Source organism: Schistocerca americana, chromosome 4 (genome assembly GCF_021461395.2).
Source record: "Schistocerca americana isolate TAMUIC-IGC-003095 chromosome 4, iqSchAmer2.1, whole genome shotgun sequence".
Taxonomy (NCBI): Eukaryota; Metazoa; Arthropoda; class Insecta; order Orthoptera; family Acrididae; genus Schistocerca; species Schistocerca americana.
Genome location: NC_060122.1, coordinates 66342094 through 66630451, shown reverse-complemented (window position 1 = coordinate 66630451; position 288358 = coordinate 66342094). Strand labels below are relative to the sequence as shown.

The 288358-nt window shown below is 42.9% G+C and overlaps 1 protein-coding gene across 3 annotated transcripts; it reads left to right on the top strand.

The window, feature by feature from the left end:
- The first annotated feature begins 122456 nt into the window (after nucleotides 1-122456).
- Nucleotides 122457-267336, top strand: LOC124612621 (FK506-binding protein 2). Of its 3 annotated transcripts, XR_006979554.1 has the most exons (6): nucleotides 122457-122679; nucleotides 242815-242978; nucleotides 251276-251388; nucleotides 251633-251722; nucleotides 254008-254291; nucleotides 267318-267336. XR_006979554.1 is itself a non-coding variant. In XM_047140918.1 (5 exons), exons 1-5 carry the CDS (start codon nucleotides 122486-122488, stop codon nucleotides 254188-254190), a joined length of 744 nt encoding a protein of 247 aa, XP_046996874.1. In that variant the 5' UTR covers nucleotides 122457-122485; the 3' UTR covers nucleotides 254191-254516. The 3 variants fall into 3 exon arrangements, 2 of the variants coding, with proteins under 2 accessions (XP_046996874.1, XP_046996875.1); XM_047140918.1 differs by lacking the exon at nucleotides 267318-267336 and having other exon boundaries at nucleotides 254008-254516; XM_047140919.1 differs by lacking the exons at nucleotides 251633-251722; nucleotides 267318-267336 and having other exon boundaries at nucleotides 122458-122679; nucleotides 254008-254516.
- Nucleotides 267337-288358: the final 21022 nt, after the last annotated feature.

The following is a 288358-nucleotide window of genomic DNA, read 5'->3' as shown; positions in this document are numbered from 1 at the left end:
CGACGACGTTTGCAGCAGCATGGACTATCAGCTCGGAGACCATGGCTGCGGTTACCCTTGACGCTGCGTCACAGACAGGAGCGCCTGCGATGGTGTACTCAACGACGAACTAGGTGCATGAATGGCGAAACGTCATTTTTTCGGATGAATCCAGGTTCTGTTTCCAGCATCATGATGGTTGCATTCGTGTTTGGCGACATCGCGGTGAATGCCCATTGGAAGCGTGTATTCGTCAACGCCACACTGGCGTATCACCCGGCGTCATGGTATGGGGTGCCATTGGTTACACGTCTCGGTCAACTCTTGTTCGTATTGACGGCACTTTGAACAGTGGACGTTACATTTTAGATGTGTTACGACCCGTGGCTCTACCCTTTATTCGATCCCTGTGAAAACCTACATTTCAGTGGGATAATGCACGACCGCATGTCGCAGGTCCAGTACGGGCCTTTCTGGATACAGAAAATGTTCGACAGCTGTCCTGGCCAGCACATTCTCCAGATCTCTCACCAAGTGAAAACGTCTGGTCAAGGTGGCCGATCAACTGGCTCGTCACAATACGCCAGTCACTACTCTTGATGAACTGTGATATCGTGTTGAAGCTGCATGGGCAGCTGTACCTGTAACCGCCATCCAAGCTCTGTTTGACTGAATGCCCAGGTGTATCAAGGCCGTTATTACGGCCAGAGGTGGTTGTTCTGGGTACTGGTTTCTCAGGATCTATGCACCCAAGTTGCGTGAAATGTAATCACATGTCAGTTCTAGTATAATATATTTGTCCAATGAATACCCGTTTATCATCTGCTTTTCTTCTTGGTGGAGCAATTTTAATGGCCAGTAGTGTATATGAACAGCTATGACAGCCTACACAAAACATGGAAAGACATCATCGTGCAAACGTAATAATGGGCGGAAATCAAAACTAGATCGTCGTACGCTAACACGAATTGTGTCAAAACTACACAGAACTACGGTGGCTAAAATGACTGCAGACCTCAAAAAATGGTTCAAATGGCTCTGAGCACTATGGGACTTAACATCTGTGGTCATCAGTCCCCTAGAACTTACAACTACTTAAACCTAACTAACCTAAGGACATCACACACATCCATGCCCGAGGCAGGATTCGAACCTGCGTCCGTAGCAGTCGCGCGGTTTCGGACTGAGCGCCTAGAACCGCTAGTGCAGACCTCAATAGCCATCTTCGAGACACCGTATGTATCGACTCTGTCCACCGAGAGCTCCATATATCAAATATTCATGGACGAGATGCTATACCGAAACCGAAGCGTAAAACATGCTGTCTGGAGCGTAAATCCTGGACGCCTGATAAGTAGAAACACGTCATACTGTCCGACGAGTGAACGTTTTCGTTATTTCCAACATCGGACAGTATTTACGTCCGGAGAACGCCAAAAGAAGCCTACAATCTAGATTGCTTCATTCGAACGGTTAAGCATGTGATGGCGTAGGCAGCCATATCATGGTATTCTGCTGGTCCTATCATTACTCTCAAAGGCCGTATTACAGCCAACGATTATGTGAACATTTTAGGTGATTAGGTGCACATGATTCAAATGTTGTCCCCCAGCCAGGACAGCACAATCATGGTATGAGGAGCATGCATCTGAACTGCAGCGTCTTCCCTGGCCAGCATAGTCCCCAGACTTCAACATTATCGAACCCTTGTGGGCGGTATTGGAGCGCAGACACCGGAGAAAATTTCCTCCTCCCTTGTGACTGCAGGAGTTAAAAGAGTTTCTGATCGAAGAGTGGCACAACATTCCACTGGAGAATATACAATCACTATATGCCAGTATTTCAAGAAGAATCGCAGCTGTATTGTGGGTAAATGGAATCCAACCCCTTATTAACGAACCATTCCCACGTAAGTGCAGATGTTCACATTATTCTTCCTACCCCGACTCTATCTTAACATCCAAGAGGTCCCTATCGGCTGGTAGCCATATTCCCTCATCGAGCGAGCCCTTCGCTCTTAAACAAGATGGCGAGCGAGACTCTCTTGATTGGATAACAAGATCTGGAGGAATAAGCAATGCACTTTCTCACATTGGCCGAACGACACAGTGTCGGGTCATTTAAATCTGTGTATAGGGAAGCGAAATCGTGATGCGCTGCTATACTCTAGGGGCTTGCAGTGGCTTAGCGGCAGCTGCCTTCAGTGGAGAAAGCCAAGGGGAGTGGCGAGGGGCTTATCGCTGAAGCGCCCTGGGGAGCCTCTGCCCTTCTGAGACTGGCCTGTGGTCGAGCTAGACCACGGCACGGACATCTGGTCCGCTCCTTTCACAACGAGATAACCTGAAGCATCCCTCCAGGGTTAGCAAACGTTGTACTCTCCTCAAAAATAGCCAAGAAATGAGCAAAATAGTAATCAATTGTTACTGTCACATCACAGTGTACTCCTAGGTGATTTTAGCAACAACACTGCACTATCTACGTTTTTTCTCACCCAGCACAATGAACAAAATCGTATTGCATTACTATGAAATGAGCAACAACAGAACAGTGAAAAATGCAAATGAATTCATAAGACAGATAAAATACTTACACATTCCAAAAACAGCATCACTCATCCCTTTTGACATATGAGATGTACACCTCAATACCCACTGCAAATGCAGCAAAATTAATTGACAGCTTACTGACATGCAACAAACTACATGCAGACGATATTAGGGAAATAACCAAAACCCTTAAAGTAATCACATCTCAAAGTTACTTACAATTTGAAAAGGAATTTTGTTTAATAAAAGATGGCTTTCCTGTGGGATCACCCATATTAGGAACATTGGCAACCTTACTCATCATCCACATAGAAAACACAGACTTCGAAACAATCATTAGAAAGAAAGGGTACAAAATTTTTTACTGGTACGGATATGTGGATGATGTAATCGGTGTAGTAGATGAACCAACAGAGAAAATAATAGTTAAACTTCATAAAGACATAAACACTCCGTATAAAAACATTCAGTTCACGGTTGAAACACGAAAGAAAATACTATCTAGGATATAGCAATAAAGAGAGACAGCAATAAGCACACATTTGTCGTCTTCAGAAAACCAACAGCCCCAGTCACAATTATATACACCACGTCCAACCACTCACAAAATGAAAAATTGGCGGGCGTACGACACATGTGACACAGACTAAATAATATCTGACTCAGAAAAGAAACCTATGAAAAAGAATTACAAGCAGTACAACTCGCTGCCACAAAAATGGTTATAACATCAATATGGTACAAAAAATAAACCAGAAAATCAAACCACAACTGAAGAAAACTGAAAACAAGCAGAAAATGCTAACACCACAGAAACACACAAACAATACAGACACTACAGAAAAACACACACTCACACACACACACACACACACACACACAAATGAATAAATACCAAACCATACATAAACAAGAGACGAAAGAGAACAGCAACAGTCGGCAACGCACACACACTGTAAACACTTACATGTTCAACAAACAATGAAAAGTGCGAGTGAAATGATGTAATAAATACGGGCGAGAAAACGCCGAAAACCGGTCATCTGGAGTATGGAGACTGAGTAAGCATGAACTAACAACACTGGAAATCGTAAGTAACCCAAACAATATGAAACTTCCTGGCAAATTAAAACTGTGTGCCGGACCGAGACTCGAACTCGGGACTTTAACCTTTCGCGGGCAAGTGCTCTACCAACTGAGCTACCCACGCACGACTCACGACCCGTCCTCACAGCTTTAGTTCAGCCAGTACCTCGTCTCCTACCTTCCAAACTTCACAGTTCTTCTGTGACGACTACTGAGTCATGCTGGGCTTGTCGTTGCTACGGGAGGTACGGAATCCAGTTAATTTTGGCCTGCTGAATACGATTCTGTTCATTGCGCATGAAAACGGTTGCAGATGGCAGGTTGCATTCAGGGCCTGAAGATGACACCATGTGGTGTCGAAACTGGTAGCACCTTATAATGAGAATAAACGACGTTACATTCAAATACAACCGCTGGTCTTATCATCATTATTCAAGTACTAAGTGGCCGGCTGCAGTCCCACTTCGTGGATTACCAGTCTTCTCACTTCAAAGTCGTACACAACGTAAGGAATAATAGAAAACGAAAACATGAAGACATTGTAACTTGTTATGGCTTTACATAAAGCAAACAGTATGAATTATGGTTTTAATTAATGTAAATTTCTGTGTTGTGAAGGGGGCACAATACTGCAAGAAAAGGGACGCAGAACAACACACATGCACACATCTCTTCCAATACTCGTGTAAACCCCCACTTGGAAATAGGAATGAATTCCCGAAGCGCGTCGTGCTACGCACGAAAATACGTAACTGGCGCAGTGTTTGATTATTCAGCTCATTACTGGCGCTGCTGCAGGCTTTCGGAAAACATCGCATATGATGAAGGAAATTAATTATTCGTAGATACTGTTGCCTGAAACATTTATATGCGTAAACATGCAAAAGGTAATAAATCAAAAAATTGTTAGTATTGTGTTTATTATGAGTTTTTGCTCACACTTGTCACCTCTACACTGTAGATTAATTTATGGAATTGTTATATATATATATATATATATATATATATATATATATATATATATATATATATATATATATAATCTGTGTGTGTGCGTGTGTGTGTGTGAGAGAGAGAAAGAGAGAGAGAGAATGAATATAGGTAAACTATAAATCATCAGATGAAATAGAAGTTCAAAATAGATTAACATCCATGGAACATGCAACTAACAAGCAGTGCAGTTTGCATCTCACATTAGGGATGCTTTGCTGCTCATAAGCACACTGGACAAAATATTTGTAATTCCCAGATGACATGACACTAATACCCAACACCACCTGCAGCCTTGATCGTGGTCTCAATAGGCGAAAAAGGGAGTTCGCAAGTTTCTTCCAGTCATGCGATTTCCGTCCGTCTCCATAGCTGAGTGGTCCTTGTAGATGACTGCCACGTGTAGGGCCAGGCTTCGATTCCCAGTACTGTCAACGATTTTCCATTGGTGGGAGGACTGGACTGAGGTGCAACTCAGGAGCTACCTGATTGAGAGGTAACGGCTCCGAGGTCTAACCGTCGACAACGGCCAGCAGAATGGCGTGCTGACCACATGGCCCTCCATACCGCTTCTGTATCTTACCACGTGCCAAGGGCGACACGGCGGCCGGCCAACATAGCGTAGTCTTCAGGGCCCTACCACGGAGTTTCGTTTTGATTTTTTTTTTTTCATGTCATATCCAGCTGAAGCCACTCATTGTTGATTAGATCTCCATAAAGCTAAAAAACTGAGGGATTGTGGGTTAGTACACTTCATCCGCTTTGCAAATAGTCCTAAGGGATTGAGATTGAGTGATCTAGCGGGCCAGTCGTGGCGCGAGAGACTGTCTGAGTGTTTGTCAGTGTGCGCACAGCCTTGTGAACATGGCGGTTGTAATCTTCGAAGACTACAGTGTCCACCAGGATTAATGTAGACATGATACCTTGATGATGTATAAAAAGGGCGACCGCTGGTCACTGAGAATGTTGAAATTCACAAACTAGTGCATATGCACGTTGACCTGAGAGACTGGGCCGCAGATGCTAAAACACCCCGCAAAACGTCGCTACCTACATACGCCACACTGGTCAAACGGCTAGACGCCAAGAACCGTTTGAAAAAGGGCAAAATCTCGACTCGTCTGACCATACCAAAAGCCCTCATTGTGATATTGTTCAATTTTTGTGTTGAAGACGTGCAGAAATTATTCCACTCCACAACGAGGGTTTATTTACCACTCGTATGTGTGTACAGAGTCCGCTAGTATTGTCCGGAGATTGTTTGAACAGGAGTTTCCAAGTCTTCGAATTCCGAATCGTGACGCAGTTCGTTTCGTGAAACGTAAGTGCTCATGACAAGAAGTGTAAACGACGACGTAGCGTAAACGACGGCGTAGAGTGTTCACAGAAGCTGATGTCGATAACATTGCACACCACTTGGAAAATTCCTCTAAAAGTCTCTTAGACGTCTTTCACAGTAAATACAAATTTCCTATACCTCATACAAAGAGCTGATGAGTTACTTAGGCTGAAGCCCTATGAAGTAACTTAAACCTGGTGATCCTGCATATAGGATCAGATTTTGAGAACATATTTTGAAACAAGTGGATGACGATGAAACGGATCCTTAATTCATTCCATTTTCAAACGAGGCTCGGTTCCATTTGCGCAGTTATGCTACTTCCCAAACCCGTCGACATTAGAGCGGCAATAGACCTGTTCTGCTTCATGATCAGAAAACAGGAGTGTAATGTGGAGCTAGAGGTGACAGAATAATAGGCCCAATTTATTAAATGACAGTTAACAGTGAAAGATAAGTGCCATACATTTTACAACTGTTTTTTAATTATTTAATTTTTTGAAACAGATCAAAGTTTCACGTTTTTTCAACAATATTAGGCAAGAGCTCATACTGCCAATGGTTCTTTGCACGCAGTTTACGATGTGTTCCATTAGAATCATTAGTACAACATCTGGCCCGTTCGATGTCCCTGTTTAACTTCGAGAGATTTCTATTCGTGGGGAGCACTATGATGTCGTCAGTCATACGACCACACCGCCGCCTGAGAGATCGATCCGCCGGATGCGATTCTCTCGATAAACGGAACAGAAGGACGGCTGTGTTAGCCAAAGAGTACACAGCCAGTCGCAGTACTTATGCGAGGCGCCGCTAGACCACTTCATGTGTAGCAGGAGAGTAGTGCAGTTGTGCCGGCCTACAGTTCGTAGCCGCGCTCAGTGGTCAGCCAGCGCCGATGTTAGTAACCGTCTGCAGCTCAGTCGTTGCTGCCATCAGATCTTTGTAGCTCCGTTCCAAGTTAGTCTTCAAATTCACCGGATTCGACATTCAAGAGTACCAGAGATCAATTCGTCACTGCAAGATTTGTGACTTGTAAATTATGTCATTCTACAGACGCTCGGTCTAGTCGCGTCTTCTGTAATTGTCAACCAACTGATCATGCACTACAGCAAAGTTAAGTAATAAATACTTTCTTATTTTGTACTCCTGTTTCTTAATTCGTACTCCTGTTTCTTATTTTGTACTCCTGCTAATTAATTGTGTTTTCCTGTTGTAGCTACCAAGCAGTCTTGGCACAGTAGAACCAACGTTTCCACCTCCTTGGCTACCTCATATTTGGCCTCGATTGTGGTGGAAGATCGAGGGCCATCAAGCACTAAAGGATAAAGTGTACTAAACAAATCCGCACACGCTACAGGAACTCAAAAATAATATCTGCGAGTCAATTAGTGCAATTTCTGAAAGAGAATTGCATTGTGTGATGAATAATTTCTTGGGCGACACGGCATCTAATTCGCCGGCCAACGGAGCACTCCCTGCCCGCCATCTACTGCGCCGCGCATGCGATCATCAGATAAATGGACGACAATGATGTGCATGATCTGACAGCAGTAGCTGTTGCCGGTTAGTTTTTTTATGGCCATTTTAGTTACGCCGTGTTGCATGGTTTCGAGTGGTACACGATTTCTTGTAGACTCGTTGGACTTTCCGCATTGACAACCGGATAACTCTGGCAACTTCATTCACGATTTGGTCTTGGGCACTTCCAAAAACGATAGCTCCTTTCCACCACTGTGTCACTTCTCCACGTCAACGGCGCTGATTCCATACAATCAAGTGACACACACACGCTGCTACGCTGCAGTGAATTACGTCAGCGATGCTGGGTCCTGTAGCAGCTCTACGCCATCTTTAACGCTCTTGCACATTGCTCTTTTAAGGGACGACGAACACTATCTACAGACAACTTCCGATTTATGAGCATATGTGAGTGATACTGGCGAATAATAAACTTGATGAGACATTACCTCAAGGGAACGCTGCTACTGGGTTAATAACACAACACAATGGAAGAATTTAAGCCGTCCGCTGTGGCCGATCGGTTCTAGGTGCTTCAGTCCGGAACCACGCGGCTGCTACGGTGCAGGTGCGAATCCTGCCTCGGGCGTGGATGTGTGTCATGTCCTTAGGTTAGTTAGGTTTAAGTAGTTCTAAGTCTAGGGAACTGATGACCCCAGATGTTAAGTCCCATAGTGCTCAGAGCCATTTGAACCATTTGAATAATTTAACAATAGAACAGCTGATTATTCCCTTCTCTGCGCCCGTCGAAAGTAGAATTAGGTCTTAAACCAACCTCGCAAGCAATAAACGAATAGAGAAAACTCAGTTTTTAAGCTCTTTTAGAACTGCATTTCGCCCTTATCCATTAGGTAGGGGATTAGAGGTACAAAACCCTCATAGACTACCGTAAACTATCGTAAGCGTAGACTACTGTTGTTCTCCTAGTAGCTTTGGAAAGTAAACATCGTAAACACACCACCTGTACGTTAGGTGTGTTGCATACCTGTCGGATTTTACCTCTTTCGTTCGCTTTGTTTGCGTATGAGATCAGTGTCTTACTATTCCCCTAGAAACTGCAAGCGGTGAACTGTCAGGAAACTGAATGTGGATATATACAAAAATGTCCGTGTAATCTACAGAATATTTCTGTCCTACATAATTATTCTCCTGTATGTTATTTAAAAATAGAAAGTATTAATACCAAAACTGAAATTGTCATTGCTTAATTCAGGTTTTATTCGGAAGCTGTTGATGTGTAACGTGAAACAGAGAGATATTGTATTAAAAATAAAAAACTACAGTTTTATCGTAGAAAAGGCAATTTTCTCAAACAAGGTAAAATCTTTATAAATGCAAAACAAGAATGTATCAAACACCGCTTCAGTACTTCGTTGAGCTTATACAAGAGTTGGAACTTAAAAAGTGGCAACTATTTATTCACAACCGATACAAAAGAGTTACATGTTTACACCTGTTACTGTCCTTCAAACTAGTCACCAGCGTTGTTTAAAACCCATCGCCAGCGATGTGGAAGGCGTAGTATACTGTTAGCACAGCCTTTTGTGTTGATGGTGCGAATGGAGCGGTCTACTGCCTGTCGAGTCTCTGGAACAGTTCTGAAGCGAATGCCTTCATCTTCCCAGTCCCATCGACCGAACAGTGCAGCCACAGCTTGCGCTGTGTGCGACCGCGCATAGTCGTGCAAAATGATGGATGGGTTGCGCAGAAAGTGTCGCCGATTCTTCCGCAAAGCTGCTCCAAAAACGAACAGTAATCTGTTCATTGACGGTCTGCCGTGGAGGAGCGTAATGCGTTAGGATACCACCATCACACTTGCACACGACAATCACGATAACTTTCACCATACTGGGGCTCTGGAACATCACCTGCTACCAACTTTGCGGAAGAAGTGACGACACTTCCTGTGCAACCCATCCATCATTTTGCACGACAATGCGCTGGCGCATACAGCGCAAGCTGTGGCTGCTCTGTTCAGTCGATGGGACTGGGACGTATTGTACCAACCACCATACTCCCCTGACTTCGCTTTCGCTTCATAACTGTTCCAGAGATTCGACAGGCAGTCGACCGCCCCATTCGCACCATCAACAGAACAGGCTCTGCTATCGCTATACTACGCCTTCCACATCGCTGGCAACCGGTTCTACACAACGCTGCTGACTACGTTGAAGGACAGTAACAGGTGCAAACATGTAACTCTCTTTTATCGGTTGTGAATAAATAGTTGCCACTATTTAAGTTCCAACCCTCGTATAAAACATGTTTCTACTATCAGTTATAACAGGGAACTCGTATCTAGGATCCTGATCTTGAAGAAGAACTTTCTATTGAGTACAAAATAACAACAATAATTATACAGATTTTTTTGTCTTCGTGTTTGTAAGCTGTACTTCCATCAAAAGTAATTGTTTTGGTTACGTCAATGCGCAGAAGTTACGTGAGCAGCTTTCTTACTTATAAAATGCAATAGATTAACAGTGAATCATGTGCGGTTCTAATTGCATGCAAAACAAAGAGAAGTCGTAACCTCCCAATTTGTCTCACACATTCATTTATGTTTCTTTCTACCAGTACTACCTGTAATCTTAACATTTACTAGGTCGTCTACGTACGGTAGCAAAACTACCGAACCGTAGATTTGGTAGAGCGCAGCTCTGTAGGGGATCTTAAACGTGTTCGGAGAAGCTTCGCCTCGTGGCAAACCTCCAGTCTGAACTGTGGCGGGGCGACACGGAAACAGGACCGAAAAAAATGCTTCAAATGGCTCTGAGCACTATGGGACTTCACATCTGAGGTCATCAGTCCCCTGGAACTTAGAACTACTTAAGCCTAACTAACATAAGGACATCACACACATCCATGCCCGAGGCAGGATTCGAACCTGCGACCGTAGTGGTCGCGCGGTTCCAGACTGAAGCGCCTAGAACGCTCGACCACTCCGGACGGCGAAACAGGACCGACTAGAAGCGTGAGGGCAACGGTTCTCCCTCCCAGACCCGTACATCACACAAGGCGCCCATCTGAAACAATTATTAAACCATTTCATAGACATAGCGGTGTAAGAAAGACGAGCTTATTTTATCCAAGTCATAATTTATAACGAGCAGAATACCATCTTTCCTAATGGAAAAGGTATTAGCAGACTCTTCATTACAGGACACGGGTGCCTATCGCTTGTGAGCTATTGTCCTTTAGCTGCTATTGGGATCGGTGGCCGTCCTCTCTTCGACATCGGAAAGAGTCACACTTTTCTCTCTCATCGACTGCCTTTACTTCCTTCTTGGACATATTATTGTCGAACTGACTACCAGTCAGTTCGGTCAGGGAATTTCACCTGCCTCGCGATGACTGGGTGTTTGTGTAGTCCTCATCATCTCATCATCTTTCATGAAAGTGGCGAGATTGGACTGAGCAAATGTTGGGAATTTGTACGGCTGCTGATAACCACGGAGTTGAGCGGCCCACAAACCAAACATCATCATCTACCAGTCAGTTCAGTGAGCCAACTTCAGTTACTGACTCTACGTCAGCTGATAAACAGAATTCGTGAGTGCAAACTGAGCAATATTTATTGCACTAAGACTATTTTGTTCCCAGCCAGTATCGGCATCTGAAACTGAAAGATCGTGTAGCGCTTCGGAGAGATTGAAGAACGATCTACAATGACGCAAAATTGAGTACTTGGACAAGCAGTACTTGTTACGGAATCGACTTTGAAAAGTCAGTTAAATTTGAGTGGCACTTATGTCTGAACAAATCAAGGAAAGCGGTTATATTCGCTTAATGATCCATTCGTATATAATAGCGCGCTCAAAGGCCATCAGGAAAAGATTAGCATATGTAGAGTGTGGTGTCACCGCCAGACACCACACTTGCTAGGTGGTAGCCTTTAAATCGGCCGCGGTCCGTTAGTATACGTCGGACCCGCGTGTCGCCACTGTCAGTGATTGCAGACCGAGCGCCGCCACACGGCAGGTCTAGAGAGATTTCCTAGCACTCGCCCCAGTTGTAGAGCCGACTTTGCTAGCAATGGTTCATTGACAAATTACGCTCTCATTTGCCGAGACGATAGGTAGCATAGCCTTCAGCTACGTCCTTTGCTACGACCTAGCAAGGCGCCATTATCATTTGCTATTTATCTTGTGATGCATGTACCGTCAGACCGATGTTCACCAATTATGGGTTAAAGTTAAGTATTCCAACAGCTACATACTTTATTTGCTAGACTCAAATCCTTTAACTGTTCCAGACCTCACGCCAGCCTGCGTGAGCTTAAACGCGTGCCTTTCGGCTTCCTCTCATAGTGGCTTGGCTGCCTTGCCAAGTCACAACATAGAGTACTATTCGACGTCATTTTGAGAGGTGGCCATTGTCTTCGGCAAGGCAACTCTCACTTATATTTCTAATAATGTAACAATATTTAATGCAATTGATAGTCGTGCTCTTCTGAGAACTCGAGTCTGATCGTAATAATATCATTTTTTGATCGTAATAATATCATTTAATTTACTTAGCGCAGACTTACTGTCGGTGTCTGCAAACCAACACCAAGTTATAAAAGAATGACCAGAGGAATCGAACTGTTTTTGTTGATTGAATAAGTTAAGAATGCCCACTGTTTCGTATATTTCCTTACCGTATTGAGTCCACAGCAAGAAGGGAGACAGAAATGAATGTTTGAAAATAATTGCAGGAAGAATGTTTGCGGAGTGAATAAGGATCGAACGACATTTAGCGATTGTGGGTGTACGATAGGGAACAACTAGTCGATAGGCAGCGATTATGGAAGCTGTGAAACTTCAGCCTTTGGCTGTAGCGAGGTGTAGGAAGGTTGGATAGTCTGCAAAACTTACGTTTCAGCCTTTGAGAGGCAAAGCGCGGTATCTTTCCCACTGTGAAGAAGGGAGGTTTGACCGGCAACTTTAAACCGGGGAAATTCTGAGCTGATGATTGGTTGGGAGTCGCCCCCACCATGAGCGGTCAGGCGAGCAGAACGGTAGAGTGGGTCCGAGTCGTGGACTTCTGCTGAAGAATTGGGGGAGAGAGTGCGCTTTTCTGAGATGAGTCGAGTCATGCTCGATTTAAGTGTGGGAAATATGCTATATTTATGATTAATGGTTTCACATTAGGTGAACAAGCCTCTTTTTGCAGTTAGACGTAAAGTAATATTAATATTTTGAGGGAAGGAAATTTATTTAGGTAAGTAATGTGCAATAGTAGGTGATGTAGAAATTTTGCTTTGCTTTGTGATATTAATTCACAGTTTTGGAGTTTTATAACAATTTCGCAGTGAATAAATTAAACTTAATTTGTTGATCAAGCAAGTTCATTAGGAAAAATGAAATATTTAAGTGCATGCGGCAGTTTACTTAGTTTTGCACCTGGCACTCGCCACGAGGGCCGATCAAGAATCTTATAACTAGTGGAGGCACGAGAGTTAGGGACCTATAGCATATAAGTAGGAAGTGTGAGTGTGCTATTACATGAAATATGCTTGTGGAATTAAGTACTGTTAAAATTTTTCAATTTTCTTACATATCTGCAATCCTTAAAGATTTAGTAACGAGGATCCTTTGTTAAGGACACGTGGTATCTCGTGTGAAAGCGTGTGTCGAATTTTAGCAAACCAAGTGAAGATAATGCTTACTTATTCATGTTTATTGGAATGTAAAGTCACGTGGGAAAATTTTCTGAATAATTAATATTGCAAAGCGGGGAGAGAGATTAGTAAACTGATAACGTAGCCATGAACTTTGGCTACAACGAAGTACGTAGTTCAGCTTGTGTGTGTGTATTTTGTATGTGTATTTTTGGAAGGGTTTTCATATTTCAGTGGGTGAGTTTGTGTCTGGAGTAGGCAGCAGTACAATAGTGGCTATTATAAAGTGAATGATCAAATAGGCGCGGAATTTTATGTGATGATTTTGGTTTTCAGTGAGATAATTTTGAGCAGAGATAGCTACTGAATAGTGAATATCGGAAGTGCTAACGCCTCGATCCTTACGTTTCTCCTGTGCATATGTTGGTGCAGTAATTGTGTGTGCATGTTGATTACTTGATACAGTTGTGGAATATCCTTTTCTTCCTATCCAAAAGTGAACATTTGTGGCAATAGGAGATGCCATTCTGTAGGAGACCATAGTTTTAGTAAAAAAAGTCAAATGCTTTAACGATAAATTTAAATACAAAGTCAGATGCCTTAAATTTTACATTGTTAATAAGAAAGTCAGATGCGTTTAATTTACACTGTGGAATCTGATGCAAATTTCATGCTGTGTACAGTTCAAATGGTTCAAATGGCTCTGAGCACTATGGGACTTAACATCTGTGGTTATCAGTCCCCTAGAACTTAGAACTACTTAAACCTAACTAACCTAAGGACATCACACACATCCATGCCCGAGGCAGGATTCGAACCTGCGACCGTAGCGGTCACGCTGTTCCAGACTGAAGCGCCCAGAACCGCACGGCCACACCGGCCGGCGCTGTGTAAAGATCAGAGGCGTTAAGATTTGTTTAAAGAAGTGAATAATTATCTGAAATGTTTAATGAATAAACCATTTGTTATATAAAATTCAAATTTGAGTCGTAACATGCTTTCTATAAGAGTAGACAGACCTTTCATTATTTTATTATCTGTTGAAAAAAGAAATTTTATTTAATGATTTTACTATATGCTTGAATGTCAATCATTGGGGCAAGCAGAATTGGCATAGCTTTCAAGTTAGGGCATTTATGCAAAGGTCCTGCAAATCAATCCGTTGCGCATAGTGTTAAACTGAAACAGTAGTGGGGGTACCTTGCAAAGTCAGAGGGGTTGACGAGACATGCTTCACAGCCCGTACTCTCTCCACACGCCTACTCAGAAACTCGTAACGTACATGACATGCACGTACGAAAAAAAAAATAATAATATTTAAAACATTTTTTTTCAGGAACAATTTTAGTTCGTTATATAAAGCTGAAACGAGCTAAATCGCTGTGATTCACGGCGACTTTGTAGGTCGACTTGTGCGGGACGAAACGGTTATACCTTGGCAGATGCAAACAGAGGCTTTCGATGACATGGCAGCGACGGACGCAAGTCAGCGTAATTCTCCTGCTGCCGCTGACTTCGTATGTTGGCGAGACTCACACAGACGGTCGGTAAACTGTTACAGTGCTTCACTCTACTTGAACATGTACCGGACGTGCACAGTAGAATTAATAACAACCAGGTATCCTATTGTTTTTTAATGTACCTGAAGTTATCTGTCCGAAGGTATGTTTGCTATGCTAGACAGCCTCACGCCAAATAGCAGAACTATAGACCTATATCTCTAACGTCGATCAGTTGTAGAATTTTGGAACACGTATTGTGTTCGAGTATAATGACTTTTCTGGAGACTAGAAATCTACTCTGTAGGAATCAGCATGGGTTTCGAAAAAGACGGTCATGTGAAACCCAGCTCAAGCTATTCGTCCACGAGACTCAGAGGGCCATAGACACGGGTTCACAGGTAGATGCCGTGTTTCTTGACTTCCGCAAGGCGTTCGATACAGTTCCCCACAGTCGTTTAATGAACAAAGTAAGAGCACGTGGACTATCAGACCAATTGTGTGATTGGATTGAGGAGTTCCTAGATAACAGGACGCAGCAAGTCATTCTCAATGGAGAGAAGTCTTCCGAAGTAAGAGTGATTTCAGGTGTGCCGCAGGGGAGTGTCATAGGACCGTTGCTATTCACAATATACATAAATGACCTTGTGGATGACATCGGAAGTTCACTGAGGCTTTTTGCAGATGATGCTGTGGTGTATCGAGAGGTTGTAACAATCGAAAATTGTACTGAAATGCAGGAGGATCTGCAGCGAATTGACGCATGGTGCAGGGAATGGCAATTGAATCTCAATGTAGACAAGTGTAATGTGCTGCGAATACACAGAAAGATAGATCCTTTATCATTTAGCTACAAAATAGCAGGTCAGCAACTGGAAGCAGTTAATACCATAAATTATCTGGGAGGACGCATTAGGAGTGATTTAAAATGGAATGATCATATAATGTTGATCGTCGGTAAAGCAGATGCCAGACTGAGATTCATTGGAAGAATCCTAAGGAAATGCAATCCGAAAACAAAGGAAGTAGGTTACAGTACGCTTGTTCGCCCACTGCTTGAATACTGCTCAGCAGTGTGGGATCCGTACCAAATAGGGTTGATAGAAGATATAGAGGAGATCCAACGGAGAGCAGCGCGCTTCGTTACAGGATCATTTAGTAATCGCGAAAGCGTTACGGAGATGATAGATAAACTCCAGTAGAAGACTCTGCAGGAGAGACGCTCAGTAGTTCGGTACGGGCTTTTGTCAAAGTTTCGAGAACATACCTTCACCGAAGAGTCAAGCAGTATATTGCTCCCTCCTACGTATGTCTCGCGAAGAGACCATGAGGATAAAATCAGAGAGATTAGAGCCCACACAGAGGCATACCGACAATCCTTCTTTTCACGAACAATACGAGACTGGAATAGAAGGGAGAACCGACAGAGGTACTCAAGGTACCCTCCGCCACACACCGTCAGGTGGCTTGCGGAGTATGGATGTAGATGTAGATGTAGATGTAGATGTAGTTAGCGGGCGCCACGGTACTTTCTTCCGCTCCATTGCAAGTACCTATTAGTACTGACGATTATGTTGTCCGAAAGTGTACTATTTTGAAAGTTCGATACATACAAAATATCAAAACTTACTCCTGTTAATAACTCCTCCTAAATGTTTAAAGAACTTCACTCGCCATAATGATATTTCAACGGATTCTGGTCTTGCTTGGATTTATTTTGCGACTTTTTGCTCATAATATACTGAGAGACGTTCTAGGGACGTGATCAGCTTGACTTTTGCATTTCTCAAATGCCCATCCTTGAGCTTCCACACCCGTATCGTGAGCGTTTATGAAACGCCGGACTTCTGAATTCCTTCGCTGCTCTATGATATACACGTAGCCTCACAGAAACCGTGAAACACCTAAAAAGAGAGAAGAAACATAATCAAACTTCACGGGTTAAGAGAATATGTGAAGTTATTTCAGTGATTACAAGAAAGTCAAATTTACTTGACAGCATGAGCAGGTTTTTCAATATGGCGTTCGCCCTCGCTGACTTAGATGCATGTACTGATTCATAAAGCCGTTGTTTCATCTCCTGAGGCAAGCGCTGTAACTGGTCGTTGATATCCTGAATACTAGCAGTAGGACAGAATTAGCGTCAGAGCTGGCTCCGCACACATTGTACTGGTCACACCTAGGGACCTTGCTGGCCATGAGACTACGTCAAAATCAAGCGGACAGTTCAGAGAGACACGTGCCATGTGTGAGCGAGAATTATCCTGTTGGAAAGTGGCACCACGACACTCTCACATCAGAGGTAACACATGGCGGCGCAGAATTTCTTTGGCCGCTTTCCCCCAAAGTTGCTTGCACAGTGTTCTCTAGCCGCGGGCAGTAAGAGAGAATCGCCGATGGTGTGACGTTATCCTTCGTTTGCAGTTCTGAAACTACTCGGGAATGAGGCTTCTATCAAGTTAATGTCTCTTACAAAACGCAGATTACCCTTCAAAATAGTCGAGGTTTACCAGTTAACACCCGAGTGCTTAGAACTCTTTTAACAGAAAAGGCGCCACGCTTTGATTTGAAAGTATTCATGAGCATACAACGCACTGAGAAGTGGACTGCCACCGGTTACTGTGAGAGGCACCCACGTGCCTTGCTCATACTGTGGCATCAAGCAGTCAGGCCTGCAAGATGAGTGGTCTGCCAAGCGAATGGATTCATTCTTATTTATCGAGTAACATGAACTCTAGTACTCACACTTAAGTTACAAGTTATCCACCTATATGATTAATACGCAACGGAAACACGCATCTGACTATCAGTAATTTACAGAACTCTGGTCACTACGCACTGGCAATACCACATTTTCTTTCCTTTTTATTTAACGGCTTTTATCAACACGTGGCCATCGCACTGAATATGAGTGGCGCACACATTATAAATTCTGGATATCATGACAATATACAATTCGAAGGAAAAGGCCACCAATCTTTTTCTTTTCATTATCTTATTTATTCCGATAAATTCTATAACCTAAATACACAAATTCTATAACCTACAACAATAACACATGAGAAATTCCGCCCACTGGGCATGGCTTTACATTGGTGAATTTCTATATTATGGTCTCGTAATTATTTAACGCTACAGTGCACTTTCTGGATAGGATGGTGGATCTTTTATTATACCTCACACTTCGACTCTCACAATCATCATCATGAAACTTTCCTCCAGACCAAGCGGTACCGAAGGAACAAGCATAACCCACTAATCTTTTGAAACGACCTTGCTACTCTCCCATGCAAACCACACATACCCAAATTACATGACATACACCACACTACGACATGGAATATGAAATACTACACAGAGAATAGTCACAACATTATCACTTTCAGCTTTCCCACTTCAATCAATATTTATCCCAGTTTCACACGACACTGCCCCACTTCGTAATTCTACTTTCCTACTATGAACTCTGGAGATATATGCACGTCTTCCTGTGCAATGCAAGCCAAGTGGCGTTGCTGGATAGACGGCCGACTCACCTTGCTTCTCTCTCAGAGTTTGACTCTAGCGTCACACGAAATCATATCACGCAAAGTAATATTAAGAACGTATTCATCACACACGTGAGTCCTCAACTGATACCATGGACGAGTACTTCTCTTTATCTTTTGTCTCATACACAGTTTGAGACTCACACAGTACTCACCACGTGGAAGTACTCGTCTCTAATTTCAAGTCCTGCACACGCCATTTCTTAAATATTTCAACTTATGGTACACACGCTATTTCTTAAATATTTCAACTTATTGTACACACGCTAGTAATTCAGCTTAACTTAAGCACACAGAAGTATTTCAACTTATTGCTACACGTGGTTTCATTGTGACCGTTGGTCACTTCCGAAGATTACTACAATCCCATTAATATTACCTGCCTGACATTTAATTCTCCCCACAGAAGTTCCTGAAATAGAGAAATTATTATTTCAAACTACTCTTAAATATTCCACATGCATACCATGTCTCCACTCTTTTGTCATTACGGAGCACAACTAAAACAGGTCTTAACAGCACAAGATCCAGTGGCAGAGTGCTGAAACGTGGCCGTTCTTCCGGTCATCTCGCACCTCTGTCGAGGTGGGGGAAGACCATGCTACCGTATTGGTCAGCCACATTTCAGGCGCTCAAAGCTCAGGTAAATTTCATCTCTTTGGTCCCACCAAAGGTGGCCAAAGGATCGTCTCAAAGATGATCATATATTCACATTCACTATCTGCGGTTAGCAGACCATACATTCATTCATTTCACAGATCTCACCAAACTGAATGTAGGGATTTATTTTGTGGGAGTGCACATGTGATCAATTAAATAAATAAATTGTCATTCTTTCCCACACTGGTATCTGGCTTCGCTGTATTAATTGAAATTGAGTTATTATTATAAAAAATATGTTGTTCAGACAAGAATAATGAAGTATGTTGTACCTATTTTCAATGTCGGGCGGTACTGTACCCTTTCAACTGTATCGGTCGTTACCGTAGAGGCAAACTGTAAATAGCTTTCGTCACACTTGCGCTTAGGTATTGCTTCAGGTTTCTTAATTACACCCTTGAAAGTAGGAGTTTCGCCGTTTGAAAATTGCTTCCTGGTTAACTTAAAAAACAAACGCATAGTAATCGCTCAGTAAAATTAAACTTCATATAACATTTACGATAGTCAAGAATCAGCATGTTGTAATAAGCACATTCCGGTTCCAGGCGGAAGCTTAGGGCTTCCATTATCTCTGTCTCAAAAACCGGAACATTTCTCTTAAACTGGCTAAAAACGGATATGATTTGGGAAGCAGAACAGGGACACTTCTCAAAATTAAAGAGCTGAATTAATTACTGGGAATAATTTTTGGGGTTTGAGATTACTACTGTCCGTAGATATATAAAAAATAACGGATCTCCGAAAGATCATCGCCTATTTGTTTGACTATATCGCGTGCTAACACTAATTTCACAATTGCTATTGATTTTGTTCTGCCTAATGTCACTTTTTTGCCTGCTTGGGAATCATTAAAAACTTTGGAGCTTAGCCTAGAATTACAGACCGCTGATTTGAAAGACATATGTTGTTTAACAGTATTACTAATTCCGCTGCTGTTACTAAGTTGTTCTCTCTAAAATAATGACTGCCCATTTTCTGAAGTGTGTGGATTCGAACCTGCGACCGTAGCGGCCGCGCGGTTCCAGACTGTAGCGCTTTTAACCGCTTGGCCACCCCGGCCGGCGGCAGGATTGAGATCGCGCCATTTTCAGTACCTTTCTGTTAATCTCCAGCAGTTAGTTCCAAGCCTTGTTGGCTTTCAGTTACAAAAGATACATTGTTTATGAAACATTATTATAGTCTGGAGGACACCAGTCATCCGTGCGAACTCTGCTGCCACAATCTGAAACAAAGTGAGTCTGTATTACTTCATTGCTTTCCTAGATTCAATCGATCTTTCATGTGCGTAGATTTGGACTTATTGAAACTGACTGCAGTTACGTCCCGTGTTACCTAGTATTCTCTTTATTTTTAGATTGTGGAAGAAGTGTGAAAGGCAAAAAACCTCGGACAGAGTTTATTAGAGATCCTAATGTATGGCTGGAGTGGTTCAATGAGCTGAGTGATGAAGATGCTCACAGCGCTGACTCGGAGACTGAGGACTGTGTTCATGAAAGCGGTCATGAGTCAGGAACAGAACAGGAAGTGCCAGAGAATGTTGAATATGAGTCACAGGAAGAAGTAAGTCAAGAAGATGCATTTCTTCTGGAAAAGATGGAATTACTAAACGGGGGAAAAATAAATATCCTACCAGTGTTAGAAGCAGATCTTGCAATGTTATCATGCACTTGCCTGGACCAAAAAATCAAGTTCGTATAAAAAAGACAGAAATAGAAATTCTGAATTTGTTCTTGGTTGAAAACATAATAAGCATTATTGCAACATGCACTAATATATCCATCAGTGAAGTTCATGGTAACTTCTCTAGGGAAAGGGATGCTAAAGAAACAGATGCGATAGATACCAGAGCTTTCATTAATTTGTTATATGTGTGGATCTTTGAGACGTTCTAGGAAGAGTATATCGAAATTGTGGGATAACGCAAAGGAAACGGACTTGAATCATGTTATTTATGCATAAGTGAAAACCGATTCAGATTTCTGTTGAGATGACTTAGGTTTGATAATATCCGTGATAGAGGTGTTCGCAGAGAGACTGACAAGTTGGCTCCTATCAGAGAGGTACATGAACTATTCACAAATAATTGCCAAAAATATTTTTCACCTGGTGAATATCTTACTGTTGAGGAACAGCTTTTGGCATTTAGAGGTAACTGACCATTCCATTCAGGCAATATATCCCTAGCAAACCAGCAAAGTATGGGTTAGAAGTGTTTGCTTTGGTTGATGTAAAAACAGCTTACAATTTGAATTTAGAAACGTACGTCGGTAAGCAACCAAAGGGACCATGTAATGCCAGTAATTCAGCTGAAGATATTGTTCTTTGAATGGTCGAAGTGTTTCGAACGTTAGAATATATTATACTGTGTACGAATATTAAATGTGTTATATTTAGATTTAATAAAAATCATAAAATCAGTCGTAAAGACCGTTCAAAGCATACAAATAGACCGCTTGCTTTGTGGATGACACCTGTCATCCGCGCGAGTGACCATGCCACGAATTTTCGCGCGAGTAGCGGAGGGTTAAACTGAACAGAGACAAAAGACAATAATGGAGACTCAGCAGTCGAACCGTGCAATATAATACTCCTTAAGAAACTCAGTCAGCTGCAATAATAAGAACATTCATTATTTAGCACAAGAACTGGAGTTGAAATATAGATCCACGCAAGAATTTGGAGGAAAAATATATTTAGAGAATATTTCCCTGAAATCCGAAATCCGAGACGAACTGCCTTCCCAAAAAAGTATTTATCGGCACGTCGATTTCCTTAATCTGAAAGCGGGACTGTCCGGAAAACCAGGACTTCTGGCATCCCTGCTGCATGCCTTCTTTGTATCACGACGTCATTTAAGGTAATGCCAAACAAAACGGCAATAACAGCAATAAACCGTTCACTACGTGATGACTACTGCAGTAGCAGTTAGAAAGCGACACGAAAACTTTCGAATAACCACCGAACAAAATACGGCCAACGTCAAAGGAGTATGACTCACTTCCGCCCGTGGCAGCGACGACTGATGAAGAGAGCGGGGGGTAGGATACTACTCGGCCTTCCTGCGGCCTGCGTACAGTCAGAAACAAACATTCTGCACGAAATACATTTTCTTTAACATTTTACAGAATTAGCAGACGCTACTTTTATCAATGAGCTTTCCCACTGTCATTCTACTTTATAAGTAAAGTAACGTGAGAGAATATATTTCTTGTATCAGTACGTGTTCTGTTTATTTGTACGTGTACCACCTGAAATGTACCACCTCTGGGAACCCCTGGCTTTGAGGCATCAGTGGGCGCCGTAATTCGTCTAATCACGTGTGCGCAATCCCTATGCGAGCGATCTCTTATAATCGGTACCTACGCAAAACTAGTTTGCACTTCACAGCACAGTTTGCATGTGTCTGTCAGTTCCTCTCTTACAGCATCTCCGTTACGATCTCCTAGGGCTCAAAGAAACCTGTGACCCTTGGCGCTGCCCTTCTTCGTACACCTTCAGTATCCCCTGCTATTCCTCTCTACACCGGGCTCCACAGATCTGAGTCATTTTGCTTCTGGGATGTGATACATCAACTACACTGTATCTTGGTGTGTAGAATCCGAATATACCTTTCAAAATGTTCTAGCAGATACCATTTTTGATTTTTAAAATGTTTTCTATTTTTCGTATTCAGTATTTCGCTTTTTGCTGTTCTTCTGTTTTGATGTTTAATTGTTTATCTTTGATTTACAGAGGAGAGCCAGAAGATCTACAAACCGTCAGTAAATGGTTGGTGTGGTAATCCAGAGGTGTGAAAGAGACCCTCAGTGAGTGTTTCTGTGAAAGATAGTGCAAACGTTTTGTGTTTAAAACTTACACTAAGAGAACTGGAAACTAGTAAATCTCGTTGATGTCTAAACCAGCCCAACAACTTTTGTCATGTGTGTGGGAAATTCACTACAAAAGCCCAAAGAAAATCAGTCACTGATTTGGTTAAGAAGGCATATAAATTGTATTTTGATTGTCCTATTGGTGGTCAAGATAAAAATTTTGCACCTCATATTGCATGCATAATCTGTCCTACAACCTTAACCGGGTGGTTGAAAGAAAAACGCCGAGCCATGCCATTCGCTGTTCCGACGGTGTGGTGTGAGCCTAATGACCATTATTCAGACTGTTACTTCTGCCTTGTATTGTATTGTATTGTATGTTAACCGGGGTCCAAGAAACGACGGAGAGGCTACGTCCCCACCGCAGCTGCAGTGGTCCGCAACCCCACGACGACTACCGCAGTCCACTTCACCCCTCCACCATCCCACACCGAGCCATTATTTCATGGTTATTGTGCGGTTCGCCCCCCCCCCCCCCCCAGGGAACGCCCACACCAGACGAGTGTAACCCCTATGCTTGCGTGGTAGAGTAATTGTAGTGTACGCATACGTGGAGAACTTGTTTGCGCAGCAATCGACGACATAGTGTAGTTGAGGCAGAATAAGGGGAACCAGCCCGCATTCGCTGAAGCAGATGGAAAACCGCCTGAAAACCTTCCATAGACTGGCCGGCTCATCGGACCTCGACACAAGTCCGCCGGGCGAATTCGCGCCAGGGAACAGGCGCTCCTTCCCACTCCGGAAAGCAGCGAGTTAGACCGCACGGCTATCCAGGTGTGCTACTTCTGCTTCACAAATATTTTGGGACATTCAAGCAAAACCAGACATAAAATAAAGTATCTAAATGCACCTTCAGTGTATTTGCCTGTGCCCCATGATGAGGGGTTGCCTGTTCCTGTCTGTAAATTGAAAGCCACGGGAAGAGTACTGCTCTCAATATCATGACACTTCGCCTCAGCTCCCTAATAAAAAGGAATTGAATGATTTGGTTCGTGATCTAAAACTTTCGAAACAGCGAGCTGAACTCTTGCGGTCGAGATGCAACAACGAAACCTTCTAGCTCCAGGGACAAAAAATTCCTGTTTCAGATCAAGAGATGCTTCCTTCGCTCAGTATTTCGGTATGAAGAATTCAATGTGTGTATGTAGAGATGTCAATGGTCTGATGATGCAGCTATGTGTACAACATAATCCACAGGAGTGACGACTATTTATTGACTCCAGTAAAACCAGTTTGAAGTCAGTACTACTGCATAAAAGCACTCCGTCGTCAGGCCACGAGTGACCTACCGGGACCATCCGACCGCCGTGTCATCCTAAGTGGAGGATGCGGATAGGAGGGACGTGGGGTCAGCATACTGCTCTCCCAGTCGGTATGATGTATTCTTGACCGAAGCCGCTACTATTCGGTCGAGTAGCTCCTCAACTGGCGTCACGAGGCTGAGTGCACCCCGAAAAATGGCAACAGCGCATGTGGGCCTGGATGGTCACCCATCCAAGTGCCGAACATGCCCGACGGCGCTTAACTTTGGTGATCTCACGGGAACCGGTGTAGCCACTGCGTCAAGGCCGTTGCCTCAGTACTACCGCATAATGGCAATGTATTTCCAACGGTACCTTTGGCTTATCCAGTAGACATGAAAGACATGAAACCATGGTTTTGCTGCTAGAGGAAGTCAAATATATGGATTATTAATGGCAGCTTTGCTGTGATTTAAAGTTGTTGCACTCCTTACAGGTTCACGAAATACTGCTGCTTTTTGTGCCTTTGGGACAGCCGTGACACCAAGAACCACTATACAGTCAAGGAGTGGCCTATAAGGAAGTCATATGTTCCTGGAAACGTAAATGTGAACAATACTCCACTGGTTGAGCCTTATAAAATCCTTTTGCCTCCCCTTCATATCAAGCTGGACCTTACCAAGACCTTTGTAAAAGCTCTGGATAAAGATGAGGAGGCATTCAATCACTGAAAAGGAAAGTTTCCCAAATTAAGTGTGGCAAAGATTAAAGAGGGTATATTTGTTGGACCACAAAATGTACAAATGTGTGCGAATTCTTAAGGGACCAAACTGCTGAGGTCATCGGTCCGTACACTTACACACTACTTAAACTAACTTATACTAAAAATAACACACACACCCACGCCCGAGGGATGTCCCGAACCTCCGACGGGAGTTGGACCACAAATAAGTAAGATCCAACCTTCGAAACAAAACTCACAGATATCCAATTAGCTGCTTGGTCTTCTTTTCAAGCAACTGTGAAGGACTTTTTGAGTGAGAGGAGAGACAAAAGCTATGTTACCATTGTCAATGATCGTTTAGACAACTATCAGAGCATGGGGTGTAGAATGTCGCTTAAAACTCACTTTTTACATTCTCACCTTGATTTCTTCCCGAGAAATTTGCGAGCCGTAAGCGATGAGCATGGTAAACGCTATCACCAAGACATTCTCACCATGGAACACCGTTACCAAGGCCATTGGAACCCTTCGATGATGGGTGACTACTGCTGGGGTCTTGTTAGGGAGAGTGATGGAACGGCAAACAAAAGAATATCTCCGCGAATCGCATTTTTCAAAAACCAAAGACGAGTAAAGGTTAAAATATCTTCTGAATTAATTTGGACCTTTCATTGGCATCATGTCCATATATACATACAAAATAGCATTGATTTCAAACGTTCTGAATGTGTATTTTGTTTGACTTAATTGTGTCAATTTTCGCTATTACTATTTTTTACTCTGCTGTGTATCTAGTACATGTAACGTCGTAGAGAAAAACTGATTTTACCAGCGTATTTAGCACCCCAAATTTAGGTAAATCCACCCATTTACAGAAAATAGTTTAAATTTGTTAAATAGTGTATTCTAGGACGGGTCGTACTACTGTTTTGTGAACCGAATTCCGGCACCAGCTTTAGCTACGCTTGAGACTTTGCGATCGTTCCATCCCATTTCATAACCCTACAAACTGTTACACTCAGGTATTTGTTGGCCGATTCCAACTGTGGACACGCTGATATTATTGCCAGAGGACTCTATATCTTTTCGTTTTGTGACGTGCACAATTTTGCGTATCTGAAAAAATAAACAAGTTTCTAATCTTTGGGCTACTTTGACATTTTATCAAGATTTAAATGAATACTTGTGATATTGTATTCCTTTTTTATGACAGTACTTCATTGTAGATTATATTTCCTGTGATAAGTGTGAGGTTACTGTTATGAGGGGCGTCCAAAAGTAATACAACGCATTTTTTTGTTTCTCGACCAGTTTCGGTTTCAAAGACGCTTAATTTGTTGTGGGACATCGTGGAATATTCCCGCTTCAGCCCCTATAGTTTCATGAAGTTCCGATTGGTGGCGACGCTATACCTAGCCTTAAAAAGCCAGAGCATCGCAGATATTCATAGGCGTTTGCAGAACGTCTACGAAGACCTGGCAGTGAACAAAAGCACGGTGAATCGATGGGCGAGGCGTCTTCATCATCGCAACAAGTTCGCGCAAACGTGTCCGATCTTCCGCGTTCCGGCCGACAGCACACAGCTGTGACTCCTGGAATGCAGGAGGGTCCAACACTCTCAGTCGAGGTGATCGACGGTTCAAGAACCTTGCTGCTTAACTGCACATCTCTGTTGGTAGTGCTGTGCACCAAGAAGAGCTCACAAAACTTCATTGGATTGTTCTTCCTCATCCAGCCTACTGTTTCCATCTGTTTGGCCCAATGAAGGATGCACTCTGTGGTAAGCAGTGCATGGGTGATGTGTTGTTATTGGTGCAGCGGCTTCGACGTCGACCAGTAGAGTGGTACCAAGCGGGCATACACGCCCTCCCAGTAAGGTAGCGTAAGGCCATCTCATTGACGAAGATCATGTTGGAAAATAGGGTTTGTAGCCGAAAGAGTGGGGAATAATACGGTGTATTGAAACCCTGAATGGAACCAACCTGCATTCATGGAAAATGAGCTGCCCTCATAATATTGTCTGTGAGGTCATTTATGTACAATATGAACAGCAAGGCCCTCAGAACACTTCCCTGAGGCACACACAAATTTACTACTACCCCTGTCGATTATTGTCTATCCAAGATAACATGTTCCGTCGTCCATACTAATAAAACCTCAACTGAGTGACAAACTAGGTTGACATCCCCACACGATCGTGCTTTTCATAAAAACAGTTTGTTTGCTTTTTCGGAAGTAAAGAAACACTGCCTTTAATTGAATGCCTTATCAGTTGTCTTCCAATAAGTCATGTGTGGAAAGCGCGAGCTGTTTTTCAAAACAAAGATATTTTCGGAACTCATTCAGGTTACCATGGAGGAGGTTCGAGATACCTCATCACATTTGAACTCAGAACATGTTCCAAGATTCTACAGCAAATCGATTTGAAGGATATTGAACGGCAGATTTTTTTCTGGGGTTAAAAGAAGGGCTAAATCGGGTGCATATTCGGTACGGAATATTACAGGAATTCCACCGGACTCTGGATCTTTAGGACACAAAGGAATTACAGACATTGGCTGCAAGCAGGCGTAGACTAAATTCATTGGGGAACATTTGTGCCGGACCAGAGTTCGAACCCGGGTGCTGCTTACTAAGCAGATGCTCTGACCACTGAGCCATGCGGACACAGTGGTCATCGCAACTGCACGGACCACTCTAGCACGCCTCCCATCAAACGCAAATCTTCAACTTATCGCCACACTAGTTCCCTTCGCCCATTATCCTCATTACTTGCGGCATTTCGCCGATTCCCGTAAGACTTCGAGACTGGCGTGCATCCGCACTGAAGAGATTGGGTAGCGTTTTAGCGAGAAAAAGTTTCGTAAGGGTTTGAAATTACGTGTAAAATTTGCTGGAAGACGCTATGTGTCCTCATTCTCAATTAATGGACGAGTGTAGTCTGGGTAATATGCACGCCATGAGTTACATTGCCTGAAAAGATATACACAGTTTCTAGCTGCAATACTTAGCTTAACTGTGTTAAACTTTTAGCTTCAACTAATATCACTTAATGGGTAGATTATGACAGCATTTCAAATTTTTAAATTTGGTCAACAGTTGTATAAAATATTGAAAAGCAAATTTCTTTGCCCCTTGAAGGCATTAGATAGGCAATCTGCAACTATGACGTTCACCGTGTCCCTGGATAGCAGTTTAGTAATACAGATGCTCCTGTCTTAAGATTCTTTGCCAAGTAGGTGCGATAGTAGACGCCTGAGGGATTCGGAGACACGTTACTGTCATCTTATTTGGTCGGTACAACCCATACGAAAGTGTAACAGAGGTGCTCATGGAACTTAAATGAGAATCTCTGGAAGACAAGCGACAACATTGTCGGATTAATTTAGAGAACCGGTGTTCGAGGTAGGCTTTGTAACAGTTATCCTGCCCGCGCGGTATCTCTCGCTAGTTACCATGAGAATGCGGTAAGAAAGACAATGACGTCGACAATAAAGCGCGAACTGAATAGATCAGCGGATGCGTAATGCCGATAACTACATTACTTCCACCATGCGTTGTGCAATGGACTGTAGATGTAGATTATGACTCAAAGGCGATCTGGCAGTCTTAAAGTCACATAAAGTAAAAATCGTAGCAGGAGCCCATTCCGCTACGTCTCGGTTGTCCTATTTAGCATGGTACTACCTCGCCTCCTGAGCTATTAACCGGTTGTTTAACAGGCTAACGCCTGGAGAATCTGTAAATTTCATAATGTACCTACGACCGTCTCTAATAACCTCGATGTCGACGGGACGTTAAACCAGATCTTCCTTCCTTTTTTACCACCTACCATTTTCTTTTACACTCGCAACGCATTAACGTACGGGAACATTAAAATTGTAAAACTCTAGAGGTGTCCATTTGCGCTTGTTTTTGAAGAGATTAGTGTTAAAGATTAGCAGTCATCTGGAAAAGGAAAGGGCGGTAGGTTTGCCCCCTTGTATTTCCTCCAAATGCCAGGTGAAAGAACGGATCTGAAGGCGACTCAAGACGGTGTGCTGGCAGAGTGACTGTAGACGGGGCATGGCTGCTGTATTTTTTTTTCTCGGGGTCCTGTGCAGGCAGTTTCCTCGCGGCGACCGATACGCAGTGTTGGAGCGTGCCGAGGTTGCGCGATCAGCTGGCCAGGTTGTGACCCTCTGGAAGGCATACCAAGTGGCCTGCACCCGACAGCGGAGAGAGAACGGGGAAGGGATTTGTCTAGCAGAGTACTAGAGTTCAAGTAACCTACGGAAATGCGAGCTGCTAACATCCTCGATAGCCGCCGATATTTTGATAGGCGAACTCCCCCTCACAAATGAAGCAGGCGATGACTGTGCATTTCCATGGTTACGTTAATCAGAAAGGCCCGTATGCAGAAAGACAAGAGCAAACTGTCAACAACTAGCGCCATCACAGAACAGAAGATAATCTCCTCAGGCGTTATCGATAGTCAAACAGCGGGTAAACAAGTGGCGCTAAGTCTGTCCTTATGACCGAGGCCAGAGCAGGATTCCAGGCAGAATTTAAGCAAAAACCTCCATCTATGTTTATAAGGCCACCTGCTAGCTCGATTGCAACAGCTTCCTTAGTAACACTATCTTAGTAACACTATCTTAGTAACAGTATCTCTGTTATTATACACAGAAGCGCCAAACAAAAGGGTATAGGCATGCGTATTCAAATACAGAGGTATGTAAACAGGCAGAATACGGAACTTCGGTCGCCAACGCCTATATAAGTCAAGTGTCTCGCGCAGTTGTTAGATCATTTACTACTGCTACAATGGCAGGTTGTCAGGATTGAAGTGAGTTTGAACGTGGTGTTATAGTCGGCGCAAGAGTGATGAGACACAGCGATGAAGTGGGGATTTTCCCATACGACCATTTCATGAGTGTACCCTGAATATCACGAATCCAGTAAAACATCAAATCTCCGGCATCGCTGCGGCCGGAAAAAGATCCTGCAATAACGGGAAGAGAATAGATCCTGCAATAACGGGAAGAGAATAGTTCTACGTGACAGAAGTGCAGCCCTCCCGCAAATTGCTGCAGATTTCAGTGCTGGGCCGTCAACAAGTGTCATCGTGCGAACCATTCAGCGAAACATCATCGATATCGGCTTTCGGAGCGGAAGGCCCTGCCGCGTACCCTTGATGATTTCACGGCACGAAGCTTTACGCTTCGCCAGGGTCCGTCAACACCGACATTAGACTGTTGGTGATTGGAAATATGTTGACTGGTCGGACGAGTCTCGTTTCAAATTTTGTCGAGCGGATGGACGTGTACGAGTATGGAGACAACGTCATGAATCCATCGACCGTGTATGTCAGCAGGGGACTGTTCAAGCTCGTGGAGGCTCTGTAATGGTTTGGGGCGTGTGCAGTTGGAGTGATATGGGACCACTGATACGTCTGGATACGACGCTGACAGGTGACACGTACGTAAGCATCCTGTCTGATAACCTGCGTCCCTTCATGTCCATTGTGCTTTCCGGCCGACTTTGGCAATTCCAGCAGGACACGACCAGAATTGCTACAGAGTTATTCCAGAATAACTCTTCTGAGTTTAAACACTCCCGCTAACCACCAGATTCCCGACACATGAACATTATTGAGCATATCTGGGATGCCTTCCAATATGCAGTTGAGAACAGAACTCCACCCCCTTGTACTCTTACGGATTTATGGACAGTGCTGCAGGATTCATGATGTCACTTCCCTCCAGCTTTACGTCGGACATTAGTCGAGTCTATGGCACGTCGTGTTGCGGCACTTCTGCATACTCGGAGGGGCCCTACATGATATTAAACAGATGTACCAGTTTTTTTTTTTTTTTTTTTTTTTGGCCTGTTCAGTGAATTCCATCAGATGATCTGTACCAGCGCACTGTTCTGCAACTGTAGATTATCTCTAATGTTGTAACCACGTGCATTATTCTCAATGCAACAGTCATCCGCAAGCCTGATGGGTTCACCGACCTACGACATGACACAGCTGAAGGTGATACGGTCGACATGCGCCTTATGCAAACCAGTATCATCCTTTAGAGACACTAAAGTAGCCCTAATCATAGCTGGCGGTCGAAAAACACACTTCACATCATTTTCCTGAGAATACGACAAATTACATTGGAAATAACAGGAAAGCCGTAGACTTTGGCGTCACATCGTTATTCACATCAATCATTAACTTCACTGTAGCCCTAATCATAGCTGGCGGTCGAAAAACACACTTCACATCATTTTCCGAAGAATACAACAAATTACATTGGAAATAACAGGAAAGCCGTAGACTTTGGCGTCACATCGTTATTCACATCAATCATTAACTTCACTGTCGGTCGATAGCGCCACGTACGTCTGATTTCTCTCTCTTCACTTTTGCCGGCTTTTTGAAAAATATTTGAAAAGGTTGTGTTCAAGCGTATCTTTAAGCATCTGACTGCAAATAATACATTGTACAAGCCAGAGTTTGGGTTTCTTCAGGGTTGTGATACAGAGAAAGCTGTTTGCACGTACAGTGAGAATGTACTTGTTTCATTAGATAACAAATTAGATGCTACTGGCATTTTCTGTGACCTGTCGAAAGCCTTTGACTGAGTGGATTATACAATTCTCTTAAGTAAATTAGAATCTTAGGGTGTCATTCTTAGTGCTGAAAAATGGTTTCAGTCTTATATAACTAACAGAAAACAAAGGGTGTCTTTACGAAATACGTGTGCAGTAAGCAGTCAGTCTTCATCTGATTGGGAATTAATTACAAGAGGTGTTCCTCAAGGTTCCATCTTGGGTCTGTTGCTTTTTCTTGTGTACATTAATGAGCTCTCGTCTGTTAAATTGCCAGATGCTAAGTTTGTTTTGTTTGCAGATAACACACGCATTGCAAAAGTAGTAAACCAAGTACAGCTCTAGAAATGGCTGCTAATCAAATTTTGACTGACAATAATAGTTTAAAGGTGTAGTGTCTAGGAATCCTACATTCTCACTTGTATACAAAGTCAAGTGATTGTCTATAGACGAACTAGATGAGCGATTGTCCATAGACAATATAGGACTGTCTACAGAGATGTAGCTAGACAACGTATCTAGACTGTCTACATACGTTATCTCAGTCACAACTTGAATGTCTTGCTCTGCAATATTTGCTAAATATGGGTGATTTCGTTGGTATCGTGACTTGTGCACTGATAACGGACAGTGAAAGAAATAGAAAGAGGTTGGTGGAAATGTGAACTGTTTGCGGAGGCCCTCATGTCGTTTGTAATTTACTTTCGACTTCGTCTCGTCGATAACGAACTACTTCTTGTTGTGATTCCCACAAATATAATGCCACGTGAAAATATTCAATCAGCTGCAACACTCTACCACATCTTAATAAGTAATGTTTAACGATAGGGAAAACAAAAATGATAAAAAAATGAGGAATCGTCTTTCACAGTGCAGAGAAAATAACGGGAGGCCACACCTACGAATGCGTCCATATTACGAAATGTTGCGCATCATTGTCTAAGAAATGTCTTATGTCTCGTATTTCAAAAGGGAGTCAAAACTTTTGCAACTTTGTTGGAAAAGTGCGTCTGTGGACAAGAAATGTGTCTCAATTGTCTATATACAAAATCGCTGGAATGCCTGCAGACACTATCTAGGTACAAATTATCGCTCGACTTTGTATACTGGAGTATGCAAGGCATCAGGTTAAGCATATGCCACCACTGGTAGGAGCACACCTACTGAAACCGTGAGGTATCCATACAAACCTTCGTGTACTCGGCGTCTTTACCTACATGTGATGACCTATCAATAGAACTCAAGTGCCTCAGTCCATTACGACACGATCACTCTTACTAACAAGTTTAATGCACCCAAAAGCTACTTATTTTTGAAACAATTTTCAGTAATTTTGAGTGGCGATGTACATGCAAATCTAATTTTACCTCCGTGTCACGACTGAATTCTTGAAACTCGTTCACGAGTTTCAGCGTGTTGGACACTTCCTTAGTTTTAAAATAAAAATTGTTCGTTGATGAATATCTGTTGGTGTTATTAGCTGACTTTACTTGTCAATGCGACCAGACCACAGATGAAGGGTCACTAACAGAGTTCCAACGATGTTACATTATGTAACTATAAATTGTAGCATGCCTCAGCAGTCTCAAATCCTGTGTAGTCTCCTGGCGACTTATGGGTGATTATAGACTCTCTCAATGCCATCTTCAATTTTAGTCATATGTCCTTTCTGCTGCTTCGAACCATAAATTAATAATTACAGGGTACCTTAACACATACGACACTATCCTGACCCACCTCCTCATACAGATTTGCCATTTCGCTCCATCACTTTACTTTCTGGGACCCCTTCATTTCCTCTTTTAGCTGTCCATTTACCTTTTAACACACTTATGTATCTCCAAATTACAAATTCTTTCAATTTCCTCTTCACTAGTTTCCCTGCATTTCATTTCTTCCGCAATGCTTTGTCACTGTTTGGTAACACTGAAAATGTTTGGTTTGAAGAAGGTTTGCTTCGCCTACGCCTCCCTGGTTGCCTGTTCCTTACTCTGGCTGTCTCCTCTAGTACTGCTTCCTAGCTAGCACAGTTCATTCCAGATTTATGTTTAGAGAGTCACTAGTCTTCTGCTTTCTATTAGTCACCAATATGTTACTTCCGTTTACCTTCTATTAACTACATTTAACCAGAATGTGATATATCAGTTGAATGACACAGCACATGTAAGTGTTCTTTATTTTCTGTCAGAAGGCCTATACAGTCTGGAAATCTATTCTGCTTATAGTTTAATTCCTCTTCTGAAAATTCCATGGTTTCTTTGATAATTTAATATCCAATACGTAGCAGGGAAGTACGAAACAGCCAGAGCCACATTAATGAATTTATTAATCAGACTCAGAGTTTCGTTCTCTTGTTACACACAATTTTATCAAATTTTAAATTAGTGCATCTTTAGAAAGAAAGACGAGACCCACAATAAATGATTCATTGGTGTCGAAATATCTCTTAGTAGATAACAATAAAACAGAAAAAGTTTATTTTGCAGGAGGCGGTTTTTTAACTTAATTCTTAACCACATAAAAATGACAACAGGACACTTATTTACATTTTTCATTTTAGACACAAAAAAGACTCATCAAGGACACAGTTACAGTAAAATTCCATCATTATCATTAACGGCATTGTGCCTGCTGGCAGGTCCGTAAGTGGCCAAGAAAGCTCCTGCTGATTTCATTTTCGATACTTCTGAAGATAGGAGCATTTCGACAAAGAGGATGTTTACGATGTCTGACCACTCAACATTAACCTTATTTTATAAAGTCATGCAAAACCTTGGCATTCTGGTCTGCTAAATTAGTCACGAATAAAGGAGTCTTCTGCTGAACAGTAGCACATGAATTGGACCCAGTTTTCCTGTCAGTAATTCCATCCCTTGACAGTTTTCCGGTTTTATTCTTTATGTGAATTTCCATTCGAGGTATCGCGGAGTCTGGGCGTAGAGTTTTAATCTGTAGTCAGACGTCCGCGTGCTTCCGTATATATCTTAGTATTTGTTTTTAAGGACTCCACCAATTGTATTTCCTTTATTCCTAGTATTGTAAGTTATTCACAAATGATTTTCTTCAAATAATTAAAGTTTACTGTCCATATACAGTTCAAAAAAAGCGTTGGGAGAAAAGTTACATCTCCTGTTTGATCAACATGAGTCTCTTGGTTTTGGATTATTAATTGTTATATTTTTGACTTCACAGTTTTTCCTCTAATGATAATTTCATTCTTTAGTAGCTTAAGTAGCTGTGTTTCACTGTTTATCGCGTACCTAGGTCATATCATCGTTGCAAATGTCAGACTCTGCAAATTATGTTCTTACAAGGGAACCTCCCCATCACACCCCCCTCAGATTTAGTTATAAGTTGGCGTAGTCGATAGGCCTTGAAAAACTGAACACAGATCAATCGAGAAAACAGGAGGAAGTTGTGTGGAACTATGAAAAAATAAGCAAAATATACAAACTGAGCAGTCCATGTGCAACATAGGCAACATCAAGGACAACATGAGCTCAGGAGCGCCGTGGTTCCGTGTTTAGCGTGAGCAGCTGCGGAACGAAAGGTCCTTGGTTCAAGTATTCCCTCGAGTGAAAAGTTTAATTTTTTTATTTTCAGACAATTATTATCTGTCCGTCCCTCCGTCCGATGCGAGGTAACTGCGCCGTAGTATGGGGACTCTACACCTAAACGAACATCGAAACAAAACATGTTTGACAGGGCACAGGAAAAATTGTGCTACTGTGAAACTGTTGCATTCATTTTTTGCAGTTTATGTGACAAAATCTTCTGTTTTCATCACTTTTTTGGGAGTGATTATCACATCCACAAGAAAACCTAAATCGGGCAAGGTAGAAGAATCTTTTTACCCATTCGCCAAGTGTACAAGTTAGGTGGGTCGACAACATATTCCTGGGGACCGATGACCATAGCAGTCTGGTCCCTTTAATCCCCCAAACCAACCAACCAACATATTCCTGTCATGCGACGCACATGCTGTCACCAGTGTCGTATGGAATATATCAGACGTGTTTTCCTGTGGAGGAATCGGTTGACTTATGACCTTGCGATCAAATGTTTTCGTTTCCTATTGGACAGGGACGTCCTTGCGTCTACTAATCGCACGGTTTTGCGGTGCGGTCGCAAAACGCAGACACTAAACTTATTACAGTGAACAGAGACGTCAATGAACGAACGGACAGATCACAACTTTGCGAAAATAAAGAAAGAAAACTTTTCACTTGAGGGAAGACTTGAACCAAGGACCTCTCACTCCGCAGCTGCTCACGCTTACCACGGTAACCACGGGACCACGGCGCTGCTGAGCTCATGTTGTCCTTGATGTTGCCTATCTTGCAAGTGTACTCAGTTTGTATATTTTTCTTATTTTTTTACATAGTTCCACACAACTTCTTCCTGTTTTCTCGATTGATCTGTGTTCAGTTTTTCAAGGCCTATTCACTGTGCTAACTTATAACTAAATCTGAGGGGGGTGCGATGGGGAGGTTCCCTTGTTAGAATTGTGTGTGTAAGACAGCGTATCGCTAATAACTTAACAAAATTTCTGCCGTATTGAACTAGACCCATACACGACACTGCTACCCGGGATGAGCATCGCCCGTCAGCGAATGTGTCCGGATGACGAGGAGCAAACGCGCATCGTATATGACGTCACGCGTTCGGAGCAATCAATATTCGCACAGTGTGAAGCGCTGCGATGCAGACAGGATCGTTCATATCGGAGCGTTCGTCGTAGAAAACGGGCAGTATTTCGACAGGTGCGCACCCTGTCATTTTCAAGGCGAACTTGCAGCAACTAAGCGATGTGCAAGTGAATATAAAACGCCATTACTGTGCAGACCGAGGTTTTGATTTCACTTGCACAGAGCTTACTTGCTGCAGATTTGCCTTGAAACTGACAGGGCTTGCACGTGTCGAAATACTGCCGGTTTGCTGTGACTTCAATCGGGCGATTCCCATAAGTTATTTCTGCTTTTACAGTGTTCTCACCCTACTAATTGGAAGACTTGCAGCAGAATTACCGATATACAAAAAAACTCTGATTTATAGTTAGAGTTAAGACAAAATAAACATGAGCGCCAATCAAATTCTGAATGTCAAATAATATTTAAAAATACAAACTCTCGGAATTTTGTTGTATTATTCGATTATAATTTTTTAAATGTTACTCATTGTAATTTTCTGCAGACACAGAGCGGAAACAAGCTCAGAGCACAGCCCTCATTGAAAGTTCGGTGGCATCAGTCATATTAACCAGTAGACACGTAACAGGTGGTCTGATTATTCTTTTGTAATGAAATATGAGTATAATTTACAAACTTTTATATTTTGTGAGGAATTAATACTTCTGTGGAATTTGGTAAGTTACGTATCCTCTCAAAATGGTGCTAACATTTGAAAAAACAGTAGTGAATCACGTACATAATCGTCAGATGTGGTGCATGTGCATCAAGAGATTCCATGAGCTGTGACTGGCGATGGGCGGTTGAACGGCGATCTTTTAACATACATTGTGCATCATGGAGAGGTTTACTACTGAAATTTCGAAAGTGCTATCCGTGAAGAGGACAACACATTACTTACTCTCCTTTCTTTCTCGCGAAATGACCACAACGTGAAAATTCGAGAAATTATAACTAATACAGAGGCTTACCGTCAATCATTCTCTCCACGCGCCATTCGCTAACGGAACAGGGAAAGGGAGACCAGTTAGTGATAGCAGAAGTACCCTCCGCCACACACCAGCAGGTGGCTACCTGAGTATTAATGTTGATGTAGCATTTCGTTCGCACGCCCTCTACGTCGACCCAGAAAACGAATCATTCCCATCTTCCAAACGCATCGCATTTGCTGCATCTAAGGTTGTAAGACCAAACTTTGTACACAGTCAGAATTTGCCAGACTTGTCCAGTATTTCGAAACTAAGTTTCGGAATGATCATATTTTTAAGTGAATGCGCTGATGGAAATGGTGATGTGTATGACAGTGTGAAACATCGCGGAATTACGTCACTGCTACCCTGCTGGAAACCGAGCGCTTTGCATCAGAATTACAGATCTGTTCAAACTTGACCAGTTCCTGGTTTTATCACTTAGAAGTGAATGAATATGGCACTATTTCTACTAAGGCTATTATTTATTTAATGTTTCTTTCCTTTCACAACTGATTTATGATTATGAATCCATTGTCTAGTGATTATCTATGTGAAAACACACACTACGTTACCGATAAGAAATGAGAACATAATGGTGTGATGGTATTTTAGCGGAAAAATAGTTATATTTAAATTTTCCGAATGTCTAAATTGGCAAGGTCTTCACAGTTTGTGTCTCCATTCATATTATTCATATTAGATTACGAAAAATCAACTGTACGTCGTGTTTTGACAGTTTTGACATTTGGTTTGTGCACAGAAAAAAAGAATGATAAAATAAATAAGTCAAAGTACAAAAAATGTCCTATTCATCCATATATCAATGATAAAACTAGGAACTGATAAAGTTAGAATAGATGTATAAGTCCGAGGCAAAGTGCTTGGGCTTCAGCCAGGTAGCAGTGGTGTAATACCGTGATGTTTCGATTGTCATATTCCCCATCTTTTCTATCAGCAGCATATGTGAGTGAAGTCTGCATTTACTTAGCACTGTAATCATTCCAGAATTTAGTAATGAAGTCCAATAAATATCTGGCTGTGGTATCCTCAATGAAAAAGATTATAGGCGTACGACATTCTTATTTGGCCAAGAGTTCCAAAATCAGAATCCCAAGAAAGACTATTATTTTAGAAGAAAATTTCAAAATCAGTTAAACTAATGTAGAAGGCAGTAAATTTTACTGAAAAGCGCCTCCCAAAAAAATTGAATATTTACAGTATATTACTAGCAATAACATAAATTGCTTAATTCATTTTTTCTGATTATTTAACTTTTGCCTAAATGCATTTTTATGTGTAGTTTTTGCTCGCTTATACATCGTACCCCAGTGTTGCATTATAGCACTATTCCATGTACTAAAAATATTATCAGTATGATTCAAAGATCATTAATAGAGTAAATTCAATGATTTTGATTCGAATACTTCATGATAAAAATTATGCACGTAAACAACATAGTGAGGTAACACTTTCTCATTCTTAAGGTTTGCGAGGGTGACTCTGAATTTTATTAATATCCGCATTACTCCAACATCAGCGAATTTAACACTTTTTGATAAAATCAAACGTTTTCTAGATGTCATGTGAGCTCTGCTTGCCGTACACTGCACGTATTTCATTCAGTTTGCTTTATTTTTAATACATGAATAAGCAATTCTCTGGGGTTATAAAAATCTTCTGTTTTTCCTCTGCACATTATCAATTACGTGTCGTGGACCCATTTCATTAACCCCCTTTTTATTCGTGTGTTAGTTAAAAGTCTTCATTTTTAACTAACTTAAAATTCACCATTGACTGTACAATATTCACTATCGCAATTTCGACCTTATGGACATTTTCAAGTGGGTGCAGGTGGTTATTGTATTAAACGTACAGTCAGTGGCGAATATGAAGTCATTTAAAAAATTCTGCAGGACTGTGAGCTGCTAACAAATACAACTGTGGAAAATTATTAGTTTAATGACTCGTTATATATTTTACCCTACGACCCAATTTCGTAGTTCCTGAACTGATCGCCTAATTTTTGGATTTGCGAGTTGGCTGGAAAGGAAAAAAGAGTAGGGGGTGGGTGGCGATATCTTCTGATGATAGCAGCTTGATGTTACTTGATATCTTCATTCGTTAGAGTCCATATGACGTATATGTTAAATGAAATGTGGGCAAAAATAAAGGCACAAAAGTTCATTGTAAAAAGAAAAGAAAGAACTGTTGAAGACCCAATAAAGAAGGCTATCATATGTAATGAACATTACATGTCGCAGAATATAATAATAAAAGCGAACATAGGCAACATATGGATGAGAAACGCCTCCTAAACGAAAATACTATGTATCTGTATTCGGTGAGTATAAAAGAAGTAATACACGCAACCAGTAAAACCAGTAAACTAAAAATAATCACTGTGTGGTCGTATGGTATCCCAAACAGTCATTAACCACAGCGAAAGTAAACAGGTTCTCAACTTACTTATATTGTGAAAGTTTCAGTTAGTAAAGTAATAGTCCCAATAGGTCTTAAGCATTGACATGGTTACCTCATTTTTGAGGTTTAACGATTAGAAGGTATTTTTAACAAAAGTACTTTGCAATCGAGACCGATGGTTTTTACATTTCTGACAGGTCTAAAACAATCAATCATAAAGTCACTTCACCAAACGGATTATAGTAATATATAAATAACTACAAGCCAGTCTCACTCTTATCTGACTTCTCTAAGTGAGGATCAATCATGGAAGGTTATCTAACTTCTTTTTATTAAAATTTTAATATTACCAGGACTAACGTTGAAAATGATATCAGTAAAAAATCTACTGAGACAACTGTATTAAACTTCTTTTAAGAAGTCCTCAGTACTAAAGACCAAGATGAATTAAACAGTGAGCTCTCTCTGGATCTCTCTAAAGCTTTTGATCTGATGCATCACAAAGAGCTGTTGAGGAAATTATACAAATATGGTACCCACAGAGCTGTCTACAACTTATCATATATTTCTGGCATGCAATGGATTGTAGAAATATGACACAAAAATTAAAAATACTTTCCAGAATATGGGTTAGTTGGTCATGGACTACTTGAAGGTTCGGTGTTAGCCATCTGTTAATCTTGGATTTTGTTAGTCATTTACGATACCACGCGTCAGCTGCAGAGCCAGTATTGTCTGCAAATGATACTAGCATTTTTGCTAAATGACACTGTGAAGTTCGCTAATGTGCGATGGCTTACGTGATGATAACAGAAGCATAAAGACTGTTTTCTAGACAATCACTATTGTAAATGAGGCGAAAACGGTACGGATGAACCTGAGAGATGTAAGAATAAAAACTAAAGCAATGTAAATCCAGAATTAGAAAACTATAATAAAGTCAGAATTAGAAAACTATATAGCTTTGAACAAACATCTCACAAGAAGTATCTATGAGTGTCTTTAGACGATAACAAAAGGTTGAGTAAATACTTTTATGCCTTGAGAATTCCTAGGGACTTCCATAATAGTACCATGTACTTACTAAGGAAATGGATACTTCCAGTCATGGTATCGTTTGCTGTTTGGGGAAATGCAAGTTTCGTAAAATTATCACTTAAAATTCAGAAACGAGCAAAAAAGATGACGAAACGGTTACAAATAAATCATGCAAGGACATTTTTAAAGTGTTAAAATTTATAACACTTCCAAGATTATATTCACATAAAAGTTTAGATGAATATATACAGGAAAGTGTTACCTGGAACTATATAGGTAGGTTTCTTTTTTGCATTAAACAGCAAAGTTCACAGGTATGAAACGGAAGTAAGAATGATTTTAATAGACAAGTACGCATAGGATTCTACAAGGGTCATTCCATAAGTCATGGCAACTATGATAAATCAACGTAATTGCAGTAAATACATTCAAAAGCCCGCGGCAAGCATTGCTGAAATCAACAGACAGATTGCGACCGCGTGCGAAGATGTGCCGGTACCAATGCCTGAAACGTTCAGTGTTGGATTGACCATGCTACAGCATGGATTCCCCTTCCACCTCATTCTACAACTGAGGAAACCATTGCGTGATAGGCGGTTTGCAAACAGGACGAATGACCTCACGCCATTTCGGCGACAGGTGGCACACATTGATGGCAATACCACTGGCATTCATCGCTTCCCCATCGTTTGGAAAGCTGTGTGTATGCATTGGGAGACTATTTTGAAGCACAGTAGTTGATTTTAATTCATTTTTGTTACATTTGTACTCGTACACAATACATAGTTCCAGTGCACGTGTTTCATTTCAACATTAATGCTGACCTCCTGGCCTGTCCTGGGAACCTATTTTATGTTGACATTCAGATACATTCAGTACAAATCGTGGAATTCTCATGTTGCCGCGTTATCGTAAGATACACCATAGTTGCCATAACTTACAGGATGACCTCATATATCATAAAAGTTAATAAACCGACATAAAAAAGTCTTAAGTAAACTTCTACATAAAAAAGTTATACAGAAATGTTGGATTAATTTACGAAACGTAAGATAAGAGCTGAAACTTTCTATAGCGTTCTGAAATCCATAATTTATTCATATTGACACAGGTCTTCGACTTTTTCTTAAAAAAAGTATGACGTGTTTTCATAAAATGAACATTTCCTCTGTTTTGATTGTTTCCGTGTAGTCAGCAACATACTCTGTTCCAAGAGTTCCAGAACCTGTACAGAAAACTGGAATAGAGATCAACATAAACATCACTTCCGCCCTTTCAATTGTTCATGAAAACCAAACGTTGCATGTTGTCCCACCATACAGCGAGACCTTTAGAGGTGGTGGTCCAGATTACTGTACACACAGGTACCTCTAATAGCCAGTAGCACGTCCTCTTGCATTGATGCATGACTGTATTCGTCGTGGCATACTATCTACAGGATCATCAAGGCACTGTTGGTCCATATTGTCCCACTCACCAACGAAACAACATAGATCCCTCAGATTGGTTGTTGCGTCACGTCGTCCATAAACAGCCCTTTTCAATCTATCCCAGGCATGTTCGATAGGGTTCATGTTTGGAGAACATGCTGGCCACTCTATTCGAGCGATGTCGTTATCCTGAAGGACGTTTCACAAGATGTGCACGATGAGGGCGCAAATTGTCGTCCATTAAGACGAATGCCTCGCCAATATGCTGCCGATATGGTTGCACTATCGGTCGGAGGATGGCATTCACGTAACGTACAACCCTTACCACGCCTTCCATGACCACCAGCGGCATACGTCGGACCTACATAATGCCACCCCAAAACAGCAGGGAACCTCTACCTTGTTGCACTCGCTGGACAGTGCGTCTAAGGCGTTCAGCCTGACTGGGTTGCCTCCAAACACGTCTCCGACAATTGTCTGGTTGAAGGCATATGCGACACTTATCGGTGAAGAGAACGTGACGCCAGTCCTGAGCGGTCCATTCGGCATGTTGTTGGGCCCATCTGTACCGCGCTCCTCGGTGACGTGTTTGCAAAGATGGACTTCGCCATGGACGTCGGGAGAGAAGTTCCGGGTCATGCAGCCTATTGCGCGCAGTTTGAGTCGTAACACGACGTCCTGTGGCTGCACGAAAAGCATTATTCAACAATAGTAGTCCTTAGGCGGCCTTAGCGAGGCATGTCATCGACAGTTCCTGTCTCTCTCTATCTCCTCCAGATCCGAACAACATCGCTTTGGCTCACTCCGAGGCGGCTGGACACTTTTGAGAGCCCTTCCGGGCACAAAGTAATAATGGGGACGCGATCGAACTGCGGTATTGACCGTCTAGGCATGGCTGAACTACAGACAACACGAGCCGTGTACCTCCTTCCTGGTGGAATGACCGGAACTGATCGGCTGTCGTCCCCCTCCGTCTAATAGGCGCTGCTCATGCATGGTTGTTTACACATTTGGGCGGGTTTAGTGACATCTCTGAACAATCAAAGCGTCTGTGTCTGTGATATAATATTCACAGTCAATGTCTGTCTTCAGGCGTTCTGGGAACCGGGGTGAAACAATTTTTTTGTTTTTATGTCTGTATAAACCTATCATCGTCAGTCTGGCGAAGAGTGATAATGACTGTGTGAGTGAAGTGCGTAAAGTGATCTTAGTGGCACGCTAGAAATCTAGAAGTAATAAGCTACGTGTAAGAATTGTAACATAAGATTATCAGTCCTTTTGTATCTAATTAATAGACACAAATTTGTTTACATTAGATATTACAGAAGGTGGGCAAATATGTGGAAACACCAAAAACACAATAAATTGCCATGTCTAATACGATGTAGGAAAACCGTTGGTGCTCTAAAGAGCTTCCAGTTGTCTCGGAATGGATAAATACAGGTCCAGTATAGTTTTCAAGGGAATCTTACGTTAGTCTTTCTTCAAAACAGTGACAAGTTCACATAACGATGATGGAGATGGACGGCGATCACGCACTCTTCTCTCCAAAGCAGACCATAGAAGCTCAATAATTTTGTAATATGGTGACGACTATGGTGGCCAGGGAGATGCGACAGTTCATCCTCGTACTCACGAAACCAGTCGTAGACGATGCGAGCTGTGTGAACAGGGCCCTGTCGTGTTGGAAAACAACGTCACCTAGTGGCTTCGCCCTCTTGTAATGCTTTGTGCTACCCGTCTGGATGAGGAGAGGGTTTTATTATAGGTGGGTGGCCGGTTTCCTCTCACTACAACACAAAATGCGCATGTAGTTAAAATACCCTTCATTACAGGAGCCAATTGAGCACTGAACTTCAGTGATGTCCAGTCTGAAGTTCTGTGGTTCACAGCAATTAAATAACATGTGCTAATTCTAGAATCTTGTGCAAGTCCACCTCACGACTATGTACAGTGGCTAACGTTGCCTCACAGCTAGGTGAGGCGACGAGTATCACTTTGGGAGACTAGAGGAGAGTGCGACGTATTGAGGTGCAGTGCGAACTGAGTCCCAAAGTGACGTAATGAGGTACTGAGATTGAGAGATCTCGGTCGCCGTGGCGGCGGCCTACGTTCACGCTGCCCGGGGGCGGGGATGGGGGGGGGCTTTATCGGGGCGTAGCCTGGGGGCGGGTGTTGGTCTTCTTTTGTCATAGGCGCGCCTAGTTCAGCGCCTGCTAGACAATGTTTCCTAGAGCCGACCGGTGTTCTGGCGAAGGCGAAGGCACAGGGCTAATCAGCTATACTTCTTGACAGAAATATGACCTTGCAGGATAACCATCTGGTGCGTGCGATACCACTATATGTCCGCCTAAATCATCCGCAAACTCTCACCTTGTTTGACTTTTGGGACGTAAGCTCGTGCAGAGGTCGGATACGGTGTGGAACAAGACCCATCTTCCATTGATCCACAATCTAGGTTTTGTGGCCTCGGCGCCACGTTTCCCTGTAATCGGGCATTTGCATCACTCATGAGCGGTATTCGAATTCCGGCTCGCCCTGCATTTTCCTGCTTGTGGAGCTTACTTTCTGTTATTTTGACGCTGATAGGATCAAATGACTGTGAGCGCTATGAGACTTCTGAGGTCGTCATTCCCCTAGAACTACTTAAACCTAACTAACCTGAGGACATCACACACATCCATGCCCGAGGCAGGATTCGAACCTGCGACCGTAGTGGTCGCGCGGTTCCAGACTGTAGCATCTAGAACCGCTCGGCCACCCCGGCCGGCACGCTGACAGGGTAGACGAGTGTGATATTTAGTTCTGCAAATACTTTTCCAGCTGTCATCCACTTACTTTTTGTCACAATACTCATCAAGACAGTCCGTCATGGTCAGTAAACACGTACTTTTGTCCGCTGGTAACTTAACGGAACATGTTTTTCTACTTCCCCTGTGCGCTGTATAAGTCTTCGATACTGTACCTCTTGAAACACGAAACACTTCGTCTACAATGGTTACAGAAAATCCCACCATACGAGCACCAACATTATGCCCACGTTCGAATTCACCTACCTGCGATGTGATGCACTCACAACTGCGCAGAATACTGTTCGGGCAAGGAGTGACACTCGCAACGCCGAGGTGGAGTTGTGCGACATAAACGGAAGTCGGTAGGCGTGTTTCTGCATGTGAAAGATCATGTCTGTTTCGGTTTCGCTCCAACCGTGTAAGTGTGGCGCTAGTAGCGCCGCCTTGGGGGATGCAGATCAGGTTTGCTTTAAATACACGCTGTAACGGCCGTGAGCGTTATTCGCGTTAGATATTGCACGTGGCGAGTTGATGTTAGTCAAGAATGCCTTTAAGGAGACAAAGACGCCATTATCAACACATCACTGATACTGAACGTGTTTTGCAATACGACAGGGCCCTGTTCTTACAGCTCGCATCGTCCACGACTGGTTCTGCGACACTGCAGAAAGACTTCGCCGGACACTGTGCATGACTGTTGGCAGCAGTGGCAGAGAGAATGTACGGTAGCAAGAAGACCAAGCTCCGGACGGCCAGGTGCCACTACCGAGAGGGAAGACTATAGTGTTCGGCGTACGGCTCTGCCTCATAGTATTGCATCTGCAGCAGCAATTTGAGCAGCCGTTGGCACCACAGTAACACTACGAGCTGTTAAAAATCTTTTGCTTCATGGACAGCTCCAAGCCAGACGCCCTGCAGCGTGCTTTCCACTGACCCCAAACCACCGACGTTTGCAGCTTCAGTGGTGTCAAGCGAAAGCTCACTGGAGTGCAGCATGGAGGTCTGTTGTGTTTTCCATTGAAAGCTGGTTCTGCCTCGGTGGCGTGATAGCCGTGTGTTGGTTGGGAGGAGGCCAGTTATGGACCTGCAGCCAACCTGTCTGTGTGCTGGACACACTGGAGCTACACTCGGAGCTATGGCATGGTGTGCGATTTTGTATGACAGCGGGAGCACTCTCTTGGTTACCGCACATAGTCTGACTGCACGTCGGTCAGGTCATTCGACCTGTTGTGCTGGCATTTGTGAACAGCATCTACATCTACATCAATACTCCACAAGCCACCTGACGGTGTGTGGCGGAGGGTACTTTGAGTACCTCTATCGGATCTCCCTTCTATTCCAGTCTCGTACTGTTCGTGGAGAGAAGGATTGTCGGTATGCCTCTGTGTGGGCTCTAATCTCTCTGATTTTATCCTCATGGTCTCTTCGCGAGATATTCGTAGGAGGGAGAAATATACTGCTTGACTCTTCGGTGAAGGAATGTTCTCGAAACTTCAACAAAAGCCCGTACCGAGCTACTGAGCGTCTCTCCTGCAGAGTCTTCCACTGGAGTTTATCTATCATCTCCTTACCGCTTTCACGATTACTAAACGATCCTGTAACGAAGTGTGCTGCTCTCCGTTGGATCTTCTCTATCTCTTCTATCAACCCTATCTGGTACGGATCCCACACTGGTGAGCAATATCCAACAGTGGGCGAACAAGTGTACTGTAACCTACTTCCTTTGTTTTCAGGATTGCATTTCCTTAGGATTCTTCCAATTCATCTCAGTCTGGCATCTGCTTTACCGACGATCAACTTTATATGATCATTCCATTTTAAATCACTCGTAATGCCTACGCCCAGATAATTTATGGAATTAACTGCTTCCAGTTGCTGACCTGCTATATTTTAGCTAAACGATAATGGATCTATCTTTCTATGTACTCGCAACACATTACACTTGTCTACATTGAGATTCAATTGCCGTTCCCTGCACCATGCGTCAATTCGTTGCAGATCCTCCTGCATTTCAGTACAATTTTCCATTGTTACAACCTCTCGATATACAACAGCATCATCCGCAAAAAGCCTCAGTGAACTTCCGATGTTATCCACAAGATAATTTATGTATATTGTGAATAGCAACGGTCCTACGACACTCCCCTGCGGCACACCTGAAATCACTCTTACTTCGGAAGACTTCTCTCCATTCAGAATGACATGCTGCGTTCTGTTATCTAGGAACTCTTCAATCCAATCACACAATTGGTCTGACAGTCCATATGCTCTTACTTTGTTCATTAAACGACTGTGGGGAACTGTATCGAACGCCTTGCGGAAGTCAAGAAACACGGCATCTACCTGGGAACCCGTGTCTATGGCCCTCTGAGTCTCGTGGACGAATAGCACGAGCTGGGTTTCACACGATCACACTCCAGACGTTTTGTTCCAACAGGATAATGCTCGGCCACATACAGCTGTGGTAAAACCCATCATGCTCTACAGAGTGTCGACAGGTAGGCTTGACCCACTTAATCGCCATATCTGTCTCCAGTCGAGCACATATGGACGACAACTCCACCGTCATCCACAAAGAACATTAACCGTCCCTGTACTGCCTGACCAAGTACAAAGGGTGTGTAACTCCATACCACAAAGTGACACGCGGTGCCTGTACAACAGAATGCATGCCCATCTGCATGCTTGCATTCAACATTCTGGCGATTACACCGGTTATTAATCTATCAGTATGTCCATTTGCGCTGGCTTACGTCGCGCTTACATTAATCTGCCATCCTGCAATGTTAATCACTTAAATATGTTACCTAGACTACTGTATTCCCGGTATTTCCTTACTCTATATTAATTAATTTTTGGTGTTGAGACTTGTCTTTATCAGTGTATATCACCGGCACAGTCCCAATTACTATTTGTCCACATTTATACTTTTCACAAATCTCATAAAAGCCACGAACTCTAGTATGCGTTCATTTCCAACTCACAGTTCCACTGTCAGCTGTCTCCGCCTCCCACCTTCGCTTACAACACAGTGTGTCGCTATTCGATATGTATTCGTCTCAGGGACAGCTTATTTTTCCATTTATCGTTTTTTGGTCTGTGGACTGTGGGTAGAAAGACAAGCTTGGCACCCGACTAAGGGACACGGAGCTGGCTGAGGGTCCTATTGTAGCGACAGAGAGTCGTCGTAAATCTCATTGCGTTAGCCACACCCACATAGTGGTGGCCGAGACTTGCCGTCTGTTCGTTAATCAGGCCTCTCTGTCCCGGCGTCTTGAGGGTGACTGCACCGGCGTAAGTGGAAGTGTTGGCAGCGACGCCTCTGTTTTTCGCTCGAAAACTTTGATTCACCCAATGAGCTTACGTCAGTTCGCCTAGCGGTGGTGCAGACGAACTGACCAATCGAAAGTAACTGGGTTTCAGTCCACTACCAATTTCGTGAAGGTTAAATGTGCATTTTCCCCGATTGTTCGAATATTTTGTGGCGTTTATCGGTTGCATGTTGGAAATAGTATAGGGTTAGGCCCTCCACCTGTGATTTTTGAGATGCTGGAAGTTGGCCAGGAAGAGTGAATTTTCCAGAGAGTCGGTGACGGAGTTTCGAGAGGCGTAGACTATTAACGGTCAGAGACAGGAGCTGGCGGCCATCTGTGGCTGTTTTGCAGCACACTGCGGACTTGGAGCAGAGACAAATTTTCGGAATCTGTGGTATCGGGGTCCTCAAACATTTGAATATACAACCCATGCCGCTGACTTAACTCCAGTTTTAATTTAGGCTGTTTACTGCTGTATCAGCGAGCTGCACAGATAAGGATATCGTGGTACTATGTCGTTCCTCCAGTTTTCCCCGCATATAGTTCGTCCCACAGTGTTAACCTCGTCAACTTCGTTAACGTCATTGAAGTCGGATTAGCTTTATTTCACTGCTTGCATTTGTTACGTTCATTTTGGAACGTATAAGATTACTTGTGGTATACCCCAATATCATTTAAAGCTACAAATTAAAAATTTTGTTCAAAGCAAATAAAACTTTGACAAGTATTGTATCAAAACATGTGGTGTGTGCTAGAAATCTTTGCTCTGACAAATCTAAAGTGTTCAGCGAGAAAACGATAAGAATGCAGTGGAAATGTATTCACATCTGTTGGACGAATGTAATGAAAACCTAAATTTCACGACAATTAATCTCTGAAAAAAACATTGTGATGAAAGCATGAACTGTCTGAAGATGAATCATAATGATTCGAAACCGGTAACGGTACCCTTTGAATAAAGGAACTAAACATAAATTTGTGCCTGGTTGCTGTCTCAACACCATCAACATCTGTATTCAAATAACAGCCACGGTCTCCAGCCATGTCATCATATGACAAAATTACATTTGACAAGTCTTGTTCAACATAAAATAAATAAAAGTTTTGTTAAAAGCAAATTTTACCTACATTACAAGATTCTTATTCTTCAGTTTTCCTGGATGGGTAGGATAGGGATAATCTCTATCAGTGTCCAAGTAAGCAATAGCCTGCAGAAAGGAAACATGCTCGTGCTGCGATTGTGCATTTTGGTTTTTACGTAAGTTATCGATGTATGTAGTCGTATCATAGGTGTTTGCATTGAAGATTAAGTTACAAATGAAGATTTCTTTTGCGTATTTCGAATGGCGATTCATTGCAATGCGTGTGAAGCCATTTTCTTGTGTGTTCATTCATTTGTCTGTGTTGAATTTTGTGAAATAGTATTTTTTTTTATTCTTGTATGCATGGACACGATCAGCCGGGCGCAGTCGATATCGGCGAGAAACATTTCAGCCTGCGACGTACGGGCTGTATGGGAATGTTCATGTGGTGTGGATGACGAAATAAAATACTATCTCTCTCTCATCAACTCACCGAAAATTAAAGTTCTAAACTGTTCACAAGTTTTATATCAGCTCGGAGCCTCCATGTGCTAGTGCACGAAAAGGGTTACCCGCAAATACGTGTTTATTTCCAAGAAGAACACAGGAAAATCGAAAGTCACAGTTCACGATAAATTAATTTCAGAGCCTGACCGAGTCTCTTAAGATCCCGGAGGTGGTTGAATAAACTACGATTGATTGTGTGAGTTATCTTTAGAAAACCATTAAGGGTCCACAGTATCTCAAATTCCACAATGGCTACACACGGAAATCTTCTAAGCGCGGCTTGTATCACACGCAACACGAAGAATAACAAATCCATAAGATGCCGAAAAATTTCTATGTTCAAAAGTAGGGACTGAAAATAATTCACACGCGCGAACTACGGGCTATTTTACCGCTCACTGGTAATACTTTCTTGAGACCAGACTAACACACCCTGATCACCTCAAACGGCGTCCGAACGTAGACCGCCCTCCAAAATTCCGCTGTTCACCCAAGAAACCTCGGTCAAGTACCACTGAAGCACTTAAACCACTGAACATGAAAATTGCTGAAATTCATAATTTTAACCTTTTATACATATACGATACATCAAATCACACAGAAATTTTCCAAGAAATATTATGCTGTTATTAGTTTTCTTCTATCTGCCATACTTTTTTTGTAAACAATAATTTCCATTGTTTTCTTTCATTTTCGTATTTATAAGTGTAAATATTAATAAACAATTCAATTTATAGATTCAATAATTTCCTGTATATCCGAAATTTACAGTACTGCCGCTACTTTTAAGGTTTCTCTATTTATTTAGTAAGCAAAAGTGTTTTAGTTGCGCGAAATCCACTTTTTGGCCTCTCGTTTAAATAGGTATATAATTTCACTAAATTTACTACCACAGTGCGATACAGTTCTAAGAGATGTATCCGTAGACACATCGTTTGTTGCTACAGCATAATACGTTGCGGAGATATTCTCTTTTGCAGTTCAGGAATTATTTACAACATTTAACTTACAGTAACTTGTAAACTAATGCGGATATCGAACGCATGTCTTCACACGCGTAATCGACCAACTTTTGCGCTTCAAATGAGCCTTCTGGCTCTTTAGTGACGCATATAATTCAGTATTTATCAATTTTTGGACAAGCTTTAATTTTGCACCGGACGCGATAAGCGGCCATGAGAAACGAACAGCCATTGTGCTGCCCACAGGAAGGGTTTTCTCGGTCACGCTGTCACCTTAGCGGAAGGTGGAGCATAGTGTGAAACTGACCATCCACGTGCTCCTGTCAAGCTGATTTCAGCTTTCAACACAAATATGATCCGACCTTTGCCGCAGCCTGTGCGTCCGCGGTCGCATGATTGTGAATGAATAAAGTGTCGCTTCCCTTTACAATAGGCTGTCGTGTTACAGGAGCATCGGAATTTTCTGCAGGAGGGCCGTCCGCGACACCTGCGTTGTCTGAAATCCAGGATGCCGAAGCGACAGTCGAATTTAGCGGAAGTGACGAAATTCGTGCGACAGAAACGCAGTAGCGCATGGCAGCACGAACACTGGAAACATGGGAGATATTCCCCTGTGGGTAACGAGAATGCTAGATATAGTAGAACCAGACAGAAAAAAGGCAGATGAAGACATGAAAAGGGTAGAAGAAGAGTGAAAAGCGTAGAAGAAGACATGAAAAGGGTAGAAGAGAGACAGGATAGAAGACAGGAAAAATGCTCCAGCGGGCAGAAAGAGAGCGCAGATGAGAGATGCAAAGGCCTAAACAAACAGAAGATTAGCGGAAGCAGACATAAAACTAGAGAAGAGTTGGCGACTCTGTGCGAAGAATTTAATGGCTGAATCAAGTCCGTTGACGAAAGGGTGGCCGAGGTTTCAAAGACTGACGACAGCAATATGACCAGACGGGTGCAGGCTGAGGCAAGTGTGAAGAAAGTAAAAGAAAATATGCCTCGCTTGCGCTGGTAATTTAGTCTACAAGAAGCCAACGTCTCGCCGTCCGAGAGAATACGAGCTCTGCAGGAACGAACTGAGTGCGAGGACACACAACCAGTGCGATTCTCCGAAACGAGAGAAATTCGTGTGACTAAAGCAATGTGTGGAGATTATAAAAAAATAAATGGTGCTGCCGCGAGTCGTGGCGCCATTAATGCCTCTATCAGAGAGTAGCGTACACCTGCCGGCACAACTGTGCGAATTCGGAATCCAGTGGCGCGTCGTCACAGACTGAGAGACCACACGATTACGAGAGGATCGCGTCAGTCATTAAGATGTCAACGGACAGAACTTGGTGAGAACTTTCTTTTTCGATTACGGAATTCCTCACGTATCCTGCAGGTGGAAAACTGCACATCAAAACCTGGCTAGGACAACCTAGAGACAGCCTGCTGAACTTTTCACCAATCTAGAGGAGAAGTTACAGCGGAAGTTTTTACTTACCGCGAAATTCGAAGCAGAAATAATGAAAATTTACTCTAAGACAAAACAAAGACGAAGTACCACGAAGGAATTATTCTAAATCTGTAGATGTTTGCAGACAAACAAATTATGATAATTTCCGAAAAATTCGATGATTTATTCAAGAGAAGGAGCTTCACAAACTGAGCAAGTCAAGAACGCGTTGGTCCACCTCTGGCCCTTATGCAAGCAGCTATTCGGTTTCGCATTGATTGACAGAGATGTTGGATGTTCCCCTGAGGGAGTCAAATAATGTCCATTGGGACAGATACCGCATATCAGTTTGTGCTCTTGCACTTTGTCGGCCCATACAGAAACGGTTAATGTTCATTGTGCATGACACTGGAGTCGTCGGCCGGTGATGTCCCATATGTGATCCACCAGATACAGATAAGGTGTCTGAACGGGCCAAGCCTGCAAGTCGATACACTGTAGAGCATGTTGGAAGACACCCCTTGGAGTGCTGTTCATAAACGGCAGTGCAACAGGTCGAATCACCACAGTGACGTATAAATTTGCGGCCAGGATGCGGGGGATAACCACGACATGCTCCTGATGTCACACGAAGTCACACCCCAAACGATAACACTAGGTGTAGGTCCAGTGCGTCCAGCATGCAGACAGCTTGGTTGTAGGGCCTCAGCTAACCACATCATAACCAACACGCGGTCATCACTGGCATCGAGGTAGATCCAGTTTTCATCAGACCTACTCCCTGCCCTGTAATGAGCTCTCGCGTGACACCACTGAAGTCTCAAGTGGCGCCAGTGGAATGCAAGCTACAGGGCGTCTGGCTCGGAGCTGTCCTGTGGTGCCAACTGCTGCTCAGACTGCTGCTGCAGATGTAGAACGATGCGCCGGAGCCATACGCCGAACACGATGGTTTTCCCTCTCGGTAGCGCCACGTGACCGACCGAAGTCCGTTCTTCTTGAGACTGTACATTCACGTGATCACCGCTGTCTGCAATCATGTACAGTGGCTACATTTCTTCCAAGTCTTTCTGCAGTATCGCAGAAGAAACATCCAGCTTTTCGTACCCTTATTACACGACCTCGTTTGAACCCAATGAGATTTTGATAATGGCGTTTTTATCTCCTCAGAGGCATTCTTGACTAACTCACCACGTACAATCACAAAGGTAACTAACGCTCACGACACCACTAGCGCCCCACTTATGCGACTGACCCGAAACTTGAATAGACATCATCTTTCAGATGTGGAAACACGCTTACCAACTTTCGTTTACGTTGCACAACTCCTTCTTGATACTGCGATTGTTTGCCGGCCGCGGTGGTCTAGCGGTTCTAGGCGCGCAGTCCGGAACCGCGCGACTGCTACGGTCGCAGGTTCGAATCCTGCCTCGGGCATGGATGTGCGTGATGTCCTTAGGTTAGTTAGGTTTAAGTAGTTCCAAGTTCTAGGGGACTGAAGACCACAGTAGTTAAGTCCCATAGTGCTCAGAGCCATTTGAACCATTTGAACTGCGATTGTTTATCCGACAGTGTAGCTCCGTGGTTACAGCAAAAAGATACAACTTGTTAAATGGAAGAACGGTTGCTTCTATCATGCACTGGAATCAGTAACACCAGCTGTGTATACATCAATTTAAATTACATTCCAACCACTTTTAGTTTGGGAGCTACAACCCTTCAAACTTTCAGGGGTAGATACTACACGCTGTACATAATACATGGCTGTGTGGTGGGTGATTGATGTTCTGGCGGTGGTAAGTTGATTTAAATGAGATGTTCAAATGTGTGTCCATGTTCCTGAATGCACAATGCAAAGCGCCTTCTGAAGGATCTGCGGACGAGATGTAACATCGCCGGTGTCATGGAGCAACATGTGTCCTCGATGCGCCGTTTTAGATCAACTGGGGATGTGGACTCAGTGATATAAACACGATACTTTAGATATCCCCGCAAAAAGAAATCTAATGGTGTCAAATCGGGCGACCTTGCTGGCCATGAATGAGGACCATGGCGCCCCAACCACATTTCTGCAAACCTGTTGTTTAGTTCTTCCACAACAGCACGCGCAGAATGGGCTGGGTGACCATCGTGTTGCATCCACATATCGACTTTCGTGTGTAGGCACACGTGTTCAAGGAGATCACCCAAACTGTCGACTATAAACGCGTGCTATAACTCACCTGTCAGTGTTCCTGGGAAGTAGCGTGGACCGTTGATTTCATCCCCAAGGATTCCACACCACACATTAACAGACCACCTACGTTGACGGCCGACAGGTCGTACCCACCGAGGATTGTCTGCGGCCCAGTAGTGCACGTTATGGCAAATCACTGCACCATAATTTGTGAGCGTGGACTCAGCAGAGAACATAACACCTTGTAAAGACTCCAGCGTGAAATTACGCATGGTCCATTCACAGAATGTAACTCTCGCACGGAAATCGTTCCCATGCAGCTCCAGGGTCAGTGACAAGCGGTACGGGTGAAACCTGTGGCTCTGTACTATACGCCACATAGATGTGAGACTGACACCAGCGAATGCAGCAACGGCTCATAAGCTGACATGAGGATCGTGGTGTACTGCAGCTAAAACAAACACTTCCGTCTCCCCACTTCTTGCAAAAAATGGTTCAAATGCCTCGGAGCGCTATGGGACTTAACTTCTGAGATTATCAGTCCCCGAGAACTTAGAACTACTTAAACCTAACTAACCTAAGGACATCACACACATCTATGCCCGAGGCAGGATTCGAACCTGCGACTGTAGTGGTCACGCTGTTCCAGACTGAAGCGCCTAGAACCGCTCGGCCACCACGGCCGGCTCCAGTGCATGACAAAAACAACTATTGTTCCATTTAAAATAATTGTATCTTTTGCTATAACTCTTTGGATAGTAACACAATAAACTATATTCATAGCTCCGCAGACAGTGTAACGTTTGTTATGGTGACCTACCGCAATAAATATTTCCGTCGCCTATTACTTCGTAACTTACAGATGGAAACACATTTAGTGAAACACCCTGCATATTGTGGCAGTATTTTATATTCATTTGTGGTCGGTAAGAGGTCATTTAAATGAGGTCTTGTTACGGAATCGACAAAAGGACAGAATATAGTGTGATGTGGTTTAAAACCATCATGACGATGGGTATATCGTGGCAAGATCAGTGTCTAAATCAAAGTAAAGCCATATATGCTATTGGCATTTATAAGATGCATTCGACAGCCGAGTCGACAGATAAATTGAAACTAGAGGTGCAAGAACGTATTTCAAAGTCTGGAACAGGATTCGGAATCAGGTTTAAAATGGAGCAGCAGTGCTTCCATTAGCGGTAATTGCTAATGTGGAGCAGTGGCCCGTAGCCTCGCAGTGAACGGTCGCAGCGAAAGCAGAGCGCTAATTGAAACGAAGCCCGTGTAACGCAGGGGATAATCACCGAACCTCGCTCTTCACTCTCCGGCAGTTAGAGGCGGCCTGGTTAACAACATTAGCCCTAATCGTGGGTGGTTTAACTTTTAATGACATATGGCCACCTACACTGATGGCCACTCAAACTGCGACAGCAAGAAGACGGCTTGAACAGTTCTGCACGAAGTGTATGCCCTGCATGCTTGCATACGCCTGTCATTAACATTTCACGGCAGCCATATATAGCTGTTATCGCTGAAACCACTGGTTTTCTGTTACACGTGTTTTTTCATCTCCAGCTTAACCTGGCTGTAAAAACCGCTCAAATGTCCGAATTTCCGTTTCTTTTTTGTTACCGTTATTTCCAACAATAAACGTAGACATCTAACAAAGATTGAAAATTTCTACAATTCCCTCAGACTTTCACATTAATGTGCTAATAGTAAACTGCAGGAGCGTCTATAGAAAGGTCCCAGAACTGCTCTCATTAATAAACGGTCACAACGCCCATATAGTACTAGGGACAGAAAGTTGGATGAAACCAGACGTAAACAGTAATGAAATCCTAAACTCAGATTGGAATGTATACCGCAGAGACAGGCTGGACAGTGAAGGGGGAGGCGCGTTTATAGCGATAAGAAGTGCAATAGTATCGAAGGAAATTGACGAAGATCCGAAATGTGAAATGATTTGGGTGAAGGTCACGGTTAAAGCAGGCTCAGACATGGTAACTGGATGTCTCTATAGGCCCCCTGGCTCAGCAGCTGTTGTGGCTGAGCACCTGAAGGACAATTTGGAAAATATTTCGAGTAGATTTCCCCACCATATTATAGTTCTGGGTGGAGATTTTAATTTGCCGGATATAGACTGGGAGACTCAAACGTTCATAAAGGGTGGCAGGGACAAAGAATCCAGCGAAAATTTTTTAAGTGCTTTATCTGAAAACTACCTTGAGCAGTTAAACAGAGAACCGATTGGTTGGTTGGTTGTTTTGGGGAAGGAGACCAGACAGCGTGGTCATCGGTCTCATCGGATTAGGGAAGGATGGGGAAGGAAGTCGGCCGTGCCCTTTCAGAGGAACCATCCCGGCATTTGCCTGGAATGATTTAGGGAAATCACGGAAAACCTAAATCAGGATGGCCGGACCCGGGATTGAACCGTCGTCCTCCCGAATGCGAGTCCAGTGTCTAACCACTGCGCCACCTCGCTCACAGAGAACCGACTCGTGGCGATAACATATTAGACCTTCTGGTGACAAACAGACCCGAACTATTTGAAACAGTTAACGCAGAACAGGGAATCAGAGATCATAAAGCGGTTACGGCATCGATGATTTTAGCCGTAAATAGAAATATTAAAAAAGTAGGAAGATTTTTCTGTTTAGCAAGAGTGTCAAAAAGCAGATTACAGAGTACCTGACGGCTCAACACAAAAGTTTTATCTCAAGTACAGATAGTGTTGAGGATCAGTGGACAAAGTTCAAAACCATCGTACAATATGCGTTAGATGAGTATGTGCCAAGCAAGATCGTAAGAGATGGAAAAGAGCCACCGTGGTACAACAACCGCAGGAGAGACGCTCAGTAGCTCGGTACGGGCTTTTGTTAAAGTTTCGAGAACATACCTTCACCAAAGAGTCAAGCAGTATATTGCTCCCTCCTACGTATATCTCGCGAAGAGACCATGAGGAGAAAATCAGAGAGATTAGAGCCCACACAGAAGCATACCGACAATCCTTCTTTCCACGAACAATACGAGACTGGAATAGAAGGGAGAACCGATAGAGGTACTCAGGGTACCCTCCGCCACACACCGTCAGGTGGCTTGCGGAGTATGGATGTAGATGAAGATATGAAAGAATTGTTAAGTTTCTAATTTGTTACTTTTGCCACAACCTTTCTCTTTTATTATTTCGTAGAGATTGTAGACAAATGATAAGATTTTGTGTAAAATTTGCAATGTTCGTTACTTTTTAACGTGAATTTGAATACAACAGATTTTTTGTTGACAAAACCAAGTATTCTCTTTGAAATGTTTCAGATGAACTGTTTAGATAGAGGGCAAAATAAAACATTTACCGAGAAGAAGTACATGACAACATTTCAAATTTTGGTGATGAATTAATCCAGTGGCGAGTATTTATTGTTCAACCCGTTCATGAATACTCGTTCTATAATCCGTTAATCTGTTAATTATGTTCTTTCATCAGAGACAATATCACTCAAAGACGGTATCAGTCTATCTGAAACAACAGAATACCCTGCAAAACTTGTTTTTACAAAATGTTTAATCCTAAATCAAAAAAATTAGGACCACTGCTATGGCAGATTGATACATCGGTTTTATTCCTGGTAATCATTAAAAAGACCGTTACAACACAGATGAAACAAATAACGAAGAATATCGGTTATTCAGAACTAACATGTCGATATCGGTTTCAACCGGCCAGTTTTTCCCGCCCCCAGCACATACAGCTGATAGGAGTAATGCCATCCACATTCTCTATGTAAGAAAAGATTCTGCAACGGTTTGTCATTCAGAAGTGGTATTCGAATGTTAGCATCATAGGGAGCTATAATACATAGTTATAGGATAGTCCTGCGTGAGAAGATCGTCTTATGCCTCAACGTAAGATGGCGAAACGCCTGACGGCGTATGTCAGAATTCTATACAGGCAGGACCGTGGCTTGTAGAGACTGCGGTCTATGGCTCCGTAGGCCTGCTGTTCGCATTGTTGGCATCCGATGACTGTGATACGAATACTGAATGGAAACTTTACTCAACGTCGTGCGGGATCGCAGCCAACAGCGCGCGACCAGCGACCATTGCTGCGGCTTCCTTTGACGATGGCTGAATCCGAATTTGAAGCTCCGAGGAGAAAGGAAGCTGCCACGTTCGCCTGGTCTGACCCACATATTGCAATGAGTACTCAGTACACTATTTGAGTCAAACCAGATGAAGCTTCCGAACTAGATTTAAGGAACATATAAACGCATGTAGGCACAACTCTCCCAATAAACGGAGGACATGCTGCAAACAACACATACATTCTAAAAACAAAAAAGAGAAAGGCGCCAAATTAAGCAAGCCAATAATGCGTTGTCGCATCACTGGCCCTTATACAAGCAGTTATTCGGCATGGCATTGATGAGTAGAGTTTGTGGATGTCCTCCTGAGGTATATCGTGCCAAATTCTGTCCGTCTGGTGCGTTGGATCGTCAAAATCCCGAGTTGATTGGAGGGCCCTGCACATAATGTTCCAAACATTCTCAGTTAGGGAGAGATTTGACAACCTTACAGGCTAAGCCAGAGTTTGCCCAGCACGAATACAAGAAGTATAAACTTCCGTCGTGCGCGGAAAAGCGTTATCACGCTGGTATACAATCCCAGGGTTTACCATGAAGGTCAACAAAACGGGGCGAAGAAAATCGTCGACGTACCGCAGTGCTGTAGAGGTGCCACGGATGACGACCAAAGAAATGACATCCAGACCATCACAGCTAGTTGTCGGGACATTTGGCGAGTGTCAGTCAGGTTGGTATACAACCGCTCTCCGGGGGGTCTCTAGACGTGTCTTCGGCCTGGAATCTCATTGACTGGAGCGGAATTGTGTTCAGCGATGAGTCCTATTCCGGATGACCAGCGAAGATGTGCCAAGAGAAGTACCAGACAGCAGTGCCATATGGCCCGACAACCAGTAGTGATGGTCTCCGGTGTCATTTCATTTCGTAGCAGGAACCCTTTAGGCGTCATTGGAGGGACCCTTGCAGCACTGCGGTACGTCGACGATACTGCATTAATGGCAAGCAATCTTGGCCTTACATGTCAAAAAGACATTGCCCTTTCGCCCACATAGAGTGTTTCTAATGCTTGTGTTAGTGTTTGCCAAACCATGCCTTGGCAAGTCGTCAGAACTCTGCCCAACTCAGAGCATTTAAAATACAATGAAGAGCCAAAGAAACTGGTACACCTGTCTAATACCGTGTAGGGCCCCGCGAGCACGCAGAAGCGACGGAACACGACGTGGCATGGACTCGACTAATGTCGGGAGTAGTGCTGGAGGGAACTGACATCATGAATCCTGCAGGGCTTTCCAAAAAAAAAAAAAATGGTTCAAATGGCTCTGAGCACTATGCGACTTTTCTGAGGTCATCAGTCGCCTAGAACTTAGAACTAATTACACCTAACTAACCTAAGGACATCACACACATCCATGCCCGAGGCAGGATTCGAACCTGCGACCGCAGGGGCCACGCGGTTCCAGACTGAAGCGCCTTTAACCGCACGGCCACACCGGCCGGCATGCAGGGCTTTCCATAAATTCATAAGAGTACGGGGGAGTGGAGATATCTTCTGAATAGCACGTTGCAAGGCATCTCAGATATGCTGAATAATGTTCATGCCTGGTAATTTGGTGGGCAGCGGAAGTGTTTAAACTCAGAAGAATGTTCCTGGAGCCACTCTGTAGCAATTCTGGACATGCGGGATGTCGCATTGTCCTGCTGCAATTACCCTAGTCCATCGTCCTGCATAATGGACATGAAAGAATGCAGATGATCAGACAGGATGCTTACATACGTCTCACCAGTCAGACGTATCAGGGTCCTACATCACTCAACTGCACACGCCCCTCACCATTATAGAGCCTGCACCAGCTTCAACAGTTCCCTGCTGACATGTAGTGTACACTGATTTATGAGGTTGTCTCCATACTCGTACACGTCCGTCCGCTCGCTACAATTTGAAACGAGGCTCGTCCGACAAGGCAACATGTTTCCAGTCATCAACAGTCCAATGTCGGTGTTGACGGGCCCGGACGAGGCGTAAAGCTATGTGTTGCGCAGTCATCAAGGGCAAACGAGTTTGCCCTATGCTTCGAAAGCCCATGTCAATGAAGTTTCGCTGAATGATCCGCTGCTCACACTTGTTGAGGACCGAGCATTTAAATCTGCAGCAGTTTGCCGAAGGGCTGCACTTTTGTCACCTTGAACGATTCTCTTCAATCGTCGCTGGTCCCGTTCTTCCAGGATCTTTTTTAGGCCACAGCGATGTCGGAGATTTGATGTTTTACCGGATTCCTAATATTCACGGTACTTGTTGTCTTACTTAGGCGTTGCCGACCGCAGAGCCGTATTATGCCTGTTTACATACAACTGTATTTGAATACGTTTGCCTATATTAATTTCTTTGGCGCTTCAGTGTAACTTGCTTTTGCTTGATCGCTGGTTTGCGCTTAAACATCATACTCCTTTAGAGCGAACTATCTCTCCTGAGAAGTGTGTGACATTACAGTTAGTACCACTTGAAACCAATGGATAAACGGTTCAAATGAGCACTATCCCACTTAACTTCTCAGGTCATCAGTCGCCTAGATCTTAGAACTAATTAAACCTAACTAACCTAAGGACATCACACACATCTATGCCCGAGGCAGGATTCGAATCTGCGACCGTAGCGGTCGCTCGGTTCCAGACTGAAGCACCTAGAACCGCACGGCCACTCCGGCCGGCGAAACCAATGGATAAATTCAACCTCTGGATGTTTGCTTTCTCCGTGCCTGTAAAAGATATTCTCGTACTATCTGCAGCTACGCATTAAGGGATAGCCAGATTCACGATAAACTGCACATAGAATGTTTCGTATTTGGTTGTATGCCATTATATTCTATCAATTCTCATCACCTCGTTACCCGAATGTGATCGTATATGCATCCTTTAAAAGTGGATACCTAGCTGAACGTCATGCACCGTTTGTAACTCCCAAGGAGTTCGCCTTCAATCTTGATAGTACAAACCTTTGTGATCACTGTGGCGCGCCAGTTTTCACCCGGTGCTCATGGTTTCTTTTGAACATTTCTTCAATATCAGTGTTGTCCATCTCGTGAAGCGTAATACGTACATGATATAGACGGTTGATCTCTGCAGCTCCTGGACACTCATTTTCTGTCGGCCTCCTGGTGCATACGGTGAGTCATTAGCAGCTAACATTTTTTCTATCATAATTGTTAACCCGTTCTTTTAAATGATCCTTACTAAAGACTGAACTTGAGAACTCGCAAAGGTTACCTTACGAGTACAGCCGCTGAACATGAGCGGCGCAGTCATTTGACTAGGGGGTCGCGTTTTTGTGCCGCATTCCTCGGTCATACTAACCGGCAAAAACAACAGAGTTGCGTCAATTTCAATCGGACGTTGTTTAATACAAGCCTTAACAGCCTATCGGTTTAAACCTTTTAATGCGCGTAAAAAATGAGGTTTGGTTTCCATCGATTTGAGTCCGACGAATTTATGCAGTTGGGTAGGAGATATATGTTTGAATATGAGCGATGATTATGCGCAGAATTAAGTTCAAATATGATTCAAATGGCTCTGAGCACTATGGGACTCAACTGTTGTGGTCATAAGTCCCCTAGAACTTAGAACTACTTAAACCTAACTAACCTAAGGACAGCACACAACACCCAGCCATCACGAGGCAGAGAAAATCCCTGACCCCGCCGGGAATCGAACCCGGGAACCCGGGCGTGGGAAGCGAGAACGCTACCGCACGACCACGAGATGCGGGCTCGCAGAATTAAGACAAAGGTGTAGTTTACTTTACAAATGCTTCAACTACTCCAGTATTTTATTTATATCTTTGCGAATGTTAGTATGCGAAGGGATTCCGTATTTGTCCGACATGTTATTAACGTACATCTCTACCTCAAAACTGGAAATGTAGACAGTTAATCCACGAGCCATTACGGCTGCGGCAGGGAGAGCAAAATGAAATACAGTAAGAAAATTTGTAGAATACGAAATGAAAGAATGTAGTGCAGGAGAAAATGAAATAGAAAATGAAATAACACGTGTTAATTAACTGAATTTGAGCTGCCGATATAGCTAAAACTTCCGCGATATGAAAGAATTCCATTTCGTCTGGCGTTTGTGAAGAAGTTAAGAATTACAGTGAAACAGAGCGAGTCGTGCCTGCTGACTGGGAAAAAGAGACGGGAACGACCTGTAAAGAAGTGTGCTGGGTTATCGTTTTCCCAAGGCTATTAAGAGAGCAACGAGGCGTCGTAATTCGCTGGCTGCTATCTTGTGAGCCAGAAGAATTCTTATCAGGCAAGCAGCGACGTCTCCAAGACCGCGCCGGATAACGTATCCACTCGAATAGTTGTAAGATGAATTTCGGGCCCCTCGTAGCAGTGGAAAATGAATTTAGACGGATGTGGTTGATCTATCCTTGCTGTGACATCAGAGGCGTTATACTGAATACAAGTAAATTTGTATTCCCTGAGAGACCGTACGTTACGAGAGGAAAAAACGAATGCCTGTACGAATGTACTCTACGCACCTCAATATCTTTATGGTAGTCCTCATGCAACTTTATGTCCCTCGCCTCGACTCTGATGTGCCCATATAGGAGGGGTACTTCCTGAAACTGGGCTGGCACTCTCGAGAAGTTTCCCTATTAGTTCTTACTGTTTTTAGGTTGGATTTAAAAGTACTATTAAATTGTTGTTAGGTGGCATTATTTCCGCTGATTATATTTGCATAGAACTGTGGTTATTGACATCACAGTTCACCAATTTCAGCTATACAAACATTTTTAACAACACAAGTCTACAGGCTGACCTTAAATAAAGAAAACCGACAAACTGCACGGATTGCTGACTGGAAATGACCCATGACCAGGTGTCCAGCAATGCGCTGTGTGCATGTATTGACACCAAATCGTCCCGGAACACACAGTACAGATCGGCCGGAGTGGCCGAGCGGTTCTAGGCGCTACAGTCTGGAACCGCGCGACCGCTACGGTCGCAGGTTCGAATCCTGCTTCGGGCATGGATGGGTGTGATGTCCTTAGGTTAGTTAGGTTTAAGTACTTCTGAGTTCTAGGGGACTGATGACCGCAGATGTTAAGTCCCATAGTGCTCAGAGCCATTTGAACACGGTACGGATGTCCATCGCATCCACATCCACGCCACAACAGATGCTGAAAGTGGCCTCCACAGGAATTCAGGTGACAGGGATAATAGCAGTTGCCATGCAGCATGCTCATAATCGTGCTTTGGCTTCATCATGTTGGCGGGCCACTTCCTTGGAGCTCAATACTCAGTAGAACCCGGTCCTCCAAATCTGGTGTGCCCACAGACCGCCACCTCCCTGCACGTTCGTCGGTCTGAAAGGACCCGTGATCAGACAAACGCCCAAAAACGGCTTGAAATGTTGTGTGATGTGGTTGGTATCTGTGAGGATACTTTTTTGGTATAGCCATGCTGCCTCTCGACCGTTTCCATCCGCTTGGCCGCACACAAACACCATCTCGGCTTGTTTCCGCCATAAATACTGTACCATGCTGCTGCTTACAGTACACTGCGTCAATCACACAGCCTGCAACACACGGCACGTAGTCAGAGGATCTTTCATTCGTCAGCGCCATCTACCGTGGCAACGATGCTTTTCCGACCACATAATCGCAGGACCGTTTTTCCCTCCTTTTCCAGTCAGCAGTCCGTCCCTGCAGTTTGTCGGTTTCATTAATGCTCACCCTGCATAAATATAAGTCATCTGGCATTCAAACAACCACCACGCCGTTTAATCGTGCGGTTATGTTTGTATAATCACACGAAATTAATGGGAAGCGTGCTAAAACAATGTAATTTGCGTGGAAAATAATAAATAATACTTTCCACACAATATCATGTGCACGACACATCATGAAATGCCAGTTACCGCGTAGTCGATAAACTTGTAAGCAGAGCTTTACCGTTACTTCAGCCACCCTTGGATCAATTGAGGGGAAAATTACTTCCTGTGTGCCTCAGTACGTACCCTAACCACTGTTGTGTTGTTTTTATGAGTTTTTCGTCATTGAAGGCATTGCATCGTTATACCGATTTTCTCTCAAATATTTTTTTTTTATTTAACCAAGAACGTACTCTTTCCTCCACAGATTACAGTGCAATATTCCTGTGCATCTTACTGAGTTGGTCGTGCACGCTCGCCATTGTAGCTCCCGTTTGCAATAAAAGTTTAAAAATGAGGTTTGCAACCCGAGCTAAAATTTAAAGTACTGAGAATGTTATGCACTATTTGTCAGGTGTGTGATTTATGACAACATGTTTCCGAACTACGTTATCTCATTACAAAGTGATACAAAACAAGGAAACAAATCAATGCATCCTAATACTACACATGCTGACAACTTTGTAAATATTTACATCGTCCTGTAGTGTTACATACCTTAGACCTTCTACGCCACTAAGCAATATCGAAAGTAAAAAGCCAGCAGCAAACACGTATTGTCAAACATAAAACTCTTCCTTGAACACCTCATATTGGCATTTCATACACTCACAAGGCTCACTTGTAAACTGAAAACAGATGCCTTGACCTACTAAAGACAGGACTATCCTATAACTATGTATCATAGCTCCCAATGATGCTGCTGTCGATCGCAAAATCTCTGAACGTTATATGTCAAGTCCTAGTAAATTCTAAAAACCAATAGTACATCTGTGTTGCAATGTGTGAATCCATATGAAATGATCAAACGAATTTTAACGATGTCCTCCTTGAGAAGCAGCCACCAACTTATCAGAGGTGTTAGGTTTTGTTTTTTGTTGGTCATTCTAAATGATTGCACATACTGCAATGTAGATGCAATACTGGTTTTTAGAATTTGCTAGGACCTGACATATAACGTCCAAACATTTTACGATCGACAATAGCATTGATGGGAGCTGTGATACAAGCGTTACAGGATAGTACTATCTTTCATAGATTGTAAGACCGAAAATGCAGGATGCATGGCACCTGCTATCGATGTATACCTTTTTTATTTTATGTAAATATTTGTAATTTAAATGCTTTCTTTTAATAAGTAAGGACATTGCTTCAGTGTATGTGTACATTTAGGAAGAAGTCTGTTGACGTTTCATTGTGTTTATCTGTGTTTTACTGTGAAACCTGTAAGCTCTGGGAAAAACCAAAGGAATTGTTATTTGCACCGACTAGCAACGATAATAGCAGTGCTTGTGCGTTGTAAAATCCTTGGGTAGGGGGCCGTTGCGAAGAGCGCGCGGAAAGAGCGGGAGACGGGTTCCAGCGCTTGTAGTGTGGGGAAGTGTAGTGCTAAAGCTCTCGCAGTGGAGAGTACCATTTTCGGCGGCATCATGTACGCGCGCCGGCCAGATGTCTAGAGCAGGAGTACGGACAGTGGACGGGCGGAAGAGGCTGTATTAATTACCATTTCCCGTTCCTGTAATTAGCCGTGGCCCCACAAGATGCTACCGTCTTCAACAACAGCAGCAGTTCCAACAACACAGATTCGTCGTCGGCTCCGAGTTTCGTCGCACGCACAGCACTGAAGTAAGACTGTTCATTGGGAGATAGTATTAACGGCTAACCCCAGCAGCACAACTGAATGTGATTTGATTAATGAACTTTATTTAAAAAATAATCAGTTAAATTCACGGCGACTGTGTCCTCATTGCCGCCAGACATTGTTACCAAGCAGGGTCCTTGTTCCCTTTTTTCCTTATATGCTAACCGAAGTTTGACAATCTATCACTGGAAAAAATCCAAATCTAAAGAAAATGCAAAAATTAAGAGTACGGAAGTTTTATTTATTTTGCATATAGCTTGGAGCACATGGTTGTTTGGTTTGGTACGTATTCTAATATTTAATTCTGTTCAAGTGAGTAAAAAAGGCTCCGTTGTTCAGACAATAATATGAAATCCAATTTGAAAACTAAGTAACTGCAAAGTCATTGTTCACGTAACGAAGTTCAATACTAACATACAGTTTAAGTGGATATATTCAAATCATTATTCGACTGCCTTTTTCAAAATTTAATGACAAACTTAACCTACAAGTAACTTCTCAGTTTTCTTCATCATTACATACTCACTTAAAATTAGTGTCAAAAAACGTGACAACCTTCAGTTGCCACGTCAGTGTTTAATAATAAATGTTTTTGTTTCCCATCATCTTATACAGTATTTTGGATGTAAATCGCCCTAGTTGGCTGGCGACCGTAATTATTTCGTTTTCCTTCATTAGTGTAACTTTTGGATTCATGATTAGTGGTATCCATTTTCTGGCCAGTGTTGTTTGTGACTGAATGTACAAAACAACTTTCAGTGTTCCAAATTGTAGCCCTGTTCGGTTTAATTACTTTTTAATTTTTAGTAGACTTTTATATCAGAAAGATCGGTTGCACACTTTCGCCGGCCGGTGTGTCCGAGCGGTTCTAGGCGCTTCAGTCTGGAACCGTGCGACCGCTACGGTCGCAGGCTCGAATCCTGCCTCGGGCATGGATGTGTGTGATGCCCTTAAGTTAGTTAGGTTTAAGTAGTTCTAAGTTCTAGGGGACTGATGACCTCCGATGTTAAGTCCCATAGTGGTCAGAGCCATTTGAATCATTTTTGTACACTTTCCCCCTACTTATCGGTATTACTTCTTCGGGAAAGATAGCCTTATCCAATTAGAAACATTCAATTTGGTACACACGCTATCCACGGTCATATTTTATATCGCAAGCAGAATAGGCCGATAAGTAAGGGGGAGGTTACAAGATTGAAGGCAGCTTCCTTTTAGTTAACATCTGATATTGAACTTTCTGAGTATATGATGCGCCGACGTAAAATGTTGAAGGAAGGGTTTTATGTTTGACAATGCTAATTTTCTGCTAGCGTTTTACTTTTGACGGTTCCTAAACCACAGATGTTTCAACAAATGTTATCCTACAGGACGATACAAATATTTACAAAGTAGGTAGTATGTGTAGTATTGCGGTGTATTGATTCGCTTCCATATTCTATAGCACTTGCAAACGGCATAACGAAGTCTCGAAACATACTGAGGTAAATATACACTCCTGGAAATTGAAATAAGAACACCGTGAATTCATTGTCCCAGGAAGGGGAAACTTTATTGACACATTCCTGGGGTCAGATACATCACATGATCACACTGACAGAACCACAGGCACATAGACACAGGCAACAGAGCATGCACAATGTCGGCACTAGTACAGTGTATATCCACCTTTCGCAGCAATGCAGGCTGCTATTCTCCCATGGAGACGATCGTAGAGATGCTGGATGTAGTCCTGTGGAACGGCTTGCCATGCCATTTCCACCTGGCGCCTCAGTTGGACCAGCGTTCGTGCTGGACGTGCAGACCGCGTGAGACGACGCTTCATCCAGTCCCAAACATGCTCAATGGGGGACAGATCCGGAGATCTTGCTGGCCAGGGTAGTTGACTTACACCTTCTAGAGCACGTTGGGTGGCACGGGATACATGCGGACGTGCGTTGTCCTGTTGAAACAGCAAGTTCCCTTGCCGGTCTAGGAATGGTAGATCGATGGGTTCGATGACGGTTTGGATGTACCGTGCACTATTCAGTGTTCCCTCGACGATCACCAGTGGTGTACGGCCAGTGTAGGAGATCGCTCCCCACACCATGATGCCGGGTGTTGGCCCTGTGTGCCTCGGTCGTATGCAGTCCTGATTGTGGCGCTCACCTGCATGGCGCCAAACACGCATACGACCATCATTGGCACCAAGGCAGAAGCGACTCTCATCGCTGAAGACGACACGTCTCCATTCGTCCCTCCATTCACGCCTGTCGCGACACCACTGGAGGCGGGCTGCACGATGTTGGGGCGTGAGCGGAAGACGGCCTAACGGTGTGCGGGACCGTAGCCCAGCTTCATGGAGACGGTAGCGAATGGTCCTCGCCGATACCCCAGGAGCAACAGTGTCCCTAATTTGCTGGGAAGTGGCGGTGCGGTCCCCTCCGTATGCCAAGGCAAACTGGCTTACACTGACGGCGGCGGTGCACAAATGCTGCGCAGCTAGCGCCATTCGACGGCCAACACCGCGGGTCCTGGTGTGTCCGCTGTGCTGTGCGTGTGATCATTGCTTGTACAGCCCACTCGCAGTGTCCGGAGCAAGTATGGTGGGTCTGACACACCGGTGTCAATGTGTTCTTTTTTCCATTTCCAGGAGTGTATTACAGGTTTGACAACTACTGCGTGACATTCTCAGTACTGATTCATGAGACTGTTGTACGTTGGCTTGAGGTGGTCCGTTCCAATAGTACGGTGGTGACGTATTCCACAGAATGTGTACTCTCTCCACTGACATAAAATGGATAATTGAATGCCTTTCTGTCTTCAGTAGCACACAGAGCCAGGTCGTTGTATTCTGAGATAGTAAGACTTGGTATTCTTTCTTCAGATGTTATAAATTAATTAATATTGTTCAAATGGCTTCTTTTCTTGATGTAAATGACAGTGTTAATCGGTGGGACTACACGTCGTACTTAAATTTCTTCGTAATTACTTTATATCTTTGTTAATGGAAAGTGCATTTCAATTTCTTCTTATATACAGCAGAATCGTCTAGGCTGCCTAGTCAAGAAGAGACTGCCGCTAAAATTTCATGTAAATCGTCGTCGTCGTGAAGAATGGCTTTCTCCGTTTCACCAAAAACAATGACACGTTCTGTCGTGAACTTCGATCAGCCACAGACACTACTAAAAGGTTCGGTCGTGTAACATCGAAACATATCACTTTAAACTGTTTTTATATGGAAATTCCAATTAATATCTTTGATGAGAAATTAAGATTTGTTACTATTTAAATCGTATGTCCACTTAAACGTCGTACACGCGTCTGAAATAAAACTGTCATCAAGCAAGCATCACGGATTCCATTACTCGAAGTTAGCGTAACCGTATTGTTCTGAGAGTAGCTCTTGACTTATCAAATCAAATTTCGATTCAAACAATTACATGAAATTATTTCGCTGCATTGTTCAAAATTAGTTTAGAAGAAGTTTCTTCCTTTCCTAATTTTACAAAATTCTGATTCAGACGCTTTTACAGAAATTGGTGAACTTTTTGCACATATTCCAACGTATCTAAATGTTTTCCAAAATAACTTTATGATTAACATATTTCACACCACTATCAATTAGTCAACAGATGGTTAAATTTTAAGTCATTTCCTTCCGTTGAATAGTCAACATTCACAGGCTTTTCAAAGTTATCCAGAGGTCAGAGAAACTGAAATAATTTCTGTATTGCTCGTTGGTATCACTACGCTACCCAACAGACGTAGTGACCACACATTTAAAATAAGACTCTTTTTATTTACAAAACGTTGAAATAGCTTACAGTGGCCATTACAAGTTCGAGGCATTTTGTAACATATTTGCATAGATTCATTCTACAGTCTTCTCTTCCGCTGCTCCGGTTTGCCAACTGGTAGTGAACTTGAACACTTTCAGTTGGCGCAATATAGTTATGCTTATGTTTGTACATAGTACTTTCACATTTGACATGCTGATCTGTAGAGACCTTCATGTTAGTGGGGCGTACATTTGCAGTGTGAAGTGGTTGGCAACGCTGATACACTGGATAATTCAAAAGCATACGATCCGATGATGAAAGCATTGCTCTGCCGAAACCGGTCATCCAATAAAATGCTTTTTGTAATGATCTTGGCTCGAGAAGGTATCTTCAGTTATGACACAATGCAGATCACCTCCACACTGCATTTCAAGAACATATAAATATTCTTTGAAGAAAATTACAGGACCTGCTCCTAGCAATATTGAACCTCTAAATGTTTTAGAAAAATAATGAAAAATAACTGCGACCGCTGGCACACACAGACACATGTCGGTCAGTCCAGAACGGATACAAAACAAAGACTGATGAACAGATTTCATTAGTTTTTTCTTGTCTTCAGCTCGGCAACAGCAAGTTATGGACCCCGTGCTGTCCCGTGTCTCCATCGCTTTTGCAACTGTCGTTCGGTTTATTGTCAGAACTGAAAGACACCCGGCGGTTCGGAAACTCGTTAATGACTATATGAAACAGATTTCGTTCCACAAATATTAATAAAAAGATTTTTCCCCACATGCTGCTCCTCTTCCTTCACGCATTAACAATTCTAAATCAATATCTTTCCTCACTTATATCTAAAATTAATATTTTGCCGTAAAATAAAGACAACGTGTTTAGTGGACTGTTACAATAGTAACACCCTTCATAACTGCTTCAATTTTTTTCCTTATCCATCTTGACAAGGATTGAAAATACCCAGATTTAGTGAAATATCATAGCTTAAAAGAAATTTTTATCGTATAAGATCAGTCATAACTCTCTTTATGGTGCACATAATAGGTATTTCCCCCTCACTATAAAAGAAAATCGTTTTTCCTATCTTCAATAGCTATAGATGGCCACCCTTTGATATCTGATTATTATGGCAAGGTGAGTTATTCCCCGACCACATAATTAAACGATATCAGATTGTTTTACTTGTTTATTGCATGTGGGAAAGCTATCTACCACCTCGGGATTCTACCTCGTATTGGCTTGAAATGTGTTACTAATTACGTAGTCGCAACAACCCTACTGCATCGAATCGAAGCCATCTCTTGTCAAGAGCTCCTCCTCTTAATCGCAAGTTCGTCATTGTTCTTTACGCTGCATTTGTTTAGCTGGGAGCTTTTGCTTTCTGAGCCGGTCCTGATTATGTAAATCTTCCATGGTTTCGTAATTTTCCTTTCGCAGCATTGCTTTCTCGTAACTGTAACTACAGCCGACAAACAGTGTTAGAAAACCAGTTACATCTCCCGCCGGTGTGGCCGACCAGATCTCTGCACTCCGAGTGAAACAATGAATTCCTATTGTTTATAAATGCCCACAGTACACACTTTGTTTAATAAATGACATTGTGGTGCCCGGCCAAAGGGGTTTCTGGAAGTCAGAATACATAGCAAACAATGCATACATTGTATAGTTCCCAGCAAGAAACTGCCTCATGAATTTTGTGCTAAGTCTCAGTTGTGAAGCTTCCCATCAACGAATACTGATCACGCACTTAAAGGGCTTCATGTTGCAGATCCACTGGAACTCCACAGTCTGAATGTTGGTAACAATTAACTAGTACAAAGGATACAGCGATACTGGCAGTACATAAGAGAAACTGGAATATTTAGCAATGAATACGTAATCGTTATTGCTGAAATTCAGAGTGCAGGGATAATATTTTCAGAATACGGGAGCTTCTTATGAGAATTATATCTGTTATTAGTTCTAGAATATCATAAGAAGCTTCCTGGTACCTTGACAGAGCTTCTCGATATAAATATTCCTTCATGTCCTTTGTCGTTACCAGTAACATTAGTACAGAAGGTAAACACGTATACAACTATCTCCCAGGTCATATCAAAGGTCCTGCTGGTATTGCGGCTCCTAAAGAGAGCTAGCTGGCTTCCCAGTCGTTGAAGGAGCATCGGTCTGGATGGCTGGCCGATCTGGCCCAGTAACAATAACCAACATGACCTTCCTCTAGAATGAGATTTTCACTCTGCAGCGGAGTGTGCGCTGATATGAAACATCCTGGCAGATTAAAACTGTGTGCCGGACCAAGACTCTTGGGACCTTTGCCTTTCGCGGGCAAGTGCTCTACCAACTAAGCTACCCAAGCAAAACTCACGACCCGTCCTCACAGCTTCAATTCTGCCAGTACCTCGTCTCCTACCTTCCAAACTTCACAGAAGCTCTTCTGCGAACCTAGCAGAACTAGCACTCCTGGAAGAAACGATATTGCGGAGACATGGCTTAGCCACAGCCTAGGGGATGTTTCCAGAATGAGATTTTCACTCTGCAGTGGAGTGTGCGCTGATATGAAACTTCCTGACAGATTAAAACTGTGTGCCGGACCGAGACTCCAACTCGGGACCTAGGTTCGCAGAAGAGCTTCTGTGAAGTTTGGAAGATAGGAGACGAGGTACTGGCAGAATTAAAGCTGTGAGGACGGGTCGTGAGTTTTGCTTGGGTAGCTTAGTTGGTAGAGCACTTGCCCGCGAAAGGCAAAGGTCCCGAGTTCGAGTCTCGGTCCAGCACACAGTTTTAATCTGTCAGGAAGTTTCATGACCTTCCTCTATTCGTTTTGCGAACGGCAAAAACCAAGAGGAAACTACAGCAAGTATTGTATAGTTCCTCAACACTGAACAGCATAATAAAGGAAACACTAAAAAACATGTTTTAAATTATATAGTAACTAAATTATCTCTGTAATACAATTATGTTTAATAATGTTAAATCATTTCATTGCACTGTACTTTAATAAAATGTGCATCTTCCCCTTCCTTCCGCTTCCCAGTGACTTCTCTCCGCTAGATCTGCGGAATGCGACTAATTTATTGAAATTATTGTGACAAGTGGAACGCACCCCGCTCTTGAACGGCTTATCAACACAATCACGGTACCTAGGGACTCAAGAACCCGACGACGTTCACTATTGACCGTTAAAACTGCAGCACAATGAAAACTGAAAGCATCATTCTCGAGCGGCGCGTTCTCAGGCGTCCTGCCACGGTTCGCGCGGCTCCCCCATCGGAGGCTCGAGTCCTCCCTCGGGTATGTATGTGTGTGTGTGTCTGTGTGTTTTGTCAGCGTAAGTTAGTTTAAGTTAGATTAATTAGTGTGTGAGCCTAGGGACCTATGACCTCAGCAGTCTGGTCCCATAGGAACTTACCACAAAATACAAATTTTCCAACATTCTCGAAACCAGCTCAGTGCTAAGTCGCTCCCATGCGGATTCAAGAGGTATCACTCCACAATCGATAGCCAGACCCTGCTAGTAGCAGCAATTCACAAGCTTTCTTACGTAAGCAACTCTTTGTGAAAGCATTCTTTGACTTGTAAAAGGCTTACGATACTACCGTACCTGTAGGCATAGTATTTTGTTGCAGCTCTACTAGTGCTGTTTCCGTCGACGACTCCCCACTTCCACTGAGTCGTTCCTCTCTCAGATGTGCTTTACTCGTAGATACAGAGTCGGGAATGTCCAGTCAGACCGTTATAAGTAGAAGGGCATCCGTCAAGGCCAACTGATGTTTTAAGTGTAACGGCTTTCGCCATCAGGATAAACAGTATTTCCGTAGTAAGGACGTTCCTTGTCCGTGGACGACCTCTCCATCCTCTGTGCGTCCCGTAACCTTGCAAAAGCTACCCGGCGGCTACATTTGACGATCAGGTGTTTGAAGGCATGGGCGGACATCACGGGTTCAAATTCTCTTTGGAGAAAACAGTGTTGATTTTAATGCTCCCTCTCCGTTTTGTTTTAAACTGGAGAGTACCGTTCTCACTTTTAAGGAAAAGGTGAAGTTCTTGGGTCTCACTTTTGATGTCGATGTTACATGCTTTAACTGGGTGTGTTTTGTATGACGACCTGAGTGGTGACATGGGTCTCCCAGAGAACCTGCCCTTTATTTCAACTGATAATAAGGCGAGAGTGATTCGTGTTTTAACGTTTTGTGCGGCGTGAGGACTTCGTCCCGAAATGTTAGGTGTGCGATCTTAGTCTATCACAGAATGACTTGTTCACCCATTATTTCTAGCATCCAGCATTCGTTTTAAATGTGTTTATACTAGTAGCGATATTTTGTATTTAACTAGTTCAGAGACCGCTGCACATACTTTTTAGTTTTTCTGTATTCTAATTTTTTGGTTGTTCACAAATTGCAGCATCTTCTAACTTTCACGCTAAGTAAGACCATAGAAGCATGGTTTTTTCCGGCCAAAAAGGGATTCTGGTAGCTGGAATCGAAGGTCTTTCTTAATCCTGCCTTTTGAGTTCTTGTGGTGATATTTCCATAAAAGCTTTCATCTCCTAACACATATTTCTTTAGAAGTCAAATACCAGTTTTCATAGGTTCAGCTTTTAAATATGTTTAATGTAACGAAATATTTTCATAAAAATTCTCATCCCCTATTTCATCCCCTTAGCGGTTGAATTTCCACATACTACTGAAACACGTACTTTTTTATATCTAACCGAGAAGCCAAGTACAAATTTTGTAATAAATATTTTTCTAAACATTTTCATTCCCTGTTTCACCCCCTTGATGGTTGACTTGCCAAAATCATTGAAACACTTATTTTTTTATTTCTAGCAGAGAAATCAAATACCTGTTTTAGTAGTTGTAGCTTTATAAATGCTTTAGTAGTACTTTAATAATTAATTAGATTCAAAAAATTTTAACCCACTATTTTCTCCCTTAGATGTTGAATGCCCAAAAATTTTATTTCTAACCGAGAAACCAAATACCAATTGTCGCAGTTCTAGCTTCAAAATTGTTTTAGTAACGATTCATCCCTTACTTCAAACCCTCTGGGATGAAATTCCGAACAATCCTCCATTAAACGATGCCTACAGTGTAAGATCAACATCCCCTCCAAATTTCTGCCATCAGCGGTTTCCGTTGGGTGATGATGACTTAGTGAATCAGCCAGCCACTATTTCAACCCCTTAGAGGTTGAATTTCTAAAAACAGTCAAGCGCGCATTTTTTATTTGTAACGGAAGTCAAACACCAATTTTCATAAAAGTAGCTTCAAAAATGACTTATTTTCGTAAAAAATATCCGCCCATTATTTCACTCCCATAAGGCTTAAATCCCTAAAAATGCTGAAAGACGTATTTCTTTATTTTTGACCGAGAAACCAAACGAAAATTTGGTAGTTTTAGCCTCAAACTTAACTTCGTAGTGAATTGTTGTCAAAAATCATTTCAGCCCCTATTTCACCCCATTAAGGCTGGGATTTCGAAAAGTTTCTTCTTAAACGACACCTACAGTATAAGATCATCCCCTTCACCGAATTTCAAATTTCTATCCTTAGCTGTTTGGGCTGGGTGATGTCAGTCAGAATATTTTCTTTCGTATATAGAGATTTTATCTAGTTATTCTGTTGTGTTGTATCTTTCTTTTATGGATGCTCTTGTATGAATCTCCTCATCTCAGTGTTGCGTTTTAAAGGCTTGACGGTTTATACAGCTTGCTTTTGAAATTTATTTTTTAATATATTTTCGCCACCCTCGTCCCTATTTATTTCATGCAAAGGCGCTTATGACCGCGCCGTTTAGTGCCTTAGAACACTAGTCACACTAAGTAACATTTCTGACTTCGGTGTTGCGCCCCGTAGTAATATTGTGGGCGAATATTAAAAACTGTTAAAGGTCTTCCCCGCCAACGCCAGAAACAGAGCAAAATTAGTCAACGACCATGCACCATGCCTCCGAAACAGAAATGCTGATGGAGTAGCAGCAAACACGGATCCTGTAGCATTAACTCAGCTCGTCCTGTTTCCCTACAGGAAGCAGAAGGTCTTAGATGTAGCGCTCTCCGAATTCCGTACAGGTCAGACTTAAATTGGTGCGATCACATACCGTAGTCTAAGCTGCATGGATGGCAGGGGCATAGACTTAGGTGCAGTTACAAGATGCAGAGGGGCTATCTAGAAAACAGTGCTGGAGTTTCTGTCGTATTGGATCCTTAGCAGATAGGTTCGATAAAAGGTGCCTCATTTCGAGATATGAGAGTGGCACGCATTTGATTCACCAGTGGCTGTAATCACTAAAAGATGTCTCTACAGAATCCAATGCAAGTAAGTGGTTGAATGGATAGGCTTAATTCAAAATCGCTGACAGCTTTTCTACCATAAAGCGTAACACTATGAGCAGCTCGTGTGTGTATCTGTAGACTCAAGACTGCTTTTTATGCAGGGTGATGGTAACGTGACCGCGACGATCGTGTTTTTAATAGCACGGTCCTTACGGGAAATGTATGATGTGGGCTGTACAATCCCTCTGTGTTCAGCTTCAGATGTCATTTTTTAATAGTGTTCCTTGGAAAGAACACAATGTTCCCTCCACGGATTCCTGGTGGGTGTAATCCGACTACAGAAAGAAACGAAAAAAAAAAATTATTCGCCATGCAAAGTGACTCTCATGATCAATTTAATTTCGAAATACCGAGGACATTCTGCGGTGAGAGATAGTTTTCGCATCAAAATAGTGGAAGTTTTTTTCCCTGATTTTACGCAGGGTGGGTATCTCTCTGCTGAACATTTGCGATCGGTGGCGGTACACTTCGCTGGACGTCACAAAATAATGAGGTGCGAGAGCAGTCGAACGAAATAGCTATACCGATTTTGCTCATAAAACTAAATGAAAATGGACTTTGTCTATTTTCATGGAAAGGACATTTATTATCATCGCGATTTTTTTTATAGTTGCTTTATTATAGTAGTCAAGTTGGTGTTAAGTAGTCCAGCGCAGAACAGCGGGAGACTTCACTACGAGACAGTGGCTCTCCCTCGGTCACAGCTGGAGCGTCCTGTGTGACGTTAAACAAAAGTGTTTTCCATCCCAGAACGAGAGGCCTATTGGAGGCGTTGAGGACGGGTCAAGTCTGTGACAGCTCATCGCCGCAGGTGCGCCCCCTTACCATTAGGGGTGAATGTGTCACTGTACCTTAGATGTCCAACATGCATTCAGGACAGCCGTTCTTTTATCTCTTATTCTTTAGTTAACTATACGTGCTTTTGTGTTGGCGAAGCCTTATCGTCTCAAGGTGGACATCGGCCAGCACGTGTCTCGAAGTTGCTGGCTCCCTTCCTCTGTCCATCCACCCTGTAGGTGGTCGAAGGCTGGGAGGGGAGAGGGCCTCGATTTTCGGCAGTGATTGTACGTCGAGGAGGACGCACGTTCAACTACCGCCTCCTCTGCAGTCTTTTGCGACGACGATTTACCCCAGTACGTGCACTGCATTATGACCCGTTCAATACGAGTGCTGGTTTTTTCACGACAATTTCGAAGTGTAATTATAACTGTGGCGCATTTTACCCCTCAGCTGTGATAGCGTGTATTGTCTTCGGTTAGCTGGACTCTAGAGCGATTTTTAGTTGGTGTCTGTAGCGAACTCTGACGTCAAACAACAACAGATACTGTATGCTTGCAGGTAATACACTTGTCCAACACCAGCATCTAGTCAGTTGAATGCATTTTCCCACCAAAAAGAATAAAGATAGTACCTTATACCCCAGCCTTTTACCCACCAACTTGTAGGTGTAGGGTAGAGTTGAGTGTTACTGTCGCTGGTTTCGAGTGGTATTGCGAAATTTTTTCCCAGCAGGATAACATGTTGTACAATAACGTCAGTTAAATACTTTTTTGTTCCAGTCTCCGATCACAAATTAATTCTTTAGACGATGACCGGTTTCAGTCTATAATGACCATATTCAGATGTAAAATATATAAATATATACATCTAGTGAGCAGTGTGTCTTTTATTTTTTTTCTTTATTGTGATTTTAATACCAGTATAACAGGTAGGCTGGCAGCAGCACAATACGCCGCTCTTCAGCCGAAGATAGTACAATGATAAAACAGAGAAGACACATGGGTTGGAACAAAACGGCGGGGAAAAAACAGTAGAAACATGAACGTAAAAAACATGAAGCCGTTCACACTCGATGACAATCCAGACTACAAACTGTTGACACAAAGCACAAACACTGAAGATGTCGATGGCACTGGTGAACGATGGAGTGTGACGGTGAACACTGAACACTAAACACGACGACACACACGAGACACTGATGGCGATGATCTCTGGCGCGCGAATGTCCACTTAGCGTGTGCGGGGACCTGCCGAGAGGGGAAGAAGGGTGAGGTGGGGGAGAGGGGAGAACAAGGATGCCAATGGCTGAGGAGATGGGGGAGGAGGAGAGGGACATGGGAGGGGAAGCCCGGGGGAGGAATGGGGAGAAATGGAGGAGGGAGGGAAGAGGGAGAGAAGGGTGGGAGGGTGCCCAAAGGAGCAAACACAGGAAGAGGGAGGGAGGATCAAAGTTGGTAGGAGGGGTAGATGGAGGGGAGGAGGGCATCATCAGGGAGAGGGAGCTGGCGGAAGCCACCTTGGGAGAGGGTAAGGAGGGTGGAGAGATGGAGACCGGGTGGGACGTGGGAATACAGGCGCGGCAGCGGGTGGGGGTGGGAGAGGATGGGCGAGACAAGTGAGTGAGGAGGATCGAGTTTGCGGGAGATGTACAGGATCCGTGTCCTTTCAAGGAAAAGGATGAGGTGGGGCAACGAAATGAGATCGTACAGGATCCGCATGGGGGAGGGGAGACGGATGCGATAGGCGAGGTGGAGAGCATGGCGTTCAAGGATTTGAAGGGATTTATAAAAGGTAGGGGGCCGGAGATCCAGGCCAGATGGGCGTAACAGAGGATAGGGCAGATGAGGGATTTATAGGTGTGGAGTATGGTGGAGGGGTCCAGACCCCACATATGGCCGGAAAGGAGCTCGAGGAGACGGAGTTGGGAGCGTGCCTCAGCTTGGATTGTCCGGAGATGGGGGTCCAGGAGAGTCGACGGTCGAGGGTGACGCCAAGGTACTTAAGGGGTGGGGGTGAGGGCGACGGGACGGCCATAGATGGTGAGATAGAAATCAAGGAGGCGGAAGGAAGGGGTGGTTTTGCCTACAATGATCGCCTGGGTTTTGGAGGGATTGACCTTGAGCAACCACTGGTTGCACCAAGCGGTGAACCGGTCAAGATGGTATTGGAGAAGGTGTTGGGAGCGCTGCAGGGTGGGGGCAAGAGCAAGAAAGGCGGTGTCATCGGCAAACTGGAGAAGGTGGACGGGGGGGACGGCGGCGGCATGTCCGCCGTATATAAAAGGTATGTGTCTTTTAACACAAAACAGCAATATGTATCACAATATACTGTCATACACTAGGGAAATGTACAAATAAAATATGGTACAACGTACCTTTTTCACCATCTCCTAAAGTGATACGGACATAATGGAATCGTCAAAACATATAAATATAATCAGCATAGCATCGTCACATAGATTTAAAATGTGGTGTAGAATAGGCCACATCGTCCATATAGTGATTATTGCCAACTAGCTACTGAGGTACAGTAGCCTCCAGAAACCTGTTTGCCTACACTCTCCCTACCTGTCGCTACTGTGGGCTTGTTTATATGTAGTCATCATTTACGCAAAAGCATAATCTGATAAAAGCACATTAGATAAAATGCATGTAGCAGACTCCTTAAAATTGATGACTATCATAGAAACCAATTGTGATACATTAAAAGATGAATCCAGTTACCAATGTAAAATTATTAAAAGAAAATATATGAAGAGTATAGGTCCGACCCTTTTTTTATTTTATGGTGAATTTACGGTCAACAATTAATATAGCATAATACTCCTACATTGCCTGTGGCAACCTATTAATTACTTATGAAAGATAAAATGTCTATACGACAGCTGAAAAAGAGACAGATCAATGACCAGCACCCTCTGTTGGATCGGCCGCTAGGATCTTATGTAGGCTCACACCGATCGTAAGAACTTAACCAATAGAGGGCTTTACATACATCGTGACATGTCTCCCACAGAAAACTTTTAAACAACATATAAGCATTCAATAAATAAAATTATATAGTTTGGCTATACATTCCATGAGTAGGCAGGAGATAATCAGTTACAAGATTAGAGCGACTACTGTGCGGAAGCAAGGGAAATGCCTTCTGTTCTCAACATAACTCATCAAGTAAGGCTAGGTATAAATACGCGAGGCATTATTTGGTTATCGTAGTATGTTACCAAGCAAAGCAAAGTAGGCGTTGGGTATACGAGTGGGCTCATGCCTTTTGGCTTTCTAAATTTCTAACTCTTCCAACAAGTCGAGAGCATGCTGCTTCTCTGCCCTCTGTAAAATACGCATACAACTCTCGATATTGTCTACAGTGTGGTCGGTTTCTGCTAAATGCATTCCTTGTGCAGTTTTGTTATATGCTTGCAAATGCTCCATGAATTTAATTTTAAAAGAGCGGCCAGTTTGACCGATGTAAAATTTGTCGTAACTACTACAAATGATTTTGTAAACCCCAGAACCGTCAAATTTATCAGAGTCTTTACTCAAACTGTGTTTTAATCGGAGTTTCAGAGTGTTGTTAACTTGAAAACCACATCTAACCTTAGATTTATTCAAACACTTTTCTATTTGTTGGGACATTTTTCCATAAAATTTCATTGGAATAGTTTTCACGTTTTTCAATCATCTAGAAAAAGGAAAGAATTAGTTAAGTTCTTACGATCGGTGCGAGCCTACATAAGATCCTAGCGGCCGATCCAACAGAGGGCGCTGATCATTGATCTGTCTCTTTTTCAGCTGTCATATAGACATCTTATCTTTCATAAGTAATTTATAGGTTGCCACAGGCAATGTAGGAGTATTACGCTATATTAATTGTTGACCGTAAATTCACCATAAAATAAAAAAAGGGTCGGACCTACACTCTTCATATATTTTCTTTTAATAATTTTACATTGGTAACTGTGGTGTCACCGCCAGACACCACACTTGCTAGGTAGTAGCTTAAATCGGCCGCGGTCCATTTAGTACATGTCGGACCCGCGTGTCGCCACTGTGTGATCGCAGACCTAGCGCCACCACAAGGCAGGTCTCGAGATACGATAGAGCACTCGCCCAGTTGTACGACGACATTGCTAGCGACAATACGGACGAAGCCTTCCTCTCATTTGCCGAGAGACAGTTAGAATAGCCTTCTGCTAAGTCCATGGCTACGACCTAGCAAGGCGCCATTAGCCTTACCTAGTTTGAGAGTTATCGTATAAATGTCTCAAGAAGAACGCTGTATTCATCAAAGAATAAAAGTTAAGTATAAAGCAGCTACGTACTTTTCTTGCTACCATTCAATAGTTATCCTGTTCCAGACTTGACGCCAGTCGGCGTGTGTGTACGCGTGCCTTTCTTTCGGCTCCCTTCCCAGTGTGGCGTAGCAAGCTTGTTACGCCACAACAGTAACTGCATTCATCTTTTAATGTATCACAATTGGTTTCTATGATAGTCATCAATTTTAAGACGTCTGCTACATGCATTTTATCTAATATGCTTTTATCAGATTACGTTTTTGCGTAAATGATTACATATAAGCAAGCCCACAGCAGCGACATCTAGGGAGAGTGTAGGCAAACAGGTTTCTGGAGGCTACTGTACCTCAGTAGCTAGTTGGCAATAATCACTATGTGGACGATGTGGCCTATTCTACACCATATTTTAAATCTATGTGACGACGCTATGCTGATTATATTTCTATGTTTTGACGATGCCATTATGGCCGTATCACTGTAGGACATGGTGTAAAAAAGGTACGTTATATCATATTTTATCTGTACATTTCCCTAGTGTATGACAGTATATTGTGATACATATTGCTGTTTTGTGTTAAAAGACACATCACCCCCCTCCTTTCCTCCGTCCTTTCCCTGGGCTCCCTCTTCCTCCCCCCTTCCATCCTGTGTTTTCTCCCCGCCTATCCTGTCCCTATCTCCTTTCTTCCCCCCCCCCCTCCCGAGTCCTTTTGTACTCCCCTCCTCTGCCTTCCCCACTCCCTGGCACGTCTGCTCAGCACCCCCCACCCCTCTTATGGATCCTCCTCTTGCATTGGCTCCTTTCCCCCCGTCCCCATTCACTTTTCCTCTCCTCCCCCCCCCCTTTTTCCCGTCCTCTGATCAGTTTCCCCCCACCTGCTCTAGGGTGTGTTATGTCATATTTGTGCCAACTTTTAGCGCAGTGTTTAAGTGAGTGTTCAGTGTTGTCCGTCCTTCCACAGTGTTGCAAACAGAAATCATGCTGTCGCTGGGTGTGCTTTTTATATCTCTTGCGAACAGAATCCAGACTGTCGCAGTGTTTTTTAATTGTCTGTCTATTATTTTTCTGCTTCCTGTGTATTTTATTAGCATCATCCACCCTGTGTTTTATGTTTTACACTCCAGAATTTTCTGCCATTTTACCTTTAAATCACCGATTTTATCGCCAGCTGTTTTTATTTTTTATTATCTTCATCTTTTTAAAACAAATTCTGTAGGCTGGAGAGCGGCATAATAAGCTGCTGCCAGCCCGCCCCTTTAGGGGGAATCGAAACTCAATAAAGGAAAAAAAAATTAAGACACACTGCTCACTAGATGTATATATTTATATATTTTAGATCTGAAGATGGTCATTACAAACTGAAACCGGTCATCGTCTAAAGAATTCATTTGTGATGAGAGACTGGAATAAAAAAGCATTTTACAGTATTGGATCACTGTTTGTACACGCGATTATGTCGCAGTCGGTGAATAACGTCTGTTTTTGCGCTGTATTACGATTTTATGCCGTCCTTGTGCAGTGCTATGCATATAGTCCTGTAATTAGGACAGATGTTTATGATTAATTACGTAATTAGGATCGATACTTCCGTCAGTTTCCCGAGCAAAATAAATGAAGTACACTAACCTAACCTTCCTCTCCCACATCTGGATAGTCTCCATGTGTTAGGGGGTGCACGTGAGCCTTCAATCCAGTAGAATCATGGTTCGAGTCCCGGAAAGAGGACCGCCATTTTTAATTTTTCGTCAATTCCAAGCGACTTTGGTGGTTTAATTGAGTTAGTGGGATGAACTTGGGCTTTCTGCCCAGGAGGACCAGGGTTAGAGCCCGGAAAGGGAACTGTCAATTTTAATTTCCCGCGAATTCCCAGGTGGGGGTGAGGGGGGGCACATCAGCACAGCCCTGGGACAAAGAAATTCCCGCCAAAAATTCGGAATTCCCGCCAATAGGGCAGGTTGGTGGGAGGGGCAGGGGTTGGAGTGGGGGGAGGGAGGAGGGGGATGAGGAGGCTGGGGCACAAGTGCACCTGAGAAAAACACGTGAAGGGACAGGGGTGGGCGGGGTCGGGGGTGGGCGTGGGCGGGAGTGTGGGGAATTAATTGATCAATTTAATTAATTTGCATATCAATTTGATATCAAAATTGCGCTTTTGCCGCCAGCTGCTTACTACTTTAATTTCTCTGGATACTTGGCGTGAAGAAGCACACATTACGATCACTGGGACAGTGAAAACTCACAATTCGCTCATTTGGGGATTGTCGCCGCTGACGAACCTTCATGAAGTCCCCTGCGTAGTGGACGCGGCACTTCGTGGGGCAACTTCAGGACACAGTTCAGGGCTGATCTATTTTTCTTTCAGGTTCTCGGATCCCAAGGACCAAGGACATCCAGTGTGAGCGGCACATGTTACTGTGACCTTCTTCGCCAACAAGTTCAAAAATGGTTCAAATGGCTCTGAACACTATGGAACTTAACATCTGAGGTCATCAGTCCCTTAGAACTTAGAACTACTTAAAGCTAACTAACCTAAGGACATCGCATATACCCACGCCTGAGGCAGGATTCGAACCTGCGACCGTAGCAGTCACGCAGTTCCGGACTGAAGCGCCTAGAACCGCTCGGCCACAGCGGCTGGCCCGCCAAGAAGTGATCGCTGCCCTGCAGGCGAGAGGTGCTTCGAACTGAACTCTTTCGATGCTTGAGGAAGCTCCAGCTCATATTGCTCGTGAAGTTACTTGGCTACTCCATGACATTTGGAGCAAACCCAATCCTTGGGCAATCATTCCAACTGTGTGACCACCAAGATCACCAGATTTTAACTCGTGTGAATTCTGGCTGTGAGTTTACCTGAAATGCAGGATTTATCGAGGGCCACTAAAACACGTTGGAGGTTGAGGATCAGCACAGCGAGAGAGGTAGCCAACATCCGACCTGGGATATTTCGGGAGGGTATAGAGCAGTCTCTAGTGCGGTTCGAGGCTGTCGTGGATGCAAATGGTGTTCCCAATGAGCAATGTTTGTAATGCGTATCATAAACATGGCAGGCAATCAACAAATTTTATCCTTTCATGTGGAAATTACGAGTAAAACGCCTTTTTTTTCAATGTTTGATTCGTTGTTTCTCTCCCATGTGCTCTTAAAAATGTTTCCACAGATTCTCATTGTCCTGCGATCACTCGTTTTTCATGGGGGCGGGGGGAGGGGGGGATGGCTTGTCAAGTTTAATTATAAATATCCTGAAAACTGGGACAAGTTACACCAATATTAAGGTAACTTAAATTCTTAAGTACCTAACGAATAATTTTGCTTTATTGCCGTCTCTCCTTGTCGACTCGAAACGTATAAACTGCTAGAGAAAATTTAGCGCCACCTGAACGTCAGCGAAAGTGCATGATTTTTAATTCCAGGGGAGAAGGGAACGAAGCAGTAAAAAGAATCGTTGTCTTCCCGAATACGCACGTCTGAGAGACCAAACCCTGTTAGCGGTCAACACAGAACCCCGAGTTGATTAAGCCATTGTTTGCGTCTTCCTTACCACGTTGTCCGCAGAGTGGCCTGGACGTCACTGCTCAAGTCTATCCCACTCGCCGACGGGGCATCCAGAATCTGAGCAGGGCTCCGGCGATGGCGCGCTGCAAGTGTCATCTGGTCACACGCCTGCTCAGTCGGGGTCGTGACATCATTCTTGCCTCTCGGAAGAAGGTGTTCATGACCCGAGCGTGGTGTGCTCGTATGTTATCGTGTTTTAAGACGAGCCCACCATCGAAATGTTGACTGTAGTGCTAGACAGTACGTCTACTGCACTTCACGGGCCTCAAATTACCGTCGATATTGATGGAAGGCGTCCGATATCCATACGTGACTGACTCTAAATGTGACTGACCCCACAGCTTGCTGAATCCGTTGGGTCTGCAAGCCAGCTGCCTGGTCGCCTCCACATACCTGCACCAAGTCATCGAAAGTATCTGGACACCTGGCTGAAAAGTTAATGGCACCCTCCATCGGTAATGCAGGAATTCAATATGGTGTAGGCCCATCCTTAGCCTTGATGCCAGCTTCTACTCTCGCAGGCATACGTCCAGTCAGGTGCTGTAAGGTTTCTTGGGGAATGGCAGCCCCTTCTTCACGGAGTGCTGCACTGAGGAGAGCTATCGATGTCGATCGGAGAGGCCTGGCTCGAAGTCGGCGTTCCAAAACATCCCAAAGGTGTTCTATAGGTCTCTGGTGCAGGCCAGTCCATTACAGGGATGTTATTGTCGTGTAACCACTTCGCCACAGGCCGTGGATTATGAACAGGTACCCGATCGTGTTGACAGATGGAATCGCCATCCCCGAATTGCTCTTCAACAGTGGGAAGCAAGAAGATGCTTAAAACATCAATGGGCCTGTGCTATGATAGTAACACGCAAAACATCAATTGGTGCAAACCCCCTCCATGAAAAACATGACCGCATCATAACATTACCGACTCCGAATTTTACTGTTGGCACTACACACGCTGGCAGAGGACGTTCACCTGCATTCGCCATACCCTCACGCTGCCATCGAGTCGCCACTTTGTGTGCCGTGATTTGTCACTCCACACAACGTTTTTCCACTGTTCAATCGTCCAATGTTTACGCTCCTTACACCAAGCAAGGCGTCGTTGGAGTGATGTGTGGCTTATGAGCAGCCGCTCGACCATGAAATCAAAGTTTTCTCACCTTTCGCCTTACTGTCATAGTACTTGCAGTGGATCCTGATGCAGTTTGGAATTCCTGTGTGATGGTCTGGATAGATGTTTGCCTATTGCACTTTACGACCCTCTTCAACTGTCGGCGGTCTCTGTCAGGCCACAGACGAGGTCTGCCTGCACGCTTTTATGCTGTACGTGTCCATTCACGTTTCCACTTCACTATCACATCGGAAACAGTGGATCTAGGGCTGTTCAGCAGTGTGGATATGTCGCGTACAGACGTGTGACACCTGACCACGTTCGAAGTCCGTGAGTTCCACAGAGCGCCCCATTCTGCTCTCTCACGATGTCTAATGACTACTGAGATCGCTGATCTGGAGTACGTGGCACTAGGTGGCAGCACAATACAATGTTTTGGGGGTGTCCGGATACTTTTGAACACATAGTGCGTATGATGACCAACAGCCGTTAGACAAAGCCTACACTCGCCGGTGAAGAGAACCCGGTCTTCCGGCGTCAGGCTGCATTTCAGTTGTTTCCCTATCCGATATTTTCAATCACTGCGGTGCTGGTAGGTTCGAGCTGTTATTCGTAATCGCCGTTGTAATTACTTTGTGATAATTTTTCTCTTAAAATTGACACTCTCGATGCCGTTCTTACTGTTAATGAAACTCTCGACACCACTTTTTGTTGATATTCGCGTATTTGGGATGCTGATTATTATTGTATTTATTCTTCATTTCTATTCCTTTATCCTACTTAATAAATATGTGATTATTCTATTTGCTTTTTATTGAAAAATTGTGTATATTCTAAGAAACTAGTCACGCAGGTATTTTTTAGTATCGACTTAAAATGACAGCAATAAAAAACAATTATTAAATATCAATACAAAATACATTTTGGAGTAATACACGAATTTCTATTTTTCAAATGTACAAAATTAATGTCACAGAACCTATCAATGCAGCTTCTTTGAACATCTTTGAGAGTCCTTAGTTGTAAGATTATTCCTTGTGAGACAGTCTGTGTTTTGTCGCAGAGTCCTGAAAGTTTTGTGCTAAGTGCTGGTATTGTAATGAAGTAGTAACGAACAGTTTTGTTAATAATGTAATTTTATCATGATTTTGGTAAGATGTACAGGGACGTCAGAAACAGTCTCCAAAGGGGGTTGCAGGGTAGGCTGTGCTGAGAAAAAGTGTAAAGAAAAAATTCAGTAAGCTGCGCCTTTTCCAAGTTAATTAGCATCGAGGTTAGTGTGGTGTCACCGCCAGACACCACACTTGCTAGGTGGTAGCCTTTAAATCGGCCGCGGTCCGTTAGTATACGTCGGACCCGCGTGTCGCCACTATCAGTGATTCCAGACCGAGCGCCGCCACATTTGCCGAGACGATAGTGTAGCATAGCCTTCAGCTACGTCATTTGCTACGACCTTAGCAAGGCGCCATATTCAGTCACTATTGATATTGTGAATCATGTACCGTCAAGAGCGACGTCCATCATTAATGGGTTAAAGTTAAGTATTCCACCAGCTACGTCCGTTTTTCTAAATTCTAATTTCCTTGTCATGTTCCAGACCTCACGCCAGCCTGCGTGAGCTAAAACGCGTGCATTTCGGCCTCCTTTAGTAAAACGGTGTTGGCTCTCTTGCCAACGACAACAGTTATTAATCAGACCACTGCGCGCGCAAATTCAAGAGGCCTTCCAGATACAATTATGGTCAGTATTCCCATAGCGTAGATGATCGCGGACGACACAGCTCAGCCTCTGTTTCGGGTTCGAGCCTTACTGCCGTCTCGTGTGCCGTTTCTGTATCGCTCTCTTGTTCGGTTTTAGGAAACCAAACGAATAACACGTTTGGCGAAACAGCCTCTGGTGGATAGCTTGAATTTATGCGCGTACCTGCTGATTGGCTAACTTCAATGCTAATTAACTCGGAAATGGTAGAAGGTATCGAATTTTTACTGCTCAGCACAATCCACCCTGCAACACCCTTACAGGCTTCTCCGGCCGTTTCTGATCACCCTGTATGCATTCTGGAAATAACAGTGACGATCATAATAATGGACACCCCTGCAGGATTCATTGTGTCCAGCACTACTTCGGACATTAGTCGAGTCCACGCCACGTCGTGTTGCGGCACTTCTGCGTGCTCGCGGGGGCCCCACACGCTATTAGGCATGTGTTCGAGTGTAGAATGCATCAATTTGGAGAAGATGACTGGCCAGACGAAGAGCGAAAAGTACTAGTGTAAGGTTAGCAGATGAAGTGGGAGCACGACAAAAGTCGTGGAAAGAATACGGATAATTAATACTGTGACAGAGATACTGGTTGCCTGTTTAATAGAAGGGAAGCAGATGGGATTTGGTGAGTGGAATACTACCCCGATGATAATAGGTACATCTTGAATCTTCTCTTGAACAGGGGGTGGTTTTGGGTAAGACACAGATTACGGGGTAGTTTGTTTCAGATCACGTGGCTGAGACCGACAAGAAGCTGGAGAAAAAGTTAGTGTTACGCAAAGATACAGTCAAGATGCGAGATGTATCCGGTTTGGTACTGCAGTAATGAAATGGTGATACGTATTTATGAAGGGAAATATGATGACACCAGTAAGTAATAACCAATACAGAAAACAGAGCGTGCGAAAATCAAGATGCTTATTCAGCCGCATCCACGCAAACTGACCGAATGTTATACGTGTATTGTACACAAGTACTTATGGGCAGCTTTAGTCTTCTTCAATTTTCATTGTCTGTGCCGTGTGTAAATACAGCAATGCTCTAAAGATTCGGCAGGTCTCAAGACAAGACGACTAGTTTTAGTTTTATTGAGAGTGAAAATACTTTTCTGAATATTTGTATTGGATGTAGGCAAGAGAGAGAGAGATTTCGTGCATTCGGTGACACTTTGCGCTTCCCAGATCACATTTTCATCCAGGGCTATGCCGAGATCTTTCACTGTTTCTGATGGGGTAATTGAATATCATCAAGGGGTGCAGGAAGAACTACAATGTCTAACAAAAAATATCACTTTTACTTCTTTCATGAATAACTTGGAAATTGCGGCTTCTAGCGAAAACATTTCCCATGGAACAGTAAACTACGCTAAATTTCCTATAAAAATTGTATTTTCTAGAATTAATACTTCCCGCGTTGCAGGTAATGCAAAAACCGCAGATTCTCAATAATAATGTTTTAATGTTTATTGTTAAGAGGAGTGGGTTAATATATGTACCACATCTGCTTGCAGTAGAGCCATATTACCAGATAAATTGTGTTCTGAGGGCATAAAAAGATGGAAGATTGAGGGACTGGAAGACAAGAGTGTGAGGGAAGGTATGCCGCTGGATTGTGGTCATGCACTTCCGTCCTTCGTAGGTCTGCATACTGAAGAGCTAGCAGACGATTGCCCGCTCTCTGGACCACATTACAACACAAGAAACAGCTACTGGGTGTTCCACAAAGATGTACCGATCACTCCACAGTGCGTCTAATGAATAACTGGCGATGCAGTAGGCAGACGTTCCCAGGGGTGTTTATCTTCCACAGAGTGCGCTAACAATACGTGGAATAAAGATATAAGTTGTATTGTATTGTAATGTATGTTAACCGGAGACCTAGAAACGACGGAGAGGCTCCGTCCCCGCCGCAGCCGCAGTGGTCCACAACCCCACGACGACTACCGCAGTCCACTTCACCCCTCCGCCGCCCCACACCGAACCCAGGGTTATTGTGCGGTTCGGCCCCCGGTGGACCCTCCAGGGAACGTCTCACACCAGACGAGTGTAACCCCCATGTTTGTGTGGTAATGGTGATGTACGCGTTCGTGGAGAACTTGTTTGAGCAGCAATCACCGACATAGTGTAACTGAGGCGGAATAAGGGGAACCAGCCCTCATTCGCCGAGGCAGATGGAAAACCGCCTAAAAACCATCCACAGACTGGCCGGTTCACCGGACCTCGACACAAATCCGGGGGGCGCTCCTTCCCACCTGGAAAGCCGTGCGTTAGACCGCACGGCCAACCGGGCGGGCAAGATATGAGTTACTAATAATACTAACGCATGAAGCGCATATGGACAGAATCCATGTAAATCTCTTCAAACTGTTCTGGACTGCTAGCGGCAACTTTCTCCACCGCGAGCGATTATCGCTTTTCAGGTTACGGACGGCTATACCTTCAAATCCATTCCTGTCCAGTTTCCTCATGTGAATAGGCAAAAATAATGTCACACTGCTCACGTTTATAAGTGGAGCTATTTTCAGTTTATTAAGCGTGTATTGCTGTGAGCTACGGACCACACTGGAGAACCTGTCCCAAGTGTAACATGGTGTCAATATGTAGTCGACAATGCCGATTTCATTACTTGCATTGTACACTGAGATCACTAAAGCCATGGGATGCCTCCTAATATCATGCTGGACCCCCTTTTCCCCGGCATAGTCTACCAGGTCGACGTGGCATGGACACAACACGTGCTGGAACTCCCCTGCAGATATACTGAGCCATGCACCCTTTATAGTAGCCGTACATAATTACGAAAGCGTTCCCGGTACAGGGCTTTGTGCACAAACTGACCATTCGTTTACGTCCCACAATGTTTGTTGGGATTCGTTTCGGTCACGGGAACTGTCTAGAATGTTGTTCAAACAAATCGATAACAATTGTGGCGTGCTGGCGAGGCGCACTGGCATCCATATAAATTCCATCGTTGTATGGGAACATGAAGTCTGAGTGGCTGCAGATGGTCTCCAGGTAGCCGAACATAATCATTTCCAGTCAATGTGAAACGTCCCCTCAGAAAAATTATTAATGACTGTGCTGGTAAAACTCTTACGTTATTTGATTTTCAAACACCTGAGCAAAACTCAACGTACTCAAACAGTTTTTTCTTTACTTATTCTGATCATCACTAAACTGACACACAATATTTTTTAGCTCAACGCAATCTGACTTTCAATAATCCCTACAAAAGAATGGCTCTGACTAACAATAATCTATACCTTTGATGAATCACTTACCTCACAAAAATCTTCGTTACTCGAACTACCGCAATACAGCGAGCGCTAATACTGCCAGCTAAATAAAAGTTTCTAGCTACTGAAGGCACTAACTACTGATAGGCATAGTTAGCAAATGTAACATTTTTGATAGAGAACAAACACTGTATTTACTTCAATTCATGACGTCCGTCTTTACAAATTTCCTTTTTCTGGCGGACACACGTCCAGATCGTCCGCTTATAGTAACCTCTCAAAACTCTGGCATCTTTCTCGCCACATCCACCACTGCTGGCGGCTCACCTCCAACTGCCTAACGCTACGCGCTGTTTACATCCAACTGCCCAACACTACACTAGCGAATATTCCAGCAATGAGTCCAACTAGCCACAGACTGCACACAGCGCAGGCAGCGATTTTCATACACAGCACTATGTGGCCTTATCAACGTAATAACCCAAACAGCCTACTTACAAATGATCTGTTCAGTTGGACCAGAGGACCCAGCCAGTTCCACGTAAATAGAGTAAATAGAGCTCACAGCATTATGGAGCCACCACCAGCTGCACAGTGCCTCGTTGATAACTAGTGTCCACGCCTTCGTGTAGTCTGCGCCACACTCGAACCTTATCATCAGTTGGAAACGAAACTCACCTGACCATGCCACAGTTTTCCAGTCGTCTACTATTCAACCCATATGGTCACGTGACCAGGAGAAGTACTGCAGCCGATGTCGCGCTGTTAGCTAAGGCACTCGAGTCGGTCGTCTGCTGCCACAGTCGATTAACGCCAAATTGTCTGTTAACACTGACAACTCTAAGAAAAACACCGCTGCTCTCGGTCGTCAAGTGAAGACCGTCAGCCACTGTGTACTCCGTCATGTGGGGTAATGCCTGGAATTTTGTAATCTCGGCAGACTCTTGGCACTGTGGATCTCGGAATATTGAATTCCCTAACGAGTTCCGAAGTGCAGTGTCACATGCATCTACCTGTAACTACCAATCGGCGTTCAAAGTCTTTTAATTCCAGTCATGTAGCCATAATGGCTTTGGAAACCTTTTCACATGAATTACCTGAGCACAAATGACAGCTCCGCCAATGCACTGTCCCTTTTTACCTTCTGTTCGTGATTCTACAGTCATCTGTATCAGTTAGTATCACTGTCTCACGACTTTTGTCACCTAGTGCAATGTAGGTGGCTCAAATACTTTTCACAGCATGAGGGCTATAAAATGCGTTACATCTACATCTACATCGCCGGCCGAAGTGGCCGTGCGGTTCTAGGCGCTGCAGTCTGGAACCGCGAGGCCGCTACGGTCGCAGGTTCGAATCCTGTCTCGGGCATGGATTTGTGTGATGTCCTTAGGTTAGTTAGGTTTAACTAGTTCTAAGTTCTAGGGGACTAATGACCTCTAAAGTTGAGTCCCATAGTGCTCAGAGCCATTTGAACCATTTTACATCTACATCCATACTCCGCAAGCCACCTGACGGTGTGTGGCGGAGGGTATCCTGAGTACCTCTATCGGTTCTCCCTTCTATTCCAGTCTCGTATTGTTCGTGGAAAGAAGGATTGTCTGTATGCCTCTGTGTGGGTTCTAATCTCTCTGATTTTATCCTCATGGTCTCTTCGCGAGATATACATAGGAGGGAGCAACATACTGCTTGACTCCTCGATGAAGGTATGTTCTCGAAACTTTAACAAAAGCCCGTACCGAGCTACTGAGCGTCTCTCCTGCAGAGTCTTCCACTGTAGTTTATCTATCATCTCCGTAACGCTTTCGCGATTACTAAATGATCCTGTAACGAAGCGCGCTGCTCTCCGTTGGATCTTCTCTATCTCTTCTACCAACCCTATCTGGTACGGATCCCACACTGCTGAGCAGTATTCAAGCAGTGGGCGAACAAGCGTACTGTAACCTACTTCCTTTGTTTTCGGATTGCATTTCCTTAGGATTCTTCCAATGAATCTCACTATGGCATCTGCTTTACCAACGATCAACTTCATATGGTCATTCCATTTTAAATCACTCCTAATGCGTACTCCCAGATAATTTATCGAATTAACTGCTTCCAGTTGCTGACCTGCTATTCTGTAGCTAAATGGTAAGGGATATTTCTTTCTATGTATTCGCAGCACATTACACTTGTCTACATTGAGATTCAATTGCCATTCCCTGCACCATGCGTCTATTCGCTGCCGATCCTCCTGCATTTCAGTACAATTTTCCATTGTTACAACCTCTTGAACGACTACAGCATCATCTGCAAAAAGCCTCAGTGAACTTCCGATGTCATCCACAAGGTCATTTACGTATATTGTGAATAGCAACGGTCCTATGACACTCCCCTGCGGCACACCTGAAATCACTCTTACTTCGGAAGACTTCTCTCCATTGAGAATGACGTGCTGCGTTCTGTTATCTAGGAACTCTTCAATCCAATCACACAATTGGTCTGATATTCCATATGCTCTTACTTTGTTCATTAAACGACTGTGGGGAACTGTATCGAACGCCTTGCGGAAGTCAAGAAACACGGCATCTACCTGTGAACCCGTGTCTATGGCCCTCTGAGTCTCGTGGACGAATAGCGCGAGCTGGGTTTCACACGTCCGTCTTTTTCGAAACCCATGCTGATTTCTACAGAGTAGATTTCTAGTCTCCAGAAAAGTCATTATACTCGAACACAATACGCGCTCCAAAATTCTACAACTGATCGACGTTAGAGATATAGGTCTATAGTTCTGCACATCTGTTCGACGTCCCTTCTTGAAAACGGGGATGACCTGTGCCCTTTTCTAATCCTTTGGAACGCTACGCTCTTCTAGAGACCTACGGTACACCGCTGCAAGAAGGGGGGCAAGCTCCTTCGCGTACTCTGTGTAAAATCTAACTGGTATCCCATCAGGTCCTGCGGCCTTTCCTCTTTTGAGCCATTTTAATTGTTTCTCTATCCCTCTGTCGTCTATTTCGATGTCTACCATTTTGTCATCTGTGCGACAATCTAGAGAAGGAACTACAGTGCAATCTTCCTCTGTGAAACGGCTTTGGAAAAAGACATTTAGTATTTCGGCCTTTAGCCTGTCATCCTCTGTTTCAATACCATTTTGGTTACAGAGTGTCTGGAGATTTTGTTTTGGTCCACCTACCGCTTTGACATAAGACCAAAATTTCTTAAAATTCTCTGGTAAGTCAGTACATAGAACTTTACTTTCGAATTCATTGAACGCCTCTCGCATAGCCCTCCTCACACTACATTTCGCTTCGCGTAATTTTTGTTTGTCTACAAGGCTTTAGCTATGTTTATGTTTGCTGTGAAGTTCCCTTTGCTTCCGCAGCAGTTTTCTAACTCGGTTGTTGTACCACGTTGGCTCTTTTCCATCTCTTACGATCTTGCTTGGCACATACTCATCTAACGCATATTGTATGATGGTTTTGAACTTTATCCACTGATCCTCAACACTATCTGTACTTGAGACAAAACTTTTGTGTTGAGCCGTCAGTTACTCTGTAATCAGCTTTTTGTCACTTTTGCTAAACAGAAAAATCTTCCTACCTTTTTTAATATTTCTATTTACGGCTGAAATCATTGATGCAGTAACCGCTTTATGATCGCTGATTCCCTGTTCTGCGTTAACTGTTTCAAATAGTTCGGGTCTGTTTGTCACCAGAAGGTCTAATATCTTATCGCCACGAGTCGGTTCTCTGTTTAACTGCTCAAGGTAGTTTTCAGATAAAGCACTTAAAAAATTTTCACTGGATTCTTTGTCCCTGCCACCCGTTATAAACGTGTGAGTCTCCCAGTCTATATCCGGCAAATTAAAATCTCCACCCAGAACTATAACATGGTGGGGAAATCTACTCGAAATATTTTCCAAATTATCCTTCAGGTGCTCAGCCACAACAGCTGCTGAGCCAGGAGGCCTATAGAGACATCCAGTTACCATGTCTGAGCCTGCTTTAACCGTGACCTTCACCCAAATCATTTCACATTTCGGATCTCCGTCAATTTCCTTCGATACTATTGCACTTCTTATCGCTATAAACACGCCTCCCCCTTCACTGTCCAGCCTGTCTCTGCGGTATACATTCCAATCTGAGTTTAGGATTTCATAACTGTTTACGTCTGGTTTCAGCCAACTTTCTGTCCCTAGTACTATATGGGCGTTGTGACCGTTTATTAATGAGAGCAGTTCTGGGACCTTTCTATAGACGCTCCTGCAGTTTACTATTGTTGTTGTTGTGGTCTTCAGTCCTGAGACTGGTTTGATGCAGCTCTCCATGCTACTCTATCCTGTGCAAGCTTCTTCATCTCCCAGTACTTACTGCAACCTACATCCTTCTGAATCTGCTTAGTGTATTCCTCTCTTGGTCTCCCTCTACGATTTTTACTCTCCACGCTGCCCTCCAATGCTAAATTTGTGATCCCTTGATGCATCAAAACATGTCCTACCAACCAATCCCTTCTTCTAGTCAAGTTGTGCCACAAACTTCTTCTCCCCAATCCTATTCAATACCTTCTCATTAGTCACGTGATCTACCCACCTCATCTTCAGCATTCTTCTGTAGCACCACATTTCGAAAGCTTCTGTTCTCTACTTGTCCAAACTAGTTATCGTCCACGTTTCACTTCCATACATGGCCACACTCCATACAAAGACTTTCAGAAAGGACTTCCTGACACTTAAATCTATACTCGATGTTAACAAATTTCTCTTCTTCAGAAACGATTTCCTTGCCATTGCCAGTCTACATTTTATATCCGCTCTACTTCGACCATCATCAGTTATTTTACTCCCTAAATAGCAAAACTCCTTTACTACTTTAAGTGTCTCATTTCCTAATCTAATTCCCTCAGGATCACCCGATTTAATTTGACTACATTCCATTATCCTCGTTTTGCTTTGTTGATGCTCATCTTATATCCTCCTTTCAAGACACTATCCATTCCGTTCAACTGCTCTTCCAAGTCCTTTGCTGTCTCTGACAGAATTACAATGTCATCGGCGAACCTCAAAGTTTTTACTTCTTCTCCATGAATTTTAATACCTACTCCGAATTTTTCTTTTGTTTCCTTTACTGCTTGCTCAATATACAGATTGAATAACATCGGGGAGAGGCTACAACCCTGTCTCACTCCTTTCCCAACCACTGCTTCCCTTTCATGCCCCTCGACTCTTATAACTGCCATCTGGTTTCTGTACAAATTGTAAATAGCCTTTCGCTCCCTGTATTTTACCCCAGCCACCTTCAGAATTTGAAAGAGAGTATTCCAGTTAACGTTGTCAAAAGCTTTCTCTAAGTCTACAAATGCTAGAAACGTAGGTTTGCCTTTCCTTAATCTTTCTTCTAAGATAAGTCGTAAGGTTAGTATTGCCTCACGTGTTCCAACATTTCTACGGAATCCAAACTGATCTTCCCCGAGGTCCGCTTCTACCAGTTTTTCCATTCGTCTGTGAAGAATTCGCGTTAGTATTTTGCAGTTGTGACTTATTAAACTGATAGTTCGGTAATTTTCACATCTGTCAACACCAGATGGTAGAGTTTTGTCATGACTGGCTCTCCCGAGGCCATCAGTAGTTCTAATGGAATGTTGTCTACTCCCGGGGCCTTGTTTCGACTCAGGCCTTTCAGTGCTCTGTCAAACTCTTCACGCAGTATCTTATCTCCCATTTCGTCTTCATCGACGTCATCTTCCTTTTCCATAATATTGTCCTCAAGTACATCGCCCTTGTATAAACCCTCTATATACTCCTTCCACCTTTCTGCCTTCCCTTCTTTGCTTAGAACTGGGTTGCCATCTGAGCTCTTGATATTCATACAAGTGGTTCTCTTCTCTCCAAAGGTCTCTTTAATTTTCCTGTAGGCAGTATCTATCTTACTCCTAGTGAGACAAGCCTCTACATCCTTACATTTGTCCTCTAGCCATCCCTGCTTAGCCATTTTGCACTTCCTGTCGATCTCATTTTTGAGGCGTTTGTATTCCTTTTTGCCTGCTTCATTTACTGCATTTTTATATTTTCTCCTTTCATCAATTAAATTCAATATTTCTTCTGTTACCCAAGGATTTCTATTAGCCCTCGTCTTTTTACCTACTTGATCGTCTGCTGCCTTCACTACTTCATTCCTCAGAGCTACCCATTCTTCCTCTACTGTATTTCCTTCCCCCATTCCTGCCAATTGTTCCCTTATGCTCTCCCTGAAACTCTCTACAACCTCTGGTTCTTTCAGCTTATCCAGGTCCCATCTCCTTAAATTCCCACCTTTTTGCAGTTTCTTCAGTTTCAATCTGCAGTTCATAACCAATAGATTGTGGTCAGAATCCACATCCGCCCCTGGAAATGTCTTACAATTTAAAACCTGGTTCCTAAATCTCTGTCTTACCGTTATATAATCTATCTGATACCTTTTAGTATCTCCAGGATTCTTCCAGTTATACAACCTTCTTTTATGATTCTTGAACCAAGCCTTTGCTATGATTAAGTTATGCTCTGTGCAAAATTCTACAAGGCGGCTTCCTCTTTCATTTCTTCCCCCCAATCCATATTCACCTACTATGTTTCCTTCTCTCCCTTTTCCTACTGACGAATTCCAGTCACCCATGACTATTAAATTTTCGTCTCCCTTCACTACCTGAATAATTTCTTTTATCTCGTCATACATTTCATCTATTTCTTCATCATCTGCAGAGCTAGTTGGCATATAAACTTGTACTACTGTAGTAGGCATGGGCTTTGTGTCTATCTTGGCCACAATAATGCGTTCACTATGCTGTTTGTAGTAGCTAACCCGCACTCCTATTTTTTTTATTCATTTTTAAACCTACTCCTGCATTACCCCTATTTGATTTTGTATTTATAACCCTGTAATCACCTGACCAAAAGTCTTGTTCCTCCTGCCACCGAACTTCACTAATTCCCACTATATCTAACTTTAACCTATCCATTTCCCTTTTTAAATTTTCTAACCTACCTGCCCGATTAAGGGATCTGACATTCCACGCTCCGATCCGTAGAACACCAGTTTTCCTTCTCCTGATAACGACGTCCTCTTGAGTAGTCCCCGCCCGGAGATACGAATGGGGGACTATTTTACCTCCGGAATATTTTACCCAAGAGGACGCCATCATCGTTTAACCATACAGTAAAGCTGCATGCCCTCGGGAAAACTTACGGCCGTAGTTTCCCCTTGCTTTCAGCCGTTCGCAGTACCAGCACAGCAAGGCCGTTTTGGTTAATGTTACAAGGCCAGATCAGTCAATCATCCAGACTGTTGCCCCTGCAACTACTGAAAAGGCTGCTGCCCCTCTTCAGGAACCACATGTTTGTCTGGCCTCTCAACAGATACCCCTCCGTTGTGGTTGCACCTAGGGTACGGCCATCTGTATCGCTGAGGCACGCAAGCCTTCCCACCAACGGCAAGGTCCATGGTTCATGGGGGGAGTTTACTATTAGCACATTAATATTGTTATTCCCTGTTGCATTTTGCCTACTCCTACCTTGCCGCGTCTCTGGAGGCGTCTTGTCAGGCCTAGGGAGGGAATTCTCTAACCTAAAAAACCCACATGTGCACTCCACACGTACTCCGCTACCCTTGTAGCCGCTTCCGGCGTGTAGTGCACGCCTGACCTATTCAGGGGGACCCTACATTTCTCCAACCGATAGCGGAGGTCGAGAAATTTGCACCCCAGATCTCCGCAGAATCGTCTGAGCCTCTGGTTTAAGCCTTCCACTCGGCTCCAAACCAGAGGACCGCGATCGGTTCTGGGAACGATACTGCAAATACACTCCTGGAAATGGAAAAAAGAACACACTGACACCGGTTTGTCAGACCCACCATACTTGCTCCGGACACTGCGAGAGGGCTATACAAGCAATGATCACACACACGGCACAGCGGACACACCAGGAACCGCGGTGTTGGCCGTCGAATGGCGCTAGCTGCGCAGCAATTGTGCACCGCCGCCGTCAGTGTCAGCCAGTTTGCCGTGGCATACGGAGCTCCATCGCAGTCTTTAACACTGGTAGCATGCCGCGACAGCGTGGACGTGAACCGTATATGCAGTTGACGGACTTTGAGCGAGGGCGTATAGTGGGCATGCGGGAGGCCGGGTGGACGTACCGCCGAATTGCTCAACACGTGGGGCGTGAGGTCTCCACAGTACATCGATGTTGTCGCCAGTGGTCGGCGGAAGGTGCACGTGCCCGTCGACCTGGGACCGGACCGCAGCGACGCACGGATGCACGCCAAGACCGTAGGATCCTACGCAGTGCCGTAAGGGACCGCACCGCCACTTCCCAGCAAATTAGCGACACTGTTGCTCCTGGGGTATCGGCGAGGACCATTCGCAACCGTCTCCATGAAGCTGGGCTACGGTCCCGCACACCGTTAGGCCGTCTTCCGCTCACGCTCCAACATCGTGCAGCCCGCCTCCAGTGGTGTCGCGACAGGCGTGAATGGAGGGACGAATGGAGACGTGTCGTCTTCAGCGATGAGAGTCGCTTCTGCCTTGGTGCCAATGATGGTCGTATGCGTGTTTGGCGCCGTGCAGGTGAGCGCCACAATCAGGACTGCATACGACCGAGGCACACAGGACCAACACCCGGCATCATGGTGTGGGGAGCGATCTACTACACTGGCCGTTCACCACTGGTGATCGTCGAGGGGACACTGAATAGTGCACGGTACATCCAAACCGTCATCGAACCCATCGTTCTACCATTCCTAGACCGGCAAGTGAACTTGCTGTTCCAACAGGACAATGCACGTCCGCATGTATCCCGTGCCACCCAACGTGCTCTAGAAGGTGTACGTCAACTACCCTGGCCAGCAAGATCTCCGTATCTGTCCCCCATTGAGCATGTTTGGGACTGGATGAAGCGTCGTCTCACGCGGTCTGCACGTCCAGCACGAACGCTGGTCCAACTGAGGCGCCAGGTGGAAATGGCATGGCAAGCCGTTCCACAGGACTACATCCAGCATCTCTACGATCGTCTCCATGGGAGAATAGCAGCCTGCATTGCTGCGAAAGGTGGATATACACTGTACTAGTGCCGACATTGTGCATGCTCTGTTGCCTGTGTCTATGTGCCTGTGGTTCTGTCAGTGTGATCATGTGATGTATCTGACCCCAGGAATGTGTCAATAAAGTTTCCCCTTCCTGGGACAATGAATTCACGGTGTTCTTATTTCAATTTCCAGGAGTGTAGTTAGTTCATCAACGTCAGAGCTACCAACATGTGAAGAGGCCCAGAGGCTTACATTCGTTCCCTCTGCATCAGGTCACCTAAGGGTTATGGAACTTCAGATATTTCAACACAATCCAAGCAGTGCGTTATATCAGATTAGTGTTCTAGACTTGGGCAGATCAATTCCATTGTGTGAGACACATTCCCACCCACCTTGCAAGATGTGCTATGGATGCGTGGTAAGTGCCTCCACTCAGTGCACCCCTACAAGTGCCAGCGGTTTCTGAATGGAAAAGATTTATGTAGTCCACCAGTGACACAAATAATGGTGAGAGAAATGTAATAACTAAAGGCGAGAATTCCATGCACTATAAAATTCCAAAATATGCATACATTGATGCACTATCGAAGTGCAAATCATGCATGATCGAGTGAAAAATGCGTTAAAATATGCACTATCATTTTTGTTCACTTCTATTTTTGCACAGTTAACAACAAACAACCTTTCTAAAAATTTTTTTCTGCTTGGGTCCTGCGCTTATGAGTCAAAATATTTTTGTAGGCAGAAAATGGCACCTCTGCGTCACAAGAAGTTACAGGCGCGGGGTTGAACGGACATATTTGTCACAGTGTCAGGTCAAGTTCTTCATTCATGCTTTCACCACGAACACTTTCTTCACCGTACAAAAGGATCTGCAGTCTGGTTTCCTGTTTATGACACCATCCAGTCTATTCTTTGCATCTACCCCCTCGTTTCCTTGGGCGTGACTGCAGAGTCTCTGGAATGCCTCAACAAATGACGTCGAGTTGATCAGTAGCAGACACGTGGCTTCTAATTTTGTTACTTAGAGGGCACTTTAGAAAAGTTTATCTTAATGTTAATTAAATCCTGTTGCACTTTTTTTGCATTCAAATGCTGCTTCTGCAGCTCTGATACGTAAGGCACCATCTGGGGATAATCTGTTTATAATCTAAAATGAGAGAAGTATTTACTTTAGAGTTAAATGCTGAAGTATTAATTTTATTACAATTAACTATGTATCAATTTTATTTCGTACCGATGTAATCCTTATGTTTTACACATGCCTTTTTAGCTGATGCCCTGGGCGGCAATTTCAGGGGATTCCAAATTCATATTCTTCAAGGAAAAAACGTTGTTTCACAAAGCGCCTTGCAACCAGCGCACGTTGCTCTATCAATTATTCGTATGATTTTGAAACGCATCCCAGTTGGTTTTCGAACATTTTTGAACACATTCTAAGTTGATTTTTGAGCGAATCATAAGTCGATTTTTGAATGCGTACGTAGTGTACGTGATGTCCCCGTTGCATCTAGAAATAAGACTTTCCCGCAGACAAAAGGAGACGAGGCAATACGAGCTGAGCCGAATATACCAAAAAGGGTGAATGCCAACCGCTGTGTATGTGATTGACTGGGTGCGCGAATGATCAGCGTTGTTATAATTGTTAGCTAAATCTATAGATTCAGGCTATCAGGGTGGAAATAAATGACTAACAGGAATAACAGGTAAGGGAGATTACATATGATATGCTCGCTGTATCCAATAAAATGAAATCTTGATAGAAAATCTTTGCTAGATAGCTTCGCTACCAGTTGTACACTCCCCAGTTAGCAGCCGCTTTAAGTCCTAGGAATAGTGTGGAAAACGCGTTGTTCGAACACGTAATAACGCCTAATCGGAGAATAAACGTGGGATAACTGAACCGGTGACTAATGAGTTTTGACAGTGCTAGGAATGGGTACAGAATTCATGGATACAAGATTGTTTGTTAGAATGAGGAAGGAGAAGAAACGGGGACATCACACAAAACATATTAAATAGTATGACGATTGCCTGAGTACATAAAAATTTCGCATTTCTTCTTTTAGATCTCATGCTTGAAAAACTGGAGCGTATGAATGAAATGTGGAACTATTTTCTAGCATAAAACGTTTTGCTTGTAGTAGGCCTAATGGGCATTCCATATTGGTACTTGGTGAATTATGTTCTGTCGTATTATTTACGTAAATGAAGTATATGAACTTGACCATTTGTGCCAAAACAGTCTTGCTTATTTGGCGTGTGTTATAATTACTACAATATTAGAAAGGCTTATTTCGTTTTATCTAGCAGAGAGTGTCAAAATAAGCGTAATCAAATCGAGAGACCACACCAGCCTTGTGTACTATTCGTATTGACAGCTTTTTCAGTATTGGACAACGACATTCTGACTTTGCAAGTAGCAAAACGTTTGACGAATTTTGATGACGTAATAGATTCTTTCGCAGAAAGGAAAGCACGCCGTGTAAAGCTGTTGATTTTTAACAATACGAGACCATGTACATTGGTCTGACATACCAATTAACCTGCAGTTATGTCAAATCCCAAGCTAGTGGTGAATGGCAAAATACTAGAAATTATGCCTCAGATTTACAGCTCTGGAGAAATTATTCGAATGCTGACTGTGTATGGGGTTCGCAGTACACTGCATCTGTGGTGAATGTTTGAGCTCTACATACATGCTGCAATATCGATGACTGATTTGTTGAATACATGTGAGAGTGGTAGAGGAGCTCTGGTTCAAAATTCTTCTGAGCGCTATGGGACTTAACTTCTGAGGTCATCAGTCCCCTAGAACTTGGAACTACTTAAACCTGACTAACCTAAGGACATCACACACATCCATGCCCGAGGCAGGATTCGAACCTGCGACCGTAGCGGTCGCGCGGTTCCAGACTGTAGCGCCTAGAACCGGTCGGCCAGACCGGAGCTCTGGAAAAAGAAAGTTACAGTAATGGTGCAAAAATATTCTGGAGTTGATATATCGTTCTAGAGTTTTACCCCTTATGGTTTTCTTTATTGTTTCCAGGTGCGTTTAATGTGCCAGCTTTAATTACGTGGATGGCTATGTAGAGGTGCTTGCGTAGTTGAGATTTCTGTGTGTCCAATTTAGTGCGTCGCATTTCCTTTCAAAAAGAAAAATTATGCGCATTTATCATGATACCGGCTTCAGTAAGACAGACAGCTTTGGAGTGGGTGTACGACCACATCCATTGTGAAGCGAATGCTACAGGACCACATCGAAGAGAGAGCAATGATACACACTCCTAGGACTCTCCGGAGATTTGGAAGCTACACTGGCTGAAGTGCTGTTCGTGATTCTTGGCGTACGTCCAGGCTGTGAGATTCATTGTTACATCGTGTTTGCTATGGCGAAAAGACGTTAACAGGGTCTACGAAATTACTGATCCTAGAATCATGGACGAAGGAAGCTTAAGGCTCTAACGTCAGACCATGAAATATACTCATCAGTGTACAAAACTACATGCAGAGTTTTCAAAATACAGCACATAACTTCCTTTCTTAATTCTTGATAGTGTTATACGTTTGTTTATATCTGTTATCTGAATGTATATGTTTGTTTTACATAGTTATAAGTAGGATCTACAATGTAGTACTTGAATTAGAATGTCGGCAGTACACACGGGTTTACGAAGACTCGCGCCAGAATACACGGAGTTGATTAGATGTAGCATAGTCAGATAGGCTAGGATGCAATTAGCAAGGCTCACTGTCTCCGCGAGATAGCCATGCAACCTGAAACATGTATGCAATAGAAACAAAGCAGTAGTATACAGTTGTAGTATAGTTTCGTATCTTTAGTTGATAGTCGGTTATACCACTTTCGTTTTACTCTGTTTTCCTCTAGTCATTATGCTACGTTAGACATTTTGTCTTTGTACAGATAACTACACTCCTGGAAATGGAAAAAAGAACACATTGACACCGGTGTGTCAGACCCACCATACTTGCTCCGGACACTGCGAGAGGGCTGTACAAGCAATGATCACACGCACGGCACAGCGGACACACCAGGAACCGCGGTGTTGGCCGTCGAATGGCGCTAGCTGCGCAGCATTTGTGCACCGCCGTCGTCAGTGTCAGCCAGTTTGCCGTGGCATACGGAGCTCCATCGCAGTCTTTAACACTGGTAGCATGCCGCGACAGCGTGGACGTGAAGCGTATGTGCAGTTGACGGACTTTGAGCGAGGGCGTATAGTGGGCATGCGGGAGGCCGGGTGGACGTACCGCCGAATTGCTCAACACGTGGGGCGTGAGGTCTCCACAGTACATCGATGTTGTCGCCAGTGGTCAGCGGAAGGTGCACGTGCCCGTCGACCTGGGACCGGACCGCAGCGACGCACGAATGCACGCCAAGACCGTAGGATCCTACGCAGTGCCGTAGGGGACCGCACCGCCATTTCCCAGCAAATTAGGGACACTGTTGCTCCTGGGGTATCGGCGAGGACCATTCGCTACCGTCTCCATGAAGCTGGGCTACGGTCCCGCACACCGTTAGGCCGTCTTCCGCTCACGCCCCAACATCGTGCAGCCCGCCTCCAGTGGTGTCGCGACAGGCGTGAATGGAGGGACGAATGGAGACGTGTCGTCTTCAGCGATGAGAGTCGCTTCTGCCTTGGTGCCAATGATGGTCGTATGCGTGTTTGGCGCCGTGCAGGTGAGCGCCACAATCAGGACTGCATATGACCGAGGCACACAGGGCCAACACCCGGCATCATGGTGTGGGAAGCGATCTCCTACACTGGCCGTACACCACTGGTGATCGTCGAGGGGACACTGAATAGTGCACGGTACATCCAAACCGTCATCGAACCCATCGTTCTACCATTCCTAGACCGGCAAGGGAACTTGCTGTTCCAACAGGACAATGCACGTCCGCATGTATCCCGTGCCACCCAACATGCTCTAGAAGATGTAAGTCAACTACCCTGGCCTGCAAGATCTCCGGATCTGTCCCCCATTGAGCATGTTTGGGACTGGATGAAGCGTCGTCTCACGCGGTCTGCACGTCCAGCACGAACGCTGGTCCAACTGAGGCGCCAGGTGGAAATGGCATGGCAAGCCGTTCCACAGGACTACATCCAGCATCTCTACGATCGTCTCCATGGGAGAATAGCAGCCTGCATTGCTGCGAAAGGTGGATATACACTGTACTAGTGCCGACATTGTGCATGCTCTGTTGCCCGTGTCTATGTGCCTGTGGTTCTGTCAGTGTGATCATGTGATGTATCTGACCCCAGGAATGTGTCAATAAAGTTTCCCCTTCCTGGGACAATGAATTCACGGTGTTCTTATTTCAATTTCCAGGAGTGTATATCATTGTTATTTTAACAATAGTGCCACTTGTGAGTGAGGCGGTTCAGGGTGGCAGATCACGATTAAACAGCAATAAATGATTGCGTGAATTAGAGGGGGAGGACTGACAAGAGCGATCTGTAACATGGCTCAGTCAGCTGGCCGAAGGAAAGCCGCCACGCTGCCCTGCTTCGTCCTGTGCCCTAAGACGTCACTGGATGCCGGTATTAGAGGGGAATGTGGTTAGCAAAACGTCCTCACGGCCCTTACTGTCGGCTTTCGAAACCGCCGCCTCTATTTCTCCTCTACGTAGCTTGTCGGTTGTTCTTATTAGGTTGCGAGACTGAGAGCACCCCCTGCCAGATCTCTTACAGACGTGCCCAGGATCCAACCAGGGTCCTCTTTGCGCCAAGAAGACGCGGTGACATTTCAGACTGTATCTGTAACTAAAGAGCATTGGCAGTAGAGTTCTTGAAACGTTATTAGAACTCCATAGGAACGAAAAACATTATACTCTTCTCTTCATCAAACAGTAGTGAAATATATGATTTCAGTTATCCTAATTGTACAGCACAGTAATAATGAATTATCGTTCATAATAGCTACAATTCGTGAATTACAAATACTTGCAGCTAGTTGACAATCCACTTGAATCAATAAAATTACATCCTCTTTATCCTTTTTATATCCTTCGAAATCGTCTGCTAGATCAAACGGTTTTCGTTTGGTGCATGTTTGCACAACTACTTTCAATGTATTATGGCCACATAAAATATACACATCATCAACACTCCGTCTTTCATGGTTGAAAGATGGTGATTCATGAGACAGTTCTCTTATCAGTCTGTCTCCATTTCTCCTGCTCTTCTGCATCTCGGAGTAGCTGACCCATGTTTCGTGTGTCTTCTACTTTACCTGAGCTATCCATTGCCTCGGGGTCTTCGCTGCAATCTTTTCCCTTTGACCTTGCCTTGGATTATGAACTTTTCCAAGTTATCCTCGTTTCGTCGAACTGTGTGGCCAAAGAACAGCAGGATTCAAAAAAATGGTTCAAATAGCTCTGAGCACTATGGAACTTAACATCTATGGTCATCAGTCCCCTACAACTTAGAACTACTTAAACCTAACTAACCTAAGGACAGCACACAACACCCAGTCATCACGAGGCAGAGAAAATCCCTGACCCCGCCGGGAATCGAACCCGGGAACCCGGGCGCGGGAAGCGGGAACGCTACCGCACGACCACGAGCTGCGGACCAGCAGGAGTCGCTACAAGCAAATTCTGAACAACCTCTTCTCCACCATGAGTTCTATTAGGATTGATTTGTTAGTCCGTTTGTCCGTCCATGATATTCTCAGCAACCTCCGATACACTGAGGTGACAAAAGTCACGGGATACCTCCTCATATCGTGTCGTACCTTCGTTTTTCCGGCCTAGTGCAGCAACTCGACATGACATGGACGCAACAAGTCGCTGCAAGCCCCATGACAAAATACTGGGCCATGCTGCCTCTACAGCCGCCCGTAATTGCGAAAGAATTGTCGGTGCAGGATTTTGTGCACAAACTGACCAGTTGATTATGTCCCATAAACTTTCGATGGGACTCATGTCGCGCGATCTACGGGGCCAAATCATTCGCTCGAACTGTCCAAAATGTTCTTCAAACCAATCACGCACAATTGTTGCCCAGTGACATGATGCATTGTAATGCATAAAATTTCCAGCGTTTTTTGGGTACATGAAGTTCATGAATAGCTGCAAATGGTCTCCAAGTAGCCGATCACAGTCATTTACAGATAATGAACGGTTCAGCTGGACCAGAGGATCCAGTCCATTCCATGTAAAATAGCCCACACCATTACGGAGGCAGCAACAGCTTGCACAGTGCCTTGTTGACAACTTGGGTTCACGAGATCGGCGGCACATTCCAAACATACCAACTGGAATCACTACTCGTCTGACCAGGCCACGATATTCCTGTCGCCTAGGGTCTAATCGATATGGCCAGGAGCCCAGGACAGGCACTATTAGCAGAAGCACTTGCGTCGGTCGACTACTACCGTAGCCAATTAACTCGAAATTTCGCCGCACTGTCCTAAAGAATAGGGTCGTCATACATCTGACGTTGATTTCTGCGATTATTTCACGCAGTGTTGCTGTCTGTTACCACTGGCAACTCTTCCCAAACACCGCTGCGCTCGGCTGTTATTGAAGGCCGTCGGCTACTGTGTTGTCCGTGGGTGAGAGGTAATGCCTGAGATTTGGATTCTCGACAGACTTGACGCCGTGGATCATAGAATGTTGAATTCTCTAATGATTTCCGAAATGGAATGTGTCATTTGACTAGCTCCAACTACCATTCCGCATTCCGAGCCTATTAATTCCCCTTGACGTCGGAAACCTTTTGACACGAGTTATCTGAGTGCAAATGACAGCTCCGCCAACGCACAACCCTCATATACCTTGCATACGCGATATTACCGCCATCTGTGTGCGTGCATATGGCTGGATCGTGATTTTTGTCACCTCAGTGTATGTTCACATCTCAAAAGCATCATTTCTTTTGCGGTCCCCTTTAGTTGTTGTCCATGTTTCAGCGCCATACAGGAAAATTGGAAACACCAGAGATTTCACCACTCTCAATTTACACTACTCGCCATTAAAATTGCTACACCAAGAAGAAATGCAGATGATAAATGGGTATTCATTGGACAAATATAATATACTAGAACTCACATGTGATTACATTTTCATGCAATTTGGGAGCATAGATCCTGAGAATTCAGTACACAGAACAACGCCCTCTGGCCGTAATAACGGCCTTGATACGCCTGGGCATTGAGTCAAATGGAGCTTGGATGGAGTGTGCAGATACAGCTGCCCATGCAGGTTCAACACGATTCCGCAGTTCATAAAGAGTAGCGACTGGCATATTGTGACGAGCCAGTTGCTCGGCCACCATTGACCAGACGTTTTCAATTGGTGACAGATCTGGAGAATATGCTGGCCAGGGCAGCAGTCGAACATTTCTGTATCCAGAAAGGCCCAATCAGGACCTGCAACATGTGGTCATTCATTATCCTGTTGGGATGAAGAGTTTCGCAGTCAAACATTTTCTGTATCCAGAAAGGCCCGTACAGGACCTGCAACATGCGGTTGTGCATTATCCTGCTGAAATGTAGGGTTTCTCAGGACTCGAATGAAGGGTAGAGCCACGGGTCGTAACACATCTGAAATGTAACGTCCACTGTTCAAAATGCCGGCAATGCGAACAAGAGGTGACCGAGACGTGTAACCAATGGCACCTCATTCCATCACGCCGGGTGACACGCGAGTATGGTGATGACGAATACACGCTTCCAATGTGCGTTCACCGCGATCTCGCCAAACACGGATGCGACCATCGTGATGCTGTAAACAGAACCTGGATTCATCTGAAAAAATGACGTTTTGCCATTCGTACTCCCAGGTTCGCCATTGAATACACCATCGCAGGCGCTCCTGTCTGTGATGCAGCGTCAAGGGTAACTGGAACCATGGTCTCCGGGTTGATAGTCCTAGCTGCTGCAAACGTCGCCGAACTGTTTGTTCAGATGGTTGTTGTGTTGCAAACGTCCGCATCTGTTGACTCAGGGATCGAGACGTGGCTGCACGATCCGTTACAGCCATGCGGATAAGATGCGTGTCATCTCGATTGCTAGTGATACGAGGCCGTTGAGATCCAGCACGGCGTTCCGCATTACCCTCCTGAACCCACTTATTCCATATTCTGCTAACAGTCATTGGATCTCGACCAAACGCAGCAATGTCGCGATACGATAAACCGCAATCGCGATAGGCTACAATCCGACCTTTATCAAAGTCGGGAACGTGATGGTACGCATTTCTCCTCCTTACACGAGGCATGACAACAACGTTTCACCAGGCAACGCCGGTCAACTGCTGTTTGTGTATGAGAAATCGGTTGGAAACTTTCCTCATGTCAGCACGTTGTAGATGTCGCCACCGGCGCCAACATCGTGTGAATGCTCTGAAAAGCTAATCATGTGCATATCACAGCATCTTCTTCCTGTAGGTTACATTTCGCGTCTGTAGCACGCCATCTTCGTGGTGTAGCAATTTTAATGGTCAGTGGTGCAGTATGCCTGATTAGGACTCGGTCTTTCCAAGTCACTGTCAGCTTCGGTGCAGCATCCCGACCCAGAACAATTCTACGTCATATTTCGTGTGTAGGGCCACCCTCTTTCTGAATCACTGAGCCCAGATAGGCAAAATGCTCAACTTCTTCATATTCTGATGGTACTTCTGTTGATGGTAGTGACTCATCTCTGACAGTTGTTATGGTCTCGGGCTTTTTATTATTAAACGACAATCCAAGTTTCTAGCTTTCTGTCTTGAGTCTATCCAGTAGGGCCTTCATTTCCACTTGTAATTCTGCGCACAGTGTGGTGTCTGCAGCGAACCTTAAATTACTGGTTCTTCGACCGCCATTTAGGGTCCCACCAGCCTAGTCATGAAGACATTTTCTGATCACATATTCTCCATAGATGTTAAATAGAATCGGTGATGGAATACACCCCTGTCTAAGTCCTTTACATGGTTCAAAAGGTCCTGAAATAGTTTAGTCTAGTCTGATTATTGCCTTAATATCAGAGTAGAGATTTCTGCTAAGGATAATAAGATGAACAGGAACGCCTATTTCTGCTAGCGTCCTCCGCAGTTCTTTCTATCGACCGCAGTATAAATCCTAATCATAGTCCAAGAAACGAAGAACTAATGACGTACTGAATTACCTATATTTTTCAATTAGCTACTGATTGATAAATGAAAAGCGCTACTTTGCTTTTGCTATACAGGAATAATTTATTGTGTTAATGGGTTTTCGCCTTACAAGGCCATCATCCAACATTTATTATAATGTTGTTCTACCAAGAACCGACGCAAGATTCAGTTAGCTGTCTGACACTGAGGATCTACTCTTGTGTACCTGTATTATGCACAAACCTAGCTTGCTCTGGTGGTGTTTCTTTAGCTGAGTAAGTTATCAGGCGTTCATGAACGACATTTAGAACAATCCTGCTGGGATGTGAAGTTAGTGAAATCGTTCTGTGGTCCTCATAACGCTGTGTGTATCCTTTCTTATGAAACGGAATCATTACCGACATGGTCCAGTCCTCTAAACACGTTCCGCTATTACATATACTGTTACATATCTCATTCATGATTTCCAAACCAAAATCTGCGGATGCTTTGGTTATTTCAGCGGTAATAATAAAAGGTCGGGGCGTTTTATTATTTTTCAATTTACGTACAGCTTTGCGGACTTCTTCTTTTAAGATATTAGGTTCCTTCTCTACTGGAACGTTTGCACGACCAAGTTTTCCATTTTTATGCTTATACAACTCGTTGCAGTATGTTCTCCACCGGAGTGACCACAGTCCCTTTGTCCCCCCGTAATACACTACTAGCCATTAAAATTGCTACACCACGAAGATGACGTGCTACAGACGCGAAATTTAACCTACAGGAAGAAGATGCTGTGATACGCAAATGATTAGCTTTTCAGAGCATTCACACAAGGTTGGCTCCGGTGGCGACATCTACAACGTGCAGACATGAGGAAAGTTCCCAACCGATTTCTCATACACAAACAGAAGTTGACCGGTGTTGCCCGGTGAAACGTTGTTGTGATGCCTCGTGTAAGGAGGAGAAATGCTTACCATCACGTTTCCGACTTTGATAAAGGTTGGATTGTAGCCTACTGCGATTGCGGTTTATCGTATCGCGACATTGCTGCTCGCGTTGGTCGAGATCCAATGACTGTTAGCAGAATATGGAATCGGTGGGTTCAGGAAGGTAATACGGAACGCCGTGCTGCACCCCAGCGACCTCGTATCACTAGCAGTCGACATGACAGGCATCTTATCCGCATGGCTGTAGCGGATCTTGCAGCCACGTCTCGATCCCTGAGTCAACAGATGGGGACGTTTGCAAGACAACAACCATCTGCACAAACAGTTCGACGACGTTTGCAGCAGCACGGACTATCAGCTCGGAGACCACGGCTGCGATTACCCTTGACGCTGCATCACAGGCAGGAGCGCCTGCGATGGTGTACTCAACGACGAACCTGGGTGCACGAATGGCAAAACGTCATTTTTTCGGATGAATTCAGGGTCTGTTTCCAGCATCATGATGGCCCATCCTCGTGTGGCGACATCGCGGTGAACGCACATTGGAAGAGTGTATTCATCATCGCCAAACTGGCGTATCACCCGGCGTAATGTTATGGGGTGCCACTGGTTACACGTCTCGGTCACCTCTTGTTCGCATTGACGGCGTTCCGTTCCTACACCAGCACTGTTGACAACTGTTAGACGGTCGTTGGTGTGTGTGTACGTGATGCAGTACTATATCTCCACAACGAATCCGACGCGTGTTCGATGGAACTTAAATCGGGCGGCCAGGAGAGACGATTCGCACAGTATCCTCCCGTTCCGCACCTTCGCATTTCATCCCTACACAGAAAGCGATTTCAATTTCTATGATAATGTGTGACATCACCAACAGCTTCAATCTTACTACAATTAAGAGCACCTTTAACCCATGCTGACACAGACTCGGACTCAATTACAGCATCGACACACAGATAGCATGCCACGTTGTTATACACTACTGGCCATTTAAATTGCTACACCAAGAAGAAGTGCAGATGATAAACGAGTATACATTGGACAAATATATTATACTAGAACTGACATGTGATTACATTTTCACGCAATTTGGGGGCATAGATCCTGAGAAATCAGTACCCAGAACAACCACCTCTGGCCGTAATAACGGCCTTGATACGCCTGGGTATTGAGTGAAACAGAGCCTGGACGCCGTGTACAGATACAGCTGCCCATGCAGCTTGAACACGGTGCCACAGTTCATCAGGAGTAGTGACCGGCGTATTGTGAAGAGCCAGTTGCTCGGCCACCATTGACGAGACGTTTTCAATTGGTGAGAGATCTGGAGAATATGCTGGCCAGGGTAGCAGTCGAACATTTTCTACATCCACAAAAGCCCGTACAGGACCCGCAACATGCGGTCGTGCATTATCCTGCTGAAATGTCCATGCTGCTGCAAATGTCGTCGAACTGTTCGTGCAGATGGTTTTTGTCTTGCAAACGTCCGCATCTGTCGACTCAGGGATCGAGACGTTGGTGCACGATCCGTAACAGCCATGCGGATAAGATGCCTGTCATCTCGACTGCTAGTGATACGAGGCCGTTGGGATCCCGCATGGCGTTCCGTATTACCCTCCTGAACCCACCGATTCCATATTCTGCTAATAGCCATTGGATCTCGACCAATGCGAGCAGCAATGTCGCGATACGATAAACCGCCATCGCGATAGGCTACAATCCGTCCTTTATCAAAGTCGGTCAACTGCTGTTTGTGTATGAGAAATCGGTTGGAAACTTTGCTCATGTCAGCACGTTGTAGGTGTCGCCACCGGCACCTACCTTGTGTGAATGCTCTGAAAAGCTTATCATTTTCATATCACTGCATCTTCTTCCTGTCGGTTAAATTTCGCGTCTGTTTCATGCATCTTCGTGATGTAGCAATTTTAACGGCCAGTAGTGTAGGACGATAAGGCGTTCGCGTCCGACAGTGTATAAAGCTGTCGGTAATGTTGCCCAAGAGATTTTGCATGGACTTTCAGTGTTTTGCAGATGTGTTCTGAATTTTACGCTTACGAACGCAGACCGAATCGAAATGGTAATGGTTGTGTTATTGTGGCTGTAGTACGTGGTCCTAAAGTAGACGCCGGCCGCGGTGGTCTCGCGGTTCTAGGCGCTCAGTCCGGATCCGCGCGACTGCTGCGGTCGCAGGTTCGAATCCTGCCTCGGGCATGGATGTGTGTGATGTCCTTAGGTTAGTTAGGTTTAAGTAGTTCTAAGTTCTAGGGGACTGAAGACCACAGATGTTAAGTCCCATAGTGCTCAGAGCCACCAGCCTAAAGTAGACATTGTAGCAGGGCTTGAGACTTGTAACAGTCGAGTAATTATTGCTTATCGGGCATTTCGGATTTGTCAGATGTGCAACAGAGATATGGGTACATCTTATTATATATCTACAGTGCCGTAGGTTCTTAGGATGAGGAATCGTCGCAAAATAAATCAGTCCGAGTCTGTGTCAAGCATGGGTTAAAGGTGCTCTTAATTGTAGTAAGATTAAAGCTGTTGGTGATGTCACACATTATTATAGAAATTGAAATCGCTTTCTGTGTAGGGCTTAAATGTATTTTAAAAGACAAATTGTATTAAAATAACAGCATACAACAGAAAAAGAGCCCCTTTGGGTCGTGGTTAAGGACCCATCCCAAACATCCCATTAGTGATCCACCAGAACATACTGATTGATAGACAAATACAGGGGGACAACCCATCACAGGGAAGCGATGAGCTTGCCCCCGTTTCGATTATATATACGTGTGTTTCACATATCTTTACATATAATCTTCGATAAAACTGTATACTATGTATACGTATGATATGTTAAAATATAAGCCTCCGATGCGGTTGCGCATTGCCGTCCGTAAAAATGAAGTCAAGGATGAATGCATCCCCGAAAGGCGCACACATAGAAGGAGTACAGTGTCACAATAACGTTGTCCGATAAGCATACCGCGTTCAAAGATTTGGTCGTCAGTACACCAAATGACACATTATGCCTCTCCACACCATAGCACTTGGACCACGAAAACGAGTACGCTCGACAATGTTCCTGGGTGCATTACCTGTTCTCATCTCTCGATATATGAGAGTAAGTACTGCGCCCAGGAACACTATCGAACACGATGGTTCTCGTGGTCCAGGTGTTATGGAAGGGAGGGGAGGGGGGCGCTCTGACCTCGGAACTTTTGACCACGCTGCACTCACCAGTCATCATCATTGTAGCAATGCAACAGTACTCCTGATCCATGTTCATCTATTTGGGGGTGCATTCAAAGATGACTTCATTTTTGCGGATGACAATGCACGACCGCATCGAACAGCGCACATTTACGAAATCTTGGGACGAGAAGATATTTGACATTTGACTCGCCTGCCCACTCCCTCGACTTTTTTTTAGTACATTTAAAATTAGTTGTGACTTTTGACGTTTGGCTCGCCGGAGGGGACGCGACGCCGTTGCCGGGTAACAAAAATGGCCAGCCGGCTTTCTCCACCACGCCGCCAGCAATTCGCCGTGGAGAAACAGAACCATGACGTGTCGCGCGATGAGTGCACCTTCATCAGCTCTCATTGTAAAGCAGTATTTTCTGGCGCTGAAGTAATCTGCGGTCATTAGGTACTGTGAAGAAGTGTTTTGTGTTGGCGCTACATTATAATAACAGTGCAGCACAAGTGAACACTAAATTAAAGAAAATTGGCCGTCCAAGAACACGTTCATCAGATGTGAAGATAATATTACTCCGAATTCCAAATAGTAACAGACAATGCGCCGTACGACCCTGCTGTGACGTACAGATCTACAACGATGCAGTGAAAGAAAGCGCACTTTCGCTCTTGGTGGAAAGAAATGTTCTAATGGGTAAGGTTGAACGTATCATGTATAACGAAGGCTTAGTGGAACTTGTAGTGCTATAGAAGGCAAAAATTCCACATTACTAGGCCGACCAACTGGCCGACGCTAAAGGACATAGTTTAAATCAGGCTTCCTCCGCATCGCGCTCATTTAAACCGGCCTGAGAGTATATAGGCCTAGGCGAAAAGTAATGTCGCGAAAAATACACCACTGGCAATTAAAATTGCTCTACCACGAAGATGACATGCTGCAGACGCGAAATTTAACTGACAGGAAGAAGATGCTGTGATATGCACATGATTAGCTTTTCAGAGCATTCACACAAGGTTGGCGCCGGTGTCGACACCTACAACGTGTTGACATGAGGAAAGTTTCCAACCGATTTCTCATACACAAACAGCAGTTAACCGCAGTTGCCTGGTGAAACGTTGTCGTGATGCCTCGTGTAAGGAGGAGAAATGCGTACCATCACGTTTCCGACTTTGATAAAGGTCGGATTGTAGCCTATCCCGATTGAGGTTTCTCGTATCGCGACATTTCTGATCGCGTTGGTCGAGAACCAATGACTGTTAGCAGAATATGGAATCGGTGGGCTCACGAGAGTAATACGGAACGCCGTGCTGGATCCCAACGGCCTCGTATCAGTAGCGGTCGAGATGACAGACGTCTTATCCGCATGGGTGTAACGGATCGTGCAGCAACGTCTCGATCCCTGAGTCAACAGATGGCGACGGTTGCAAGACAACAACCATCTTCAACAACAGTTCGTCGACGTTTGCAGCAGCGTGGACTATCAGCTCGGAGACCTTGGCTGCGGTTACCCTTGACGCTGCATCACAGACAGGAACGCCTGCGATGGTGTACTCAACGACGAACCTGGGTGCACGAATGGCAAAACGTCATTTTTTCGGATGAATTCAGGTTCTGTTTACAGCATCATGATGGTCGCATCCGTGTTTGGCGACATCGCGGTGAACGCACATTGGAAGCGTGCAGTCGTCATCGCCATACTGGCGTATCACCCAGCGTGATGGTGTGGGGTGCCATTGGTTACACGTCTCGGTCACCTCTTGTCGTATTGACGGCACTTTCAACAGTGGGCGTTACATTTCAGATGTGTTACGACCCGTGGCTCTATACTTCAGTCGATCCCTGCGGAACCCTACATTTGAGCAGGATAATGCACGACCGCATGTTGCAGGTCCTGTACGGGCCTTTCTGGATACAGAAAATGTTCGACTGCTGCCCCGGCCAGCACATTCTCCAGATCTCTCACCAACTGAAAACGTCTGGTCCACTGGTGACAGAGCAACTGGCTCGTCAGAATACGCCAGTCACTACTCTTGATGAACTGTGGTATCGTGCTGAATCTGCATGGGCAGCTGTACCTGCATGCGCCATCCGAGCTCTGTTTGACTCAGTGCCGAGGCGTATCAAGGCCGTTATTACGGCCAGAGGTTGTTGTTATGAGTACTGATTTCTCAGGAGCTATGCACCCAAATTGCGTGAAAATGTAATCACATGTCTGTTCTAGTATAATATATTTGTCCAATGAATACCCGTTTATCATCTGCACTTCTTCTTGGTGTGGCAATTTTAATGGCCAGTAGTGTAACTAGAAGTTTACGCTCAGTGAGTTTGAAAAGCTGACAGTAAAAGTCATTGCAAACGTTACACCATAGGACAGGTCTCGAGGTGGCAGCCATACCAGGAAGGTGGTTGAGGAGACATGGAGTCATGAAGGACTAAAATCAGTTTCGAGTAGGATGTAACTTCTCCTGTTGCCATGTTAAAAATTGCTTCTTTCGCCAAAACATAGCAGAATTTACAAATATTCATCACATTAATATCCTAATGCAGTAGAAATTGCTACAAAATCCGGAAACACTGTGTTATTAAACTAGCAACTGAGGACAAGATAGGTCAATTGTTCACGAAAAAGTCCCTTCGAGGGAATAAAAATAAACGTGTCACTTCACTTATAGTGTAGCAAACGCGCAGAAATTCTCGTTCCATCAGCAATCGATGACCCATAAAAACTGCATTATTTCACTGGAAAAAAAGTGTAGATGCTTGAACACCTCGGTAGATAATGAAGTTTCGCATATTAATCATATTGCAAAATACTCTCATCTTTGTGCGCTACCACTGGCCAACATTTTGTTTCAGTACCTCAAATCATTTACGAGAACGAGGGTTCAAATGGCTCTGAGCACTATGGGACTTAACATCTGAGGTCATCAGTCCCCTAGAACTTAGAACTACTTAAACGTAACTAACCTAATGACAACACACACCTCCATGCCCGAGGCAGGATTCGAACCTGCGACCGAAGTGTCACGCGGTTCCAGACTGAAGCACCTAGAACCGCACGGCCACACACCCCGACCGAGAACGAAGGATTTATGAACATTTTATATTGGCTTTTTCCTTGGCGCGTGAGCTTGTGATTGAGAGTTTAACAGATATTCCATTTTCTCGAGATTAGAGACACATAGCGATATCCTTCCAAATTTAAAGCATAATTCAATATGTCACCTATATTTTATAAGCACAACAAATGAAACGCAAATTTATAGCGACCCCTATTTTTCACTGCAAGCTTTAAGCATTTCTTGTTGTAGTTGACAGAATACGGAAATATCGAGGTAACTATGACAATTAAAGAAGTGGTAGGCTGTAGAGGGAGACCAAGAGATGAATACACTAAGCAGATTCAGAAGGATGTAGGTTGTAGTAGGTACTGGGAGATGAAAAATCTTGCACAGGATAGAGTAGCATGGAGAGCTGCATCAAACCAGTCTCAGGACTGAAGACCACAACAACAACATAGGCTGTTCATCATGAAGCTGACGAATTAAGCTATAACATGTGCGGGAATCAGAGTTTATTAGTGAGTTGTTCCTTTAAAATCGTTTGAGAAAGACTGTAGACTTGCGCGACTTGTATTTGACGCAGACAAGCAAGGCTGCAAGATGGCGGCATTATCATCACCTGATGACGCGCTTAGCACACGCTGGCAACTGCGCTTTCTTCCACTCACTTCGGACTGAACTGTCAAAAGTCGCAACTAATTTTCAGCCCACTATAAATCCTATCGAGTGCGTGTGGCATGCGTTGGGGAGACGGACTGCAGCACGTCCACATGTGCCAACGATTATCCAGCGCTGATGGAGGAATGGAATGCTCTACCACAAGACCTCACCCTTTCCCCCCTCCCCCCCCCCCCCCAACCGATCTTTGTGGCCATCATGGGAGCACGTTACAGAACGTGCACTGCTGCACTGCTGATCACACGGCCTAAACCATGTTCCACCTTTTTTAATGTCCATGGGACTATCAGGAATCGAGGTGACTTCAACCTATTTATTGTCTTCGAATAAAAGAGTCACTTCTGTTCCTCTCATTGAGTGTTTCTTTCAGTTACGTTCTGTCCTACACTGTGACAGTTCTTTCTATGTACGTCTAAAATTCATCGAGCTATGTTACTTGGCAGTAACGCATCAGGTGAAAGTTAGTTTCCTACTTAAGTGTTGCACACCAGCGAATAGCACTGACGGTAACTGTACAGCGAATGGCTTTTGACTAGAGTTATATAATTACAGTGTGTACGAAACCAGTGGCGTTAGGGTGTGGTCCACCGAAAATCGAGACAATCAAGTTCTCTTTCTGTCTAGATTGGATCTTTCACTGTTCTTGACTATTTGTAGATCAGAGCAGGGCAGCAATCGTCAAACGTATTTGCCCAAGAGCGGACGCCGATATCGGTTTGGAGAGGGGGAGGGCGGGGGATGAGCACATAGGGCCGCATGTCTTCCGATCTCATTATTAATTGTTGAACTACACAAATTCGTGTTTTATGAGCCCCCAATAGACCACCTATAGTAAAGAAGTGATAAAGATGGCCGCCGCTTTCCTGGTACCGATCGTTACAAAGTCGGCACCGTCCGCAACACTTGATGGCTACTTTGTAGTGCAGATTGCTGCCTCACTAGACGATCTCAAAGTGGTGAGACTGTAACTGCCTGACGAAGTGCTGTGTTGTCTGTGCCAGCGGATGATTGACTGATTAATAACAGTAATTGTACTTATATGTAAATACATTAAGCGATACAAGAAACGATCTCAAATGTCTATTAAAAGTTTTGAATGTGATTTTTGTTCTATTCATTGCCTTTCACTACAACTGTTGTAGTGTAATTTAGTATTCCGTGCTACAAATATGCATCGCATCTGAACATGGCTGTGTCTGTAGTGCGCATTCACGTATCAATATTATTTCCGTTTGAAGTTTGCCGGCCAAAGTGGCCGTGCGGTTATAGGCGCTGCAGTCTGGAAGACCTCGCAGGTTCGAATCCTGCCTCGGGCATGGATGTTTGTGATGTCCTTAGGTTAGTTAGGTTTAACTAGTTCTAAGTTCTAGGGGACTAATGACCTCAGTAGTTGAGTCCCATAGTGCTCAGAGCCATTTGAACCGTTTGAAGTTTATACCACAGCATGTGATCTGCACGAGTCGCGCACGCCTTTGAATTGCCAATACTAGAAGACAGACTATGAAACATTACCCCTCTCACATCCTCTAATCCCGCAAGGGACGTACAACCCACCCCTCTGCCCCTAAGGTAAGAAGGACTTTACATAATTCACGGACGAATCACCAACGCCAATTAAAATTAAGCACATCTTCAAGTATTACTCTCTGTGTAAGTATTTTTGTTTATTTACTGACCAGGAAGACTAAATTCTAAAGAAGATGTTGGCGTTAGTTGACGTTTTCGGATTTGACTGTTAATTGCCAGATGCACATTGTTGTAAAATACGGATGAGAAGCGAGGGCCGCATAAATACTTGAATCGGGCCGCAGGGCAGCACTTCGACGACCAATGGAGTAGAGGAGTCCAGTAAGCAAAGGTGTTCAGATCTACTGTAGCCCCGTCTGAAACTTATCTACTACATGGTACGACTTCCATTGAAACATTGTAGAACAGTATCTACCAGAGGCTTTTCATTCCTCTCATCATTAAGGTGGTCCTCCTTATTTCCTCCTTACGCTAATATTTTCGACTCTACGTGCCAAACTCCGCAGCTCGTGGTCTCGCGGTCGCGTTATCGCTTCCCGAGCATGGGGTTCCGGGTTCGACCCCCGGCGGGGTCAGGGATTTTCACTTGCCTCGAGATGGCTGGGTGTTTGTGTTGTCCTCGTCATTTCATCATCATTCATGAAGGGGGCGAGATTGGGCTGAGCAAAGGTTGGGAATTTGTACGGGCGCTGATAACCGCGTAGTTGAGTGCTCCACAATCCCAACATCATCATCGTCTACATGCCCAAACTACCTAACGCTCTTATTTTTCTACATTCGTCTTTGTCTTCCCCTACAAATCCTCCCACCCTCTTCACATTTGTTAACTGAGCCTGCCGTTGTGACCGAGCGGTTCTAGGCGCTTCAGTCTGGAACCGCGCGACCGCAACGGTTTTAACTGCTTCTAAATCTCTATGCCCGATTACTCTGCCTCCTCGTCTGGCCAAAGCAGTGGAAACATGCCATTCTTCTTCTGTTCCCTAACACCGTATTCAAAGCTTCGTGAATGGTTCATCCCATGGAAAAATTCTTTGAAGCCTTCCACACTTCCAGTCACGATTATGTCACCTGTTAACATTACCATTGACATCTGGTTAGTGTTCTGGATTTTTCTTTCACGTGCTGCATTGCTTCTTCGAAATTCATGATAAACGGCAGTGATGACAAATAGCAACTCTTCCTTACAGCTCTATTAAGAAGAATTCATCGCCATTCATTTTATATTGTTTTAATGTAGATTATTTGTTATGTCTACATTTCATTCCTAATTCTTGTTGGAATTTTGAACATCTAAAGCCACCTTACATCGTAGAGTGCTCTCTGTAGGTCCGTAAATACCATTAAGATGTCTTCGGTTTTCTTTACCCGCACATCTATAATAGTACAGAAGGATAAAAACGCCCATCTAGTACCTTTACATTTTCTAGGAGTAACTAATCTTCAAACGGGTATCATAGGGAACATCATTTTGTCTTGTGCAGAAAACTAATATCAGAAATTTTTTTTCGTAATCACAGGCTACATTGTTGATGACATCAAGGATTATCAATCGAGTGGTAATGTCATTTTGAAGTGAGTTTTCCACTCGTCGTTTTCAAGATAAGACGATGAGCAGGAAATTCGTTCGAAAGCAGCTTTAAGCCAACGCTACCAGTGGGCTAATAATATGAGAAGATTTCATCCGTGAAATGCCCCGAGAAACGTACCTAGACTGCTACGACATTTATTAAGATCATTACACTTTTTTATCTTCCATCAACAGACATCGGTAAATAAATCTTACCATTGTGACTCCTGTAGACCTGCAACGAGGTGATTTCGAAATGATAGAATGTTGGCTTAGAGAGCCAGAGATGGTTTTATTGACAAATCACAAAGAGATCCAGCGGAAAACCGCCAGGGTTTAATCGTCCAAGGAGAGTGTGAACCAGGCTAAACAGGATAAGAACGAACCGCAGAAGATGTGCAGACTCCAAGTGTAAATGGCACGTAGTTACTTCTCCTGAGTGATTGCGGTGCTGAAAGACATGCCCTATTAGAAGGCAACTCTAACGGCCGATTTCCTGAAGGCGACCAAGAGGACACGCCGGCGCGGTAGCTCAGCGTGTTCGGTCAGAGGGCTAGTTGCCCTCTGTAATAAAAGAAACTGAGTTAATGGATCAACAACGAACTGAAACAGGTGTCTTTCGACGTCCGCCCAGAGCAGATAAAACGAACAAAATAAGATTAAAAGTGTGGTGTCACCGCCAGACACCACACTTGCTAGGTGGTAGTTTTAAATCGGCCGCGGTCCATTAGTACATATCGGACCCGCGTGTCGCCACTGTGTGATCGCAGACCGAGCGCCACCACAAGGCAGGTCTCGAGATACGGACGAGCACTCGCTCCAGTTGTACGGACGACGTAGCTAGCGATGCACACTGACGAAGCCTCGCTCATTTGCAGAGCAGATAGTTAGAATAGCCTTCAGCTAAGTCAATGGCTACGACCTAGCAAGGCGCCATTAGTAACATTGCATGTATCTAAAGAGTCTCACTTGTATCGCCACAATCTCCAGATGTACCAAAAGGATGGATTAAAGTTAAGTATTCCAGAAGCTACGTACTTTTCTTTATAGCATTCATTACGTATCCTGTTTCAGACCTCACGCCATCCTGCTTTAGCTTAGCGCGTGCCTTTCGGCTACTTCCGTGGCATGGCTGTCTTGCTACGCCACAACAAAAAGAAAGAAAAAAAAGTGGTTAGCGTTTAAGTCCCGTAATCGCTAGGTGGCTGGATCGAGTCCCACTAGTCAGTTAAAAAAAAAAATAAAAAGAGGACATCGATTATGTTAGTAATATGGACGTATGTTTGTCATGTGCATCTTATTTTGTTAGAGACTAAGGCATGTGCCTTCATACGCATATTTATATCTTTATTTATACTTATTTTTATATTTTTCTTTGTATATTTGTTATCTGTTCGTAACTTTTATTTGTATTCTTCTTGGCTATTTACGAAATTATGTACTTTTATGCTGCCCTTTATAAACTGTGGTTTGTGCTATACACTAAATAAATAAAATAAATATTTTCTATTCACGTAATCCAGTGATGATTTTCTGGAAGTTTTGCTCACAGCAACGTTGAAGCAACAAATGTAGTACGTTTGCGTTTACCCGCTTTATCATGACAAGTATTAGCAACTATGGAATAAGAACAAGAGGTTGCCATCTCCCTGCGGCGCGTATATCTTCACATGTTTCTTTAGCCAGTGTAAATATTACGGAGCACTACGAGCAGCCGCGTCAGGGAGAGGTTCCGGTTGTGAAACAGCTGAAAGAAAGCGGCACCCGACGCAGGAGAAATCTTTCTGGGAAGCGGCGTGCCGCCTGCTAGGGAGTTTGGGCCCGCGCTGTTGGCAGCGCCGGGGCGCGGCTGGAGGCCGCGTGGCAGCAGGGATCGCTGGCGCCTCGTGTCTCAGTCTTCCGGCGACATGCAGCGAGTGAGCGTGCTGAGTTTTGCGTTGCTGGGGGCCCTGCTGGCCGTGGGCTGCCGCGCCAAGGAGTCAGACCTCAAAGTGGAGAAACTGTTCGTGCCCGATGAGTGCACCGAGAAGTCCAAGACGGGCGACATGCTCACCATGCACTACCGTGGCACGCTGGACGACGGCAAGCAGTTCGACTCCAGGTCAGTTCTTGTCCCAACATATGCGCTAAGCCGTCGGTCGTATCTTTGAAGCGTCAATGAGCAACGCAGCGGCCATCACGATTACAGGATGTACAGACAGCAGTACTTTCATTTGCCTCTGAACAGTCACAATTTGTTCAGTTACTCGAAACGGGCATAAAAACATTAGAGGGTTTTACCTGTTTTAGTTTAGTCAATCCAATGTCAAAATTTGTTTTAGGAAGAGCAATCTGAAGTACTGCCTGAAGCTACAAGTGTGGAACACGTATCTTTCAAATGGAATGAAGAACTCGCAAGATACCGCGAACAGCTACCTGTAGCACCTTCTTCCATCGTCACAAATGGTTTCGATCCATGGCGGGTTATTGCTTTCCACACACATCATAAGATTCTTACTTATTTCCTCGTAAGGCGCGTTGTTCATTAATTTACCCTCAGGTTTAATAATTCGACTACATAACTTCACAGGTTCAGGTTAGTATTTGCACGTAGTGATGTTTTCGTGCAATATGACAAAGCTTTAGAAGCGTAACAGTGGAGAGGCTCGTGCACCGATAGCTAATTGTTAATTAGAAATAAGTTTTGTAATAAGTGTTTAATATACATTCACCAGTGAAAACTTGTTTTAGGCGCGCAAATGATGCGATCCAGTGCCGTAAATGTGTTAATACCACATTATCTGCGTCTCTGTGGAGCAATGGATGTAAGATAGCAAACTAAAACGTGCCCGATGACGACGTATTGTTGTCGATTCCCGACGATCTGAAACAACGAACGAACTTCAGTAGTGAAGTATGCAATTCGATGCTCGTGAGTGCATATCCAAATTGAATACGAAAATGTTAAAAGTGATGCCTTCTCTTATTCGAAGCAGGTTTACCTGACAGTGTGTAAACTCGACCGCCATCGTTCGTGACATCGTGTGTTCTAGCTACAGCATAGGTGGGAAGTACGAGAACCGGAAATGCAACTAAAATGTCATTATTGTCTTTGTGATTTCAGTACATGTACACGTATTTCATTGTTTGGTGGCCATTGTTGCTCGCTACCAACCCGTATTGGTTCGGAACTTCAGTGGAGCTTGCTGTTTGCCGGCTGCGGTGGCCGAGCGGTTCTAGGCGCTACAGTCCAGAACCGCGCGACTCCTACGGTCGCAAGTTCGAATCCAGCCTCGGGCATTGATGTGTGTGATGTCCTTAGGTTAGTTAGGTTTAAGTAGTTCTAGGGGACTGATGACCTCAGATGTTAAGTCCCACAGTGCTCAGAGCTATTTGAACTTGCTATTTGATAGGTACAGAACCTTCATTTCGTGATAGTGTCAGTGTTAATATTTTACGAATGTCTCGAGTAAACAGTACCACACTAAAGTCGTCCCATTTTCTTTTTGCATCTTTCAGGTTAGAACAAATGTAATTCCGCAGGTAGTAATAGTCAGGCATTGTTGACCGCATGACGTCTGTTGCGAAAGGTACCGCTGGAACATAACATTATTGTCAAGCCACTTACAATTTAGTGTTGTCAGATGTTATAACCCTGTAACGGACGAATCTTGAGTTCGGCAAAAAAAAAAAACGGAATTTAATTTTTTTTACCCGGGACAAATGAATCACCTAAATTATTTTATGTGATTTATTGATCTTTATTGAATTTTAATGAATGTGTCGGTTTTTAAATGCTTTGTTTAATTTTTACATACTCCATGCAGTTATAATCATAGTCGAAATTGGTCATTAACTTTTTATCAAATTCGGGGTACATTTATTTGGTGCATCAGTCCATTTTAATTCCATCTGTGAAGTAAACACTTTATTGTAAAGCAGTTGGAACTAGGGGTACTAAAGATGCACCATAAGACATGAAAAATGTTACATACTTATTTCATTCTTGGAAAACCCTTTCCTTCCATTTCTCAATCGCACCCTTATTTTTGTCATTAAAAGCCCGTGCCATGTCCAGACTTGTTTTAATTATTTGAAGTTCTTCGTGTAAGGAGTCCACATCCACTTGATCGGTTCTTATAAGCATTTTAAAAATGGTCGTAATGTAGTGGTGATTTTAAGTTTAAAAAAATAACGTAATGGACAGGTTGTTATTTGCTGAGAAATCTTATCGCAGTAACAAGTATCCTACATAACTGGTGTAGAACTGTAGAAATTCGTCCCGAATATATCTTTTGCATTAGTGCTTATTCACCCATTATTTCTCTAGTCTTACTTTCGAAAAAGTTATTTTATTCTGTGCTCAGTCTTCTCGCGAATCCCGTGCATTTCAGCATGCATCTCAACAATTGACAATCTGATTCAATTTTCTTTATTCTTGTTTCTACCGAAAACATTACGTTGTGCAGAAACGACGAAAACGCCAAAGTTTTTTCTCTGCCTCTCCACATGTGATTAATTTTTCTAACACGCGAGGACATTCATTGCAGAATCCCAGAAAGTGAGATATAAGTGCACGCCATATTTTTAATACTCTTTAAACAGCCGGACCAAGAAATAAAAATCTCGTGACGGAATGTTTTATTATTTCTTCGCATTGCATCTCATTCGCTTCAATTTGGAGTTGAAAGTCCGCCCTTCGTTTCCCAGGTCTACTGAAGTGACTGGTTTTCAGTATCATAATTTCAACATCCGCTTCTAGTTTTAACAGTAGTGTATTTTGCAGCATTGTGGAGAATACGGACGGGGCAACTAGCTTTGACAATCTTATCATTTTCAGGTAATAGAAGTGTATAAATGGGATGGTTTCTGCCGAAATATACAAAAGCCCTTAACGCACGAGGTGTGGTCTCAAAACAGCGCGAAAATGTTCGAAATCGCTATCCAAGGTCTGTTCTGGAGGAGTGCTGCTATACCCCCCCCCCCCCCCCTACCCATCTTAAATTGCCAAGCCTACGATGTTTTGTTGTCGGTTGCGTTATCGCCTTCTGTGTTTATTGTTGACACGTTTTATCGATAGGTGTTGGGAGTCTCCTAGACCTGCTATCGAACAAGAGGAACTTCGGAAAAGTTGTGATGGGGATCAGCCTCCTTCGTCAATGAAATTCGTGGTGTCTGTTAAAATCTGACGTGTTCTGATTGGTGGTAAAAATATAGTTCCCAGCAATGCGAATTTGACACTTTCTTTTTGTACCTATCGGGTGGAATTTGTATGCGCAAATTTAAACCCTGGAATTTATTTTATTTTGAATATTCTTTGCTACAGACATCGTATAATTTTTCAGAATGTAAAATTCAGTACTCAAACAGCCCGTTTGTGTCTACTATTTACAAGAATCACACAAAATTATATGCTTTTGTGTGATAGATAGTAAAATGCTGCAGGCTTTGTTTAGTGCAATAAATAAACGAGAAGCATTTAAAAACGCTTAAATAATTCTAAAAATAAATGTTATATAGCATTAATAAAAATTTCACATGATTTTTGCCTTAAATCTCGGTTTACACATAGGGGTCTTAGAGACCCCACCTCGTGGTATACGTTACAGAGAAGTCACCTCGTGAGTCAGGAGTTAGTGTTATCAGCAACGAAAGTCGAGACTTCATTTAAAGACAATCTATTCTTCTCCAATTTGTCTCTTAATAACTTCGAAACTTGATATGCCCATTCATCGTTACATTCAGCAAAGAATCTTAAGCAAAACGGAAACATTTTTCCGTTTTTTTTTGTTAGGCCTACTTGCATCTGGCGCTACAGAAAAGTATAGATTTTTTCCTTGGATCGTCTTTAAAATACTTATAGCAAATTCTTTGGCCACTACTTCGCATAGCGTAGTTTCCGCCTTTGCTCTTCCGCAGCTAAAACTTTTGAGTGATTTAAAGATCACTGCAGATGTATGGTAATAATTGGTGTGAACAATCCATTCCATTGTAAGTAAGAGAAGGTTCTGCCGTGTGATAAACAGATGAGTTCTCAAGCGTAAACTTATCTGTCTCCTAGGCAGATGGTTCAGGCTTCGAGAAATATTTCAATAAGGTACTTGGTGTTCTGTTGATAACAACAGTCACGCTTGATTTGGCAGATGCTTCTTTTACTTCAGGAACGTCTCTATGAGCACACGAGAAATCTTCATTGCGCAGGGGACAGTACGTCTTAAACGAGTTGTTTTATATGTCTCAGCCAGGAATAACTATTTTCCCAGTTCAGATTATACTTAAGTCTTTCGGCTTTCTTAGAAGGTATTCCACCGCTTCTAGACGAATTATCTGTGTCACTATCATTTAAATCACTCATTTTGTCAATAGTTTTAAAAATAATTCGCAAGCATAACACGTTCAAAACTCAGCAGTTCTCACTAAACAATGAACGCAGTTTTAAACTAGAATGACGATCAAGAAAGAATTCAATGTTACCAGTTTAACAGGCGTTGACATACCATATAAACCAGTTAGCAAACGAACGTAAATGTAACACACAAAATTGTAGAAAGGAAGTGAGATGGACAGTAAACAAGTAGAAGAATGTAAAACAGAGCGGCGCGAGAGGGTGGGAATCGGTGAATATCGGCCCCAACCGGCACTATGATTAAGGCAGACAGCCGAGCTAGTCGCATCTTCATGCGGTACGTGCGTTGGTAATAGGCAACGGCCCAGCTGTGGCGCGACAGATTGCGTAATGATGGTCGAACAAGGTTGAAGTACGGGACAGAGCGTGTTTCGGTGGGACATTTAAAATTATGCAGGAAACACGGCCGTCTGGCAACAATAGTCAAATATCAAAAAACATTTCAGCGTTCCTAGAATTCGTCTGTGAAATAAAAAAGTTCGTGAACAGCAAATAAGTTAAGTGTATTTTTTGTAAATATCATTGCTCTGCGTTAAGAAGATATCAGTATTACAATACTGGATATAACGCCGCAATGGTTTTTCGGCATTTGGGCTGGATAAACATTCCTGCAGTGTTTTCTTGCCCATATCAACCAATATTAAGCAAATCATGTGCAGCTTGGTTTTCTTGGGCCGTATGGTGTCACGCCTATTTGTCTCCAGTGGATACAAGAACTTCCAGTTAAGGATCCTTCATTATGCTGCAGAAATCATCGAGAAGTACCCATTGTTGCAAGTCTGTGGATATCAAACGATCTTATGGCATTAGTGGGGTTGTGTCGGCCGCCTACGCAAGCAGGGGCAAGTGAACAGTTGCGATATTTCGAACAACAGGCAATTCTTCTCGTCTGTAACCTGCTTATAGAACACTGAGCAGCTCGTATTTTGTTTGAACAAGAAGCTCATTGCGCTTTGCTCACAGGAATAGAAAAAAACAAATTTCAGCATCCTTTATAAGTTAGGGACTGCAGTTTTACTAAAGAAATGAACCCATTTTTGGTCTGTTGCTGTATCGAAATTTTAACACTTCTTAACACTATGAACTCATTCTACAATTCGTAAATTTTTATATTACGGTCATTTGCAGTATGTATAAGGCTATGAGAGGTCATCTCGTCTTTCATGCTCAGGACAGCGAAATCCTTAAAAAGGGAAGCCTTCGGAATTAAACTACTGATTTACATATGAATCAGACTTCAGAAAGCTGCACTTCACTCGGTCATTCCATAAATACAACTGCCTCTTCAACATAACTGTTATCAATACGGGGCGACGAAATAATTAACTTCGAAACTTTTTGTTTTCGTAACAGATTGGCTTCGCCGAACATGAATGAGATGATGAACTTAATTATGCGAAATTAAAGTTATGCAGTAAAATTAAAGTTATGCAGTATGATAAAAAAGTTAAACTCTTAAATTAAACCAAGAAAGTAGGGGTTGGAGGGTGTCCCGTTATACTCACGTAGGGAGACGGGACAATTATAGAAGAGTAGGAACGATTTCGATAAAATGGGGATGCCTGGTAGCCGTAGATGCAGATATTTCTGTTTGACGCCATTTTAGTGATTTGGGCGCCGTACTGATGGATATGAGATGCAGTGAGTAGGGCAGCAGAAAACACCCAGTCCGTGAGCGAAGGAAAATTGACCCGGTCGTGAATGGAATTTGGGGACACGAGCTGTGGACATTGTGGGGCTGGATACTGCGTGATGGTTCCAGGACATAGAAAGTATTTGTCTTCTGCCATGTCGTCGCTGTTTCGCATTGTAACGAAAAAGATCTGGTAAAGATAAACATCAAAACTATTGTCCATTGTGGGTTGATGTCTACAATATCAGATGCGTAAGATTTGCTGTATAGGCTTGAGGTGTGGTGGTTTCTTCAAGGTTGGTGTGAACTAAAATCTCAATCTCAAATGTAAGGAGGTTTTTCGAAAAACTCAGGTGTAAACATTAGCAGCTTTTTATGAATGTTTCATTGTTGTATACCTGACCGGTGCCTGCGTTTTACACGCATTGGTCAGAAGTATCAGGATAACGACCTGAAAACTCAATTCGGTTTGGTTGAAGAGTGGCGATTGTTATGGAAAACCTGGAATTCTCGGGTTATTACATTTTACCTAGAATTAACGTTGCACCGAAACTGAATTTTGAGTTTTATAAATCACAAATTTTGAAGTACGTAATATTTAAAGTGTGTTAATTATATGAATATTATTTCACATAAATTATTGTTTACAAACTGCGGTTAAACCACTATTAATGGCTAATATGTAACTTAGCTGAGAGGAAAGAAGTCATTATTGTGGTATGCTGCCCCTTTCCCACCATCCACCCCCACCCCTCCTGCTCACCATTTACTTCTATAACTTATCAGGAACTTCTTGACACCGTCTTCTGAGATTTGAAACTATCGGGGACTTCTTTTTTTCCAAGTTTGAGTAACCCTCCTGTGTTGTCACGTAGTAACGTCCCTTATAAAACAGTGTTAGTCTAGTTACTTTAGCGAACGTAGTGGTAATCAGATGGCGATAGATTTCTCACTTCCTTTGAAGAGTTACGTCGACGTTCAGTCGGTGCCAGAACCAGGCCCCTAGCAGGAAGCTCATTACTGGCAAGTTTGACGCAAAACCACTTCTCAGCAGACCCTAACCGCCGTTGGATGGCCGCGCTGCCATGTTCAATCGAGCTTTCCTCTACGGTAGTGGCTCCCAACCTGGGGAATATTGCCCCCTGAGGGTTAAAATGAAATTTTCTAAGGGATAAAAAAAAGGGTCTAGTAATGTTAGTCTCGAAACTGAACTATTTTCAAAAAAATCATTATCACTATTTCGTAAAACTGTAATACTGATTACATGACCAAATTTACATTATTTTTTTTTTTTTTTAAATTTCAAGTACTAACGTTAACGCGTGGAACAATGTGGTGTAGGTTACAGCTTCTGAAACAAATGTATGAACACCTATCTTGTTCCTCACATAGTCCAGCTACTGCACATATACTTAATATCGCCCACCTGTGACAGTAAAATTCATACATATATGCTTAAGTATCTCATGAAAATGCTTTCTGAGTTGCATGTCGTTCCTACAGCGGAGCAGAAACTGCTTCATTATCCACTTCGCTACAATAAGCGAGCTACTTGAAATCACAGCACAGTAGTAATTATGTAATGGCTACATTCGTATACTACAGTGGTCAGACGCAGAGGATTGGCAATCTGAAGTCTTGAGATTTGTATCATTTCAAGGGTAAGGAGTCCAGGAATGTAGTGGTAGACAAGCAGTAAGTATACTGTACCCCGTTTGACTTGGTATCATCAATGTGGATAATCAGCCTTCTTTTCCGGGGAGGAGCTGTAGATAGCACTCGCGATGCACTGAGAATTACTTCATCTTTGTATAAATATAAATAGAATGTTGTTAGAATTAAGCTGTATCAGTTGTCTCATTGACTTGTTATTTTAAACAACGGAAAATACAGGGTGGAATTTAACAATATTATGAAAAGGATAGTTCCTACTGACCATTATAGCGGAGATGTTGAGTCGCAGTTAGGCACAAGAAGAAGACTGTCGCAAAATAAGCTTTCGGCCAACATACCTTTGCAGCTTATAAATATTTTTATCTAATTTAAAACGAACCCCTCTTCTATTTTCTCTAAAACGTTCTCATTAATTGGCTGTGTGTAACTTTTTCTCATCTCATCAGGTATTGACACCTGTCTTCACTTCTCAATAAATGATTTCGATTGGAATTCCTACTAGATTAATGCCATGGTAAGATGAGCACTAAACTCATTCCACAACCGCTGCTTTTCACATTCTGAAACGAAGGCATGTATCACAGTCATTTGCTGAGGTTTCGACGTGTAAAATTCAGTGTTCTTTAAATATGTGTTTGTTCTGGCTGCTTTAAATTTACGTTTGTTTTGGATGTTCTGGTTTATACTGTTTCTTTGATGCTAGTCATCGATTGCAATATATGTATATTTAGACGGCACATCGCAGAATGATGCCAATGGTTTCGATAAATTAAGTGTTGAATTCTTCAGAATGTGAACACATCGTCTCCTCAACCTTCAGCATGACTTTATTGTGAAAAATCCGCTCTAATAAAGCAGTGACATGGCCAACAAGGGGGTACGCAAGTCGATAGATTGTAATCGTTAAATCCATGCCAGCACTAACTGAATTTAAATTTCAACTGTTGGCAGCATCATTCTTTATATCTTGACTGTTGTTGCTGAGGTTGACCATTGTTGCCAGGGATATGAATAATTACTGGTGTATTCCATAAATTATACTTAAACATTTATTGATAGTGGTTGACTTCTGATAAAACAATCTTAAAATCCTGTTCTAGAAAAGAAAAAAATTGTCAAATCTATTAAAAGCCCAGATAAAAATGAGGAGAAAGATGCTTGAGCATAGAATAGAAGGAAAAAGATGCAAAATGTTGTAATCTCACCAAAATGTGCAACAAGCTGTGCATATTTTGCTTAATTCATCCCCTCAGATGCATATATTGATCTGCCTGTGTGAAAAATAGTTATGTTTTTAGTGATTAATAATTTCGCACAACGTTGTACCATAGTCTATGGCTGTCACTTTGCCTACCGCTTGATTTAGCCTGGAAGAATCTAACGGTGTGATAACTGTTCACCATTGGAATAGAACTCCCTCTACTCCCTGCGTTATGGATTCAGTAGCCAGGTCTACGTCTAAAGTTCATATTTAACGGACCCTGACTTTGGGGATCTTGTTTTAAAATGGTTTGAGGACAGTTTACGAAGTGATGCTGGATCAGACAGTGACAAAGAAATTGAAAGTGAACATAGTACAGTATAGGACCAGTGCGAAAGTAAAGAAAAAAAACACACACACAGTGTGTGTTGATAATTCTTTACTTACGACTCCGACAACCACTGCGCCACCTCGCTTTGTCTGGAAATTCAGGTGAAATAGTGGGTTCATCGCGAGACTGCTGCCATCCTAAATAGTCTTAAGTTAACTGATTCCCGTATCATCAGTCAAGTTCCTGCTGCGACCATCTCAACCTTTGAGTTTTCATCCCGAGAAATAATCTTTCATCCATGGCTGAACTCACCGACAAACCACCCCATGCACCGGGGTTGTTTGTCAGTAGAGGGACTTCTATTCCAATGGTGAACAGTTATAACACCGTTAGATTCTTCTCAGCTAAATCAAGCGGTAGGCAAAGTGACAGCCATAGACAATGGTACAACGTTGTGCGAAATTATGAATCACTAAAAACATAACTATTTTTCACACAGGCAGATCAATATACGCATTTGAGGACATGAATTAAGCAAAATACTCACAGCTTGTTGCACATTTTTGTGAGATTACTATATTTTGCACCTTTTCCCTTCTATTCTATGCTCAAGCATCTTTCTCCTCATTTTTATCTGGGCTTTTAATAGAATTGACAATTTATTTTTCTTTTCTAGAACAGGATTTTAAGATTGTTTAATCATAAGTTTACCACTATCAATAAATGTTTAAGTATAATTTATGGAATACACCAGTAATTATTCATATCCCTGGCAACAATAGTTAACCTCAGCAACAACAGTCAAAATATACAGTATGATGCTGCATCAGTTGAAACTTAAATTCGGTTAGTGTTGGCATGGACTTAATGATTACTGTCTATCGACTTGCGTACCGCCTTGTTGGCCGTGTCACTGCTTTATCAGAACGGATTTTTCCACAATAAAGTCATGCTGAAGGTTGAGGAGGAGACGTTGTATTCTTACAGATCTCTAGCACGAAAGCAGTAATAGTATAGATCCATGTCATATGCGAGCGACTACTGACAAAGGAAACCACGACATCTCCGGGAAAGAGCAACTACACAACTTTGTAACCTCCTAGCCCACCGTTATCCATTATCAACAGAGTAACAATAAACGCTAGCGGTCTGTGAGATCGCACCTGGGACATTAAGAGTTAAAGGAAACTGGTTTTCGTCAACTCTCTTTGCATGCTGCATGCATACGACATTGTTCTAATAGCCATCTTACCGTCATGCACTATCAGTTGGAGTGGGTGATAGAATATTCATTGAGGACAATGCCTCAGCATTGTGTCCTTATAGGACCCGAGGGACATGCGTTCCAATTTCATGCTTACTGATGAAAACTGATTTGCTCCTGATCTTAACCTGTTATCGGGCATGCCGTGATTTTGGTCCTTTTAACTATCATTGAACCAGAAGTGGAAAACACGCGGCCACTGAAAGAACTTCCAGTTGCCTGAATGACTGTGGAGCACGAGAAACGCACGGTCTACGGCCGTTGGTGTGCAGCCTGCGATAAGCCAGATAAGACTATCAGCGGGAGCGGAAGCTCTCGAGTAGCGGTAAAATGAGGCGGCTCATCACAGTTCTTGCAGGAGCCTAGCGACCGAGCACCTGGTTTGGCTTGGGGGTCTTACTCAGTGCTGCGCTGTTTTCACGAATTGTACGACATAACTCACTCACTGTTTTAATTACCCAGTATGTCCTTATTTCACCAAAAGTTAATTACTGGAAATTTGTAATAATCACACAAACAAAACTTTGCTTTGATATGGTCAGCGTTAGGTCCTCTCCAGCGTAGGTTAACACATCATAATCAGGTTAAAGAGAAGACATTCACATCCCCCATTAGATTGTCAGTTAATGGGCTTGCTTAAGTTAGCCTTCGAACTAACTTCTAGAGAAGAGCTGGAGTGATCAGTTATAAAGTTGAAGAAGTAGTTAGATGGGAAACCGCGACACATAGTGCGCCCTCTTCATACGAACGATTCCTTTACACGCACGCGTGAGCTCCTTTTGCCAAATATTGTTTTTGTTGTGTCTAGACAAGACAGCCTAGACACAATGAGAGGAAACCGAAAGGCACGCGCTTAAACTCACGCAGGCTGGCGTGAGGTCTGAAACAGGATACGTAATGAATGCTATAAAGAAAAGTACGTAGCTTCTGGAATACTTAACTTTAATCCATAATTGTAGAACATCTCTTGTTACGGTACATGCTTCATAATATTAATCATCAATTGAATACCGCGCCTTGCTAGGCCGTAGCAAATGTAGCTGAAGACTATGCTAACTATCGTCTCGGCAAATGAGAGCGTATTTGTCAGTCATCCATTTCTGGCAAAGTCGACTGTACGACTGGGGCGAGTGCTAGGAAGTCTCTCTAGACCTGCCGTGTGGTGGCGCTCGGTCTGCGATCACTGACAGTGGCGACACGCGGGTCCGTCGTATACTAGCGGACCGCGGCCGATTTAAAAAGGCTACCACCTAGCAAGTGTCGTGTCTGGCGGTGACACCACAGTTTTCAATTAGGGGTCTTGAGCGAAGATCACTCTTAACAATTTGTGTATTGTGGGGTGTGTGCTAACGAAGGTGTGGGCAAGGTAAAACTTGGTACCGCCATGGAACTCCGTATACATATTTTGAGATGTCAGTACTGGGATGTCTCCTGTTTCGGGAAGCGTAGGTTTCCTTCTCATAGCACAGTGCGTACCAGTCGCGGTTTTCTGACATCTAGCTGTTTTAACGGTTCGCAGCAGCGTTGGCTTGATTTCAAGCTTTCCAAGTTGTTGGTGCGAGAACTTCTGAATATAGGTCTTACTGAATTATGATTTTGCTGCTCTTAATTTAGATTGCTCCACAGCAGTTGCACTCCGAAAAAATTCCTCACATTTTAAATAATTGTGCATTTATGCATTTAGGCATACATGCTGTCAAGAAGCTAATTTCATTTCGTCTCAAATCTTATTCGAGCTCGGAAACGTCCCTGAAAGATTCCTAAACGTTTGTAATAAACGTGCTTGTTGATAATTGAAACTTGAGTGCCGCTTTACACCAAAACAAGATATAAGCGAGGCGTAGTACTAGTGTAAGTTATAAAAGGTAAGTTTTTTATCGCATGAATGAAAAAGGAATCTTGTTAAGGTGTCAGTAAAATCCGAAATAAGACGACGAGGGTAGACTTTCTCAGATTGGTAGTGAAAGACTTGTTTCTTTAAGGTAAAAAAAGCATATTTCGACGTAGTGTGGAAGACACTACCGTCAATGTTTTTCCAACGAGTAGATTCCATCCCTGAATTAAGATTCTGGGAGACATGCAAAATAGCCATCTACAGTTCCCATAAACTTATTTAGCTCAAAACGTTCTCCCAACAACAAATTTGTTTAGTTGTGGAAATTGGTGGAACTCGTTGTCAGATCAGGAACCGCGCTGCTGCTACGTTCGCAGGTTCGAATCCTGCCTCGGGCATGGATGTGTGTGATGTCCTTAGGTTAGTTAGTTTTAATTAGTTCCAAGTTCTAGGCGACTGATGACCTCAGAAGTTAAGTCGCATAGTGCTCAGGGCCATTTTTTTAATGACCTCCGGTGTTAAGTCCCATAGTGCTTACAGCCATTTGAATCGTCATTGTCAGATCCGGTCAATTAGGGGTGAATGCTGCGACAGTTATACTTAAAAGATACCTTTGTTTTCTGATTGCCAAAGTACGTTGTTGCAAGTGCTTCGCCCTGGTAAAAAATTAACCCTTTGCGAATCTGGAATCTATTTGCGTATATAAGATTCACTAGTTATTAGTTTGATACGGCTTAATTTATGGCGTAGTATTGGACTTGCATCTAATTTACATTAACACACTCGGTAGTTGCATTCTAGCCGTTGGTAGAGCGTTCGTCGCAATGAAAACATGCAGCATGGCTTACGGCCGTTTGAGTTCGCAACCGTTTGTAGCTGTGCATGTACAGTTAAAGTGTGGCTGTGGTTCAATACAGTCCGTTGTAGCTGTTCACCATTATGGCAAAAATTAAGAAAAAAGAAGCGGAGGTGAGGGTTTAATGTCCCGTCAACGACTTAACACAGACTCGGATTGGGGAAAATGAGGGAAAGGAACAGCCGTTTCCTTTCCAAAGGAAACACTTGGGCATTTGCCGCAAGAGATTTAGTGAAACTGCTGAAAATACCAAGTCAAGAGCTGTAGTCCTGGAGCAAAAAGTTCTAATTTTTTGTGAAGTGGCTTCTCGTTTCATGACCGTACAGCCAACCACAGTTTGTGCAGATAAGAACTGTCAGTTTTGACTATTATTTACATACAGAATTGAAATCTATTTCTAGTAAAAAAAAACAGCGGAAGTTTTATAAAATTTGTAAATATACACTCTGCTAATCTATGTACAAAAATTAAATTACGTTGTTATAACAGACGGAGTATTATTTTCGGAAAAATAACATATGTACGAAACACTGTGTCGGATGGGTGTTCTCACGTGTTAGGCAGTTGGAGTCGGAAAGAAAAGTTGTCTAGCTGTTGCGTCAGATTCCGGCTAAACAGCAAGCTTCAACGATAACTTCCATTTTCCTCGTCAGAAGCTAAGTCTGTCTCGAATGCTGTGTCAAATTTAACTACAGACGATGATGACGACGAAGGCTATACTTGAAATCTGACGCGGAAAGTTATCCAAATCTGGGTCGCCAGATGGGAATTAAACCCACAGGCATCACCAAAAAAATGGTTCAAATGGCTCTGAGCACTATGGGACTAAACATCTGTGGTCATCAGTCCCCTAGAACTTAGAACTAATTAAACCTAACTAACCTAAGGACATCACACACATCCAAGCCCGAGGCAGGATTCGAACCTGCGACCGTAGCAGTCGCGCGGTTCCGGACTGAGCGCCTAGAACCGCTAGACCACCGCGGCCGGCAGGCATCACCACGCCATCTCGCTTGGTAGATACGAACAAAGCAGAATGTTGTAATAAAAAAAGAATCGTGACATTGTTCCTCGGATCGGGGCGATTGCCCAGTCTGGCACAGTGGGCCACCTCTTGATTGAAAGGGCTAGGCGTAAACCGAATCCAAATCATCAAGAAGCGGAAGATTCATAACAAATTATGCCCATGACAGGTGTATTGGCGAACGAAACAAATGAGACAAAATGGTATGGATTGTCGTTTGGGACCAAGTGATGCTTGCGGCGCCGCACGCGGGACGTCCTTGGGGTGCAGCCGGCCGGGCTGCTGGAGATCCGGCAGAGAAGCGAACAGAACAGCTGCCGATCGCTGGCCGCTGGGCGGGGGCCGTCCTTGTGGAAGGTCGGCGAGCGGTGGCGAGGTCAGCAGGTCTCACCAGGGGAAAGCTGCTCCCCTTTCTGCCAGCGCCACGCTTTCCAAACCTTCCCACTCGACGGTATACTGCTGGAGAAGACACTAATAACCCCTTGGTCCACATCTCTACTTCGCAAGCCAAAAGGCTAAGGCAAAGCGTTCTTCATCTACCACTATTACTCCTCGTTTCCTCTTCCAGCAGTGAATAGTGCGCGATAAGAACGACTACTGGCAAGTTGTTGTTGTTGTTGTTGTGGTGGTGGTCTTCAGTCCTGAGACTGGTTTGATGCAGCTATCCATGCCACACAGTAAAGCTGGATGCCCTCGAAAAATTACGGCTGTAGTTTCCCCTTGCTTTCAACTGTTTGCAGTACCAGCGCAGTAAGGCCGGTTTGGTTAGTGTTAAATCAGGAAGCACATGTTTGTCTGGTCTCTCAACAGATACCCCTCCGTTGTGGTTGCACCTACGGTACGGCCATCTGTATCGCTGACACACGCAAGCCTCCCACCAACGGCAAGGTCCATGGTTCATGGGGGGGGGGGGGGGGGGGTTTACTGGTAAGACTCCGTTCGAAATCGGCCTCACTAATTTAACCTTCATGGTGCAGACACCAGAAATTCTTTCCAACATATCCTTAACTTTGTTGAAGTTTTGGGACGAATTCCACCTCTGAAAGTTTCGTCGGAATTCGGGTTCACCCTAAATTTACAGAAGAATTGAAAAGTTTGACAAACTGATCTCGGGGAAGATCAGTTCGGTTTCCGGAGAGTTGGAGGAACACGAGAGGTAGAGCTAACCCCGTCGTCTTATAAGACAGGCGAAGAATGGCAAACCTACACGCATAACGTTTGTAGATTTACAGAGAGCTTTTGGTAATGTTGGACTACTCTTTCAAATTCAGAACGCAATAAGTATAAAATACAGGGATGGAAAGCTTGTTTACAACTTGTTGAGAAACCAGACTGCAGTTTTAAGAATCCAGCATCATGAAAGGAAACATTAGCTGAGAAGGGCGTACGACAGGGATACAGCCTACCCCGGTTTTATTCAATTTGTATCCTGAGCAAGCAGCGAAGGAAGCCATGGAGAAATGTGGAAAGTGAATTAAAGGTCAGGGAGAGGAAATAACAACGCGTGATTTGCCGATGATATTGTAATTCTGTTAAAAATGGCTATAACACAATAAATCAAGAGGCTGCAAGCTGCTATGCACAAGAAATCAAGAACCGTTTTTTCTCCCCCTAGAGTTATTGTTCACAAGGAAAAACGGTAGCCATCTAACGAGACACTATAAAACCTTTACATCTGGACATGGCCGCGCGGGATTAGCCGAGCGGTCTCAGACGCTGCAGTCATGGACTGTGCGGCTGATCCCGGCGGAGGTTCGAGTCCTCCCTCGGGCATGGGTGTGTGTGTTTGTCCTTTTAAGTCCCATAAGATTTCACACACATACATCTGGACGTGTTATTGTTCCACAAGCGTATTGCATGACATTTCAGTCCTGATTTGTAATCTGGGAATGCTAGGAATTTTTACTTCATAGTAAATATGTTACTCTCCCACACACACACAACTTGAAAACAACCCTGATTTGTATCAGTCAATGCTAGGAATTCGTGCTTCTTCTATCTAGAGAAGACCTGTGACAGATTAAAATGGGCTACAAAATGATGGAAATTCTAAAATTGAAGTTGGTGAACTGGAAGAATAGGATACTAATTGAAGCAGTTGCAGAGGGCAGAGCAACCATGAAACTAAGAAATCGTATGACAGTTTGAAAATGGAAGAGGAGTAAGAGAAAGTTGTGTTTCAGCAACTCTGACAGGATGATGACGCTAGAAGGAAGGAGTAACGTTGGGAGGGCGGAAGATCAGAGTTGCTGATGACCAGTTACTACTTGCAGATAAAAACTCTCTTCAGAAAACAGTATCCGGGCTTGAAACAAACAGATAAGTGATGGGAGTACGTGACAAAGAAGATATGAAAGTGAAAAAGGTCAAATTTAACAGGTTGTACAGTACAGATATTTGGGGAGCGTGTTAAGTGTTAACTGGACTGCTGAAACAGAAATAAGATCAAGGTTTGCAATGGCAAACTAACTCTCCAGAAAAATAAATGCTTATTATGAAAAGCTGGCGTTGGAGTTAAGAAAAAGATAGTTTAGATGCTTCGTATGGCGTGTTTTTGTGTACTGCTGTGAAAGCTGGATATTGATGAAAAGAGGGAGAACTGAAGCATCAGAGAGGTGGGTTTCGAGGAAACTGGAGGAAATAAAATGAGTTGTTAAAATGAAGATCGGTAGAGTACAGTGAAGGGTAAAGTAGCAAGGACTTATTTAAACCTAGTTAAGAAAATAACAGGATAAAGATGGAGAACGCAATGATTTCACGACCCAGCTAATAGACAGAACACTTTACGAAGTTGAGCGCTGGGAAGATACGGGGGACATTCAGAAAACTTAAGAGGCCTGAGCGTTGCCGATAGTGGGTGTACAGTTTCGTGCCATGTGATGTTGGAGCCGAACGCGGAAAGAGTGGCTGCTCCGTGGTTTAAGGAAAACTGTTGTTTGCAACACGACCAAATCTCGCCGCTTTTTCCTCCGGTCTTACATAAGCTCACCGCAACACTCGAAAGTTCTGTTCATATTTCTAGATTCCAAGAAACGCAGTTCCATTGTAGGAAGTTTTGCGTTTATAGCTCGCTGTTAACACTGCACAAATTTTCTCACCATAGGTGTTGACGATCGTCAGAAACTCCGTGAGGCTGAATGCAGTTCACACTGCTGTATTATCTACGAAAGCTGGAACCACAGTAAACCATAGCGAAATGCTGGAAGACCAGCAAATGATAAACTTTATGCGGCGAGTGACCATCATAAATTAATTTATTGCAAACAAATAGATGAAAGAGCAGTTAGCGTTAATTGTGCTGATGTCGTCGCCAGTGAAGGCTGGTCTGCTGCAGCTCTCAGCAAGCTTCATCATCTCTGCGTATGTCAGTCTATATTCATTCGAAACTGCGCAGTGCAATCAAGTCTTGGTGTCCTCTACAGTGTATACTACTCAGTTACGCAGTTGCCAAGTTGTCAGTTCCTTGACGTCTCAAAGTGTCCTGTCAACCAAGACCTTCTTTTAGTCAAATTTTGCCGTGAACATCATTTCTCCCTAGTTCGATTCATTACGTACACGATAAATCATTGGAACAGTCACAACCGTAAAAGTTAGAGGTACCCATCTGTATCGATCTAAAGTGGAACTACTACTTAAAACTGTCGGAAAGGCAGATGCAAGACATATTCAGTGGAAGATTCCGAAGAAAATGAGTGCCCTTTTAACCTATAAAGTGTGAAATTAAGATATCTATCCTAAAAGTAAAGTATTAAAAGAAAAATGTTTCAAAAATAACTGTATTGTGTTCTAATTCATAACTTATAAATGAAGAAACAATCAATCGCCGCCTTCTTGGAGTCAGGTAACAGAAATGTGCTAGGAACCCTGTGGTTTCTTACACATAACCACGACGGTCAACTTTGAGAATATAATTTGCGACATTTTGCACCCAAATACAAAACCGAAGTGGGTCGCCTGTCATTCGTTTTCAGTGTCTCGATGTATTTCGGACATATAGAGAGATTTATCTGCAGGTGAGACATTGATAACGTATTTTTATCTTCCACGTCAGTTCAGCCTGTAATATAACGTCCATTCTTGTACTGCAAGACTATAGATACGGAAATGAGAGGTTTGCCAGAGATGTACATGAATTAGCTCACTGACGTGGCACAACTGTCTTGATGTACCACCTTTACATGCAGATATCTCACAGAACTGTACTGTGAATATTAAAACCATCTCAGAGGTGACTGTTCTTTATTTGAAACGCCAGCGGCAGACAGTGCGGTTGTTGAAAGGCAAAGCCGCGAGACCTCCTGGCGGATGTTAAACTGCTGGAAACAGGTATCAGCTGTTCTGAGATAGTATCAGTCATTAACCAGTGTGGCGTGCTGCCCATATAAAATTTCCAAGTCTTCACTCGTTACACTGTGCGGAGCCTTCATCCCAATCGTTTTATGCAGACGCGTTTGTTCATATTTCATTATTGTTGTTGCCCGCTGTGTTCGATTTTCGCGTCACGTTGCGCTCTCTCTCTCTCTCTCTCTCTCTCTCTCTCTCTCTCTCTCTTAAAAAACACACACACAATGTATATATGCATATCCTACATCACACGAGAGAGGGGGGTGGGGGGAGGAGGCTGTTTAGACCATGGTCAACTAAACCTCACTTTATGCAACAATAGTTATTGCCGTTAAATTATCCTATGTCAAAAAAACCGCTAATATGACAAAAATAGTATTTCAACTTACAGCTTGTCCACATGACCTGTAACTCAAGTCGAGCGACTATTATTCGATGGAACTACCAAAAAATTAAAAGTTTGTGCTTATGTAAATAAACATCCTGAGGTACGGAAAATCAACAATGATTAAATACAAAATTGGAGCTCTGGGTTTTGATGAGGTTATAAATGCGCAAATATTTTGCAATAGCGTAATTTATATAATCGTAAAATGGTTGTGATTTAGTATTTCCTATCCAACCAAAAATAATTTTAGTGATGTCCGGAACTGAATCTAGCACAAAACACACTATACTGTATCAGAGAACCGTATTCTGTTAAATGCTGGCGTCAAAACGCTGTTCTTTGCGCCACTTTGCTTCGACCGGCAACATGTGCTGGACGATTTCTGCCATGGACGTTGACCTAAAAATTGGACAGTTTTCTCAATCTTCCTTCGCACATAGTCGGCATTTTCGTCCCTAATAATGTTGTGGGTTCTATCAGCTTTAAGACTTTTAGGTCAGTAACACGGTTATAAAGAAAAGACCGTGAATGATAAAATGGTTCATTTGACTGTATGGTAAGATACGGAAGTGAATTCTAAAATTTTGAGAGACTGTATCCGCCCGTCTCCATCCACGATTTAGGAGCTGCAGAATTATTCTGCAGTCACCTACGCGAGCGTCGTGCTCACTTCTAGGAACCCTCATTTGAGTTTACCAATCATCTCCAATACTCGCGCGTTGATCGAATCTACCGATAACAAATATAGCAGCACGCTTCTGAATTTCTTTGAGTCATGCTTTAATCCGATCTGGTGATGATGCCAAACACTCCAGCAGTTTTCAAAAATGGATCGCAGAAGTGTTCTGTAACGCGATGTCCATTGTAGATGGGCTGTACTGGCCTGAAGCTGCCCCATAAACCGAAGTCGACCATAAGCCCTGTTCTCTCTTATGTGCTCGTTTCATTCCATATCGCTTTGCAGCGGTTTAACTAGATATTTAATCGACATCATTTTTCCAAGTTGCACATCACTAATATACTATATTGGAACGTTTGGATTGTCTGCGTTGTCTTCTTTCTACATTTAGGGAAAGCTATCATTCGTCACACCACATAGAAATTCTGTCTGTCATGCTGTATCGTCCGGCAGTCTGTCAGTAACGGTACTTTGCTGTATACATTATTGTGTGACGAAGTATTGTCATGTGATCACTAGCATGCCTTGACGCAACGTTGTTCGAATTCAATGTTAAACTGTAGCCCCCGCCCCCCCCCCCCCCAAGCTATAACTAACGAAGCTCGAGGGCAGTAGCACACCACCAGCAATAGAACCATGCCTAGTAGCACCGATATTCAGTACAATCTAAAAGTGAACAACAGGCATCCTTTTTATGCCACGTATTATTTATATTCCACGAGAATAACCCTAAAGTTCTGCTGAGAATATCCTTTTCTGGCATACTGAACACACAATTAAAAATAACGTTGCACTTAAAAAATAAGTAACTTGGAAAAGAAAGCTTCACAAACTTTGCAAATTTTATTGGACAGCCGCAGCCCTCAACGAGATTGCATAGAATCCAGCATAATTTCCGGTACTCTTTCCTACTTATGATCTGGAGGGAAGGCGAGTACTGCACGCATTATGTTAGATAAGATACGTGAATGAAAAGTGGGCAGATTGTCCGTTGGAGAAAACCGGTACTGCTGAATTACCGTTTCTTTTTTTTTTTTTTTTTACTACAGTGATAACCGGTCTCACATATCATATTTGATCAGTAGTACTGGTAGTTTCAGAGCAACTAGTGGATTTCGGGTATTACACTCGGCGTTAATACTCGTAAATCATCAAAGTGTAGCACCTGAAATGAACTGGTTGCTGCGCAACTACTGTAACGGAACAAGACTTGTTTTTATTGTGGAAAAGCTGACTGAAATATGGTATAACGAGAAAAATGAAAACCTGAAATGTGCCCAGCCCTAGGGATACGGTATCGAACGAAAAGTATCGACATACTAGCCATAAATAGTGAGAAAGGTATCGATACCTTGATGTATCGTTGCGGCATCTTTTTCTCTCTTACCTTGTTAAGTAAATAATTTTACCTTGCTGTTGTGGTGGGGTGTTTTCTTAAATGGTGCATTTCCCGAATACTTCGGCAATTTTTTTTTTAAACCGGTGTTGCATCTCACGTCATTGTTATCAATTTTATCAAAATACAGCCAAGTTTCACTTTTGGCAGGCGCCATTCTGTCAGCTGATTCAGTATTTCGTGCACTTAAAACTGTTCAAATAATAAAACAAAGATAAACAAGTCAGTCAGTCGCGTAAACAAAGGGATCCAGATGAACGAACTGCGAACGAAACGTTGCCAAAGTTGACGAAGCGTGGCAAGTGTTTTTTTTTTTTAATATTCTGTCACTCGTACGCAAAGTGCTCATCTAGTTGATAGCGTGGGAACTGCGCTGCCGAAATTTTGGGATAAACGATAAAAATGCAATGAATCGTTATTAGGCTCATTCGTATGATACTACAAAGTACTGATACGAGTGAAAGTGTCAGTTTAAAAGTATAGAGTAAAAAAAGTGTGTGTTTCGAAATGAAATTACTCGATACCAGGAAGTATCGTTATTTTTTTCCCTGTCCGTACCCTAGCTACACGGCACATTAAGACTGTTGTATGGATATTATTAGACTAATGAAAACTGTCTTTCAGCGATATTATAGTGTGTTTCGAAATGAAATTACTCGATACCAGGAAGTATCGTTATTTTTTCCCTGTCCGTACCCTAGCTACACGGCACATTAAGACTGTTGTATGGATATTATTAGACTAATGAAAACTGTCTTTCAGCGATATTGTAGTCAGCCTTTAGCTTGGAACATTCGAGCTCGACGTAATGTTCCAGAATCGCCGTCGTACACGGTACATCTCGGATCATTTGCAGGCAGTAACTGAATTACACGGCTCTGCTGCATGAAAACCAGTTGTAGGAGTGAAGCTGGAGCTGGAGGCACAAGCTCCGGACAGCGAGGCGAGGAAACCGAGCACCACTTTGCGGCCGGCACAGCGGAAACAAGTGGCGCGGTCGCTTTGATCTCCCCAGCGGAAGGGGTGGCTCGGTGTGTGTGTGGGGAGGGGGGGGGGGGAATGGTCAGACGAGGTCGTGCCCCACCCTTCCCCACACTCCCGCCGGTCCCTCCTGGAAAGGGCTCCCACTCTGGAGTATCCAGGGCGCGTTTCTTCACCTCTGCTTTTTATTTTCGTTACACGTCTCAAACCTACGGACAGGTAGTGGGAGGTACAGCTGGTTCCTGACTCCAAGGTAGGTAGCGGAGTTAACACAGGTTTTAAGCGTGTCAGATAAATGAGGGAAATTGGGGAAAATATCCCAGTGGAAAATATCGTTTTTGGCTCAACGGTTGAAATTGTTTACGGAGACGCCACGCATCGTCGCCGGCACACAACTTAGCTGTTTATTTACGCTTCAGTTCATAAATTGTAAATTTGCTGTTTTGAAATGAGCTAAAAGTACCTTCAGAAATACAGAATTCCTTATATTTATCAACAGCTGTTCCTTACGCTTCAGAACTTAAAATTGACCAAGGAAATCAGGGAACTGTGAGACAGCTTCACTGTGGGAAACTTGTGGCAGTCTGTGTATCTTAGCAGATACACGGAATTTGATGAGTAAATTGACCGACGAGGGGGCCTACCCCTACATTGACCTGAAAGGTGTTAGGGATACCACGGGAAACTTAGATCTAGTCGCCGGAACGGGGATTTGAACCCTTCTCCTACCGCATAAAAGGCTAGTGCTTGCACCAGTCTACACAGGGCAGGAAACAAGTATTTCTATTTTTTGACTTCTGTCGTTTAGCATTAAAGTGCCAAATTACGGATCCAAAGGTCAATGGTTCAGTCTGCGGTGACCCCAGGCTATTTGCCTATTATTTCTGTCACGTCTGGTAACGTGGAAAATGCCGACTTGGACCGTGGTTGGTAATTCACGTTAAACTTAGTTACCCTTCAAACTGGCTTGGTAAGTCAGTACAGGGATCGGGGAAAAGCAGCGGCGTATCGCTTCTGAACCTAGCCGATAGTCGGCGAAAGGAGGTCCCTGACAGTTGTAATGGGTTTGTCACCGGCGGCTTTCCGCCTCTACCTCAGTCGTACACTTATCGCGATTTTACAGTCTATGGCAACACATCACTGCTATCAGCTGTCAGGGATCTCCTCAAAAAAAAAAAGTTCAAATGTGTGTGAAATCTTATGGGATTTAACTGCTAAGGTCATCAGTCCCTAAGCTTACACATCTGAAAAATTATCTGTAATGAAAATAAACATCGCTTGGTATAACATATGTATTATTCTGTTCAAAATGTATGAAGAATGCTACCCCCTCTATTACAGATATATTTTAAAGACAAGAGCTCGACAAAATTGGATCCAATAGTATCCACCGCTTTTACCAAAAGAAAATATACATTAGACTCGCGCTAATCCGGCCTCTCAGTAATCCGGCGCACATCCAAAACCACGTCCACAATGAATTATCGTGCACAACAATGCTTAGTTAAACAATGCTTTACATACTGTATTTGAAATTGTAACTTTCTTTACAGTTCGGGATCATGTCTTCTAAAAGGAAACTCGTTACGCTAGACCTCAAGCAGAAACTCGAAATTCTAGATACGTTAAATCGAGGATCTTCGCAGAAAGCCATTGCTGCTGGGTTCAGTGTTGGACGAGCTACTATTTATGACATCAAAAAGAAAGATGTTATTCGACAATGAGTTGAGAAAACGGAAGGTTATGCGAAAGGGCGAGGGTGAGAATGTAGAACTGGACGTACCTGTTTATAGGTGGTTCTTACAACAACGCAGTAAAAGAATTCGTCAGTGGCCCGATTATAAAGGAAAAACCAGCTGCATTTAAAAAAAATCAGCTTGGCGGTAGTAGCACGTTTGCAGCGAGCGAAGGTTGGCTATCAAATTGGAAGAAATGACATGGCATTCGGCAGCTGACGGTCACCGGGGAAAGTCGCTCAGCTAACTATAAGAATGCTGATGAGTTTGTAAGCATGATATGAAAGGTAATAGAGGAAGAAGATTTAACTGCTGATGTATAATGCTGATGAAACAGGACTCTTTTAGAAGATGCTTCCTTTAGCTGCCAAGAACGAGAAGGAATCTCGTGGTTACAAGCAACAGAAGCAGCGCGTAACATTAATGGCGTGTTGTAATGCAAATGAGTCATAAACTACCGCTTATGGTGAGCGGAAAATCCCAACACCCACGTTGTTTTCAACGCACTGACATAAATAATCTACCTGTACAGTATCGCGCTGAGAAGAAAGCATGGATGGACAGAAAAAATATTCTCTCGGTGGTTCCATGAAACACTTGTACCAGCAGTGAGAAAAGAGCTAAAGAAGAAAAGGCTTCCACTGAAAGCTATTCCCATAATTTACAGTGCTCCCAGTCATCCTTCAGATGTTTCTCTAAAGTCCGATGGTATACGTGTAGAAGCACTCTTTCTCGCACCCAATGTCAGCCCTAATTCAGCCCATAGACCAGGGAATTTTGGAATCAGTTAAACATCATTATCGACATTCACTTCTCATCTCCTTGCTGAAGGCGTAGAAAGCAATTAACATACCTGATGTTTTCCAAGCAGCCGAAGCATGGGATAAAATGGAGAGCGGTACCATAATGGAGAGCTAGAGAAAATTGATGGCGAGTTGGATCCAGTAGTAAGTGACAGCTTTGAGCCAGTCAATTTGGGATTATCAATTACTTTGTACACTGACATGTTCCACAACCTTCCAGGAGGAGAAGAAATTGATGGTGAAGATGTTACTAAGTGGCTGAATGAGGTAAACTGTGATAAGGGCCAAACTTCAACAGACGAAGAAATATGTAATCAAAAGCGTGCAACAAAGTAATGATGAAAGTGATGAAGGAGACACAGTAGGAAAGAGCATGGTGATTTCTCACACTGCTGGTACTGAAGCTGCCGAGGTCTTCCTGGAGTATATTATGCAACAACCAGATACATGCAGTACCGATTTAATGCGTGTAAAGCGGTTGCGTGATAAAGCATGCCACCGTCGTGTATCATCATTGCGACAATTAAAAATAAGGGACATGTTTCAGAGCGAGTGATACGACTGTATAATTATGCATTGTATACACCCAAGGACTAAGTTTTATTTGAAAATTAATGTACAGGGTGATTCAAAAAGAATACCACAACTTTAGGAATTTAAAACTCTGCAACGACAAAAGGCAGAGCTAAGCACTATCTGTCGGCGAATTAAGGGAGCTATAAAGTTTCATTTAGTTGTACATTTGTTCGCTTGAGGCGCTGTTGACTAGGCGTCAGCGTCAGTTGATGCTAAGATGGCGACCGCTCAACAGAAAGCTTTTTGTGTTATTGAGTACGGCAGAAGTGAATCGACGACAGTTGTTCAGCGTGCATTTCGAACGAAGTATGGTGTTAAACCTCCTGATAGGTGGTGTATTAAACGTTGGTATAAACAGTTTACAGAGAATGGGTGTTTGTGCAAAGGGAAAAGTTCTGGACGGCCAAGAACGAGTGATGAAAATGTAGCACGCATCCAGCAAGCATTTGTTCGCAGCCCAGGAAAATCTACTCGCAGAGCTAGCAGAGAGCTGCAAATTCCACAATCAACTGTATGGAGAGTCCTACGAAAAAGGTTAGTTATGAAACCTTATCGCCTGAAATTGGTTCAAGCACTGTCTGCAGCTGACAAGATTAAAAGAATCGATTTCTGTGATTTTATCCTTGCTCAAATGGAAACAGATGAATCTTTCGTTTCAAAGATTGTGTTTAGTGATGAAGCAACTTTCCACACTAACGGGAAAGTCAACCGTCACAATGTCTGCATATGGGGCACTGAGAATCCGCGGGAAACAACACAGTATGAACGTGACTCGCCTAAGGTGAACGTTTTCTGTGCCATTTCAACCAATAAAGTTTTTGGTCCCTTTTTCTTCGAAGGTGCTACTGTAACTGGACTACAGTATCTGGAGATGTTAGAGAATTCGCCGTTCCCTCAGCTCGAACAAGAAGCACAACAATTCATATTTCAGCAGGATGGAGCGCCACCACATTGGCACTTATCTGTCCGTAACTACCTGAACGTCAACTACCCGAGGCGATGGATCGGCCGCCAGGCAGCCCGTGACAGAGCACTTCATCACTGGCCTCCAAGAAGCCCTGATCTTACCCCCTACGATTTTTTCTTATGGGGGTATGTTAAGGATATGGTGTTTCGGCCACCTCTCCCAGCCGCCATTGATGATTTGAAAAGAGAAATAACAGCAGCTATCCAAACTGTTACGCCTGATATGCTACAGAGAGTGTGGAACGAGTTGGAGTATCGGGTTGATATTGCTCGAGTGTCTGGAGGGGGCCATATTGAACATCTCTAAACTTGTTTTTGAGTAAAAAAAAAACCTTTTTAAATACTCTCTGTAATGATGTATAACAGAAGGTTATATTATGTTTCTTTCATTAAATACACATTTTTAAAGTTGTGGTATTCTTTTTGAATCACCCTGTATTTCTGGATTTAATAAAATATATCCTCTGTTTTAAAATTGTATGCTTCGGTTTAATAAAGTACCCCTACGTTTACAAAATAAATAAAAAACAAAATAAATGAATAAAATAAATTTCTGACACTTAGTAATCCGGCAACCATATGTGCCAGGAAGGAGACGAGAAGTGAAGAGACGATACCTTAAGGTATTGACACTTCTTCGATAATTTTGACTGAAATACGTTTTAATTTCCTTTGATATCGTGTCCGTAAATACTCCAACTAGCTCCACTTCTTAGGAAAAAGTCCTGTGGTAATATAACGAAATTCCTGTTCTGAGAGCAGACATAAATACAGATGTACTAATATAATTTTCTAGGAAGTTCCAACATTTCAATTAGTCAATCGCTTCAAAACAATACATTGTTTACGAACCAAAAACAATGCGTACTTTCATCCTCGGTGAACATTGCGTGGAATATGTGTAATATTCTTCAGGGAGTAGATTCTCTGATACTCAGTATTTTAGCAGTTTCAGCAGTCATCCGTAACTGTCTTTCAGGTAACAACCCACTACAATATATAGGTATTGGGCGAAGCGTACCGTTACAGCATGAAGCTAGAGAATGGTATTCGCCGGTTCTCTATTCCACAAGCCACTGTATGGTGTGTGGCGAAGGATACTTTCGGCACCGTTGTAAAACTTAAACTTTCACGGCCGCAAATGTCACACTTGTTAGAATACTCTGGGCTATTACGCCGTGGTGGAATGAATTTCTGGGAGAAACTCAACGCTTTGCCCCCATCTGCAGAGGACATAGGCAGTTGGTCAGAGTGTAAATCAGACTCATAGTAGCTACCATCCCATGGGGATGAAACCTTGAGACTCTTCAAGAAATTCTTTCGACTACAGCATAATAACCCAGAGTATTAAAACAAGTGTGACTTTCGGGTACTACTGTTACTTCTTCCGGCCCCTATCAATTGACGAATGGTGCGTGGAGTGAAAAGCTGAACTAACCTTTAATATCTCAAGATTTTCTCCTCATCATTTTGCAAGACGTGTGTGACTGGAGGAAGTATGCTGGAAGAATCTTTTCATCTTACACTCTAGGCTAGCTCTTTCGTCAGTTCACCACAGTGAGGGTTTCATACTGACGAGCAGTACACAGAATCGGTCGAATAGTATTTAGTAAGCATTTCATTCGTGGGTGAATTACATTACCTGAAGATTCTTTCGACCAATCTCAACCTTTTTTTCTGTAGCTAGTTTTATGCCCACTCGCATAAGTTTTCCGTCCCGTGATTGTAGGGCTGATAAAGCGAAGCTTCAGGCCGTACTTGGCGCACGAGTGATGGAGAACCGCTGTTGTAGCCTGTCGGTGACCGCGAACCGCAGAAAAAACCGCAGGGTCGTGGCTGCGCGGCACCACCACGGCCGCTGAACACGACGCTCTGAGAGGAACCTCCAGCCACCGGAATGCGCGGGCCGAGGGGACGACAAACCGCTCTCGTGGGTTTTATTTTCCCTCCACTTCGAGGAGTAGGGCAGGCTGTTTTAGATCCAGCCCATCAGTGAGTCACGGGTCCCTTCAGCCAGCACCAGATGTCATGGTAGTGGAACAGATGTGTTCCAGTCGGGAATAGATAGGTGTTCCACCTGACAACCAGTGGCAAATTGAAACTACAGGGCTATTACAAATGATTGAAGCGATTTCATAAATTCACTGTAGCTCCATTCATTGACATATGGTCATGACACACTACAGATACGTAGAAAAACTCATAAAGTTTTGTTCGGCTGAAGCCGCACTTCAGGTTTCTGCCGCCAGAGCGCTCGAGAGCACAGTGAGACAAAATGGCGACAGGAGCCGAGAAAGCGTATGTCGTGCTTGAAATGCACTCACATCAGTCAGTCATAACAGTGCAACGACACTTCAGGACGAAGTTCAACAAAGATCCACCAACTGCTAACTCCATTCGGCGATGGTATGCGCAGTTTAAAGCTTCTGGATGCCTCTGTAAGGGGAAACCAACGGGTCGGCCTGCAATGAGCGAAGAAACGGTTGAACGCGTGCGGGCAAGTTTCACGCGTAGCCCGCGGAAGTCGACGAATAAAGCAAGCAGGGAGTTAAACGTACCACAGCCGACGGTTTGGAGAATCGTACGGAAAAGGCTAAACCAGAAGCCTTACCGTTTACAGTTGCTACAAGCCCTGACACCCAATGACAAAGTCAAACGCTTTGAATTTTCGGCGCGGCTGCAACAGCTCATGGAAGAGGATGCGTTCAGTGCGAAACTTGTTTTCAGTGATGAAGCAACATTTTTTCTTAATGGTGAAGTGAACAGACACAATGTGCGAATCTGGGCGGTAGAGAATCCTCACGCATTCGTGCAGCAAATTCGCAATTCACCAAAAGTTAACGTGTTTTGTGCAATCTCACGGTTTAAAGTTTACGGCCCCTTTTTCTTCTGCGAAAAAAAAACGTTACAGGACACGTGTATCTGGACATGCTGGAAAATTGACTCATGCCACAACTGGAGACCGACAGCGCCGACTTCATCTTTCAACAGGATGGTGCTCCACTGCACTTCCATCATGATGTTCGGCATTTCTTAAACAGGAGATTAGAAAACCGATGGATCGGTCGTGGTGGAGATCATGATCAGCAATTCATGTCATGGCCTCCACGCTCTCCCGACTTAACCCCATGCGATTTCTTTCTGTGGGGTTATGTGAAAGATTCAGTGTTTAAACCTCCTCTACCAAGAAACGTGCCAGAACTACGAGCTCGCATCAGCGATGCTTTCGAGCTCATTGATGGGGACATGCTGCGCCGAGTGTGGGAGGAACTTGATTATCGGCTTGATGTCTGGCGAATCACTAAAGGGGCACATATCGAACATTTGTGAATGCTTAAAAAACCTTTTTGAGTTTTTGTATGTGTGTGCAAAGCATTGTGAAAATATCTCAAATAATAGAGCTGTGAAATCACTTCAGTCATTTGTAATAACCCTGTAGATGTAGATGAAGTTCTTATGCAGTGTAGTGTTGGGTCAACAGTATATTATAGGTGGTATTGGGAATGAAAGGAAGGGGAAGAAACTCGTTCTCGTAAAGCACCAACCCGATCTTGATGTTCCTAAAGGATTGATCACCTTCGCCAGTATCAAACAGCCACACACCATGAGAGCGGAAGTAGTGGCGTGTACAGTCAGATGATTTGGGATTTGAATACTACCACTGCTGCCCTCGCATGCCAACTTTCACTTGTACATAATATCTCAAGGATGTTATTTAATCGAGTAACATGTTAGGGGCATGACGATGCAGGTATTGGTGACATACGTAAAAGAAGTCGACCCTAAAGGAAAAGTCTCCATATCCTTGATTAAGATATCCGATGCTTGTGATTAAAGTAGTGGAAAATTTGTTACAGCTCTTGGCTTTCTAGCGGATGAGCTGGGTTATGGAACACGCCGCCGCGGCATTCCTGCACGAACGGCCCTGTAGGGCACACTTCGCAGATTTAAATATCCTAGTCTTATTTTCCGGCAGGAATTCCCGAGTTGTGAAGCAGCGCGTGGCGGCTGGCGGCGTTTGTCCGCTGTCGCTGTACCCCTGGGAAATCACGTCAGCCGGCGCGCCGCTATACTGCACTTCCCAGAGATATGAAGCCCAACATGGGAAGGTGTAAACGCTGCCCACGACTCGGCCAAGCCGCTGTACAGGCGGCACCAGCGAGACGCTAAATGCAGAACAACTTAAATCTGTAGCTGTCAGGAAGTAAAAAGAGGAAACTGCGGCGTTTAACACGGATAGTGCCAAGACGAATTGTGACAACCGTTACCGTCACACTGATGGAATACCACATGCTACAGATTTCATGCGTCGCGATTAAAACTTGCTGACTATTATATCACACAGGGTGTTTCAAAACGCACTTTACGAACTTGAAAATTCATATAAGTTACTTCGTAGTATCTACAGAGGTGATTATAGTGCCAATTTGTAGGGAAATACACAAAGTTTTGTCTCGCGTGGTTCGCTAATGCCGAATCCTACCGTAAGGAGCGCTAGCGGCAGTTTCGTTGAAGATTGCCTGCCTTCACCGGACCCGAGCGTGCTAGCTGTGTGTGTTTTGGTTTGAAGAATCGAAATCGGCGACAACAGTTGAGCGTAATTTCCGTACCATGTAAGTTAAAGTTCCTCCTAGTATGTCTACAATTTATGAACGGCATAATGTTTTGTAGAAACAGGGTGCTCGGTAAGAAATGGGAAAACATCAGGTCGTCCAAGCACATCGGACGACGTCGTTGAGCGAGTGAGACAACGTTTTGTCAACAGCCGTACGAAATCGACCCGGCGTGCATCTCGCAAACTGCAAATCCCACACACGATTATTTGGCGTGTATTGAGAAACCGTTTGCATTTGAAACCGTACAGATTGACAATCGCACAAGCAATAAGACACTGATAAAATTGCTCGCAAGAACTTATGTGCGGATATTTTATTGCGATTACGTAAGGATGAACATTTATTGGACAAAATCATCTTTTCTGACGAATCGACTTATCACTTATAAAGTGGCGAGGTTAATACAAACAACTGTAGGATTTGGGGCAGTGATAATCCACATCAAAAAATGCAAATGTTCATGAACTTTTTTTGTGCATTGGGCAAGAACAAAGTTTATGGCTCTTTTTTCGTGAGAGAACGATCAATGGGATAGTGTACCTGGCTATGTTACAACCATTGAAAAAAGAATGAGTAACTTGCTAGACATTTGCGGACTTAAGAGGAAGCAGCGCTTTGAGATGGGTGCAGAACTGTGAATACGAACTTTACGCAGATAGACGAATACTCGAAAAACCAATTTGATATAAAGTAACAACCAACTGTGGTCAATAAATGTAGAACAATTGTAAACTAAGAATAGTTTCACTTCCTGCTGACCATTCTGCATGTAGGAGCATTGAAAACAAAGGCGAAAGTAAAATTCAGGGCATTAGAACTCCAAGGGAAATCTTAGTATACTCGTCATAGTGTTAAAAATCGCGTGCATTAAACTTTAATAAAAGTACCAATGATAGAATAAATTCAGTGGAAAGCTACCAGTCAAAACTGGGACGTACGGGGAATAGTGAAAGCAATAAAGGAACGGTGTAAACTGGAAAACAAAACTGCGAAGGTTTCTATAGGAATTAAAGCTTAATCAGTTGGGTCATAAGTGTAGCGTTTTTTTATGTGCTGTTGTGGATAACATCTGAGAGACCTTGTCACCGAATACAAGTGACAAGTGGAAACAAAAAAAATCAATGAGGAAGTATTAATGTAAATAAAATGAAAGAATTAAGTAAGAAATAAGGAGGTATAAGAAGAAATTTGCTCTAAAAATGCGATAGATTGGTGGTGCATTTGCTGAGAGTTGTTAAGGCGTTAAGCTGTACGGGGTAAATTGAATGTTCTCTTATTGAAGGATTTTTTTTTATTTAGGGTGTGGCACACATGGTATAAAAATGTTGAAAAAACACATTAAATGTAAATTTTATATACTAAGATTAATTGCAGTTATCCACTCAAGGCACATGGGTATTGTGACAAAGAACTCCACTGCATTACATTGTTACAGACGATAACACATTAAATGTAAATTTTATATACTAAGATTAATTGCAGTTATCCACTCAAGGCACATGGGTATTGTGACAAAGAACTCCACTGCATTACATTATTACAGACGATAACACATTAAATGTAAATTTTATATACTAAGATTAATTGCAGTTATCCACTCAAGGCACATGGGTATTGTGACAAAGAACTCCACTGGGCACGCCCTCCGCTCACTTTTCAACGAAAAGGTGGCGGCGGATTGCCTTGGAGCTCCCCAGTGACAGTTTGGTGTTCGAAGTTCTTAAACCACTGGTCATTTCCGATGGATCTATTACGTAACAAAGATAGCAGGGAGTAGTTTCATTCCACAATACGGATCATTTAGGTTTTATATTGATGCTACCGCCATTGAACTATTGAATAAGTTGCCGGGGCGTAAGTAACCGTGCTACGCTGTGGAAAAATTATTTGGTTACAGAAAAAAGGAAAGTAAAGATATTTACCAGTGTGGTCATAATCCGACCTGAGAGCGCTGTGACGTCCTTGTTCTGGAATTGATCAGAAAATAATTCTCGAGGCCTAACTACCAATTGGCACAAGATTTCGCCAAACGATCACATTGTCATCAAGTGTGCTGCTGAAATCACTAATGAAGAGGGAAAGCACGTGTCTTACCTCCACACCGCCCGTTCATTCGCTTTCGGAAACTGGGTTCAGGTGTAGGGACCTTCTATTGTTACGCCGTCGGATGTATGCGCCCGGGAATGCGTCCAGTGGATAACGTGCTTAGCAGCCAGTTCGTTGATCCTCTGCTGTATCTTTTTTTGCACGTTAATTAATCAAGGAGCGGGCTCCAATGACTTGCTATGTTTATAACTTGTTCCTGACTCGTATTTCAATCGATTCTTTTGACACAGTTCCAATTGTTCGAAGTCCGTGCCAGATTTTCTTGGCTGTTGTGGCCGACTATGCCGCTGGTGTCGGTGGCGGCGATCTTCAGCTATACGTGGCCGTCTGCCCAATATTCGTCATTTTTTGTGGCAATAGCTTGGCGTTTGAAATTCCACGGACTTTCGTAGGCAGTGGTAGTCTTTAACACGTGAAGTAGATCCTTTGTTTTCGTAGGTGGCAGAAAAGTTTTCCGCGTTGTTTCTTTAGAATTCGTCCCCTTTTTTTGTTTTATTATATATACGTGCGGAATTAATCCGGAGAGGACCGCATTGTTTAGAGACTGATACTGAACGATAGCGAAAAAACCTTTATTACTTTATTTAAACGTCATTGAACAATGTAAACATAGGCTTTCGCGGTCATTATCACATTAAATAAAATATTTCCGAGTTTGTGACATTGTCAATATGTAGAGCTACCGACGTTTCGCTCCCTGTTGCAAGCTACCTTCTTCAGGGTGTATTTGTTAAAAAAAAAATATTGAATGTCGTTGAACAATGTTTCAATATGCAGCGGGAAATAGTTACTTTTGCGACGTGCTTTTTCGAATATTTTTTTTTTAAGTATAGCTGATAACTAGAGCTCAGATTTAATTTCCATAAATAAATAGCCAACTTCTTTTCTATTTGCTTACTTACGCCTTTTTTCAAACTCTTCAGTGTCCGGAACTTATGCAGAGCGATGTGTTCAGTCACCATTCTTGTCATACAGCTTCACAAGCACAGCGCGATCCTGCATTGGGACAGTCATGGCGAACATCGCAGACGCGAAAGGAGGCGTATTTATATCAACGTCAATGGACCGTGCGCATGACTGGTGTTTTCATTTACATACAGCGCCATCTATTGATAAATTTTCACACTACTTTTTCTCTTCTGCCATGCGTTTTCCCCCTTCTCCGATGATATTCCGTTGTAATTCGTCGTCATTCTGACCAGTGGTGTTATTCCTATAGCGTTTTGGAAATTATAACTTTAATTTTAATCACCCTGTATATGTAATATATATGTAATTACCACGGAATTTCTCAGCTCGTACACACCAAAATCCAACAAAATGCCTATGATTATAAAACAGTACGTTATTAGAACCAGCCCAGGGAAGGAGAGGAACTCCAGTAACTTGAAATCTAGAGTTCTCCTCTAGGTATAAAATAATTCTTACAGTTGATTACAATGGTGGCTTTCGCCTTCGACAAGAATACATGTTAGGTGCATTGGTTTTTTCTCATTTCATTATTCTTTGACCCAGATAAATGTACTTATGCATTTTTAAAACATGCGTTTCTTATGTAGTAATTCCCTCGCGTGGCAACTTGGGAGATTTACCTTGGTGATCGATCGGCGTCTCGCGTCGCGTACAAAGTAGCAGCACAGAATGACGTTTCTCTCGTATTAAATATGGGCCGTAGTAGAAAACTGTATGTTAGTGTTCGTTCTTATCAGCTAAGGTACACGTTGTAATGTTATGATATTCCAAAATACAGCAATAAAACTGAAGTTAGGTATCCATTGAAATGTATCCGCCAGCAATCGAAACAGAGAAATGACAGTATAATGAGCAATAATAAAGATACACTCCAATGGAAAGCTAAAGTAAAAACTCCAGTATGTTAAAAATCTGCTTAGTCGTGATAGAGCGGTTCATTAGTGCTTCCCAACATCCGCGCCACTACGATATCACACTGATGAAAGCGTGCGAATCTGATACTGTAAATGAGAACACAGATGATGCAAAAAGCTGGGGGCAGGATTTCATTTTGAACCGAATTACTTGGAGACGTATTACCATCCAGCAACAACCTAACACTGCTGGTATTAAAGGTATGCAGCTTCCACTCCTGTTCAGTACCGCCGAAGAAGCATGACCATTTTTGAGTTGCGGAAGTGTTAGTTAAACGCTTGTCGAAAGTGAGGTCAGCCGATTTCTTCATTTCACACAGAACGTATACTAAAGTGAATTTATTGCAGTAGCTTTTATTTTGGAGATGTTTATAGGATAGGAACGTGTCTACTTTCAGTAAGGTCCATGTTTGCAGTTCGACTTCATCTGCAACAGCCAGATACTAAGACACTGAGGCTAGTTGGTTGAAAAGCTTGGGTAATGGGAGTTAACGTACTTAAGTTGTCCTGTGTTAACTACAAAGTAGTTAGAAGGCTGGTATTTGCGAGGTTAATGGTGCCCAGAGGTCGTTTCAGTTAACGACTGCCAAGGATAATTAAGTATACCGTAAACTGTTCTCCCAGGTAAATAGATTCATAGGTACTGGTTAAAGCCAAATTACTTGGGAGATGCAACCAACCACCCTTCGCTACAAACTATAGCTTTGCAGATACTTAAAATTCTGCTACGTTGATTGCTTCACTGAACGGATAATTCGAGTTGATGGCGACAGATAATATATTCGTAAAGGTGCAACGCCCACCCCGTCTTAACGTCATCGGAAGTCTGTAGTACATTCGGCCATTTATGCAGAAGTTACATAGAGCCGTAAATATGATAGTAATTGCCTCACTAAAACACTCAAACGAGGTAAGATGTGGCAATCGAAGTTAAGTAATTCACGTTGCCCAAATACAACTGCCGAAAGAGTTGTAAAAACTAGTTCGGCACGAATTGGCAATCATGCAAGTCCTCTGACGGCAGCAGCCCATCCGTGCTGCACGTCTTTAACTGTGGCATGAATGGAAGACGAGCTAGAGGTGTGCGTGGCCATAATCCCACTGCTTGTAACCGGTTCGCAACAGTTCGTGTTGATACGTCTGGGCTCACAAGCCCCCTTATCTTTGCTGTGGTACCTGTACGATGTAGTGTCCTTAAGACACGACGGTCCTAGCAGGCGTCTGTGCCGCGTGGACATCCAGAGCCTCGTGTACGGGTGTCACCACTGATAACAGCATCGTTGCACAACCGACGCCACACGTCCAACTTGCGTGGCAATTCTTAGAAGGCCACAATTTGACCCCTTTCAGATTCGCTCAGTTGGCTGTAGGAAGCGCTAGTGAATCCATGTGGCATGGTTGCCTGCTCGCTTTACATGTTTGCATCACACTGAGCATTCCCTGTTAAAGGATAGACACAGACGGCACTCTAGCAGCCGTGCCAGTACGCCATCTGTTCGCGGACGACCTTAAAACCATTACCATTATATCTACTGTCCCCCAGGTGGCATATGCCACCATCAGATCAAAATCAACATCGTATTTCCGTGGGTAACAACTTTATTTTCGGCAGTGTGTATTGTGAAAAGTAATGGCCCACGCTAGTGGGGTGTATCAAAATGTATTCCCTGTTGGTAAAAGCTCTGGCGTTGCGCTCGTAGTCGTGTCTTCACTTTGATTTAAGCGCTCACAATCTGAAAAGCGTGACCCATGTAGAGAATCCGTAAGTGTTCCTAACAGATGCAAGTCTAAGGACGCCAGGTCTGGGCAGTAAGGTGAATGAAGCAGTGGCGTCCAACCCAATTTGGTGATGTGTTCCCCACTCTTGAGGCTTTGTATGTTGGCATGCATCGATTCTTGTCACACCGAACATGCCGGAATTGATTCTCTAGTTTTTCACATATACCTCCGAATTGATGGCGGACGATTTTGGCAAGCCATCTCCGAGAATGACACAATCACTATCCCAAGAGACTATCACTATGACTTTAACAGCGCAGGGAGCTGCCTTCGATTTCTTCTTTTTTGGTGACTGCTGTTGGTGCATATCCAGTGACTGCCCATTCTTCCCGCCAACAGTGATGCATGCACGCTCCGTCTGCTGCAACGATTCGTGACAGAAAGGCCAACATTTCATATCAGTCCTGCCTGTGGTGTGTGGTTAGCATTTTGAGCATACCTTTGTGTATCCAAGTGTCTTGTCTTGCACACTGTGTCGTACAATGATACATTTGTGGAGGTGCATTGAGTGGCTTAATTATGTGGATACTGTCTGCGAAATATGTTGCGAATATAGGTTTTCGTAAAGAAATAATGCATGAAACGGCTGTTTCTTACGCACCTCAGAGTTTATGACGCCATATCTTCTGACTGTGGTAGGTGCTTCTTACCCCACAGTGATTGTCACCTAGCAGTAAGGGATGTGTGTACCAAGATTGCTTAAATTCCCTCCACTGGTTTAGGACCGCACGACCGCTACGGTCGCAGGTTCGAATCCTGCCTCGGGCATGGATGTGAGTGATGTCCTTAGGTTAGTTAGGTTTAAGTAGTTCTAAGTTCTAGGGGACTGATGACCATAGCTGTTAAGTCCCATAGTGCTCAGAGCCATTTGAACAATTTTTTTCTAGTTAGTTCTCTCCTACAAAAAAGACAAAATACCTGGTTTTAATGGAAATTTCGGCGTATTGGGAGTGTAGGGAATATACCACACGACCTCTGACAAGAACTTAATTATTAATTCTGCTTTGTCTTTCATAAAGGCTGTTACCATTGCTTGTTGGTTGGTTGGTTGGTTGGTTTGTGGGATTGAAGGGACCAGACTACAATGGCCATAGATCTCATTGCTTGTGCCATATCTCGTTATTATTCACTGAAGAGGCAAAGAAACTGGTACACCTGCCTAATAGCGTGTAGGGCCGCCGTGAGCACGCAGAGGTGCAGTAACACGACGTAACATTAACCCGACTAATTTCTGAAGTAGTGCTGGAGCGAGCTGACACCACGAATCCTGCAGCACTGTCCATAAATATGTAAGAATACGAGGGGGTGGAGATCTCTTCTGAACAGCACGTTGTAAGGCATACTATATATACTCAATAATGTTCATCTGTTTAAACTCAGAAGTGCCACTCTGCAGCAATAATACTGGGCGTGTGAGTTGTCGCATTGTCCTGCTGGAATCGCCCACATACGTCGAAATGGACATGAATGGATGCAGGTAATCAGACAGGATGCTTACGTACGTGTCACCTTTCAGAGTGGTATCTAGACGTATCAGGGATTCCATATGACTTCAATTGCACACGTCCGATACCATTACAGAGCCTCCACCAGCTACAACAGTCCCCTGATGATATGCAGGGTTCATGGATTCATGAGGTTGTCTCCATACCCGTACACGTCCGTCCGCTCGACACAATTTGAAACGAGACTCGTCCGACCAGGCGACATGTTTCCAGTCATCAACAGTCCAATATCGGTGTTAATGGGGCCAAGCGAGGCGTAAAGCTTTGTGTCGTGGAGTCATCAAGGGTACACGAGTGGGTCTTCGGCTCCGACAGCCCAAATCGATGATGTTTCGTTGTGTTCACTGCGGCCCAGCATTGAAATCTGCAGCAATATGCGGAAGGAGTAGAAGAAAAGGTTACAGGAGAATATGGGCTTGGGACAAGGAATGAAAGAGGAGAAAGACTAATTGAGTTCTGTAACAAGTTTCAGCTAGTAATAGCGAATACCCTGTTCCAGAATCACAAGAGGAGGAGGTATACTTGGAAAACGCCGGGAGATACGGGAAGATTTCAATTAGATTACATCATGGTCAGACAGAGATTCCGAAATAAGATACTGGATTGTAAGGCGTACCCAGGAGCAGATATACACTCAGATCATAATATAGTAGTGATGAAGAGTAGGCTGCAGTTCAAGACATTAGTCAGGAAGAATCAATACGCAAAGAAGTGGGATACGGAAGTACTAAGGAATGAGTAGATTCGTTTGAAGTTCTCTAACGCTACAGATACAGCAATAAGGAATAGCGCAGTAGGCAGTACAGTTGAAGAGGAATGGACATCTCTAAAAAGGGCCATTACAGAAGTTGGGAAGGAAAACATAGGTACAAAGAAGGTAGCTGCGAAGAAACCATAGGTAACAGAAGAAATACTTCAGTTGATTGATGAAAGGAGGAAGTATAAACATGTTCCGGGAAAATCAGGAATACAGAAATACAAGTCGCTGAGGAATGAAATAAATAGCAAGTGCAGGGAAGCTAAGACGAAATGGCTGCAGGAAAAATGTGAAGACATCGAAAAAGATATGATTGTCGGAAGGACAGACTCAGCATACAGGAAAGTCAAAACAACCTTTGGTGACATTAATGCAACGGTGGTAACATTAAGAGTGCAACGGGAATTCCACTGTTAATTGTAGAGGAGAGAGCGGATATGTGGAAAGAATACATTGAAATAGGGGATCCAGTATTGGAATTTAAAAGAGCTTTGGAGGACTTACGGTCAAATAAGGCAGAAGGGATAGATAACATTCCATCAGAATTTCTAAAATCATTGGGGGAAGTGGCAACAAAACGACTATTCACGTTGGTGTGTAGAATATATGAGTCTGGCGATATACCATCTGACTTTCGGAAAAGCATCATCCACACAATTCCGAAGACGGCAAGAGCTGACAAGTGCGAGAATTATCGCACAATCAGCTTAACAGCTCATGCATCGAAGCTGCTTAGAAGACTAATATACAGAAGAATGGAAAATATAATTGAGAATGCGCTAGGTGACGATCAGTTTGGTTTTAGGAAAAGTAAAGGGACGAGAGAGGCAATTCTGACGTTACGGCTAATAATGGAAGCAAGGCTAAAGAAAAATCAAGACACGTTCATAGGATTTGTCGACCTGGAAAAAGCGTTCGACAATATGAAATGGTGCAAGCCGTTCGAGATTCTGAAAAAAGTAGGGGTAAGCTATAGGGAGAGACGGGTCATATACAATATGTACAACAACCAAGAGGGAATAATAAGAGTGGACGATCAAGAACGAAGTGCTCGTATTAAGAAGGGTGTAAGACAAGGCTGTAGCCTTTCGCCCCTACTCTTCAATCTGTGCATCGAGGAAGCAATGATGGAAATAAAAGAAAGGTTCAGGAGTGGAATTAAAATGCAGGGTGAAAGGATATCAATGATACGATTCGCTGATGACATTGCTATACTGAGTGAAAGTGAAGAAGAATTAAATGATCTGCTGAATGGAATGAACAGTCTAATAAGTACATAGTATGGTTTGAGAGTAAATCGGAGAAAGACGAAGGTAATGAGAAGTAGTAGAAATGAGCTCAGGGAGAAACTTAACATCAGGATTGATGGCCACGAAGTCAATGAAGTTAAGGAATTCTGCTACCTAGGCAGTAAAATAACCAATGACGGACGGAGCAAGGAGGACATCAAAAGCAGACTCGCTATGGCAAAAAAGATATTTCTGGCCAAGAGAAGCCCACTAATATCAGATACCGGCCTTAATTTGAGGAAGAAATTTCTGAGGATGTACGTCTGGAGTACAGCATTGTATGGTAGTGAAACATGGACTGTGGGAAAACCGGAACAGAAGAGAATCGAAGCATTTGAGATGTGGTGCTATAGACGAAAGTTGAAAATTAAATGGACTGATAAGGTAAGGAATGAGGAGGTTCTACGCAGAATCGGAGAGGAAAGGAATATGTGGAAAACACGGATAAGGAGAAGGGACAGGATGATAGGACATCTGCTAAGACATGAGGGAATGACTTCCATGGTACTATAGGGAGCTGTAGAGGGCAAAAACTGTAGAGGAAGACAGAGATTGGAATACGTCAAGCAAATAATTGAGGACGTAGGTTGCAAGTACTACTCTGAGATGAAGGGGTTAGCACAGGAAAGGAATTTGTGGCGGACCGCATCAAACCAGTCAGTAGACTGATGACCAAAAAAAAAAAAAAAAAAAAAAAAAAAAAAAAAAATTCGTCCAGTCGTGAAATGGTCGTACTGGAAAATCCCCACTTCATCGCTATCTCTGAGATGCCGTGTCCCATCGCTCGTACGTCGACTATAACACAACGTTGAAACTCACTTAAATATTGAAAACCTGCCATTGTAGCAGCAGTGGCAGATCTAACAACTGTGCCAGACCGGCTGCTGTGGATGAGCGGTTCTAGGCGCTTCAGTTCGGAACCGCACTGCTACTGCGGTCGCAGGTTCGAATCCTGCCTCGGGCATGGATGTGTGTGATGTCCTTGCAGGGTGTATACTACCTGGGACAACCGGGAGATCTGGGAAAAACCCGGGAATTTTTTAGAATTCCGGGAATTTTTCGTTGTTTCAGTTTTCAGTTAATTTTTTTTAATTTTGACTGGTAAGAACGGATACTCTAACAAAGGATATTACTGTATCCCGCTACTGCAGAATAATACTGCAGCATTAAAACATGAACAAGAGGAAAAAACGAAAATAAAACTTAAATTGCATAGGAAATGTGCCATATAAAATAACGCAGTCCTCGTACAAGCGTCTGCCAACAGCAAAATGTGTCAAAGGCTTTCGGAAGACTATACAATGCTGCATAACAACAAATTTCCTTCAATGAGCGTGACGTCACAACTGTTTACATTTGATTCACTTAATCAGTTACGAGAGGGCTCGTGCACACGCGGAGTTGAGTCACGTATGAGTAGTAGCCTACCTTCTCCCGCTTCTGGCTACAGAAATGTGACTTGGCTTTGTAAGCAGCAGTAGCAGCAACCAACCACATGGTACCCGGAAAAATTTTACTGGCGCGCCCAAGCTGCCAGATTCACGGTTGTGCGGCAGGCCCGGATCTAGTGGGGTGTGGGGGCAAACCAGGGTATCTGAACCAGGTGGCAATTTCGGTGGGAGGGGGCAAATTCATATTCTTAAGGAAAAAAACCGTGTTTCACAAAGCACCTAGCATCCAGCTCACATCCGTCTATCGATTATTCATATGATTTTCAAACGCACCCCTGCCGGTTTTTGAACACATTCTAAGTTGATTTCTGAATGAATTATAAGTTGATTTTCGAATGCGTGCATAGTGTACGTGATGTCTCTCCCAGATGAATCTTCGTCACATCTAGAAATAAACTTTCCTGCAGACAAAATGGGGCGGGGCTATACGAGCTGAGCGGAATAAAGCCGAACCGGTGGACGCCAACTGCTGCTTGTTTATGTGGTTGATTCGGTTTGCGAATGTTCAGCGTTGTTATAATTACTAACGAAATCCATAGATTTAGACTACCAGAGTGGAAATAAACGACTAACAGATATAACAGGTATGAAAGGTTACGTATTATCTTCTCGGTGTATCCAAGAAAGTGAAATTTTGACAGAAAATTTTTGCCCAGATCGCTACACTGCACAGGGCGGAGAATAATCTCTGGATAACTAAACCGGTGATTGTGGCAGGATTAGTAAAGTTAACCGGAGAATCAGTTTTGTCAGTGGTAGGAATAGTTACAGAATTAGTGATGAAAAGAATATTTGTTAGAACGAGGAAGGAGAAGAAACGGGGACATCACACAAATTATGGAAGAATATGACGATTCGAGATTAATACAAAAATTTCGTTCTACTACTTTTCGGTCTCGTGCATGAGAAACTGGAGCGTATGAATGAAATGTGAAACTATTTCCGAACGTAAAGCTTTTTGCTTGTAGTAGGCCAAATAGGTATTTCGTATTGGTACTTCGTGAATTATAGTCTGTCGTTTTACAAAAATGATCATTATTGCCAAGACAGTCTCTCTTATTTGGTGTGTTACAATTGCTGCAATATTGGAAAGGCCTATTTTGTTTTATCCAGCACACAGTGACAAAATAGATGTAATTAGATCGAGAAACCACACCAGTCTTGGGTACTGTTTGTATCAACAGCTTTTTCAGTATCAGACAACGGCATTTCTATTTTTCATGTAGCAAAACGTTTGACGAAATTTGATAAGGTAATAGTTCTTTCGCAGACGGAAAGCACGCCATGTAAAGCTGCAGCAAGGTTAGAGAGAAAATTCGCTAGGAATTAAGGATTGAAGAAATGTGTACTGTCTTGCCTGTCTCTTGTCATTACTGGTTTTAAGTATCCTATATTTAATTTTGTCACACAGAAGAGCAAGTTAGTAGCTAATAGGCAGTAAAGAGTCCAGATTTTCTGAAGAGTTCTTGTTCTCCTGGTTACTAATAATCCTATCCAGTATTAATTGCGAGGGTTAAAAAAAACGGGGGGGGGGGCGGGGGGGGGGGGGGGCAGGATGTCCAACCGACCGACTGGGAGCAGGAGTGGCCCTACAGGACATTTTAATTTCCACTGTCCTGAAATAGTTTCATGGCATCCATCACAAAAGTACACGTTTGAATTCCGCAGAGGGAAATACCGTGACGTGCGGTGTAACAATGTTTGAAGATGCGTCGCACTGCCTTGCACACTTAAGACCAAATAACGTGTCTTATATTTCCTCGAAGATATATGTTTTATGTATCAGACTCTTCAGAAAGATGTGCGCTACAAAATGAACTTCTTTTTGAAAAGTTTTTGTAAGTTTTTGACGTTCTGATGCGCAGAGCTGTCTGAGTTATAGTGGGAGGGGGTCTCCACGTGACCCGTTTTTACATTTAGTGATTTCTATGTTTCCTCTTCGTTTACTGCTCTCACGTCAAATGAAAACAAGACGGATTTCTGTGGCTGGGAGCTATCAAGTGAATTGAAATACGTTCACATAATCACAGAAGGCTAAAATATGTTACTAGTTTCAGATTTCATTTCATTTCCACTTTTCTGACAGGCAAGCACTAATCACCTTGTAGAACAATAAAGTTATTTTTGTCGGTTTGCTAAATAAATTTGGCTTTTATTAAGCTTTCCTGCTGAGGCAGTCAATTTATTCCACACTATTGGCTAGTTTCAACTGTTAGCTGCATTTCCGGTGCAGGTTTTCATCTTCTAGCACATATGGCATTACGCCATAAAAAAGAACCAAACAAGAGACAACACAGTACTGGTACTCAAAGAACATGTACGTCCCGAAAACCACACTGGAAAGCTTCACATCTAGTGGAGGGCTACGTCATTGGGACTCTGGACATACGAATGTGCACTGTAAGGCGAACTATGCATTTCAGTATGGTTAACGAAATGCCGACGCTCTTGGATAATCCTCTGATGTCTTGTTTCTTTTATGACATAATGTAAGATCTTTTAATGTTTTAAAAGTACGAACATACGGGCTTCCTACGTCACCGTAGCTGCGCAGCCGCGGTGACGCCTATTATCTGGCAACTGGTGAAATGAATCTGACAGGTCACGGGAAAATATTGCGAATTGTTGTTCGAAAAGCGTTATTTTCAAAGTAAATTTCCTTTTACGCTAGATGAACTATGTGCGGGAATGTACGATGAATTTCTTAAATCACGGAGCGTTTGCTCTCTTTTAAAAATCAACTCTTTGATGACGAGCCATTTAGAAGAATTTGTAGCCCAGAAGATCAGAGATTTATGTTGGTATTAAAAATTTTACTGGCGTATTTGTGTGGTGTATCTTAAGGGGAGACGGTGGCAGAAATAATCACAAATTTACAAATTATTTTTATTTGCTTATTCGATAGTAAATATAATTGAGATTATTATCCCAAGTTTTTTCCTTGAAATTCGAACTACAAACGGCGTAAAAAAATTAAAACATTAAGCAGCGTAATGCGCCAAGCCCGCTTTTCAATGTATCAAATGGAGGAAACATTTTATTGCAGAATTTGGCCTGTGAACCTAGAAAATATAGCTTTAGAAGGCTGTGATTTTTTGTATACACAACAGCAGTGTTGTAAAGAAGGCTGTGGAGCCATTTTCTGGTTCAGTCAGTGTGGTATAAAAGGCTGTGGAGTGTTGTAAACAAGTTTCGTGCTGTTCAGTGGAATTCGAGTGCCGCTTGATTTATTGTGCCATTCTTTGTGCAAGGTTGAATCTGTTGATCCCTTTTTACAATGCCTAGGCCTGGTAAAGTATTTAAAAAATATAGTAAGTCCCATATTTCCAATATAAAGCGAAAAACTGACATTGAGATTAGGGTCGGGCCTGCAGATGCAAACATTAGCTTGTCTCCAAAATGGCAAAGATATGGATTTACAAAAATATCTGTGCAAGACTGCCACCGTCTCCCCTTAAAGTGTAACATGCGCTAAACAGATCAACATTATATGTAAAAGCTTAGCTTCTCTTGCAGCTTATTATCTTCGAGACCAATATTATATGCGAAAGCTTTTCTTTTCTTTTAGCAACACTAATATGTCTAGAGGACCGATGACCTCAGATGTTACGTTCAGTAGTGCTCAGAGCCATTTGACCATTTAACTGCACCAAGACACTGGTTGTCTTAAATAGCCGTTGCCGATTGCGGCACCGTATTCTGCGTGTATTCTCTCTGTATTTGCATACGCATGTCTATGTATACCAGTTTGTTTGGCGCTTCAGTGTATTTAGATTTTTTTGTAACGAGGATAGCCCTTCATAACCTCACTTACACATTTCAGGTGCCAAACTGCACAAGATACCGCTCTCAATTTGACGCGAACGTGAAACGAAAACGACCACTCGCAACAGGCGAGACTTAGTATCGGAATAAAACGCCAGGAGCGCTGCAGTAGACCTGCTTGTCCTCTTCTCGGCTAGTCAATTGAGACAGACAGCCGATCGGTGCTGCAGATAGGACGGCCGTTGCTTGCTTGCTGGCGGCGGCATCGGCTCGGTGGCTGCACGCCGAGGTCAGGGCCGCGGCCACGTGTTTGCCGCCAGCGCGCACGCCGGCTGCAGGCGTAATTAAATCTGCGCGCGACTCTGCCGCCGCCGTAATGAAACGCGCTGCAGCCGGCCTCCTGTAATTCGCGCGAAATTGGCGCGCCCACGCCACGCCGGACCAATCGCCGACGCCTGCTGTACGTGAATCCCACTGCAGTCGTCACGCGCCCCGCGGGAGACAACATGTTACCCTACCCTTAGCGTTAAAAACAGCTTCCAGTCGTCCCTGAATGAATAAATACGAGTCCTGTACGATTTTCAAGGGAATCGTATACCATTATTCGTGCAAAATAGTGGCAACTATAGGTAACGACGATGGTGGATAACGATCTCGCAACCTTGTCTCCGAAGTAGACCACAAAGGCTCAGTTATATTGATATCCGATCATTAGCGGCCATGGAAGATGCTACAGTTTATCCTCGAGCTCGCAGAACGAGTCCTCAAGCGACCCCTGTGAACAGCTGCCCCGTCGTCAGTTGTCACCATTGGGGAACAACTGTGGTATGGATTTAATCTACCAAAACGAACAACATAATTGTAGGTAGTATTGCGACCCTGCAGAGACCATAGAATACCACGATGTGGCTGCCCAAATAACAACCGATCCCCTGCCATGTTTCTCTCTTGGTAGCAAGCAGTCTGCTTCGTAAGTTTCGGACGGCTTAAGTCAGACGTAAACTAGACCAAGCTGTGGAAACAGTCGTCCGACGAAATGACTCTTCCAATGCTCCACAGTTCAGGTTTTATTGCTTCGGTGCCACGTTTTCCCGTTAGCTTGTTGGGGGCATTTAATCAGTGATATTACAACACCCTCAATGGCATTGTAGCGAGAAGGAAGTGCTTCTCTGGGCGGTATCACTAATCTGGCGTCTTGCTGCTTCGGTAAGTGTCTCGTCGCGCAGTAGAAGCGCTCAGTCGCCAGGTTCCATGTAGGTGGTGATCCTGCTGAAGTTGAGTGTTTTGGGATGCCATTTGTTAATTGTCAACAACGTTTGTACTAGTTTTAATACAGAAATGGCTTTCTCACACACATCACAATATGGTGGTTCTGGACTACGCCGTTATATTCGACTCTTTACACCCATTAACACAGTTCACTGACTTTACATAATGATACACTGCTCACGACACGCGGCGTTCTCAATACTAATAACTTAGCTTTCTAGCTTGTTTAACAGCTGAGATATGCACTCGCGGCCGTTTTTTGTAGCCGCCCCGGTTACTCGACCGTGCGTTTTGAGTGGCTCCTCGTGACTAAATCGCCCTGTCTATCCGAAGGACAAGAGAAAACACCCCTTTCTCCCTCAGCCAATAAGGACACTTCTCTCGTTTCCTACACCCTAGTATAATCTCCAAAGCCGGCCGAAGTGGCCGAGCGGTTAAAGGCGCTACAGTCTGAATCGTACGACCACTACGGTCGCAGGTTCGAATCCTGCCTCGGGCATAGATGTGTGTGATGTCCTTAGGTTAGTTAGGTTTAAGTAGTTCTAAGTCTAGGGGACTGATGACCTCAGAAGTTAAGTCCCATAGTGCTCAGAGCCATTCACCAGTCCTCCAGTTCTCTCCATTTCTTGATGCCGAAGGATGTCCTGCTAACCGAACCCTTCCTTTGATCGTGTTGTACTCTGTTAATTGTTCTCCCATTATCCATTCCGTTCAATTGCTTTTTCATATGCTTTACAGTTCGTCGTCGGAAATCCTTAAAGATTTTATTTCTTCTCCTAGAATTGTAATTCCCTACCTAAATTTCTCCGTGGTAACCGTCACATCTTGCTCATTGTTCAGACAACCCTGCTTCACTCTTCTCAGCTACCTTCTACATTTCACGTCCTTCCACTCTTAATGACTGCGTCCTTTTTGAAAAACTTTTCGTTCCTCCAATTTTGCACCCATCTCCCGCCCCCGCCCCTTACGTTCTGAATTTCAAAGAGTATATTCTATTAAACATTGTCAAGAACATTCTCCCAATCTACAAAGCGTAAAAATGTAGGTTCCCCCATTCGTCAGTCTGTGTTCGAAGATAAGTCGAGTGCTCCTACACATGCTTGTAAACTGATTTTTTCATAACAAATAACTGCCTGCAGCCTGTCGTACCGATCTTGAAAAGCGAATACACAATTCTCCCTGATGTGTCCACCATGCAGGTTACCACTGCTTACAGTTCATGAAATTAGCTCGTCCCCTGAGTTTACAGTGATCCGGGAAAGCTACCGAGAGTTTGTTAGTGAGTCGCTCGAGAGCACGGATGGCAGAAGCTGGAGAATTCGTTCATAATGAATGTTTATACAGGATAAAGTTTCACCCAGGCCATGACAAAGTGGTTCAAATGGCTCTGAGCACTATGGGACTTAAAATCTATCGTCATCAGACCCCTAGAACTTAGAACTACTTAAACCTAACTAACCTAAGGACATCACACACATTCATGCCCGAAACAGGATTCGAACCTGCGACCGTAGCGATCACGCGGTTCCAGACTGAAGCGCCTAGAACCGCACGGCCACACCGGCCGGCAGCTTTTGTGAAATGTGCAGCCTTTGAGCTTGATGCAGTGTAAAAAAAATAGTTTTTGTACCACGTGGTACAGGAAAACAGCCGGTCGGGACGGAGAACTAGTAAGGAAAAGACAAATCGTTACACAGAAATATACGTGTGTCTTGAAAGTGTAAGTAAATTCAATTTACTGATGTTTACAAGGTGGTCTGGTCCTTACTTTAGAATAGTTTAAAAAATATTTCTCACTTATTTTTGAAGTCATTCTTTTGATATCTTTACCACAGATAACATTTACCAGAAAAGCCAGTAGTCAGCCGTAATTTTCACACCATGTCTCAGTATTTCTCCATGATTTTCGCTGCCCCAGAAGAAACTGATCAGACAGATATGCTTGAAACAACTTGTGTCCTCCAACGACAGTTTGACATATTAAATATGGTGTTTTCTTGAGTCACCTGCGCACAGATTTAGTAAATACGAATTCATATTGCCGTTTATCCTACTTGCATTTATCGCATCCATTTATCAAATTTTAATAAACAGTGCGATATTTAAGCTCCTGTGTACTCGTTGAACACTAAATTTACGTAATTCTTTGAGTGGTTGCTGTTTTACTTGTTCATGAACGTACACTAGATGCGTAATAAACATTTGTTCACAATGATTTTCTAAATATTTCAGTGTCAGGACTTTGATGCAAGAGCCTTCAAACACCGAAAGTCTCATTTTTAACACACATTTATTTTCAGTTTTTTTATTTATTAATGTTTTTTTAAGAATCTCATACCTATGAAACTGAAAATGCAGCATTATTCATCTACAACAACCAAATCTACTCTGTCCAGGATGTGTGTCTGAAATTTTTTCAGTTGTAATTATTTGCAACCTAGAAAAGTGCTGAAAATATGCAATTATATGAGCGATTTTGGTTGTGTATGTAGTAGAAAAAACAAGATTTATCAGGATAAGTGTTCCAGTACGTTCAGAGGAAGGTACAGGTACCACCAACCATGAATTGTATTAAGAACTTCACAGAATTTGTCAAGTTATACAGAATGTCATGAGCACTATGACTCGGTTCTTACAACGGGTGTCGGAGGCAACAAGTCTGAGGAGGAAAAACGTTCAAAACGTTCGACCATGAAATAATAATTTCAATAAACTATGCGCTATCTTCTATACGGCGATCGTCGAAAAATAAATGCAAAGCTAACGCAGGTATTTTCATCAAAAAGACGCAATACCAGTGAATAATCGCGATTTTGAATCGGTTATTGAAACCTGTCGTATCGTATGGGGTCAGAACTCGGCCGCAACCTGCGGGACTTCAAAGATTACAGCGTGTTTTAACTCACAGTTCGGCTTGGAGGACGTCTGTTCACTGCGTGAGGCGTTTTCTTTAAAATTTGGATCCTCCTCCCCACTTGATGATATGTTATTTGATTTCCCCTCCCCCCGCGCGCCCCTCAATCTCCCGCAAATGAGGTTTACCCGATAGCCTGAGAAAAATGAAATTTTTAAAATTTGTTTTGAACATTGATTAAAATACTTTAATAAAAACTGTTTAAAACGTGATTAAAAACACGGTTTTAAACATGCCAATGCTGAGTATATTCGGATAGACACAGATACGGACAAAAAGGCTAAAAAAAACTGAAATTTTAACCTTTATAGTTACTTTGCAAATGAAAGATAACATTGTTTGTACTTTCCTTTAAACCGTATGATTACGTACCTTGGATTTTATGATGCTGTCGTTGAACTTCAGCTTAGCTTCCTTCCGCAAACGATTAACTTCTTGCTCGCACTCGTATTTCGACATGTCGGTATGCCGCTGAACAAACGCATTGTAAAAGTTTTTATACAAATTCATGTTAAACGTAACATCAGCTTTATACGCGTTGCAAAATATCACGACTTACTGACACGCAGTGATTTCGAACAGCCTGGGAGAGGACTCCCCGAATGCAATCTGACACTTGTGCGGCACTTGTTTCAAATCGGGGAATCCCAGGCATGCACACATGAAAAATATTCAGTACAGTTAGGCCATGTAGATTGGTGGGCACTTTAATATTGTCTATACTCGGGATTAATTAGATAAAACATAATGTTACCGTTATGATAGCGTACATTCTCTGAAATAAAGAGTTGATGTGAGGTTTTTGTAGCTCGCTTCCCTAAATGAGACTTTGTGAGATTTTGGCGGACCTGCCCATTTTGAGCTCACGTAATTAGTGGACGTCCTGTGTCCCCTTGGCGCGGCAGCGGCTCGGTGACGTCACGCTGGCTACCTGTCAGCAGTCGCAGGCCGTGGGAGACGAGGGCAGGGAGCAGCCAGCTACGGCTTGCTAGCAGCGGCCGTGGCCAGTGTGGCTCTCATCTCCGCGGTCAGCCGAGGCGGAGGCGAGAACAACGCCTGCGTATCGACCCACTTTCTGCAGCCACCGTAGCGCGATACACCCACACAGCACGTGACGCGCCAGCAAGCACGCGTTTTAATAATTGCTCAGGTGTTGCGCCAGAACGGTACGAAAACATCTCACCTGCAAAAACACCTTTTCTCTAATCACCGTATTTGACTTCTCACGTTCTGTGTTACCTGTTGTTCGTGCCTCTGAATTACCGACAGGGCCGACTACAGTTCCGACCAGGTTGCACGCACAACCGACAAAGCGAGACACGCACGCAGCGACAGCGTACGCCCCCAGTAATCTTGCAAACAGATCAGTCACGCCCAAAATGACGCGACGTTCCTCATTTGCCAGCCGGAGTGGCCGTGCGGTTCTAGGCGCTACAGTCCGGAACCAAGCGACCGCTACGGTCGCAGTAGCGGTCGCAGGTTTCGAATCCTGCCTCGGGTATGGATGTGTGTGCTGTCCTTAGGTTAGTTAGGTTTAGCTAGTTCTAAGTTCTAGGCGACTAATGACCTCAGAAGTTAAGTCGCACACTGCTCCGAGCCATTAGCCATCCAACGTCATTTATATACAACAACACGCCGCACACTCCATTACTTGGCAGATTTACACTACTGGCCATTAAGATTGCTACACCAAGAAAAAATACAGACGATAAACGGGTATTCATTGGACAAATATACTAGAACTGACATGTGATTACATTTTCACGCAATTTGGGTGCATAGATCCTGAGAAATCAGTACCCAGAACAACCACCTCTGGCCGTAATAACGGCCTTGCTACGCCTGGGCATTGAGTCAAACAGAGCTTGGATGGCGTGTACAGGTACAGCTGCCCATGCAGCTTCAACACGACACCACAGTTCACCAAGAGTAGTGACTGGCGTATTGTGACGAGGCAGTTGCTCGGCCACCATTGGCCAGACTTTTCAATTGGTGAGAGATCTGGAGAATCTGCTGGCCAGGGCAGCAGTCAAACATTTTCTTTATCCAGAAAGGCCCGTACAGGACCTGCAACATGCGGTCGTGCATTATCCTGCTGAAATGTATGGTTTCGCAGGGATCTAATGAAGGGTAGAGCCACGGATCGTAACACATCTGAAATGCAACGTCCACTGTTCAAAGTGCCGTCAATGCGAACAAGAGGTGACCGAGACGTGCCACCAACGGCACCCCATACCATCAAGCTGGGTGATACGCCAGTATGGCGTTGACGAATTCCCGCTTCCAATGTGCGTTCACCGCGTTGTCGCCAAACACGGATGCGACCATCATGATGCTGTAAACAGAACCTGAATTCATCCGAAAAAATGACGTTTTGTCATTCGTGCACCCAGGTTCGTCGTTGAGTACACCATCGCAGGCGGTCCTGTCTATGATGCAGCGTCAAGGGTAACCGCAGCCATGGTCTCAGAGCTGCTGCAAACGTCGTCGAACTGTTCGTGCAGATGATTGTTGTCTTGAAACGTCCCCATGACTGCTAGTCATGCGAGGCCATTGGGATCCAGCACAGCGTTCCGTATTGCCCTCCTGAAACCACCGATTCCATATTCTGCTAACAAGTCATTGGATCTCGACCGACGTGAGCCGCAATGTCGCGGTACGGTGAACTGAAATCGCGATAGGCTACAATCCGACCTTTATCAAAGTCGGAAACGTGATGGTACGCATTTCTCCTTACACGAGGCATCACAACAACGTTTCACCAGGCAACGCCGGTCAACTGCTGTTTGTGTGTGAGAAATAGGTTGGAAACTTTCCTCAGCACGTTGTAGGGGTCCCCACCGGCGCCAGCCTTGTGTGAATGCTGTGAAAAGCTAATCATTTGCGTATCACAGCATCTTCTTCCTGTCGGTTAAATTTCGCGTCTGTAGCACGTCATCTTCTTGGTGTAGCACTTTTAATGGCCAGTAGTGTAGTTATTCTGCAGAGTACTGTAATGGAAATAAGTATTCATACACTAGAACGTGGAAAAGTAAACTGCCTTTATTGACAATACGAAACCAAAAACACTAATTGGATATGCACTGTACATATTGGCCAGTCGGCAATGCAGCAATGCTGGTATATAGAACGAGAATGAAAAAGCCTTTACAAAAAAAAAAAAAATACAAAAACGTCTACCAAATTCTCTACTGCGCTGGGAATTAAGTATTCATACACCAACAGAAAATGACACTTCTAACAAATGCAGAACATGTTTCATACTTCGTATGCCTACGCTTCCGATGTGTTACTTCTCGCAACCTCCGTGGCATGGAATGGACCAATTTTCTTGTAGTTTCCGACGTGATACCTTCCCATTGTCGAAGGAGAGCCTCTTTCAAAGAGGCCTTACTACGGATGTCGTGTTTTCTCGCTCGTGTTTCCAGCTCACTCCACAAGTGTTCGATGGGATTCAGGTCCGGACTCTGATCTGGTGTTTTAAGAGTGTGTAGAATGTTGTAGAGCAACCACAACTGGACAATTTGCGCCGTATGTTTGGGATCATTGTCCTGTTGGAAGTAATTATTTCTAGGAAGACCCAAGGCGTCAACACTCTGTTGTAAGTTCTGGTTGAGAATGTTCATATACACAAATCTGCCCATGATACCTTCCACAAACACTAATTTCCCGACACCGGAGGCTGACATACAGCCCCATACCATCACTCCACCACCTCCGTGCTTCACCCTGGGTTGAATGTTGTTTCGGTCGAGGTCTGTATTCGGTCTTCTCCAGACCAAGATCCTACCGTCACTGTGCACGATATTAAATTTGCTTTCATCACTAAACAATACAGTATCCCAGAAGTCTGCTGTCTTGGATACATGCTGTTTCGCGAATTCCATCCGCCACTTCCTGTTCTTTTTGCTGATGTAGGGCTTTCGTCTCGGGACCCTGGCTCTGTAGCCCGAACGATTGAGAATGGTACGAACTGCCCTTGGAGTGATCTCCTTTCGGAAGTGGTCATGTACATATGCGGATATTGTCGACGATGTCGTTTTCGAGTTTTTCTTGATGATTTTTAGTAGCATTCTCGTCTCTCTTGTTGTAAGCTTCTATGGACGACCGTGTCGTTCACTGTTTATTACTACATTTCTGTCCTTATACCGTTTGATGATAGATTGCACAGTCGCTCGGCTTCGTCTTATGATGATCGCAATTTCGGCATACGACTTGTGTTGAAGATATTGGGCGACAACGATGTGTCGTTCCTCCTTCCCCTTGCGGCCCATTCCGCTGTTCCACGGTAGCCATGTCCGACGTGCTGTTGCTTCACGGCCGCCGCACGACTACACAAGTGTGGCATGCACTCCAGGGCTGCGTCAGCCGTTTGTTTGGTTGAAAGTAGTCCACTGTATGAATACATTTTGCCCTGCCGTAGACCGCGCGGAGTGTAACATATTTTATTTTCCCAGCATATGATTCATGGCATACGGGAAGCTTCATTACCAAGAACATGGTTGTCTGACGCTATATCATCGTACTTGTTCGTATCGGCGCTGTGGGTGATTTACTACCCTATCGTAGTTTGTCACCACCTACTGTGTGACTACTTATTTCCATGACTGCATGTGGATCTACATAATTAATTAACTTGGCATTTGAATTCCGACGGATGATTTCTTCACGAAAAGACAAGAGTAATGTGCGCTATTTTATGATTCTCGCCGCTCTTTCGATTTGACACATTTCAACACGAAATTCCCTATAATGTTTATTTCCTGGAGCGTTTCCTTGCCGATCAGTTGTGCCAGAATTAGTGTATTCTCCTTACAGCGTTTGCAGTGTCGTAAGAAATTCCTTCGTAATAACACAGTCAGTGGATGCTAGGGTGAAAACTCTGAGCACAGTATCCTTTCAAGCAAACAAAAAAGTACTCGTGAAGAGTAAAAGTAAAAATAAAAAATTGATAGACACAATATGTGGAAATCCTGGCCTGGTAACGAAGCTTGTGCTGGGCGGAAGCAGCCCACAGTGGTGGCGCTGTCGGTACTCGCTTAGTGGCTTCGTTACGCTCGGCTTCCGTCGCTGACTCACCAGGAACATTCCACGGTATTTTCCTCCAGACAGGGCGCACCTGCTTCTCGCTCGAGAGTCCGGTGCTGCTTACTTTCACGATGTTGCATTGGGCAGGGCTATCCTCTTACACAGGACTGAAATTAGATACCGATGCGCAGCTAGGCATATTCCAGAATTCAAGATCCTGGCATAGCTCCTAGCGAGACATACCGCAGTCTTGCACGGTAGATAGCGTTACTCCGACACGTGATGGACAGTATACGTGTTCTGCATGTGTTCGTTGTTTGCGTACTGCTCGTGAGGTGCAGATAGGAAACCAGATCAGCATCTACCTAGACAAATGTGGGAAACGACTCGTTGACGTGCGTATATTGCCTAATTTGACCTAAACGGTATTACCAGTTGAACAAAACATGACGGAGACTTGCTAGCAACACAGTAAAACGTCGTAGCCATCCTCTACCACAAAGTGCCGCCTTGCATACCGGGAGGAAGGGAAATGCCGGTCTAATGCGCCGTCGATGCCAAGGTCATTAGAGATACATTGCACGCTCGCATTAGAGATGGAAAAGGACGGAAATGGGTTCAAATGGTTCTGAGCACTATGGGACTTAACATCTGAGGTCATCAGTCCCCTAGAACTTAGAACTACGTAAACCTAACTAACCTAAGGACATCACACATGCCGATGCCCGAGGCAGGATTTACGTAAACGTAACTAACCTAAGGACATCACACATATCTATGCGCGATGCAGGATTCGAACCTGCGGCCGTAGCAGTCGCGCGGTTCCGGACTGAAGCGCCTAGAACCGCTCTGCCACCGCGACGGAAATGGGCCTTAAAAGGACATACCGGCCTTCACCTTTAGCTATTTAGAGAAATAATGCAAAATCTAATTCCAGGGGATTTGAACCACCGTTCTCCCGAATGGGAATACCGTGCCTTGCGACTGCGACATGTTGCTCGGTTTTATGGTAGAGCCGGCTTGAGTTGTCCAACATCGCTTACCTAGCAAACCGTCCGATGGGAACAGGTAATGTGATCCGATAAAGCAGTTTCCTGTCGAAAGACGTGCTCATGTAGAGAAAGCGTATGTAAAGACTTGCCATCTGAGAAACGTGGCAAAGGTTACGTAATATTTTGGCTGTCGTGAATGGATTGTAGGGCCACAGTGACAGACAAGTTAACTTGTAAGGTCTATAAAATTTGCTCAAAGAGGGAAATTGGAAACTCTGTTATTTTCTAACTCTCACGAATGAAAGTCAGATTTGTTCGGTTATGGAATATCGAGCATTCTATCGCTTTCTGAATCTTCAGATTTTAATTTGATCAGGGCCTCATGTACCCTCCCTCATCTTTTTCCCTCCATAATTGTAGGGTTTGTAATTTAGTGCTCGTAATTGTTCCCGAAAACAGTACGACGCAGTTACGCAAAAAGTGAAGAAATCACCCTTGAAAATCAGATTTCCATCAGCTGTAGACTATACGACATCTAAAGCATCTTAAGTTTCCGGTACTTATGCAGCGTAAAAGCCTAGTTGTCACAAAGTCATTGGGTCTAATCTCGTGGGTAGAAACTATTTTTCACTCTTGGTTAAAATTTCATAGTTTATTTTTAACAAATAGAGAATTAAAAATACTGAATCGTACATTTTGGTAAAAATAATATCTTTCTATTTTTAATAACTAACTGTATGAAACTTACGGGTATTAACAAAAAAACTGCTCCCTGCAATGGGCGGCCTTTGCATGAATGTTGTATGTTCCATATTGAATTACCGTTTGGTGTGAGGTGTCATGACAATGATGGGAGTACATTGTAATGTAAATACTGTTTACAGTGTAAAAGCGCCGCCCCCCCCCCCCCCCCCCACACACACACACACGCGTTCGCGCATGAGAGAGAGAGAGGGGGGGGGGGGGGCGGACTCAGTACGTATCGGAGGCTTGGTGGGGTAGCAGAACAAAAGAGAAAATAAGGAAAAGGACGCGTGATGTGCATGTGTAGCTCGTGCTGCAGCACTCCTCTTGTGAAGCTTGGCACGCACAGTGGTGATGCATTCTTTGTCTTAGACCCTTGATGGCACACTGCTTCGCCGCGCAACACGTTTGACTAAACGAAGGCAGAAAGCTGAAACTTACCTGCTGCAATGTTCAAAGAGTGCTGCATGTAAACGAAGCAAAGTTGCTGAAGTAGATTTCTGGAAAACGTTCTACTTGTTGCCTAAAGCCGGCCGCTGTGGCCGAGCGGTTCTAGGTGGTTCAGTCCGGAACCGCGCTGCTGCTACGGTCGCAGGTTCGAATCCTGCCTCAGGCATGGTTATGTGTGACGTACTTAGGTTAGTTAGGTTTAAGTACTTCTAAGTCTAGGGCACTGATGACCGCAGATGATAAGTCCCACAGTGCTTAGAGTCATTTTGTTGCCTAAAAGAAAAACAGCACATAAACGATTGCTTAAAAATGGTTCAAATGGCTCTGAGCGCTATGGGACTTAACATCTGAGGTCATCAGTCCGCTAGAACTAAGAACTACTTAGATCTAACCAACCTAAGGACGTCACACACATCCATGCCCGAGGATGCAGGTTTCGAACCTGCGACCGTAGCCGTCGCGCGGTTCCAGACTGAAGCGCCTAGAACCGCTCGGCCACACTGGCCGGCACGATTGCTTAAAAATATTTGATTATTTCAGATTGTAAGTCTCATATGCCAGCCTGATGATGTGATTATCTTTCCGTTGTTGGTTGAATTTATTACGAAACTTCAAAGTTCAGTAACTCAGTGCCCGACGTTCGAAGAATTATCAGGTAATTGAGTGTTGATTTCGAAATGCGTATGTGCATTGAGGTGAATGCTACGTCAAAAAGCACCACATCATAGGGATTGGATACCAAACTCTAGGTTTCCAGCCACAATTTATACCTCTAAATAGATCACCAGAACAGATGCGAAATACATTCCATTACTACGTTCTCGTGGTACAGGTGCTATCTCGACTTACGTCGGCTGTTCGCTATATGGCAGTGGAATCGTTTTCACAACTTAAATTCGTCATATTCAGACAGTTTCTACGAAATATTTATAAATTATATACAAGACCCTACGAAACTATTAAATCCAATGAAACGAAGATTTAAATCTGATAAAACAGAGGCGCGTTCCGAATCGTATTACCTTCTTTCGAGTAATGTATAAAACATTATTCCCTCATTTACACCTATCACCATAAGCACACAGCTATGTCAAAGAGCTTTAAATATTTTGTACTTAACAGAGGTCGGCATAAAAAAAGCGTCTTGCAGCTTCAGTAAATTGATGTCAAAGTGCTGACCTTTAAATCGTTTGAATATGAATGAAATCGAAGAAGGCAGAGCATTCCGTAAGGTCCCGTTCAGTGTCAGACAGTGGTCTGGACCATAGTGATTCCTTCACGGGATGGCTGTGACAGCTCTTTCGGCACGGATGTCTCCTCGTTCTGGGACACGTTTCGTCGCCAGCCTGCTTGCGCGTGGTGTGACGCACGCGTTCGGGTCACAGCTGCTGCGTGGGCCTCGGGTGTTGTCTCGCCGCACCGCACCCAGCTTAGCGGCTTCGGCTTAGCTCGGCAGCAGGGACTGCTTAGCGCCGTAGCGCGAGGTCGCACTCACCTGCGTCTGGCCCGGCATACGTCTCGCAGACACTCCAACACGGGTACTCCGAGCCTATTACCCACACCCGTAATAGCGCGCAGGCAAAACACAGCATCGCAGACAATACCTCTCCATATTTCTCTGTTGCATTCGGCCTCCAGGCTTCATCTTACACTGAGTTAGACACTAATAGCATTGTGGTTCAAATGGCTCTAAGCACTATGGGGCCTAACTTCTGAGGTCATCAGTCCCCTAGAACTTAGAACTACTTAAACCTAACTAACCTAAGGACATCAAACACATCCACGCCCGAGGCAGGATTCGAACCTGCGACCGTAGCGGCCGCGCGGTTCCAGACTGTAGCGCCTAGAACCGCTCGGCCTCCCCAGCCGGCCCCTTGGGACAATGTAGCTTGCGGGCTACGGATAAAATGGAAACAGACATATGTGGAGGCTAGAGTGAATTTAAATGTAGAAAATCGTAGAATTGACCTTTGAAAATTGAGAGAGTAAATAAACTTTTTCTATACCTCCGAAAGGTGTGCTGCTTTCGCCAATTGAAGATATGTTCGTAATCTAGACGGTTATCACAAGAATGGTTGCTATTGCGTGTAGTTCGAAATGAATTCTTCCCAACGCCAAGAGTATTAGATGCTTTGGTCGTGTGCAAAGATTTTTTCATCAAACTCTGGGATCTACAGTCTTTTGCGCTAGTTTGTAGTCTCTTTAACTCAAGTACCAGGTGCAAACATAGGGATAAACAGACAACCTTCTTTCTTTTCTTTTTTCCTGGGCCCCTACGGGGTTGCCATTGCTATACATTGGTTATGGTAGAGTTTCACCACCTCCGCCCGGAAGGAATCTGTGTACCACATTTTTTATGCATCTAATGTAGATCTCACGTTCAGGCGTAGCGCGAAATATGGGACACACAGTGCAGTGGTTTGAGAGAGAGAATAAGATTTTGGTTGTTTTTTTTGGGGGGGGGGGCGAACAGTTTGCATGAACGTTTCGCTGACAGTAGCGAGAGTGATACGCGCCTGCGTGTGGTATGACAGGTCAGTGTCGATAAGCGGCTCGGCTGTCAGTGGGCGTGCGCGCGGCCGCGGCTGCACATCACTTATTTACGGCTGCAGGCAGCCCGGCCAGCCTGTGGCGCGTCTGTCAGCGTTGTCACCGCCCTCCCACAGACCGGTACCGGTAAACGCTCACCTGTTGACGGCGCTCGTCAATCTTCCACGTCCACGTACTGTTCTACAGTAGGCAGGCGGCGCAGATCACACGCTAGCGTCCTTGTTTGTTTCGCGCGTCCTGTCCTGAAGGGGATCCGGAACTCTGGTCAGGCGTACTAAAATTGGTATTTCAGCGTTGAAGTTGAAGAACTGAAGCAACCTGCTGACAAGGGGACTAAGCGAGAAATATTTCACGGGTAGACAAATACTAAACACTTCATTAGAAATAAAGTAAGAGAAACTTTTCGTTAGACCACAGTGGCTGCAGTGAATTAAACCTCAAACACAAGGCTACTGGGATCAAACTGTCAAACAGTAAGTGACTTGTGTGAAATTGAAGGTTAGTAGTGGAACATATCACTGTGAGCCTAATACGCTAGTAGGGTATATATTGTGTCCATACGGACGACTGTTAGGATGGCTGTCCAAAAGTTACCATCACAGAAGTGAAAGGCCATCGGGTACCCCGGATGGTGCGTCAGCTTCACCTGGCTTGGCTGTTTTTTCCACAACGGAAGCGGCCTGACAACGGACGGAAACCGCTCTTCATCCAAAGGTTATATAAAAACCGTGTTCAAAGATAATTAAAATATACAAAAGGTGACAATAACAAATGATTTTGTAACAAGCAAGAACACATGGGTGGACAATATTTACGGGTTTCACGCAAAAACAAGCGTCAATAAACGAGGATTTGTAAAATGCGCAGAAATTGAAAATACCGATGATTTTTAAAAGTCGTTTGATGAGTTTATATTGCAGTGAAAATATAGTCACTAATGAATGTGAATGATGCGACGGTGCAATGTTGATTCCGGGTAGCCCATTAAAAATTGTCTTGATGAAGCTACGGTGATGAGTATGGCTATGGGGCCCTGCAGAACCGCAGGTTGCGACTACAAGTCAGCAAGCTGGAGGAAGGGGGAAGAAGAAAATTGAAGGATGATGTGAGATGGAGCGATGTGGTTAGGGTTGGAAGACGGGTATATCTCGGGACGGATTGCATTGTTGGGGAGTGCGAGTTGGTTAAAATTCCGGTGGGAGAGGATGGGTAGATCGACTATGGATGCAGTGGCGCAGTAGGGTAACTGATCTGGTTGTTAGTGGTTGGGAAATTGGGTGCTGGGACTGGGTTTTGCGATGAATGTACCGGATCCTAAGATGATTTAGGAGGAGGAGAAGGTGCAGGAAATGGATGAGTTGGTACAGGACGCGAGTTGAGCTAGGTAGGCGGACGCGGAAGGCGAGCTGGAACGTATGTCTTTCCAAAATTTCAAAGGAATTACAGAATTTAGCCAAGGCAGAGATCCAGGCAACGCTGGCGGTTAGAATGGGGCAGATGAAGGATGTGTTGGGTGGCGGTGGGGAGGGGAGGGGGTTACGTTGTCCACTGACAAAGAGCTGTTCTTTTTGTCGTATTGCGGGTTTTTTTACCCCTTCCCTCACAATGCCGTGGCACCTATAATGCCGCCTTTCGGCCATCCCTCTCACTGGCCCGTTATGCTGGTGGACTAGACGTTCCGACACAGCTGCAATGTTACACGTACAGCGCATTGTACGAAATTCCGCAACATTCATCTTAGTTAATACCCGCCACCAACGCACACTTCTGTGTTGGCGATCGACGCAGAAAGTTGCCGGTTCGAATCCTGGTGGTGGATGAAATTTTCGAACATTTGTGAGAGCAGTACGACCAGGTCTCGAACCCAGGTACGCCCTCTTCGCTGGCAGTGCAGGTGATTTTGACAGAAACCAGTGACCAGTTGAAGATAGTGCTGCAGTTTGTCAGATATATTCTTGATACCTACTTGTTCATGAAAAGTGCACTGTACTCTAACTTTCTGACATATCTAAGACGACAGCTATTTCTTACACCTTTATTCGTCGGTAGTGCAATATCGTATTTTGCATTCCCTCGATGTTTCCATTTGTGGCTGTAGCGCCGCGCGTGATTAGCCGAGCGGTCTTGGGCGCTGCAGTCACGGACTGTGAGGCTGATCCCGGCGGAGGTTAGAGTCCTCCCTCGGGCATGGGTGTGTGTGTGTGTTTGCCCTTAGGATACTTTAGGTTAAGTAGTGTTTAAGCTTAGGGACTGATGACCTTAGCAGTTAAGTCCCATAAGTTTTCACACAAGTGGCTGTAGCTCCGTGGTCAACTGGATTAACATAAAGAGAAGCACTCCATGTTTAAATCAAGTTTCCAAATTGTTGAAAATGTAGAATCAGGTCGTCTTGTGTAACTTTTCTAACTTTGGTAGTATTTCATTTGGCGATTTTTCGTAACTGAACGGCATAGAATTTTATCCATCTGGACTAAAATACACAATACGACAACTCTGAATGCCTACAAAGAAAACTATTCCACTTATCAAAATTATGTTAGTAACAAAGTTGTCGAGTGCTCCAAACTCAACAAAAATTCGTGTTAACGCTTGACTTGTGTTATAGCACTCGGATATCAACAAAATTTCATTGATATCCAACACGTACTCCGTCAGGCAAAGAAATTTCTCACTGCCCAGTCAGTAGCCAGCTGTGTTAAACTTCTTACCATCAGGAGTCTATTACCTAAAGCGTTATTTTGTGCAAATAATTTCAGAGGCGTTACACAGTAAAACCAAAGTAGGTACAACCTGTTGGTAGCGTTCGGTTGGACTTGAACGAGACATTGGATACTCGCTTCCGGCCGTGTTTGGATAGTGCAGCAGCAGCAGCACCCCCACAAACACGCGACTGCTCAAATTTCCTGCTGAGGTGGTCTGTTGCTCCATATATTCCCGGCCGCAGCTACCTCCTCCACAAAGCAGGATGCAAAGTAATCAGGAAATCATTTGCAAATCAGTACATGGAGGCCTTTTGTTTCGTGTAAACGGAAACCGTCATACTATCTTGCACAAGCAAACACTACATGTCATTAAAATATAAACTTTGGTATCCTGCTATATCACTCGGATGCTTTAATGTAGTCACCCCCTCCCCTCCCACTTGTTAAAAATTATATCTTTGAATTTGGGATTCTGAGTTCGTTTCCAGTTGCATGTCCATTCAGTGCTGTAACACTTAATTTGTATTGCTGACGTCGTACTTTCACTGCTGTGTGTCTTCTTTTGACCATTTAGCGTTCATGTTGTATATCAATGACCTTGCAGACAATATTAATGATAACTTCGGACTGTTCGCAGATGGTGCAGTCATAATAAGAGTACTGTCTGGGAAATAAGCACAAATATCGAGTAAGTTCCTGATAAGATTCAAGCTTGTGCAAAGATAGGCAACTTTCTTGTAAATGTTTTCAAATGTAGAATTGTGCAGTTCTTAAAATTCAGAAAAGTAGTGGGTACAAGACTAATAAGTCAAAATTGGACTCATACAAATGCGAGGTGACGATTATTGGACAATATGAAATCGTCACAACTTCTGAATGAGTGGTTTGCGTTAGGACATTCAAACTGCACGGTTGGTCGCGGGGCATGCATGCGCATGCATGGTTTGGTTTAGCGACGAAGCCCACTTTCATTTGGATGGATTCGTCAATAAGCAAAATTGGCGCATTTGGAGGACTGAGTATCTGCGTGAAGGTTTTGGAATATGTGACCTAATTTCGACGAGATGTGGTTCATGCAAGACGGAGCTCGACCCCATCGAAGCAGGAGAGTGTTTGATGTCCCGAAGGAGCTCTTTAGGGACTGCATTGCGGCTCTGGGGTAACCAGATGCCACTGGCACGAGCCTCGATTGGTCGCCATATTCTCCGGATCTGTATACATGCTACTCCTTTTTGTGGAGCTATATTGAATACAAGGTGTACAGAAGTAACCCCAAAACCATTGCTGAGCTGAAAACAGCCATTCAGGAGGTCATAGACAGCATCGATGTTCCAAAACTTCAGCGGGCCATGCAGAATGTCGGTATTCGTCTGCGCCACGTCAATCGCCAACAATGTCAGGCACATCGAACATGTCATAACCTAAATTCGAATACTTTTAGTGACATTTACATGTTGAATAAAGTGTGTGCACGCTGTGGTTTCTAAATAATTTACGTTTGTTTTCGTACAGTTCAATAATTGTCACCGTGTACTTTGTGTAACAAATTGTAGAGATATGAAATGGAGTGATCACATGATCAGTCGTAGGTGAGGTGATGCAGGTGACACACTTCATTTCTTTGGCAGGACACTAAAAATGTAAGTACAGTGAGTTTGCAAAGAAGACTGTTTGTGAAACACACGTGTGCGTGTGCTGCTGCTGCCCGAGTCGTACCAAGTAGTACCAGCAGGCTAGATTGATATTGGTGCCGTAAGGGATGTGGAGACAAGATAGGCGAATTATAGCAGCTTGTTAAAGCGTTCATTCTTCCCGCACTACAGACGCCCATGGAACGGGAAGAAACCTTAACATCTGATACAATGCTGATTATAGTATGAAAGCTTTCACGACCGGATGACATATCTTCTGGTAAACCTTCCGGGATGTAAGGTCGTGGTCCATGAAACTCTTCAGCTCCTAACGTTTCGTCCAGAGCTCCGCTGGACATCTTCAGAAGGGGGGTTTCTCCTCCGGTGAGTCTTGCCGACTGACGGGTCGGACGTCTGAGAGCGACTTGTATATCATAGAAAGTGGGCGTGACCAGAGTTACACGTGATATGCAGAGATAATCTTTGTCAAAGATAAAACTTAACTATCGATCGTAATCTCGTCACGGATAAAACTGTCTAGCAATTCTGTAGTGCTACTGTCCAAATATCACTAAGTTTCATGGTCTCTTCTTTCCAATTAAAATTATCCCTATGTTTATATATTTCAATTGCTTCTCTACAAAGCCGTGGGTAATAGTTCGTCGTCGTAGATAAAATTTTTGTTTCGGAAAACTTCACTTGATGATTTCCTGGCTGAAAAGCGTGTTCTGCTACAGCCGATTTATCTGTTTTTCCTAATCAGCAAAGACTTTTGTGTTCTTTTAACCGTGTATTTACGCTTCTTTTTGTTGTTCCAACATAAACTTTACCACATGTACACGGAATTTTATATACGCCACTGGCTGATAGAGGAGCGCGTTTATCTTTTACAGACCGAAGAACATGACAAATTTTCTTCGTTGGTCGAAAAACAGGTCTAATATCATGTTTACATAAAATCTTTCCAATCTGATCCGTTACTTTCTTTATAAAAGGGAGAGAGACTGTATTCTTTTTTTCGGACTTGTCCTTAAGCTTTTTGTTGTTTAGGTGCACAATTCTGCTTACTTCTTTCTTTGAGTAGCCATTTCTCTCAAAAGCGTGCTTCAGGTGTTTTAATTCGTCGTCTAGATACTCCGGCGTGCAAATCCGTCTGGCTCTGTCAACGAGACTTGTAATCACACCTCTCTTTTGTTTTGGATGGTGGTTAGAGTTTTCATGTAAGTATCTGTCTGAGTGCGTTATTTTTCTAAAAATCTGTTGTTTCAATCTTCCATCCGTCTGTCTCATAACTAAAACATCCAAAAACGGTATTTTGTTATCATTTTCTCTCTCCATGGTAAACTGGATTCTTGGATTTATATTATTAAGGTAATCAAAAAATTCTCCTAAGGCTTCTCTACCATGCGGCCAGACCACAAATGTATCGTCTACATACCGATACCAGCGAGATGGTTTCTTATCTACTTTTAAGTTTTATCTTTTACAAAGATTATCTCTGCATATCACGTGTAACTCTGGTCACGCCCACTTTCTACGATATATAAGTCGCTCTCAGACGTCCGACCCGTCAGTCGGCAAGACTCACCGGAGGAGAAACCCCCCTCTGAAGATGTCCAGCGCAGCTCTGGACGAAACGTTAGGAGCTGAAGAGTTTCATGGACCACGACCTTACATCCCGGAAGGTTTAGCAGAAGACAATGCTGGTTATCCTCTACTGTGCGTCTTGGCTGTGGTTTGCAGAGTCTCGTTGTTGTAAACGGCCAACCCTTTAGACGCGCTGGTCTGCTGTCTTACGGCTACTTGACATGCAAATGTGAAACTAGTGATTTAGAGACGTAATAATGAAAGTAATTTTTGAAAATACAAGGAAATTCTGTTCCAGTTACGATAAAGAAACATTTTCACCGTAGTTCTGATCACAAGCCGGTTGAAGTTAGAAATCTTCATGTGGATTGCAATTACTACCAATGTTTGATCCAACAGTATCGTTATTATGTTACCTACATTACATACATACTCCACAATTAACCGTACGGTGCGTGGCAGAGGGTACGCTTTACCGCAAGTAGTAATGTACTTTCCTGTTACACTCGCAGATAGAGCGAGGAAAAAACGACTGTCTACGTGCCTCCTCAAAAGCCCTCGTATCTTTTCTTCGTGGGCTCTACGCAGAATGTATGTTGGTAGCAGTAGAATCATTCAGCAGTCAGCTTGAAATGCCGATTCTCTAAACTTTCTCAGTAGTGTTCTTGGAAATAAATGTTTTCTTTCCTCCAGGTATTCAGACTTGAGCTCCCGAAGCATATCCATAACACTTGCATGCTGATCGAACCTATCGGTAACAAATCTAGCAGTTCGCCTTTGAATTGTTCGATACCTTCTTTCAATCCGACCTGTTACGGATCCCAAATACTCGAGCAGTACTCACGAATAAGTAGCACTTGCTGTCTCTTTTACAGATGAACCACACTTAACTAAAATTCTCCCAATAAACCGAAGTCGACCACGTGCCTTCCCTACCACAATCCTCACATGCCCGTTCCATTTCATATCGCTTCGCAACGTTACGCCCAGATATTTAAACGACGTGACTGTGTCAAGCAGGACACTGATAAAGCTGTATCCTAACATTACGGGTTTATTTTTCCTACTCATCCGTATTACCTTAAATTTTTCTACATTAAGAGCCAGCTGCCACTCATCATACCGACTACAAATATAGCTAGTTTACTTTGATACCATATACACTGCTAAAAGTAAGAACAACATTTGATCATGGCCGTCTCTATAATGGGGTTCCACGAAATCTTGTTACTTTGTACCATAGCGGCTGATTGGTACAAATCAAGATGTGTTAGTATCAGACGCTAGGGTGGAAGCAGCTTCCCTTGCCCTTCGTCGCCCCGCAGCGGTCATTATGCTCATTCCGTTCACACCCCACCCGCAGCACAGGAAGTTCTTTATAACGTGGTTGTACTGTACTGTCTGGCCGCAACAACTTGGCCCACGGCTCTGGTCGGCACTTGTAGGTGGACGTCGAAATCATTAGCGCTGCATTATTAACAGCGTGTTTTATTAAATTGTGACTCAAGATGAGAAACCACAAGTGAAGGTCAGTCGCTATCTGTAACTTCAATGAGGTCTCATACGCCTTTTATTCACAGCTAGGCCCTTAAAGTAATACAGAATGTGGCAAAATATTGCGGCAAGAAAAAAAAATTTAGAGCATTGCAATCTTTGACACAGCGTATGGAAGAATACACTGAATGTATGTAGCAGCAAAATGAAATAAAGTATTCGGCAGTGTCACCTGGCAAGAAGAGACGAGCTTTAATTCAACTCAATTTCTTCATTCGACATTCATCATCTTCGTTTCCCCTCTATCCAACATCTGGTCTAGTTGTGGTATCAGTGGTATTTCCCCACTTGACTCGGTCTTTTCCACCATTCTTCTTCCACAATTTGGTTCCGTAGCAGGTTTCTCCTCCTTCAACTCATCTTTATTGTATCAATCCATCTTGTTCTCAGTCTTCCTCTTGGCCTCAATCTTAAATTTCATCTTTCTTTTCTTGGTATTCTTCCCTCTCCCATCCTCTTCACATGCTCAAACCATTTTAATCTATTCTTTTCAGTTTTCTCAGTCAACTTCTCCACTCCAATATCCTTCCTAGCATCTTTGTTTTTCACTCTCTCCCCTCGTCTTCCCTAGTCATAGTCCAAGTATCTGAGCCCTAAGTTAGTATGGGTGTGAAGTAAGTCTTGTATAGCACCAGCTTGCACCTCATTGGCACTTCCCTTCCCCACACCAAGCCCCTCACACACAGGTAAAATGTACTTCTGTGTTGTATTCTTTTGCTAATTTCTGTCTCCAAACGAGCATTCCCGATTAATACACTTCAAAAATATTTAAAGTTGTCCACTATTTCAACATCCTGTCCATTAATATGAATTTGTCCCTTGCCCTCTCTATCCCCTCTGGTTACCAACATGGTCGTGCTTTTCTCCACACTAAATTTCATTCCATATTTCTCGACCTTATCGTTTAGGATGTCTCTTTGTTTTTGTACCACCTTACTGCTTGTTCCCCACACCACAATATCATCACCAAATAGTAACAACTTCATCTCCCTTCCTCTGTGGGTTTCTTTTGTCTCCTTTATTCCATCCATCACCATTATAAATAGTAGTGGTAGTATCACACTTCGCCGGCCTGAGTGGCCGAGCGGTTCTAGGCGCTACAGTCTGGAGCCGCGCGACCACTACGATCGCAGGTTCGAATCCTGCCTCGGGCATGAATGTGTGTGATGTCCTTAGGTTAGTTAGGTTTAAGTAGTTCTAAGTTCTAGGGGACTGATGACCTTAGACGTTAAGTCCCATAGTGCTCAGAGCCATTTGATATCACACTTCCTTGTCTTAGTCCCGTAACATTCTTAAACCATTCGGTTCCTCCAACTGGTGTCTGCACACAACTAGAGCTTTTTTCATACATTGCCTGGATGATGTTAAGTGTCATTCGACATTGCAACCTGGTATTGTTACATTTGTTTCCCAAATTCAGAGTCAAATGTCACATTAATTCTGTGATTTGTAATTATTTATATTTATAATTATTAATGGAATCTCAAATATGACAAATTAATTCCGTCTTGCTTTTTTAGAATAATGAATCAGCAATTCTAAACTATTAAAATTTATTAAATATCTACGCCCGACCGTCCCTACTATATTTTTCAGTGTTAAGTATTTTATGTGGAGCCCAAAAATACTAGTCTTCTTCCAATGTGGCCTAAGTAAGCGTAAATGTGGGACACCTTTCGTCTGGAGTTGAGTCCAATAAAGTGCATTCCTATTCCTGAGTAAAGCGTGTGAGGTGTCACTGTGAAGGAGACAGAATGAGCAATAGACGCTGGTTCACTGAAGAATTCAGTTACACAGTTTCTCCGTCTTCCCCTAGTCTAAATTACAATTGAACGCTAAGACGCCACTGTCGGCTGGATCTTATCCGCGAAAACATTTCATTGTTTTGGAAACAAAGCGGCTTTTTTCTTTCTTTCAGAATTAACTGTACATGCTGTACATAATCATGCTGAGGGGACAGTACAACAGAATTTACAAGTTCTTCATTATGCAAATAAAGGCTTACTTACGAATATCCTAGAAGAAATCGAGATATATGCTCATTTGAAAACCAAATCATCACTGCTGCTCAGTGAACAATTAGATTTTCGCGAAAAATATTATTACGACCTTTTTGACGAAATTTTATAATAAAAGCATCTACTCTTTTGTTTTTTAAAAATATAAGACTAGTTATACCCATGGCAAAAGCAATGTATGTAAAATATGCTGCACAACATTAAAAAAAATTATTAAATTGACATTGATTATTATAAAAACTATTAGATCGATGATTTTAAAAAATTTAATCAGCAGTCTCATCAGTTATTCAGATATACATAATGTGGAACGTACTCTTGGCTGATACCCTACTGCTATAAAGAATATTGCTATAAAAACTACAGTTAAAATAAGACGATTCTGCAGCATCCAACAAAGATGCAATTGTGATGTAGGGGACTCGTTATAATTGATACATACCACAACGCCAAGGACTTTCACATCTTTGATGTAACTGGCACTGTAATAGTATTAAGGTTGCCCATAGAGGGCACAACTGTTACACATCGTAGTTCACTGTTTTTATCCAAAATATAAATAGGCTGTAGACATACTAACTATCTGTTAATCAGACATTTAAATGAATCAATTTTATGTTATTAGTGTATTTCCTACTTTTATACTTTGACGATGGCGTCATATTATGAACGCTGATTGGCAGTTGTGAAGTAGTGTGACAGGAAGTAGGCGGAGCCTCTGCATATTTAAGCTCGTGCTCAGCACTCATAACCATCAGTTGACTGCGTAGCAGCGAGGAGAGCTCCGCCTACCATCCTAAGGGAGCCATGGGTATAATTAATTTTATTTTATCTTGTTAAATTTTGACATCATTAGACACTTTCATATTATTTAAAGATTGGTATCTAGTATTTCTTGAAATTTATCCACAGGTCTGATGATGGTTTTGTAGAAAGAACCGAAACCGGTTACCTATATCATTAAAACATACATGATGTGATCAAGACTGAACTTTAGCCAAAATATAACTGTACATGATTTGCCTTCTGCCCTGAAATAATAACCTTAATTTGTGGAAAAGAAAATTAAAACTTTGTTTAGACAGGCCACCTGACACAGAAAAAAGTCTTCTGGACAATGTTGTGGCTACCGAAACTAAAGTTTTCGTGTCGGATTTAGGAGGAGTGGTTTTGGTGTCGACGTGACGTCAGATAACAAACGACGACTGTTGTGGACTAGGAAGCGGTCTGGTGTACGTGGACTATCATCCTTGGTGCCCTGCTCTTGTAGAGTAGCGTGGGAAGCTCTTTTCTGTACGTCATCAGTTATTGAACATTTTGATGCAGTCGCGTCTAACGCAGTACGCAGGCTTTACTCCAGCCTGTTGTTCAACCAGGCTGTTCAGTAGACAAAAAGTTTAGAAATGGTTGATTACCAGAGAATCGACAGCTAAAAAGATACAAATTTACTGTGTTGCTAATGCATCACATGCATGTTCCACCTTTTTTAAAAATCAAAATTCGTGCCCATGTTTTTACGGTATAATTTTACATTCATTTTAATTTAGCAGGATAATGCGGTCTGTCAGAGCTGATTCTGTCGCACCGCTGTCGCCATTTTCACGGAAACCGAGCGGTAAGTGAATTACGATGACCCCAGCGTTGTGTCAACTCTGCCGCGCAACCGTAATGTTTGCATATTTACCCAAAGAGAACTCCAGAATAACTCTCGAACAATCCCGTTGTGTTGAAAATTATGGACGCTGCATCTGAAATCAGTTTCTGGTCACCATCGGTTACGCGTCTGTTCATCTGATTGCCGGTAGTTTAACGATCCCTCTGGCATCGATTGAATCGCACACATTTCGTATTACCGCTAAAGGTCGCACGCTGCTAACGGATGTTTGTCTGCTGTGGAGAACGGAATTCAGCGTACACATTCGGTGTTTATACAGTGAGATATCGTCTCCAGTAGTGTTTCGTTACACTTGAATTCACAATGACGTTTGATTGATTGTGGAACAGATATCTGCTTTGCAGTGCTCTTTCTCCAGTTGACAAAGCGAAAAGAGTGTACTTCAGCGTGGTTGGACAAAGCGTAGAACATTGACGAGGAGGTGATTCATCAAGTGAAGAGGTGGCAACATACTGCCAACCAAGTTATTAGTCCTGCTTCGTCTGATTTAGAAAGATCTTAAGAGTTGACGTAGAGCTAAATATTAGTGATCCGGTGCATTAGTCGGAGGATAGTAGAACAAAGCAGTAGCTCAGTCAAGATCAAGGCAATGGCACGAATGTGAGAATTCTGTATTTTTATGCAGTTGTCACACATCTGGAACGCTGTCGGCCGCCAACTCCTCACCCACAAACTGACGGTGCGTAGTTAAGTGTAGTGAGTGCGCTTAGAAACAGTGTTATGTAATTTATAGCATAACTCACTTTCATAACATTTGGATGGGATTGTTTTGTTTTAGTATGAAATGAAATTGTTTTGCGATAGTATGAACGGAGTAGTTCGGACGTCTGTCGTAGGCTACACGGTTGAGAGACTACTTACCGACGCACGTAAGAGGGTGGTCCAATAAGTATCCGAGCCAACAAAGAAAACACAAAAATTCTGAAAAAAAAATTATTTTTCAGCATAATCTCCTTTCAGCTCTGTACACTTCTGCCAGCGATGTTCAATAACTTCGATACCCTTTTTGTAATGAGAACTGTTAAACTCCTCGTAAAGCCATTAACTGCCGACATCACGTCTTCGCTTGTTGCAAATCTTCGATCACGGAGCCATTTTTTTTCGATTTTGGGAACAGAAAATAATCCGAGGGGGCTAAATCTGGCGAAGAGGGTGCATGAGATAGCAATTCGTACTTTAATTCATTAATTTTGGCCATTGCAATGACGGACTTGTGAGCTGGTGCATTGTCCTGAAGAAACACTTTCTTCTCGGCCAAATGCGGCCGTTTTTGTTTGATTTCTTCGCCTAAACGTTGTAATAAGTTCCGCGTAATACTTTTCGTTGATTTTCCTTTTTCAAGGTAGTCAATGAAAATTGCCCCACGCGCATCCCAAAAAACCAACGCCATGACTTTGCCTGTTGATGAAACGGTCTTCGCCTTCTCTTATTGATTGTTCTTTTGTCTCGGGAGTGAAGTGGTGTACCCATGTTTTATCCGTGGCTGTGAAACAGCGCAAAAAGTCAGCTTTGTTGCTGCGAAACTTCGTTAACACTCAATCTTCACGACACTGTTTTTGCTAGTGTGTGAGCAAACGCGGCACAAACCTTGCACTGTTTCCTCACGTCCAAATTTTCAGATAATATGCGATGTAACACACTTTTTGAGATGCCTACTATGTCTGCTAGCTCGCGCACTTCCAGTCGACAATCATCCAGTACCGCTTTGTGGATTTTCTTCGCCATTTCTGGAGTCGTCACCTCATTTGGTCGACCACTGCGATGCTCGTCTTTTCAGCTCGTACGGCCCCGTTTAAAGTCAGCTACTCAGTATTTTACTGTTGTCAACGAAGGAGCAGACCCTCCCAAAGCATGATCTAGATCAGCTGCGCTGAGGCCTTAAAAAAATGTGTATCGCATAACGATGACCAGTTTTCTCCATTTTCACGAGTTCACTCACACGTTCACTATTGATTGCTGCCAAACAAATACTAAACAGTGTGGCACCTTCAAACGTGAAACACATGCTCCATTGATCGTATGGTTTCTAATCCAGAGATATTTTTCGACGACGACTGTCATATCTCGGTCAGGTCGGGTACTTATGGGACCACCGGCGTACCGTGGGATAAATTTCCCCCTCAAGGAACTGGCTAATCTAGGTGTCCGATGTCTTTAAAAATATCAAACGGCCAGACTGAAACATTTCCAAGGGATGCTGCTCACACGTTTCACTGTGGGTATTAGGTGAAACACGACACGGAAAAAGACTACTTTTGTTCGGCTACATGGAGAACATTTATAGCCATTCGTGGACTTCTGTTCCCGAAGGATGGAATTTTTATGGATTACAGTGCGGCATGTTACAGGGCTATAGTTGATCCAGACTGATTTGAAGAATATTCTGGAAAGTTCGAGCGAATTGTTTGATCACCAAAATCGCCCGATACGTATCCCATTGAACGTTCATGGAAGATAATAGAGAGGTCAGTTCGTGCACAAAATCCTGCGCCGGCAGCGCCTTCGCAAATTTGGATGGCACAGCCCTGCCAACATGTTCATACCACAGGTTCCTGCTATTCTGCAAAGTCTAGCATCCGTGGACGGTGGTTTGTTACGAGGGCCTATGAGCTGGTTTGTTCACTATCCCACACCACATGTTTACACTCCATGAACGCAGACGTTTCACCAGACGAAGCCAACGAGGATTGTCAACAGCAAATGGTGCATGTTTTATGGCGATTTACAGGTGGACTATGATTCGTAAATGTGGCTTCATCACTAAACACAATACATCTGGTGTATCCTGTCGTAATGCTCGTATATAGAAGTTAACACGATTCCGATAATCGTTTCAGTGAAGCTCTTAATGGAGAGATGTGATTGGGATGGAACCTTTGTCGACAGTGAATGCGTAGGACACTCTTCTGACTCATGCGACTCCCTCGTGAGATTGCGCGGGAGCTAACGCGCTGATCAACTGCAACAGCACCAAGAACATTAATTTCTCCCTCTTGTGCCGACACTTGTTTCCTTCTGTTGCGTTGCCTGGGTGTTGCACTATTCGGTTTCACGTAACTGGTTGAAGAGGTTGATAAATAATTGCCCAGATGGTCGCACCTGTTGGGATATCTTCCTCATATACTGTACAAGAAAGACCTCTCCATACACCATGAGAATGTTGGCTTTTTCTGCATTGGTAGATCCCATCGTCCACTCGCGACCTACTGCTTGGACTGCAACAAGTCGCAGTGCACTCTAGGGATCACGCAAGCACATTCTAAGCAAACGTAACTGCATCGTGCCTAGCAACTACGCAGGTTAAATGACACAATTATCGGGGTGGAAACTCTGCACAATATGATAGCTCGTACACCCAAATAGCTAACAGATTGTACAGTACAGAGAGGACTCCTGGGCAGTTTCGCTAAACTCCCCTACATCACGCCAAGCAGTGAGGTCTACCGAACAGACAAGATAGAACCATTCCCAAGCTAGACTGGTCGAGCTACGAGCACGATACGGCACAAACACACAGAATAAAAGGCTCGCCAAGGAAGACATCTCCCCGAATCACAGCACCGACGAAAACCCAAATTCAAGTATTTAATCGCATTCAAGTATATATATATATATATATATATAATTACTTGAACCAACACAGTACCACGACCCTCTCAAGGAGCTCCTGCTTGCTCTTTATAACAGCACGTTGTAAATAGTAATGAAGACTCTACTCGTCAATCTGTGTCACTCTCCCTACGTTAGGCATAAGTTCACCTCAGCCTTCCCTCTGCCTATCGCTCTCCATCCTCTCCAGACTACCATTTGTAATACCCAAATGGAATATGCACTAAAAAAAACGGCTCGCACTAGAATCCTGCAACAAACACCAGTGACATGCTAATGTTTACTAATTTTAGTTTTTTATGTCAATAAGCATTGTTCCACATAAAAAGTATGTTTGCACAACAAATACACTTTTTAAGTATTATTACAATCTGTTGATTGGCTAACACTACCAGCTCCTGACTACCAATCCATTTCCATAATATTTGTGGCGCAAGTTTTAGGTGGTTCACCACACACACACACACATACACACACACACACACACACACACACACACACGAGACTGGCGACCGGTTATTTAACACTGGGACTGGGTGAAATACGAGCCAGAATTTTTGTTGATTGTGTTTGAGTATTCAGCCTTGAGATGCACTTACGTTTAGGTAAAATCACGATTAAATAAAAACACGGCAGGGTTAAACAGAAAGAGTAAGGAGCATTACGAAGAATAGGGTGGCCGGGGCCGGCTTCGGTTACCATCCTCGGACCTCTACACCGACGGCTTCCTTCGCCCTCCTCAACGTTGTCATTGCCAGATACGCTCAGAAAGGTGTTGTGAGATCGCAGATCTTTGTCGCAATGACACTGCTTCTGAGGAAAGGCTTGATTCATTAAGGGCACACCAACATATTCATCGCCTTAAAGTATCGTACCGTACTTTGTTGTTGTAGCAGATCCCTTACGGGTTCAGGAGCGTCTTTCAGTTGGATAACTGTTGGAGAAGACACGGCAATTGTTCTTGACGAAATCTTTATACTCCTTCCCTGTCGGTGATATTTTACCACTCACCGCGCCCTTTTACTTCGGTCATTTAGTTACTCCAAGATAAAAAAATTCCTGCGCTGTATTACGTGCATTTAAGACAAGCTTTTTGTGGAAGTTAGTATAAGCACTGTAATAACTTTATCATTGTGCTAATGGTGTTTCTTTATTTGCAGGTAAGGAAACGGGATCATCTTGTCTGCATGAGACAGCGGCGGCGGCAGCGTGAGGTTAGTAGCACACGAGCACGCCGAAATTCCAGTGGGAGGGGAGATTTTGGGCTCGACATGCGCCACGCTCCTGCCGGCCGCTAGCAGAGGGACGCGAGAATACCACGAAGCCGCAGCGTCGAGTCCCCCGCCTTCCTAGCGTCTTCGTGAAACTGGCTGGTAGCTGCTACAGCACCTCGGCGACCGTTATAAGCCCGCCGTACTTCGGCTTACAAGGAGCGTGAAACACATTAACCACTGACCGCTGTTATCCAGGACTAGGCCTGCCCAACCCGTACAAAGACTTCCAAAATCGCGGACACTTGGCTCAAATTGGATTATTTTCACGGACACGTAGTATGTTGGCGTCATTCGCGTATTGGCCCTCTTGCATCCGGAAACAAGAAATAGGCTGTTGTTACTGGGGTTCAAGGCGCTAAAAAATGTGAATACTAGCACACCTACGGTTAAAATAAATAGACAAGAGATACATTTAAAACCACGACGAGCTAAAAAATTTTAAAGAACATGAAAAGTTAAAACTAACTTAAGACGCTGCACTGCAATATCTAAGTACGGTTGCGACACGGATGTGTGGAGTGAAACGCACTCTTGCACAATCGACTGCTTGCTCAGATTCGTCTGGCGGGCGGGTCGGCGGCGTGGTGCATGTGATCTTCCACTGTTTGTTTGATGTCAGTACAGAAGTAGGGAAAATACGTCTATAGGAGAGCGTCTAAGTGCGGTTTGATGCTTTTTTTTTTAATATAGAACGAACGAAACTCTCAACACGCCAGTCCTCATGTCGTGAATTTTAAATTCCGTCCGAACAGGCCTTGGAAGGCCCAACGGTATCGACCGGCCGCCGTGTCATCCTCAGCCCACAGGCGTCACTGGATGCGGATATGGAGGGGCATGTGGTCAGCACACCGCTCTCCCGGCCGTATGTCAGTTTACGCGACCGGAGACGCTACTTCTCAATCAAGTAGCTCCTCAGTTTGCTTCAAAAGGGCTGAGTGCACCCCGCTTGCCAACAGCGCTCGACAGGCCGGATGGTGACCCATCCAAGTGCTAGCCCAGCCCAACAGTATTTTCTTGCGTCAGATAGCAAATTTGCAGTGATCTAACTCATTTGTCCATCTGGCAAGAAATAACTGTAGAGGCACCTGGAACACGAGGATGTCGGTGCTGGAACGGCGCGGCAGGTCCACGCTGCGCCGCCGAGGTGAGCGATATTAGAGCGCCCACGTAGCCTCTCTAAGCGATATGTGAAGACCGCGCCACTCATGGCGAGACGGGCGCGGAGTTAACTCCCAGGAGTCGTGTGATTCAGAAGGCCGCAACGGTCGCATAAAAATCACCACATTCAAAGTATTTTTACTATATACTTTCTTGCCAGGTCGGTTAAGGATTTATATTACTGAAATTGTCCTCTGCATATTGATAGCTTACGAGCTAGAAAGTACTCTCTCTCGTTTTGGCGTCTTTTATCACAAGTCCATTATTTCACCATCAGTAAATGCTCCATTCCTTAACGAATCGAACTCCCGTATATAAAACAGCTTCAGACGCCTGCTTACTATACAGATGAATTACTGTCTTAAATATTTACCCTTAAGCGTGTAAGCGGGAGGAAGGTTAGAAAAGGTTTGAAATTACTAACAGAACTGGGCAATACCCGTTCCACAGGGTTACAAGCTAGAAGTAGAGCAGCATGCTGTTCAGTATCCCTAGTATTATGTTTCGTAATAAGTTATTGTCATAAGCTGTCTGCGCTGTTTGTCTTGTGACTTTACCCAGATAACCCTGACGTCCTTCTGGAAGGACGACGTCACTCACTGTTGAAATTATTTATTTTTGCGAATAACGCATTGTTTCAACGGACTGTGGCGCATTGTTATATGAAGTAGACAGTCAGTTGCGTGCTGCGACAGTCAGTTTGACGCTGTCGTTCATAGTGAGTGAGAAACTGTGTCTTGAAAATAGGGCCGATTTTACCATGAACGAACTGACTGCCCTTGTCATCGATGGGTATGTATATTTTCTTTCATACTGCGTCAATAATTCTGAAACTTGTCGTATAATATCTTAAAGAAGTAACCTATATTATTTATGGGTTCATATTACGATCGAACGTTTTTGTCAGTTGTAATTCAATAATGTTTTCAACCGTCCTTCCAGAAGGACGTCAGGGTAATATGTTGTCATTTTGTATTCACAGTAAACCATGTACACTGATGGAACTTTTGGACACAAAAAAAAAAAATCGTTCAAATGGCTCTGAGCACTATGGGACTTAACTGCTGAGATCATCAGTCCCCTAGAACTCCCCTAGAACCTAACTAACCTAAGGACGTCACACACATCCATGCCCGACCTAGGATCCGAAACTGCGACCGTAGCGGTCCCTCGGTTCCAGACTGTAGAGCGTAGAACCGTTTCCAGGGAACAAAAGAAAAGGATTAGTATGCCTTAAGTAAGTTATTACACTTCTACAATACTCATGGGAGGCATAGATCGAGCTGATCAAAATGTACCCCCATATAGATGCTCTATAAGAGGGGGAAAAAGTGGTATTTCCCGATCATTGCACATTTTATAGACATAGCAGAGCAAAATGCTTGGCATCTTTACAAGCACAATGAAGAACCCATAGATCATCTGACATTTCTTCGTCGAATTGTCACTGCAATTCTTGAAAGTAACAAAAGAGTCACTACCAGCAGAGGATGTCCTAGGAAGGGGGCAAAACTAGATTCTAGATTTGATGGAAGAGAACATTATGTTGCTGAATTAGCAACGGACGAGATAATAAAAAAGAAGAAGCAGCTGAAATGTTGAAGTTGCCACAAAAAAACTACTACTATGTGCGTAAAATATAACGAACCACTTCATGTTTGTTGCTTTTTGTCTTATCATACTAGTGCATAAAATGTGTATAGGTTATTTTCTTTTTTTTTTGTATGTATTATCTGTTTTAGCCCATAATTCAAATTTATTTATGTTTATTTGGAAGTATAAAAACCAAAACAAGTTAATTGTGCAATGTCATATACTTGAAAAACATGTTCCCTTATTGTCCTGACGTCCTTCTGGAATGACGCCCATGTTTGGAAATACTAAATAAAAATAAATACTCAAAATTGTTTTTACTTTCTTCCTTACAACCTTGTGAATGAATGTACATAAAATATAACTCATTAAAAAAAAAAAAAAATTCAGGACTATCAGGGTTAATCTTTGGCTAAAAAAAACTGCTTCCATAAAACTTCCTAATCAGTGTGCACAGCGCACTTCTACTAAAGTTTTCGGCACAGATTAAAGTTGCCAAAATTAATATTGTCAAATATAAGAAAAGTGTATTAATATACCGAACGTACTGCATTGCTGTAAGTAAATAGAACACGCGATATCAACTCTTAGTGTTAACTTAACGCTGTCAGTTTTCTTGGCATGTCATACTGAGTTGGTGCGTCCTTGCTTCCTAACAGTATGCCCTTGCCTACTGACAACTTTTTGACCGACTGTGCTGCAGCTTGCCACTCTACGCATAAACATACCGTTTCCAGAGGTGAATGAGGCAATAAGCGTAAGAAAAAAATCTTGCGCTCCATTTAATAACTGTTAGTCTGTGGTTTCATTGAGTTCTCTGACTATATAAGTCGTGTATCGCAACCGTATGAATGATATTTTGATTGAGAGTAGCTATTGGTTTACAGGTTGTTACATGTGACGTAATTAGCATTCATTAGAATAATTTTCTTAAATTTCTTTACTTTCAAAGAACGTGGCTGCGTTTCAGCAACGATTAGAGACTGTAAATGAATCCAAAGCAGCCAGTCTGTTGCAATAAAAGGTGGTTTTAATCAACCTTTGACCATGGTTTCTACAGATGTAAAAACATCAAATGGCTCTGAGCACTATGTGACTTAACTTCTGAGGAGGTCATCAGTCGCCTAGAACTTAGAACTAATTAAACCTAACTAACCTAAGGACATCACACACATCCATGCCCGAGGCAGGATTCGAACCTGCGACCGTAGCGGTCACGCGGTTCCAGACTGAAGCTCCTAGAACCGCACGGCCACACCGGCCGGTTTAAAAACGTCAGATCGCTTCATTATTTGGTGTTTTTCCAATATGAAATTTTACTTACATGGACTCCTGAAGGTGGCGGCTTTCAATTATTTGAAACCGGGTCAAAAGTTGAATAAAACCACTTATTTCCCCAAATGGCTGGCTGCTTTCGATCCATTTAGTTTATCACTCTGTCATCTAAGCAGATCTCTTAAAATTAATGTAAAGGGAAAAGTACAGTTTGTCTGCTTATTACACTGTAAGATATTCTCCGTCTAGACGAACGTATTGAATTAAAATTTTATCGCTAAATTTGTTTCACGCGACTTCGGTCATGAAGCGACAAAAGAAGATACCGAACTGGTCATTGGGCGTACGACGAACTTTTGAGTTTCGTAACTAAAAGTTTAGCAGACGTATTTTTGTCTTTGACTGTAATGGAATTATTAAGAATTTACATATTTAGTTGCAGTCCACTGAATCATGATCGAAGATCCGAAAGCCGTAGTGTTGACTACTTTTAGTGGGTGACTTTATGCGAGTCGTTTCAGTTAAAGTTATTTTTCTGTAAGTCACAGTGATGCTACAGTATCAATATGGCAGAAAATTTGGTAGGGTTTCCACCTATAATTTTGCCTAACTTAGTCGCGTCCGTAACTGCCTACGACAAACATAACAGTGTGTTATAAAGTATTTCCTTTATAAGCATTCTTTGGCGGGAGAGATTCACGATAAGTGGTAGGTGTGGAGTATGTAAGTACTCTTCACTGATTTCGATGCCTTCGCATAACCTTCCGGGTGTACATTTCTTACCGACCGTGTTTGTGCGAACCAAATCGGAAACCTTGTCTCAATTGCCAGCGTACATCATACTAGCTAAAGCAGACTTGGGACTTCCCAGATCGACTTAGCAAAATTCGTGTTTTATCATGTTCTTACCTACTAAGAGCCTCGATACAAAAATTTTAATATAACACGTTTTTAAATAGGACTCTAAAATAGTTTTACTTAGTCCCGTATTGATTCCTAACCGCATACATAATCCTGAAAATTTATGATTGTGTATTTTTAATAGCTATGACAATCGTTGACAGTAGTTGTAAGTATGCAATACATAATTGGTGCAAGAATAGTTCACCTTGTGGCTATCATCTGTTGCGTGCACCCCACGTTTTTCGTTATAAATCTTAAAAGTATTGCCGTAGCTGTTAAAAATTCACAAGCATAGATTTTGGGGACCATCCGCTTGGGGTTAGGAATCTGTATATGGGGCTAGGATAAATTATTTTATACTTTTTACTAAAATTTAAAAATGTGTTCTATTAAAAATTTAGCTTATTTAAATAATTTCTGCTTTTTAATCTTCTGTGTGTGTGTGTGTGTGTGTGTGTGTGTGTGTGTGTGTGTGTGTGTGTGTAAATTTCTAAATGAATCTTATGCATTTTGAGATTATATTCACTAACTTTTTATCCACAGCATCATCTGCTGATGAGTGTCACATACTGAAACTCACATCTTCCCCCCACCCCTCTGGGTTCATTCGGAAGGACGACTATTCAATCCCGCGTCCGGCCATCCTGATTTAGGTTTTCCGTGATTTCCCTAAATCGCCCCAGGCAAATGCCGGGATGGTTCCTTTCAAAGGACACGGCCGACTTCCTTCCCCATCCTTCCCTAATCCGATGAGACGGATGACCTCGCTGTCTGGTCTCCTTCCCCCAAAAACAACAACCACCACCCTCTGGGTTCATCTCCTCTTCCCCCCTATACCTACTCAGCTGTGTCCATCCATTCGCATAGCTGGAACATATTCCGATACTATCCACACAGCACAACGGTCCTGCAGTGCAACTAAAGTGTCGGCTACTACTAACCTTTTTCACCCCCCGTCCTACCTATAGCGCACAGAGCGACAAAAAAAGCGAGATAATATTTCATTGTCATCTAGTTCTGAGCTCTGTTTAAAATTTACAGTCTCTTGCTCATTATGAAATTAGCACAAAATCAGTTGCAAAACTCGTACCGATCAGACTAATAAAAACGTGTTAAAAATGTCACCATACACTGCTGAAGGAAGACGGGACTTTCGGATAGCCGCTGTGATCAACACATAACCAGCTATCACTCCTTCACCCTCGTAAAGCACAAATTTAATGAAAGGAAGAGATGTAGAACATGTCATACAGGTCCAGGGTTCCCCATTACACAGGTGTCTCTTGGTATTGTTTACCATTGGTGTAGTTATTACGCAGTAGAACTACCAACAGCAACTGAGCAGCTGTAAGACGGTGTATTCTTTGAAGTCACGAGAGTGAGGGGAAGGTAATGTTTGCGCTATGGCTTCAGCACTTAACTGTGGGAGCGCCATTTAATTGGAAAAGGAACTCTGGGAGCGCCATTTAATTGGAAAAGCAGCCCTGCTACCTAGTGGCTAGAGTAGCTGCCGGAGAATTCAATCTCACATCTCAGCTTGTTTCTTCGAGCGGACTTCTTTCATTATGTACAAAGAAATTGTCATAACGCCATATTCAGAACTGTGTTAACTTTCAATACACGTTATTCGGTGGAACCAAAGGACTTTAGGGTGTGGTAGCAGTTTTTACCGCTCACAGCATAGGGAATTACATTTTACGTGGAAAAAGCAGGGAATTTCATAACATCACAGGGAATTCTGCGTTTTAAACGTAGCATTGAAACTTGAGTTTTGTAGATTACGTATTTTGAAATAATGGTTCAAAGAGTGCTAATTTTAATTATTATTCCGTGTAAACTACCTATGTTTAAAAGCTGTGGTTAGACTACTACATATGATTGGTATATAGCTCAGCTGAGAGGAAAGGAAAGTCATTATTACGTATGCCGCCCCCCCCCCCCCCCACCCCTGAACGTTAATTTCCATTCATTTACGAAGAGTTTCTTGACACCATCTTCCTCCTCCACACCTGGAATTCTCAGGGTTTTTTCTCGTTTTCCTCCAAATTTGAGAACCCACCCTGGTGTATGAAAACGTTCTTAAAATGATAGCAAACTGAATGGAGACGATCAAACACCATCTTGGGCTGCTGAATTGGGTGCTTCCCCGTTAATCGCGCCACGAGGGGCAGTGTAAACTTGCACATATGAACACCAGTCGTGGAGAGACATTTCAAATGTTCCGATCCGGCTCTGTAAATCAGCGCACACTGATCCAGCCATTATCGACAGGAGGTTGACATTTCGAATCCTACTCTAGAAAAATATCTGACTGCTAAGGAGAAATGTCAGTATTTGAGTGCTTAGAAGAAGTGTCAGCGTGCAGTTTGATAAAACCCCTGTGCAGTGCTTCATGTGGCACTGTAAATCTATCTGGCATGAGTACGTTTATGAATTCCTTCTCCATTTCGTTCATCTGCAACCACACTCCGCAAGTTCATTGCAGAGATTACTTTACAGTGTGCCATTTATTAAGGCTTCTTCCATACGCGTATTGCGCGCAGGATGTTTATACGTTTCTATACGCGCTATAATTGACCTAATATTGCCCTCGTTAAGCCTGCGGGAGTTTAATCACATAAAACTGGTTCTTATGACCTATGGCAATTCGCGTCCACTTCTCTGTATACGTTACGAATCACCCGTTTCTGCGTCGGCCCTTGGTAGCTGAATGGTCAGCGAGACGGAATGTCATGCCCGGGTTCGATACCCGGCTGGGTCGGATATTTTCTCCGCTCAAGGGCTGGGTGTTGTGTTGTCCTTATTTCATCCCCATCGACACGCAAGTCGCCGAAGTGGCGTCAACTCGAAAGACTTGGACCAGGCGAACGGCCTGCCCGACGGGAGGCACTAGCCACACATTTCCATTTACCCGTTTGTCCTATTTGGTACACTCACACTCTTCAGCAATAGTCTAGAATGAGACGTACGACTGTTTTGTAAGCAATCTCCTTCAGATGGCATTTCCCTGGTATTCTACCAATGAACCGAAGTCTGCCACCTGTCGTCCCTGCGACTGAGCCTGTGCGATCGTCACATTTCAAGTCACTACAGATTGTTACACTCAAATGTTTGCAAGAGTTAACCGACTCCCATTTTGAGTCGTTGACATTGTAGTCATGCAATACTATGTTTGTTTTTTTTTTTGTTTTTTTCTTAGATTTGTGAAGTGTAAAATGCCTTTTTTCATACAAAGATGAGCCAAAACATTATGACCACCTGCTCAATAGCTTGTTTGTTGTAACACTCCGGTTTATTTTACTGACTTATCCCGCTCGATCGAGATCTGATAGCAGCCCAAAACAGACATTAATTAATGTGACCGTGTACCTAATGGGGCTGGCAATCGGATTGGACTGCTACGGAGTGGTTACATTCCATTTTGTCCTTCTCGAATGCTGTAATAATAAAATGTCTGGTGGCAAGAAGAACGACAACACAGCTTCATTAATCAACAACCTATATTCATCACAAAAACACAAAGTAAGGAGACAGCCACTGCCTTCGTCGTACAGAATTAATAACGGCTAATCTCAGCACAGGCCCTTTCGTTATTCATTATCGTCACACGCAATTTCAATCATTGTAATTCACCACTACAATCCAACACTGCAATCCAACACTGCAATCCAAATGATGCCGGCGCGGTAGACGCGTAATTACAATATCGGCACAAAAATGTCACTGAATCACACTAGTAATTATTCTTTTTCACTTTCCCGTATATTTTTAACATAAAGGGGTTAAACCACGGCGATGGCCACTCCCTTTGTCGGTACGGTCTTGCATTCCAGCAACAGACCTCCACCCGGCTCGGCCCACAGCGCGTACCACACTACTGTCTCAACACTCGCTCTCGCTCTCGCAACCCGACACACACTATCGATTGTTTGTCCTGTCGACCTGTGCTGTCGCAAAACTTATAGTAAGGGCCTACGGACCCCTTACATTGTCCATCTGTCGAACGCATCACTGATCCGGCAGTTTATTGGTAAGTTTGTGGACGTATGTGGCATTAGATGTCTACGGAAAGGTCATGTAATTCGCGTATATAGTAATTCCATCGGATTTACATCAGGCGAACTTGGTCGCTGAGACATCAACGTGAGTTCACTATAATGCTCCTCAAACCATTGTAGGACGGTTCTGGCTCAGAGGCAGGAACAGTTACACTGCCGAAAGATGACATTCCTGTCAGGGAAGACAAAAAGCATAAAGGGATGTAGCTGGTTCCCAACTGTCACATGTCTTCGAGTACTGCCACAGGTCCCGCGCAAGCGCTGGAGAACGTCTCCCATAGCATAACAATGCTCCCACCGATCTGCGTCCGTGGCGCGCTGCAGTTTCGAGCCGCGGTTCACATCGATGACGGCGTTCGTGGAGACAACCATCGATCTAGTGTAGCAGATACGTGACTCAGAGCCGATACGTTCATATTGTTCGACGGTCGAATCCCGATGGTCCGTTGCCCACTGCAATCTTAATTGACGGTGAACGGTGTGCTGCGAAACACTTGTGCGTGCGTCAGCAGAGTGCGCTTTCGGCAGAGATGCGACAGATCATACTTAGAGAGCAAACAAGCCTCAGAACCCCACGTTCTCTGAAAAGTCGTGAACTTCCAACCATTCAGCGCGCCGTGGTACTTTCTGCGCCCTACCTCTTTCCGTAGATGCTCAAGACAGTAGCGCGGGACATTCGACCGACTTCGCCGTTTTCGAGATACTCTTTCACAGACTCTGCGCAATAATAACTTGCCCTTTGTGGAAGTCGCTTATCTCAATGGATTTCCCTATTTGCAGCACGTATCTTCGCCAAGGTGACCCCTGTCCGTGTCTGCTCCGCTTTACATACTTTTGTTGCCGTGTCACGTGATCGCAACGCCACCAAGCGGCATCCAACGTCGCGGTCGGCAGCGGTCATAAAGTTTTGGCTGATCAGTGTATCTGACAGTGCTGTGTGATTTAAGTGGCGCCGCCAGCAATAGTACGGTGCTATTAAAAAATCAAACCACTTTTGTGTTCAGAGTGACCTTTTTCTATTTTAATGTATGGTGCAAAGTTTCAGGACAGTTTTTTTTCTTGTTTTTAGCTTCTGAGCTTGCAATACTACAAAGGAACAAATGTTGTTTTTATGTTACCTAATAAGTGGGCTTCCTTGAAATGACCTTGACCATGTTTCCGCGCATTCTCACTAGGTGGCAGGGCTGTGCGAAGCAACACACTATTTTGGGTTCTTGTCGCATTAGTTACTATGACACAATTTATGCTGATTGTGAGGAGTGAGTTTGAATGAAGTTTTGCGTTAAGCTTGGAAAAGCCGCTAGTGAAATGTGGACAATGATTAAGCAAGCATATGCAGGTGAGGCCCCCCCCCCCCCCCCCCCATGAACCATGGACCTTGCCGTTGGTGGGGAGGCTTGCGTGCCTCAGCGATACAGATGGCCGTACCCTAGGTGCAACCACAACGGAGGGGTATCTGTTGAGAGGCCAGACAAACATGTGGTTCCTGAAGAGGGGCAGCAGCCTTTTCAGTGGTTGCAGGGGCAACAGTCTGGATGATTGACTGATCTGGTCTTGTAACATTAACCAAAACGGCCTTGCTGTGCTGGTACTGCGAACGGCTGAAAGCAAGGGGAAACTACAGCCGTAATTTTTCCCGAGGACATGCAGCTTTACTGTATGATTAAATGATGATGGCGTCCTCTTGGGTAAAATATTCCGGAGGTAAAATAGTCCCCCATTCGGATCTCCGGGCGGGGACTACTCAGGAGGACGTCGTTATCAGAAGAAAGAAAACTGGTGTTCTACGGATCGGAGCGTGGAATGTCAGATCCCTTAATCGGGCAGGTAGGTTAGAAAATTTAAAAAGGGAAATGGATAGGTTAAAGTTAGATATAGTGGGAATTAGTGAAGTTCGGTGGCAGGAGGAACAAGACTTTTGGTCAGGTGATTACAGGGTTATAAATACGAAATCAAATAGGGGTAATGCAGGAGTAGGTTTAATAATGAATAAAAAAAATTGGAGTGCGGGTTAGCTACTACAAACAGCATAGTGAACGCATTATTGTGGCCAAGATAGACACAAAGCCCATGCCTACTACAGTAGTACAAGTTTATATGCCAACTAGCTCTGCAGATGATGAAGAAATAGATGAAATGTATGACGAGGTAAAAGAAATTATTCAGGTAGTGAAGGGAGACGAAAATTTAATAGTCATGGGTGACTGGAATTCGTCAGTAGGAAAAGGGAGAGAAGGAAACATAGTTGGTGAATATGGATTGGGGGGAAGGAATGAAAGAGGAAGCCGCCTTGTAGAATTTTGCACAGAGCATAACTTAATCATAGCAAAGGCTTGGTTCAAGAATCATAAAAGAAGGTTGTATACCTGGAAGAATCCTGGAGATACTAAAAGGTATCAGATAGATTATATAATAGTAAGACAGAGATTTAGGAACCAGGTTTTAAATTGTAAGACATTTCCTGGGGCAGATGTGGATTCTGACCACAACCTATTGGTTATGAACTGCAGATTGAAACTGAAGAAACTGCAAAAAGGTAGGAATTTAAGGAGATGGGACCTGGATAAACTGAAAGAACCAGAGGTTGTAGAGAGTTTCAGGAAGAGCATAAGGGAACAATTGACAGGAATGGGGGAAAGAAGTACAGTAGAAGAAGAATGGGTAGCTCTGAGGGATGAAGTGGTGAAGGCAGCAGACGATCAAGTAGGTAAAAAGACGAGGGCTAATATAAATCCTTGGGTAACAGAAGAAATATTGAATTTAATTGAGGAAAGGAGAAAATATAAAAATGCAGTAAATGAAGTAGGCAAAAAGGAATACAAACGTCTCAAAAATGATATCGACAGGAAGTGCAAAATGGCTAAGCAGGGATGGCTAGAGGACAAATGTAAGGATGTAGAGGCTTGTCTCACTAGGGGTAAGATAGATACTGCCTACAGGAAAATTAAAGACACCTTTGGAGAAAAGAGAACCACTTGTATGAATATCAAGAGCTCAGATGGCAACCCAGTTCTAAGCAAAGAAGGGAAGGCAGAAAGGTGGAAGGAGTATATAGAGGGTTTATACAAGGGCGATGTACTTGAGGACAATATTATGGAAAAGGAAGAGGACGTCGATGAAGACGAAATGGGAGATAAGATACTGCGTGAAGAGTTTGACAGAGCACTGAAAGACCTGAGTCGAAACAAGGCCCTGGGAGTAGACAACATTCCATTAGAACTACTGATGGCCTCGGGAGAGCCAGTCATGACAAAACTCTACCATCTGGTGAGCACGATATATGAGACAGGCGAAATACCCTCAGACTTCAAGAAGAATATAATAATTCCAATCCCAAAGAAAGCAGGTGTTGACAGATGTGAAAATTACCGAACTATCAGTTTAATAAGTCACAGCTGCAAAATACTAACACGAATTCTTTACAGACGAATGGAAAAACTGGTAAAAGCGGACCTCGGGGAAGATCAGTTTGGATTCCGTAGAAATGTTGGAACACGTGAGGCAATACTAACCTTACGACTTATCTTAGAAGAAAGATTAAGAAAAGGCAAACCTACGTTTCTAGCATTTGTAGACTTAGAGAAAGCTTTTGACAATGTTAACTGGATTACTCTCTTTCAAATTCTGAAGGAGGCAGGGGTAAAATACAGGGAGCGAAAGGCTATTTACAATTTGTACAGAAACCAGATGGCAGTTATAAGAGTCGAGGGGCATGAAAGGGAAGCAGTGGTTGGGAAAGGAGTGAGACAGGGTTGTAGCCTCTCCCCGATGTTATTCAATCTGTATATTGAGCAAGCAGTAAAGGAAACAAAAGAAAAATTCGGAGTAGGTATTAAAATTCATGGAGAAGAAGTAAAAACTGAGAGGTTCGCCGATGACATTGTAATTCTGTCAGAAACATCAAAGGACTTGGAAGAGCAGTTGAACGGAATGGACAGTGTCTTGAAAGGAGGATATAAGATGAACATCAACAAAAGCAAAACGAGGATAATGGAATGCAGTCTAATTAAGTCGTGGGATGCTGAGGGAATTAGATTAGGAAATGAGACACTTAAAGTAGTAAAGGAGTTTTGCTATTTAGGGAGTAAAATAGCTGATGATGGTCGAAGTAGAGAGGATATAAAATGTAGACTGGCAATGGCAAGGAAAGCGTTTCTGAAGAAGAGGAATTTGTTAACATCGAGTATAGATTTAAGTGTCAGGAAGTCGTTTCTGAAAGTATTTGTATGGAGTGTAGCCATGTATGGAAGTGAAACATGGACGATAACTATCTTGGACTAGAAGAGAATAGAAGCTTTCGAAATGTGGTGCTACAGAAGAATGCTGAGGATAAGGTAGGTAGATCACATAACTAATGAGGAGGTATTGAACAGGATTGGGGAGAAGAGAAGTTTGTGGCACAACTTGACTAGAAGAAGGGATCGGTTGGTAGGACATGTTTTGAGGCATCAAGGGATCACAAATTTAGCATTGGAGGGCACCGTGAAGGGTAAAAATCGTAGAGGGAGACCAAGAGATGAATACACTAAGCAGATTCAGAAGGATGTAGGTTGCAGTAGGTACTGGGAGATGAAGAAGCTTGCACAGGATAGAGTAGCATGGAGAGCTGCATCAAACCAGTCTCAGGACTGAAGACCACAACAACAACAACATGCAGGTGAGGCACTTTCAAGAAGTCGTGTTTTCGATTGACACAAAAGGTGTCGTGTCAAGAAGTCGTGTTTTTGATTGAAGGCAGAGCTTCAGTGCAAGATGTTACCAGAACTGGTCGCCCGTCTACAGTGCATACCGATGCAAATGTGGAGCGTGTTAGGCAGTTATTGCAAGAAGACCGTCATGTAGTTGTGCATGGAATATCAGAAGAACTTAATTTGAATCCTGATGTGTGTCATAAGATTTTACCGCGAAGATGTAGGGAAACTGAAGTTAAATGCAAAACGCGCCCCCCCCACACACTAACAGACGAACGGATAGAGGAAAGGCATAGAATTTGATCACACATTTCTGTCAAAGATTGCTGGGGATGAAAGTTGGTGCTACCAGTGTGACTTTCACAAGAAGTGTCAAAGTACTGAATGGCAGAGTCCTGTGCCACCAGCATCGAAAAGTCATACGACAGCCTTCGAGAACAAGGACAATGTTGATCATATTCCTTGATAGTACACGATTAGTTCGCCATGAGTATGTTCCTCTAGGTCAGTGAACCAAACTCTTTACATCTAAGCCTTGAAACTTTTGCGACAAGCAATTAGTTGCCGGCCAGATTTGTGGTATTCTCAGGACTGGTTCTTCTTGCATGACAATGCAAGACCCCATACTGCTTTAGCTGTTACAGAGTATGTGGCCAGATATTCTGTTATTGCCATCCCACATCCGCCATATTCGCCCGACCTCTCCCCTGGCGATGTTTTTCTTGTTTCCGCGAGTGAACATGCGATTGAGAGGAAAGCTTAACCGAAATATTGCAGACATCCAACAGGCTGTCATATGACCTCCAGGAACGTCGGCAACTGTGCGCAGACAGAGAAGGGGCTACTTCGATAGGAGGATTACTTTGGAAGTGCAATTTTGTATTTTTTTTTCTTTTCTTCAAAGAAACATTCCTGGGAACTTACTGACAAAGAGAGTATTAACGTCTCATACAGACGCACACAAAACCAGCCCGAACCTGAATGCGAACGAGCGTGAGTAGCATTACTAGCTTGTTAGTTTCTTTGCCACTTTCCAACAGCAGTAGCGTGTGAGTCGTTCATACGGAAAGTAGTCGTTATAAACCGTGTACTTCATTGTTGAAGAATATGTGCTGCCCGAATCCATTAAAGTTGTTCGTGACACTTTTCATGAAAAGTTTCCTGAAAGTAATATTCCTGCAAAAATCAACGATTCAGGATCTAGTGACGTTCGACAGGCAGTGTCGTTAATTCAAAGAGAAATAAGGCGCAGACTGTACATACACCTGAAGTTGTGGCAAACGTGACGGCACACATCGAAATAAGCCGCTACAAGTCTTCACGACGATTATCGCAGCAGTGTGGAATATGTCGCAGGTCATGGAAACGCGTCCTTCATGGCTTAAAAGTGAAGCCTTACCGTGTGAGTGTTGTTCAGCAAATAAAAGAAGCGGACAAGGATAAGCGTACACACACTACTGTAATTAGTTGCTGGAAAATGTCGCTGGGGGACATCTTTATCCGTTCCTCCTTTTTTGGACGGATGAAGCTAGGTTTCATCTGTCGGGTTACGTTAATTCACAAAATACGAGACACTGGGCTGCAGAGAACCCCCTGGCATACTGGAAAAGTCGTTACACGATTTAAAAATTGGTGTGTGGTGTGCTGTATCTGGTAAGAGAATTATCGTTATTGTTCTTCAACGAAACTGTCAACACATGTTTACTTGCAACTCTACAATGAATTTTGTACCCTGTTAACTCCAAACGAAAAATGTTGTGCATATTTCCAGCAAGATTGGGCAACTTCTCATACGTCGGATTTGTCCTTAGCTCGTATACATATTGATTTTACAGAAGAGAGGACCATTAGTAAGGGCTTGTGGCCACCCCGCTCTCCCGACTTGTCACCATGTGACTTTTACCTCAGGGGATTTCTAAAGGCTTGAGTCTACCGCAACAATCCCAGAACACTTGACACATTAAAAAACAAATATGTGAAGAAATTTCGAACATTCCTCAAAGAGTACTGGAAAGTGTTTTCCTTAACAAACTTCGACGTGCACAACTTTGGTTGGATGTTGGCGGAGAACATTTTGAACACAGACTTTAAATTCCTTTCTAAAATATGCTTATTAAACTAATAAAAGTCAATCTGTTAATTAAACTGTTAATTACATAGTTAATAATGAAACTGTACAATAAAAATGTAAGAAAGCTATGATATACGTTGATTTTCTTTATTCGTATTCATTTCAGCGCAGGGACCGGTTTTATGTGCGTCACTAAGTCTTACGAAGGCTTCTCTGAAAGTATTTGGCTGTGGTGTTATGGCATATGTTGGTTAAAAGGAGAGATCGGTCGATGGGACACAGCCCGAGGCATCGAGGAATAGCCAGTCTGCTTATGGAACAGAGTGTGAGGGATAAAAAGTGTGGAGATACGAACACAGTAAGTAGGTTCAAAAGTATGTAGGTTGCAGTAGTTATTCAGAGGTGAAGCGGCTCGCAAGTATAGATCAACTTGTGAGGTGCATAAAACCTGTCTTCGGACTGAAGACCACAACAACAACGACGACAGAAGATAGTACCGTGCATGCGAGAGCTTTGCGCGCGTCTGAAACTCGAGCGAAGCACCGCGCCGTCCAATTGAAGAAAGCAAATATTTGTCCCTGCGAGACGCTCACCAGCTGTGTTCCGCAGCTTAGTCGTTTCCGTCTCCTCGCTTACAAGAGAACGTGGAAGGAGGGCTTCCATTCGCTTGAAATCAGAACCAAAATTGCACCATTCAGTCGCTCCACTAACCAGCTAACAGCTCTGCTGGAAACTTACGTACCCTAGTAATGAAATATACACACAATCTATTTGACTTAGTGGTGATTTAAATTGCAAGACGATGAAATTTCGGTATTCTAGAATGACATTTACTAGTAAATTTGGAGAAAAATTCAGCTATTTCGATGTTTTTAATTTTTTCCTGAGTTGAAATGATCAATGTTGTCCACTGGAAAATAAAAAAAAAATGGCTCTGAGCACTATGGGACTTAACTTCTGAGGTCATCAGCCCCCTTGAACTTAGAACCACTTAAACGTAACTAACTGAAGGACATCACCCACATCCAGGCTGAGGCAGGATTCGAACCTGACCGTAGCGGTCGCGCGGTTCCAGACTGAAGCGCCTAGAACCGCTCTGCCACTCCGGCCGGCTCCACTGAAAAGATGGATCTGGTAGCACATTATCCAGTCAATATTGATTAGGTTTGGAATAAAACTGGTACAGAGGAGAACTATGAAAGTAGTCTGTGGTAATATTTATCCTGTACGCAACATTTCCGTATGAAGTTGTGCTGCTATTTGGAACAGGACGCAGCGAACCGAAGTAAGTGTGGCAACGCGTTGTCTCGCCGCGACAGAGAGCTCCTTTTACGAATTTTCTCTCACAGCCGCTCCTCAGAGTCGTCTGAGAAACGGCGCACGGTGCCCACTAGAGCACTGGTAATCTGAGTGTGGCGTGTCATCAGCTGAAGCCTAAGGCGGTTGCATCGTCGTTCCCATAAGTCAGACATCGATCTCTTTGACAAGCTATAGTTCCGAAACAAAATATATTTCACTGTCTATGGGGGTTCTCAGTGGTGTGATGGACACAGTGCTGCCAACTCTACACCACTAGAATGTTTTGTTGCCATATGACCAGATCTCGTATACATAGGACGTAGCGAACTGTGTTGCCACAGTTTTGCTCGTTGAAGTTTGGTGTAGCACCAGTCTAGTAAAAACATATCAACTTTTCACATGCACACATTTTTTTTCCCGCAAGTTACGGTACGGCTGTAAGAAACTTGAGCTATTCAGGTACCATTTTCACCTTGTTCCTTTCGCAAGTTGTACACACGAATGATCCAGTATCGCCCTGTGTACCCCAAGGGCGCCAAACCAACGAATCATATCCAAGAACTGGTCGAATGAAGAATTTTCTGTCATTAGTGAGGATTCGTCTTCGTTTCACTCTGTCAAGCAGCTATGTCTTCTGTGGTTACTGTCCCTGTTGTTTTGTCTTATCAGCCGTCAACGAAGCACATTATTTCAGCTGTAGTGCTCAGTGTTCTTTGCCTTGGCATTAACTTACAAGCCCAGTATTACCGGACTCGTTTCCTCTTCTGTTCCTTCCTCGCATCAATCCACATTTTGCTATTATTTCGTTTTCGCTTTTGTTGCAAACTAAGGTGCTCTAGGAGTTTCCGCTTGAGCTAAATGCTATTTGGAGACCCTCCCGTGTTGTTCTCCATTTCTCGTAGGTCTTCTTTTATCTCGGTGCATCGCGCCGCCTTGGTATCATCGTTGAGAAAGCAGTGGGGGCTCAGATCGCTCAGCTCTGTGGGACTCGTCGTACGATCAACGTGGCCATGGAAAACAATGCTGCTGTGAACGGTGTACACTGTTCACGGTCATCTGGACTTCTGGATTAACCACTTTATTTGACTGTATGTAAGATTTTGAAGATAGTTCTAATTTCTAGATCAGCTGTCTGGGATTACGGTGGTGTTCTTATTTTTCCTCAATTTATGAAAACCGTTTTTGGACCGTGTTTCGCATTTGTGACAAATGAAGGCGTGCTGAAAAGTAATTCCTTAGAATTTACGTGAAAACTCTTGTTAAATAACACAAAAGTTACTCTTGGTGTCTCCGTATGCATTATTCAACAGTCACCCTGGCAACGAAAACATTTCCTCCAACGAGAGACCAGTTTGTTGCTTGCGCCGCTCCGTTACTATCGAAATGAAGTCCTGGAAGGTGTTTTGGGGAAGCCATGAACAGTCGGATGGGGCAAGTCGGGACTGTATCGAGAATGATCGATGACAGTGAATCAAAGGCACCGGATTGTTGCAGATGTCTCAGCGCTCGTGTGTGGGCCGGCACTGTCTTGCGGATGGACAGGGAGCCCCAAGTGCGGACGGACTCTTCGATACTCGATTACAACATGCTGCTTCTTACGCTCCGATTCAGTTCCTTCAAAACAATGCCGCGTTAAACTGTACAATTCGGAGCCCTTTAGCTGCAGAGGACTGCAAGTTTGTAGAAATGAAGAATAAATATTTGGAATGTTAGTGATGTTTATTTTATTTAAAAGGCTTTGAGTTTTTGTATTAAAAATTCGGCTTCATTCCTTACTTCTCAGCACACCGTCACAGTTGTGGCCGAGTTGGGTTGCCATTTCTGTACTGAAGGTCGTCACTCGTGAGTGGTAGGTTTGGACCTCTCGACGAACCTGACCTTCGAGACTGTAGCCAGTCGCAGTGGGTAGGACGCGGCACAACGAGGCGCGTCCACGGACAGCGCGTGGGCGTCTGTGTGGGCCGACCTTGGCGGACCACCCCAGCCAGCCGGTCCAGCTGGGCGCGCAGCCTAGGAATACCAGTTTTCGGTTTTTTCAACGCCTGTTTAACCTTACTATTAAAACCTCTCAAAATAGCCGGTTTCTGAAGTAACCGATTTTGGAAGAAATATTGAAAAATTTTTACTCCTTCAATTTCAGGATACGTAGTATCTAAATATTAAATAGGGACATAAAAAGAAAACTTAACCCGTCCACTGTTTTTCTCGAAAAGTGGTAAGTGTTGAATACTGTAAAATAATCAGTAGTCTATCAGGGTGTATACGATCTGGGAGATTCGGGAAAAACCCGGAAATTTTTTCATCCGGGAGAAAACCGGGAAAAACGCCGGAATTTTTTTGAATTCCGGGAATGTTTCGTTCTTTCAGTTTTCAGTTAAATTTTAGTGATTTTGACTGGTAAGAACCAATACGCCAACAAAGGATATTACTGTATCCCGCGTCTGCAGGATAATACTGCAGCAACAAAACACTAATAAGAGGAAGAAAAAAACGAAAATAAAACGTAAGTCGCAAAGGAAATCCGCCATATACAACAACAAAACACAGTGCTCATTCAAGCGCCTGCCAACAGCAAAGTGTGTCAAAAGGCTTTAGAAAGACCTTCTCCCGCTTCTGGCTACGGATGTGTGGCTGGGTGCCACTATCTAGTATTGCCCGCTTCGTAGCTCCGGGGCTGATGCACAGAGCAGTCAGAGTTGTGGTGGGGAGGTGGGTAGTCTCCACCTGACCTGTGTTTAGGTTTAGCGATTTTGGTGTTTCCTCTTCATTTATTACTCTCATACCAAATGATAACAAAACGGATTTCTGTGGCCGGGATCTATCAAATGAATTAAAATACGTTCGGATAATTACGGAAGGCTAAAATATGTTATTATTTCCAGGTTTTATTTCCACCTCTCTGACAGTTAAGCATTAATCACCTTGCAAAACAATGACATGATTTTTGTCGCTTTCCTAAAGAGATTTGGCTTTTATTAATCTTTTGTGCTGAAGCAGTCAATTTATTTGCAACGAAGTGTTTTATTTCACACTGTTGGCTAGTTTCAACTGTTCGCTGCATTTCAATTGCACGTTTTCCATCTTCTATCTCGCATGGCATTATGCCATAATAAAGAACCAAACATGAGATAATACAGTACTGGTACTCAAGAAAATTTACATCCGAATCCGGACAGAGGAATGTGCACTTCAAGCCCAGTTATGGATTTTAGTGTGGTTCACGAAATTCCGATGAACTTGAAGTGTCCTCTGATGTCTTGTTACTTTTGTGACATAGTGCAATATCTTTTAATGTTTTACACGTACGAACATACGGGCTTCCTGCGTCATCGTAACTGCGCAAGAGCGATGGCGCCTGTTATCTGGCGCTCTCTGGCGACTGCTGAAACGAATCAGTTTCTAACAGGTCACGGGAAAACATTGCGGATGGTGATTTGAAAAGCGTTACTTTCAAAGTAAATTTCCTTATACACAAGATGAACTATATGCGAGAATGTTCGATGAATTTCTTAAATCGCAGAGGGTTTGACTCTCAATTAAAAATCAACTCTTTGAGCACGACCTAGAAGAATTTCGAGCTCAGATCTGACGTTTTCGTCGTTACTAAAAATTTTACTGGCATATTTGTGTGATATATCTTAAAGCGTAACATTCGCAAAAAAGATCAACATTATATGTGGAAGCCTAGCTTCTCTTGCAGCTTATTAATCTTAGGAGACTACGATTATATGTGAAACCTCTGTTTCTCTAGTCAACTTTTGTTATTTGTGTGCTCGCTCTACTGAAGAGTGATCTTGCTATTGACTGACACATTACGTGTCCTATGCTGTCATCAGCTGGCGAGATCACATGACTTGAGGTACGACTGGCTTACAAAACGCGTCGCAACCTCGATTTCTATGCCTTGTAAAGCAACATGCGGTGTTTGGTGGAATTGGAATTTATATCTTCGTAACACGAAAATGTGCAGCGTACATGTTGCTTCTGCTCATCAAAGATCTTTCTAAAACGTGTTGTCCCCCCCCCCCCCCCCCCCCCCACCTCCCAGAGTTTCGTTTTCCAAAGGGCCGGGAAATTCCACGTCGGCGTATAAAACCATAAACATTCAAAAGACTGATAAGTTTTACAGCGCCGAGGAAAAATATGCTCTCACATAACACGGGGAAAAGTGTATTTTCGACCGAGAAACCTGGGAATTTTTTTTCCTTGTCCATGTATACGCCCTGTCTATAGACTGTAATGTTTTGGAACGGAGTTAAAAAATCACGCTGTAATCGTGGAACATACCGCTGTTTGGGCATTACGAATATTCAGTGCTAAAGGGTGAGAACTGAGGTTGAACAATTGCGTTTTTCGTATTAATTTGCCCATTTTCAGGGGCTACAAGCAGATACAGGCATATTATGTGCACAAAGGCAGTAAAGGAAACAAAAAAATTTCGAGTAGGAATTAAAATCCAGGGAGAAGAAATAAAAAATTTGAGGTTCACCAATGACATTGTATTTCTGTCAGAGACAGCAAAGGACCTGGAAGAGCAGTTGAATGGAATGGACAGTGTCTTGAAAGGAAGATATAAGATGAACATCAACAAAGCAAAACGAGGATAATGGAATGTAGTCGAATTAAATTGGTTGATGCTGAGGGAATTAGATTAGGAAATGAGACACTTAAAGTAGGTGATGAGTTTTGATACTAGAGAGCAAAATAACTGGTGATGGTCGAAATAGAGAGGATATAAAATGTAGACTGGCAATGGTAAGGAAAGCGTTTCTGATGAAGAGATATTTGTTAACATCGAGTATGGATGTGAGTATCGGGGGGTCGTTTCTGAAAGTATTTGTGTGGAGTGTAGCCATGTTGTTGTTGTTGTGGTCTTCAGTCCAGAGACTGGTTTGATGCAGCTCTCCATGCTAATCTATCCTGTGCAAGCTCCTTCATCTCCCAGTACCTACTGCAACCTACATCCTTCTGAATCTGCTAGTGTATTCATCTCTTGGTCTCTCTCTATGATTTTTACCCTCCACACTGCCCTCCAATACTAAATTGGTGATCCCTTGATGCCTCAGGACATGTCCTACCAACTGATCCCTTCTTCTAGTCAAGTTGTGCCACAAACTTCTCTTCTCCCCAATCCTATTCAATACCTCCTCATTAGTTACGTGATCTACCCACCTAATCTTCAACATTCTTCTGTAGCACCACATTTCAAAAGCTTCTATTCTCTTCTTGTCCAAACTATTTATTGTCCATGTTTCACTTCCATACATGGCTACACTCCATACAGGTGCTTTCGGGGGCGACTTCCTGACACTTGGATCTATACCCGATGTTAACAAATGTAGCCATGTATGGAAGTGAAACATGGATGATAAATAGGTTAGACAAGAAGAGAATAGAAGGTTTCAAAATGTGGTGCTACAGAAGAATGCTGAAGATTAGATGGGTATTGAATAGAATTGGGGAGAAGAGAAATTTGTGGCACAACTTGACTAGAAGAAGGGATCGGTTGGGAGCACATGTTCTGAGGCATCAAGGGATCACCAATTTAATATTTGAGGGCAGCGTGGAGCGTAAAAATTGCAGAGGGAGACCAAGAGATGAATACACTACGTAGCTTCAGAAGGATGTAGGTTGCAGTAGGTACTGGGAGATGAAGAAGCTTGCACAGGATAGAGTAGCATGGAGAGCTGCATCAAACCAATCTCTGGACTGAAGACCAAAACAACAACAACAAGGCAGCAGGTCAGCTATTTTATATTTTTATCGTAAGCTATGAAGGAATGTTAAGAAGTTTCATGTTTTTCTCTCATATGATGTCGCAAGTTTGTAGTGCCTTCTCCAGTTTTTAACATTCTAAACCAAATGTAGCTTTGTGTTTCATCCATACCGCACTTCGTAAAATAGTTGCAGACTGTGGATGGTGCCATTTGTAATACAACTCATGACCGCGACGTACCAGATGGGACAAGTCTTGCGTAGTCCACACACCTGTCATCTAATAGGCCACGCCACATGGTAATAGGTACATTATTGTCTCAGCAACACTGTTCCATTTCTTATGCCATGTGTATGTTGCTCGTCTCCGTCTGCATTATTATTAAAATTCCATTGACTACTTCCTACTTTTTATTATAACGCATTATTTCAAAGCAGTAGAAATTTTGCGAATAAAACATTCTTGTTTTGTAAAGAAGGTTTACTCAACCAAATATCTTGGCTCTGCTGCTATAGCTAATAAATATTTAGTTTTTTTACTCGCTGATTAGTAAAAATTAGAGAATATGTATTACTAACTGTTGCCAAACAAATACCGAAAAATACCTGTTGTTATTAGGAACTAAAATACCGGTATCAGTGTGGACCGGTCGGTTTTCTTCCCATCCCTAACACAGCTGCGCGGCGGGACGGCACGCTACAGGCACCCCCCTCCCTCACCCCACCCCACCACACACACACACACACACACACACACACACACACACACACACAAACACACACACTCCCGCTTCAGACTTCACCTCGCCCAGCCCTAGCCTCGGCTGAAAATTCCGTCTCGTTTTCTCACCTCTCGACACACACACACACACGCACACACACACTTGGTTTACATGGTTTACACTTCGCCTCGCCCTCCCCCAGCGTGGGATGGAAATTCCGTCGCGTTTTCTCCTCACCTCTCGGCGTGCGGCGGTTCCAACTTGTACTCTTTTTAGATCGTAGGCAGGGGAAGGACGACGACGTTGCTTCAAAGCTACTGCTGTTAAGGCTATGGAAAATCTATGCAAATAAGACTATGGATAAATTATTACATCAGATTTGAAAACTGAAGTCTATTGCGGGCATCTACCAGGTGACTCTCCTATGGGTCTTCAGGTGCATTTTCTCCAATGTTTGGGCAGATAGTTGTTACAATGTGTGTTTGAATCAGCCCAAACAAATACCGCACATTGAGTCTCTCATGCGAGGCCCATTTTCGGTGGAAAGCGTCCATGTATATCCCGTTACAATCTAAATTATTTTGAAATCGGAATTTCACATATTCATTCGACAAATAGGCCTCAAATTAGTCTAGTGCGATATTCGTTATATCGATATGTGCCCAAAAGTGCGATATTCGTTATATCGATATGTGTCCAAGGGACAGTAAAACCGAAGAAAAGCTGAAACTCCAGCAGCGATGGAGGAGCTCAGCTGCATCGCGGCAGCAGTTAGTGAGGCCCAGAGCGGTGCTGCGATGCTGGTGATCCTTCGTGTTTGGCTATTCCTGTCAACGCGTATCGATAAAACGAATATCGCACAAGCCTAATTTGTCGATGGGCATGTAACTTCAGATTCAGATACCGTCTTTTTTTAACGGGCAACAGACAGATGCGTTCCGTCGACATTGAGCGTCGCATGAAAGACGGGACGAGCAGTATTTGTTGGGACTGACTCCTTCAACTACACTTCGCAAAAACGAAACTTCATATTCCTGCCGAAATGCCAGGTACAATACACCAAAAGACTCTTAGTTGAGACTCGTAGTTGAGACACGCTGTATTACAGAGAGCAGTGTTGGCAAATACACACATCAACAAAAGTTTTGCATCACCCCATTATTTCTAAATTCATGGCACAAGAAACAAAAAATGGCGTTGAATCATGCGTATACAGAGCGGTCCAAAAAAAATGTATCCACTGTTTAAAAATCCGTAAGTGGCAAACTAATTGACGGAGTTGTCTCGTCTTTGGTAGTGTAATAGTTTGTAGTTCCGGCAATCGCCACACAAGCGTTGTATTGCGTTGTTTTATTTTGTCAGATGACAGTCGCCAGATAGTCAGTGTTTTGTTCGCAGTTGTTCTTAGTTACTCTAGTAAACATTGTTGGCGCAAGGCTTACATTCGATGAAAGGAAGTCAATTTTGAAGTAGTTTTTAAGTACGAAAACATTGAGGTTCAATGGGATTGGCGAAATGAGTATCAAACAGAGCCATCGACACGTTTAACGATTCGTCGCATTCGAGGTAAATTTGAAGCCGAAGGCTGTGCTAAAGATGTACACAAACAACTATCTGGACGACCTGTAACAGTAACAAGTCCAGCTAACTCCTGTCATGTATTACAACAGTTCACTCGCTCACCACAGAAGTCTGTGAGACAGTGTGCCCGTGAAACTGGAGTGAGTCGCTCAAGTGTTCGGCAAATTTTGAGACAACAAAGTGGAAGTGCTACATCACACGATTACTACACGCAATGAACGAGGACGACCCTGCTGTAGAATGGAGTACTGCGAGTGGTTTACTAACATGGTGCGCAACGATGAAAGAGTTTGCAGAGATGATTGTGTGGTCTGATGAGGCACAGTTCAAACTCAATGGTAGAGTAAATCGCCACAATTGCATATACTGGGCCGCCGAACGTCCATATAAACAAAGCCGTGAATTTGCCAGGAGTAAATGTGTCTTACCGGGGCTTGATTGGGCAATTCTTCATTGACGGCACAGTTACCGGTGAGGTGTACCTTCAGAAGCTTCAGACATCCATTTTACCTGCCATCCGAGACTTGTATGGAGACGGAAGAGTTTACTTTCAACAAGATGGTGCCTCAGCCCACTACCAGAATCGTGTTAGGGCGTATCTCGTCGAAAATCTACCAGGAAGATGGATTGGCCGTAGAGGTACTGTGGAGTATCCACCACGTTCCCCAGACCTACTCCTGTGGACTTTTACCAGTGGGGAATACTAAGGGACGTCGTTTATCGACAAAAGCCACGAACATTGGATGAACTTCGAGAATCCATTGTACATTAATGTGCAAATATCCAACTGAACACGTTGCAGTCAGTAGTTTGTGCTGCAGTTCGACTGCATCGTTCGTTTTAATGGACACCACATATTCGGTTGGGTTCGTGTCTGGGAAACAGACAGACCACTCCGTTCTTGTGATCCTGATATGCTGAAGGAATGTGTTCACAAGAACACCACAATCCGCATGAGTTACCGTCCATCACAATGACAGCGCAATTTTATACCTGTTCCCCGGAGCAGTGAGATTGCCCTAAACAACCTCGGGAGGTGTAAAAGCCCCATGTAATGCCACACCTTAGAACTACTCCACCACCACCTTCTTGCACATATGGGACGCGGTGTTGGAGGCGTTAGATATTAAAGGGTTGTCTCCAAACACGTTGTCTGCGATCATCAGGGTACAAACAGACTCGAGTGTCGTCCGTAAACAATATGTGGCGTCAAATCCGGTTTATTGCTCATCTTTAACGGAGCTCATGTTGTTGTGGTAATTGCATCATGCAATCGTTTGATGTGATACGGGACGTCCTGCCTAACCCCTCCGAGCGTCGAACTCAGTTCTGGAACACTCAGCTCACGGTTCCTTAGACTGACTCAAATGCAGATACTGATCGTCCTGTACATCAGTAGAGCGTTAACGGCTGTGCGGTGTAAGTCCTCAACACTGTACGTCAGTTGGAACCGATTCCATGTCCGCGGCACACCACTTTTTCTCCTGTGCACGCCATTGGACAACTTCCCTGGTTGCCAAGCCGCCTTCGCGTAACGTGATAAATTGCACCGAATAAATGATCGCGATTGTACTTCGTGGCTTAGTAGATATTCACTACACTGTTCCAAATGCTCTAATATGTCTGCTGGTGCCTTACTTTCAACTGAAATCAGAACTGTTGCATTCTACACATAGGTGGCGGTCGCGATAAATGTTTGTGTGTTTAGAGTCAATGTCTGGAGTACACGATCGTGACAGGAACACTCACAATAGCAACACACCTGCGCGACGTACCGAGGTGATACAGCCCTTTTCTTAATGTGTGTATTTTGGCCGCAATCCAGAATTGATCGCTGAAACTGATGTCGTTGATACGATGATATGTGATTTAGAATTGTAGTCAGTAAATTCGTTTCTTGGGATTACTCCTATAATATTGCAGGTTCCGATTCTTTTCTTCTGTTGGGGACGCCTCGAGTGACATCTTCGCGAATGCCAAAGTCTCGGAGCAGCTCATGAGCAGAGTAGAGACAGTAGTTGCACGCATGCTGCTATTTATGAATGTCGGTCACATGAGCAGACACGCCCTTGTGATGTAGAGATGCATAGCGCTTGAGTGCACTGCAGTCGACCTTTGTGCATCGATTTGACAGTAGAAGCTTCGTGATGCGTGTTAGCTTACTGTTACTGCTAAATCAGATCGATGCGATCACATAATTCCGTGTGGTAGCATGCTTTCTCATTTCTCAGCTCATTGGGAAGTGACTATTGAACTCAGTTCACGTAATTTTCATGTCACCGAGCAGTAACACAGTCGCACTGCGTATGTACAGAAACGACGACAGAGCGAGGTACCGCAATGTTAGCACGCTAGACTCGCATTCTGGAGGACGACGGTTCAAACCCGCTTCCGGTCATCCTGATTTAGGTTTTCCGTGATTTTCATAAATCGCTTCAAGTAAATGCTGGGATGGTTCCATTGAAAGAGCACGGCCGATTTCCTTCCCCATCCCTCCCTAATCGGAGTACGTGCTCCGTCTCAATGTCCTCTTTACCGGCCGGAGTGGCCGAGCGGTTCTATGCGGTACAGTCTGGAACCGCGCGACCGCTACGGTCGCAGGTTCGAATACTGCCTCGGGCATGGATGTGTATGATGTCCTTAGGTAAGTTAGGTTTAAGTAGTTCCAAGTTCTAGGGGACTGATGACCTCAGAAGTTAAGTCCCATAGTGCTCAGAGCCGTTTGAACCATTTGTTTTGTCCTCTTTGTCGACGGGACATTAAACACTAATCGCCTTTTTCAGAAACGACAATAATAGATTAGGTAATATTTCACAGAGGCTGGAGATATGTGTTCCAATATTTGTATAACTTACGCAAACACTGCCTAAAATAAACTTAATCCTCGAGTGGGCGCTCAGATTTTCATAACACGAGCGTGCGCGGGGCGTACTTTCTGCACACGTGAAGAACAGGTGGGGGTTGTTTGGGGAAGGATACCAGACAGCGAGGTCATTGGTCTCATCGGATTAGGGGAGGACTGGGAAGGAAGACGCCCTTTCAAAGCGACCATCCCGGCATTTGCCTGGAGCGATTTAGGGAAATCACGGAAAACGAAAGTCAGGATGGCCGGACGAGGGATTGAACCGTCGTCCTCCCCAATACGTAAAGAACAGCTGTCTTTCTGTTACCAAGGTAAACGTGTGAGACCAAAATCATAGTTAGTCTTAGGGTAACCAAACAACGATAAAATAAACTTGCATGAGATAAGGTTAAGTTCTGTTTAATTAAACAGTAATGAAATAAACTTTCATTATATCACACTGTTGCCACGGACACATGCTACCCACAGTAATGACCCGCTGGAAGCATTAAACAGAAAAGTTGCATCAGATCCCAGCCAACCGCTTATTCAATTACTCGTTATCTCGTAGACAAATGAGTCATTGTGGGATTGTGCTGCTACCTCGTAATGTGGGCCATTATCTTGCACTGATCGTAATTTTTTTCTGATGTATCTGCATCTCGCGGTTTATTTTACTTTACTGCTGCTGACTTGGGAGTATGACAGCATGGTTTATCACTTCCAGCAGAAGCAATAATGAAGGAATAGGTACGAGTTTGCAATTTTGAAACAACAATGGAACGGTGCAAAAAATTTTTTTTTGTGTTTGGCGCACTTTATACATAGATGCGCCAGCTCGAGGATTAAGTGGTAAATAACTGAAAATCTCGGCGCTCGGCTATGGTTCTATATCTCGCGATATTCAGTCCTGAATTGTCTCTAAACTGTAGTAGCAGACTTGCATTCATGAAACCATAAACAGCGCTGCGCACGCTCTGCACGGTTATACGACACTATGATGACTGTTGCTGTTGGAATAACTCATTAAAACAGGCCACCTAGCGGGAGCGTCGGAACTGACAGTGTTAGGCGGGAGTAGAACTTGAAGAAATGCTGCATTCAGTGCTTCATCAAATATTTCTGTAAGTTATTTACAGTTCTCACAGTGACGGGCGAGTGGGCGCGGAGCTGGCGTCCTTTGGCGTCCCACATGTGTTCCCACTGTCTCAAATTAGGCAAAGACCGAAAATGTGAATTTTATCATCATGCACCTCAAACTACTATTGGTCGATTCTGGCTTTTGTCACACGAATAGTTTCCTGCTGGAAGATGCCGTCAGCTTCGGGCAAGACAACGATCACGAAAGGGTGCAGGTGGTCCGCAATAATGCTCACCTAATCCGCATCTGCCATAGTGTCTTAGCTTACTCCCACACGTCCCACGGAAGTAGTATAAATACTGCCCCCATTGTCTGCATGCGTAGTGTGGTGTATGTTTCGAGTATCCATTTGCCTGGGTAACGGCTTGTGTTTCATCCGACGAGCCGAAAAAAGTACATGGATCCACGGTCCATTTTTGATGATCTCGTGCCCACTGCAGTCGTAGTTGACAACGACGTTCGGTCGTCTGCTGCAGAACCTCGTGTTCAAAACTGTGCCCCGAGATGAGTGTTAGGAAACACTTCTTCCTGCTGCAGCCAAGTGTACCGTGTGTCAACTAACCAACTTTCCGTACAGACGGACAAGTCTGAGACCTGGGCGTTGTGCGATTTAGCGTGCTCATCAAACCCCTTGCACCGTCATTCAGCCATTATACATACACAATGTGATCAAAAGCATCCGGACACCCCCGAAAACATACGTGCATTGTGCTGCCACCTACTGCCAGGTACTCCATATCAGCGACCTCAGTAGTCATTAGACGTCGTGAGAGAGCAAAATGGAGTGCTCCGCGGAGCTCGCGGACTTCGAACGTCGTCATGTGATTGGGTGTCACTTGTGTCATACGTCTGTACGCTAGATTTCCGCGCTCCTAAACATCCCTAGGTCCACTGCTTCCGATGTGATAGTGAAGTAGATACAAGAATGGACACCCACAACACAAAAGCGTACCGGCCGACCTCGTCTGCTGACTGGCAGAGATCGACAGTTGAAGAGGGTCGTAATGTGTAATATGCAGACGTCTATCCAGACCATCACACAGGAATTCGAAACTGCTTCATGATCCACTGCATGTACTATGACAGGCGGGAGGTGAGAAAACTTGAATTACATGATCGAGCGGCTGCTCATAAGCCACACATGAAGCCGGTAAATGCCAAGCGACACCTCGCTTGGTGTAAGGAACGTAAACATAGCACGATTGAACAGTGGAAAAACGTTGTGTGGAGTGACGAATAACGGTATCCAATGTGATCATCCGATGGCGAATGCCCGGTCAACGTCATCTGCAAGCGTGTGTAGAGACAACATTAAAATTCGGAGGCGGTAGTGTTACGGTTTGGTCGTGTTTTTCATGGAGGGGGCTTGCACCCCTTGTTGTTCTGCGTGTCACTATCAGAGCACAGGCGTACATTGCTGTTTTAAGCCCCTTCTTGCTTCCCACTGTTGAAGAGCTATTTGGGGATGGCGATCGCATCTTTCAACACGATCGGGTATCTGTTCATAATCCACGGCCTGTAGCGAAGCGATTACACGACAGTAACATCCCTGTAATGGACTGGCCTGCACGGAGTAATGAACTGAATCCTATAGCACACCTTTGGGATGTTTTGGAACGCCGACTTCGTGCCAGGCCTCACCGACTGACATCGATACTTCTCCTCAGTGCAGCACTCGGTGAACAATGGGCTGCCATTCCCCAAGAAACCTTCCAGCACCTGATTGAACATATCCCTGCGAGAGTGGATGCTGTCATCAAGGCTAAGGGTGGACCAACACCATATTGAATTCCAGCATTACCGATGGAGGGCGCCACGAACTTGTAAGTCGTTTTCAGCCAGATGTCCGTATACTTTTGATCACATAGTGTAAGATCGTATACTTTTGATCACATAGTGTAAGGTCGACGTTCCTCTTCCTAAGCACCAGGCCATAAAAATTTGACCTATGTCAAAATTACTTACGTCAGTGGGTTTTCCCATTAGCTGCCCTTATCGTCGCTGGAGTGATTGGCCATTTGCCTCTGCTCCGCTTCTGTACTTTCCTTAACGCGTCACGTGCTACCAGAGACGGCCTTCAGTATCGTTATGACCAGAGGTCATGTTCTGTCTCACCGGTGTATGTATGACGGGAGCGGACCACACTCAGAACGCTTGTTGGCTTGTAGACTTGTGTAGATCTCGTGATCTTCCAGATGATTCTTTTAATCGCTTCCCGCAGTGTCATTGCGAAGTTTGTCTTCCTGCCTATAAGGAACAGTCAAAAGACGAAAAAGTAAGTAAACTTGTTTATTGTTTCAAAAGTAATCGCTGTAACTATTCGTACCTTTATCCTACTTTGAGACAAGGCGGTCAGTTCCTTTACGGAAAAAAAGATCTGGACTGAGGATGTGTAGGGACGTTCAGTGAACTTCTGCGCCGCAGTCCAAACAACCTTGGCAGCATGTAAGCGGGCCTAATTTCTCCCCAAGCGATTTCTATATCTTTGGAGCTCTAACAAAGACTTATTTTACTAAGGTTTGAAGCTCCCCTTGATGTTTTTCCGTGTTAGCGATTTGAAAATTGTGTTTTGAAAATCAGCCATAAGCAAACACAATGTTTTTTTTTTTTTAATTTTCATATTTACCCAGACATGTTTCGACAAATGTCATCTTCTGTGGGTCATTTTTTTTTTTTATTTCTGTAAAATATAGTATCAAATTTATTTATCTATTGTAGGCCTAAGAATTCAAATATGTGCATTTTGTTTTGTTTAGACGCCCAGAACTACCACATACAAAAAGCAATAACACAAGGAAAAATAGGCCTGAAAGAAAATACAACACTGTGCAACCAAACAATGAATTATACAAAGGCACTTCCCCACATAAAACAACATTCAAACAACCCTCTTTCCAGCTCTCTCTCTCTCTCTCTCTCTCTCTCTCTCTCTCTCTCTCTCTCTCTCTCTCTCTCCCTCCCTCCCCCCGTCCCCTCCCCCTGTCATACATTCTGCCCTCTCCCAGCAGCCACACCAAACTAGTTCTGACAAAACGCTCAAAATCAACGCCACAACAAATACATGACAAGCAATGAACAAGTTACCAGCGACAATAACGTAACACTTTTCACTGCACTGAGTATGGAGTCAGAAATATCTGCTCAGAACAGAACCCTGGATACACCCCTTCCACATAACGTTGCAGCCCATATGATTTTATATCACTGCAGGCTATAGATCCTCCAATTAGTGTCCGCAGCTCGTGGTCTAGCGGTCGCGTTCTCGCTTCCCGAGCACGGGGTCCCGGGTTCGATTGCCGGCGGGGTCAGGGATTTTCACCTGCCTCGAGACGACTGCGTGTTTGTCTTGTCCTCATCATTTCATCGTCATTCTTGAAAGTGGCAAGATTGGACTGAGCAAAGGTTGGGAATTTGTACGGGCGCTGATAACCGCGCTTTTGAACGCACCACAAACCAATCATCATTATCCAATTAGAGAAGGGGTCATTTATCCAGATCCTCTTGAGGAGGTGGACAGAGATGTTGTAGCACTGAAGGGGTTATCTATCGTGTGGGAAGGGAGACTGGAATCCGCGAGACACGGTCCACACACTCCAGACTGGGCTGCGACGCCGTGATTACGTCCCCGGCGTGTGTATTATTCACGGGCTGGCGCGCTGCGCCACGGCGCTTGCCGACGCCCCGAATAAAAAGTGGCTTTGATTCCGCTGGAAGCGACGTCGTTGCAACCGGCGACAGACACCGGGATAGCGGGCTATGTAGCAAGCAGCTCATTGCGGCAGCTGCTTGCCCTGCCGGTGGCAGCTGCAGTCGTCTCTGTCTGTACTCCGTTAACCTAGTCAACAAATATTATTCGTCCCCCCAACCAAGGCACCTCCCAGTTCTCCGCTTTCTGTCCCATTCACTGGCGATAGACGGGAAGGAGGAATGTCGGCAATGTAACGTTACGAGGGACATGCCAAAATTAGAGAGACAAATTGATGTTGAAATATGAAAGTTTTGTACTTTAATGGCTTCAGGTTGGCATCACTGGGATGAACTGGGAACAGCTGACGGGCTATAAATTGTTTTGTTTATAACCTGAGCATTGCATTTAACGATGACGTGTCTGCTTTAAGTTTCCACGTTAGTTGAACAACATTCAATGACCGGTTTTGTACTTTCGGTGGGCGAAAAACTGGCTAAAGTCTTTTCCCGAATGATTTTATAGTTTGGCGAAAAATTGTATCAACCGCGAAAAATATTTTATTATTTTTGAGCTTTTCCTCATTACAGAGGCTTATCTCCAACATAATAATTTACTTGGAAATTACAATACAAACAGTAAACGTTCTTAAACTATATTCTCAAAATATTCCTCCAGGTGTTTCGATCTTGTGTGTCTTCTTCCACTGCGCCCATTCTCCTCATTGTCTGCTGTACATTTTGGAGCCAGGTAGTCATAGGTCGTCCTCTTCTTCTTCTCCCCTCCGGTTCCCACTCCAGTATCAATTTTGGTACTCTGGTTTTCTCCATTCGTCGTACATGCCCGTACCATAGTAATTTCTTCCTATCCATTAAGTCTTATTCTTTATTTTATTTCCATTCTCCTTATTATTTCGGTGTTCCTTATCTTTTGTTTCCTGGAGATTCTTGCTGATCTTCTCCAAAAGTCCATCTCTAGAGCTTGTAATTTTTTAATGTGGTTCATGTTAATTGCCCAAGTCTCCGTTCCATACAGAACCACACTCTCTAATACGGATTTGTATATTAATTTTTTAGTTCTGCTCATGACATTCGTGCTCCATAAGACTGAGTTAAGCATCCCAATGATCCTCCGTCCGCTACTAATTCTTTTATTGATTTCTGACCCTGATTTTCCCTCGATTTCTAGAATGGATCCCAAATAGCAGAAAGTGTTTATCTTTTTGATTTTCTTTCCTTCAGTGCATAGCTCATCTGAATCATTAGTCAAGTATTCTGATTTTTGGTAATTAATCTTCAAACCCCAAGTTTTGTATGCTACTGCTAGTTGATTGAAAAATATTTAAAAGTCGGTAGAACAGTTCAAGAACAGTCGAACGACAGTGACTTACGGGCGACGTCCTGGCCGGCCTGTCAAAATAGCAACCCCTTCGCTTGAAACCCGCATTGACGACATTAACGTGAAGACCGACGTGTTATAGTTGAACATACTGGGAAAACAGTTGTAGTAAGTATTGGCACAGTAAAAAACTGAAGCACAGCAGAAAAAGTGCAGGGTGTGACCCGAAAGAGTTAACGTAACTTCGTCTGGAAACAAGACCCACAGCGTATACAGACTTGAAAGAATGCTATGAAAGGGAAGGTGGCCCTTTGCTAAACCAAATTTTAACTTGTGATGAAACTTGAGTTCACTATTTTGAACCAGAGTCCAAGCGACAAAACATGGAATGGAAGCACACCATTTCACCTGTCCGAAAGAAATTCAGAACGCAATCATCAACGGGAAAAGTCATGTTGATCGTCTTTCGGTATGCCCAAAGTGTCGTCTCTTGTGATTGTTTGGAAGACCAGAGTACAATAAACAGTGCCTGCTAGTCGCTCATGCTGATCAACAAAGTAAATCGAACAATGAGAGAGAGATATCTGGAATTCCAAAGAAAAGACCTGACATTGTGATATTGCTTGCTACGCAATGCTGTCAGAGTCGTATCTAGACGTATCAGGAGTCGCATATTACTCCAACTGCGCACGCCCGACAGCATTACAGAGCCTCCACCAGCTTAAACAGTCCACTGCTGACATGCAGGGTCCATGGATTCATGAGATTTTCTCCATACCCGCAAACGTTCATCCGCTCGATATAATTTGAAACGAGACTCGTCCGACCCCGAAACGTATTTCCAGTCGTAAACAGTCCAATGTCGGTGTTGACGGGCCCAGGCGAGGCGTAAAGCCTTGTGTCGCGCACTCATCAGGGCTACACGAGTGGACCTTCGACTCCGAAAGCCCATATCGATGATGTTTTGTTGAATGGTTCGCACGCAGACACTTGCTGATAATTCAGCATTGAAATCTGCAGCAATTTACGGAAGAACGGCAATTCTGTCACGTTGAACGATTCTCTTCAGTCGTCGTTGGTCCCGTTCTTGCATGATCTTTTTCTGGCCGCAGCGATGTCGGAGATTTGATGTTTTACCGGATTCCTGATGTTCACGGCACGCTCGTGAAATGGTCGTACGGGAAAATCTCCACTTCATCGCTGCCTCGGAGATGCAGTGTCCCATCGCTCGTGCGCCGACTGCAACACCACGTTCAAACTCACTTAAATCTCGATAACCTGCTATTGTAGCAGCAGTGGCAGATCTAACAATGGCGCCAGACACTTGTCGTCTTATATAGGCGTTGCCGACCGTAGCGCCGTATTCTGCCTGTTTACATGTATCTGTATTTGAATACGCATGCCTATACCAGTTTCTGTGGCGCTTCAGCGTACATTACCAAGCGACAAAAGATGAAGCGACGTCATAAAGAAATATATTAAGCGATCTAGACGGATTTATTCACAAAATATCCACAACAATCGCGGACTGATAAAGGAAGTTACTTTTTTCTTGCTATAACTAAAGGACTGGTTCCAGAATGAAATGTCAGTTGCTTCCGCAGAATAATTCCTCAGTTTACGTTGTTGTTGTTGAAGGATGGTGGAGTCCTCTGCTATCCGTTTCAGACAAGTCTCAGATACAGATGGAAGGGCTGTTACTTCCATTATTAGAAACGGCAACCCTGTTTATCGTACTGTCAAAGAACGTCGGCGGAACGCGCCAGGTTGCTGGTCGTTATGCGCCGATAAAGGTTATCTAAACATCACAATTGGGAATTTTGTAGGCAGGTGCGAGGGCATCATAAGCATTGCTTGTGGGCATCAGACAGAGGTTGCCGAACTGTTGCCACTGCACCAACTACGCAACATTAAAATATTTTATTGGTTAAGGAGATAAGTGAACGGTGTAAACTTAATAGGTGGCATTCAGTGGAACAGTGTGCAGGAGTGTTTGCTCACCTCGTAAGTACACGGGGCTTCAAAAAAAAATCATCCGCTTACACAACTCTTAAATCTTCCACAAAAAGTAGTAATAGGTTCGGCCATTGCTGTCATGATTCTGTTAAAAAATACAATAAAACAACATTAGAAAAAACTAGATAACATTAAGAAACAACTGGATATGTAGATTACTATATACCAACTTTACGAGTGCTTCTTCCAATAATTTGCATCCAGCTAGATGTACAAACCATGCAGAAGTGCTGTCTGAGATAGAAGACCCATAGTTTAATGGAATGTGGCTGCCACTCCGAGGTGCGGTTGGCGGGGCAATAACATTGTTATTCTTAGCATATAATTACACTGAAGCTCAAATTGGTATTGGTATGCGTATTCAAATACGGAGATAACGTAAACAGGCAGAATATGGCGCCACGGTCGGCAACGCCTATGTAAGACAGAAAGTGTCTGGCGCATTTGTTAGATCGGTTACTGCTGCTACAATGGCAGATTATCGAGATTTAACTGAGTTTTCAACGTGGTATTACAGTCGGCGCACGAGCTGTGGTTCAAAAAATGGTTCAAATGGCTCTGAGCACTATGGGACTTGACATCTTTGGTCATCAGTCCCCTAGAACTTAAAACTACTTAAACCTAACTAACCTAAGGACATCACACAACACCCAGTCATCACGAGGCAGAGAGAATCCCTGACCCCGCCGGGAATCGAACCCGGGCGCGGGAAGCGAGAACGCTACCGCACGAGCACGTGCTATGGGACACATTACCTCCGACGTATCGATGAAGTGAGGAGTTTCACGTACGACCGTTTCACGAGTGTACCGTGAACACCAGGAATCCGATAAAACATCGAATCTCAAACATCGCTGCGGCCGAAAATATTCTACAAGAATGTGACCAACGAGGTCTGAAGAGAAGTGTTGAACGTGACAGAAGTGCGAGCAACGCTTCCGCAAATTTCTGCAGATTTCAGTTCCGGGCTATCAGCAAATGTCAGCGTGCGAACCATTCAACGAAACATCATCGATATGGGATTTGGGAGCCAAAGGCCCGCTCGTGTACCCTTGATGACTGCACAACACGCCTCGCCAGGGCCCGTCAACACTGACATTGGGCTGTTGAATCCATGGAGCCTGCATGTCAGCAGGGGACTGTTCAAGGTGGTGGAGGCTCTGTAATGGTGTGGGGCGTGTGCAGTTGGGATCATATGGGACCCCTGATACGTCTAGATACGACTCTTGACAGGTGACACGTACATAAGCATCCTGCCTGATCACCTGCATCCATTCTTGACCATTGTGCGTTCCAGCGGATTTGGGCAATTCCAGCAGAACAATGCGACACCCCACACGTCCAGAATTGCTATAGAGTGGCTCCAGGAACACACTTCTGAGTTTAAACACTTCCGCTTGCCACCGAACTCCCAGACATGAACATTATTGAGAATATCTGGGATGCATTGTAACGTGCTGTTCAGAAGAGATCTCCACCCCCCGTACTCTTATGAATTTATGGACAGCTGGTAGGATTCATGGTGTCAATTCCTTCCAGCACTACTTTTATTAGTAGAGTCCATGCCACGTCGTGGTGCGGCACTTCTGCGTGCTCGCGGGGGCCCTACACGATGTTGGACAAGTGTACCAGTTTCTTTGGCTCTTCAGTGTAAAACAATTAGGTAGCTGTCGTAATATCATTACAGCACAGAACAGTGAATATTAAAATAAGTATGTAATAATGTTGCCAACGGCCTTGCCACAATTGTAACACCAGTTCACTTAGCTCACCCAAGTGCTGTCGGGCTTAACTAGTACTTGTATGGATGACCGTCCGGGCCTGCTAAGCGCTATTGGGAAGTGGGGTGGGCTCAGCCCATGAGAGGCCAATTGAGGAACTACGTGACTGAGAATAGCGGCTCCGTTCACGAAAACTGACAACGGTCGGCAGAGCTGTGTGCTGACCACATACCGCTACATATCCGCTTTTCGATGAGGTTGACACGGCGGTCAGTCGGAACCGTAGCGCCTTCCGAGGCCTGTTCGGAGTTAATTTAATATATTAAATCTTACTCCGACCATATGCGTGCAGAAGTGACTTTCTGAACACAAAAACATTTCGCCAAAAAGTGTACAGCAAATGAATAAAGTTGTAAATAAAACCATTAAACTTAACTGTATATTAGTAGGCATTTCCACGAGTAATTTGTCACGCATTAATTTCCAATGTTTCTCCCCTAGTTTCTTCTCCCTTTTATTTGTATACAAACTAAGAAATAAAGGAAAAGAGAGACGACGCAGAACGAGCAGGTTAATAGGAGGTTATCTGGTGCAACACTACATTTCCCCAATACTTGGCGCCTTCAAAATTAACGCTGCACGCACGATATGGAAAGAGAATGGTTGATGGTCCCTATAAAGAGAATCATAAAGCAGCCTCGTAGAGATACCAACCACCCCTCAGGTCCAGGTGGCTCCTCCACAAGTTCCCGCCCGTGCATCCGATTTCCTGCGACCTATCTTTTCTGCTGAATTCTTTGTCGTATATTTATATATTCTGTGTTAGAAATCTCCTGGCTAAGTGTCAGTTGAGTTAATTACCATTTTGACATTAAAAATTAACTGTGAGCTAAGTTAACGACTATCGTTTTCGCGTCAAGCATGCAAACAGAAAAAACCAACAAATATTTTGAAGTGATTTGTAAATGAGAATAAAAAAAATTTGATAACCTCCATTAAAATAGGAGTCTACTATATAGGTAGATTCTCTGTGACCTCTCTTCAGCCGTTCTGTGCTGGGCCACCTGCACTTCGATGAACAGCTGCCAATCGGAGAACGCAGCCGTCCTGTGCCTATCAGGACTGTTGATATTTTTAAAAAATCGGAAATCCGCAATATCTACATTTAAAAAGTATTATCATCGGTCCTAACCATCGAAGAAAGTATCGATATATCGATCAAAAAAAGTCGACGCACATGCCAGTAAAAATATCGGCTACACATTGTAAATATGCTGCCAGATTTAGAGCTTTATATTTAAGTATTGATTTATAATTAGATCAACAGCAGGCTAGCGGCCTGTTGTGTCCCCCTTAGAGCAAGAATTAAAAGGAAAACTATGCACGATGACGCTTGGCGATAATCACATTGCTAACAGGTGTCCAGTAAGTCGGCCGTTCGGTTTCGTCACGCATCTCATTTGTCCGGAACACTCAATGTCGCCTTCCAATGTTTTCATTTCTGCCAACGACAGTGACGTAGCAGTCGTAGTGTGAAAATTGCATAGTGAACTAAACGTTGCAGTTTGTGTCGGTAGCACCGATTAAGTCAGCATTTCCCCTTACACGTCTCCGCTCACCGCAGAAATCAATCTTGTCACATAGAGTTTTGTTCATAATTATCAGAAACTGTTTTTGAAGAATGTCGATGTGAAGAAATAGCAAAATGGTTCAAATGGCTCTGAACACTATGGTACTTAACATCTGAGGCCATCAGCCTCCTAGAACTTAGAACTATTTAAACATAACTAACCTAAGGACATCACACACATCCATGCCCGAGGCAGGATTCGAACCTGCGACCGTAGCAGTCGCGCGGTTCCGGGCTGAAGCGCCTAGAACCGCTCGGTCACAGCGGCCGGCGAAGGAATAGCACACCAGTTGCGTTAATAATTGTTTTTTAACGCCACTGGTGTGCTGTTTCTTCACTTCGGAAATAGTGGTATGCCATTCACATAGCCATCGGATTTCTTTTGTGCCACATATACTTGGTTCACACAGTCAAACTGAAAGACTGTACGTGATGAAAGCTCAAAGTAGTAAGTCTCCTGCACATCTTTCAACGAGATATCATCGATGTGGTCCTTCGGAACCCAAGGCCCACATGTGTACCCTTGATGACTGCACAACACAAAGCTTTATGACTCGCCTGGTCCCATCAACACCGACATTGGAAAGTTGATGACTGGAAACATGTTGCTAGGGTGGGACGAGTCTCGTTTCAAATTATATCAAGCGGATGGACGTGTACGGGTATGGAGACAAAACCTCATGACTCAATGGAACCTGCATGTCAGCAGGCGAGTGTTCAAACTGGTGGTGGCTCTGTAATGGTGTGTGGCGTGTTCAGTTGGAGTGACATGGGCCCCCTGAACTTCTAGATACGACTCTGACAAGTGACACGTACGTATGCATCCTGTCTGATCACCTGCATCCATTCATGTCCATTGTGCCTTCAGACGGACCTTGGGAATTCCAGCAGGACGATGCGACACCCCACACGTCCAGAATTACTACAGAGTAGCTCCAGGAACACTCTTTTGAGTTTACACACTTCCGCTGGCCACCAAACTCTCCGGACACGAACATTATTGGGCATATCTGCAACGTGCTGTTCAGAAGAGATCTCCACCCTCTCGTACTCTTACGTATTTATGGACAGCCCTGCAGTATTGGTGTCAATTCTCTCCAGCACTTCTCCATACATTAGTCGAGTCCATGCCAAGTCATGTTGCGGCGCCTCTGCATGCTCGCAGACCTGTGCAAGCAGAGCTGATGTTGCGGCTCCGTGAACATAGTCAAACATTCTACAGTGACAATATCAATAAACTGGTCTCTTGTTGGCAGAAATGTGTTCGTCGCTAGGGCGACTATTTGAGAAATAAATATGTAGACACGAAGAATAAAGATGTAGAATGTTAACGTTTGTTTTACTTTAAAAACTTTAAGAGTTTTCCTATTAAAAATTCGAAGTCATCCAATGGTCGCACCTCGGAATCTTCCCTGAAAGTAGTGGGGTAGCTACATTGCTTTCGATTATTCGGTTTGAAGTTGTGAAGTTTAACGCTATTTCGCGGGTCAAAGCGAGATTGGCGACCAATATGGTGATTTCATAGCGTAGAAGAGCAGATACGTAATCCGCGTCCGGCAGTAAAGGTTTCCGACCAAATCCGTGGAGCATTAAGTTCTGTAACTTCTCTCGCGCGTCACATCGCTCTTGAGTGTTGTGCTTTCTGGCCATAGCCGCGGCCGTGGATGTGACTACGCGCGTCGCCCGCCAGTGAAGCCCCTAGCCACAGACGACAAGTGACGTTTCAAAGGCAGTCCAGCGTTTTCATTCCATCGTAAAAATAGGCTCTGTCGAACTCTGCAAAATATTTATTGACTGCAACTGTCGCAAATTTCTTCCTAGCAAACCAAAGTTTTAAGTAACGGAACAGGAAGAAGTCATTTGGGGCTAAGTCTGGTGAACAGGGTGGTTGAGGAACCAATTCAAAGACCAGTTCACGCACTCATGCTGTTATCGCTGATGTAGGATGATGCATTATCCTATTGAATGAGCACTTTTTGCGTGCCTTTTTTTTTTTTTTCAAGTAATGTATGAGGATTACTCCTTGGGAATCACACAAAAAACAGCTGACAGAATGGTCGTTGCCTTACCCGCCTTTGTTTTGATTGCCGTTTCAACTCTAGTGTCTAATGATGGATACAGGTTTCATCAGGAGCCACAGATCGGCGCAAAAATTCTTGCGGATTGCGATTAACATCACCAGACATTGTATTGAAATGTTGCGCTGAATGCGTTTTCTATCGACTGACCAATCACGGTACCCACCTCGTACACGGCTTCTTCATAGCCACTTCTCCGTATGGATATTATGCATTCGCTCAGTTGAAATGCTTACTCAGTAATCTCAGGAATTTTTATTCAGTGGTCTTGCATTGTCTGCCCTAATTGGACAGACATGGTGAGTCCAGCAAAATTTGGAAGGTTGTTTCGGGATATTTTCTTTGTATTTTGGTATGAGATACTCATATTCACTCCTGGCTCACTAGAGTGTAATTATGTAATTATGATTAAGTTGATACCCCAAATTACCATTTTTTTTTTTTTTTTGTGAAAACACCTCCGCAATAGTGAATAAACCTAAAATGTAAAGGACGTTGCAGGAGGAATAGTAGATGTTTCAGGAGGTGGTACTACAGACTAATTCGAGTAAAACAATGCAAGTAACATGTGTTCAGTATTTATTGGTTACAGCAATACAGTTGTTAGAATGCAAGCCAAACAAATACAGATGATGTTAAGTAAAGGCGAATGATTAAGTTCAGAATTGATATTTCATAAATTCCAAATAAAAATGCGCTTCTGAATTCACTTGACAACGCCACATGCAGCCTCTCCTGAGGTCGGCTTGGCGCTCTTTAATGAGGGCAGCGCTATTCGTAATCCAGACGACGAATTTTTCTTTTGCTTTAACCTCCTTGTAGATTTCGCAATTAAACAAGCCCCAGAGACAAAAATTTAAATGGGGAGAGGTCCACAGACCTGGGTGGCCAAAAAAATTGTCAACTTGTTGTGATCCATATTCCAGGGAATGTTATGGTTCAATTATGTATCACCTGATGAATAAAACGAGCTGGAAGAACATGCCATTCTTGTATCCAAGGGAATTGCTTGCAGTAATGGTAGCAGTACATTTTAAGTCTACATAACGAGGCCCTGGAAGAGGGTCTGGTAACACCAACAGGTTCCATCAAATGTAATATCATATCATACCACACTTCTACAGACAAGTGTTCCTGGAAATGACTGCATAAATGCATGTGGATTTCTGCTGTTGGACTATTGATGCAAGTTAAGGCTGTTACTGGTACACAAAATGTATTCACAGTTATAAAATTTGGGCAACCATTAGGTGTATGATGGAATGAAAATAATTTGCGTCAGATGGAGACTCTAACCCGGATTTGCCGCTTATCGCGAGCTGTCGCCTTACCATTAGGCAATCCTAGCTCGCAAGAAGTGGGAAATCCAGGTTACGAGTCTCTGTCCGGTGCAAATCTGTATTGTCGTCATTCCATTATACAGTCGATGGTTGTCCTTATTTGCAACTGCCAGTAGCAACTGCCAGTACATACATGTCTTTCATAACAGCTGCACCCGCTGCAGAGCCTGTTCCTTCGGGCATGCATTCACAGCAAACAACAAAACTCCTTAAATGTGTTGCATCTGGTGTAATTGATTAGAATAGAGGCCATGCATACCTAATGTCCACTGTTGCCTTGTATGTCGAACTGTGGTACTTCCAAACCCTGTTCTTTTACGTGTTCAGTTGAAATATGACTTCTGGGCACTACACCAGTATTGAGCAGTTTTGTGAAGACATTAGGGCATTGTCTAGCAAACTCGCTGCAAGACGCTGCAAGTAGCATCAGCAGCGTTTCCGTTCCAAAACATGTACACCATACCATGTCGACATACTCACCACTTGTAAACACTATACTATTGTCTTGGTGAACAAGTTCGCAGTATTTTTCCGTAAATTTAATAAGCACAACAGATATACACAACAGAGACTTCGGTCATGAATAATATATTCTCATTGACTATTTACAACAGTCTGCCAACACTAGTGTAACTTTTTGACTCTGCTAATGTAGAAATCACGTGGTTTTGAAGTGAAGAACTTGTCAAGCCATATTCAAGGTGCATTTTCATCCGGAAAGGAAGTTCTTTGCAGACTGTTAGTGTGTGGAAAAGCTGAAATCAGCTGAAAGTCAGGTGAATGAGGTGGGTGCAGAATGACTTCCCAAACCAACTCCTGTGTAGTTTTCTTTCTCAATCTAGCAGAATGCGAGTGGGCATTATCATTGAGTAACATTACTGTCTTCCTGGTCATTGTTCTTGGTTTGTGTCTGGAAGATGTTTCAGTTGTTGACACTAAAATAATGTCAGCAGTGATGGTTACACCTTGGGGAAACAGTTCGGAGTACACAACACCATCACTGTTCCACCAGATGCGTAATATTCTTTTTCGTGGATGCGCCCAAGTTTTTGTAAGGGGAGTTGCTGCTTTGTTTGGGCTCAACTATTTTTTTTCTTTTCCCTATGTTAGTTCAAAGGAACAATTTCTCTTCACCAGAGTCAATAGAAGATAGGAATGGTCAGTGGTGTTCACGAGCCAATCGATGACGACCAAGCAGATGTGCACATATGGCAACCTGCTGATTTTTGTGATTTTGACTTAGAGCATGCGGTACCCGTGTACCTGATTTTGGGGTCTTACCCATTGCATGCAAATGTCGGACAATGGTGGAATGATCACAGTTCCACATATTTGGCAGTTCTCGAGTACACTCTTGTGGATCATTGTGGATTAATGATTAAATTCTGAAGGTCTCCCTGAATTTGCCAAAATGATCCTCATTAAAATGAGAAAACAATTTTCTTTCGTGCTGTCCAATGGCATTATCCCCATACATGGCACGAATGTTTCTGGCTGGCTCGGTTGCTGTCATCCCTCTGTTGAACTCAAACAGAAGAACGTATCACGATTCTTCCTCGTGGCACTCCATTTTATATCGCCCACAGCCCCTCTCACTATGTACAAATGAGAAAATGACAATATATAAAATCAAATAACAATAGTAAATAAAACATAAAAAATGACAACTGGTAAATAAGCCTGCAGCAACCAGAGTACTAACTCGCAAGACAAAAATGCAACCAACTTACGCACCAATCAAATATAAAACTAGCCTACAAATCACAATCAAAGTTGTATAATACATTAATATAAAATTAAGCACAACCTGATTATCAAAATAAATCTGACAGTCAATAAATAAATCCACAGCAACTGGAGTACCGCCTCACGAAACACACTTACCTATGTAAATAGCTGTATCTCTGTACCAGTAAAAATTGGACACATGCTATATGGAACTCCTCCTGAAACAATCTGTATAGTTATAAAATCATATAAGGTGTTTTGTAAAATGAGTGAATGTTGCTGAATAGGCCCCCACAGTATATCCGTGCTGCAGATCCCACGCCATCTTAACCCTCCCCCTCCCCCTGCCCCCTTCCCCTCAGCCTCCTGTAGCATGATCTATGTAAGATGGCAGTAAGTGAGAATGCCTGGGATTGCCGTCTGTTGCAGCCATGACCGGGACCAGCCATTCTCGTTCCAGCTGGGCGTGGGGCAGGTGATCAAGGGCTGGGACCAGGGCCTGGTGGACATGTGTGTCGGTGAGCGCCGCCGCCTCGTTATCCCGCCTGAGCTGGCGTACGGCGACCGTGGGGCGGGTGCAGTCATCCCAGGAGGTGAGTGCTCTTCCGCTTTTGGCATACCACCTTTAACGGCATGCTGCTTCCAGACAGCTGCGAGAACGGGACGTGGTGACAAAATGCCATGCAGTAATGCCTCTACAGTAATTCCTATTCCTGAAAAGATACTCTGCTCAAAAGAATTAAGGGAACATTACTTTGGCCATTTCCAATACTCCACTGAGCAATAATTGAAGACTGTGTATGTTACCAAATTATACCTTTATCTTTCACAAAGTAAGTACACAACAAAATGTGATTACATTCTCTATAATTTGGATAAACGAAACTGAAATGTGAGACTGATGTCGAAAACAAAGTGGAAACAATCAATCATTCCATCGTATTGTCTGCCTTTCATTGGACTTAAAGAGAGCTTTAGTAACATGTGTGCCTTCTATGAGCAATTTACCACTGTCCAATTCCTACATGGTGTACTCTTTATAAGTCTATGGTGCCAGGGCCACTCCCGTACGCATCTGCTCTGGGGTATCTGGACAACGCCATGGCACAGAGATGTCCAGATGGTCTTCCCGTGGGGCTGTAATGCATCAGCAAACTCTTCCACATCAACTTGTAAATGGAGAGGGATTGGCATATGCAGCAACATGACTGAAAGTCATGCTTTTTGGCTCAAACACGTAGTGCTTGGCACTTGCATTGCATTAAGACATAGCATTCCATGTGCTTGGTTGAATACAACATCCACAAATGACAACTGACATCTGAGTACCTCATAGAAAACACTTGGACATTGTTACTCATGTCCTTCTGAGGGGTCACCTGGCAATATATTGCATAACACAGCAAATAGACAGCGAATGATTTTAATTGTTGTCTATGTTGAAAGTAGAGATCTCAAGCTATACAATAAGACTACAGGTATCTCCTCTATCAAAATAATTTACCACCTGGGCATTGATACATCTTTTGATTATTTTGAACAGTGTATCAACGGCCATTTTGACACTGAAGAAGAATGAGGCTCCAGGTCATGATGGAGTAGAAGCAGAGGTCCCGAGACATAGTCGGGCCATACCTTACACATTTATATAACGAATACCTACTTTAAACAAAAGTACCAGGTCTTTCGAAGACAGTGGACGTGGTCCATCTGAAAATCTGCGAGGATAATGATCAAGTAACAGAGAAGCCATGTCAGCCAATGCACCACCTAAATGCAACCGGGAATATTACAGAATAATTTTTCACTCTGTAACAGTGTGTGCACTGATTTTTAACATGGTGCGGGACTGAGACACAGCTTCAGTCTGTCAGGAACTTCATAATGGGAAGTTTAAAGAAAACTTTAGTGTGAACAATTGGTAATTTTAAGGACTCTTTCAGGCACAGACTCCAAGCAGTATGGATTTTCAAATGGGAAGATAGACAGAGGACACCAGTAATTCTTGGAATTTTGGTGGACTTGCAGTAACATTTGATAATTTATAGTTGCCTGTCTTATCATCAAGAGTGAGGGGCATTAGTTGGATAATGGCCCCGTTTAATTGCCTATGAGATTTCTGTTGTGACAGGAGAGCGAAATTGACTTCCCAGAAAGCGGTTTAAGAAAGAGCTAATCAAATTATATCTGCAAGGCTTTGTTTGCCGCCCCGTGTCTTAGGATCTCGCCCCCGAGCTGCTGCTGGAAGATATTGAAGATGCAAACCAGAAATAATGGCAAACAAATTCTACAAACGCTTTGAGAATGATACGGAGAGAATAAATTTGTGATTGCCACACAAGATAGTTTTACTAGTGCCTAGAGGGAAGTTGTCGAAAGCAGAAATCCTATAACATAAATAAATGACGAGTAGCCACAATGACAAGAGGCCATCAGATAACTGGGGTTGCTGTTACATGAGAAATAAAATTTCTCTTCCCATTCAGCATGTCTGGAAAAAAGAGGCTTTATATAATTAACAAATTAGCAAATATATGACAGAAGAGATTTAACTCAGATTATAAAGTATCACAAAATTAGAAGACCATTCTTTAGCCATTGCAGGTTATGGAGCCAATAGCACTGCAAGTTTGGCTGAAGAAGGGAGACATCCAAATATTTATGGAAATCCTAGAAAAATCTGTGAGAACTAAACAAGAAATAAAAGTGCAGCCTTTACAAAAATTTCGCCATTCTTGGGACACATCAACAACAGGTACAAGTCTGAGCCCTAAAGGGAAATGATATACTAATTGTCAGAGCATGGAACTGCATCTGCATCGACATCTATATTCCAATTGAAATCCCTGTGGCGTATGGTGGAGGTTAATTTGTGTACCAATGTCATTTTCCCCTTTTCCTGTTCCAGCCACAAATAGCTCCCGGTAAGAACTATTGATGGTAAGCCTCTGTGTGAGTTCCAGTCCCTCTATTTTTATCTTCATGGTCTTTTCACGAGATATACATAGGAAGAAGAGATACATTGGCTGTCTCATCTAGGAACTTACTTTGTGGGAACAGCAACAGTAAAAAACACCAGGATGCAGAATGCCTCTTGTAGCATCTGCCACTGGAATTGGCTAAGCATCTCTGTGACACTTTAGAGATTACTAAATGAAGCTGTAATGAAATGTGCTCCTCTCCTTTGGATTTTTTCTGTTTCCTCTGAATCCTGTTTAGTATGGATCCCAGACTGGGGATCAGTATTAAATTATTGGTTGAACAAATGTTTTCCAAGCTACTTCATTTGTTGATGGACTAAATTTCTGAGGATTGTACCAGTGAATCTGTCTGCAATCTGCCTCGTCCACTATTAATTTTGTGTGTTTGTTCTCCTTCAAATCACTCTGTTCACCTACATTTGGAAGTAAGTGCTTCCACTGGTTGCAATCACATATTCACACAATAAGGAGTCTTCCTGTCTATGTAGTATGTATTTGCAATATGTTAAATTTATTTATGTTGAGCGCCAATTTCCACTCCCTGCAAAAGTGTCATCCTCTGCAAGTTTTCCTGAATTTTGCTTCAATTTTTTAGCATTGCAACTTCTCTGTATACAACAGCATCATCCATAAAAACCCTTATGGAACTTCTGAGGTTATTAGTTAGGTCGTTTATAATTGCTGTGAAAAGGAATGGTCCTCTGACACTCCCCTGTGCCATCCCCAAAGTTACTTTTAAGCCTGGACATTTATTTCTTTTCAGAGTGACATATTGTGTCCTCTTTGCTAGAAACCCTTCAATCCAGTCACAAGGTCGGTGCGATATTCCTACTCGAGTTGTTTGGAATAAACGAAAGTCAGTAGGAGTAAAAGAATGCCACATCAGGTGGGAGGGGAATGCGTTAGGCGGTAGCTACGGATAGAGGGCGACAGGAATTTCTTCCAGTATAATAAGGTCCCACTAATATTAAGAGAAAAGGCTGTTGAACAAATTTAACAAAATAACAAAGGATGTTTTTTTTTTATTGAATTAGAAATCACCCAGGGGGAAAGCAGTGTTGGAGTAGCCACAGCAATAATCCATGCAGGAGACTCATAGGAGCTGGCAATCCAAAACCAACAAAAGTGTGGGAAGATGATACAGTAGTGGCACTATCACAATAAATGAGGAACGCCAACAAAACAGGATACTATGTGAGGACTTCAGAGACTGTTGCTTCTGACTTGCTGCAACGAGGGCCTCTTGTGGAAGGTCATGGAATTGTGGTTCCAGAGACCCTGAGTGGCCTCGGCAAGGTGTGGGATGAGTGCTGGAGTTTTATGTGCAGCACCTAAGTAGATCAAACCAGCCACATACAACCCATTTTTGTGTGACTGTCTGTCTCCATCTCCAGGATTCCACTTCGTGTGCCAGAAATGAGTGCACACGCAGGGTGTGGTGCAGCTGTAAGGTGGGGAGGGATATTGAAGACACCTCACATACTGTAGCCAGATTGAAACTTCTGTATACAGGAGAGGTGTGTTCCCAAGAACCAGATGGTGAGAGGTCTGGATAATAAGCGCCAGCTAGCAGGCAGCATGCATAATTAGAAACACGGAGTTTGCCGTTATGTTTGTACCCAATGCATTTAATGCAGTGATTCTGAACCTTTCTGAGACCGTTAATCTCTGAACGAGATATGATATCAGCCAATTCCATCAAGAACATTTTAACATTTGAACTAATTTCAGAAGGAAAAAAGGAAACAACTGAACACATCAACTATTAAAATGATGAAGGATTAATATTTATGAATAAAACTCAGATGGTTCATGCATTCTTTACCAAACCAAGAAATATCAAGTGAATGACAGTCACTGCTGGTTGTTGCTAACAATATAGTTTGAAGTGAGTCACTGAACATCATAAGTTACACTAAGAGCTCATGCTATTCTTAGATTTTGTTTCCATTGTACATAAGTTAGACTAAATGTAATCAGTATTATTAGAACTCCTATTCTGTAAAAAATCTTTTGCATCTTTATGGAGTTGAGGAAGTTGTAGTTTGGCTTCACTTTTTCTGTATGAAAGTTGTAAAATAGTTGCTATAACTGCTGACAAATGCTACAGGATGCACAGTAAAATAAGTAAAGAAACCAGTAAAAACGGGCTGCAATGCTTTTGGCAAACAAAATTTTTTTCAGAATGACATTTTTAACATGTCTGAAACTGAAAGTCCAGACTCAGTGTATATTATCAATTTTGATTTACGACTGAGTGCCCCAGATTATCAGTGTGGAAACTTCACAAAAGGCCACTCAGCGACAGTTCAGAGATGGGAAAACTAGTGGGTTGAGGAGGAGATTGGATTGAGGTAGTTAAGACTCCTATGAAAATAGGTGAGTGATATATGCGGTCAGGTGAGTTGCGTACTGATGGCAGTCACAATATTTCAGTTATCACCTCCAGAAATAGTTAAACAATTAATTTTGTGTTTGCAGATACAGGTCAGTATTGAGCAAATTGAAATCCCTGTGACACAGTACCATCACACTCCACTACACAAGCCAAAGCAAAATGGGCAATGAATAGAGTGGGAGCACGACAATATAATTACTTATCTGCATTTGAAGGGTAATCAGCACTGCAAATGGAATTGAGTGGACATGTATTATGGGATGACGCAGTGGTTGGTTTGTGTAGACGCTTCTTGTGTAGTCATGCAAGGCTAAATAACGAACAATGGAGAAGCAGACCATCTGTCTGTGAAGAACTGGGAATCGTAAAAGAAGTGGAGGCACGGTGATACTGGAAAATTGTAAACCATCCTTGAATTGCACAATGTTAAAACATCATGAAGCTCGCCACCAGCTGGGTTCTGCAGCAGCTCACACCTGTTTATAAACCCCACTATAGCAGTGTGCAGTGGAACCTTTGCAGTTGTCATGCCACTCTTAAGTGGTTTCTTTATCCATCTGATCATCTTGGAAGAATGCTGTGTGTTTTGTTATGACCCTGAGACAAAGGAGCAAAGCGAATGGTGGGCAAATGTGAATTCACTGCTGCCGAAAACAACAAAATCAGGCTGTGGCACAATGCTAACAGACGGTCCTTGTAAGTGGAAAATCATCAGACGAGCATACTACTGAAATACCCTGACAGTGCTGTGGGAGGTTGTTGAAATGGAGTGTCATGGGATCTTTTGTGGGTTGGCAGGAGAGCCAACACCGGGTTACTAGAGGAAGCCGAAAGACACGCGTTTTAGCTCACACAGGCTGGCGCGAGGTCTGGAACAGGACAAGGAAATTAGAATTTAGAAAAAACGGACGTAGCTCATGGAATACTTAACTTTAATCCATTAATGGTGAACATCGCTCTTGATGGTACATTATTCATAATGTCAATAGTAACTGGTAATGGCGCCTTGCTAGGACGTAGCAAATGACGTAGCTGAAGGCTATGCTAACTATCGTCTCGGCAAATGAGAGCGTATTTTGTCAGTGAACCATTGCTAGCAAAGTCGGTTGTACAACTGGGGCGAGTGCTAGGAAGTCTCTCTAGACCTGCCGTGTGGCGGCGCTCGGTCTGCAATCACTGATAGTGGCGACACGCGGGTCCGACGTATACTAACGGACCGTGGCCTATTTAAAGGCTACCACCTAGCAAGTGTGGTGTCTGACGGTGACACCACAGGAACCTGTCCAAGGCAGTGTTTTAGCTCCATGACAGGTCATTCTGCACAGGATTCAGTCACAGATGGTGCTCCTCTGGGCTGTCAGATTTTGTCTCACCCTCTCATTCTACTCGCATGGCAGCCAGTGACCTCCTTATCCTCTCTCCTCTGGTGAAGAGCCATTGTATTACACAGACATTTAAAGTATGATGATGACGACTTTTTAAAGGTGGATAGTTTCCCTAACAGACAAAATGCTGGCTTTTACACAAGCTCTCTGCCAAGTTATTTGTTTCTGCGAAAAATGTCTCAGTGAAGTCTGAATATGTAGAGGAGGATTAATGTTTCCAAATTTCATGGTCACAGCCTGACTTTTTTATTTTTATTCATTTGTTGATTGATATTATAATTAAGGCTTTGACTACCTCTCATAGAATCATGGGTCAATAGCGACATAAAATGTGCAAATGTGGCTGAATCGAGCCAACACAATTCCAAAATACTTGGTTATATTTTGTGTTCTTCTTGGGTATTTCAGTGACTTTTTTTCCCCTTCTCTAATCCTGTTGAACCCCAATTGCTCTAATTCAAAGCAGAAAGACTTAACAGTTTACTGATTTCTACAAGATTGCCTGTGATGACCATGAATTGCATTTGTTGATGCAGTTTTGTTTATACCTTCGGAGTCTTAATCTCTCTTAAGTTTAAAACAAGCAGTAATTTTACCAAATTGAAAGATATGCATTTTAATTTTCAGTGTTTTTTTTAAACAAGTGAGAAACCTGTCAACAAAAAAATGTTATCTGCAGTAATTTGGCTGGAGTTCTTTAAAAACATATCTGTATTTTTTAGTAAAGTGAGATTTGACTGTGTAGTCTTCATCTGAAGAACTATAATGAAAAACATTTCAGATTCAAAATTCCAGAAACAAAATAAATTAATAATGATAAATAACAGTGTACCTAACATTACAAGTGTTAAAAATGGGTATAACAAGAGGAAAGGTTTCAAACCTAGCGTATTAGTGGGTACCATAATGGCTTTTCCTCGGATGCTTTGGAATATGCACTGTCCATCAAAAAGTTCTGAGACCAATTTTGTTCCTGGCATACAAAGAACATTAGCACCTTAATAGTGCTGCCACAGCATGTTCAAAAGTCTTTTCAACTTAATTTTTGAGTTTGTAAAAATATGGTGGTCTGCCTAATTTCTTGTATCAGTGTCACAATCCGCAGTAAATTATTGTTCTTGACCCTTTACTGTTTTATTCCTATTTAATTTGTAGCATCTGAAGTTCTTATACTCCACAACAGTTTTAAAGAGAGCAAAAAATAAATTAGGCAATGAAATTATGAAGCAATAGGCAACACTATTGTGACCCATTGATAGTGAATGCTGCTGGTGTTTGTTATCCTTACCACATTTGATTAAAAGAGGACAGCAAAGCAATTCAGAAGTTTGGTTCTATATTTGTTAAGCCAAAACACAGATATTACAGAGATGGTTCATCAACTCAAATGGAAATCCCTGAATGAAAGATGATGATGTTTTCATGAAACACTATTGAGAAGATTTTAAGAACATTCGCATTTTCCTTGGTCCATTTGCGAGTGGAACAGGAAAGGGAATGACGAAGGGGGAGGGGGGATTGGTGGTGGTGCAAGTTACCTTCCACCATGCACCATATGGTGCCTTGCAGATTATATATTTAGGTGTAGAAAGCAAGGACCACGCCAGTTTGATCCCTTTGCCTGTAAGGTTCTTAAAGGAACATAAAAGCAAAACAATTACTGAAGAGATGTTTGGCATAATAATGTAGGGAGAAAAGTGAGAAAATAGACAAGTCACATCTTTAAGCACTCCTACAGAAATACAGTTTAGAAAAAACGTTAGTATTATTTTTCTGTTCAAGTGAAGGGAAATTGCCTTTGATCCATTCAGTTAAAATTACTGCCTCCTTTCTCTTTCTCTCAAATGCTTAGAATAATTTAAAAAAAATTATTCCTGACTGTCAACTTCACTCTGTTAAATATACAAATTGTATCTAAAGCGACATAGGGAAGTCAGATTGGGACTCGAACTCAGATTTCCCACTTACCACAAGCAATTACATTACCGTTACTCTATCCAATCACACTCCCTGAACTGACCCAAACTTCTGTGTCACACACCTATCTATTTCTTCTCATACATTCATCATCAAACATATAAATTAATGTGTCTGAGTCATGGCTTTGTGAATTGTCTCTGTTTCAGGTGCAACACTGACATTTGAAGTGGAGCTTCTGAGCATTGGCGATTCACCACCGCCAGTGAATGTTTTCAAAGAAATTGATGCAGACAAGGACCAGAATCTTTCAAGGGATGAAGTAAGTAACAAGACAACAAAATCAAAAATCTGCAAAGACTGCATGTGATTATATGGGCAAGGTATTAACAGAATTCAAAAAATAGATACTGCATGTAGGTACACAGTAAGAGATTTTTTGAAGCTTTACTAACATTGGAACTAACACTGCTGGCTTGATACAAGTTTGTTTTAAGGGATGAACTTGTGTAATAAACAAATAACATGAGTGGGACCTCAAAATTAGCAACTCTATCAAACCCTAGGGGCAGCAGAACAATGCTGATGCAGGTCATGCTGTGAATATCTTCAGGGAAATAGATGCTGATAAAGACGACAATCTTTCAAAAGATGAGGTAAGTGATACTGCAAGCTATGATCCCTTCTTGTTAAGGCACATGAGTAAATGAACTGCTAATCAGTGTAGTTTTGCCACAGTTCATTTTTCTGTTTGCATTATGTAATTTTGGATGTAGAAATATACATAGATATGAAATTAGAGATAGCATACAATGTGTGTTCAGCAGTTTTTTACACATCTGCAAAGTATAAGTGGTCTACCTTCCTGTGCAGATAGTATTTGATGATGATGATGACGATGACAGTTGCACAAGAATGACCTCTGTTTTAGTCAGAGGAACTTAAAACTATTTATTCAAAGTAAACGTAAAGCTGATTCTTATACCAAAGCAGTTCTTCAGCTCATTTGTTCAAAAGTTGTGAAGACCCCAAACTATGAGGTTAAGTCAATTATTATCCGCAAAGCAGTTATAAAATTTTATTGTAATCAAGTAGGAAACTTCCAAGAACATCATTTTTCGACATAGTCTCCTTGTTTTTCAATGCTCTTGGTCCATCATGGTACAAGCTTCCTGATGCCCTCCTAAAAGAAGGTTCTCGGTTGAGGTGCGAGCCAGTATTTCACCGCTTCTTTCACTGCTTCATCCGAGGCAAAACGACGGCCCATTAATGCCTGTTTGAGTGAACCGAACAAGTGATAGTCGGAAGGGGCAAGATTGGGGACTATATGGAGGATTTCAAATCCTTCAAATTTGAGTTTCTGTAGCGTTTCAACAGTGTGGGCAGCAGTATGCGGACGGGCATTGTCGTGCACAAACACAATACCTTTTGACAGCAATCCTCGGCATTTGTGTCAAATTGCAGGCTTTAGCCTGGCAGTAAGCATCTCACTGTAATGTACTGTGTTTATTGTTGTACCCCTTTCCCCATAATGTTCCAGTACTGGACCTTGTGCATCCCAAAAAACTGTAAGCATCAGTTTTCCTGCGGATGGTTGGGTCTTGTAGTTTTTCTTGCATGGCGAATTTGGATGTTTCCATTCCATACTCTGCCATTTACTCTGCAGCTCGTAATGATGGATCCATGTTTCGTCACCAGTAATGATCCTGTCTAAGAAGTTGTCCCCTTCATCACCATAGAGATCCAAATGTGTTTTGCAGATTTCCAAATGTTTGTTTATGCAACTGTGCGAGTTGTTTTGGGACCCATCTTGCACAAACTTTATGAAACAAAAGTCTGTTGTGGTAGGTTTCGTAGGCAGAACCATGACTAATTTGCAGACGATGTGCTACTTCGTCAACAGTTAATTGTCTATCCAAAAGAATCATTTCACGTGAACGCTCAATGGTTTTTTCATTTGTGGCAGTAAACGATCGTTCAGCTCCTTCATCGTGCATAACACTTGTGCGACCATTTCGGAATTTTTCGATCCATTTGTAGACACTCCGTTGTGGCAAAACACTGTTCCTGTACTGTACTGCAAGTCTTCAATGATTTTTGGCCCCTGATACGCCTTCTGACCACAAAAAATGGATCACTGAACGTTGCTCTTCTTTGGTGCAAATAGACAGCAGAGCAGCCATGATTAACAGCACAGCAGTGATAACAAAACTAACCTAGGAGCTTGAAAATTGCAAAGATATAACAACAAATAAACAAAGCATATGTCACCAACGTAAAACGACAGTACTAACAAAATAAACAAAATTGCGGATAATAATTGACTTACCCTCGTATATGTAGTTTGGTAGGCTGGAGGTATGCACTTAGTGCAAGTTTCTCTGAAAAAGTAAAAAGGGGAAAGATTTAACCTTTCAACAAATAAACACTTGCTGGAAAGAATAACCAGGGAAGTAGTTTTCAACATTAAGGCAGATATTTTGAAAATTCTGGATGATGTCTCACAATCAGAAATATAGTAGTAACAAGCAGTATATGTAAAAGGAAAATAGTTCTCTGTGGAATTCAACCTTATGCCACATTGATGATGATGATGATGATGCATTGCAAAATTTGAGGTATTTAGATCCAAGTTTTTATTAGAATATAACTTTCTCTTATTTCAAATCAATGAGTTTACTCTTATCATGAAATTGGAAACTGGGAAATGCAAAAAGTCACTTTTTATGTCAAACAGTCCAAATATCAGGTAGAATTGCAGAATATTAGATATCCATTTGCAGTAGATACGTAGACAAGTGTAATAATGTAAACTTACACATTTTTATTTTTTCTTTGCTTTTGACTGCCTGGCTTGTTTACTAATTTTTATTAATGTTTCTTCTGCAACTAGTATTTCACTTTGTCTTCGTTTAACATATTATACGTGGCTTTGTTGTAGGTCAGTGAATACCTGAAGAAACAAATGGTAGCAGCTGAAGAAGGAGGAGACAGTGAAGAAGTGAAACGTATGCTGGAGGACCATGACAAACTTGTTGATGAAATATTCCAACACGAAGACAAGGACAAAAATGGCCTCATATCTCATGATGAGTTCTCTGGTCCAAAACATGATGAACTGTAACACTTTGTGAATACCAACTGTGTGCAAATATGCATTTACTGAAAAAGACTACTGTGTGTGTGTGTGTGTGTGTGTGTGTGTGTGTGTGTGTGTGTGTGTGTCAAACCTTAAAAGTACATTGATGTTTAAGAAAGGAAGATATTGTGCGTATGTGTCCTTTCCACATTACTACTACAGAAATTTTTCGATATTAAATTATTGTTCAGTGGTTTATCAGCACAGACAATTTTCAAAAATTAAATTGAACATTGTGAGAGGTTTTTTTTATATAAATATGAGAATACGTTAAAGATTTGTGATGGTTAATAAAAATTCTGGAAAAATAACTTTTTTAATCTTTTACCTTAAGATGTTTAAGATAGATGTCACATATCCTGGATTCATTCCCTGAAAAATTTGTAACGGTAAAGATCATGCAAATGGTATGAAGTCTATATTCAGTTTCAGCACACTTTTTAGATACTATTGACTTGTGGCCTAAGATTATTCTTCCATGCAGATATTTTCTGCTTGTTATTTTTGTTCTTAAGTTGGTTAAGTTAGCAAATGCCCTACTGGTTTGTTTAGTCCACTATGAAAGTGTTTTTAGAAATATTAAGGAAGTTATTTAAACTGTAAGAGCTTTGAAATCACCACAATTAAAATAGGCCAAACAAAACACTTTGGAGATCAATGTTAGTAAAGTGATTTAAATTATGTTTACTGTATTTTTATCGGGCTTCTTATCTACGTATTCATCTTTGGCATAAGATATTAAACAATATATAATTTATATACAAGGCAATGCACACATATAGATAAAAGTAAGATAATACAAATAATGTTATACAATCCACATTTGTCTGTGTACAAATTTAAATTATTATGTGGTATTAAATTAGGAAGCAATACATATATACTGCACATTTGTGAACATTGCAGCAGCAACAGCAGATAATCTATGTAGATGATCTTATGTGTACAATTAGTTTTGCAATTTTGCAATACACTTCATGCTTCTGCCTGTTCAGAAGTGTTTACCTTTCACACCAGAAAAGGTTATGGTATTAGTAAGGTGTCAGTTTTTGTCAGATCTTGTTCTGTGACAGTGTTTGCCTATCTTAAGTGCCCTCAACCCATATAATTTTTATTTACAGAATTACGGTTTCATCAGAAAATATGGTTATCAGCATCCATGTTTAGCCTTAGACTGTTAATTTAAATAGTTCTGTTAGTGACCCTTCAGAGACACCATATTTAATAAAATTGTTCTCGTAAATATTGTATAACTGTTTTAAAATTATCATTAATGTGCTTCATGCTTACTGCTTGGTTAAAATTGCCCTGGACGGAGCTGATCCAATAGTTTGACAGCGTGGAATGCCATACATTTAAAGCCCAGGACCAGTTATTGAGGGGCCAAAGGCAGAAAATACTTGGGGACGGCAGAATATTAAATCTTAACATGGTTTCAAAAGGATGAATAACAAGGCAAAGAAACTTTTTACATAAACGAAGAAGTGTGAGAATGGTTGGAAGTAGAAATCAGTCAAAAAGAAATCTAGTGTCTTGCCAGAAATTATGTGAGAAGTTGTCTAACAGATGACAAATAAAGCTCTAGATTTGGTCACCTAGGGCGCATCTTTCAAAATAACAAAGCTTGCTAGAGACAGTGCTGCCAATTCAGTGTCTACCATGCACCTGACAACAGTTGAAATGTACCTACAGTGGAACTCCAGTTATCTGGAGACTCAACACGGTCATTTCTTTAAAATAAAAGACGGAGACTAAATTTGTGTATACACACTAGTGTAATATTAATTTAATTACTACAAAACAATGTGGTTTAGATTTTGTACAGTACTGTACTTACATACAGTGTCAGTTCTTGAACATACTGTTTATTTATTTGGTTTGCTGTCTTCAGTCATTTTTGTGCAGACAAGTCTCATAACCCCTTGACAGTGAGCAACCGTATATGGTCACATTAAAGCTGTTGCTCCATTCATGTGAGTTTCAGTGTCAAGACATGGAAATGTCTCACAAGCTGGTCTTGCGTCCTGCTCAGTGACAGTGTCATCCTCCTGGCCATCAGTTTCTTCTCTCACACTTTGAATGATTTCATCACCACTGGGAGTTGATGAACTAAGATTAAATAATCACAAGCAAGCCACAAGCTTTCAACGTTTTTGAAAGCCTGGGTTTTTCGATTTTCCTGTCAACAGAAGGGGTATTTTTTCAGCTGTCTTCATAGCTTCCCTCAACAAACTCCTATCCGCATTCTTGAGGGTACACACAGTCATACCAGGTGTACTAGTATGAAATGAGCGTTTATTGTGAAAATGACACTAATTTTGAATTGAAAAGTAAAAACATTTTATTCAAAGTACTGACCATTGCTTTCTCTACATTTTGACCACCTTTCTGGCAATTTGTGGACACCACCCCAATAGAAATGTCCGTCTATCGAAGCAAACCAATCAGACACCCAATTTTCAACTTCTTCGTAGGAATCGAAGTGTTCCTCAGCCAATGTGTGTCTTATTGATGAAAACAAATGGTAGTCGGAAGGGGCCAAGTCTGGTGAATATGGTGGGTGGGGTAGCAGTTCCCAGCCAAGTGTTTTAATTGTATCTTGAACCAGTTTTGCTTTGCATGCAGGTGCATTGTCGTGTAAAAAAAATTACTTTGCCATGTCTCCTGGCCTATTCTGGTCTTTTTTCGATCAATACATAGTTCAAATTGATCATTTGTTGTCTGTAGTGATTAGTATTCGGTTTCACCGGGTTTTAGAAGCTCATGATGCGCCACACCTTTCTGATCCCATCAAACACAGAGCATTGTCTTCTTGCCGAATCAATCTGGTTTTGCAGTCGATGTTGATGGTTGTCTTGGATTAACTCATGATTTTTCCCGTTTAGGATTCTTAAAATAAATCCATTCTTCATTGCCAGTAACAATTTGATGCAAAATTGATTTTCTTTCATGTCTTTGAAGCAAAATTTGACAAATGGTTTTTCGGTTTTCCATCTGTCTTTCATTCAATTCATATGGCACCCACTTTACACACTTTTGGATCTTTCCCATAGCTTTCAAACGGTCAGAAATTGTTTGTTGTGCAACATTTAGCATTACTGCCATTTGCTTCTGACTTAAAATATCACCTTCATCCAATATTGCTTGCAATTCGGCATCTTCGAACTTTTTTGGTGGTCTTCCATGTTCTTCATTTCTTACATCAAAATTATTATTTCTGAAACGTTGAAACCATCTTTTTCATGTTGCTCCTGATAGAGCTGTTGCTCCTGATAGAGCATGATCACCATATGCCTCGACAAGCATTCAATGCGACTCTGCAGCACTTTTTTTCAAATGAAAACAAAAAATTAATGCTTTCCACAAATCATCACTTTCTGGTGCAAAATTCGACATTGTTAACACAATGAAAACATATGATGTTGTTTGTTCCATGACTTGATGTATACTAAATATCTTTGACAGATGTCATACCAACCAAACAAAAAAATTTAAGGCTCGTTCACAACATCGACACATTTGTATCTTAACACTCATTTCATACCGGTACACCTGAAACAGTACAAATTTCTTTTTCCTCAAAGCAATTGGGATAATTGGTGATCTGGATAGTTGGAATTCAGATAGTTGGAGTGCTCTTTGAAAGCCCCTGCAACGAAAGGCTTCATAATAAATAAATAAATAAAGACTAATGTTGATAGCTGATGGCCTTAACAGTTCCTGTACAGCAACGTTCAACACCTTCAGCAACATAGCTGAGAAAACACTTTGTAATAATAAATAAATAAATAAATAAACAATAAGTAAAATATGCACCATAAATGCTTCACTTCTGTTTCAAAGGCTGGTGTCTCATACGTGGCTCTGGTCTTAGATATATTCATGTCTGAAAGAGATGTAAGTGAGATATGTGAAAATAAGATGTCATGGATGAATGGCTTTGTGAAAAACATTGACCCTGTCTGAAAATGCAGTGTTTCGGGGAGGGGGGGTGGGGGCCTTGAAATTTATGATTCGCAGTGTTAGACTTCTGTTATAAATTTACTGCAATTTCCCCCCCCCCCCCCCCCCCCCCCCCCCTGTTTCTGACACTGATCATATTTATTCTTCTTTGAAATTTAGACAGAATTGTTAGGTTCTCCTTATCTTCAGGAAGTGAAATCCAAGTACTGTGGAACACACATAAGAGTACAAGAAATTTCCTAGCTTTTAGAACTCTTAGTTCCATCCTTGGGGAGGAAAGAGGGATAGATTTGGGAAGGTTATAAATGAAGAGCATGTGACATTGTTTGCAATCTCACATGAATCCCTGTTCCTGGTTGCAGTTTTAATCGTGTGAGCCTCCAGTTTTATGGCAGCTGAGTCAAATCACCTCTTATTACTGTAGTGTGTCAATTAAATTTGCAAAATGTTTTAATGGTTTACCACTGCAAATCCTGAGGTAAGTTGCCTATGAAAGCATCAATTACCATGTCTCATCTGCCTTTAATGCACTTCCCCATTACACCCTGTTAGACGTTTCCAGTTCACTCAGTATTTATTATTGCAACATTGGATATGGAGTACATGGAATTAATACATGTACAGATCAATAGCACAAGTGGTTCTGAGGTACCAGGTATTGACTCATGCTGAAAAACCCATATTAGTACATGGTGTAGCCTCCCTGGGCGGCAATGCGGGCACTGACTGGCATCCAGTTGATCATACAGGTGGCGGATAGTGTCCTGGGATACATTATTCCATGCCTGCTCAACCTGTTCATGTAGTTCTGTAGAGTTGGTTGATGATTTGCATGAGTCACTTCTTGTCCCATCCTATTCCACTCAGGCTTGATTGGAGACAAGTCCAGAGATTGTTCTGGCCAGGGAAGTTCCTGCACGTATTGTAGAGCACACCGAGTTTCACAAGCGGTGTGTGGGCAAGCATTATCCTGTTGAACAACACATCACCATTCCTGTTGCAAGAATGGCAAAATAATGTGTCCAACAACATTTGCATGTACCATATACTGCTTAGCGTCCCCTCCAGAAACTCAGAAGGTGAAGGGGAGTTGTGGGTTATTGCACCCCAGACCATAAAGCCCAGGTTGGAGCAAGTGTGTCTTGAGCGAATGCACTGTGACAGTGCTCGCCAGGTATGTCATATGCATCAAAGACCACAACTTGCAGGCAAGCAGAATCTGTTTTCATCGCTGAAGACCACAGTGTGCCATTCTGTCCTCCGAGTGATTCTCTGATGGCACCAGTCCAGCTGCGCAGGTCAATGCTGTGGTGTGAATGGAAGTGAGACTACAGGTGTGAGTGTCCATAGACCCACTGCTAACAACTGGTTTGCAACAATTCGTGTCGACACATCTGCTCTCGTAAGCCCCTTATCTGGGCTGTTGTGGCTGATCTGCCACTGCTGCCCTTACAGTATGATGATCCTAGCAGTCATCTGTGCTGTGTGGACATCCAGAACCTTGCCTATGGGTGAGAGAATGTTCACATGACCACTGATATTATCATCAATGCTAATTGATAGAGCACATGTGCCACTCGAAAAGCAAAAATTTGACCCCTTTCAAACTCGCTCAGATGGTTGCAGGAAGCATGAGTGGATCTATGCATGGTCACATGCTTGCTTAACACATTTACACTACCGTATTTACTCGAATCTAAGCTGCACTTTTTTTCCAGTTTTTGTAATCCAAAAACCCGCCTGTGGCTTAGAATAGAGTGCAGAGTAAGCGGAAGTTCTGAAAAATGTTGGTAGGTGCCGCCACAACTAACTTCTGCTGTCGAATTATGTAGCACTACACAGGCATGCTTTGCATTTTAACGTACTGCGAAAATCCGACTGGCAAGATTGTTTGGGATGTTTGTCAATATGGCCAACTCTACATTCTGAATTTTTTCCTACCTGTGACAAGAGATCGTTGCTGATAAGAATTTTTATGAATTGTGAAGCGCATGCAGTATTCTTTTCACCATAAGAATAATACCGTATGAATATAAACATTTTGCCATGTATTCTTTCGTGTTTGCTGCTATCTCATTTAAATCCTGTCTGCCTAATAAACTACGAAACTAGAATGAGACAGTCAGAAATGAAGCGCGGCAATTGACAAGATTCTTAAATCTAAGATGACTAATTTCTGTGCAGAATGTAATGTACTACAGAGGCGCCTGCAAAGATTTTCAACTGGAGAAAAATTTTCGCTAAACTCTCGTTCAGAACATCTTCTATCATACACAGTCTATTATTTGGTTCTTGTTGATCATTATCAAAGAAAGCAGCAGTGTAAGTAACAGAAGAACGGCACTTACCAGATCAAAGAAAAATAAGCAATCAATTCAAACCAGACAAAGCACGTGAAAAAGGAATGGTACCCGTATAAATATGGACGGAGCACCTGACGCATAGCAATGGCTACATGGTAAAGCTTAACTGCTAAGCTTAAGACTCGAACCAAACTATCGTAGCTGTATCGTCATTCATTCGACCTAAATTGTGTCTCATATTACAGTGGACCAACGTTGTTTCGATTTGGATGTGAGGCCTAAATCTTTTCTCTCCCTTCGAATTTCGAGTCTCAAATTTCAGGGGCGGCTTAGATTCGAGTGCGGCTTATATTCGAGTAAATACGGTACTCTGAGCTCTCCCTATTATAAGCAAGACACAGATGGTGTTCTGCAGCTATGCCACTATGCTAACTTGATAGACATGTCGAAAACATTATCAGCACTTATAATGTCTCCCAGGTGGCATCTGTTATCACCACATCAAAACTGATATCATCTTTTTAGGTGTACTAATTTTTTCCAGCTGTGTATATCTTCATCCAAATTATCTTGCAATTAGAATTTTGAATTACCTTGATAGAAATTATAAAATTCTCTAAAAGCTAAAGCATCTTCTACTCTCCCTGTTAGACTATTTGCTACTGACCATCTGCTGTATTACCTCCACAAACTGCAACCTTCGGATATGGGAGGGGGAGGCATGCGGTCACCACATTGACACACTGCTGTCCCGCCTGTCGTCAGCTTCCCAGATCTTCGAGCCTCCTCAGTTGGCATCAGGAGGCTGAGTGAACCCCACCCCATCCCATCCCTACCACCAAGGAAAATTCGTATCAGTACTGGAAATCGTGCCTGGGTCCTCTGCATAGCAGGCAGACATATTGACCTTTATCTATTGAAGCAGACTATAAAGTTCTCTGTGGCAATAAATCTACCATCATAATTGGCATCTAATCTAATCTTTTTGTGTATAATACAACCAGAATTGGGTCACCTATGCATCATTACAATAACTCTTGACACTTCAACACACACATTTTCTTCTGTTCATTGATAAGCAGTTTTGGGACTCTCTCTGCACACTTTTCTCATAGCTAAGTGTCTCTCAAGTGTGAGATAAACATTAGATTTTGACATATTGCAAACCTCTATCATTATGCTGAGAAATCAATCCCCATTCAAAACTTTATGTACTTTCTCTTTCATTCATTAGGGATGTTGATGGCAACCTGAAGCACCTGTTGTTGTGGTTTTCTTGACCTTCCTGATAACATAGTCTTGTCTGGAACATTGCTTCCTCCTGGAAGGCTGACATCAGAGCTGATTTTTTTTTAACTAAATTTGGTTGCAAAGAGCTGCTCAATTAACCAGTAAACTTCGAATCTCCATGTGTAATACTATGCTCGAAACATAGCCCTGTGTCACTGCCCACCAAAAGAGAATGAGATAAGTTGCATTTATTAACAAAGACCCCTCACCATCTCTCACTGAAAACTACAGCACTATCCTTCTGGTTTGCTGGAGAATTCTATTCTTCAAACTTTTGTGATAAGCCCTGTAGGTCTGTCCTTCTTTTCTTCTGCATTAAATATTAAGTAATTTAATGTAAATTACACAACTTATATTTTCTTGCACTTAACACCACATCCCTCCCCCCCATGAACCATGGACCTTGCCGTTGGTGTGGAGGCTTGCGTGCCTCAGCGATACAGATGGCCGTACCGTAGGTGCAACCACGACGGAGGGGTATCTGTTGAGAGACCAGACAAACGTGTGGTTCCTGAAGAGGGGCAGCAGTCTGGATGATTGACTGATCTGGCATTGTATCGCTAACCAAAACGGCCTTGCTGTGATGGTACTGCGAACGGCTGAAAGCAAGGGGAAACTACGGCCGTAATTTTTCCCGAGGGCATGCAGCTTTACTGTATGGTTAAATGATGATAGCGTCCTCTTGGGTAAAATATTCCGGAGGTAAAATAGTCCCCCATTCGGATCTCTGGGCGGGGACTACTCAAGAGGACGTCATTATCAGGAAAAAGAAAACTGGTGTTCTATGGATCGGAGTGTGGAATGTCAGATCCCTTAATCGGGCAGGTAGGTTAAAAAATTTAAAAATGGAAATGGATAGGTTAAAGTTAGATATAGTGGGAATTAGAGAAGTTCGGTGGCAGGAGGAACAAGACTTTTGGTCAGGTGAATACAGGGTGATAAATACAAAATCAAATAGGGGTAATGCAGGAGTAGCTGTAATAATGAATAAAAAAATAGGAGTGCGGGTAAGCTACTACAAACAGCATAGTGAACGCATTATTATGGCCAAGATAGACACGAAGCCCACGCCTACTACAGTAGTACAAGTTTACATACCAACTAGCTCTGCAGATGAATAAATTGATGAAATGTATGATGAGATAAAAGAAATTATTAGGTACTGAAAGGAGATGAAAATTTAATAGTCATGGGTGACTGGAATTCGAGAGTAGGAAAAGGAAGAGAAGGAAACGTAGTAGGTGAATATGGATTGGGGCTAAGAAATGAAAGAGGAAGCCACCTGGGAGAGTTTTGCACAGAGCATAACTTAATCATAGCTAACACTTAGTTCAAGAATCATGAAAGAAGGTTGTATGCATGGAAAAATCCTGGAGATACTAGAAGGTATCAGATAGATTATATAATGGTAAGACAGAGATTTAGGAACCAGGTTTTAAATTGTTAGCATTTCCAGGGGCAGATGTGGACTCTGACCACAATCTATTGGTTATGAACTGTAGATTAAAACTGAAGAAACTGCAAAAAGGTGGGAATTTAAGGACATGGGACCTGGATAAACTGAAAGAACCAGAGGTTGTAGAGAGTCTCAGGGAGAGCATAAGGGAACAATTGACAGGAATGGGGGAAAGAAGTACAGTAGAAGAAGAATGGATAGCTCTGAGGGATGAAGCAGTGAAGGCAGCAGAGGATCAAGTAGGTAAAAAGATGAGGGCTAGTAGAAATCCTTGGGTAACAAAAGAAATATTGAATTTAGTTGATGAAAGGAGAAAATATAAAAATGCAGTAAATGAAGCAGGCAAAAAGGAATACAAACATCTCAAAAATGAGATCGACAGGAATTGCAAAATGGCTAAGTAGGGATGGCTAGAGGACAAATGTAAGGATGTAGAGGCTTATCTCACAAGGGGTAAGATAGGTAACGCCTACAGGAAAATTAAAGAGACCTTTGGAGAAAAGAGAACCACTTGCATGAATATCAAGAGCTCCCAGTTCTAAGCAGAGAAGGGAAAGCAGAAAGGTGGAAGGAGTATATAAAGGGTCTATACTAGGGCGATGCACTTGAGGACAATATTATGGAAATGGATGAGGATGAAGATGAAGATGAAATGGGAGATAAGATACTGCGTGAAGAGTTTGACAGAGCACTGAAAGACCTGAGTCAAAACAAGGCCCCGGGAGTAGACAACATTCCATAAGAACTATTGACGGCCTTGGGAGAGCCAGTCCTGACAAAACTCTACCATCTGGTGAGCAATATGTATGCGACAGGCGAAATACCCTCAGACTTCAAGAAGAATATGATAATTCCAATCCCAAAGAAAGCAGGTGTTAACAGATGTGAAAATTACCAAACTATCAGTTTAATAAGTCACAGCTGCAAAATACTAACACAAATTCTTTACAGGCGAATGGAAAAACTGGTAGAAGCCGATCTCGGGGAAGATCAGTTTGGATTCCGTAGAAATATTGGAACACATGAGGCAATATTGACCTTACGACTTATCTTAGAAGAAAGATTAAGGAAAGGCAAACCTTCATCTCTAGCATTTGTAGACTTAGAGAAAACTTTTGACAATGTTGACTGGAATACTCTCTTTCAAATTCTGAAGGTGGCAGGGGTAAAATACAGGGAGCGAAAGGCTATTTACAATTTGTACAGAAACCAGATGGCAGTTATAAAGAGTCGAGGGGCATGAAAGGTTGGTTGGTTGGTTGTTTCGGGGAAGGAGACCAGACAGCGAGGTCATCGGTCTCATCGGATTAGGGAAGGACGGGGAAGGAAGTCGGCCGTGCCCTTTGAAAGGAACCATCCCGGCATTTGCCTGGAGCGATTTAGAGACATACGGAAAACCTAAATGAGGATGGCCGGATGCGGGATTGAACCGTCGTCCTCCCGAATGCGAGTCCAGTGTCTAACCACTGCGCCACCTCTCTCGGCCGCATGAAAGGGAAGCAGTGGTTGGGAAGGGAGTGAGGCAGGGTTGTAGCCTCTCCCCGATGTTATTCAATCTGTATATTGAGCAAGCAGTAAAGGAAACAAAAGAAAAATTCAGAGTAGGTATTAAAATCCATGGAGAAGAAATAAAAACTTTGAGGTTCACCCATGACATTGTAATTCTATCAGAGACAGCAAAGGACTTGGAAGAGCAGTTGAATGGAATGGACAGTGTCTTGAAAGGAGGATATAAGATGAACATCAACATAAGCAAAACGAGGATAATGGAATGTAGTCGAATTGAGTCAGATGATGCTGAGGGAATTAGATTAGGAAATGAGACGCTTAAAGTAGTAAATGAGTTTTGCTATTTGGGGAGCAAAATAACTGATGATGGTCGAAGTAGAGAGGATATAAAATTTATACTGGCAATGGCAAGGAAAGCGTTTCTGAAGAAGAGGAATTTGTTAACATTGAAAATAGATTTAAGTGTAAGGAAGTCGTTTCTGAAAGTATTTGTATGGAGTGTAGCCATGTATGGAAGTGAAACATGGACGATAAATAGTTTGGACAAGAAGAGAATAGAAGCTTTCGAAATGTGGTGCTACAGAAGAATGCTGAAGATTAGATGGGTAGATCACATAACTAACAATGAAGTATTGAATAGAATTGGGGAGAAGAGGAGTTTGTGGCACAACTTGACAAAAAGTAGGGACCGGTTAGTAGGACATGTTCTGAGGCATCAAGGGATCACTAATTTAGCATTGGAGGGCAGTGTGGAGGGTAAAAATCGTAGAGGGAGACCAAGAGATGGATACACTAAGCAGATTCAGAAGGATGTAGGTTGCAGTATGTACTGGGAGATGAAGCAGCTTGCACAGGATAAGGTAGCATGGAGAGCTGCATCAAACCAGTTTCAGGACTGAAGACCACAACAACAACAACAACACATCATCATTTTCACAGAATGGTCTCCTTACTGATTAACGTGGCTGATCTACTCTTCTCACTAACTGTGGTACATAATTCATCACTGAGTTTAAGGAGGTGTTTTTCTGCATGCCACGCATACGTAACTGCACTAGTAACCACTTCCTGTGTGTGGTACACGCTTGACCTTGTAAGGGGAGAGGAGGAGTAAGTCTTACAGTAAATAAGTTTTGAGATAATTGTCAAATGATCTGAGCCTTTATTTCCTCCATTTGAATCAAGTGGAGGACTTGGAAAATCAGCTTTCTCTAAATCTTGAATGAGTTCTTCTGACAAACGTACCAAGTGCACACTGGCCTTTCTTCATTCATTCATTCATTCCTTCCTTTTTGACATGCCAACTATTTCCCTGAGAGCTGCCAGTACCCACCCAACATTATTGGTGCTCCCTCCTGAAACACATATAGTAATATAATATGCCCGGCCTCCCTTGCTTCACCACTGGCCAGTTCATGTGCTTTCAAACGTGATGCAACATCAGGAGATTCAAGAGATTGCACAATTTTTGGGATCGGGTGTTCCCTACATCACTGCAGCTCAGTGCAGGAGCCCATAGCACATCGACTGTGGACAGTTATCCTCTGTCCAAACACAAGCAGCACAGGCTCTGCCCATTTCCCAATAAGTACTGATACAAGTAATCTGTGAGTAACTGAAAACAATAAGCCCACAACTATCGCACTGCACATCTCACAATGTGCTGGAACACATCCATGATTCTGTCAGATGCCAGCTCTGTACCCACAAACCAATGTCTGTAATTTGTAGGGATTACTTGACCTTTGTCGAGACATCTGATACTACACACCTCTGGGAACATATCAAGGACTTCTGAATCCATGTCATGCATAATCACTGCTGTATTACAGTCCAAAGGTGGGCCAACATAGTATTAAGCAGGTGCCCATAATATTTTGGCTTGTCAGTCAGCCAGTCTCTCTCTCTCTCTCTCTCTCTCTCTCTCTCTGTGTGTGTGTCTGTGCATGCGTGTGTGTCACATGCAAATGAGCACACACCACCAGATTGTGCAATGTGTGTCAGAAGTATTGGGTGTAGGTTAACAGTTCACTGTGAGACGATGTAAAATGGATTGTGACAGGCATAATATCAGCCGCTTCAATGAGTAACCAATAGCCTCCATCAAGTTCTAACGATTCCGTATGAATAGCTGTAGAATTGTATTTTTTTCTTGCTTTTAAATTTACTTTCTTCTGGTTTTATGTATGTGAACTTGAAACAAATTATTTAGGAATAAAGGAGACAACTCGCCGAAAGCCAGAAGTGCTATGTTGTCCGTAGAAACACAAACGAAGGGTAAGGAGCTTGGCTAGCTTTCAGAATGAACCTCCTTTTCTAGCTGTAGGAAACATGCACACACACACACACACACACACACACACACACACACACACACACACCCTGTCTCCCTATATTGTGCTCAGTCGAATGCCAGCTCCTGTGGGGACAACTGGTACCATGTACCTCTGGAAACCTATCAAGGACTTCTTAATCCATGTCCTGCATAATTACTGCTTTATTATGGTCCAAAGGTGGAGCAACATAGTATTAAGCAGGAGCTAGCAGTCGACTGAGCAGAATGTAGGGAGACAGGGGTGTCCAGTGAGTGAGTGTGTGTGTGTGTGTGTGTGTGTGTGTGTGTATTTGTGTGTGTGTGTTTTCCCTACAGCTAGGAAAAGGAAAGTGCTTTCCAAAAGCTGGCAAGGTTCATACCTTTTGTTTGTATTCCTATCAACAACATATTGTTTCTGCCTTTCGGAGAGTTGTCTCCTTTATTTCTAAATAATTTTTAACTTTTAACTAGTATTTTCCATACATTATTGAATATGTAACAAGAAACTGTTACGTAAATATTAATTGAGAGTTGAAATGGTATCTCCGTGTACATATGTATATTCTCTGGGTATTTTTGGAAGTTAGGGTCTGGTAGGAAATATTTGATCTGTTTAACAAAACCTGGTGTACAAGAAAGAAGCAGTTGACAAGCGTAATAATTCAATGTAGAACTCAGTGGCGTTATGACAGCCAGTTGTAGCATGTTTAATTACTGGTAGAAAAGAAATATGATTTTGTAAGGAGATGTGTGTTATCAGAAGTAACGAGCTGCAGGTGATGTTTGGCAAAAGGATCCTGCAATTTGGAAAAATCAAAGTTCGAAACAGGACCTGAGCATGTTAAGGTTGTTGGGTACGAGAGCGAACTAATGTTGTGAAAAATTAATTAGTTTGCGAAAAGAATAGTTTCAGTACTATCAGAAGGAAGAGAAATTTGGAAGATATCAGGGATAAAGACGAATACTGCACTATTGTTGTTATAATTACTAATACTTCTGGGAAGAGATTTTATTTTGTAGATACAAGTAGGTAAGATAATGGGGAAAAGTCAAGGACCACAAAAAAGGAAGATCTATTTTCAAGATCATCACAGAAGATGTTGGGGGAAGAAGAAACTGAGTATTCCAGAACCAGCAGCGATCACTCAAGGGGAGCACAATTGCAATGTAAATTTATTCACACAAAACTTTACTATTTTGTTTGGTGTTTAAGGCAAACAGAGACAGTAGAGAGAGCGGAAGTTGCTAGATTGGTCAGTGATTTGAACTGTGAAATGTTCGTCAAATTTAGACTAGATAGGTTTAAGCTTCCAAGCATGGTATAACCTCACTAGTGCAAACTCATTTCAGATTGACTTGTGACTAATGGGAAAAAAGCTATTGTCCCCAGCAGGAATACATAATTTATTATGGGTCGTATTATCAGTTAGTACAAATTTTGGTTAAGGCACATTACAAACTCTTTTACAGTCCCTAGCATTTTTAAATTTCATCGTCACACAAACTTCTGATGTTACAGTATTTTAAGGATTAATTTTTTTTTAAAAGTGAATGCAATAAATGTAACTACAAAGCAGACTATGCATTGCTTAACTACAAAGTTAACTACCCATTGTTAATCATTTCTAACATATTGTATATTAGTAGCCACAGTTATCACCTCAATTACCAGTGTGTATGTTACATATAAATAATTTTAATGATGTGTACATTAACATTTAGAAACATATTCAATGCCAGGTGTTCTTTTAGTCATAGCCAAATCGATGTAGAATACTGAATAAAAATCTGTGAATGGTAGCACGTGAAACATGGCAAAGAGGAAACAGATAGTTCTAAGTGTACATGTAAAGCTTAAGGTTCTAGATGAAGTTGACCATGGTACAAAGAAAACAGCAATAGTTTCATATGTTCAAATTTGTGGTGAAACAAATAAAGGTTATAAAGAAAATGTGAACGGCTGGTTGCATGAATTCGACCTAGGGAGGGAAAAGCTTGCCTCATGTGATGTGTTCAATATGGATGAAACTGGACTTTTCTACAAACTTTTTCCAAATCAAAGGTAAGTGTCACAGTGGAGAACACAGCAAACAATGTGGAACTTTTGCACTTGCATGTAATGCAGACAGCAGTGAGAAGTTTTGTCCCTGGGTTATCTGTAAATCTGAGAAGCCATGTTGTTTTAAAAACTTGAGTATGTACACTTTATGTAGCGTCTATTCTCACCATAAGAAAGCTTGGATTGATGAGACATTTTGCAAGTAGCTTCTACGTTTCAACAATCGAATAATTGCTCAAAACAGATACGTTGTTTTTAACATTGGACAGATGTACTGCCCATCAGAACCTAACCAACAGAAAGGTTCAGTTTTTTTCCATCAAACGTGACCTGCTGAAAACAATACTGTAACCCCAAATTGGAATCTGCTTGATGTAGAAACGATCGCAGCAGCCTGAACTCTGTGTCTCTGCATAATATACTGAAGTGCTTTAACAGAACTTGGAGACATAGCAACACTGAACATGTACATGAGCTAGACAGTGCCTGGTGTATGGAGAGTCCTGCAAGATGTTGCAAACCCTGGCATTAGTTTTGAGGAATTTGTTAGTGCAGATAACAGTGTTGCTGTATGTGCTTGTGTGGAATCTGATATGCCAAAGCTGTGACTGAAGTGCAAGATGGGCCATCAAAAGAAAGTGCGGAGGATTGGAATACAAAGAACACTCCACCTACCTGTCAGGAGATATTTACTATCTTGGACAGTTTAGAATGATTTGCTGGGTTGATGGATGCTGTAGTTACAGTTGGTTGTGAAATTACAAGATATTTTCATTCCCGTGAACCTCAGTGAAGAATGCTTGAATCATTTCCAAGAAAATTGTGTAATTTGAGAGTACTCATGCTTTTACATTCACTTGATAGCATTATAAGGCTGTTGTAATGTAGATAGCATTATAAGGCTGTTGTAATGTAAAGTGATAGATACTGTAATGTATTATACATTACTGTACATGTATATGTATTAAAATTCGTGTTTTTCATTTAACACAAAAATTTTAACATGAACTCTTGATTTTTTTGATCCCCTTGAATTCATGTAGACAAGGTTATATTGGGATTTTGTTTTGAGTAATTAAGACTCAGTGATGCAGACATCATTGTTGTAAATATAAAATTTACTAATCCAACATGTCCAGTCCCACGAAGTAATTATCAATGTTACTCTAAACATCAATTAAATTATCAGTACTTAAATTTCTCACACAGTTCGACCTTCACAATCAGGTGTTACAAGCAAGTGGTGTTAGGGCTTAACATTAGAGTTAATGGTCACAGCAACCCAGCACTTTAATTTAGTGAAATAATTTTGTTAGCTACATCTGAGAAATTTTATATGCAATTAAAATGTCAGTAGTTTGTTCTTGAACATAGTTTACAAACAGGGCTTGTGAAGTATAACAGAAACTCACATTTAACTGACACTAATTACAAATTAGAAACCATGCAGAAATGGCTATTCTATTAACTACATTAATTGCTAATCAGTATTACAATTAATTTAACTCGGGTCAGGATTCACAGTGTCATAAGCAGCCAACCCATACAATAATTTCTGTTTTGTTATTAAAAAACAATCTGAACTTAAGCTACACTATTCTGTTCACACACATCAGTAAAGCAATTCTGTCAAGTTCGTTTGTGCATAACCATCACACGAAACATATCTGTTACTTGCATACACATCCGCTTTTATTAACAAACCATCAGTCAATAGTAACTATCATTACAGTAGACATTTCTAGCCTTTATGTTTTTATATCTATATGTATTTATTTGGATTGTTTTCTGAGAGTATATGCTAATGTATGAATGTGTTACCTTGCTCATCTCAGCAGGGCATAAAGGGAAAGGAAGCCTTAAGATGGTTTCAGAGATTTGGCCGAATTTGAAGCATCTGTTGTTAAGCTGAGTCTGTCAAGGATCTGTTGCACTCAGAATTTATTTTGGTCAGTAAGATAATGTGTAGGCCATGTCATACACTAAGATATTTAATATTCGTGATTATACTGAACTCTTGTTATGAGAACGTGGAAGAATACTGAGTTCACTCACATTTCTTAATTACGATCAGAGCTATCAGAGATTATATCAGTGAGTTACAAGCTCCACGATCCTTTGTAAAACTGCCTCAACCAAACCAGTAACAGTTGTGATAGTCAGGAAGCAGGTGACAATAAAGAAAGGTAGTTATGACCATTTTAGGGTGTACGTCAGTGTTTGTTAGAATCTGCAAGTGACAAATTTATTCCCAAAATTTTGACCAATTGTCTTGATTTCATGTGAACTGACATTTCACAACTGATTCCATATTTCTTCAGCTGTTAATAACTGGCAGGAGACATAAGTGTAACCAGGAAATAAAAGGGCATAGTTGCAAATAGCATGCACTGGTTTTGTCATAGAAAAATCAGCCATGAATGAACAAGTCAGCTGTGGAAAACAGTGTAAGACATATGCACATTATATTTTTGTCTTTGCAGCTGAGATCTCATCGATGAAGATGACAAATAGTAGCACAGCATTTAACACCAAAGTATTCAAAATATATTCTGTGAACAGTGCTGCGTGCCTGCAACATGCTTAAAGAATGGCATCACAAAACACCCCAGGCTGCTGTAATGTGTGTCTGCCGACAACCAGATAGTCCAGTGACCATCTTCATGTCACAGCTATCAGTGCATTAGGTTAAGGGAAGGCTCCCTGTGGCAAGCACATAATTATCAGATGATACACTTTTGGCAGTACTCAGAATAGGGCAGTGGACTATGAATTTGTACATATGGTGACTTGATGTTCAACACAGATTGCCACAGTAGTCTAAATTAGGACTGCTTCTATTCATTGTACATCTAAACGACTTACCGAGAAGCATGGAAGTAAAGACATATACCCCTGTATGCAGATGATATAACTTCAGAAGTTTGTAAACCATGTGTTCGATAACCTTATCAGTAGTATGAATTTGACAAAAGAAAATGCAATATCATGGCTTAAATCAAATGGTCTGTTAAATGGGGAAAAGACCCAGAATATGTGTTCCAGTGTATCAAAAACTTTAGAGGTTGAAAAATAAAATACAAAATTTTTAGGTATCGTACTAGACAATAAACTAATGTGGAACTCTCATGTTGAACACACAGTGGTTAGGCTGTCAAGAGTTATGTATGCTGAAGAGACTGATGTGATGTGTTGCATGGCATTTGAATATGCAAAGACAGCATACTTTGCATTTTTTCAATCTGTTTTAAGGTGTAGATCAATACTTTGGGGAAACAGCGAAAAAAAGAAGTGACATTTTGGTGATCCAGGAGAAAGCAATTAGAGTAACGACAAAGGTTGACATTAGGACACATTGTAAACCATTGTTCATTAAATATAGAATATTAACATTTATTAATCTATATATTCTTGATATCATTAACTGTACACTTGCTGAACTATCAAGTTTAGGTGTAATGAATCAATGGCACGACTGCAATACAAGAGTCTGTACTTCTCTGCTCTGGCCACAAAATAGATTATCAAAAACTAACAATAGCCATAAGAACACACCAATTAAAATATATAACAAATTGTCTGAACATCCTCAAGCATGCCAATCGAAGTATTCAAGAGAAAGTTAGATGACTTCTTGTTAACTAACCCACTGTATTAATTAGAAGAATTTTTAGAAATGCCCAGTAGCAACTTAAAAATGTAAAAATGCATTTTATGATATTAATAGGCTAAGTGAATAGATAGTATATTGCATGTAATAATGTTGAATGACTAATAAAGAATCTGAATCTGAAGAGGAATAGGTATAAGACAATTGACACATGAGACAGAAGTTGCAGCTGAGTTTAATTATGTGCTGGACTTAAGCCTGATATAATGATATGTTACAACCCACAAATGGTCACCAATGACTTGTCTTTGTTTATTTGTTAAAAATCCAGTGTGAAAAGAGAACCATTTAAAGACAATTACCCGAGCAGCTCTGCCAAGTAATTATAGATTTTATTGAGCAGGGGACTCAACCATAAATGACTGGGTGTGGGTCTCCAGGGCCTGCTCAAAGCCACCAGTCCTCTACATCAGTCACCACTGTGAAACATGGCAGAGTTTTGTGTGTCTCAGAGAACAGGTATCTTGCTTAGTCATACAGATAATGACAATGACAATGGGGCAAAATATAAAGAAAAAGGAAGCACCTTGACTGTAATATAAATTGCATGCTGTTGTGACATATGGATGTAGATTAAAAAAAAAATATTAGCAGCAATGTTTGGGGGTTTGATGCACCCCAGCTTTTCAAATTTATCCAAGCAACAGGTAAATATTTTCCTAGTATCTTGCAGAACCAAGTACTGATTATGCAAATGAACTCTTGGCAGTGTACGAAGTTAGATTAACACCCAACCATGTCCTCTTAGGGCTTGACTTTTGTTTTTTGTCAGGTAGTGCATATAGTCATGAGCAGAGGGGGCTAATTGATAAGTCTCATTATATGTACTCGTAAATAACACTTGGGAAAGTACTGTGATGAGTTTGAAATCCGTCAGTGGCGCCCTTTTTTTTTTTTTTTTGGAGAAAGTGCTACATTTCACCAAGTGATTACACTTTGCAGACCAAGAATCTGAACCAATATTTCACAGTAGTGGATGTTGTAGGAAGGCTTCGGAGTGAACTGATGATCAAAGGCCCTCACATCAGTGTGTTAGAACACTTCACAGATCTGAAACCCACTTTCCTCTACATCTGTCTTCTTACTGCCTGTTGCAAAAACACTGTTGAAACACACACATTGCTGGACATGATTAAGATACAGTGAACTATGATGGGAATAAAATTGGAGGTCTTCTAATTAGCCTGTAAGCAAATCCAGACAAAATCTGGTACAGATGCAATTTATTCTTTAAGCTTAGAATCTTTCATACCATACTGAAAATAGATTTGATGCTCTCTGTGTGACACCTTACCAAAGAAAGAAACTGAACCACAAAATATGAACAAAACACTGCCCAACTCATTGTATAAGATGTTACAGGGCCAATGGAAAATTAACCTTGCAGACACAAGCCTTACACTCTCCCAAAGGTATAAGCTTGTATAAAACTTTGTGGCCAAGTGGGAGTCTTGTAGGAGTTATCACAGTGAAAATTATTCTTGCAGAATTAGGCCCTGTTCACACGAGGGTACTCAAATTAGGTCTACAGCTACCTAACAACCAAGAGACTGGATGACTCGAGCAGCCAATTACACTCACACAGGCACAAAATGAGCTCCCGCACTGCCAAATCACTTGCAGTGCAAATAAAAATTAAATAAGTTTCATTGGTTGTGGGCGAAGGTTGTATGTAGCATGCTGTTTTGTGTGCTGTGGTCCCAGTAGTACAGTGGTGACTATTAGTGATGATAAATTATACACTGAAGAGACAAAGAAAATGGTACACCTGCCCAATATCGTGTAGGACCCCGCAAGCATGCAGAATTGCCACAACACAACGTTGCATGGGCTAGACTAATGTCTGAAGTAGTGGTGGAGGGAACTGACGCCATGAATACTGCTGGGCTGCCCATAAATCCATAAAAATTACAAGAGGGCGAAGATCTCTTCTGAACAGCACGTTGGAAGGCATCCCTGATATTCCAAATAATGTTCATGTCTGGGGAGTTTGGTGCCCATCAGAAGTGTTTGAACTCGGGAAAGTGTTCCGGGAGCCACTCTGTAGCAATTCTGGACGTATGGTGTGTTGCATGGTCCTGCTGGAATTGCCCAGGTCTGTCGGAATGCACAATGTACACAAATGGATGCAGGTAATCAGACAGGATGCTTACATACGTGTTACTTGCCAAGAGTCGTATCTACATGTATCAGGGGTCCCATATCACTCCAGCTGCATACGCACCACACCATTACAGAGTCCCCACCAGCTTGAACAGTCCCCTGCTGACATTCAGGGTCTACGAACTCATGAGGTTGTCTCCATACCCGTACATGTCCATCCGCTCGGTACAATTTGAAATGAGACTCGTCCGGCCAAGCAACATGTTTCCAGTAATGAACAGTCCAATGTTGGTGTTGACAGACCCAGGCGAGGCATAAAACTCCAAAAGCCCATATCGATGATGTTTTGTTGAATTGTTCACTTTGACCCAACATTGAAATCTGCAGCAATTTGTGGAAGGGTTGCACTTCTATTATATTGAGTGATTCTCTTCAGTCATTGTTGGTTCCGTTCTTGCAGGTTCTTTTTCTGGACGCAGCGATGTCGGAGGTTTGATATTTTACTATTTAAGGTACACTCGTGAAATGGTTGCACAGGAAATTTCCCACTTCATCGCAACCTGGGAGATGGTGTGTCCCATCACTCATGTGTCAACTATAAAGCCACATTCAAACTCAATTAAATCTTGATAACCTGCCATTGTAGAAGCAGTAACTGACATAAGAGCTGCGCCTGAAGCTTCTTGTCTTATATAAGCATTGCCGACCGCATGCCGTATTCCTCCTATTTATACAACTCTCTATTTGAATACGCATGCCTATAGCAGTTTCTTTGTCACTTCAGTGTTATACAATATTATTATTACTGAAGGTACAGAAGGAGAAAAGTGAGAAAATTGTGGGTTCACCCTTACACTGAGAATAATATAAATTGTAGGTTATGAGTTGTCTAATTGCTTGTGTGCATAGAACGGGAAACATATCTGCATTGAAGAATACCTGGGATGGGTTCGACTAACTTCAGTTATAAACAGTACCACTACACAGTACTGTTGGCATGCATTGGTGCTGACAGTTTATTCATTATCATCAAAACTGATTATGCAGGTAGAAATTGTGAAGGGAAGGATATTTAGTGCTCCAGGAAGATTGAACTTGCCATTGCTTTCTAGATTACCAGGTGATGAAAATGAATATAATTTTCCTTATTACTTTGTAGAATTTGGGGAGCAAAATAACTAATGATGGTTGAAGTAGAGAGGATATAAAATGTAGACTGGCAATGACAAGGAAAGCATTTCTGAAGAAGAGAAATTTGTTAGCACCGAATATAGATTTAAGTGTCAGGAAGTCATTTCTGAAAGTATTTTTGTGAAGTGTAGCCATGTATGGAAGTCAAACATGGACAATAAATAGTTTGGACAAGAAGAGAATAGAAGCTTTCGAAATATGGTGCTACAGAAGACTGCTGAAGATTAGATGGGTAGATCACATAACTAATGAGGAGATATTGAAAGGAATTGGGGAGAAGAGAAATTTGTGGCACAACTTGACTAGAAGAAGGGATTGGTTGGTAGGACATGTTCTGAGGCATCAACGGAGCACCAATTTAGTATTGGAGGGCAGCGTGGAGGCTAAAAATTGAAGAGGGAGACCAAGAGATGAATACACAAAGCAGATTCAGAAGGATGTAGGTTGCAGTAGGTACTGGGAGATGAAGAAGCTTGCACAGGATAGAGTAGAATGGAGAGCTGCATCAAACCAGTCTCTGGACTGAAGACCCTAACAACAACAACAACAACTTTGTAGAAGATGAAGCGTTTCCATTGTCACGCTACTTGATGTGACCGTACCCATGAAAAATACTCGATAGTGTGAAGAGAATTTAGTATCATAGATTTAGCACAGGGTGAAAATCTGAGACATCCAGAAGCAAAATGCAGTGAGTGCAGTAGAACATTTTTTTCAGGAAATGCAAAAAACTTCTTAATTACTTCATATGGCAGATATTCGAAATTCCTTTTCATCATAGATTTATGCTTACTTAAGGAGTTTATTTCTGACAATCCCTGAAATATTCGGCATTTATTTTGCTAGTTATTATCTAAAAAAATTTGGATTCTCCGAGTTTTGCCTCTGTTCCAGGGATCTACAGAGTTATGCTTCTGTAGAGATGGATGTGCACGTATTATCATTACATAAAAATAAAGACACCTTGATGCTGTTACAAAAGATTTAATGACTTAAACTGCATGTGATAACAAAGTATGTGACATTAAACAATAGTTTGAAAGTATTTAATACAAAGTACATGACATTATACAATAGTTTGAAAGTAGTTAATACCTCAGAAGCTTTCAAGTCCTGTCCCATCCCCTCTAAATTACACTGGTACCTCATTGTCCTCTGGATGAATTTCGATGTCTGAATCTTCATCTGCATTGTTCCCAGCTGTCTGACAATGGATTACATTCTCGTAGAAAGCAAGATTTTTGTTTTCTTCCCAAGTGTGCCCAAAATGCTTTTTGAGCAGGAAGTCAATATCCCTCACTTTAGCTTCCTTTAAGGCTCTTCCAATTCTGATAACATTTGGCTCCATGGACGAGTAGGCTTTGTCTCATCTGCATATCCCTCTTCCTTCACCAGCGTCCATTCTATGATCCACTTCACCTCTTACTTGTGCATTTCTTTGTTTACTCCTGGTGATCACAACCCGTTTTACCGGGGCAAACCTGAAGTGCCATTGACAAGGTGGCTTAATGACATCAGCAACTGCATCCTTCCAACACAGATTGTTGACATCTACGCCTAATTGCAAAACTATTCTGTGATCCTCAAACACTTCATTGTATTAACTCTGTGAGGTAATTGTGACTTTAGACCTGAGAACCTTTTCTATTCGGCCAAAAAGTCTGTCGGGTGGTAGAAACGAATGTTGAACCATTGGATAGAATATCTTCACTAGTTTCATGTTGACAGGAGCTTCTTGTGTTAGCTAATAGCATAGCATATCCAACATTGCCTGGTTTTTGTTTTGCCCTCCACAACTGTCTGACATCAGTCGGATGGTATGGACGTCAGTTAGGTCTGTAGATGTTAACCTGTGATGTACCCAAGACACATTTTCACTGGATCCCTTTCCAAAATCTGTTTCTTTCCATGTGTATATAAATGTGTTCTCCTTGTTTTGCTGTGAAGCAGATGGTCCTTGACAGACTGTAAAATTATACACATACATTTAATGCATGTAATAAGCACTTTGATCTTGCAGTTTCGGCAGTGGAAGGTTTTTCTGGCAGTCAAATGTCAAGGTTATTTCACCATTGTCCTCAACTTTCAGTATATCATCAAAAGCATTTGGTTAGCTTTGCGTAAAGCAAGTTGGGTGGTCAGTTCCTGTTTCTTCACCTCATCTCCAGTTGTTCAGGTTAATTGCTTTATTTGTTGTTCTAAACCGATGCACACTGAGCAACAGTCAGTTGCTGGGGAAGCGAAACTGATATTATAATCAGATACAAAAATAGATCCGAAAAACTCGTACATAACTCTATCCACAGTTTTCTCTGGATCCGCATTAAACATTTTCCAAAGCTTTGCAGTTGATAATTCACTGGACATAAAGAGTCTACTAATGTTTTTTCCACGGCAGTAGTGTGATTGCACTGGTTTCAGATTCTCAATAAACTCCTTAACCGCACCCCTCGTTTACCTTGGTAAATATTCATCATTCGGTCTCCATGTCGTCTTTCAATTGGAGCTTCTCCTGTCTGTAAGTACCATCTCCAGACTCTTTGTATTCTCACTGTTGATGTACCAAGAACACTAGCAAACATCTTTTGGCACACGTGCAATTGCTGAGTTTGGTTTAATGCTTTCAGATGGGGCAAATAATGTCTGATTGAAGTATTTATGTTTTTCCTGGAATCTGCTGCTTCAGTCCAACGCCTCCTCGGAGATTCGACTGATGTGTGTATAATTATAAACTCGCCCTGTTTGATTTTGTCTGCAACTTTATAAAAGGCCTGATGTGATCTCCCTATATCCTGCATTGATACTCTTGCACACTGATATACTGATGAAGCTGCATGCTTGCAGTTGGGATGAACTGGAAACCGACTTGCGGAATATCTACCAAAGAACAGTACTAATAAGGAGAAAGTTAGGATAGTGCACTAAAAAAATTTTATAATGTACTACGTTTTCTTAAACAAATGATTATAAAATAAATGATGCACTGTTCATTCAAGGAAATCGTTCTTGACTACAGCCATATGAAATGACCATAATTTATATTAACATAAATTTAAAACATCACAGTGTAACTTGCTGTTTACAGATATGTTGGTAATGAAGTTCTTATTATTTCCATGCAGTGAAATAGCACAAAATACTAGGGTTGAGGACTAAATCTTACCTCACGCGTTTTGCTTTGTTCCTCTTCCAGTCAGAAGGATGCTGATTTTTTATGGCCTTTTTCTCTTGGAACTGAATGTACATGTCTTCCATCAGTAACATCTATGATTATCGAGGAAAGCACTCTTCGTATTTTATCCAACAACAATACCACAAACGCTCTCCGTGCGCTCACAAACAAGCCAAGCCAAGAAAAACGCGCCAATTTGGCTAGGTATCAGTTGACGTGCTACTGTTTTTTGTTTCACATTAGTTTGCAGTAGGGACAACTTGACAAACTGCCACCCATAGGCTCAAAAGTAAAGTTTATGAAGCAATAAGCTGGGAAGGCTGCATTATTTGGTCAAAATAGGTAATGTGTACAAAGCGAGTTTTGCATCTTGAAACCTTTTTAATTATGGCACATGCTAAGCATACACCAAGTTCTGCTTCTTTATCATGCAATGGATTCACTCAGTTTTGCTTTGCAACCAGAAATGGAAAGACAGAGTTTTGCATCTGTAGACAGTTTTCAAGGTACATTTTAGGGCAGAAAAAATCTGTTTTGTTCGTGTTTTAAGAGCGTTATCGATAGATGGCAGCACAGAACAAAATGGTAGCACCAATTCATTTTTGAGAAAAAGTGGATTTACAGCAGTTTGCATCTGGACGCAGTTGGAATGCTGACACACAAGCTCCAAGTCCTGAACAGTCCTATTCGTTCTTGAATTACAGAAAGAGTGGTGATATAATAAAATCTGTGTGCATACTGCATAATTTCATTCAAAAACATGAAGGTATTCAATACAGTTGTGGTAAATAACAATGCAACAACTCCGATATGCCAACAGTCAGAAAACAGCCAAGGAAAGACATTGCACTGCATCCCCAGACTGCCGCTTATGAATTAAAGAATTATTTAGCCAACTACTTTCTGACACATCGTGCTTCCCTCCCATGCCACTGGAAGTACTGCATCAACAATAATCAGGATCTACTATAATTGTCCTTTGTTACAAAATTGTTTATGTTTAGTGTGTATTTCTGTAACATATAAATCAATTCCTGTACATTTTTATCTACGTATTAACATGTAATTAAATACATTTTATTTATGTATTTATTACATATTTTATATTAAAATTTCAATCACTGAAAATGCATTTGGAGACTTAAGTATCCCCATATGAACAGGGCCTTACACACTCCAGAGTTTGCACGTTGCTTTAAAGTGCTTAAAAGTACTTAATTTTTATGTTGTGCAGTAAAAGTCCCTATAAATGCTTATTTTGCCCTTTTTTAAATTACGATCATTATAAGTCCTTATTTTTGTGCTGTCAGTTATATTCAAACTTAAAAATCGAAGTTAAAAAGCTGAAAAAAAAAAAAACTGCATGTATAGGTCGAAGGCCAAAGCAGTTATGAGGGTCACTCAGCTATGTGACTTTTATGGTGAGAAGGGCAAAGGGGCCCTCACACATTTGATAATATTGTCAAACTGTCAATATATTGACCATCTGAAGGTGTGTATTAACGTATTGTCAGTACTATAAATATTGATGGGCCTCAAAATATTCTTAGTATTGTCAATACATAAATTGAGCGCCTGAGGTGAGCAATTAACCATTAAACAATATTCTGCATTCAGATGTTGACAGAGCTTCAGGAAACGGCCATGCGGCATTAATGTGCACTGTTTATTTTTTCAATTCGCCATTGTGTATATCATACCTCAGATTCCATTTTTAAGGAGTGTTTTAACATAAGAATTTTAAGAGGCCTCTGCAAGGATAATCTATATCTGTACTTTGCAAACCGTCATGTGACGTATGGCAGAGGATACACCCTATTGAACCAGTTATTATTCTTCTTTTATGTAGGGTTCCTTCCTGTACCATTCTCGTATGGAGTGTGGTAAGAATGATTGTTTGAATGCCTATGTGCATGCAGTGATTATTCTAATCTTATACTTATGATACCTATGTGAGTGATATGTAGAGGGTTGTAGTATATCTCTAGAGTAATCATTTAAAGCCAGTTCTTAGAACTTCGTTAATAGACTTTCTCGAGGTAGTGTACGTTGGTCTTCAAGAGACTGCCAGATCAGTTCCTTCAGTATCTCAGTGAAATACTCCCACAGATTAAACAAACCTGTGCCCATTCGTGTTGCCCTTCTCTGTGAACATTCAATAACCCCTGTTCGTTCAATCTGGTTTGGGTCCCACACACTTAAGCAATATTCTAGAACTGGTCACACAAATGATTTGTAACCAAGCTGTACACTGATTGTACTTCCCTAGTGTTGTGTACATAGTTCCGTGTAGTCAGTGCGTTCACAACTTTCCCACTAGAGCGCGCCCCACTAAGCACAACAGCGCAGGCGCAGCGCTCGTCCGTCTCCGCACTACGAGATGGCGCTGTCTTAGAGACGGACCAAATTCTGCTTTCGCCGATCCGCGTATTAATATGTAACACAGCCAATGAGATTGCTGCTAACGTAGAACCTTTTCTCCTCGCGGATCACACTCGCGCAGTGATACCTGAATGCTTGAGGTATTATAACGAGTGTACAGACCTCCGATTAATCAGTCTGCATTAGTCTGTACCAGTCTGCATTTGTCTGTACCAGTCTATAGTCAAGTTTCAGTCTGCACCTAATAAGATTATCATACTCCTGTACATAGCCATGAAGATAAGTGAATAGACACTTTGTCAAGTATCAGAGATATGTGAGAATAAGACCAAAGGAACTTCAGATTGTCAATTGTAAATAGCATCCAGAACTAAGTTAAGTTATTTTTATGCTTGTTATTATTTTGATAAATGTGTTTAAAAATTAATCAAGTTCTGTTTAAAGTTGGTCACCGTCAATCTGCTACTCTAAGCGTGCAAGTGGCATTTCTATCGTCTGACCAAACGGCAGTAGATAAACACGCCACAATAAGACCACGAGACATATTGCTGACACTCGCCTACTTTGTTAGAGCGACAAGTCAAATAATCTGATGGTGTGTGTACCAAAGGTTTTATAGTACGCACACCACACCTAGCATTCTACTAATAAACAGAAATCTACCACCTGCTTTACCCATGACTGAACCTGTGTGATCATTCCATTTCGTGTCCCTGCAAAGTGTTAACCCAGGTATTTGTATGAGTTGGCCAATTCCAACAGTGACTCACTGATATTATAGCCATATGATACAAGAATTTTTTCATTTGGTGAATTGCAAAATTTTACATTTTTGAAATTTGAGCAAGTTGCCAATCTTTGCACAGTGTTGAAATCTTATCAAGATCTGACTGAATATTTATGCAGCTTCTCTCAGGTAGTACTTCATCGTAGATAAATGCATCATGTGCAAAAAACCTGATTGTACTATTAATATTGTCTGCAAGATCATTAATATAAACATGAACAGTGTGTGTCCCAACTTGGGCTGTTGATAAAATATCGATAGTTTTTCCAAGAAATTAGATATATATCAGTTATACTTTCAGCGATGTATCAATATCAAAAAGGTAATAACGAGTACCAAAATTTTTATTTTATATTATATTTTTTCACAATTTTTGGTAACTATTTGAAGTTTTTCTTTTGAAATTGTAGTAGAATATAATTTTGCTTTCACTGAGTTAAGAAGGAATCCTATTACTTTTTGAGCTTTCACCACATCCAGTCATTCTCTTTGAAAGCAACTATATGTGGTACAAAAGAAGTCCCATTGCACTGGGAGATAGTGGTGTGAACGGAATAGCAAGATTTCAGATGTGACAAAACAGCATAGCAGTTGCGTAAGAAACAAGAAACGTGTGCTGTTTCTCCACATCGGCATTCTTCAGAAACAGATGCTAAAAAATATGAATAGATATCAAATTGACAAGATTGCTCTTTACGATGGGCAGAGACGTGTAAGGGGAAATGGGAAATGCTGACATCATCAGTGCTCGGCGCTACCAACAGAAACTGCACCATTTAACTTCACCGTACAATTTCGACACTACAGCCACTAGGTTGATGTTTGCAGGAATGAAAAAAAGGAAAAACGATATGAAGTGTTCTGAACAAATGTGATGTGATGAAGCTGAACAACTGACCCATCGGACACATTTTATTTTGCCACTTATGTGCAATTGCCATTGGTAGCAAATTGTTTATCACCAAGCATGTACGTGCACTGATTTCCTTTCAATAGGGGGATAGGCAGGCTGCTAGCCTTTTGATGTACAGAATCTCTAATAACAATCAGTACTCAAATATATGGCTCTAAAACTGGCAGTATATGTACAATGTGCAGCCCATATTTTTTTAGGCATGTTGTCGATATTTCTCTGATCGATATATCGACACATTTTCTCGATATACCTAGAGTTCACTATGGCATATCGATATATTGGACTCCCATTATTTTTAAAAATATCAGCAGTCCTACTCCCAACACATTTCTCTGGGGCACACCCAAAGTTAACTCTACATCTGACGATGACTCTCCATCCAAGATAACGTGCTGTGTCATTGTATAAGCCGCTTTAGGATGGTTAACAGAGTATTCTCTATGACACTGCTTACTTCATTGATTTGATAATGTAGTTTAGATTGTGGTGTTAGACAGCAATTTTGAAAAATGCTCCCATTTTGAAAAAATGCATCATATATGTGCAATGATTAGTAAGAGGCTTGCCCAATGCATGTCCATTCACCAAATTATCACGAAGTTTTAAAAAGTGTTTTACGTTAATTGCCTGATGAGTTCCTTATCGTATGGATTTAATTGCTTGACAGGTTTCCATATAATTTTACTAACTGTACTTGCTAATAGGACACTTAACTTTGAGCATTAGAATGACCTGTCTGTCGCCAGACATCTAGAAGTTACTCCTAATCTCTTGTCGAAAGCAATTGCCTCTCTCATTAACGTATTTTCCTCCTCTTTTTTTATCTCATATCAACATTAATAATTTGTTGTACTCATTGGATAATAATTTATAAATTTTTTCTGGTCCGTGATTCTGATTTCAGTCAGTAAATTAACACGTGACAAATTGCCCCTATTTTCAACCAATCCCAGACCCATTGTCTCTTTTTCATTATTTTCTGTTGCTTGCAAGCTATAGCTAATGAAATGCAGTAGTACACACTTTGTTTTGAGTGTTCTATGTGTGGTTATTGTTGTGTTGGCAGAAGAGCCAACACCGTGTTACTAGTGGAGGCTGAAATGCACGCGTTTTAGCTCACGCAGGCTGGCGTGAGGAGGGAAGGACTATACTGACGTGAGGTCTGGAACATGACAAGGAATTAGAATTCAGAAAGCGGACATAATTAGTTTCATACTTAACTTTAATCCATTAATGATGAAGGTCGCTCTTGATGGTACATGATTCACAATATTGTCTGTTCAGAATTCAGTCTAATTACTGAATATGGCACCTTGCTATGTCGTAGCAAATGACGTAGCTGAAGGCTATGCTAAACTATCGTCTCTGCAAATGAGAGCGTATGTAGGCAGTGAACCATTGCTAGCAAAGTCGGCTGTACAACTGGGGCGAGTGCTAGGGAGTCTCTCTAGACTAGACCTGCCGTGTGGCAGCACTCGGTCTGCAATCACTGATAGTGGCGACAAGCAGGTCCGACGTATACTAACGGACCACGGCTAGCTTAAAGGCTACCACCTAGCAAGTGTGGTGTCTGGCAGTGACACCGCATTCATCATGTAGGATTAGTTGAGAGATAACACACACTAAGTATTCAATACACATTTATTAATAACTTGTATACAACAAATATGGCAGTTGAACATGTTACGCTCCGAAAGTTTACACTGGAACAAAGCTGTCCAAAGAAGCAGAGTCACTGTAGGTGGTAGCCGGTGTGGGAAGTGTGGGCATTGGTGTCGGCAGTGCAGCAGCGCCATGGTTCCAATGGCTGCACAGGCAGAGACGAATCATCTGAAGGCAGGTCGGCTGTGTCGGGAGGTAGATCGGTGAGTGACCATGCTGGTTTCAGTCGATTAACAGATACTGTCTGTGGCCGTCCATGGAGGTGGATGACAAATGTGTTTGTACCTTGACGTAGCATGCAGTGAAGACCTGAATAAGGTGGCTGCAGGGCTGCTCACACAGTGCTGTCCTGCAGCATAACAGAGTCGCACGTAGCTAGGTTCTTGTGGACGAACACAGGTGGGCTGGTGTGGGGGTGGGGCAAGGGTGGTGTAGAGATGTGTGACGTGTGTGTACCCACTCTACCAACAGAAGGGTTTCTGACCATAAGCCTCTGTGGCACATTAGGGCAACCTTGAGTGTGCGGTGTCCACCCCGATAGCTGAGTGGTCAGCGTGACGGATTGCTGTCCTACGGGCCCGGGTTCGATTTCTGGCTGGGTCGGGGATTTTCTCCGCTCAGGGGCTGGGTGTTGTGTTGCCTTCATCATCATTTCATCCTCATCCGGCGCACAGGTTGCCCAATGTGGCATCGAATGTAATAAGACCTGCACCAAGGCAGCCGGACCTGCCCCACAAGGGACCTCCCAGCCAATGACACCAACACTCATTTCCATTTCAGTGTGTGGTGCCATTGCTTGACCAGGCCATTTGGCTGTGGGTGGTAGTCTGTGGTATGAAATTTGGCAACACTGCAAAGTTCGCAGAGGCGTGCGAATAGGGCGGTCTCAAACTGGCTTCCCTGGTTGGTCATGAGAGATAGAGGACAGTCAAAGTGAGCAACCCATGCTGAGATGAAGGAGCGGGCAACTGTCTTGGCCGTGATGTCAGTAAGGGAGACTGCCACGACCCAGCAGGTCACATGGTCGATGATCGATAAGATGTATCTGTAACACTCGCAAGGGGGAGGGGACCAGCAACATTGATAAGGACGTGCGGAAACGCCCCTTCGGAATGTCAAACTTTCCCAATGCAGGTCGAGCGTGCCTGCCGACCTTGCTGCGCTGGCAAAACTGTCAAGCATTAGTTTGGTCCACTCCAACTTGCGTTTTCCAGTGGTGTTTTTGCCAGAGAGAGCATTGGTCGGGGTCATTTGGACAGAGGCAGCTTGAGAAATATGGTGGTGGTAAAAGTTTGCCATAACCAGACATCGATGCAGCTGAGCATAGTCCACAGAGAGAGAGGAAGGCTAAGTATGGTTTTGACATGAGAACTCGTTGGTCTGAAGCCATCGGCAGAGACAGAATGCCCAAGGAAGGTAATGGTTGTGGAACACAGTTGAGATTTATTGTGGTTGATCACCACCTCATTGGTAGGGAGGGTCAAATGCACTGCATCGAGGTGAACTTGATGCTCCTCAGTGGAGGAGGAAAAGATAAGTATATCATCTGAGTAAGCATAGGCAAATGGCAGAGGGAGCAAATTGGAATCAATGAACCACTGCCACGTCTGCGCAGAATTTTTCAATCTATGAGGCATGTAACAGTATTCAAAAAGGCAAAAAGGGTGTGATGATGGCTGTCTTTGAATTATCCAGTAAATGCATGGTAATCTGATGATATGCCTTCAAGCAATCTAAAATGGAGAAAAAGGTAGAACCATGGAGTAATTGCGTGAAATCCTGGATATGTGGCATGTGATAGTTATCAATAATGGTGCGAACATTAAGGGACCTGTAGTCCCAGCATATGCGTAAGGTGTCATCCTTTTTGGGAAAAAGGTTAATAGGTGAAGACCAGTTGCTATCGGAAGGGCAGAGGACACCCGAAGCCAACAGATCCTGAATGATCTCCTTGGCACAGACGTTTGGAAGCGTTAAGATGCCTGGCCTTATAATGAACAGGCGGACCATCAGTGATGCGAATCCTGTGATAAGTGCCATTAATGATGGCTGATCCTCGAGTAGGAGGGTCGGCGGGAAGGGTCATTGACCTTGGTGAACCGGAGTGTCATAGGCGGAGTATCAGCTGTAGTCAGCGATGGAAGGCGTGATGCAGGAGTGAATTGGCATGAAGGATCTGGAGGGGCACACGCAGGTGCATCTTGTAGATCTGCGGCGGTGTGGAAAAAACAGCAAGTGGTGGAATGCTTGACACAGGAGCAGACTGGTGAGAAGACGCTGTAGAGGCATGTGATGGTCTGCTTTGCTGCAGGGCTGCAGATAGGCAATCTATGGTACGCTGCGTGTATGAAAATTTGGCAGAGGCAGAGGTGATGTGGGTGTGTAAGGTCTCGTTCTGGGAACAGAGTTCATCGATTTGTGAGTGCACGTGTGACAGATCAGAGAGCTGTGTTATGCACTTGACCAGGGATACACACATGGAAAGCATAATCAAGGAGGCGGAGAGGGAAGTCTTGCTGAACTTGTGTGAGCACAGAACTGTAGACCCAGATGCGTGGCGGAGCACAGCAGTCTGCTGGTCTGGTGAAAGTTCGTAATGGTGTAGAAAATACAACCCGATCACAGGTTCATCTACATCAGCAGTGTGGAATGTCCAAGGGAAGGTGTGAACCGGTGATAGGTGAAGCAACATCTTGATGGAGCCATGGACCACTATAGGAGAATGATTGGTGGCGATCAAGGTGAGGGTAGAAGGGGATAGTGCGTCGACAGCGTGCTTGGCTGGGATGACGCTAACGTCAGTACCAGCATCAACGAGGAAACAGATGCCCGTCGATATGTCTGTGTCATAGAGGTGTTGCATCGCAGAAGCAAGTGGTGCAGCATCGGAAGATGGGTGCTGTGAAGGTATGTGGCAGGATGTGAGGCCTAAACATGCCCACCGGTCTTGTCTGGCTAGCACAAGGCACGTGGCAGTTGTAGGTGGCGTCCCTGTTAGTAGCATGGAACCAGCACAGTGGGTAGGCCAGTTGACACGGTGGTGCAGTATGCGAGGGGGTTGCAGCTAACTGCTTCAGAGCCGGTAGCCGATCGGGATGCTGCTCGGACGAGGTCGGCAGTTGTCAGGAGCCTGCAAGAAGTACGTCCTGTAGGCTGCTAGGTGGCAGCTCCTGACAGGCAGCTGGGGCACCGATGCAAGTGCGCTGGCGACAGGGCGCAGAACCAGAGGTGCAGGTGTGCCAACTGAGGATGATGGAGGAGACATTCGTGACAGGCGGTGGCAGTGACGAATGATAGCGTAAGCCTGATCTGCCATGCATAACCAAACCTCGAGTGGGTCGGCGACGTGAGGCAGTAGATGAAGTTGGAGATCTGA

Excerpts from the sequence above, each read along its gene's own strand:
- LOC124612621 (XM_047140918.1), top strand. The coding sequence starts at position 122,486 with ATGCAGCGAGTGAGCGTGCTGAGTTTTGCGTTGCTGGGGGCCCTGCTG. Across the intron at positions 251,389-251,632 it reads AGAATCTTTCAAGGGATGAA|GGGCAGCAGAACAATGCTGA; the intron begins GTAAGTAACAAG and ends ATCAAACCCTAG. Across the intron at positions 251,723-254,007 it reads ACAATCTTTCAAAAGATGAG|GTCAGTGAATACCTGAAGAA; the intron begins GTAAGTGATACT and ends GCTTTGTTGTAG.